This window comes from Gossypium hirsutum, chromosome D04 (genome assembly GCF_007990345.1).
Source record: "Gossypium hirsutum isolate 1008001.06 chromosome D04, Gossypium_hirsutum_v2.1, whole genome shotgun sequence".
Classification (NCBI taxonomy): domain Eukaryota; kingdom Viridiplantae; phylum Streptophyta; class Magnoliopsida; order Malvales; family Malvaceae; genus Gossypium; species Gossypium hirsutum.
In genome coordinates this window covers 55,319,487-55,600,051 of record NC_053440.1, presented here as the reverse complement: position 1 = coordinate 55,600,051, position 280,565 = coordinate 55,319,487, and the positions used below count along the sequence as shown (strand labels likewise).

Genomic DNA, 280,565 nt, shown 5'->3' with positions numbered 1-280,565 from the left:
TGTCAGCATAAGGTGCACGTGGCACATCATGTATAGTTATTGGGAGAACCCAAGTACTCTCTCTCGGATCCAAAAAATAGTTCTCAAAGATCTTTTTTCCTTTTGGAATATACAGGAGCGAAACTATCAACTTATTGATATTGGAAGACCCAAAAGATTCTTTTATTATTTCTGAGTCCAACGGAATTCATAGGTATAGGAAGAAGTCTTGTCAAATAGAGATTTTTTTCTTCCGACCATATTTCAATTGTTAATACTATATATAAGGACCATTGCTACAAATAGTACTACACCTTTGATCATAAAATATTGATTGCTTGTTGAACCCTGTGAATTGTGTGAAAGTAAGATACTCCAAGTTCGGGGGTCGAAGAGTTTTATAAAACATTCTTGGTTCAACCACACTAGGTAGAAATGGATGGAATTTTTAACCGAAAAGACCGGTTTGTTCTTCGATCTAACATACAAGAACTAATTTATCTATTTTTAAGTAAAAAGAACAAAATGCAACTAACTTCTAATATAAGGGCCTCAACGGTATTTTTACCAAGATTTAGATCAAAATCTTATAAATTTATAATGATAACAAATATACAATTTTGTCAATTTTTAGAATAAAATCAATAGTATATGGAAAGTTGATAAACCAAAAACCTGAATCCATGGCAATGGAAATTGATGACATGCATATCCGAAGATACAAGAGGTGATTTTATACATTATCATAATAAAAAAACAATAGATAATGTTTGAAACTATTACAAAAGGCAGCCATTGATAAAAAAAAAAAAAAAAAAGAAGAACCAACTTTGATATACTTAAAACCCTTTCAAGATCCAATCTTTTTACCCTTAAGTTGCAATGCAATGTATTCATTTCCATGTTTCAAACACTTGTTTACCAGTCTCATCTTTTCCAGTTCCATGTCCTGTTTCCAGCTTCGACGCCTCCACTTCAACCGCTGTTTCTCTAAATCGAACACCTTGGACTTCAGCCGTAGCTTTCGCTTCTCTAGTTGATATGCCTGGCGTGTCATCCATTGTGATCCATCTGCTTCATTGTCTTCAGTGTCCGGAATTTGGTTGAAACATGACGGTTTCAAAGAACTCGTGGGACCTACGACTTCGTTATCATTCATTGGCTTGAACCACAGTGTTGAGATCTCCGCAGAAAACCCGGAATTCGCCCCATTGTACTCGGTTGCATCACCTTGAGCATTTAAAGTTTGGTTAGAACACGATGGGGCAATACCGTTTTCGCTAATCAGCTCTAACCACTTTGCTGAGAACTCCGCAAAATCCTCATTATCCTTAGCTGTAACACCAGCTTTTTTATCAGGCGTGGGTTGGTTCGAGTCAAGTAGCTCGTAATCATCTTCGTTCTTTAGAATAAACAACAAAGACTGCAACAAATCAGGATCATGAGGTAGATACATTCGATTGCCATTATGATACGAGCACATCTCTTCGAAAAACAAATGTTTTGACATCAAAAGTTTTCGTACATCTTCTTTCCCTTTCTCCGATACGTTTATTATATCCAAAAGCTTCGGGTTCTCAACAACCTTGCAAGAAGTGCCTCTCCCTAGTAAATCATTTAATCTCCTATATGTTTTGTTCAAATTATTAAACTTGTCCTCACATTGTTGTGGAGAGACGATGTAACCTCGTTCGAGCATCACCTTCGAAACACACTTCCATTTCCCGAGTTTCCTCAAAAGAGAAGAAACTTTTATCTGATTACCGGCACAATCGGTGGAAGGATCCTCTCCGATGTAAGAAAGAATAGTAATCAAAAGCTTCACCATTTTTCCGGTCCATTTCATGCGTTGCCATGGTGGCCCGTCCTCATTCTTACCAGCTTCATTGTGCTCGAGCATGCATTGTTTGGCATAATTTGTCACATCATCCTCGATAACAGTGATTTCCCGTCTCTCATTTTCAACTGAACCGAAAGCAGAAGGAAGTTTGGACATGCATGGCTGTTGTTCGTTTTGAGGCTGTATCGATCCTTGTAGGCCTAGACAACCGTATTCCCATTCCTGCAGCATGTTACCACCTGCTGATGGTTTACCTTCCATTGTTTCCAAGCAAAAATAAGCTTGTCGGGATACAATCAGGGTGCTTAGTTAGTATCTAGATGCCATTGGAGCACAATAACAGATATAAGCAGTTAAATGTCATTCTCGGTTTAGCACCGAGCTAAAGAAGTCCCACGGAATGATTTTCTTTCCATGGATAGCAGTAACTACCAGGAGATTTATCAGTAAAAGCTTAAGCAAAGCAATACTTTACAGCCAAAGTCCGTCTAATTTCTAAGACTGATTGGAAGAAACAACACTTGATTTCACGAAAGTAGATCCAAACGAGAGCCAAATCATAAATTTATGAACAAGAAAGAAAATGTATATAACAAACTCAAATAGCCAAATGGGACTTATCTGTTGCATGGAGCAAAAACGGCCATTTCCTCCATCTGACCTTTCGCTCTGTCTTTACAAAACTGCGATGTGGAAACAGCAACAACAGATAATAATTCAGATTTAAAGTGCAGTTGGTGCAATGTGAATGCTTGGAAATTAGTGAAAACGGACGATAAAACTGAAACGGCCGAAAGGCAACTTCGGCACATGTAGCTTCGGTTTTAACATAAACACAATATCTAAGTGCCACTTGTCGGTTCATTAATGCTTACAAAACATACAGGTAACACAGAAAACACAGCTCACAACAGGTTTATGTTCGAAATTTGTAACAATAGCCTGAAAACAGATGAAACAAAATACCATAACGTATTGTTTAAGAAAACATGAGGTGACGATATTGACAACCATAAACAAACCTAGTAAGTCTTTCGTTACACTAAACTTAAAATACAATTCCAAGAAGTACCCGAATCACAACACGTACTCAGTTTCAGAAACTACTCATTTCCTTGTTCCTAACTCGAATGCCAATCGCTCATTTGCAAGCTTCATGCATTCATTTTCCAGCCTCATCTTATCTAAATCCTTGTCCTGGTTCCAATTTGTCCTTCGCCACTTAAACCGTTTCTTTTCGAGCTCAAGCTTTTGGACCTGAATTTGTAACTTCTGCTTTTGCAGCTCGAGTAAACGGAATGCCATCCATTGCTCTTGCAATCTATAGGCACTGCTTTTGCCATACTCCATACCGTTCAAACTCACGTCGTTTCCCTTACAAAACACATCATCCGGTTCAGCATCGTGCAGTTCTTTCTTGAACTCATCATCCCCATTGTATTGCCTCGACTGCAAGGAGCATTGCAACTTGGGATCTTGAGGAAGATACAATCTATTCCCGGTATGGTAAAAACACATCTCCTCGTAAAACAAATTCCTCGAACTCAAAATCTTCTTCACTTCCTCTTTTACCTTATCGGATACGTCCATTACATCCAAAAGCTCCGGCTTCTCCACAACCTTGCAAGAAGTACCTTTGCCAAGCACACCATTGAGTCTCTTGTATCTTTTATTCAAATCATTGAACTTGTCCTCGCATTGTTGAGGCGATACACGATAACCTCCTTTGACCATAAGTTTCGAAACACATCTCCATTTCCCTATCTTATGCGACATAGACAGTTTTCTCTTAACACCACCTTGACAATCAGAAGACGCATCTTCGTCGATATAACAAACAGCATTGATCAACAGCTTAACCATTTACACCGTCCATTTCACTCGCCGCCACAAGAACTCGCCTTTCCCCTTGCAACCACCATCATAACATCCATCACAACCACCACCACCACCTTCTTCATCAAAATTATTCCAATTATCATCACAAGATTTTCCAATTTCTTTCATAACATCTTGAAATTGGTAAAATTGTGGGTTTAACCCTTCATGAACCTGAAATGAGTCATCATCTTGAATCAAACTATCATCTGATACTGGATTTCCCTCCATAGTTTACCAAACAAAAAGAAAATTTCAAGCTTTTTAAACCTTTTAAAACCAGAAAAGGAAATTCTGCTAATATAGATGGTAAATTAAAAGCAGAACCTTTTGAGTGGATACAGCAATTAAAGTGACATCAAGCACAAAGATTCAGAAAATCTGAAAACAATTAAACACCTAAATTGCATTCAACATTGTAGAAATCAAATATAACCCTCGATTTCATTCATTTTTTTTGGGATTATTTTCAAATGCAAAAAAGCAAGTTCTAAAGCAATAATGTTAGCTAAAAAAGAGACTTATCTGGCACAAAAGTAAAAACCCATTTCGTCATATTCATAAAGGTTTGGTTTTTTTTTTTTTTTCTTAACAAAGAAAGTTTTATAGTTTGGCTCCAAAGTCCAAAACTCCATTTTTCTAATTTGTTTTTTGCGAATTTGCAGTTGTGCTACTACATGCGTCCAATTTGGCATCGTTGGGTCAGGTCCGACCCGGTTAAATCATGCCACACCTGTATATGGTTTGGGCTACAAATACGAGGGTTAAAATACATGGAAGGTCCTTGTATAATAGGGAATGAATTAGTTTAGTCCATTTATTATTAAATGAATCAATTTAGTTAAAGTCTAAATTGTAAAAGTTAATATTTGTTGTATAAAAATATCTTGAAAATTATATTTTTTCGGGGTCATAAGGAATGGAAATGGAGAGTGGATTCTGGGGTACAACAGAAACTTGGGCAAATGTTCAATCTTTGATGCTAAATTATGGAGTATACTTGATGGTCTGACCCTCATCCAAAATAGGAGCTATGATGGCGTGGAAATTCAATCTGATAATGTGAAGGCAGTCAAAGCTATTCAGGATTCTTCTCCGACAAGTCTGCCCTCATTAAACGTATTCATCACCTGTTGGGAAACGTAAGATCTTGGATCATTAAACATCTTCCTAGAGAATATAACAAAACTACTGACTGCTTGGCTAAAATGGTTTTGGTAACAAACTAAAGATTGAAGACTTTTGAGGAGATACCAAGAGAGGTGCTAATACTTTCTTCTATTGCCCACTCGAGTTATGGTCTCATACAGAGAAATATTATGTAGTTAGTTTATTTGTTTGCTATTTATTAACATTTTTAAATATAAAACGATATTTTTTAAATAATAAATATTTATTTTATTTCAATTTGGTCTTATTTGATTTTTCAATATTACAGGGATTAAATTATTAGTACTCTTAAGGGACCACATGTTAAAAAGCTTAAAAAGACTGATATAAAGTCTACAAGTTTATGCAGCATTTTCTTCTTCCTATTTTGCAGCACCAGCAGCAGCATAGAGTGCTTTAATTTCTTCAACGTCATCATAGCTACCAAGGAAAACCGGAGATCGTTCATGTATCTTCCCCGGAACTAAATCGAGGGCCTGCAACTCCATCAAAGATCAACAACATATGTAAATATATGTATGTAGACATGAGAACAAAGAATAGTGAGTTGATATCACATTACCCTTTGCTTTCCAGTAAAAGCTTGACCTCCAGCTTGTTCCATTAGGTATGACATAGGGAAAACTTCATAAAGAACACTATATTCGAAACACGAAAGCTCGATTTATTCGTATAAAGTTGTAATTAAAAAATGAAGCTTTTGAAACAATACTTTACCGTAGCTTCCCATTAGGACTTTTCTTATCTGCAGGATATAAAAAGATACCACCATAAAGCAATGTTCGGTGAACATCTGCAACCATGCTGCAAAAGTGTAATGTCATTAGTTGAAAGCAACTTGTTAGTATTTTTTCCAGGTCTAGCACTCGTATTTGACCAGTATCCGGATATAATATAAGAATATGATCATATCTGATGCTCGTATTTGAGTTCAAATAGCGTAGCTAATAGTAAATACCTTCCAATGTATCTAAGGGACTTTGGGGGTGAACCATCTGTAGGGAACTTGCATTTTTCGACAAACTTTCGAGTTGGTTCATCCCAATTTTTGGCATTTCCTTCATTTACTGAATAAATCTTTCCTTTCTTAGGTATCTGCTCCAAAGCAAACAGGTAATGTAACTATAACATCATGACAACTTGATCAATGGAGTAAGTATTAATACCTTGATATCGGGATGAGTTAATATGAACTCCCCTAGAGATGGATCGAGAGTGAAACCGTTAACGCCGCTCCCAGTACTTAGCACTAACTGCAAAATCAAAAGAAAACAACACTTCCTTTAGGCTTCAATCATCAAAAAGCAAAACCGATTTAAGTTTCTACAAATGCTGATAAATGGTGATGAGAGACTGTTTTCTAACCGTGCAGGAGCTTCCGTACATACAATAACCGGCTGCTATGAGATTATTTCCGGGTTGTAATACATCATCAATGGTGGGATTGTCTTTATGTTTCACCATATAAATCCCAAATATCTAAATTACAAGAGGGAAAACATGCATGTTACCATTCATAAACCAGTTTCATTAAGCAAAAGAAGGTAAAAGTATTATGGAGACCCTGTACTAAGGGTTAGATTGCATTTTATCCCTTTTACTGAAAAACATGAGCCGGTTTGCTCTTTGATTTTGTATAAGGACTAATTTGCCCTTTTTTTTAGTAGAGGGGCAAAATGTAGTCAAACTTAGTACAAAGACTTTTAGGATACAAGCTTGAGAGGGGTGTATAAGGAGGCCATACAGTTCCTATGGAAACACCACAATCAATGTTTGAGGATCCATCCAATGGATCAAAAACAACAATGTATCTGAATAAAACACCACAAAATTTTGGCATGATAAGTTAGCCTAGAGTTCATACATGGATAAATATAGTGAATGAATATGATCTTTCAAGTATATAGAAAATTTTCAAAAAAGAATTGAACATATTCATGTCGGATTTTAATATATACTTTCCACGCTTTGATTGATCCACAAATATAGCTTCTTCATCTTCCTCAGAAACCAGGAGGCACTACATAAAAATGTTTAATACATAAAAATCAAGCACTAATTTTTATTCAATCAAGCATTTAAACAAATGGTTTTCAGGCATTATTTACTGTTCTTCCACTGCTAATCAAAGCCTTAACAAAAACTTCATTAGAAAGCACATCCAATTTCTTTTGTTCTTCACCCTGAAACATTGAAAAACAAAAACAAAATAAACCCAAATTTTATAATACAATATAGATCAATAAGGAAGCCATTAAAATGGGATTTTAAAGCTTTTTAAACAATTTAAACCATACCTGGATATTGGTTTCTCCAGCAAGTCCAAATAGTTTGGCAAGACCCGCCTATAAATGCGCGCACACACACACACACAACAAAAAAAGGATTTTGGGGTCAAATACATACATTTGAAGGAATGATCATTGAGAAAAGGTAAGTGTAAGAAGTAAGAACCTTGCTAACAGAAGAGCAAACGAATTTACAGCCAAGAACAATATGATTGAGCAAGATGGTGAAATCACCACGAGATTCAGGGTACTTGGTTTGTTCATTAAGGACATGGCGAGTGATGGTCATCAAATCAGTTCTATGAGCATCAGCTGCATGATCCATGGTGCACCCTTTTTTTTTCCTCTACAATTTGGATTAAGCTTTTCTTTTTTTGGCGATCAAATGAAATGATAAAAGAATAAAACTTAGTGAGCAAAGAACCCTTTTCTTTTTTGCTTCTGTTATTGTTGCGTATGAAGGTGAAGTAGAGGAATATATAATATTCCACGAATTAGGGATAACAAGTTGGGAATGTGGGATGATGATACCAAAGAATATAACCAAAATGAACAGAACCAGGTCGAGTCAATGGAGGATTGGGATGACACGTTTGGGGTACCCTTTGATCACTTGGCTGTGAGTCATCAAGAATCAAGGTCGGATCTTTTTATTATTATTTTTCCATCTATGCTGTTTCTACTATTGCAAGCTGTTACCTTTTGATCAACAATGGCGTTTTCTTTTTCCTTTAAAGTAAAAGGTAGTAGCTTGGCAGATATTAGTTATATTTAAAAATAGATAATTTAATATATAAAAAATAAATTGATATTTTTAAGTATATATACATTCAGAAATATATTAAAAAATAAATTAAATTAACATTTTGGAAGGGAACATTCATAAGTAGGATGTAATCTGGAACAAAAAGGCTAAATCAAATTACCTTTGAAATTTGTACATATTGATAAAATTGAATTAAAAATCCGATTCAAACCGATTTTTTTTTCTAACTTATTTTTCTTTTGAATCATTTGAACCGATTATCAATCCGGGTCAAACCCACCTTATTTACCGTTCTAGTTTATCTTTGAAGAGCTTTAACTTTGTTTATAACTGGACTAAAGTGACTTGTTTTGGTGTATCAGCTCAAAACGGTGTCACCTGTTAGCAATCGAGCATTGAATCATCAAACAAGCAGCTCAAAATGCTATATTGATAGCATAGCGGAGACAAGGATTACAGGGTTGAGGAAGCAGGCGGGATGCAGCAATGCTTGCCCCTCTAAAGGCTTGGATTCATCCTTTGTTTAGCAATCAATAGTTGATCGAAAAACCATTACATGGGAACAACGAAGCTTACCCAAGCACTCCTCAAAAACACCAAAAACCCAAAGCTTGCATGGCAACTCTTCAAGCGCATTCAATCTTCACCATCCAATCCTTGTTTTCTTTCATCAGTACCCACCATTGCTCGTATCCTTATTCGTTCCAAAATGCTGCCAGAAATCGATCATCTTCACCTCCTTCTCTTATCCTCACAGCCTCAAGAAAAGTCCCTTCCTTCCCTCATTTCACTTGTTAATCTCTTGGCCAAATCGGGTTTCTTTGATAAAGCATTTTCCCAGTTTCAATCTATAAGAAAAATGTTCCCACAAAACCCGCCTTCCATCTGTTTGTACAATGTTCTCTTTGGATGTTGTATTAAAGAAAGACGTTCAGATTGTGTGCTTTGGCTGTATAAAGATATGGTCTTAGCTGGTGTTTCTCCGGAGACTTATACTTTTAATCTTTTGATTTGTGGGTTATGTGATTTGGGTCATTTGGAGGATGCCCGAGAGTTGTTTGATAAAATGCCTGAGAAAGGTTGCTTGCCGAATGAGTTTAGTTTTGGGATTTTGGTTCGTGGGTATTGTAGGTTTGGCCTTGCTAATAAAGGGTTGGAGCTTTTGGATGAGATGAGAAGTTCTGGGATTTTGCCTAACAGAGTTGTGTATAATACATTGATTTCAAGTTTTTGTAAGGAAGGTAAAACTGGTGATGCTGAAAAATTGGTGGAAAGAATGAGAGAGGATGGTTTGTTTCCTGATGTTGTGACATTCAATGCTAGAATATCAGCTCTTTGTAGTGCCGGTAAAGTTCTTGAAGCATCAAGGATTTTTAGGGATATGCAAATAGATGAAGCATTGGGGCTACCTCGGCCTAATGTTATAACCTATAATCTAATGCTTGAAGGGTTTTGTAAGCAAGGGATGTTGGTGGAAGCAAAGGCCTTGGTTGAGTCCATGGAGAAAAATGGTGATTTGATGAATTTAGATAGTTATAATATTTGGTTGTTGGGGTTGCTAAGAAATGCAAAGTTAGTAGAGGCTCAGTTGGTACTTGAAGATATGGTAGATAAAGGTGTAGAACCTAATATTTACTCGTATAACATTGTGATGGATGGTTTATGCAAGAATGGGATGCTTTCTGATGCGAGAATCGTGATGGGTTTTATTGTAAGGAGTGGTCTTTCCCCTGATACAGTAACTTATAGCACTTTACTGCACGGCTACTGTCGTAAAGGGAAGTTATCTGAAGCAAATGCTATTCTAAATGAGATGATGAGAAGTGGTTATGTCCCTAATACTTATACCTGTAATATTTTGCTGCATAGCCTATGGAAAGAGGGTAAAATATTGGAGGCAGAAGAGTTATTGCAAAAGATGAATGAAAAAGGCTATGGTGTGGATACTGTGACCTGCAATATTGTAATTGATGGTTTGTGTAAAAGTGGGAAATTGGACAAAGCTATGGAAATTGCACATGAGATGTGGACACATGGAAGTGCTGCTCTAGGTAACCTTGGGAACTCATTTATTGGCCTAGTTGATGATGTTAGCCGTAGCATGAGATGTATTCCTGACTTAGTTACATATTCTATCATAATTAGTGCTCTATGCAAAGCAGGAAAGATAGATGAAGCTAAAAAGAAATTCAGAGAGATGATGGGTAAAAACTTGCAACCCGATGCGGTTATTTTTGATACTTTCATCCATATTTTCTGTAAAGAAGGAAAGATTTCATCTGCATTTCGAGTTCTCAAGGACATGGAGAAAAAAGGATGTAATAAGAGTGTACAGACTTATAATTCACTGATACTTGGCTTAGGAAGTAAAAATCAAATATTTGAAATTTATGGACTTGTCGATGAGATGAGAGAAAGAGGGATTACTCCTAATGTTTGCATATACAATAACATTATTCAGTCTCTTTGCAAAAATGGGAAAATCCAGGACACTACTTCTATCTTGGATGACATGCTGCAAATGGGTATAAATCCTAATATTTCTACCTTCAGGATGTTAATAGAAGCTTTCTGCAAGGCAAGTGATTTTGGAGTAGCGAAGGAGTTATTCGAGATTGGTCTTAGTATATGTGGTCACAAGGAAGCCTTTTATAGTTTAATGTTCAATGAGTTGCTTTCTGGTGGGCAACTTTCAGAAGCTAAAGTGATCTTTGAAGTTGCATTAGATAGATCTTTTCATCTGGGAAACTTCCTTTATAAGGATCTCATTGAAAAACTTTGTAAAGATGGGAAGTTAGAGGAAGCTAGTGGTATTTTGCACAAGTTGATTATCAAAGGATACAAATTTGACCCTGCATCATTCATGCCTGTGGTTGATGACTTGGGTAAAAGAGGAAACAAGCATGAGGCTGATGAACTTGCAGAGAAGATGTTGGAGATGGCTTCAGATGGTAGAGTGGAAAATAAGATATCTCGAAAACCAAAGGCATTGATCCATAGAAAGGAAACGAAGTATGGTGTAGATGACTGGCAAACGATAGTACACAGGTATGGCTAAAGTAGTAATTCTGTTTGGTGCTAAATGATAATTGCCAAATATAGACAGTAGTGAACTATAGTCTTCCCTCAAAAAAGTATTAAAGAACCATTATCTAATAAAATCACATATGTTATGTCATGACACTGCCAGTAAAGCCTTTGGTATCCTGGACTCCTATATGTGATATATTTTTAATAATGTCTTTGCCTGGTAACCCATCACGTTCTTTTCTATTGGTGTAGTAGTATATTGTTCTCTGTATACTATCTGGTATACTTGACATAGCTTCTATTTTATATTCTTTTACAGAGATGATGGGAGTGGAATTGCTTTGAAAACCCTTAAGCGGGTACAGAAAGGCTGGGGTCAAGGAAGCACACCAAGTTTGCAGACCGAGAAAACTGAGTTTCTTGATTACTGGTGAAGTCGGTCGTTAAATTCCCATTTGTCTGGAGATGAGTTTAGAGGTTACTAATGATTAAACAAGGATTAATTTGTCATTCATGAAGGATTTGCTCGGCAGTGCACTCATGCAAAATATTCATTTTAATTTCACCACCTTCAGAAGTCAGGAATGCGGGCAAACGATGCGCAGTAGGTCATGATGTGCTGATTAATATCCGTAAATTGTCTGTGCTTGTGAAGTGAATACCAAATTGCACCTTATTGTTTTCATATTTCTGCAGATGGATAGCAATTTACCAAGCTGAATGCTCGAGTTTATTGGTAAAGCTCTATATCAGTGATGCAGGGTTCTTACATGCTGATGTCCTGATGTTCTCTCATTGATGCTCGAGTTTATCGGTAAAGCTCTTGAATATTTCATATTCATTATACCATCTTACCATTGCAGCAACGACAGATTAAACAGAAAAAGAGAAAATATGAAAACACTTTCTTTTTTCTTTTGCAGCCTGCGTACAAGGAATTGTGTTAATTTCAGGGTCTGGTAACCTCCTCACCCTTGTTCTTAATACTAAACTGCTAATTTATTAGGAATGTATTACTACAATGGATAGAGATTCAAACTCCGTGTTAGTCTCTGATGTAGGGATTTGTACACTGTACTACTATTCAAAAAATGGGTAAATTAGCTTATAAACGTTAGATCAAAGAGTAAACCGGTCCTTCTGTAAAAATTTTGTCTATCTATCATTAAAAACTTGTCCTTGTACGACAACATGAGGTACACGCAGCATGTCACTTTTTATTGTCTAGTTATTCTGTTAGCCACGTTAGTTTTTTACAATACAAATGGATGAAAATTTTAAAGCAAAAGATCAATTTACTTTTTATCTAATGTATATGAACTAATTTATCTATTTGTTGAATAAAGGGAGTAAAATGCATTCTAATTCTTAGTACAGAGACCTCCATAATACTTTTATCAAGATGAACTGATAATAAAGAATGTATGTACATACCATTTTGCTTCTATTTTTCTATTGGTAAATAGATATACCAAATAGTCATTTTAAGCAGAGGCATGCATTCAACAAAAATGAAAACAATTACCAGTGTTATAAAAGTGATGAATTAATTATTTTATTACTAAAAATTATGATTATTAGCAAAAACTCCACTATCTTTTTTATAGATTTTTATTTTCATGGAAATTGTGAATTTAAAGTTGAAAATATTTTTTTTTAAAATAGGCATTATGATTTATTTGGCTCTTCAATTAAAAAAATCATTTTAGTCTTTCATTTAATATTTTATCTCTTTTAGTCCTTATAATTGTCTTATATGTCAAATTATCTCAAAATGAATAAAAAATTAATATATGTTAAAGTTGTTGATGTAGCATACATGTGGATGCCATGTCACTCCAAAATTTAAATTTAGTAAATATTAAAATTTTCATTTATTTTGAGATGATTTGATAAATAATATAAATTTAAGGACTAAAAAACAAAATTTACATAAAAAAAACTAAAATGAATTTTTTGTGAAGTTGAAAGGTTTTGAAAAAATATTTCAAGGAAAGTGTCTTGGAAAGCAAAATGTTATCTTGGAAACCGAAATATGTATGCCAAAGCTTTTAAATTATTTTTAAAAGTTGTCTTAAGAATCTAAATATTAGAATACACTATCCAAAAAGTTGAACTTACAAGATTCGAGTCCGAAGAAATTCAAGTTCAAAGTAAGCTCGACGTGAGTTTGTTTGAGCCCATCTATTTGCTAGTTTTAAGTTGAATTAGTGCATTATGGTTCGCATGTTAACCAATTATTTATTTTTATTGAACTGATATTCGAGTTGATTCTTGATTTAATTGATTTGGTCTAGTTTAGATAACATTAAATTTTAAAAATTTTCATATTTTTTAAATATTTTTTTTAATTTTAAAAAGTTATAATTTTATATTTTATAAAAGTTTATATTCTTTTTAAAATTTTCAGGTTTTTTAAATAAAAAATAATTGATATAAGTGTAATTATTGAGAGTATATTTTTTATAATTATGACTAGATTGAGACAATGTATAAATATTAGGATTTATATTTGTTATTATACAATTTCAAATTGCTACCTCATTATTCAATCAAACAATTAACGGAACTAAACGGAAAAGAACTAAAATAGACAAATCTAATTAGTTGGGTGACCAATTTTAAATTTTTCATAGTTGAGTGATAAAACAGAAAGTTCACCATAACTGAGTGACTTCTTGTGTAATTTACCCAAAAATTAATTTGATATCTTACCCAGGCAACTAGACCTAATCATGGGTCAGGTCACTCGCCTGCACGAAAAGTGAGAGGGTTTGAGTAAAAATATAGGCTCGAAAAATGGGTTTAAACAAAAATAAAGTTAATTTGTTAAATGGAATGGGCCTCAAGTAGGATTTTTGGCTTCGGCCAGCTTGACCCGACCCGAATTAATTGTTTTGTTGTCATTTCATTGTTGTTCTTATTATTTAAATATTGTATAACTTTTATTTTATTATTAATTTTATTATTAATTTAAAAGTATTTATCTGCTAAGTTGTAATTCTCTTAGAGTTATTTAAGTATAAATAATTTTTAATGTATTTTCAATTTATTGAAAAATATTTTATTTTAATGTTTCAAGTGTATTTGGTACATTGTATTTTTAAAATTTTCTTTATAAAACAAAATAATCTAAAAAAATTAATATAGACGGTTAGAGCTCGAACTTAACGTTTTTAATCAAAGTTGAATTTAGACAAAATTTTAGATTTAATTTCAAACCAAATTAAGCCGGACACGAACTTATAAAACGAATCTAAAAATTTACATCAATCGGACCCACAGCCCATTATCAGGTCAACCGGCAACTATATTCACAATTCAAACACCCAATCTCATCTCCTTCGCGCAGCCCGAGGTGACTTCAACGCCCATCTCTATCTTTTTATTATTATTATTGTATATTCTCAGTTCTAAATTTCTGTTTATGCTTTCGCAGTTTCAAAAAAAATTCAAATCAGTTTCGAATTTCTCTGTTTATGCTTTACAGCTTTGAGCTTCAAAAATCTAAGCAATAGAAGGAGCTTAAGTGAGATTTCAAGCAAGTTGAAAGGAGAGATCAAGGTACTGTTCCAAACTTCTTTAATTAACTAATTGAGGTTTATGTGAAAGAAAATTCTTGTGGTTGGATGCTTTGATTTGTTCACACATATATATACGCTTGAATTGCTTTTATGTTCATTCTCTAAAAGCAAAGATTTGCACAACTAATTTAACCAGTTCTAAGAAATATTCTGAAAGATCAAATGGAAAGAGAGCAAGGAAATGTATTTAAAATGCTTTTGACTTCCTTGTTTTCATGATTGTAAAAAGTATTCCGAAAGTTCTTATAAAGAGTAAATTAGTCTTTCTGTTAAAAATTTATCCATTTTTATTTTTTAAAATTGGTTTCTATATGTTAATATGAGCTACACGTGGCATACTAGATTTAATTGTTTGTTTATTCCATCAGTTACACTGGTTTTTAACAATATAAATAGATAAAATTTTTAATAAAAAAGAACCAATTTACTCTTTTTTAATTTGATATTTTCATACATTTTAATTTTATTATGCAAACTTTATTACTTTCATTAGTTATATTTATTAACAATGGTGTTGATTGATTTCATATCACAAATTAGCTCGGCATATTAATTTAATATTTTTTATCCGATGTATTTATGTGTTTAAATTTCGATTAACTTACAATTTAATCTATTTTTTATTTTAATATCATACGTATTTCATGTATTGAGGATTGATGTATTATATTATTTGTATATATTATATAATTTATAACACAAAAATTAAATCTATTGTAATATATAATAATACTATAATGCAAACATTAAAAAATTAAGAGGATTATATATAAAATTTTAATATATAAAAAATATTATTATTAAATATTAAATTGAAATAATATAAATAAATATTTTAAAAAATTTTAATATGTGCAAGCCTAAAATAGGTTTGGATTAACCATTTACAATAAGCTTAAATAAAATTTTAGGTCTATATTTCTAGTTAAACCGAATTTAAATAAATATAAAATATATTAATATTATGCTTAAGCCCAACCCAAACTCGACCCGACCTTTAAAGACCTATATGTGAATTAAAAATCCTTATCTAAACCTGATAATGAGTTGGGCCAATACAAAATTCTGGACCAGTTTTCTAGGGTCGGTCTGGCTTAACTTGAAAAATAGGCCTATAATTCTACTCGAGCTCGACCCATATAAAAAATGCTAAACTTGAGCCCGACCCATCCCATATTAACATTTTTAATATTATATTTTATATAAAAATAATTTTAAAAAATATTTTATATAAAATATAATATATCAAATATACTAAAATCATTAAAATAAATATTTTGCAACAAATTAAAAATACATTAAAAAATTATACTTAAATAACTCTAAAATAATTACAACTTAACAAGTAAATACTTATAAAATAATAGCAAAATTAACAATAAAATAAAAGCTATACAATATTCAAATAATAATAACAAACTATTAGTAGTATAATAAAAAATAACAACAAAATAATAGTGTAAAAAATTTAGGTAAATTAAGACTAGACCGACTAAAAAAATTTTACCCTACACTCGACCCATTTAAAAAACAATGTTTTTTTTTTGTCTAAATTTATTTTTAAATTTATATTTCAAACCTAAAACTTCTTATTTTTTGAATAGGCTTTCAAATTTAAACAAATAGTCCGACTTAGGATGAGGTCTATTTGCTGCCTTCTATAGATAGGGAAACGTGCTAGGATTCCCCCCAACATTCCAGTGCTTTAGCTTGTCTTAATATCTAATAAGCTAAAAGATTCCAAAAGTACTTCTTTTTCTATATTTTTTCTTTTGTTCAAAGATTCTAATTTCCTAATAGATTGATTACATGAAGATAAAGATAATGGTTGTTTTATGCAGTAATTCATTTTTTCTTTTTACCCAAAAAAAAAAATTCCAATTTCCAAAGGACGCTTGACATTATGATTTTATAAGGCTAACAAATAAATAAATAATACCCAGCGTTTTCATCACCAATTATAATATTTCTTTGCCCTATAATTTGGGATTTTGAATCTGTAGTCTTTGTCTGGTTCAATTGCAATACAATCATGGGATCTGTCGATGAAGAGAGATCGCTGTTGGAAGCTGAGCTTGATCGGGTAATTTTCCCCCTTTGATCTTTTATTTTCGGTGGTCATAAGATTTTGATCATTTGTTCAAAGACACCTTTTAACACTGAAAAAAATTCTGGGTTTGTTGCTTTTTCTTGTTAAAATTCTTTATCTTGGAGGTTATGTTATTTGATGTTTCAATATTTTGTATTTCTAGGCTGAAAACAGTGGGCTTTACACTGGGGATGGCTCTGTTGACTTTAATGGGAATCCTGTTTTGAAGCAAAATACTGGAAATTGGAAAGCATGCCCTTTCATTTTGGGTGAATTATTATAAATTTATCTATTTTCTCTTCATTTAAATGAGTTTTACTTTTATTCGAGTAAAGCTTATCTTATTTCTGCAATTTTCTTATATGGAATTATAGGTAATGAATGTTGTGAGAGATTGGCTTATTATGGGATAGCAACTAATCTTGTAAGTTACTTGACCAAGAAACTACATGAAGGAAATGCATCAGCTGCAAGGAATGTGACTACTTGGCAAGGAACTTGTTACGTTACACCTCTCATTGGAGCTGTTTTAGCAGATGCATATTGGGGAAGATATTGGACAATTGCTGCTTTCTCCACTATTTACTTCATTGTAATATAATTTACTCTTAACTACTATTTTTATTTTTTGCTTTAGATGTTATTGTTTTATGCTTTAATTAGTTTTTTTAAGTACTTATCATGAAGTTGATCTTGCATTCAACTGCAGTAGAGTCTTTGGCTGTTGTTTGTTTTCATTATGCCATTAACCCTGATTTTGATAAAAATAATATTGAGGCCCCTATACTAGGTGTCAAATTGCATTTTTCCCCCTCTACTAAAAAATGGATAATTTAGTCCTTGTACATTAGATAAAAAATCAAAGTGGTTATTTCTGTTCAAAATTTCATTCATTTCTATGTTAAAAACTAGCATGGCTGACAGAATAACTAAATAGTGAGACATGCCATGCCACGTGTACCTCATGTTAGCAAATAGGGTTTAGGAATTATTTGTCCCTTTTTTAAGTAGAGGGGGCAAAATGCAATCCAGCTCCTAGCACAAGGGCTTTCATGGTACTTTTAACCCCTGATTTTCTTTACATGGTCCTTCACATGCGATTTAAATTCATGCATGGTTCTCCTCTTTTGTTGTTAGTAGTTTTAGTGAGTATCTTTTGTGTTTAAATCATAGAGGAAACACTTTGACTCCTTTTCGAAGATTTAAAGAAGGTTTCATAGAGTAATAACATATTTGGCTATGTGAGGTGTGAGGACATCAATTTGTCGTCATTTTAATCATATTATTGACTAATGAATTCTAGTACTTATATTAAGGTAAAGCGAGCAAGTTAATTATACAGTTTGATTTGGCTTTTTGATGCATTGAGTAACACATTTAGTATTTGATATAGGGAATGTGTACATTAACACTCTCGGCATCAATTCCTGCACTGAAACCTGCTGAATGTGTGGGTTCTATTTGTCCCTCAGCTACTCCAGCTCAGTATGTTGTATTTTTCTTTGGGCTTTATCTGATTGCATTAGGGACGGGTGGAATCAAACCGTGTGTTTCATCTTTTGGGGCCGATCAGTTTGATGATACTGATCCCAAAGAAAGGGTGAAGAAAGGGTCCTTTTTCAATTGGTTCTATTTTTCCGTCAACATTGGCGCTTTGATCTCAAGCAGTCTTTTAGTGTGGATTCAAGACAATGCTGGATGGGGTCTCGGATTTGGCATTCCAGCATTATTTATGGGCCTTGCAATCGGAAGTTTTTTCACAGGTACATCTCTTTATAGATTTCAACGACCTGGAGGAAGCCCTATTACAAGAATGTGCCAGGTTTTGGTTGCAGCATTTCATAAACGGAACCTCAAGGTTCCTGAAGATAGTAGTCTCCTATATGAAACTGGTGACAACCACTCTGCCATAGAAGGAAGTCGGAAACTGGAGCACAGTGAAGAGTTGAAGTAAGTTTTCTTAATTAATTCTCTAAGTTTTGAATGATCGATCTCTCTGTCTCATTTGTGTGAAAGCCTATGAAATTGAGAATTCTTTATCACTATAGGCAAAATTAATGTAGTACAAGGAATTGGGTATAAGTACCATAGAGGTCCTTGTACTAGGAGCCAGGTCCTTCTTTTCCATCCGTTTTACTAAAATTGATCCTTGTACGTCAACATGATGTACACGTGGCACATCACGTGTAATTATCTAGTTATTTTATTAGACACACTAGTGTTTACCCATGCATATTTATGTATAGAAAGATGGTTAAATTGAGAGCATCTTGTTGTAGGTGCCTAGATAACGCTGCCATAGTCACTGATGCCGAAACCAAAAGTGGGGACTTCTCAAACCCTTGGAGGCTTTGCACTGTAACACAAGTGGAGGAATTGAAAATCTTGATCCGCATGTTTCCCATATGGGCAACTGGAATTGTGTTCTCTGCCGTATATGCCCAAATGTCAACTATGTTTGTGGAACAAGGGATGATGATGGACACAAAAATCGGTTCTTTCACTATTCCTCCTGCTTCTCTCTCGTCTTTTGATGTTATCAGTGTTATTTTTTGGGTTCCCATCTATGATAAGATCATTGTTCCAATTGCAAGAAAGTTCACACGTAAAGAGCGTGGCTTCTCAGAGTTGCAACGTATGGGAATTGGTCTCTTTATTTCAGTCCTATGCATGTCAGCCGCAGCTTTGGTGGAGATCAAGAGATTGCAGCTCGCAAAAGAGCTAGATTTGGTTGATAAACAAGTTGCCGTACCCATTAATATTCTTTGGCAAATACCTCAATATTTCTTGCTGGGTGCTGCAGAGGTTTGCACATTTATCGGACAGCTTGAGTTCTTCTATGATCAATCCCCTGATGCCATGCGGAGTTTATGTAGTGCGCTTTCACTTCTAACTACATCTTTGGGCAACTACTTGAGTTCTTTTATTTTGACCCTTGTAATTTACTTCACAACAAAGGGTGGCGAGATTGGTTGGATACCGGACAACCTTAACGAGGGTCATCTCGACTATTTCTTCTGGCTCTTGGCCGGTCTCAGCTTCTTAAACATGTTGATATATACCCTATGTGCTGCCAAGTACAAGCAAAAGAAGGCTTCTTGAAGTTCCTTCTTAAGCTAAGATGTTATTAAAGATAAAAAAATACATGCATTTCAATACTAGGACATCCTTCCACTTTGAAAAACAATTGTCTTGTATCTTATTGGATTATATTCAGTTTCTAGTGGTAAAAGTATTATGGAGACCATTGTATTAGGAGTTAGATTACATTTTGCTCCCGGAAAATGGAAAAATTAGTCTCTGTATGTTAGATCAAAGAGCAAATAGGTCTTTTTTGTTAAAAATTTCATCCATTTCTACTATTAAAAATTGGTATGCCTTGTAGAATAACACAACAGCTACACATGGCTGCCATGTGCTGATATATAGAGATTAGTTTTTAACTGTAGAAATTAATGAAATTTTTAACAGAATCATCAATTTACTTTTTAATTTAACGTACGAGGGTTAATTTGTCTATTTTTTTTAGTGAAGGGAGTGAAATGTAATCTAACTCTTAATACAAGAGCATCTATGGTACTTTTACTGTTTTTAGCTGATGCTCACATATTGTACATAAATACAACATGGTTTTCAATTATATGCCATCCTTCCATGTTGGACTAAGCTGTTTGCATCTTGTTGGATGAAAAGACTTCCTTTAAACTAATAATCTTTGCTTTCTGTATTGATTCTCAATATTTGATAATATTTTCGATTTAGTACAACTATTTTGGTTTGATTTGAAGGTGTTTTCAGCAATAAAAGCTCCAAAATCCATATCAGGTAAGTTTGTCCTTGGTTTATTTTGTTTCTTGTCCTAATTCTTTACTACTTGCAGATGAAACTCTGAACTAATAGCAGAAGTATATCCGCCGTCAATAACGAGATTATGCGCTGTTATGAAATCCGTTGTCATCTGAGGCGAGGAACACTGCAGTTTTGGCCACATCTTCAACAGTTGCAGCTTTCCCACGTAATAAAATCCCTTCTTCACCGACTAGTGTCTTCACTTGTTCGGGTGTTGTTTCATTCCCCTGAAAATTCTATAACCACTAACGGGCATATCTGTAGGGACAGCATGAGGAGAAATGCAGTTCACATGAATCCCATGCACGCCTAACTTGCATGCCGCTGTTCACATTAGTCTGATGATACCAGCTTTCGACAAAGAGTAAGGGTGAGACGCTAACACTCCAATGATACCTGTGGAACTCGACGTACATATGATGGAACCTTTTGTACTGCATCTCAGCATGGCTCGTGCAGCGTGCTTGATTGCATGTACTTTATCGAGTAGATTGATTGAGATCAGATGTTTCACTTGCTCCATGTCAAGGCTGGTTATGCTGCTTGCAATGCCTCCAATGCCAGCATTGCTAAACAGTATGTCTAGTTTGCACTTTTTACGTTCTTAACAGCTACCTCCAAACTAGAAGCTTAGTAATGTTTTGTTGATAGATTTCTTCTTTAAAATCATGTGAAAATATACATTTTATTTTGTGGTTGTTAACTACATTTTAGCAACCAATATACCTTCTCATTTCTTCATAATGTAAAATTTTGATAGAAATTCTGTGCTTTTGAAAATGGCTTGCTTTGTTTTCTGGTGTATGCTTTGTTTAAAGAAGTTTTTGAGCTCAAATTTTTTCGGACTATTTTATATCAACTCAAATCGAATCGAATCAACTCAAAGTTCTTAAAAAAAACAAGAGAACAGTAACTCAAAATGTATGTACGTAAGGAAGTGCCAAATATGGAAAAATCCGATGTAGGTATGCATAAAAAGCCTAAATATCAACAAGTTCTCGGGTATATATATTTATCGTGTTTACTTGCTTATTAAACACGGCAAAAACAAGGAATCAACAATGTATATGCAACATAAATCTGTGGTTTGCTAAGGCACCAACCCAAATCAACTAATCTTACATGAGACAGTTTTTCTTGGTCAAATTTAAAAAAGAAAAAAAAAAGAACATGAAATTTCAAGGAGTTACTACTGCCCGGAATTTCCCAGAAGTCTCTCGACTGCAGCATGGACGTTTCCGGCAGTAGCTCGTAATGCTCTGATATTCTCTTGTGTATCGTAGAAACCCATTTCTTGGAGTTGTGATAATTGTGGAGCGTAAAGTTCTTCAGGGGGAACTGGGAAATCGATGAAGATGACATTACTAGTGACCCAAATGTGTAACAAATCTAGTGAAAGTATCGAGAAAGATATAAGAATACTAACCATCGGGTTGGTTGGGGACACCAAGGCCACCAGCGCCCAGACCGCCAAACATATTCATCAACAAGTCTAGATTGGCAGTTCCCGGTGCCGCTGAAAATGAAATTGAACACAATGAAGGGTAAAAACATAAAGATATATGAAAGAATAGCCGGTAAAGGAAGGGTAGCAAAGCAAAGTAGGGAGAGCCCTTGACGATTTCAGGAAGTAATCTTCATGCCCTTTATAAAGAAAATCCAGAAATTTTTTTCGATACCTGTAGTACCGCCAGTCTGTGCTGAGTCCCTGTAAGAAAGCCAAATGTGGTTAAAAAATGCAACGATAATCATCCAAGCATGAGTCCTAAAGGCAGGTTTGATTTTGTTTTGTAATCATGTTCCAGTCAAATTACCATAGATGATCAGAGAATTTAATTCTTTTTTTTTTCTTTTAAAATCCCTCGAATAGTCCCAATCTGAACCAATAATTATCTAATAAAGTTAAGAAGGTACAACTATCAAGTCACTTTAGAAACAATTCTGATTTTTGTTACCAATTTAATAGACAGAGGTTACATCACTTACGGGGTTGATTGCTGCCGATTGAGAGACAGAAGCGATTGCTGTAAAGCTAGCATTTGCTGCAAGTAATAAAAGGATAAAAGGGAAAAGTGAACATAGGTGACTTTACTGTCAAAATAGTACTTGAAAAGCAGCAAATAATCTTTGATATTATCCAGTGAGGTAGCCCTAACATGCCTATAAGACCACACCAGCTGCAGTTTAATCCTTGTCAATTTCTAAAGTGAGCAACTAAGGACAATTAATCACAGTGTTATTGTTTTCCATCAATTATACATAATTTGATTGGTATAATAACAAATTTAACTCTCGATATTTATATATTCTGTGTAAAAGTTGACAGAATATGTAAATGTTGAGAGCTAAATTTGTTAAATCAATACCAAATCGACAAAATGTGTAAACTTTGAGGACTAAATTTGTTATTATAATAACAAAAAATAGATACAGTTGAGGAAAAACATTAACTTGGTGATTGCTTGTTATTAGTTGCTAACTTTCGAAATAGACAAGGACTAAATTTCTCCAATTTTTTTGAGAGGGACCAGAGCGGTCCTTTTACCTATAAAGAAAGATACATTGATGCAAAATCATAAGTCATGTAAGCATTTATCAGGAGAGAATTCTGAGACACATATGGCGTAGAATATACCTGCATTGTCTCGGGGGAAAACATCTGACGTAGTACTTCAGGGTTTTGCATCATATCTCTCAATTGAGGATTCATATCAAACATGCCACGTAGTTGGGGGTTGAGATTCATGATCTAAAAAAGTGAAAACATATTCTTAGCGAAACGGAAATAGCAAATGAATATCACTTGACTGAAGTGATTCCTCAAAATACCTGATTCATATATTGGGGATTAGATATTATGCTCTGCATCATCTGAGAAATTGCCGGGTTTTGCAATAACTGGGTCAACTGAGAAGCATCTGGCATTCCATTCAACATGGGTGGCAGATCCGGAAGTCCAAGGCCTCCCATACCACCAACACCTGGTGTCCTGGCATCCCCAGCAGGATTTGGCCTTGTAGTAGCATTGGTCTGGGTAACCCCTGACAATTTGCAGCACACGGTAATTCATCACGAAAGCATCAACAAAACACAGATACAAGAGCAGTAAATTCCATTTAAAGTGAACAAAACACTTGGATGCTCTAGTTTACTTTATATTCCCTCGTATAAGTACCATGGAAGCCCTTGTACTAGAAGTCGGATTGTATTTTGCCCCTTCTACTAAAAAACTGGGCAAATTAACCCCTATACGTTAGATCAATGAGCAAATTGGGCCTTCTATTAAAAATTCCATCCATTTTTACTATTAAAAACTGGAACCTGTATGTCTAGTTATTTGGTCATTTGCGCCAGTTTTTAACAATAAAAATGGATGAAATTTTTAATAGAAATGACTAGTTTGCTCTTTAATCTAACATACAAGGAGTAATTTGCCCATTTTTTGAGTAAATGGGGTAAAATACAATTTGACTCCTAGTACAGGAGCCTCCATGGTACTTTTACCCATATCCCCTTTTACGCTGAACTGTGGCAAAACAGTGTAGGACGCGTCAATTTAATTTACCATTGAATCTTTCTTTTCCTAATGTGAAAGAATCACTCATTTATATAGGAAAACAGAACAAAAGGCTAAAATTAATTCATAATCATGCAGCATTCAACATGAACAAATCATTCATCCCACAACTGAATAAACTCAGTATAATATCCAATTTTAAACATTTACGATATCCTAGTCAAGGCAATATTAGTTTCATACAGTGGCAAAATATTGTAGACCACATCAATTTAGCTTAATGTTTTTTCCTAAACAAGAAAGAACCCCAAGCATGCAACATTAAACATGGGCAGCAAACTATAATTACATGAATCTCAATCAAATCACCCCCCCACCCCCAAACAACTGAATGAACTTGGGAAAATGTTTTATTTTGAACAATTATTAAGTCTACATAATCAAAATTACTTGTGGCCAATTTATCATTAAGGTTGGAAAGTGCTGTGAAAAGAACTTTTGAAAATTTGATAGTGTTAACCATTGCTGTCAAAAAGTGCTTTTAAGAAGATAAAATGTCCATTTTAGACATGATGTTGTAAAGTAGAAGATCTAATAGGAGATAAAAAAAGTAATTTCATTGAAAAACACTTTCCAAAAGGCAAAAGCTAAAAATTTTAGTTGTTCGGCTTGGATTAAAACCAAGTTTAAAATCAAGGTTTGGTTTAAAAAACTGCTCGTGTACCATTTTTTGGCTTGAAATCATGGTTTAGGTTAAAAAATATACATATTGGATCAAAGAGAATGGCTAGACAAAAAAAGATGCTTTAATGAAGTACATAATACTTACCACCACCAGCAGTGTTGCTCCAAGGATTAGGCAGAGGATTCGTATTCGGGGAAGTTTGGCCTTGGGCGGTTTCAGAACCAGTCGTAGAAGTGTTAATAGGTGAACTTCTAGCTTGAGAACCACCTTGATTGCCCAATAAAGCAGCAAATGGGTTTGTAGCCGGACTATTTCCATTATTTCCACCCATAGTCGTAGCATTCAAAAACGGCTCTTGAACATTTTCATACATGCGCCTAAGCATGTTAAATCCCTCAGGAGAAGCTTCAATATTACTCATAGCTCTATCGGTGTTTCGCATCATTTCACGCATGAGTTCAGGGTTTCTTGCAGCTTCTAATGTCTGTCGAAGAATGCTAGGATCATTAAGTATATGTCCAAGCTCCGGATTCCTATCAATAATCTCACGCATTTGAGGATTGCTCATAATCAAACTACGCATCAACTCCGGGTTATTCATCAAACTTTGAATAGCTGGCGTATTCATTATTTCCCTCATCATGTTGGGATTTTGAGTTAGTTGTTGCTGTACTTGTTCAAATTCAGGAAGTCCGGATCCAAACAAACCAAAACCACCGCTGCCGCCGCCACCACCAAGTGGATTAAGTCCAGGGAATAAAGATGCCCCAAGACCAGCACCATCATTCGAACCAATACCCCGAGTAACCCCTGGCGTAGTGTTATCAGTTGCAACATTTGTGGTAGCTGAAGGAGGAGGCGTAGATGAAGATGGGGCGAAACCACGAACCATGTGAATGGTATGATCAGCTTGCAAACCTTCAAAAAAGGGTTAAAACACAGTGAAAATTTCAGAAATCATGTCACAATCATACCCAACTATCTAAAACATGTCATTTAAATCAGCTCAACAAAATCAATACCCAACCATCTAAATCAGGCATTTTCCTCTTACTTTCTGAACTTTATTATCAGAACCATTTTTGTCTTTTAGAAAATTTCACCGTTCTCAAACATTTTTCTTATAATTCCATCAAAATACGAAATACCCAAAAATTATACAAACAAAAAGAGGGATTTTTTTATTTTTTTATTTTCGCAATTAAACCTTACCATAACTTTGAAGGGTTTGGTCGTCTTTCAGGATTCGCCCTTTATAAATCAACCGTTGCTGATCAGCTGGGATATCGCAATTTTGAGCCAAAAGAGCTTTGAAAGATCCAACGGTGGATTCGAGATTGGTCCTCACCGTAAATTTCGTACCGTTCGAGCAGCGTATATTAACCGTCACTCCTTCTTCACCTCCTCCATTTCCACCGAGTCGTGACTCACTTGAATCGCCTCCCGCACCCATATTCCTTCCTCTCTCAGATCGATCAAAAAAACCCTAGAAAATTAAACAAATAACAAAAAAAAACACTTTTCTTCCCTTTTTATTTTCCTTAAATTTTGTAATTTTTATTTGGATTCGAAACTATTTTTTAAAAAAATCGAAAAATTAAAAAATCGGAGAAATTTGTAAAAAAGAATTATAAAAAAATTAGAAGGGGATTTCTTCAGAGGAGAAAATTGGGGATTCTAACAGACCAGAGCTTTGTTCGGGTTTGTGTGCGAGGCGATATTGTTTATTTCCTTTACCCCTTTTTTTTTCAACATGTCAAAATATGTTTTTAGTCCCTATACTTTTATAATTATAAATTTAGTCCCTGTTTTTAAAATATTAAAAATTAAGTCCTCTTATTTTTGTCTCTGAAAACTTCAACATTATTATTAATATTATTAGTATTTTCTATCAAAATCTATCAACTTAGTACGTTGATTAAATTATCTAAAAATAAACATATTAAGTTGACAAATTTTGATGAAAAATACTAATACTAATGATTGAATTAAAATTTTTAAATTAAAAAAAAAAGAAAATTAAATTTTTAACTATTAAAGTATATAAATTAAATCTTAATTTTTGGAGAACTACAGGGACTAACAGCATATTTTAACATTTTCAAAACAACAGGTTTGTCATGTAAACCAATAATATTTTGCCACGTTTCACAGAAATGTAGACTTAAGTCTCGAAAATGGGCTCCGACTTTGTTCTGATTCGGCCCTGTTTGCTCAATTTTGTCTCGAATAAGTGTATATACTAAAATATGATAAGATTTTTGCATCCGGTAATTTTTAAAATCAAAATTAAAATTAAAATTAGGGATGACAAAAAAAAATATGATTGAGTTTTAACCCGACCAAATCCACTATGATTCATGTCATTAGCAAAAGGAAGAGCTTGAAGACCCGCTAGGGACTCAACAGTGCTGGGGTCTGAAATATTCTAGTTAAAATGAGTGCATGCATCCATCACCAATCCATTTTGGTTTCTGACTACAATGCCTGTCGATGATTCATGTCTTGCGTTGCAGAAACTGACATCAATATTTATTTTAACAATGTGTTCCTCTCAATCAGTATGGAGAGGCACTCCACTTCTTAGCACTTCCAGCTCAAGTGAATAGGCTTGGACTAGGGATGGATCGAGGAGGGCGCTGGGGCGATCCCTCCTTTAGAATTTTCACATTTTTAAAATATATATTATTGTGTATTTTAGATTTAGTGTTCACGTTGTATAATATTTGCCTTCTTAGCTAAATTATATTTCATATGATTCGCCCACTTAAGCCATAAGATTATATTTTATATTAACAAAATATTTTTCGATTTTTAATTATATAACTTTAATAATAATAATAATATATTAATGTATAATGGACTTTAAAATACTAAACTTAAAAGGCTCAATATGGACGTTAAAGCCGAATTCCAGAATTAATTGATTTGGTCATACCCATACATATTAGGTTAATGACTTTCTTGTATTTGATTTGTATGTTTGCTAAGGAATTATCTTCCTTTAGTAAGATGCCAACACTGTCAAGAAAAAAAAAAGGATTTTGATGTCGAAACTAAAAGCACAGTGTAAAAAAATACAATTATCTTTCTCTTGGCTCCTTAGCCAAAAGAAAGGTGTTTGATGCCAAGTTTTTTTAATTTAATCTTTGGAATTATAATGATATTTATGAAATTTTTAGTACAGTATTAGTTTTTTTTTTGCATAATGGAAAGAAATATTTAATTTTATATAGTGTGATTTTTTTCTTTTAAATTTTTTAACTGTTAAATCGTTCATGCTTTTTAAAATATCATTAAATTGATTTGTTCGATAAGAAAAAATGTATTCGAAAAAAATTGACACTTTTGTACGTTAAAAAAAATATCGTTCAAAAACTGAACACGCCCCTAAAAGGTGATTAAAACCCGTAATCCGTTCCCCTAAATGATTTCGCATCACTCCCCCTGCAAATTAATTGCTCGATCAATATGTAAATGAACCCATTTATCGAATAAAAGATCCCCCAGAATGGAAGTACATCTTCAATTCAAGCCTTCTCTATGTGTGATCAAAATTGTCGAAACTTTAATAATCTCATCAGATTTCCATGATAAACCTTTGGAAAACAAATAAATTACCATTCTTCCAAATGATTCACATAATAGGACAAAAAAATTTGCCCAGTTAACTTCTACAGATTTGATTTTTATTTTTAAAAAAAATATCAATCCTAAAGTAAATCTAACAAAAAATATTGATTTTATTTTAAATTAATTGATTTTGTGAATAAATATGTGTTGTCATTTAAACAGAATATCTAACTGTTTTTCTTATGAGGCTATTTATACAAGCAAACATCCTACCTCGTTACCATCTTTGATTATAGTCTTTTCTTTCAAAATCGAGTCTACTAAATTGAGATCAAGTGATACCTCAAGTTTTTTTAATGGTAAGGTCCATTGCACTCTCAAAAAAGGACATGGTCGGATCTTAAAGACATATTATTGAGAAGGACAACTACGAACCCCGAACATGAACCGTAAAACGGACATGAAAAAATATAAAAAAAAAATCTTAAATATACATTTAGGGACACATGTAATCGAAAATAAATGAACAAATTAAAATAAGAAACTAAATTGTAGATATATCAGAGGCAGGTAAGAATATTATATTCCCCTCAAAATCATAACAAAAACAAAAAATGTAAAATGGTTCACAACTCAACAGTTGTTTGTTGTTTGTTATAAGTTTGATTTTCGAGTATTTCGAAAAAAAAATATTATTCTGAAAATGTAAGAATGAGATATACCAACTTAAGAAAATCTTACTGTGGAAAACCCATAGTGAAGAAGAAGACGAGTAATCAATCTAGTTTAGCAATAACGGCATCAACAACTTCCTGTGTACTGCTTTGCCCACCGAGATCTTTAGTTCGATACTGGCCCTCTGAGATTACACGTTTCACTGCACTTTCGAGTCGATCGGCAAATGAAGGAAACTGGAGATGTCTCAACATCATGGCAGAGGAGAGAAGCAATGCCACGGGATTTGCCGTCTTTTGCTCTACTATCTTTTCTTTTCCAACATTTCCGGCTGAAGCACCTTGCTCGAACACGGCATATTCAGCTCCCACATTGCCTACGAGAAAGAGAAAGAAAATTGTCTAATTAAAGCTAGCATAATCGCAACAGTTTCCGGATTTTATTCATTCTGCAAAAAAGTAATTAAGAACTGAATATTAATAAAAATGCATAGATTACTGATTGGTACCTCCTGGCATGACACCGGTGCCTCCAGCAATACCGGCTGCTGTATTTGCAACCAGATTTCCATAAAGATTAGGGGTAACCTAAAGACACACCAGACTCCAGTGGTAAAAAACATAGATCAAAATGCAACATAAAAAAATTAGAAGAAATTTCTGAATTAACAATCTCTCCTAGCATTTGGTTAACCATATTATTTCATTTTCTGAATCATACAAACTATGGTTGACATTGATAACTAACCATATTATCTCATTTTCTGAAACATATAAACTATGGTTGACATTGATAACAATTCGAAATATATGACTATTTATATCTTCATATTGAACTAGTTCAAGATATTATATATATATCACCACAACAAGAATACATAGCCAACCCATTTTTAGAAGTTAGTAGCATTATAAAACCTAAGTTGGTCAACTGCTAACTCGAAATTTACCCATCTTTAAAGTTAATAGCATGATAAACCCTAAGTTGATCAACTGCTAAAAGCTAAAAGTTATTGAGAGCTTCAACAATCAATCTAATTATATCCCACCCTGATGTCCTGACTCTGCTGCAAGTTCAATTATAAAGCAAGTTTAGTACGCAGGAGAGTAAGCTAGCTAGTCTAGAAAGATTATTCAAGCAAAGCAACAACCTTAATATACAAAGCTAGCTAGTCCAGTTCGGATATAAAATTTCAATACCATGACATCAAATTGCTCGGGCTTCGAAACGAGTTGCATACAACAATTGTCCACAATGATTTCGTTATACTTGATACTTGGATACTTAGTTGCAACTTCACGGCAAGACTCTAAGAACAATCCATCTGCAAGTTTCATAATATTGGCCTTATGAACAGCAGTAACCTTCTTTCGATTGTTCAAATAAGCATACTCGAAAGCATATTTCGCAATCCGCTCGGAACAAAACTTCGTTATAACCTAACAAAAATCAACCCAAAAAGAATCTAAATTACCCAATACCAAAGTCATAAACTTTTCATAACAAAAACAGTTGAATTACATTGGGTTTTTACTTACCTTAAGGCTTTCAACAACACCAGGCACCACCTCATGTTCAAGACCCGAGTATTCCCCTTCAGTGTTCTCTCTAATTACGACGATATCCACGTTTTCATGGCGGGTCGGCAATCCGGGTAAGTTACAACAGTTGACCAATGAAGCGTATAGATCCAGTTCTTTCCTCAATTGCATATTCAATGAACTGACTCCACCTCCCATGGGTGTTCTTAACCCTCCTTTCAAACAAACCTTGTTCTTCTTTATCGAATCCAACACTTCTTGTGGTACCCGTTTCATGTCGCCGTGAACGTCGTACTTCTCGAAGTAAACCGGTGCGTGCATCACTTCCATCACTTGTTCCACCGCGTTCGTCACCAAAGGTCCGATCCCGTCTCCGGGGACTAACGTTACGGGTCTTGGGGCTCCATCTCCTGGTCGGGGCATGTACGTCACGGTTCGGGTTTGGGTTTTTCCGGCTATGAGGGTTCTCAGAAGAGGAAGGGATCTGCGTGTCGTGGCCATTTTGGGGTGACGGAGCTTGGAGATCTCGAAGGTATTTGAAGGTCAAATTAGGGTTTTAGAGAGGAAAAAGGAAAGAAAAAGTTGCAGAGAATGCCATTGACACAAGCAGGGGAAAAGGTAAAGGGCGCAAAAGTTATAATTTTGCAAAGTAGCCCTTCTATTTTAAAGATTTTATCTTTTTTAAAACCCTTATTTTGTGGGCTGTCTAATTATGACCAAAACAAAATACTAACATACAATTGCTTCTCAAATGGCTGGAGTTGGTTTTGGACTAGGTTAATTTAGATAAAATTAATTATGTATTAAATTTTTTAAAAATTATTCCGAGTTCGAGCCATTTTAGGGTCAACTCATTCAGTTTTTTCTTTTAAGTTTTTAGATTGAGCACTTTTGGTTTCAAATTACTTCGATATATCTATTTTGGTCATTTTAAATCTGGGTCATTTGAGGTTCAATTTATTTTAAGTTCGGTTTATAGTTCAAGTCGAACTGATTTGATTTGTTGACTTTTTATTATCAAAATTTTAAATATGTACGGACTTAAACAAAATTTTAATTTCATATTTCGGATTAAATCATATATGAATAAATATAAAATATACTCACATCAACCATAAATTTAAATCCGACCCGACCCATCTTAATATAGATTTATATTTAAATATTTAGTTATTGATAGTCAAATAGGATTTTAATGTTAGAGAAGAGAGAGAAAAAAAGGTCGCAGCCAGAAAATGCCATTGACGACAAGATGAGAAAGTAACGGAAGAGAAAATGGTAATTTTGCAAAACTACCCCTTCTATTTTAAAGATTCTATGTTTTTTACACCAAGTTTTTACAAACCCGTAATTTAGTGGACTGCTTCGTACTAACAAAATCTACTACAAAAAATGTCGGCGCTTAATTTGTTTTTCTTTTATGCTAAGAACACGAAAATATAAGGGTTTATCGTTGCCTTTATATTCTACAATTTTTTTAATTAATTTAAATTATAATTTTTACGATAATAAAAATATAATTTTATTATTTAAATAGCATATATTTTTGTAATTTTTAAATAAATATATCAAATTTTTATCATTTTAAAAAGATAAAATGTAATTTTATCTTTACTAATTTAAAATTTTAAAGATACTAAATTAAAAAAAATTTATTTTAGGCGCGGCCCGTGCCAGCTACTAACTACGCCACTGCCTAGACATACATTGTGCATATAATGTGCAATTGTTCTTTTTCCCAATGAAGTATACTACTGATTTGATCACCTATCATTTATTTTTTTATGAAATGTGTGTGTTTTTTATAATTCATAATATTTTAACCGGATTAGATTAATTGGATATTGGTTTAGAGAATGATTTTGAATCAGTTAGATTAAGAATCGGTACAAATCGATTGAATTAGGGGTTAAATTGGGTTATTTTATTTTCTTTTATTGAGATTTTTAATGATTTTTAATTGAACCGATCAGATCGACAAGTCGATGACCAAACTGGTTCGACCATCGATTTGGTTTAAAAATCATTACACATCATCACTAGCAAGAGCAAATCACTACCACGCACATCATTAACAAGAACTTGCTAGACCTATTTATCATATGATTATCTACCTGAAGGCCTGCCCAAAATATGAGATAATTTGGACAAAAGTACGATGCTTGAAAAATGAGTTTGTGCAAAAAATAAGACCCGTTTAAAATATGAATTAGGCTTAGACTTCAATATTTAAACTTGAGCCTGACCTGGCCCAAATTAGACCTAGCTCGTTTTATACTCTTGTAATATATTTTTATTTTATTTTTTATATATTATGTAATTTATATCAAACTAAATTAAATATATAGTAATACAATACCACGTAAACATTGAAGAATATATTAAGTTGACTAAATTTAAAATTTTAAAAAATCAATTAAAAATATTAAATTAAAAATTATATATATTTTAAAAAATAATATAAATGAGTGTAAACCAGATCTGGACAAACATAAAATTCACTAAATTTAATTTAATCAAGTTGGATTAAACATCTAAACGAAAGACAAAACTTTTTTAATATTGTTTTTTCGTCTGTAATACTTGAGCTCAAAATTTTACTCAAAAGACATCAAATTTATTACCACTCGACTCGATATAGTAATAAATAGGTACCTATCCAAATATTACAAAATAATTGGATCTACCATCAAAGGCAAAGTGCAAAAGGAGAGGAATAGGATGCCTACAGTTGCAAGTGGAAAGGGTCCAAAAAGGAAGCAAATTTATAGACGGAATCAAGAAATGTAGGCAACGTATGAAAAAAAGATCCATTCAAAAGGCCACAAGGTCGTGAAAGTGTTATTCTAATGATATGTTACTCAAACTAGGATGGAATTGTCACATATGAGTTTTTGTGTAGGGTAAATAAAAAAGGTAAACAATATTCACATAATCATAGATATTATGTCGATGTCGAGTCTAATATGAGGTTAATATCGTTTCTTTCTCGAAGCAAATTAGGAGTGAAGGGAGAGGAGCGGATAGTGACCCTGACCCTCCTAAAATGAAAATTTTTTGTTTTGGATCTCTCAGAATCCATAAAATTATAAGTTAATATATGGTAAAATTTTAGTTTACCTCTTATAAAAGTGCTAGAAATTTGATTTAGTTCTTTTTTAAAATCGTAAAGATATAAGCCAATGTAATGGTAAAATTACGTTTTAACTCTCATAAAAATATATAATTTAATATCGTTCACTCTAAAAAAAATTTCTGGCTTCGCTCCTGTTCGATCTTGGTTTTCAGCCATGGTGATCCCTTGCAAATCCTGCAAAACCATACTCGATGCAGTCGGAAAACAAATTGGAATCAAATTGCAGAGACATAGCATTGAGACTTGAGAGTTGAAGCTCTTAGAATCCATTCTATTTTGTCTCAACATCAAAAGTTCAGAGAGTTTAGGACAGTAGAGGTGTTTGTGAGCCGGATTGAGTTTAAGCATGATCTTAATATATTTTAAGCTTATCTTAACCCAGTTAGGCCTGAAATATGTGTTTAAAATTTTATCCAAACCAGCGCATATTTATAAATGGCTAACCCGAGTCCATATTAAGCCCGCACATTTAAAATTTTTTAAAAATATTTATATTATTTTTAATTCAATATTTACATACATTTTTCATTTATTAAAATTTTTTATATAAACATTTTAAACATTTTGTAATGTTTATAATATTATATATTACTATAGATTTAGTTTTTTTTCTTATAAATTACATAATATATAAAAATAACATCATATAATATATTAAAAAAATTACCTTTCAATAAATAAAAAAAAGAAAAGAAAACGGGCCGAGCCAAGCTAGAGCCTTGAGTTTATAAACTCGAGTCTAGCCCGTATTTTAAATAAACCTAATATTTTATTCAAATCTATTTTTTGAATCTAATATTTATTCTCAAAACCTCTCAAAATTTGAATCAACCTTTACATTTAGACGATAATCCGACCCATTAAGAGTTCCATGATCGGTGGGAATAAAATATTGTCTTGGGCCTAAAGGTGCTCATAGCCCGGCCCGAAATATGGGAGGGTTTGGGTAAAAATATAGGCCCGAAATATGGGCTTGGGAAAAAAACGAGGCCCGATTAAAAAATAGGTCGGGCCTCGGGCACCACTTTTTTGGCCCGGGCCAGACCCGGCCCGGCCCGAATATAATAAATTATTTTATTTTTTTATTTTTTAAAATTTTAAAATACTTTTTAAATTTTTTTTAATTTTAAAATATTTTTAAAATACTTTTTAATTTTTTTAATTTTAAAATATTTTAAAATAAATTTTTTTAATTTTTAAAATAATTTTTTGGTATTTATTTAAAAAACGGGTCGGGCCGGGCCTGGGCAAAATTCTAAGCCCATATTTCTGGCCGGACCCGGGCCTAGGACTCGGGCCCATGAGCACCTCTACTTGGGCCCCGTGGCCTGCATTTACATATCAATCTTTCATTACATTGGAGATTGACTTTCTTTTTAGATTAAGGAAGAGAGATTAATTGTCGTGAAATTACTGCGTTATTGATAGGGAAATGATATATTACCACTACTTTAATATTTAGGGTTTAAGATTTAGGGTAAGATTTACAGGTTGAGAGATAGCTCGTCATAGTTTAATTCAATTTATTTAACTATTTAGAATTAATAAGAATATGTAAAAATAATTTTATATTAATATTTATATATTTATACGATACATAACGTTTTCAATTGAGCTAATATCACTTATTAATTGAGGTATCAATTTAGTTGTGAATTTATCAAAAGTCTATTTATTTTACAAAATAATAAATATTATTTTAAACATGCTTATGTTTTGGTAAATTTAGAAAATTAAAAACACTAGAAATCCTATCACATGTGCATGCGTATGGAGACCATAAATTTGAAACACAAATGTATGTTTAAAAATATCATATAATAAATAATGAAACGTATGGCTTGGAACTGATTAATAATAATATACGAAATATGTGTGATGCTAAAATGAAAGAAAAACTAGATTAAAATTGTTTATTATAGTGTTGTCATCAATCTTGAGTCAGTGTCGAGCTAACTTGTGACACCGACTCAATCAAATATATTAATATATATAATTGATGGAGGTAATACAGTGTGCATATAAAAACTGAAATGTATAAAAAAATTAAAATAAAGCTTTAATTAAGTGGTAGATTAAAAATTTTACTAATCCAATTCATTTGGGTTCAAATCCCACCATATGCATTTATTGATTAGTTTTTGTTAAAAGACTAAATTACCTTCAAATAATATAACTCATTTTAATTACGGAATGACATTTTCGTAATTTTCCTAACTGAGTTGATGATCCGATTGTGGGTGACACCAACTCAATAAAACACTTGATAAATAGTATAGTTATGGTAAGATTTGAACCCAAGTCAACTTAATGTTCGCTCTCTCAACTTTACTATTTTAACCAAAGCTACATTTAATTTTTATGCCAATTTTTAATAAATTTATTACATAAACGCTTTTACCTACATCATGATTATGCCATAATCTAACTTTTATAATTAAATTTAAATAAAAAATATTTTATTGTTTTTGAATGATAAAACAAGTTTGGGCGGGTTTAACTCGAGCTCGAGGGAGGCAATTTTATTTTGAACTGAACTTCAGTTTGATCCAACTCAACTTATAACACTTCTAATTTGGTATCATTCATGTTCAATTTTTAAGAAGCTTAGTAAAATATCAATATTTTTCTTAAATAACTAAATGTGTCATCAGTCATGTCTAAGTGGCATTTAGGTAAAAATCTTCCAAGAATAATAACTTTTTGTTCAAAATCATTGTTTGAGCCGAGTGATATTTAAGTAAAACCCTTCTAACAATGAATACTTCAAGATTTGAATTCATTCTAAATGTCCGGCAAAGAAATCTACTACCGCTTCTTTCAACCACTTGCTATTAGTGTCAGTGCATGTATTTTAATGGAAAATATATGATATTTTAATAAATGCATTATTAGTTATAGATAATTATTGTAATTGATGTTATCAATAATTTATTAACTAAGGTGCTATTTCATATAAATTTGTAGCTTGGAAGAGCCCAATATAGAATACGATTAATTTTATCTTAATATTTTTTTTTAACTTTCTAGTCTACATGGAAAAGTAATTTTTCCACCTTTTATCATGAGAATCACATTGTCATATTTACGGAAAAATAACTCTTAAGGAAAAGTTAGGTTCCAAGAAAAGTAAATAAAATTCGACAAACCAAACGTTCTACTTTCCATCATACCAAACGTTCTACTTATTATTTTCAGCACCATTTTATTGGTTAATTGAATCTTTCAATAGCTAATTAAACAAACAAAAATTTTTAAAAAATTTATATTATTTAAAAAACTACATACATAAAAGTTTTACCCACAAGTAGTTTTAAACTTAATATGCATTAATTTAAAAATAAACAGATAAATGTTTGATTGAGTCTTATCTCGACTTGTATAGACATTATTTTCAATACAAAAGGATGTAAATTCGAGTGTGATAAAATGCATTATCTTGTTATTTATGGGTTGGAGAAGGGCTATAAGTAGTTCTAGACTTTATATTAAAAAGAGCAAATATGATCAGAGCATATAATAAAATTGTTAAAAAAATAAATAGATAAATAAGGTAATAACCTGTAGGGGTGTTCATTCGGTTAACCGACCCGAAATAACATTAACCGAATTAACCGACCTTTTAAAATTTTTAACCGTTAACCGAACCGAAATATTTTCAAAAAAATTAACCGAACCGAAATTTTTTCGGTTAATTCGGTCGGTTAACCGAATTAACCGAAAATTATATATTTTTTATTTTTGGTTAAAAATTAACCGAATTACCGGATTACCCGAATTAACCGAATTACCCGAATTAACCGAATTAACCGAATTGAATCACTACATAATTAAATTATTTTTAGACTTTAAGACTTTAGTTTTAGTTTTATTTTTAGAATTTTATTTTTATTTATTAAATTATTTGTAATTTTTATGATTGGGTTGGGTTGAATACTTGGGTTTGGATTGGATTTAGGTGAATAGTGGGCCTATTTATATATTATAATTTTATTTATTAATTTTTTTGGTTAAACCAAAAAAATTCGGTTAACCGACCGGTTTCGAACCGAATTAACCGTTAATCGAAAAATTAAAAAATAATTAACCGACCCCCGACCGAAAAAATTCGGTTAATCGACCGATTAACCGAATTCGATCGGTTAACCGAACTTTTTCGGTTTTACCCGAATTTTGCACACCCCTAATAACCTGCATTAAATTCTGCAAGATTTTCAAGATAGCGCAAAATTTGCACTTAAAAATTAAAACCGATGGTAATAAATTTATTTTTAAATATTAAAACTAAAAAATCATAGTAAAATTATGTTTGAGAAACTAAAAAATTAAATGTTGAAAAAATAAGTACAAAAAAATTAACTATTGAATTTAAGCTATAAAATTTATTTGGCAAATTATTTAAAATTAAATATGAAATACAATTAGATTATTTGATAAAATATAATATAATACTAAATGACATAGAATAAAATAAAAATAATTAAATTTATTCTCTCTTAACTGATAAGTAGATTCCTATCTATTTATCATTTTCTATATTTTTTTTGTAGAAAAATATTTATTTCTAATCATTTTTATTGTGTGTTATCAGAGGTGTATAAAAATTTAAGTTGCTAAAATATTAATTTCTATACAACAATTTTCTATAATAAAAAATTTTGAACATTAATCTAATTATCTGTTTTTTTATACAATGCTTAGAACTATTCATAACAGGGGTAGAGCTAGAAAATTTTTTTAGGGAGCTAGAATAAAGTTGTATATTTTTATGATAGCAAAAGCGAAATTTCACCATTTTAATAATATGTATTTTTATAATTTTTAAATAAATCAATCAATTTTTTCTCATTCTTGGGAGACAGTGTAATTTTACTATATACTAATTTAAATTTTTTAAAATTATAAAATGACTAAAAGTGAAAATTTTCATCTTAGGGGGACCGGGGCCCTGCCAGCCCCCTTGGCTCCCATTCTTGATCAATAACCCCTCTTCACCTCTTAAATAGAAGAATAATACTTTTTAGTGCACTTAAACTCATGTACTTCTACATTGACAACAATATTAATATCAATCGAGCCAAAACTCTATAAAAAAATTCCAAAATTTAATACATAATAACTCCATTAAGATTCATTTGTCATTTAAGGAATAAAAAAACAAGTACAATGTTCCTCCGATTAGAATCCATATTTGGTAACTTAACATCAGAAACAATCAATGAAAAAGCATAAAATCTCACACAAAAATGTTTATTTTAGGAATATAAAATCCACACCTTTCTAAGTTGATATCAACCATAATTAATACTATGAAATCCATCCCCCAAAACACACACACATGTATATATATATCTCTATATATTTATCCAACAAATTATTCATTAACATCGATAAGTGTATTAGTTATAGATTAAGAAGAGAGATTGGGAAATATGGAACGCTTGGTTCAATGCTCAGCCAACCATACACCGCTCACTCCCATAAGCTTTTTGGAAAGAGCTTCCATGGTGTATGGTGATAAGAGTCTCCATCATTTATGGTTCAAAGATGCTACAAACTTGCCTCTACCCTTAATCAAATGAATGTCTCCAATGGCGAAATTGTAAGCTCTAGTTTCAAGTTTTTCTTTTACTTTTTCCAACATTTTTTTGTCAATTTATATAGAAAATTCTTGTATTAGTCTTTTCATGAGGGACTAAATCCAAAAAAATACATAGTACAAGGATCTATCACAAAATTTTACTTTTTTTAAACAGGTTGCAGCATTGGGTCCGAACATCCCAGAGATATACGAGCTTCACTTTGCTGTTCCAATGGCGGGCGCTGTCTTTTCGCCATTGAACATACACCAGGATTCAACTGCATTAGCTGCACAATTCAAACTACTTGAAGCTAAAGTCATATTCATCGATTATCAGTTCCTCAATCTCGTCATTGAAGCCTTCGAGATCCTTGTCAAAACATGCACCGATTTCGAGTTTCCTCTCGTCGTTTTAATGTTAGAGACCGATCCCGATGCGAAAACAGCCGCCGACGATCATCAGTTTTTGGGTTACAAAACTTATGATTCGCTTCTCAACGTGGAAAACAATTCTGGGTTTGAGATTTTAAGGCCAAAGGGTGAATTTGATCCGATTTCCATTGTGTTTACTTCAGGCACGACGGGGGAACCAAAAGGGGTGGTTCATAGTCATAGAGGAGCTTACTTAACAACCCTAGCTGAAATCATTATTAATGAAATGAAAGCCATGCCGATTTATTTATGAACAGTCCCGATGTACCACTGTAATGGGTGGTGTTTCACTTGGTCAACCGCCGCACTCGGTGGCACTAACATTTGCCTTAGAACATACGACTCCAAGTTCATATTCGACGCCATTGTTGAATACAACGTCACCAACCTAGGTGGTGCAACACCCGTTCTTAGCTTAATCGCTAATGCGAACCAGAACCCACTTCCGTTCAAAGTTAATATAATGACCGGCGGTGCTCCACCGCCGCCACAGGTGGTTTTAAAGATCGAAGAGCTTGGGTTATTCTTACTCACTTCACTCGTATGGGATGTCGGAAATGTTAGGACCTGGGACTGTGTATCCATGGTGGCCTGAATACGGCTCTTTTTCCCTTCAACAACAAGCCAAAACCAAAGCTCTTCATGGTTTGAACCATATGTTAATGGCAGCTGTTGATGTTAAAGATCCGGTGACAATGGAAAGTGTTCCCTTTGATGGGTTCACTTTAGGTGAAGGGATGTTTAGAGGCAACACCGTGACGAAAGGGTATTATAAGGAACCAGAGAAGACCGAAGTGGCGTTCATGGGTGGTTGGTTTCATACCGGCGATATTGCTGTGAGACATCCCGATGGGAGCATTGAAGTTAAGGATCGGAAACTTGATTTGATTGTTTCTGGGGGGAAGAAGATAAGTACGGTGGATGTCGAGGCGGTGCTGTTTAGCCATCCGGCAGTTTTCGAGGCCAGAGTTGTGGGGAAGCCGGATAAGGTGGTGGGAGAGACGGTTTGTGCTTTTGTGTGGCTTAAGGACGGGTGCGATGACACCCGCTCCGATGACATTATCGAGTATTGCCGTGAAAAGCTGCCGGATATATGGTGCCGGAAACTGTGGTGTTTGATGACCTGCCATTCACTTCGACGGGGAAGCTGAAGAAGGCTGTTCTGAGGGAAAGAGCTAAGGCCCTTGTTTGAAGGACGAAATGCATGCATGCATGGACAAAATTAGTCAATGTCTTTTATCTATATCAAGCTTAATTATCAGCAAATTAGGAAGAATAAAATAAATAAATAAAAACTTTATTATGGACCATTTTACCAATAAAGGCCAATTTCCAACTTTATTTACGGAAATGAGTCAATTTTTTCATTATTTACGGGAAAGGGCCGAAAAATGTAAAACGTGTCCACGTAAGAGCATTTCTGGGTGAAATTTCAACAAAATGCGTTTTTGGGGAGCAATTTTGTCATATCAGCACAAAACATGTCCTCGTGGATGTGATTTGCTAATGTGGCAAAATCGCTCCCCCCAGGACGCAATTTAGCCCGTGTTTTTCTAAGGTTAGAGCTTTTTGCATGTTTAGTCCCTAAGGTTTTTTGGTTTAGGGTTTTTAGGGTTTAGGGTTAAGGTTTTGTTAAAATAATTTATGGTTTAGGATTTAAGGAATAAATTAAGGTTTAAGGTTTTTTAAAAAATTAATTAAATTAGGTTTTTGGGTTTTGGGTTTAAATTAATTAAATTAAGGTTTAGGGTTTTTAAGAAAATTAATTAAATTATGGTTTAGTTTTTTCTTAAATAATTTTGTGTTTAGGTTTAGGGTTTAGGGAAAATTATATTGATAATAAGGATTTTTTTTTCTACAGTAGTTCTTGAAAAAATAATTTTAAGAAGATGATTCTGAAAAGATAATGCCAAAAACACTTCAAACAGGATGCACTGTCAGCAAAATTATTAAAAAAAGCTACCACGTGGATGCTCTTTTTCTACAGTAGTTCCTGAAAAAATAATTCTGAAAAGACAGTTCTGAGCAAATGGTGTCAAAAACTCTTCAAGCAGGATGCACTATCAGCAAAAATACTGAAAAAAGCTCCTACGTGGACACTCTTTTTCTATAGTAGTTCCTAAAAAAATAATTTTGAGAAGACGGTTCTGAACAAATGGTGTCAAAAATGCTTTAAGCAGGATGCACTGTCAGTAAAATTGATGAAAAAAGCTCCCACGTAGACGCTCTTTTTCTACAGTAGTTCCTGTTTGGCCTTAGGCTATAAATGAGCCAAATTTCATTCTCAGGTTGCATAAGTTACAATAAGAAAAATTAAAGAGGCTAAGCAGAATAGAAATTGAAGATGAGTGAACGTATTAGTGTTGTTATTTATTATGATGGTGAGGTCTATGACACCGAAAGCGACATTGTTTTTTTATCGGAGAATACAGCGCGACTGGTTTTTAACCAGAATAGAACATAGATTTGACAGAACTTCGCAAAAGAATTAGGAGTAAAATCTTTGGAACGACGCCAATAAGTGTTTCGTCTATCAAGTATCAATTTTGTGCTTCGGTTGATCCCGTGACATATGACTCATTTGATATCAAAGCTGGTCGTAGCTTGGAGGCGATGGTGCAGACTCATCCGCTAGTGGATCACCCTATCTTGAGTTATATGTATAATTTTCATCGCCAAATGAAGCATTTGCGACTTCAACATCTACTGCTACTCGAGAGGAATACATGACCCCTACTTGACACTCCGTTAGTGGGAGGCAGAACACAGAAGCGTCCGTGTTTGGTGGAAGTATGGAATACACAACTTCTGCACGACACTCGGTTAGTAGATGGGACATGCACATTGGTTGGTCGATGTTCGGTGCTGGAAATACATGTTGGGGAATGACATCTTCTAGTAGTTGGCAATCCATATCTGATTGAGGATGTTATGAAGGGACATCATACGTTGCAGATGATGGGGGGTTGGATGATGAGTCCGATGTGGAGGTTAGGAAAAAGACAGGCTTCTGGGAGATAAAAAAGTACAAGAGTCAACATACATGTGTTACCGATACAGTATCATTAGATGTTTAGGGTTTTTGAATAATATTGTTATTACTTAATGTTGTATTATTTAACGTACTTATTTGACAGGTGTTTCACAATATCATCCCAAGATAGATTCAGATATGATAGCTAGCTTAATACTACTAACGGTGAAGGCGGATTCCAAGACTTCTGTGTCGATCTTAATTGCCAATATTTGTAGCTAATTGAGGTAAACGCCCTCTTATCGTAAGGCTTGGATAACTAAGTAGAAGGCGTTGGAAAATATGCATAGTTGGTGGAACGCTTCATATAATGAGGTGTGACAGTGGTGTCAGGTGCTAGAGAGGTACGTCCCAGGGTGCATAACAGATCTTGAAACGGCACCTGCGTACTACAACGACTGATTGCTCTGTGGATGCCAAGTGTTCAAGCATCTGTTCTAGAGCTTTAAGCAATGTCGGGACTCATTTGTGTACTACAAGCCATTAGTACAAATTGACGGTACATTTATGTATGGTAGATATACCCATCGGCTATTGCTAACTGTGGCATAGGATGGAGGTGAGAGAATCCTTTCAATTGCATTTGCAATAACACCGGGATAGTCAGGTGATGACTGAGATTTCTTTCTTTCTAGGTTAAGAAGGCATGTCTGCCTCAAACTTGATATCTGCGTTATATCGAATCGAGGTACTAGAATACAATGGGATCGCACACACTATCGGTATTGTCTAATACACGTTGCGTCCAGCTCCTACAGGTAATATCAATCTACCACTGAACGACGGGCAAGTGACCAACATGAGTATTTAATCTCTATTAATATAATTTCGTTTGTAATATTCAATTTATTCTGAATGGAAAAATGGTATGTAATTTTCGTTATCAACTTATATTGGCAGGGTACGAGATCAATAAGGACCATTTTCATGAGATGTTGGCGATTTTGTATTCAGTTAACGAATAAGGCGCAGACTACCTCTATAACATACCTTTCAATAGCGGTCACAAGTATATGACAGCGGCCTACGATATGGTCACATGACCTTCAACTTGGCTGAATGCATAAATTTTGTTTTAAAAGGAACGCGTAATTTGCCGATAACCTTGGTTGTGTGAGAGACATATTTTCATTTAGTGACACTATTTCCAAAGCGAGCAGCAAGTTATAAAGGCCAAATGCAAGGAGGATGCCATGTATGGTGTCGGAATGTATTGAAAGAAATTAACAAGGCGAAGGTGCGGGCCAACACCATGCACACAATGTGTCACGATCGCGACAACTTATGGTTTTATGTGACTGAGTTTGACAGACCGAACCAAGGTATTACCGGTGGGCAATATCGCGTACACCTGAGAAATAGAACTTGCGACTGTGAGACGTTTGACGCACTTCATTATCCATGCACTCATGCAATTGCAGCTTGTCAGAATATCTATTTTGATCTATGAGATATGTCGACAAAATGTACAAAATAGAATACATGTACAATGTATGTAGACACGTATTCCCATCGGTCCCAGATAAACGTAAGTGGCCGTCTGTATCGCCTGCTCCATTTAAGTTATTACCGGATAGAGAATTACGTCGCAAACCAAAAGGTCGACCTTGCTCGAGTAGAATATGTAATAATATAGATATTCGGGAAAGAACGAACCAACAGAAGTTGTGTGGATGGTGTAGAAACCCAAGTCATACAATTCGATCATGTCCAAATCGAAACAATTGATAACTGCTGTAATGAAACTATGTTGCATTATTTCTATTGCCTTATTCAAAAGAACTTCTATTTTATTAAAAATATAAAAATAATTTACTATTAAAATATTAAAAACAATTTTTATTTTATTAAATGAAACAATAAAAAATAGTTTGTACAAATATATTAAAAAATTAATGTATGTGCTGGTCGAAATCAGTGCCACATGGGGGTTGTCGACGATTACGCACTAGATTCTTTCTTGATTCAGTTTTCGGTGGGGATTCTGGTTGCTCCGGCGATGGTTGTGGTTGCTCCGATAGGGGTTGTGGTTGTGGGTGTTAGAAGGATGACCCACCTTGATAAAATAAATGATACGGAGGTGTTTGCATCACCCTCGACAAAAGTGTTTGAATCCCATAAGGCGATGGGGATTGGTAATGAGATGAGCTCCCCAACGATGCCTCGTGCGATACCTTCTGCAACGGCGGCCTATATAGCATCGATTGAGTCGGAGTCATTGAGAAAGGAGATGCACCGGGCCATGCATTCCAACCTGGCATAGGGCTGAGAAAAGGAAACATATAAGGGTTAGAATACATATAAGGGCTAGGATACGCACCTGGCATAATCTGAAGAGGCTGTGGTATGGGTGTCGTCGATTAAGGTGTTGGGGCTGGTGATTGTGTGGGCACTGTTGATGGGCCGGTGCTGTCATCCCTTCTTCTTAGATTTAAAGTTCCCTGTTGTTCATTTTCGACATGAATTTACCGACGTCTCTGCTCTTCCGATAGCAAATATAGCTTACCATGGATCCTAAACCATGAAATGTAATCCAGCACGCGTGCTAACTCAGGAACGATGATCTATTCGCGAGTAGGTATATGATCATACCTATTTTCCCAAATTTTAATATATTCCAACTAGAATACCGACTAATTAGTATTCGATTACCGTAAGTCAATTTTGTGCTCATCATCGAGCACCTCAAGTGCCATGAAAATTAATTGTCAGAACCCTAATTGTCGTAACACTCTATACGTCTGGTGCATCTCAATGATAGCATAGTTGACCAATAGGACCTTAACATGCTAAATATTCGGATTTTGAAAGAATTCATTCAAAATACTGCCCGAATTTTCAGATCCTCATATGGTGTCCATTGAAACTATATGAATGTGATAAAAATATTAGTTATATACATAATACTAAATACTAAATATGAAACGACTATTTTATGTATATATATTTTGTTTAATACTTACTTGCGTTTCTGACTGTTGGTCTAATAGAAGTCGTATATCTTCAAGAACGGTAGGAATTTCAACATAACTCGCCGAATGGTTCCACCTAATTAAAAAAATAGCATACAATTATATTTTAAATCTATGTAATAATTATAAAATCTAATATAAAATTTACCTCGTTATGAGTGGAAATGTATACGGATGGTTCACTCAAGGACGTAAAAATGAAAAGTGAAACCGAGCCCATGACTGTAGTAGTGATAGCCAACTTCTGATTTTGGCTTTATTTGGTGGCGTCACCTGCACATCTCTCGGTATAATGTTGCCAACACGGCAGATCCCCAACTAAATTCGTCAGCTACTCTAAAATCAACCAGTTTCAATAGTCACCTCAGATGTACGAGGTTTTGTGACAAGTCATCTCAAGGATGTATGCGCGAGCATATCGTATTCTTTCTACTTCAGTCGAATCATTTCTCGGCTTCGGGAATGTGTCTCGTAACCAGCCCATCTCGATCCGACCTCCGTAAATATTATCTAGAATCACACCCAAAAAATCATAGCATACAACTTCCCAATCAGCAGATTAAATGACTCGGTGAGTGCGGACCCATCCACCGACAATCTCAATTGTAACTGCACGTCCTCCAAAGCGATGATACACTCTCCGCATGGAAGATGAAATGTATATGTCTCGGGTCTCCACCTCTCTATTAACGCGCTGATGTATTTTGGGTCAAACTTGCATCGTCGGTCTATAGTGGCCACATGCCAAAAACCCGCTTCCCTCAAATAATTTTCTATCAACGGTGATGGAGGACCAGACATATTACGAATATAACATTGTAACACCCGATCTACAGACTGTTATAAAAAATTATAAAATAAAAATTAGTTAAAATTACATAAATGAAAAAAATATTAAATAATATTCAAAAATTAAAATTCACCCTTACCATTTTCATTTTTCGACGGAGATATGTTTATGATTGAGACGAATTAATTCCCTGGCCATTGCTAACACGATCAAATATTTTTGAAATTATAAAAAAAAATACTAATTTAGAAAAAAAATTAAAGGAGATAATTAACTAAAGAGAGCTTTGAGAAATTTAAGAAGAAATTTAAGAGGTTTTTTGGAGAATTTTGAAGAAATATTGTGTGAAAAAAATAAGAGGGGTTTTATAGTTTTTTCTTTGACCGTTGGATCCCCTAATGGTAAAAAAATAGCCGTTGGGAAAAAAACACGGGCTAAATCGCGTCTTTGGGGGAGCGATTTTGCCGACACCATCCACGAGGTCGCGTTTTGTGCTGACATGGCAAAATCGCTCCCCTAGGGACGCATTTTGCTGAAATTTCACCAAAAAACGCTCCTACGTGGACGCGTTTTGCATTTTTTGGCCCTTTCCTGTAAATAATGAAAAATTTTGCCCATTTCCGTAAATAAAGTTGGAAATGGGCCTTTATTGGTAAAATGATCTTTATTATGTTTTAATAACAATAAGTCTTGGTATTAGTCATAGTATTTTATAAATCCATAATTAGATTAAAAAACAACATTTAAAATAATTTTATATTAATATATATATTCTCTAATTAAATTTAAATATTAAGTTGAATTGGATTTATATATATATTAATTTATCCAAGGTTGAAGTCCTTTTAATAGGAGTCGGGTTGTATTTTGCCTCCTTTACTTAGAAAATAGACAAATTAATCCTCGTACGTTAGATCAAAAAGTAAATTGATCATTCTGTTAAAATTTTCATCTATTTCTATTATTTGAAATTAGTACTTGTACATTAGCATAAGATACATATGACGTCATTATTTAGTTATTCCGTCAATTACGATAGTTTTAATAGTACAAATAAATGAAATTTTTAACAAAAAAAGACCTATTTGATCTTTAATTTAACTCACAGTGACTAATTTGTCCATTTTTAAATAAATGGGCAAAATATAATTTAACTCCTAGTACAAGGACTTCCTTTATATTTTACCTATCATCACCATATGCAATAAGCATCATTATAAGGGATCCATGTTAAGTTCTATCTCCATTATGGGACTAAAGGACTTCAAGACATATACTAAAACTTTACCCAATCTTTCATAGAGCTCTCCAAACTCGTAAAAATCTCACTAGTGGTTCTCAATACCACTATAGTGTGAATCATTTGTAATCTCCACCAAATCCTATATCAGTAAAAGGTGTTTATGAGTTAGATTGAGTTGAGTTTGGATTAGATTTATATAGACATTAAAATCATACAAATTTAGTTTAGTTTGACGTGACTTAAAATATGAATCTTAAGTTTTACTTAAATCCAATAATATGTGTAAATATTTAACTTAAGCTTCCCTATATTATTTTTTCCTAATAGTTGTGTTTAATTTTATATAATTTTCATTTATTGAATTTTCAAATTTATATAACTTAATATATTTGTTAATATTACAACCACGTAAGACATCCAAGTTGACATTTAAAATCCATTTGAACTGCTACATAGGAATACCGTTAGGGAGATAATGAAGCTTAATGGTAAAGTGACCACTTCGTAACAAAATGATAATGTAAGTGACTAAAACGTAACATTTCAAACATAAGTGATTAAAATATAATCTGAGAAAAATAAAAGTAACTATTTTTTTAGTTTACCTTATAAAGTATTATAAACTTAAAAATATGTCGGGCCGGGCTGAGTTTGGGCCTTGAATGTTCAAGCTTGAGCCCGACCTATATTTTTAAGGAGAGACGCAGGTTAAAACTTTAAAGACAATATTGTTAGAAAAGACAACCACGAATCCTAAACATGAATCGTAAAAATGTAATATCAGCACATATATTTCTAGATAATATTTTATTTCATAACTCATTACCTTTATATTTTATTCTATAAATATTTTGATCGTGCAATTCAAAGTTTGATTCGAAATTTTCTTTTACCAATTTTTTCTTTTCAATTTAATATCTTATTTCAGATCTTTTCAACTTTTCCCTAATAATTAAAAAAGAAGAAGAAAATGCTGGAAGTTCCAGCTTTGTTACAGCATGATAATTGAGATCCCATTATCTAGGAGATTTTATTTTTTAAAAAAATAAAAAAGATAATATATTTGATTATGGCCAGCCATGAGTCAAATTATTTTTGAAATATTTTTTCATTATAAAATTTTAAAATGGACAATTATTGAAGATTAAAATAATGTTTCATATCAATTTTATAGTATTTTATATAAAAAAATTTAACCATTATTTATTAAATCTATTTAGATGATTACAAATCCTTGACAGCTAGTACATTTATTTCATTATAAATTTAAACCAAGTCAAAGCAACTGTTTATACCATGAATTAGACTGAGTCATGTCACAGCTGGGGAGTTAGGTATAGTCTTAAGTGTTATATACATATAAAAAATATATAATTAAAGATTGAGAAAAAAAATTATGAGCTCAGTTAGATTATTATTTGACTTTTTACAGCTTCGTTAAAAAAAAAAAAGTTAAACTATTAAAATAATCACTTCTGTTTATTTCAGGTTACGTTTTAGTCACTTACGTTATCACGTTGTAACATTTTAGTCACTGAGCCGTTAATTTTCGTTAATGGTGTAACGGTAACCTGACATGGCACGTTAAGTCATCGTTTCAAACGAAAATTTTAGATTCAATGCTACAATCGGTCCCTATACTTTTTTCGTTCTGAACAATTTATTTATTTTTCTTTTATATTCTTTTAACTTTACTTTTTTTTGTTTGTCTTTATTTTCTATTCTACTTTTTCCTCTCTTTTTTTTTATTTCTTTTAACATTGTTTTTCTCTGTTTTCTATTTGTTAATACTAGTCCCACTTGAAATGTGGGCTTAAAATTTTATTAAAGCCCGTCTATATTTGCAAAAGACACACCCAAGCTCATTTTAGGCTCGTCCATATTTTTTTTAATTTTTTTAAGAATATTTATATTATTTTAATTTAATTTTTAATACTTTTATATGTTTTTTACTTATTGAAATTTTTTATTTAATTATCTTAACATTATTTTAATGTTTACATTGGAGTAGTATTATATTTAGTATACATTTATGTGTTATAAATTACACCATATATAAAAATAACATAATATAAAGTATTATAAACTTAAAACGGGTCGGGTCGGGTCGGGTCGGGCTCGAGCTTTGAATGTTCAAACCCGAGTCCAACCTATATTTTAAACGGGCTTAATTTTTTTACCCAACCCCCCCCCCAAATTTTGAGCGGACTTTTGGACCAAGAGGAATAACCTGACCTATGAACAAGTCTAGTTGAAATAATAAATTTGAGATGGTGAAAACTATGATGTTGTGGGTTTAAGTCAAATCGCGCCTATGTATTTTTTTACATTTTATATAAAAATATAAAAATACACAAATATCTTTAACAATATTTGTTGTTTTATAAAAATAATAGGTTTTTAATAATTTTACAATTGAGTTAGGACCAGATTGATAGGTGATATTAACTCAATTAAGCTCTTAAATAAATAAACTAGATTATGTCACATCCACAATGCAGATGAAAGAGGACACTTTATGTGAAGAAATTTTTTTAAGATTTATTCAATGACACGTATAGATGGACTGGTGAATAATTTGTATATAAATCTTATTAAATACAAGTTTAAAGTTAGAATACATGATTTTTAATTGTTTTATTTAAAGATTGTATAAAAGTATAAAATGACAAAAGTACCATCATACTAATATTAATTATTGATTAGAAAATATATATATATTTCAACTAAATTAGTACTTGATTATAGTGGCGGCGAAGCCAGGTGGCTGGCAATGGTCCGACCCCGCTAAAATGAAAAAAATTTCTTTTAGGCCATTTATAATTTATAAAATTTTAAATTAGTAATGGTAATATTGCACTTTAACCTTCCAAAAAATGATACAAATCTGATTTAATCCTTTAAAAATTATAAAGATATAAACTATTAAAATGGTGAAATTATATTTTTACTATCGTCAAAATATACAATTTAATTCCACCCAAAAAGATTTTCTGACTCTACTGCTACTCGATTAAGTTGTGACACCAACTCAATCAGAAATTTTATAATAAGAATGACTTATAAACTACTCTTATATAATAGATCTCTATATATAGAGGCAAAACACACGAGAACATATATCAACTAAAGATAGCAATGGACAGAAAGGTGGCCATTATTGGTGCTGGCATAAGTGGCCTTCTTGCTTGCAAATACACATTGTCAAAGGGTTTTCATCCAATAGTTTTTGAGTCCCAAAGCACTGTGGGAGGTGTTTGGACCAAAACCGTGGAGACCACAAAGCTCCAAACACCTAAACCAGTTTATCAATTCTCCGATTTCCCATGGCCGGAGTCGGTCTCGGAAGATTTTCCGGACGGACAGAAGGTATTTGATTATGTTAATGGGTATGCAAAGCATTTTGATTTGGTTAAGCACATCAAATTCAATACCAAAGTTGTTGGTATTGAATTTGAAGGTCCTAATGATGAAGAGATCCAAGCTTGGAGTTTATGGGGTTGTAATGGTGAGCCTTTTGGGTCTAAAGGGAAATGGAAGGTTGTTGTTGAAGATTTGGTAACTCTTTCCACTGAGGTATGTGTGAAATTTTGCTTATGGTAGTTTAATTTGAAGTAATTTGATTTTTATTTTTTATTTTTACAATAATCTTTATATCAGTCACATTGGGTCAGATTAAATTTAGAGTTGAGTCGGGTTGAATGTCTAAATAGAAAATAAGCTCTCCAAGTATTGTTTTCCCCTTTTATAAGATTTGAACTTAAGACTCAATGACGGAACGTCATAAAAGCCAAAGAGAGTCTTGTCACTCTAAAATTTTGAAAAGTTTTTGTTAATTTATTTAAAATTTTAATTAGCTCCTAATTTTTTTAAAAATTTTAATTAGACCTCCAAATTTTTTGAAAATTCTCACTAAGCTTTCCAAAATTTTAGAAGATTTTAATTAGATCCTCCATAATTTTTAAAAATTTTAATTAGGTCTTCCAAAACCTTTAATAGCATGTTTGGCCATGGCTAAGACTTTGTTTAAAGGGTAATAAACTCTTTACCACTCAATCCAATATATAGTCTCTACATGTTTATAATAGCAATAATTAATCCATTAACTATTTCTAATTAAATGCCAACGTAGATTTAATCTTTAAAACAATCTTTCTCATACCGAAACAATTTTCATGCCAGTCGAAAAACTTTCATATTAGCATCATTTTAGTACGAGTAATTAAGATTATTAACTATTTAAACTAACTAATGATTCTATAAGATTAAACAAATCAAACTGTATCAAAAACACAGATTAAACTCAAAATTTGAGAGACCAAAACCATAATTTTACCTTTATTCTTATGATCAACTGTAACTCACGGCCTTAAAAAATGGTATCCCATCTGTTTGAATAAAAAGCAGAACGAAATTTTATTGCAGATTTACAATGTGGACTTTGTAATCGTTTGTGTGGGGAGATTCAGTGGTTTGCCAAACATCCCAGAATTTCCCCCGAAAAAAGGCCCGGAAGCATTTGATGGTAAGGTAATACATTCAATGGAATATGCTGCCATGGATCATAAACAGGCTGCTGAATTCGTCAAAGGCAAACGAGTCATTGTTGTTGGGTTTCAAAAATCTGCACTCGACATTGCAGTGGAGTGTTCTGCTGCTAATGGTAAACATAATTTTAATTAACTGTTGGAAATTCATGCTTCTTTCTGACATGAAACCATGGAAATGTTTTGCTAGTTATGTTAACCGGAATAGACCTGAGTGTAGGCATTTATCTAACCAATTGAGTATATCAGTTGTTTTTAAATCGGATGAATCTAAAATGAGTTAAAATTGAGTATTAAAATTTTTGAATATTTTAGGTTTGATTTATTTTGAGGTTCGATCATTTGGGTTTTTGAAGTAGGCTATATTTGGTTTTTTATTCATATTTAGGTTATTGAGTTTGAATCTTTTAACACTCTCATGACACTATATCTGTGTCATATATAAGACTCATATTGCATTTACTTATCCGTATCCGTGGATTTGGGGGCAATGATAAAACATATTGCAATCTCAAAAGGATTCAAGTTTAAACTTTAGAGATGACATTGAAAATGACAACCACGAGCCCCGAACGTAGACCATAAAACGGGCATCAAGAATATAAAGAAAAAAATCATATGCAAATAAAATTTCTAACCATATTCAATGCCAATAAATTTCTTTTCAATATCAATGGATTTGCAGGAAAGGAAGATCCATGCACAGTTTTATACAGGACAGCTCACTGGAATGTCCCTGACTATCTTCCATGGGGATTTTCACTTGCACACATGTACCTTAGCCGTTTCTCCGAGCTTATGGTTCATAAGCCTGGTGAAGGGCTTCTCCTTTCCCTCTTAGCCACAATTCTCACACCGCTGGTACCTACATGTCCATATCCGTCACTCACAGTTTTTAACCAAATAACAATACCACTTCATTTTAGTTTCATATTTCTTTTTTCTGATTTCTTTTAATTCTTATTTGACAGAGATATGCATATTCAAAATTTGTTGAAAGTGATATTAAAAAGAAGCTTCGTTTGGAAAAACATGGGATGGTCCCAACACATAGCTTCCTCAAAGAAATCAGCTCATGTTTGATCTCAACTGTCCCTGAAAAATTCTATGACAAGGTTGAAAATGGAGAAATCAAATTGAAAAAGGCCCCAAGCTTTAGTTTCTGCAACAATGGCGTTTTGGTCGAAGGCGAGACCTCACCGATAGAAGCGGACCTTGTCATCTTGGCCACTGGATTCAAGGGTGAAAAAAAGCTCAAACACATTTTTATGTCTCGAACCTTCCAAGACTACATTACTGGATCCCCTGATGCAGCCCTTCCACTCTACAGGTCAGTTTATCTACAATAAACACGATATGACTTGACAATTTGGCGAGTCAGGTTGGTTTTCAGTCTAAAAAGATTGAATCAATTCAGGTTTCAAAAATTTCGAGTCATTTCAGTTCTGGGTTTGGGTCAATTTAGGGTTCAGATCATATGGGTTTTGAGGCTGAGGTTTTTTGACTTAGATCATTATAGGTTCAAATCACTTCTAGTTCGGGACATTTTGGTTTCATGTTGTTTCAGTTTGAGTCAGTTTGGGTTTGGGTCAACCAAACTGGATAATTTCAGGTTGTTGATTTTTTTTAGTCAAATCAGGTTTGGTTGGGTTCGAGTTGATCAGGTTAGAATTTCAGGTTTGGGTCAGAACTGATGGGCCTACACAATATAAAATGCGGAACCCTTTAAACACGGTCAAATAACACAAACACAACACGAGATGCACAGATTTTCTAGATATAAATGGAGTGGGATTTTTTGAGCAGGGAATGCATTCAACCAAGGATACCACAACTAGCAGTAATCGGATTCTCAGAGAGTATTTCAAATATATTTACCTCAGAGATGAGATGTAGATGGGTAGCAGAGCTTCTTGACGGCACGTTCAAGCTGCCAAGCATTAAAGACATGGAAATAAATATAAAAGAATGGGATGAATACTTGAAACAATACTCGGGTGGATACTATCGTAGAAAGTGCATTGGTGCTTTGCATATATGGTACAATGATCAACTGTGCAAAGATATGGCATGGAAACCAAGGAGAAAGAAAGGGTTTTTTGCAGAACTTTTTGAACCTTATGGCCCCATGGATTATGTCTCTAATTAAGCTGGTTCTTACCTTTGCATTGTACACAATCCAAATTCATCATCTTTATTGTGTGGTTTGTCCCTTATTTTCAATAAATGGGTTTCGGGTTAGCTACAAGATACTCAAACCATGTATGAAGGAAGCACAATGTAAGAATGTTGGGGTCTCTTATTGTGTGCAATAATAAGAAAAAGAAATATCAATACAATTTATTTTGCATTATATCTTATACGTTTTAGCTTGAAAATACTTAGTTGGAAAGACTAAAGTCGGCAAAATGTTCAGATTTTGTATTTTCATATCGTATCCAAAATTATCCAGTTTAAAAGACTAGCTTTTTTCCATTTATGCATCAGCAAAAGCAGAACAAAAGCAGTTCAAACAATGACAACCTTAGAACATTGGTTTCTATGAACATACACTAAACCCACCTCTCTCCAAGTCACTGTGAAGGAACCACCAAGGCCCGGTTTTTGATAGTGTTCTGTGAAAACAAACAAATAAACAAAGATGCATAAATATTAAAGAATACACTGGTACAAAAATTTGAAATTGGCAATGCTCCTTAAGTCTTTGGATTGAGCTTGGAGAAATGAACATAACTCATGACATACAAATTTGTGTTTGAAAATTTTACCTGACAAATCCTGCTGTCATTCGCAGAGCCATAAAGAGAGTTAGGCCCAACCAAACCCCTTGAAGACCGAGAACTTTTGGAGCAAAGAGCAAAAATGCAGAAGAGATGGCACTCAATAACATCTGGAGATTACATAAAGTATATGTTAGAAGAGGCAACATGTTCATTTTTATATCTAAAATTAAGGACACAAAAATTTCCAATAGGCATCTTACCATAGAACAAGCTGCATAAGGGAAGTCCGAGACACCGTAATGAAGACCATCAAATATAAATGCTAAAGCATTTATAGGTTGACTAGCACTAACGAACTATAATAATTTTTAGAAGAAACCGTTATAATTATCCAAGGACACCATAAATGTAGAAGCAAAAGAAAGGAGGAGCTTACTGGATGTTGGTTTTGAATACTTACCAGCACTCCAGTTTTAAGAATTCCCAGAACCTCAGCATCTTGGGTAAACAAGGGGACTAAATAACCAAAGGATACACCTAGGATTGCAGCCAACAAAACACCTGTGACAAACCCTATCTGTAAAGCCATGCGCATCAAGTTAGTGACTGGTATATCAAAAGCCAGATATCAATATAATGATAGGTGATGACAATTTTAGGAACATCCAGTAATGCTTGCCTTCAATACAAAGTTTGCAATTTCCTTCACAGTCTCTAGTTCGCCTTCAGATAGGTAACTTGCAATCAATGCCTAAAAACAAAGAATGTTAGAAAGAAGGGCAGCCTTATTCCTCATGATTCTAGGCCAGCTTAGAATGTCTTCACATGCAAAATAACAGTTTACAGTCTGTATGAGCACGTGTTTGTAACTATTACCAAGGAGCTGAATTTTAGGGGATCTAGTTTGTCATCTATTTATGCTCTCTCTCTCTGATCTCAATGATTGTTTTGGTTAAATTATAATAACTTAAAGAGAGACTCCAAGGAGAATTATGTACCTGAGCAGATGTTGCAAGTGCATCTGTTAGAAGCGATACAGCCAGCCATACTTGCATGCATATCTGATGCGCAGCCATAGGCAGTGAACCCTGACGAGCAGCCATAGAAGTCCCCAGTGTCATTGTTATTAGCACTGAAAGAGTTCGTCCGATAAGAAAGCCACCTGTAAAAACCATTTTCTGTAAGAAAAAATGTCATAAAAATCTATATCCATCCAAGAACATAAATGTCTAGACATCAGACCATAAATGGAAGGCTAAATCCATAATAACAAAATTGTTCTCCACATAACACAACCTTTTTTCTCGAAGCTAGTAAAAAAAATTACCAGATTTTATGTAGCTACCAAATTGCAATGCCCCCATCTTTGGGGGCAGTAATACAACTTTCTTGTTTAAATACCTAATCATCAGAAAGGCAACAATGTACCTGGTACAAGAAAATGTTGTAGTGTAATTTCCATGGAAACAAATCATTTAAGGGAAGAAGGAAATTAATTCCTGAAGCAGACATGCTTACTGAGATAAAACAGTGGAGAGAGCTGCCCCCGTCACACCCATTCGAAGGCCATACATAAATAAGGGGAAAAACAATATGGATGATAAATTACCAACACCTGCATTTGAAACAACCACATTAATTAGTCAAGTAAAGAAGAGAGATATTGAAAAAGTGAACCTAACACATTAACCATTAATTACTGGAAAACAGAAGTAATAAAGAACTTCTATGTGCTCTATAGATATCAAACTCCGCCCTTCTTTTATACCACTAATAGCGCTTCAATCTCCACAGTAAGCTGATACATTTTTTTGCCCCCTGGGGGGGGGGGGGAAGCCATTCCATGATGCATATTCAAGATTGGGCCAACCAGAATAGTTAAATACACAAGAGACATAGACCGTAACCAGTTTAAAATAATATAGACCAGAAGTGGTTTTATTCCAAGGGATAAAAGAGTAGTTGCAAATGAATGCATGTTAGGTTCTGATCTACTCCTTCCAACAACACCTAGAGAATGAAAAAAGAACCAAAAAAAGGAAGAAAAGGGCTAATTTCAAAAACTATTACACCTATAGTTTTGCATCCTCGCGTCAGGTTTGTAGATCATCACTTAAAATGTAAATGAATTTTACACACTTAAATGTTACTGATTATTGAAGGTCTATGCAGAAGCTTGCTATCAAAATTTCATTCTGCAGCTAAATGGTAAACAAAGCTTGTACACATAAATTACAATCCATGCATTCTATGGTATCCATTCAACAAAATGTGGACACAAACATAGATCATTCCGTGCACCACCCTTCAATGTCAAACAAAATACTTACCTAAACAAAAAACAGGAGTCTGTGTATCTTTGATCCCACGGAAAATTCCTTGAAGAGCCAAAGAGACTACCACAGCAGGAGCCCCAAGAGCTCTAAGTGAAAGAAATTGTTTTGCCGGAACATGCATATCTGATGTCTGTTAAGAGGAGGAAAACCAGAAAAGAAGCTTCCACATCAACAACTAGCAGTATTTCAACAAAGCAGAAGCAGGAGAAGGATGACTAAAAGATAAAGCAAAATAAATTTAAAATAAACCTAAACTTACTGAGGGTACTCCCATCAACTTAAGAAATAATCCAGAGCCAAGAGATAATGCCAATGCCTCAAAGATTCCAATCAAAATTGCTAGAAGTAAAGCAGTAGACACTGAGGATAATTGCTTTCTTTCAGCTACCCCATCAAGAGCCTTACCATTAGTACTCCCTAGAAAATGAGAATTCAAATAGTCAAAGATCAAGTCAAAATTTTCAATCATCTACATAAGTCTGGTGCCATAAGCTAGAGACAAGATTAACCAAAACCAGCATGCGACATCTATCACCAAAAATTCACCTGCTGACAAATTTTCAATTGCATTCCTTGAGATGTCCTCAGCAACAAAGGAAGTTGCAACGCTAAAGAGAGGAATATTGAACAACTTCGATACTACATTAAATATTGAAACAGAAACACCTGCAGAAGCCAATGCCACAGAACCTGCCCAAACAACAGAACAAATATCATAATAAATATATAAACCATTGATTTCAAAATTTTGAAGCCTGAAATTTTGTACTTTAGAAGCAGGTTCTATCAATTTTCAAAATTCCAATTACTTGAAACCACATTAAATCAGCATAAGCATACAAATTTATTTATTTGGAAATTGGGATTTGGTAACAAAATTAATTTTTGACGGAGCAGTGTGTTGCAATTTACAGCACAGATAAGAGTAATACACCCGTGGTTATAGAGAAGCATATCCTTCAGAGAACTGTAACTGTATTAAAAGATTAACAAAGAAATCACAACAAAAGAAACTCCAACTAAATTTTTAGTCTATTACCAAAGAATGAACATTGTTAGCATCAAATAATCAAACAAAGGAAAATAGAATTATTTTTAGCAAGTAAAGCAATGGAAGAAATTAAAATTAAAACTAGCTCATACTCAATCTTCCAATGTATGCTGTCTCCATCAGTTGTGCAAAGGGATCAATAGCTTGTCCAGCAATCGCAGGCAGAGAAAGCATAATAAGTTCCCTCTTGACATCCACAGACTTCACTTTCACCTCACTGCATATGGAAATTTTAAAGTTCATATTAGCACATAACAATTGGTAAAATGGAAGCCCAATTGTAAAGAACGAGGCAGAGGATGAAGCAATTACAGAGCATCGTGGTATTCAAACTATTTTTTAATTTAATAATATGACATAATGAATGATACATTATTTTACAAAGTCAACTACGTCTTTTCCACTATTGCTTAAAGTTCTATTTTACCATTCTGCTATAGATGGAAGAAAACATTGTATTACAGAAATCAATCACTCCAATTTTCATAGTCATTACACAAACCAACCCACATCAAAACTACATAGCATCTAAAGAAAGAACAGGTATACATATAAGTCTGTATGTATATAGATAGATACCATACAACTTTAATAACAAATAACTATGAAATAACTAAACAATAGGTCATAAAAATCTTACCGGACATTAACACTTCCAGTTGAACTTGATCTTAACAGGGCAGCATCATCTTTTTCATTCAACGTGAGTGTCTCCTTGACATCTTCCACACCGAAATCAGAGCTTAACTGATTTCGAAACACCGGAAAACGGGGATTCCTGTGTGCCACTAATGGTGACAACAATGAATTCCTATGTGCTGCAGATAGGTGGCAGCTTCGCACACCATCTATGTAGCCTAATTCCTTCCTAAATTTCCATATTTCGGATTGGTTTAATAAAGAATTAGAACCCGTAGACCTATTTATCTTGTTCCATTCCCTCTTTCTATTTGTCAATCCACTAGAAATTGTAGGAACTTTCAAACTTGTCAGTGTCATTGCCCAGAATTATCAGTTTTAGAGCCTATCCAATCTGAAAATTACATTGAAAAAATTAGATAATTATTTCAAAACAAAATTTCAGCTAAGCAACATACGAGTAAGTTACAAAAACAATCAAATTTGATGAAATAACACAAACATATAAAATTTAAAGAATTAAACAAATTTTTTAACTAAAAAAAATGAAGCAAAACAGAGGAAACCGCGAAAAATAACAGAATTTTACAATATATTTTCGTCATGCAATTACGAAAAATCAAGCTTCTTTACTAAGACAACAGACATCTGCCTAGAGATATTTTCTGTTTGGTTGTCGAGAAAAAGGAGGCAAACGAGTAATTACGTAAGAAAAAAAAATTACCTTTCTTGAAGAGCTGAATGAGTACCGAGTAGCGAATTGAGAAAGTGAAAGTTTTTTTTTTTCTAAGTTGTTAAAACCAAAGGGGAAAAAATAAAATAATAAAAATAATAATAATTAAGCGGTTTACCGTATCATCGCCATTGATAAACTACGGAAAGGTAGTTTCAAAGTTTCAACAAAAAACAAAGAGTAATTAATTAACACTTGGGAACTTGAAACTGAGAAGCCGAATCCGATACCCGTACTATGGGCGTGGATTTTAATCTATGGATTATTAGGCTTTCTTGGCCCATAATATTTGCACCCTCTAGCTTACAAGTAGGGTGGTTAAACTTTAGTTAAAACCAATATTTTTAGAATCGGACCGCTGATCGAACCGGTAAGACTATTGATTTATCAGTTTGATCGGTTCGATTAGTTTAATTGTTTTGATTAAAAATTTAAAACAATAAAAATAGTTCAACCGATTTTTTAGCCGATTCAATCGGTCTGTATTGATTCCTTATCCAACTGATTCAATATCATTTTTTAAACCGTTGCGGACCAATTCAAATATCATTAATTAAAACCAATGTCTTAAAAACTAGATTGGTGATTCAAACCAACCAAACTATTCATTTTTTATTCAATTAATTCAATCATCAGTCTAATAATAATTGAAAAATAAAAATTTATATATCGATCCAACTTATTGAACTATAGATTTTTTTTTCTTAGTTCACAGTTTCAAGCAACCTACTCAAAGCTCAGTTCTATCTCCTTGTCCGAACCAATATGCCAATGGATTCCCAATCAAACTAATTTAATCAGCCAGACCAATTCAATTCCAACAATATTGATTAAGATCGAATTTCTCAATTGAACAACCCTACTTAGAAATGTCCAAGGATAACTCCACCTTAGGTTCTCAAACTATGGTTTGAATACTAAATTGATCCAAAAACTTTAAATTGAGTCCTCAAAGTCAAAACATCAATTCCGAAATTGATTCATGAACAATTCCACTCTCGCCCTTATAAAAAAAATGAAAGTATCAATATTACCCTTTTAAATTTTATTGATATTGTATTTTTCATAACTCCTAAGACTAGAACTTCTTAAAATTTGAGTTTTATACTATAGCTTTGAAAATGTGCAATGCAATTAATTTCATTGTATTTCTTATCTGTTAATTCCTTTTTTTTTTAAGAAACAATTACATTTTATTTTGAAATTTTTTTAGATATCATTTAGTGTTAGAATTTGATCACTTATTGCATGAAAGTTCTCCCTCTATTAAAAATCAACTGTTGAATTCTTAGCTCGATTGGCGACTGGCATGGACATAATTGCTAATGTAGGAGGGTGTAAGTTTGAGTAGCTTAAAACACATTATCCTCCTATTTATTGTTTGGGAATCAAAACTTATAATAAAATTGTTTAAAAAATTATCATGTTATTTATTTGAGCAATTTTTTTTGTTTTATAATCAATATTATATATACAAATTTAAATCTATCCATAATTTATATTATACAAATTTTAACATTAATGAAATTGTAATAAAAGAGGTATAAGGTCAACTTTTTAGTGTTGAGTTATGCAAAGCTATCATTACCTAAAACATTACTCAAATTTTTTTAATAAAATCACACAAATTATTACAATATTAGTAATGTTTAATGCAGTTATACAAAACATTACCTAATTGAAATTATTTTCCATAAAAAATTCCAATAAAAAAAGATAATAAAGAGATTTTAATTATCCCAAAAAAGAAATCATCAAAATCTAATAATGACACTATTCAAATATAAGTATCAGTTTGTGTCATATTATTAGTTATAGTGTTCATACAATAACATCAAAACAGCAAAATTTTTAGTAACTTTGATTAATCAATCATCGATTTAACTGTGCCATTGAAAATTTTAAAAAACAAAAAATAGCCACAACAACAATACCAAGGACCAACCAGATGTTTAAAAACAAAAGATTAGAAGCTATCCTTACATGAACTGAACAAAATGTACATTGGTGCCATCATTTTTCTTCCAGTTCCAGTCCCCGAAGAACAGATTCGGCAAAACTTTGTTGTCTGCAAAGTGCAAAAATGAACTCATTTAGACTACTATTCGTGGTTCGGCAAACCCGAAACAATTCGGTTTGACCAAAAAAGGTCAACAACCTGAACTCAAACTAATAGGAACCTGAAATAACACAAACAAGTAGCTTGTAATGATCCAAACTTGAAGTGTCTAGAATTCGCGATACCTTTACTCAATAAAACTGAATGAATGCAAAAAGACCTGAACCCGAAATGGCTTGAAACCAAAGCAACCCAAACTTGAAATGACAAGAAACTGAAAATGACCCTAGCCCAAAACTGACCTGAACCGAAATTACTTCAAAATCTTAAAACACAAATTGACCCAATTGATCAGACCAAAAACTAACCCTATAGTCAACTAATGACTAATTTCCCCACGTTTATCAATTAAGGGCAACCACAGATCAACAATATTTCAATTTGATCTTACAATACACGAAATTTACGCAAAAATGATGTCCTAGCTTGAATAAGTCAGGACTAGAAGATCCTGTCATAAGGGAGGTTACCAGGGACAAGGAACCGAGCTGCAAGAATTCGGATAAATTATATAGGTGGTGATTTGTTAAAGCGTTGGACAAATAAGCTACTGAGAATGAGCTCACGGTTGCAGTTATCATTTAAGGAGTCAAAAGATACCGGATGCTATGACAACCGGAAAAACGGGATGAATTAGAAGAGGTTTGTTCTTACTTTCGCTCTCTATGCTTAGGGCTCGGGCGAGAATACTTCAAATATCCGTCCCATGGAACCTTTTTAAGACCTGCTCGAACAGAGATTATGTCTCTGATCCTGTATAGAAAATATCAACTGAATCAAAGCTATTGCTTCTCTAAGGAAGGCTTAAAAGGCATTAACTGAAGACCTTAATTACCGGTTTCAAAAATAAAGAACAGTACTTACCTCTCTGCAAACTCGATGGGTGTTTCTCCAGGCCTTAGATTTTGGGGCTCTAGGTACCAAACATCGCAAACAACAGCCCAGGATGTCATAAGCTGCAATAAATGCATTGTAAAGGACTGCCTGTCGGAAATGGAACTTTGGTAAGACATCACGGGTATCACAAACCACAAAATAAAGCATTAATAATGATAAAATATACAAGACACTGGAAGACTCAGGGATCGATAACTTACTTCCGGCTATTCCAAAAGGCATCAACAAAAATTTTATTGTACTTTATTGCAATCGGGCAAACAGTGCAACCAAGTTCGAATGCACCCTAACCAAGAAGTTAAAAAAAGTGAGAAGTATAAGAAAGAAACAACTTAAGCAGTTCTTCCGAAACTCTTAACAGCTATACCTTCTTGAACATAACGCTGTATTGATTGTTTACACATGTCCCTTCGGGAAATATGAGAAGAGGGTTATTGTCAGCTCCCTGACTATGCTCCCTTAACCTGAAATTAGGAAATTTATACAATCATGAGATGGAAAACATATTGATAAAGCATTTTCCCCACTCTGATTGTACTTACTTCCTTGTTACAATTTCACGATCTTTGGCCTCTGAACGGTTAAACCAAATACACCCTACACTCTCTAAAATAGTGCTCTGTAGCAGTCCTAAATGTAGAAAGAAGTCAAATAGTTATTTCATTCATTCAATATACACAAGGTATATAGGAACCTAATTATCACTCCTGCAATATCAAAATATACTTTTAAAGAAAGCAACAACAGTGGAGCCCCGGAATTGTGTTCTTTCAACTTGAAAAGATGATAAGTGACAACTTTTAAAGCATAACTATAAATTGTTCCACTTAAGTTATTCAACAAAACTACTGTTCATAATAGGTGTCATGAAAACTAAGAATCAAGGATATGCATTTCTCTGCCACTAACATTTGGAAAAAGTGCCTACTGTGAACAAGACCACAATTATCACGATAAAGTAAAGGTGTACTACGATATCTCTAAGAAATCTTGAAACTCGTATCAAACATAACATCAGAAAAGAGAGATATTTTCCAAAACAAAAAGCTATAGCTATATATTTCACAATATGGATTTCTATATGTAAACATAAAAAGGAATTCTATAATGTCAATAGTATAATATAAATAAGTTGGTTAACAGGCTGACACTGGCGAGTTTCAAAACCTTGCATGCAACCAAATGAAACAAAAATAGTCCAAGCATTCTAAGAAAAGCATGCAATATAAGTAATCAGATAATTGAAAACCCCCTACAATATTAAAATACATAAACATCATTCTTAAGTACGTCATTTTAACTACTACTTACCAACCCATCCAGGGTGCTTCTGCATAATGACAGCAAATGCAGTCATCTGTTCTAATATGATGAAATCAATCATAGAAGTATGATTGGCCACAAACACCTGTTCAATCCATGGAAGAACGCTCAGATATATTTCAGTTTGTAGAGACAGGTGGCATCGAAGGAGTACTAAAGAACCAGAAAGAATCTTAATGAAATTAAAATAAAAACGAAAATCTTTGTGATACAAATTGCAGAAAGAAGAGTCAGCTAAACCTGCTTGGGCCGCATGCTAGGCCGCGGTCCATGGTACTTAACAACTCCAGTCCAGGATGCAACAAAGAAGCTGCAGATTAGCTCCACCAACGCCCTCTGAGAAGAAAATATGATGAACTAAGTTTAAGCATAATCATTTAGATGGAAAATGCACTAGAATATAGGTAAGGAACAAGCTTGCTAGAAAAGTATAGGAAATCCCCTAAGAGAGCATGATACAATTTGCCAGTTTAGAACTTTAAACCTTTTCTTCCCTCGCAAGTAAGGTATATAAACCCACTACCACACAAAGATACACATATACCTAGACAAAAGAGAGAAAAATGAGCTGCACAAACTAGAAATAAGTAAAAGTTCGCACCTCCATCTTTTTCCGCAAGTTATCGTTCCCTTTGAGAAGAAAGTGCACAGGAATGAAGCATGACAGAAATATTATCCATCCTATTGTCAAAATTAAAGCCCTGCAGATTGAACAGCATAACAGAAACTCAGAACCAATGCAAGCATTTCAACATACCATACAGTATCTAACCTACCTCTAAAACAGACATAAGCAAAGTTCATTCAAACAAACACCGTCATGCATTAAACAATTCAATGTTACTTTTGGAAAGTAGAATGGCTAACCTCATAGGGAACAAAATCAAGTACCGAAATACCACACCACAACACCAGAGAGGAAAAAGATACACATTCCAGTTCCACGGTTCCGGGGGATTCGACTTAAAACACCGTGTGAAAGAATCCTGCTCGTCAAGTGCACAGCTACAATCAGTTAAATATTGAAAAACTTCCACTAGATACTTCAACTCAAGCTCAAAACTTTAGGGTAAAAAAGAATGCACCAATCATGTTTCTTTTATAAAAAAATCAATAGATAATTCAAATTAGTATATACAAAAAATAGAACAATAAAAACATATAAATCCTCATAATCCACAGACCAGCAATATACTAACACTTCCTAGGGCTCTCACTCCAGCATCATGCCCATAAACCAGTATTATCCTCGTTAGATGCCCATTGGCTCCTCAAGGCTTTGTCAGCCCCAAGGTATACCTCCTCATGTTCAAACCCAGGACCTCCCATATATGAGTTCTTTTCGCAACACTCATACCATTTGGTCTAGCTAAAAACATCATTTTATTTCACAACCCACCAAGCAGCAAGGTAGTACCACTTCCTAGGCCAAGTCCTATCCGTAGGCCAGTATTATCCTCTTTGTATACCTCATGAACTCTTTGCAACACTGGGTACATTTGGTCTTACAATGGAAGGTCATAACTCATGAGTTCAAACATGGGAGGCACATCTTCACCAACACATTTACCATTTGGTCTTATAACAAAAGGTCCTGAACTCCAAGACGGGAGCCTTGACAAGCTGTTAAGCATCCAAAGAGGGCAACAGCCGCTTATGGGCATGACATGACTCAGGATAGTGTTAGTATCTAGCCGGAGGATAAACACAATAAATTATTGTGTTTTTGGGTTTTTTTGCTAACATTAAGCTATTGGCATTTGCTTTCATCAAATATTTTCCAAAGAAAACATGCAGGAATCTTACAACGAATTAGTGATTCAGAGAAAGAGAGCTTACATCAACAATAGCACCAGCAGCTTCAGTTAAAGCGGGAGAAATATCAAGCAAATCCCGCCTAAAAAACCCATTTTCAAAATTAATCATAATCAATAAACTAATCAAATTAACTAATTTTTAAGCCAAATTGAAAAAAAAAAGGAAATAAATAAGAGGGGAAATGAAAAATTACAGGCGAAGCTTGCCATGTGGTTCTTGAATGGAAGATCCAGAAGGGAGATAATCTTCGATGTTGGGTCGATCCAAATCCAATTCGGAACTCGATGATTTCAACTTCCCTTCACTACTGTTCATCCTTCTTCAATGTTGGGTCCGATTTCCTTTGGCTATTAGTTGATTTTCAGCTTCCCTTCACCGTGCTTTCGGTTTTTTCCCTTTCTTTATACCGATAAATCAAAAATAGCTTTTTTGTTAAATTCTGATTTCAGACCTTGAACTTTGATAAATTTTGAGATTTAGTCTATAAACTTGAAAATTTAAAATTTAAACCCTCTTACCTTTCCGATTTTATAATTGTAGTTCAATCACTAAAATTATTAATATTTTCATTCAAAATTGATTGATATGATATATTGATTAGGTTGTTTTATGTTATGTGATTTATGATCGATAAAAAATTGTTAAATTTTTTTTATAAAAAGTATTAAAAATGTTAATGATTGAGTTATTATTTTTAAATTGAAAAATAAAACAATTGAATTTTTAAAATATTTTAGTATATAAACTTTTTTTAAATATAGGAATTGATAGCAAATTTTAGGATGTGTTTTATGTTTTTCTCTCCAAAATTGTTTTATTTTGTGTTGGGTGTTGCAAATTTGAAGAGAAAATTTATTTGTGTTTGTGTTTGAGGTAGACATTGCGATAGTTTTAAGGTATATTTGAGTTCACGATGATGCGATAACTCTCGAAGACTTACATATTTCATCTATTGTGTCGAGACGGAACCATCACTTTAGAACCCAATTGTATTGCAACTCAGACTCCAATCACAGTGTTTATATGGTTACAGGTTAAAGTATAACTAGGACTCCTAGTTGACGGTGGTTATGCCGTCACGAGTTCAAGTTTTATGATACTAGAAGATGATGTTTTATAAACCTTATACATAAGTTTCAAACTATAAACATAAGGAAAAACAAAGGGTCTTTCCAATAGAATCAACTTATTCTTTTTCTTCATCTCTACCAAAACAATATCATTAACCTCATTGTTCAAAACCTGTGACAACATTAGAGTTAAGAGTACTTTCAAGGAGGAGTGACTATGACGCTGGAGAAAAAGCTAAAATTTAAGTCAGGACAGCTGAGATTGTAGTTATTAATAAGTTTTTTAATCACAACAATTGTTGCCTCCCTGAGTCATGTTTCAGCTTTTCTCCAGCATCACAATCACTCATTCCCTTAAAAGTCCTATTGCCCCTAACTCTGTCACAAGTTTCGGACAATGAGATTAAGGATAATACTTTGGTGGAGATGGGCAAAAAGAATTAGTTGATTATATAGGAAAGCTTCTTTATTTTTCCCTATGATTATGGCCTCAAACTTATGTATGAGGTTTATAAAGCATCCTCATCCGGTGGCATTAAACTTGAACTCGTGACTGCATAACCACCGCCAATTAGGGGCTCGAGTTATACTTAAACCCATGATCACATAACCACCATCAATTGAGAGCTCTAGTTATACTTCAACTCGTGATCGTATAACCACTCTGAACTTAGAGCCTAAGTTGCAATGCAACGAGCTTCTATGGTGATGGTTTGCTCCCCACACAACAGATGAAATATGTGGCTCTCCGAGCGCCACTGCATTACCGTGAACTCAAAAATACCCTAAAACTATGGGAATGTCTCCCTCAAACACAAACACAAATAAATCTCTCTCTAAAAATTTCAGCACTAAAAAAACAATTTAGAATATAATTTTTTATTTTATAAGAGAGGTGGGTGAGAAAGTTGATGGAGTAGGGGGAGCAAAACCCCCTTTATATAGGTAACTAGAAGGAAAATTAAAGAAAAAAACAAATGATGTGGGAGCCCATGACCGTCTGGGATTCCTTCAATGTTTGAAAATTATCTCGGGATTTTCGGCCTGTGAAATTTTTTCACAGGTTAGGGTTGGGGTTGAAAATGTAAGGGAAGAAAATGCCTCCTTGTTTGGCACATTGACGTGCCAAATATTGTGATTGGCCAAAAATCTGACCAGGATGTATTCTTGAATTCTTAGATCAGAATATGGCATCCATTCAAACTACAACACAAAATTATAAATTTTATTACGTACTTAATATTAAATTTCAAATTCTTATGTAAAAATCATATAATTCAAAAATTCAAAAACTAACATCAGCTTCCAATCGTTAATTTATCAATAGTCGAATATCTTCGAGTTCGTTCGTTATACTCACATGACTCGCTCCATTGTTTCACCTATTCAAATAATATGTTATTTCAGAAATACATAAGGGGCATTAACTTGAGGACGTAAAAATGGTAGTCGGTACCATGCCCATGACAAAATGAGTATGCAACCATCGATTTTAATTTTTTGTAGTTCCGTCACTCGACACATCTCTCGATACAATGTCGCCAACACAACTAATACCCAACTAAGTCGCCCCGCTTCTTTCAAGTCAACGAGTTGTAGTAGCCACATTAAATGTACCGAATTTCAATATTTATCGGGCATTAGAAGACCCCCGATTAACCTCAAGATGAATGCTCAGCATATTGTTCTCTTTCGACGACACTCGCAGAGTTGTCGATATAATTGAAATTATCTTCCAACCATTTCATCTCTATCTGAATATCACTAAACTTGTCTGACACATAGCCTAATAGTTGCTCGCAAATTGCGCTCCAATTGCCAACGCCCACTGCCTCTGTAACGAATGGTTCATCCACCAGTAAATTGAGTTATAAAACTACGTCATCGAGTGCAATTATACACTCACCACACGGAAGATGAAATGTGTGTGTCTTGAGTCTCCATCTTTTCACCAAAACGCTGATAAGTTGGGGATCCAATTTAGTCCCCTGAGCAATACAAGACACATGCAAGAATCTCACCTCTTGCAAGTATTGTTCAATAACACGTGGTGCCCTCGCAGTTAATTTGTATATGTACGTCTCTAAAATCTGATTTTTGATCTGATTATATAAACATAAAAAAATTATAAAATTAATAATGTTAACAACTTAATAATGAACTTAATTAAAATTAAAAATTTTAATAATATTTCTTACCATTTGCAATTGGACACTGAAAATGTGTTTGTCATTCAAACGAATAAGCAAAATTGCTATTATAAAAATCAAATAAATTACGAAAATATAAAATTAAAACAACAAGAATATGAGAGAAATTGAAAACTAAATAGTTGACAGAACTGAGAGAATAGGATTTGAATACAAAAGAGAGAATAGGATTTGAATACAAATTCAATTTATTTCTCTAAATATAAAAAAAAATCCAAAATCCAAAATATTTTTAAAATCGACCTTTTTCTTCTAATTTTACCCACAAGTTTTGACCTTTTTAAATTATTATTCAAGGTCTTGCCGCAATGTAACGCTGTTTCATTGTTTAGAAAACAAACGAGGGTAATTACCACTAGAAGTTCAAATATTAATATATATAGGAGTTGTTATTTCGTACTCTACCAGTATACAATTTTAATTGGATAAATTTAGTTACTCGTTTATTAAAAAAAATTCATTTTAGGCATTTAAAATAAAAAAATTATAATTTAAGCACCCACGTTATATTGTTTGATCATTTTGGTCACTCTTGTTAAAACCACAAACAACAAACTGATATGACAGTTAAAAAAATAATATAATAATAAATTTAGCTTTAAATTTTATATATTATATTAATTTAATAATAATTTTAAAAAATTAACCCTCAAAATTTATAAATATTCTCAATTTAATCCTAAATCTAAAAACTTTAAAGGAATATATAAAAATACATAAATATTTTCCAAATAATATTTTAAATTTTATATTAATATTATATTATATAAAAATTTGAAAAAAGAAAAAAACACTCCTCGTCCCTCTCCCCCACACCCCATATACTCCACTTCTCTGTCTAGTGTAGCAACAATTCTTCAAAACTTGTTTATTTTGAAGCTTGTTTGGTTTAACCAAATAGAAGATTTTTATTGAGGGGGCGGTAGGTATCCCGAGAGAATAATATTGGTTTATGCTAATGATGCAGGCACCAAGTGGTCCAAAGAAACAGTAGTACCAGGCAAGGGTGTGCAAAATTAAGGTAAAATTGAAAAAATTCGATTAACCGATCGAATTCGGTTAATCGGTCAGTTAATCGAATTTTTTCGGTCGGAGGTCGGTTAATTATTTTTTAATTTTTCGGTTAATGGTTAATTTGGTTCGAAATTGGTTGGTTAACTGAATTTTTTCGGTTTAACCAAAAAAATTAATAAATAAAATTATAATATATAAATAGGCCCACTATTCACCTAAACCCAATCCAAACCCAAGTATTCAACCCAACCCAATTACCCAACCCAATCCAATCATAAAAATTACAAATAATTTAATAAATAAAAATAAAATCCTAAAACTAAAACTAAAACTAAAACTAAAACTAAAACTAAAACTAAAACTAAAACTAAAGTCTAAAAGTTTAAAAATAATTTAATTATGTTGTGATTCAATTCGGGTAATTCGGTTAATTCGGGTAATTCGGTTAATTTTTAACCAAAAATAAAAAATATAATTTTCGGTTAATTTGGTTAACCGACCGAATTAACCAAAAAAATTTTGGTTCGGTTAATTGTTTTGAAAAAAATTTCGTTCGGTTAACGGTTAAAAATTTTGAAAGGTCGGTTAATTCGGTTAATGTTATTTCGGGTTGGTTAACCGAATGAATACCCCTAGTAACAGGGACAAGGGTGAGGATTTTTGTTTTATTTAATATTAATATAGTTAGAATCTCGTGTGTTGGTCTGATAGTCAGGATGTTCACCGTCTTAAGTGTGACCTAGGTTTGAGCTGCACTAATCGTGTTGTTATTAGGGCTTTGCTCTCATCTTATAATTTATCAAAAAAAGTAATATAATTATATTTTATTTAATATTAATATTAATATTAATATTAATATTAATATTAATAAAAAATAAATTTATTATGTTTTTATATTTATTTATTTTTATATTTTTAAAATTTAAATATTATTATTTATTGTTAGTAATATTTTTTAAAATTTATTATTATATTTTTTTGAAAATATTTATGTATTTTTATATATTTCTTTAAATTTTTTAGAATTAAGATCAAATTGAGATCATTTATAAATTTTGAGAGTTATTTTTAAAAAAATTATGATGAAATTAATATAATATGTAAATATTGAGGACTAAATTTGTTATTATATTGATTTTTTAATTGCTATGTCAGCTTGTCTTTTGTGATTTTAATGGGAGTAACCAAAATGATCGAACTATGTAACGTAAGTGTTTAAATTACAAAACTTTTGTTTTGGGTTCTTAAAATGATTTTTTTTTATAATTGGATGGATGATTATCTATGTAATTTACTTTTTTTTAATTCCGCAAGCATACTTAAAAAATTATCACGTTTTCCATTTTTTTAATATTTTACTATATCCTATAGGACACTTGTCATCACGTCGACCCTGCTTCTAGAGTTTAAAAACTCCATTAATAGTTCACCAAATGTTTTTCCTATAATTATTATATTTTGCAGTAAATATGATAAAATTTGTTGACGAGAAGTTAATACTTTCCAAAAAATCTTCAAATATCGTTTGCTTAAAGCTAAAGGACCCATGATCAATAGGTTGATTGTCATTGGTTGAGGTTTTACCTTTTGGCTCTGTGAAAAGTTCAAGTGTCTAAGACTACCTAAAGAAATGGCTAGTTCATAAAGCGGAAGCGCCTCGTCGGAACAGATCATACATGGCACACAACTACCTACCAAGGAAATGTAGACATTTGTTTATGGTAAGATTTGATTCCTTAGTCTATAGCTACCTAGTAATAACTTATAAGTGAGAGCACATCATCTAAATGGACCGTGGGTGGTGCATGACCACATATCAAGGAAATATGGACATATGATAAGGTTTGATTTGCTTGACTATAGCTACCCAACAATGACCTATAAATTATAAGTTAGGGGGTTCAAATGTCCTCATTTCCCTACCATAGGCAAGTGGTCATCTTTCCTTGGTTTGTGGTCGTGTACCACCAAATGTTAGTTTCAATGATGTACTCCCACTTTTTGAACTCACCACCTCGTTAGACAGTCTTAGACATTTGAACATAGATAAAGTGGTACCATGCTTCCCCAACAATGACCTACTTACTATGAGTAGGGATTAAAACCCTAACATAAGAATATGCTCACATATCTTTTAGTAATTGACACATGATTTTTATCTATTAGACAAATAATAGAATCCTAGTTAATTTTCTTCATATTTATCTTTCTTCTCCAGGACAAACTAGTGATTAATTATTATTTAAGGATTTTATGTCTCCTTCTTTATACATCATAGCAGTTATTTGTTGTTCCCACTCTTATCTTTGATTAGGTTAGGCAAATTCAACCACTTTTGACCAAAATTGTTCATAAATTAATTAATTAAGAGAATTAATTTTCAGAAAAAAAATTAAATTAAAATAATTCCAGAATCATCTATGAAATTAAAGTCGGAATAAATTTAGAGATAACTCGTGCATGATTTATTCAATATGAAAATCATTAATACAACATAATTTAACTAATATGAAAATTGATAAGACAACTCATACATGATTTACTGGATAAAATAATTTACCCAATATGAAAATCGTTAAAACAACCCAAACATAATTTACCCGATGTAAAAATCGAATCTAAGCCATCAATATCCTGTTTCTTAAGATCTCAGTGTTTATCAACAATGTCAAAACATCGTTGTCATCTAATTTCTATCCCTATTAATTGATGTTCTAAAACTTCTAATTCGACTTGTTATTTTTATTAAAGTAATATAAAATAACTTTACGACATTAAATGGCAAAAGCATCTAGAGGCTCTTATACTAGGAGTTAAATTAAATTTTGTCTTTTTTATTTAAAAAAATAGATAAATTAGTCTCTGTATGTTAGATTAAAGAGTAAATTAATTTTTCTGTTAAACGTTTTATCTTTTTTATATTGTTAAAAACTGGTCCTTCTACATTGTCAACCATGACAGTTTTCAATCGTAAAAATGGATGAAGTTTTTAATAGAAAGGACTGGTTTCTTCTTTGATCTAATGTACATGAATTAATTTATCTATTTTTTTAGTAGGGTGGGCAAAATGCAATCTGACATTTAGTACAAGAACCTTTATAATACTTTTACCGACGTTAAATGCATTGTCTACTTTTTTTTTTAAATTTTGTGAGAAATTATAAATTAAATTTAATCCCAACCAACTCAATCTCCACCTCCAATTATAAAAAAATAAAAAAAATTCCTATCATATATATCACCTAAATATCAACTTATATATGAAATATTCAAAAATAAAATTTACGTCTACATAAAAAAATTAAAATTTGAAAAATGAAAATGGAAATTTCTATAAATTTTAAAAACCATAAGTTATAAAATTTCAAATCCTATAATTTTTATTCGGTTGGCTAAGTTTGGCTTATATTAGCTAAAAATTAACTCAATTATTTCTTATAATATTTAAAATATTTTTATAATTAGTTTTTTTTAAATTAGTACATTTTAAAATGACTATTTTTGTGAAAAAACCAAATTATTGTAAAAGAAAATATCATAATGATATCCACATATAAGGAAATATTAGAATGATATCCATATAATTATCTAAAGAAGTTAAGGCAATAGAATGAAAATGAACATGTAGTGAAATTAGTTATAATATTAATTTAATTATATTTAATATTGCAATTTTTTTCTGTGATAATAATATTACAAATTTTAGAAAATAGATTTTGCATGAGCTACTAAATTTGATTATATATAAAAAAAAAATCAATAACATGTTAACTTGAATAGTTTATTATTAATAAGAAAGATAAATATTAAAATTTATTTATAATGTAGCTTTTTTTTTTTACTTTTTAGACAAAATAAATTAACCAAAAATGTTATTAAAATTTAATTATTTGAATATTAAGATATAAAAATTTATCATTAACTCAAATATTCAAATACATAAAATTTAATTTTTTTACCAATTTTTAATATTAAAATATATGAGTTTATCATTAATTCAAATTTGAATACAAATAATTAAATTTGGTTGGAATTCAAATTATTAATCCATCATTAACTCAAATATTGTGAGTACCAATAATTAAAATTTATTAACAATATTACAAGTTTGAATTTTTAAATTCAAGATAATTACTTAAAAAATAAATTATAATTATTGTTTTAAACTAGTTCCCGCTGAACTTAAGGTTAACCGCCATTACTATTTGTTGCTGCCAATGGGAAAAAGATAAGGTTAAATTTTATCATAGGTCCCTATACTTTTTATAAAATTAAAATTTAATCTTTATAATTTTATTTTTATGTATTTAATCTCTTTATTTTTTAGATTTTAAATTCAAGTTCAATGATGAACTTGAATTTAGTAAAATAATGTTAACAATTGAAATTAAAATTCGAAATCTAAAAAGCAAGGTGAGTAAATTCCTAGAAATAAATGTATAGGGATTAAATTCTAAATTTGTGAAGGATACAGGACTTATGGAAGATTTAACCGAAAAATAAATAAATGAATTTCAAATTTGTTTTTTCTTAAAAAATTCTGCTGAAACCTCTGAATTTTGGACTTCTTTTGTTGTTCTAATATATATATATATATATAAACAAGAAAATTTGGAGCTTAAAATTTTAATGGAAAATATAATGACGACGTTGAAGGAGTTGAAAAAGCTTTTTTTTTCTCTGAAAATCAGAAGAAAGAAGAGTGAACGTAATAATAATACTACTACCATCCATCTTCATGGCTCAAACGGCTTTTACATTGGCCTTAAGCTTATTCTCTGGCGGAAGCGCCGCCGTGTCTTCTCATTCATCTCCGCCATCTCCGGTTGTCTCCTCCTCTTACTTCTCTCCTCCGTTTACTTTCCTCCGCCTACCGCAAACAATCTCTTCCTTCCTCGTCACTCTTCCGTTCGTCACGTAACACTTTCCCTCTCTTTTTTTTTTCTCATTCATGTGGCTTTCGTGATTTTGTTGGCCGAACTTCGACAGGTAAGATAATCTTCTCTGATTTTTATTCGTTTTGTTTTTGCTTTTTTGTTTGATTAATTGTTTAGGTGGTGAAAGGAAGAGAAGCTTTGGAGTACAATTTTGAGGCGATGTTTCAAGTTCCGGTGCAATTACGAGCTAAACGTTCTAAGTATTCAGTTTTGATGGCTTGTTTCGATCTTAATATCAGCTTTTGATTAATTGATTTTGTGTTTATTAGGCAAGTGGAGGAAATTTAGGTCGTGATTTATGGAGTTGGAGCCAATCGACGTTCTACTATGGATGCAGTAACGCTTCGAAAACGTTTCAAAGTAAAGTATTCTAAATTTGAATACTTATTTTTACTATTTATATTTTTTTACTTATAATTTGATAAAATTTAAAATTTAAAACTTAAAACTTAAATCTATTATTTTTTTCGATTTAAAAATTTATTGCAATCACTGATATCAATAGTATTTTTCATCAGAATTTACTCACTATTAGACTTGATGATTTCATATGGATTCGCTTGAGAAGGTGATATGATTGCATGCTTAAATTGATGGTAAAATTTTGACAGAAATTAACTGATTTTTAATTTGAAAAAAATTATGAGAATGTAACTTTTAAAGTTTTGAGTACAGGTGGCGGCCTATTTTGATTTTGGTTTTTGACGTAGAAATCTAAATTATTTCCCTAGTTAGATTTGGCTTTAAAATTAAGCTGTTTATTCATTTACCATTTGTACTTGATTTATTTTTGCAATATTAAAAATACGAGGATCCTTCATTTGCTCATTACAAAGTTTTTCTAATATTCCTTTTTTTGTTATGTTTTAGCTGCTGATATAAAAACACTTCCCGACCGATACTTGTTGATTGCTACCAGTGGAGGGTTAAATCAACAGCGAACAGGGGTAAGTTTTCTGAATTTACTTATTGGATTTGAGAGCTAATGTTGGTATTTTTGAGGGACTTGCAAAATTAGTAAGCTTATAATATTTTGTGAGTTATGGCTACAGATAATAGACGCTGTTGTTGCAGCATATATATTAAACGCAACTCTGGTTATTCCCAGGCTAGACCAGCAATCATATTGGAAAGATACCAGGTCTTCCATTGTCTTCATGTTTAACCTTCAATGCAGGGGAATGGTTTATTATATTCTACGCATATATATGTGATGGGGTATTTTGATGCAGTTGTTTTGCTGAAATATTCGATGTCAACTGGTTCATTTCGTATCTCTCTCGGGATGTTGAAATCATCAAAGAGCTACCACCAAAGGGATGTAAAGCTTGGATTCCACGAACCATTCGTGTTCCAAGGAAGTGTGATCCAACATGCTACGAGACTCGTGTTCTACCTGTTCTAAATAGAACACAGGTAACTAGTAGCTCGAAATTAGCTGTTCTACTCATTTTTATGTCTTGCAGCATCAATGACATGTACTTTTTGAGTGTACCAGCAAATGATGTTGATGTCGAGTCTCTTCTCGTTTACCAAGAAGGATACTTAATCCTTCTTTTGATATGTTAAACATACTGTCTTGGTGTCTGTCGGATTATTCATGGGATTGAAATTAGAGTACGATTGAAGAACTGACAGAATTTTTCTATAACATTTTCCTGTTGCAGGCTGTTGAGCTTACAAAGTTTGATTATAGGCTTTCAAACAGGTTAGACACAGAATTACAAAAACTAAGATGTAGGGTAAACTATCATGCTTTAAGGTTCACAGATCCCATTCTCAAAATGGGTAAACTCTTGGTTGAAAGGATGAAGACGAAAGCCAAACATTTCATTGCCTTGCACTTGAGGTAAAGAGCAGTCCACTTAGAAGTGCATTTATTGGAATTTGGATGTTCTATTCAGTTTGTCTTCATCTTTACTATAAAAGTGAAAAAGACTTAATGCAGGTTGATATATCATTTGCCATAGGTTTGAACCTGATATGCTTGCATTTTCCGGATGTTATTATGGTGGAGGAGATAAAGAAAGGGCTGAACTCGGAGCAATCCGGAAAAGGTGGAAAACTTTACATGTAAGGCCTCATGCGTTGTCAAGGACACTTCTGTAAATCCTCTAAATATCTGCAGATGCATTAAAACATGTTTGTTTTGGTGGGAACTGCAGGCAAGCAACCCTGAAAAAGTAAGAAGGAACGGAAAATGCCCGCTGACACCGGAGGAAGTTGGTCTAATGCTAAGAGCATTGGGGTTTGGAAGTGATGTTCACGTTTACGTGGCGTCAGGTGATGTATATGGAGGTGAAGAGTCATTGGCTCCACTCAAAGGACTCTTCCCTAATTTTCATTCAAAACAAACTATAGCTACCAAGGAGGAGTTGGCACAATTTTCTTCATTTTCGGGTCGTATGGCCGCACTGGATTATATTGTTTGCGATCAAACCGATGTTTTCGTCGCAAACAACAACGGAAACATGGCTAGAATGTTAGCTGGTCGGAGGTATGCAACTATTTTTTTGTTATATGCGAATCACATTGGCGAAACAACACACTCTATTTTCCTATTGCAGGAGATACTTTGGACACAAACCAGCAATCCGACCTAATGCCAAGAAGCTTTACAAATTGTTCTTGGGCCGAAATAACATGACATGGGAAGAGTTTTCCTCTAGGGTTCGAACTTATCAGATCGGCTTCATGGGAGAGCCGAACGAAATGAAACCCGGCAAGGGTGAGTTTCATGAAAACCCAGATAGCTGTTTATGTCAAGCTAAAGGAATTGAAACATTTGAAGAGAAAAACAGGAAAGATGCTGTTAAAATGAGTGATGAATATCAGTCTATAGAGGATCCAGATTGGATTGATGTTGATTACTTATATAAAATTGAAGAGTTCATGTCAGATTAAATATTCTTCGGTTATTTTGTGGTTGGTGTTAGTTTGGATTAGAATCATTTGAAGTCCGGATCGAATTCTAGTTCAGATAAGATTACTTGTCAAGCAAGGAACTGTTTTCTCCTGTGTACATAAAAAGACATGGCAATAGCAAATTGTCAATTGAGGTTAGGACATCCAGCTTATATATCACATAACTAGGCATAGAGTAGAAGAAGCTTATTATTATTATGTTGGACATTTTTACCGTAAGGTAATGATGGGTTTATGATTAAAGGAAAATTACCTTGTATTGTCTCGTATATTTTATTCAAGTGAAGCAAATATTAAATGGAATAGAAAGCTTTTCTGGTATGGTATCTACTTTAGATTTTCATTTTATAAAGTAGCAAATAGACACACAGAGCATACCAGCAGCGGCATTGAGACTTGCCACTTAGCTGTAATGGTGGCAGACACTACCCTTCTCCGACCACCTGAACGGTAAGCCCCTATTTCTTTAATTCTTTTTACTTGCTTCAAACAGTATTACTAGTTCTTGGTTCTTCTTTTTCCTCCAATAGGGGAATTAGGCTCCATGCTGTGGAAAATCCCAGGAACTCGAAGCAATGTCTTGGAAACAATTGTACCCAACTTGACAAGTTATTGATTCCTTCTGGATTTTGGTCTAAAATTTGTGGTTTTATGATTGTTCTTTTTCCATTTTCAGCATTTCAGTTCTTCTGTCCTCTCTCTCTTATCTGCTTGCAAATATACAAGGTAACCTTTTCCATTGTCTTGTCTGAAACCTGTATTTTCTTGTAGTAGCTATTTCCTTTTTTAATTTTATAAATACATAAACTATTCAAAATATTTTAATTTTAATTTCAGAATATTTTGATTATTTTGTTTTTTAATAGAAATTATTCAAAATTCAACACGAATGGCACTGGAATCTTGTCCTTAATACGCAATATCTCAAGCCTGATATGTAGGACCCTTTTTTGCATGAAAAGGAGACAGTGGCCACAATGCCATTCGTGCACAATAATTAAGCATCATTTCTTTTTCTTTTAAAAAATTGTTAGCTCATCTTGTTTGTTGAGATTATTGTCTACTAATTGGGTGGGGAAACACATTGAGCTAACATTTGTTTTTTTTTTTAGTTTTCAATATAAATTATTCAAAAAATTCAGCACGAGTGGCACTGGAATCTTGAGCCTAATACGCCATATCTCAAGCCTGATATGTAGGATCATTTTTGCTTCGGAAGAAGACAAGATCCACAGTGCCACTCGTGCACAATAATTAAGCATTGTTTCTTTTTTAAAAAATGCATTATGCTCATCATGTTTGTTGAGGTTATTAAGTTGAGTTGGGGGGAGACAAGGAGCAAACACCGGCTGCAAAAAATGTCGAAACCCCAAATCAGTATCACGTTTTGATTCATAGAGATTTGCAGTTGATTTGTCTCCCCCATTGCCTTTATTATATATATAATCACAGCTTTGATGGCAAAGCTGTATTCACCATTCACCCTTCAAGCCTTTTCATCTCTTCAACCAAAAAACAAAGATGGGTTCTTCAGCTTTGAATAAAAAATCCAATTTCAATGCTCGTTCAAACAGCTTGCCTTCTAGACCTCATCCACTTATTCCTCAAATAGATGAGCATTTACGTAGGCTAAAATCTGATGAATCCGCCACTTCTTCATCGGTTATTACCGGAAAACTAAGTGGTCTAAGAGATCTGTATGAGTTGGTTCATAGTTTGTTTCAATTACCTATCACACAAAAATCCTTAGCCCAAAACTACAATGACAACAATGAGTTGTTGAATGGATCCCTTAAGCTGTTGGATATTTGTGGTTTAGCCAAGGATGCTTTGCTGAAGGCCAAGGAAGATACCCAACAACTTCAATCGAGTTTCCGAAGACGAAGAAGCGACGATCCCATTTTCGCAAACGATGCGAAGGCCTACTTAGCATCAAGGAAGAAAGCAAACAAGTTAATAAACAAGTCTTTGAGAGATTTAAAGATCAATAAATGTGGGTTTGCTGATGTTGATGAAGCTACATGTAGCATGTTAAGAGATGTTGAAGGGGTTACTTTCACGGTGCTCAAATCGGTTTTTTCTTATATAACTGCGACGATGCCGGAACCAAAATCGACCAACTGGTCTTTAGTGTCAAAGTTGGTGCACTCGAGATGCGTAACGTGCAAGGGACGAGGTTCGGAGACGAATGAATTCGAGAGAGTGAATGCATTGCTGTGCGGTCTAATTGGTTATAAAAGTAAGAAATGTGGTGATATGAGCAATGAGAATGCAGTGATTGAGTTGCAGAGACTTGAGACAAGCATTGAAGATGTTGAAGATGGAATTGAATGTGTGCTTAGGCTTTTGATTAAAACTAGAGTTTCTATTCTCAATATCCTCAGCCATTAATTGCTGAATATCATAGCAGATGGCATTTACAAAAAGGGAAAAAGAATTCCCAGGGAAAAAGAAATTCCCACAATTTCTTTTTTGGCCAAAAAATTCCCAAAAATTTGATGTACATTCCTTGTATATATGCCTCAAAAATACATGTATAATACTAATCCTAAATATAAATACTACAATTTTTTTGAACAAATCTACATTATTTTGTTATGATATGAATATATGAATATGTCAAATTTTAAACAATTTTAATCAAAATCATGAAACCATGAATCATAATTATAAAGGTAAAAGTATTATGGAGTTCCTTATACTAGGAGTCAGATTATATTTCATCCATTTACTAAAAAATAGATAATTGAGTCCTTGTACGTTAGATAAAAAAACAAGTAATCTTTTTTATTAATTTTTTTTATATATTTTTACTATTAAAAACTGGTGTGACTAACAAAATAATCAGATAATTACACATGGTATGCCACATATACCTCATTCTTACGTACAAGGACCAATTTGTCTATTTTTTGAATAGAGGGGATAAAATGAAATCTGAATCTTAGTACAAGGGCTTCCATGGTATTTTTACCCAATTATGAAAAGTATTGCAAATACGAAATCATATCCACTATTTTGGTAAAAGTGCCATGGAATCCCCTATACTAGGCATTCGATTGCATTTTACTCCTTTTACAAAAAAAGGACAGTTTAGTCCTTTTACGTTAGATTAAAGAGCAAGTTAATTCTTGTTGATAAAATTCTCTTCCATATTTATTGTTAGAAATTGACATTGCTAACATAATAACCAAATAGTTACATGTGGCATACCATATGTATCTCATTTTGACGTATAAGGACCAATTTACTCCTTGATCAAATATGCAGAGACTAATTTATCCATTTTTAAAATGAACAAAATAAAATACAATTTAACTCTTTGTAGAAGCCCAAATTTGCCTGGCCCACCAGAGAAAATAAAACCAATAAACCCAAATCAGACGGCCCAACCAGCAGAGCCCAAATTAACCCACCTAGACTAAACCCAAACCCGAATGGCCCAATTACAACACCTAAAGCACCAAACAGAACCAGCCCAAATTGACCCAACAACCCAAATACAAACCTAAACCTCTACCCATTACAACCAAACAAAGCCCCAAAAAATAAAAACCCTAACAGCCCAATCAGCCCAAAACCTAAACACCTAGCAGAAACCCTAGCCCCCTGTTGTGCCGCACCTGCTCCTGGCCTCCTCACCTGCCCTCTGTTCGCAGCCATCATCAGCCACCAACTCTGCCATCGGCCACCAACCACCTGCAAAATAGAAGAGCAAGCAGAACATGCAAGCAAGAAGGACAAATCAGTAGTAGAAATAGTAATAAAATAAAATAATGTATCAATGGCTATAAAAGCCATGAAAACCGATTGTAAGAGGGGGGCTTCTTCTTTTTCTTTTTTGTAACAATTTTCACAGAAATAAAAGCAAAAAAATCAAAGGTGTTTTTTTTTTATTTTCGCATCTTTTGTCTTTTCATACTTGTTCATCTTATTTTTATACATATATACATACATATATATTAAAAAAAAAGTTTATATTTGCGTAAAATAAAAACAGCGAATTTTTACCTTTTCTGAATTTTCCGGCCACCTCGGCACGATGGTGGTACGGTGGACCAATGGTCGGCGCGACAGGGGCCTTAGAACCCCAAAAGCCGAAGGTTTGAGAGAAAAAATAAGAGGGTTTTGGATTTTTTAGGGTGGCTGAAATGTTTTTTTTTGAGAAAATATGGTTTAAATACCATCAGCTAAACGGCGCCGTTTTGAAACTAGGGTTCAGGTGCCAAAACGACGCCGTTTTGCCCTAACCCGCGCGGTGACCCGGCCCAGAGGGGAGGATCCGCGTGTTTTCTTAAAAGGGATTATTTACGCACGCAGTCCCTCCAATTTTTCAGCGCATTACAATTTGGTCCTATTTTGTTGTTTTCTTTTATTTTGATTTAGCCCTGAGATTTTACTTTTGTTTCATTTTAGTCCATTGAGGCGCTGTGTTTTAGAACTTTGGGTTTATTTTCTGTTTCGGTCCTTCCCTTTTTACGCGCATCGCAGTTTGATCCCGTACCTTAATTATTTCTTATTTCAGCCCGAAAATTTTGTTTCAGTTTTAATCTAGTCTTATTATTATTATTATTATTATTACTATTATCTTTACTATTATTAGTATTGGTATTATTGTTGTTAATTTTATATCTCTATTCATATCTACTTATGTATTTTTAAATATATATATGTATTATTATTATTATCATATAAGTGCTTGTATATATACATATACATATTTTACATATAATTTATTTAATATATATATGTATACTCATATTTCCTTTTTTGTATATCTATATACATATACATATTTTTATTTTTATAAGTATATATATATATATAAATTAACGTATTTATTTGTATACATATGTATATTTTCATTATTTTTAAACTTTAATTTGTACATACATATTTTCTTTACAATGTATATGCACCTACTTTTTATATGTATTTCATTATCTTCATATTTCATAATTTTATACACCTATATATATATGTACACATTTTTATATATATACATATTTCTTTCTTTCTTTATATTTTAAAATATACTTTATATATAATTTGTAATTTATGTATACACACATATTTTAATTTATAGTTATATACATATATATCTCTTTCATTTCTAATTATATTCACCATTTATCTATTTCATTTTCATTATTTATTTTGAATGAATGTTTTAATTTATTTGTTTATATATTGTTATTTTATATGATTGTAAGTATGACTTCTATTTATTTTATATTGTTGTTATCGCTCATATCATTTTTATACTTCTGCGTGCATCATGATTTTATCAGCTTTCGCATTTTTTTACTACTACGATTTTCATATTTTATTTTACTTGATATATTAAAACTTGCTTCAAAAATGATTTTTCGTATTTAGATTCGAGAGGATCGTATCCTAACTTACTGGGTTTCGATTTTCACGATAAATCTACATGTACGAATCTTTTTAAACTCAAATTTTAAATGATCTCGGGATTAAAAAATCGCGTCCTAACTTACTGGTCGTGATCTCATTTTTAAATACGAGATGGCTAAAATATCTTTTAAATAAGTATTTTTCATTTGCGTATCGGGAATTTGAGACATTGTATTCTAACTTATTGGATATGATTCTCTTTCTCAATTAACATGAAATATACTTCTTTTCCCAAAACTTTTCATTTTAATACAAGGATCGTATTTTTAATTCTTTCAGGTTCTCAATTTTCGACACTAAAACATTAAGTAATCAACTAGGTACCAATTTTGGGAGTTACGAGGGTGCTAATCCTTCCTCGTACGTAACCGACTTCCGAACCCGTTTTTTAAATTTCGTGGACCAAAATCGTTGTTTTAATAAAATCAAATTATTTATTAAAAACAACCTTTTTCAAGGTGACCCAATCACATCTCATTAAAAGATTGGTGGCGACTCCCGTTTTCGTTTTCATTTTTCAAAACCCAATTCGACCCCGTTTTTCATCAAAAAAATGGTGTCAACACTCTTAATTTAAAAATATCCTCCATAATTTTACATAATATTTTGTATTGTACTTTGGTACCCTAAACTAACGCGTTGTCTATGATGAATAATATCGTATTGACAGCACGATCCACATTTATAAGGCTTTATTTTATTGCTTATTGAAAACAAACATGATCCGCCATTATAGTTTCTTGGAGATTAATTAATTAATTAATTAATGTTTATGCTAATGAAATGACGAAACAATTATGACTTAAAAAATTAGCTTTTGACAAAGTCTATGGATTTTTCAGAATCATAAGGATCTAGAGTATGGGTTTTAATCCTTATTTAGAGATGTATTCGATTTTTTATGCTGAGTTGTGGAGTAATTTAGATGGTTTGGCTCTTTTACAAGATCGAGATTTGAGTAGGATCTTAATTAAAACTGATAGTCTTGAAGTAATTCATGCTTCGCAAAGGGATGATTCAACTAGTTCGAGATCAGCTTTAGTTAGGCGGATTCAACAAAGCTACGAAGTTTTGAGCATTAGGTGGTCAGACATGTCCCAAGGGAAGTCAATCTAGTCGCAGATCGAATTGCTAAGATAGTATTTGTTGATTTGAAGGGAATCAATGTTTTGACAACTACTCCTACAGATCTACTAGAAGCCCTTGAAAGTAATAAAACTATTGGTGCTTTTGATTTTATAATTTAATCTTTTAAGTTTTGTTTTTATCACAAAAGAAAATTAAAATTTTTATTTAATTTTTAATAGAGATAAATTCATCAAATTGGACAAATAATCTGAGTTTTAAACAAATTTAATATACAATTTTAATCTCGAATATAATTGAATTTTTATTTTACTAATCAAGATGTCAATGACTTGTAGAACTAATTAGAAAATATACACTTTAATCTCAATGATCAGATTCTTCATTTCTTCCTCATCACATGACACGTACATATATTTATGTATACATGTGTGTACATATATTTTTCCATTCCATTTTAACTATTAAATTATAAACAATATTTCTTTATTTCACCGAGCCTATAATGATGTGACCACGCCTCAAGCCCCATCAAGTCCTCGTCTTGATTCCCTCGAGCTTCCAAAGGGACCAATGACCCGAGCTAGGTCCAAGCGATTTCATGAAGTTGTTTCAGCTTTGTTGTTCAAGTTTTGGAAGGAGAATCAGCTTGTTGAAGATGAGGAAGCTCGATCCAACTCCTTGAAGAAACCATGCACCTTAGTGCAAGCTAATTTCAGCTCCATTTTTAGCTTTTCTAGCTCGTTTCAACTCCGACCAGCTCAATTGAGCTCATTTCAGCTCAATCGAGCTCAATTTAGCTACAATTCAGCTCATTTATTTTATTGGTTGAATAATTAAAGTATTTTATTAACTTAGTTTAAGTTATTACAGCTCATAATTATGTTTAGATTTATTTCATGTTTTTAAAGTTGTCTTAGCCGAATTTAATATGTTTAGCTTAAGACTTTATTTTTGTCTATTTTAAATTTATGTGTTAATTAATATATCTATTTTAATTAATTTGTTCATGTTTCATGTAGGTACAGCCGAATGTGGAGATTCATTCAAGCTAGGTGCATGAACGTCTACTTACAATGCATGATGTGGGAACACAATTAAAGATGATTCATGAATGGGTTGGTTCAATGAACGTAAGGATGATGCATGAATGATTTAATACAATGGATGGAAGAATGCATGAATGTTCACTTACATGCATCGGTTGCTGTCCATTGATCTCCTAAGTACCTATTCGGCCAAAAGGCATCTCTTGGAGTGTCCATTCACACCTTGGCCGAACCTAGACATGTCCATTGCTCTCCCATACATTCACCAAGCCTTCAAGTTCATTTCCTTAGCCATGAAGCTGCCCATTGAAGTACCATTCAGCTGAATTTGGACATAGCCTTTAAAGATACATTTCTAGATTAGTTTAATTCAATTAAAGCCGAATTTACTTAGTCTATTTGGCTATCTAATGTAATCTATAAATAGTTCTTTTCTCTTTGTAAAAAGGTTACAGAATTTGATCAATTAAACTTAATAGAACTTTTGTTCTTGTGAGGTTACCTCCTCTTTTCTTTCGTTTGAGTCTCGAAGCGACTTAACTAGCTTGCTAGTGGTGTCAATCCGAACTCTATTGAACTTATCACCGAATCGGTGTGGCGTTCAACCATCTTCCTATACCTTTGGTTCTTACCTCCATATAGGTAACGGGTCAAGGTCCGCTTCTATCATTCATCAAAATTCACCTTAAGCAATATAAGACTCGGGGCAATACTTTTTAGTATTGAATCATTCTTAAAGTTTGAGTTCTTTATCCATTTCCATTTATCTATCATCTTTGTAACTTAATTCTTTGTTAAACCGAACCTATCTTTCATCAAACCAAAACCTATCCTTTGAACCCATTTTGCCTACCTTCCGCTTATAAAAATCATCTAACTCCATCTATCTACAAAATCGAACAAACTTCTCGTCGACGATCAGGCAATCAAGTGAATCGACTCAATCAACCGAGCCGGATCACATCATTTGGTATCAGAGCTACTAAAACGAGGAGCGCCGACGTTCATAATAAGGCCGCAAGTAGGTTCGAAACGTGAAAAAAAAATCAAAAAAAAATTTGAGTTGTAATTTAATTTTTTTTCCCTTGTATTTAGCTTACTATTGTATTGGAGTAACAAAAAAAAAATTCGAAAAAAAAATTGATTGAAAAAAAAATTCAAAAAAAAAGTGAAAAAAAAAATCGAGCAAAAAAAAAGGTGAGCAAAAAAAATCAAGTTAAAAAAAAAGTGAAAAGTCTTGCGAGTTTTTATTTTTATTTTCTCTCTTATTTGCTCCGATCATCAAGTTTCCCTTCCTACCATTATTTACCCATCCCAACGCCACACTTAGCCTTGATTTTATTTTGTTTAGCCTACCCTACACCCTCATCATTCCTTTGTAACCTATTTTGAAACCGACCCTCAAGCAGCAAATTAAGTCTATCGAGACGAATTACGAAATTGTGAGATGAGGTCGAGAGGTAAAAGGCACGTGTGTTTTACATCAAAGAAAAAGCCTAGAAGAGTGTAAACACGAGTGCGAGTGAAAATCATTATTTCTTTGTGAGAGATTGGTGAGGATTTTGAATTGGTGAGGTTCATTTACTATTTATTCTATCTTTCGATTTTCGAACATTTTCTTGAATCATGTCTCAAGAAGAATTCTCTACCGATGAATTTCAATACTTGGTGAACGAGATGGGCCGAATATTGGAGGAAAAACTAAGCCCATTAAAAAGACGTTTGGACCGAGTGGAGGAAAAAGCCCGACGGAAGCAAACTCCACCGAGTCGAGAAATAGAGTTAAGTTCATCACGACGACATTATTCGAGAAGAGACACATATCAAGACTCCTATTCAACAAGGCTTTCGAGACCGCGAGAAGAAAACTTCGAGTCAAAAATCACTCGAGATGAGCTAGAAAGGACGAGCTATTCCTCGTATGCTTCAAAGAAGTCCTTCCCAAAGGATTGTTCTCGAAGAAATGGACGAGAAGCTTATGAAAATATTTTCTCTTTCTTTGAGCCAAATGATTATCTCTTTGATTCTTTCGTGTCATCCGCACATTGTAGTGAAAAAGAAAAAGAAATCAAAATAGTGAGTGAAAAAGAAAATGAAGAAAAGAAAATTGAAAAAGAAATTGAGATTGAGAAAAAAATTGAAAAAGAAAAAGATGTTGAAGAAGAAACGAGAGAAAATGAAGATAGTGAGCGAGAACAAGAAAAGGAGAACGAAATTTTAACTAACCCCCGTGATGTTTGTTTTTGTTCTGTTCCTTCTTTTCAGGTTCCGACAAATCTCTGTGACGAATATCAACTTCAATATCTTCCTAACGAGCGACGTTTTTGCATGACCAAAAAAGGTAAGGATGAAGTTGAAATCAAACCACACGAGCTTGAAGGTAAGCGAGGTAAGGAAGTTTTAAAAACCGAGTCATGGCCATCAAGTTTGAAAGTTGTTGAAAATGACTTTGTTTTAAAAAAATTCTCTTATTTTCATTCGATTAATTTCTATTCTTTGAATGTGGTTGATGTTGTTCGGTACGAACGACAAACTAAAGATTTGGTTTTGCATGATGTCGGGTTTTCACGAAAAGCAATTCAATTTTTCAAATATGATAATTTTGTGCATCCATTATTGTCATGTGACAAATCCATGAATTTGTGCAAGTTTGATTTGATGAATATAAAGAGATTTGAATGTTTGTTTCTATGGACACGAAAACCCTTTTGGTTTGACATGTTTGATTTACTAAAACACTTTGGCGTAAGTAATCAAACTCGTGTGTTCAAACCTGGAATTTATTATTTTAGGTTGATATGTGCGGAACTCAAGCATCCTAAATTTTATGTGACAAATTTATGTCTGTTTGATGTTTGGCCTCTGAAATTTAAAGACTCTGTTTATAATTTAAAATTGTTCTTTGATCATTTTATGTGGCTGTCCATGAAATTCATTTTTCATTTCGAAAAGGTAAGATCAACTCATGTTTTGAAACCTGGTATCGTTACATATGTTCAATATGTGAATAGTGTTTTAGCCTGTTCCTTTGAGTTCAACGTCTATGGAGACATTACCCTCTTTCAGCATTATGAACCCAACACTTCGAAAAGTGCAAGTTGCCTTTGTGTTTACCCTTCGTTTCAGGTTTTTCAAGGATTGTGTAATGAGCTTCGACTTCAATACCCTCTCAAGGAGAAAAAGTTCACTTTGATTGAAAAAGGTAAAATTGATTCTCAATTTTCCACTCCTAAAGGTGAATCAGGTATGAATTCTGATGTTATGCGACCATCTTCTCTTAAGTCGAATGTAACTAAAATTTTTGAAGACACCTTGATTGCTGAAAATCGTTTGAATCCTGTTGTGGTTAATTATTTGATTTTGCTTGATGATGATAAATCCATTTTGAGTAATGATAAGACGATTTTTCTCTTTGGAAAATGTGATGAATTCATTGTTGAGAACATAACCAAACGACAATTGCGAGTGCCAAACATGCGAAATCATGAATCATATGAAACTTTTCATTTGTGTGTTTGTGATGAAGATTTAAATTTCTTGTTCCATTACTCGCATTCCATTTACTTGAACAATGACTTGTGGAAGCAAATTGAAAGGTTTGAATGCTTAAAAACATATTTGTCTTTGTCTCGACCATTTGATGAGTTATGGATATGGAAGGAGTTTTGTCCATATGATTGTAAGAATGATGTTTTAAGTTTGCCTTTTTACATAACTCATACTTGTCTTGTTATGACCATGCATGATCCACATAGTTGTTCTGATCATTTCTTGATGATTAATGGTTGTCTATTTTCATTGATTCATTTGCCATCTCTAATGCCGAATATTGTGAGTTCTTTTGCAAAGGCTTATGAACGACTAATTGTTCCATTCATTCAAGGAGAGTTGCAAAAGACGGATTATTTTCTAGAGAATAAACAGCTTGACTTGAGGACAAGTCTGATATGATCTCGGTTTAGTAGTTGAGTCCGAGTCGTTTGATTCCCAATCGTAAACGAAGAAGTAGATTAGACGAGAAGGAGTTAGAATATATTTGTGTACAAAGAAGTAAGATAAGTTCGTGCAAAGTTGGATGTGGATTTGGTTTAAGTCGAAATGGTATGAATAGAATGGAAGAGTTCGGTTTAGGATAATTAAGAAATGGTATTTGGTTTTGGTACGTTTTGGTATTTGGGAATTGGTACGAAATGGTATGGAATTGGTATGAAATGGTATGGTATTTGGTACGAATTGGTAACGGTTCAAAGAGGTCAAGAATGAACCAACACTAAAGAAAAGTGTCGACCCGAAACTTATAGGACCTAAATGAATTGGAAATGGTTAAAAAGAACCTTGACCCGATACTTAGGAAAGTATGAACCAAAGGTATCAAAGGTGAACGCCACACTCGGGTTAAGGAGTGATAAGTTCGGAAAAGACTCGGAAAGACGCCACTAAAAGCTTAGATAAGTCTTACGAGCCTCGAACGAAATTTGAGAGAAAATGCCTCACAAATTTGGCAGCAATTCGCTAATTAAAATGTCAAAAGTCCCTTTACAAATTGAATTTAACAACTATTTATAGACAAAGACTAGGCTAGCCGAATAGTCATATGAATGCTTAAGAATTAAGCAAATGAATTCCTTTAATGTGCTTAACTAAATTCGGCTGAATGGAGCTCCAATGGTCATCTTCTAGAAAGAGCAATGAACTTAGAAGCTTGGAAAGATGCATGGCAGCAGCTAGGTTCGGTTAATGGACTTAAACAAACTCAATTAATTGGCAACTTTTGTTGAAAAGTGATCAGCAATTAAAGGAGGTAATGAGCAGCCACCAAGGTGTGAAAACTCAGCTTTGAAGAGTCATGGCATGTGAACATATAGAACCGAACAGCCAAGATGAATCCAGCAATGTGAAAAGAATTAAAAGTCGGCTGAATGGTCAACTTGGGAGTAGGAAACAATAGCTTCTTTGGCCGAATGGTCACCTAGGATACTTCAAACAGCAGCCAAATTTAATTCCCCAAACATGCATGTGCCGTCCCCTTACATGTATCTTCTTTTAATCCATTCATGCACCAAGGACGTCCAAATGGGATGTACCTACAGCAAAATTTATTCAATAAATCAAATACATTTTTAAACACATTAATTTGGCAGCAAATGACACAAAAATTATGCACATTAAATTCGGCCACCTTAGGACATAATTAAAACATGTAATAAAATTGACACATTAAAACATGCATAAAAAACATATTAATGAGCTGTAGAAATTAAGACAAATTAATAACATATAATTATAACTCAATTATCATGCATAATTAAATTTGTCCAGATTTTAAACCAAATAAATAATGAATATTAATTGAGCTGTAATAAACTAATTAAATGGCTCAAATAATTATTTCAGCTACTATAATAAGGTCTTAATGAAATTGAGCTAGTTCGAGCTCATTGAGCTTGAAAGGAGCTGGAAACGAGCTAAATGAAGCTCCACAAAATAAGATTGAGCTACGTCCAGCTTGCAAACACGACGAGCCTCGCTTGTAGGCTGAAACAATAGCCGTTCCCAGGGGCGGGTCGTATCATCCCCTCCCTCTTTAAAGCGATTCGTCCCCAAATCGGGCCACTTGCTCGCGAAGAAACTTCTATTAACAAAGACCCCTTGGTTGTTGAATTTGACAAACTTGTGCCCAGCAACCTGAAATTCATGAATAGATTGAAAATAACACCGATTAGTTACTTGCCCTCCCTCTTTAAGGCAAAGCCACTTCAAAGTGTCACCTACACAATAAAGAAAATTATGAATGACACAATGAACTAAAAACTTGCGAACTCTTTCCAAATTTTCAATCATAATTAGAGCAAAAGAACTATTGCCGAATTCAAAAATATAGATAAGCCTTACCTTTCCACATTGACTTTCCAAATTCATCAAGGAACTAGACATGAGAAATAATTCTACGAATATGAACAGTTCATGCAAAGAAACATATATCCCACAACACACTCTATCAAATGGATTCGAAGACTCATGAATCAAACAATTAAATCGATTGGTCAAATCTTCACTATGAAAAATCCCATCCAATGGACGAATAGATGTTAACGAATAACCACAAATCCACAAAAAGTCTTTTAAACAAATATGTGAAAAAAATATTAATCGGCCAAAAGAAAAAAGATCACTTAGTCGAATCAAGTTTTGCAAATTTAAACTTAGTACTGGCCAATAATCTTCCACTTCTTCACCAAACTTGTCATATTCACGAATGTCATCACCTTTTGAACAAAATAGAGATGTTTTTAGTTCTTCAGAAACCAAACCTTGTCTATCCTTGAGATTATGGATTTGAGGATCGGTTTTACCATTCTCTCGCAATATGAACCTTCTCTTCTCAGGAATATAATGTAATCGTAATTCCTTGCTTGGTTTAACCTGAAAAAATGAAGAGACAGGAAGACAACGATTAATCAAAACATTTTTCTTTCTCTCACTCAAATTTCTTTCACTTTCTTTTTCTTTGATCTTGTTTTTCTCACAATCTCGATTCTTTTCTTTTGAATCATTTTTCTTTTCTTTTTCACTCTCTCTCAATTTCTTTTTTTGTTCATTCAAATCTTCCAAGGATTGCTTTAATCGTTGTTGATCTTCCATCACTTGTTGTGGAGACAATGGGGCCAAAGTGATACTTAACAAACCAACAAGATTCACATGGCTCATTTTCAAACTTAAAGACAAAGTATCATACAAACAAAGATTGTTTACACATTCATTCAAACAAATTTTACGATGCTTGCTTTCTTTCATGGATGATTCATAATAGCAAACTCCAGGATTAAAGACATGATTTTGACTACTCGATCCAAATGGCAAAAAGAGTCCTTTTATCTCCAACAATTTACACAAATTAAACAACGAGGGTGTTAACATACTCAAATTCAAACAAGCAAACCCTTTAAATTTCATTCGAAAAGATTTACAAAAACATGGAAATTTCACACCAAAAATTAGATAATCCACATGATCAACACAACCTAGCAGATGATATGTCAACTTTTGATCACACAATTCCAGATTTTGTTGGTGTTGATTTATTCGCTCTTCATCAAAAATCTTGCCAATGGCGTATTCATCAATACATTTCCATTCCTTTTCAACATGATCAGTGAGAATGAACATTTTATATGGACTTTCATCTTGCGGATCCAAAACATGTATTCCATTGCAAGTTAAAGACAAACAACTAATATCATCAAGAAAATAATATTTTTCAAAAGCAAGAATCTTTTTATCATCAGACAAAACAAATGGGTCATCATCAATCAAAGAATGACAAGTAGCCACGTCAAAGTTTAGATTCTTTCTAAAGACCAAATCATCAACAAAGGACCCATCAACAATCGAAAAAGGCAGAGGTGCTTTAAAAATTTTAAGACTCATACCTTGCTTACCTTTTGGCATAGGCGAACTAGGATCGTTGAGAACACTACCTTTTTCAGCCAAAGTGAACCTTCTATCCATGGAAAGGTATTGAAGTTGAAACTTGTCAATCGGTTCCTTGGAAACCTGGAAAGAAGAAAATTTACACGGCAAACTTGCAAATGGGTTAGTTAGAACATTCCTCACTTTTGCTCGATTGCTTTCTCGCTTTTCACTCTTCTCTTTTTCAAACTCTTTTCTAATCTCAACTTCTTTTTTTCTCTTTTCATTTCCTCTCTCATTTTCAATTTTATTTTTGACCTCACTCTCTTTTTGGATTTCTTTTTCTTTTTCAATCTTTTCTTCTTTTCTTTCGATTTCTCTTTCTCGCTTGCACTCTTGTTCAATCTCAATTTCTTTTTCGAATTCTTTCTCTTCATTTTCTTTTTCTCTCACTTTTTTGATTTCTTGTTCCTTTTCTTTCATTTCTTTTTTTCGTCTCTCGATTTCATTCCATATATGCTCATTTTCTCTCATCAACATTTCTTGTCTTTCTTTTCTTCTTATTTCTTTTTCTTTTTGCCTCGCTCCTTCATTATAGGATGGAGATGTTACAAATGAATCAGCACTAAATGACTCTTGTTGGGTATAATTGGATCGACTTTCATACAAAAAATGATCACCTCTTCGAGATTGATTCTTGGCAGATGAATACCTTGGTGCATACGAATGACTACTTGTGATTTCTCGTTCGTCACCTTGAAAAGCTTCAAACTCAAAACTTGCTTTACTTCGTCTTGAGTTCCTCATTGAATAGGAATCATGGTATGAATCTCTTCTCGAATAATCATTGGATGTGTGCTTTCGTGATGATCTTGTCTTCGTCTCTTGACCCGGTGAGTTTGGCTTCCATCGGGCTCTTTCCTCCACTCGATCCAATCGATCATGCAACTTATCAAATTTTGATTTCACCATTCTACGCATCTCTTGCATCAAATATTGGAATTCTGATTCAGAAAATGTTTCTCGAGACATGATTAAGTAATGGAAAAGAAAATGTTAAAAAAAATAAAGAAAATAAATACCTTACCACAAACCTCACAAATTCGCTCAAAAAGAAAAATTCACTCACTCTCGAGTTTGAACTCTCTTTTAGGCTTTTGCTCACTCTAATGTACTCACGCTCTCTTGCCTTTTACCACTCAACCTCGTCTCACAAATTCGTAATTCGTCTCGATAGACTTAATTTGCTGCTTGAGGGTCGGTTTCAAAATGGGTTACAAGGGATAACGTCGGGTGTAGGGTAGGCTAAATAAAGAAAAAAATTGGTTTAAAGTGTGGCGTTGGGATGGGTAAATAATGGTAGGAAGGGAAACTTGATGATCGGAGTAATAAGAGATGAAAATAAAACTCACAAGACTTTTCACTTTTTTTTGTTCTTTTTTTTTACTTTTTTTTCTTTTTTTGCTCACTTCTTTTTTTTTTGAATTTCGATTTTTTTGTGATACTCCAATACAATAGTAAGGTAAATACAATAAAGAAAAGAGAAAATAAAATAAAATTACAACTCGAGATTTTTTTGATTTTTTTTTGAAACTTTTTTTTACAAACCTATCTTTCGAGATAGCTACGAACATCGGTACTCCTTGTTTTAGTAGCTCTGATACCAAATGATGTGATCCGGCCCAGATTAATTGAGTCGTTTCACGTAATTGCCCGATCGTCGACGAGGAATAGTTGAGTTATCGGAAATAGGATGAAATAAGGCTAAAGATGCGGAAGCTTTCAAATGGTTTTAAAGGTTGGCTAAGGTGATGGTAAATTTATAAGGGTAGTAGGCTCGATTTAAGGATAAAAATAAGAAAAATGGAAGTTGATAAATGAAGGCTCGGTTTTGTAAAAAGATATTATAGTTGGGTAAAATCTAGGATAGTCGGTGGAATGGATAAATGAGCTTAAACGCCAGAAACGATTCAACACTAAAAAGTGTCACCCCTATTTCTATTCGGTTCAAGGTGGGATTGCGGAATTGTAGAAGGGTTGAACGCCACACCAAAGCAAGGTGATAAGTTCAAAAGAGAACGATAGACGCCACTAGCACGCTAGATAAGTCAGATCGAAACTCGTACGAATTTAGAGAGGAGAAAACTCACTCTTTGAACAAAGTTCATTCAAATGATCAAAAGTCAAAAGTCCCTTACAAATGAAATCAACAAACTATTTATACTAGTTTCTTATGCTAACCGAATAGTCCATTCATGAACTTAATGATTAAGTAATGAACCTAAATTAAGACATGAACCTTCTAGAAAAATGACCAATGGTGTCCTTGTCCATGTTCGGCCGAATGGGAGATGAATGGGCAGCTTCATGTATGAGCAAACTTTGGAAGCCAATGGAATTGTCTAGGTTCGGCCATGGGATGCATGAAACTCCCAAAGGGTGTCTCTTGGCCGAATAGGTGCTTAGGAAACTCCAAGGGTCCTCCCATATGCATCGATTGTACATGGAACTTGGAAGGGGCCTTGAACCTAGCCATACATGCACTTGCATTGATTACCCCCCATTCATGGCATTTTCCCAAATACCAAAATGATATGATCTCGGTTTAGTAGTTGAGTCCGAGTCGTTTGATTCCCGATCGTAAACGAAGAAGTAGATTAGACGAGAAGGAGTTAGAATATATTTGTGTACAAAGAAGTAAGATAAGTTCGTGCAAAGTTGGATGTGGATTTGGTTTAAGTCGAAATGGTATGAATAGAATGGAAGAGTTCGGTTTAGGATAATTAAGAAATGGTATTTGGTTTTGGTACGTTTTGGTATTTGGGAATTAGTACAAAATGGTATGGAATTGGTATGAAATGGTATGGTATTTGGTACGAATTGGTAACGGTTCAAAGAGGTCAAGAATGAACCAACACTAAAGAAAAGTGTCGACCCGAAACTTATAGGACCTAAATGAATTGGAAATGGTTAAAAAGAACCTTGACCCGATACTTAGGAAAGTATGAACCAAAGGTATCAAAGGTGAACGCCACACTCGGGTTAAGGAGTGATAAGTTTGAAAAAGACTCGAAAAGACGCCACTAAAAGCTTAGATAAGTCTTACGGGCCTCGAACGAAATTTGAGAGAAAATGCCTCACAAATTTGGCAGCAATTCGCTAATTAAAATGTCAAAAGTCCCTTTACAAATTGAATTTAACAACTATTTATAGACAAAGACTAGGCTAGTCGAATAGTCATATGAATGCTTAAGAATTAAGCAAATGAATTCCTTTAATGTGCTTAACTAAATTCGGCTGAATGGAGCTCCAATGGTCATCTTCTAGAAAGAGCAATGAACTTAGAAGCTTGGAAAGATGCATGGCAGCAGCTAGGTTCGGTTAATGGACTTAAACAAACTCAATTAATTGGCAACTTTTGTTGAAAAGTGATCAGCAATTAAAGGAGGTAATGAGCAGCCACCAAGGTGTGAAAACTCAGCTTTGAAGAGTCATGGCATGTGAACATATAGAACCGAACAGCTAAGATGAATCCAGCAATGTGAAAAGAATTAAAAGTCAGCTGAATGGTCAACTTGGGAGTAGGAAACAATAGCTTCTTTGGCCGAATGGTCACCTAGGATACTTCAAACAGCAGCCAAATTTAATTCCCCAAACATGCATGTGCCGTCCCCTTACATGTATCTTCTTTTAATTCATTCATGCACCAAGGACGTCCAAATGGGATGTACCTACAGCAAAATTTATTCAATAAATCAAATACATTTTAAACACATTAATTTGGCAGCAAATGACACAAAAATTATGCACATTAAATTCGGCCACCTTAGGACATAATTAAAACATGTAATAAAATTGACACATTAAAACATGCATAAAAACATATTAATGAGCTATAGAAATTAAGACAAATTAATAACATATAATTATAACTCAATTATCATGCATAATTAAATTTGTCCAGATTTTAAACCAAATAAATAATGAATATTAATTGAGCTGTAATAAACTAATTAAATGACTCAAATAATTATTTCAGCTACTATAATAAGGTCTTAATGAAATTGAGCTAGTTCGAGCTCATTGAGCTTGAAAGGAGCTGGAAACGAGCTAAATGAAGCTCCACAAAATAAGATTGAGCTACGTCCAGCTTGCAAACACGACGAGCCTCGCTTGTAGGCTGAAACAATAGCCGTTCCCGGGGGCGGGTCGTATCAGTACATATGTTGGGTAGGGATGAAGGGATCCTCTCTAGAAGAAACAATGGCTACCACTGTTTCTAACACAACTTGTCACCATGCTTTGTTCTACTCATAGAGGTTGATGATCATTTGAATAGATTGTTATAATCAATATTTGCATCTACATCATCATTCATGAACCGTATCTACCTCATTAAAGATGAAGTAAAAACTTTTATAATGAATAAAATTTAGGGTTCGAGGTTCAGGGTTTTGGGTTTGAAGTTTGAGGTAAAAAAATTATCAAAATTTTGTATCAATGACAGAGAAAAAATTGCTGAAATATTATCAAATAATTAAAAAGAGACTATAAATAATATGATGGAAAAAAATCCATAAAATTATTTCTCCGAGAATCCTTCTTCATAAAATTACTTGAAATTGAACTATCACCTATATTATATGCTAACAATTCTCAACATACTAAGGCTCCGTTCTCCGGTCCATCTGAGATGGACTTTTGCAAGAAAAAGTCATTTTTCTTTAAAAGCAATGAAGAACAAACACCATTTCAGAATAATTTTCAGCTTAAAAAAAGTGCTTTTTGGCAAATGGAGAAGTTGAAAATTTTAACTTTTCTTCAGCCAAAAGTGTTTTTGGCTGATAATTTCCATTTTTAACCTGTATTCTCCCTAGAAAACATTCTTTCCTATGGTCCTTTGGCTATACCCATTTTTTTTCACATTTTCTCTTTCAAAGTTCTTTCCTCTAGCTCTTTGTTCCTCTTTCGCCCGTGAGTTTATTTTGTTCTTCTTCTATTTAATTATTCATTATGCTTTAGTTTTTAGTTGTTTTCTGATTGTTTGATTTTTACAGAAATTTTACAGAAATTAATTGACTGATTTTACAGAAATTCTTTCTCCTTAAAATTAATTGTTTGGTTTCGTTTCAGGAGGAAATATTTGTTACTGTGGCCTGCTATCATATTTTCCCTACTTGTTTTTCTTTCACAAGTTGCATAGCTTGTTATATGGGCTGTTGGAGGCTATAAACAGAGTGTAGGAGATGCTTGGTGGCTCAAGCTAATTGGTTTTATGATGTGAGGATATATTTTGTTTTCTTTAATTCTTCTGTTCCTTTAGTCTCTGCATATTTTGACAGTTTGTCCCTTTGGCTATGCTTTTGCAGAATCCAGTCTTAGAGATCTCCCACTATGATCTATTTTTTGGTTACACAACTTCTAGTGCTAGTAGTTGCATTGCTTGATATACATGGGAACATATTCGGTCTTGTTCCGTGGCGGTATACTTGTTGGGGTCATTTCTAAACAGTTGTTGAACAATTAGGTTTGTAAGTATTACCTTATTTTTCTAATTGTTTTTTATGTAGTGATATTGTTGCACTATGTACTCTCCCCACCCAAAACAGGATCCATTTAGCAATCCTATATGCATGTTTTAGGATTAACTCATTGCATGCAGAGGATATGAACTAGAGCATTATTTTTCTCTTCTCATTTTGTGTCAATGATAGCACATGTTTTACCAGTGGAATATTTCTCTTGTGATCTTTGGGGCCTTGTGGATTGGAGGTGAAATTATTGATCTCTATAGCCTACTTAAAGCTTATAAGTTAGCTACTAGAACTTCTAAAGCATTATTTTGCCTCATATTCAATTTAGAGTTCTTGTCAATCTAGTCAAGGGTTTTCATGTGGTAACAGAACAAACGAGTTTTCTCTGCGAACAAATGCTTTGTGTTTCATGCAATATTGAGTTGTATCCTTGCCAACTTAGTATGTATGCACAGACTGCATTAATAACATATAATGTGTATGCTTGGTAGTTTGCTATTTCGCTGGTTAGCCAACTGAAATGATCACGTTGCTTATCTGCATTGCAGTCAGCTTTATAACTTTTATATATAAATTTCAATTCCCATTAAGTCTATGCCGTTGGCAATAAGTTGGAACTTTTGTTGGCCTCGGACACTATAGAAAAAGAAAGAAAAGTTAAAACTATCTTAAACATTTCCTTCTTAATCTTTATTCTGCTTCAACTTCTGAACTTAATATTTTAATTGAGTTTTTTAATTTACTTGTTACCTCAGGTAGTCACGTTTAAATTGAAACTGATATATAATTTTTTCCATTGTTTATTTCATGAAAGGTTCCCATCTTAAAGTTGCTTCCTGTTTGCTTCTACCTGCTATTCAGCTGGTTATGGGAATTAGCCATCCCTCGTGGATTTCTCTGCCATTTTTCATTGGAAGCTGTATTGGGCTAGTGGATTGGTTTTTGACTAGCAATTTTCTAAGACTATTCAGGTGATTGCTTCTTGACTCTTTGTACATTGTTCTATTTCATTTTCTTTGTCAATGAATTTGATTTTATCATCGGTTAATGTTTTTAGTAGCTTATGTTCTGTTTCTTTTTTGTCAAGGTTGTGGAAGGCTCTCCAGTTTTATGCATGCTTCAGCATTTTCATGCTTTATATGTATCAACTCCCTATAGAGTTCTCAAGTATGTTACAGTGGATAGCTAATTTTGTTGGTCTATTCAGAATATGTTCAACATCTGAGTGGACTGAAATTTGCTCTTCTATTTCTCTTGTACTTTTTTACATCATGGTATGTACTAGTTTTATTACTATAGGTCTGATTTTGTTTAAAGATTTTAGCTGAACCTTTAAATGAAATGCAATTCACTCTTCCCCCTTTCTAGAATCTTATATTATGAAATTGACTTCATTTGAGTCTTTCCTGTGTTTGACATTTGTCCATCTAATAGTCTTTTCCCCATATTACTAATTTAAGATGGTTTGAAGTATTTTCTTTCTATAAGAAAAATTTTTCGGACAGATATGAAGTATTTAGTTGCAAACTAGACTTTGGAGATTGACGACATTTTTGCCATTCTAGATGCAATTTTATTCAATTTGCTCAATGAATTTGCAGTTGAAGATTTGAGAGCTTCCTAGTTGGAAACCACATATTTATATAATATATGTTCTTAATAGTTTTGAACAAGTTAAATTAATTATAAAGAAATAATATAATTGAGAACAAGATTAGAGCAGCTCATGTATATGCTTAGTAAATGTCCATTGTGAATTTATATTTGGTATATAAATATTATCCCTTTTTAAAACTTTAATCGAAATATATATAAAATTTTAATTTGTTAGGTTTATGTTTTCTATGTTATGTTCATATCTAATATGAGTTATATATTCAAATACATTTTAAAATAAAATAATACAAATGTGTTAAAAGCATTAATTAAAAATAAAAAATAATTTTTATAATAATACAATTGTGTCAATATCTAATTACAAATATTTAATTATTATATTTAAATATTTAAATATAGTTTATATATTCTAATTAAATTTAATAAATAATTAATATTAATTACTTAGAAATATTTAAAATTAATATTATTATTAAAATATTAAAAACAAGTTATAATAAATTATTTTTTATATTTTTGCTAAAATATCATAATATTAACTAATTTGAACATTATTTAAATACATATTTGTTACTTTATAATATCATGTCTAAAATAAACATTTAATTCTTCAAAAGCACTTTTTGATAGCAATACCAAACACTCAAAATTTTCAAAATACTTCTCAAAAGCACTTTTTCACAGCACTTTTCAAAAGCAATTAAGAACTAACCTAGATCATTAAGTAGCCTCAAATTTAATGTAAATTGATCATGCGCATTAATTGCAAACACATATATGGCAGAAAATTGCCTATATTGCAATCTTCATTCTTTCACTCTCCAATTTTTTGGGTACCTTCTCTTCTTATCTAGTGTCATTAATTCTTTTCTTGTAATTATATCGTGTTTATATTATTTTTTATTAGAAATTTTATCACACACATACACTTGTGGAATTCACATATTTAAAACACATGTGTGTTTAAAAATAATATATAATAAATAATGAAATGTAAAAAATTATTATTGGTAAGGGGAAACATTTTATGTTAAGAAGTTAATTATCTATATACACAAATCTGGTGAGAGAAAATATTTTATAGTAAAAAGTAATTTTTTTAAAGTTCACTTATGAATTATTTTTGTAATGATAATTTTTTTTATAAATCCATTAAACATGGGTTGAATCCCTAAACATATTAACTTTAATTCTTTTATTTAAAAACTATATAAAAGTATGAAAAGAGAAATATGTCATCAAAATAATAATAGTATAAATATACAAATTGATGCGAATTTAGTGCCTGGTTAATCTGTGACATCAACTTAGTAAGGAAGTTTTATTAATAGTATAGATATGCAAATTGATGATTTAATTATTAGGGTAAACTATCAAAATAGTCACTTTTGTTTGCCTCAGGTTACATTTTAATCACTTATGTTTGAAATGTTACTTTTAACCACTTACGTTATCGTGTTGTAACATTTTAGTCACTGAGCCATTAATGGTGTAATGGTAAGTTGACGTGGCACGTTAAATCATCATTTCAAACGAAAAATTTAGGTTAAATTATATAATTGGTCTCTATATTTTTTCATTTTGAGTAATTTAATTTTTTTTCTTTTACGTTCTTTTAACTTTCTTTCTTTTTTATTATTTTCCACTCTCTCCCGTTTCTCCCTTTGTTTTTCTTCCTTCTTCATTTCTTTTAACGTAAATTTTCTATGTTTTTCACTTGTTAAAACTAGTCCATAAGCTCGCCTCACTCGAAAAATTAAATTGTTCAAAAAAATAAAAAAATATAGAGATTAGTTTTAACAAATAAAAAAAAAAGAAAAACTACATTAAAAAAATGGAGAATGGAGGAAAACAAAGGGAGAAGTAGAAGAGAATGAAAAATAAAGAAAAAAAAGAAGTTAAAAGAACATAAAAGGAAAAAATTAAATTACTCAAAACGTTAAAATATGGGAACTGATTGTATAAATTAACCTAAAATTTTTGTTTGAAATGATTATTTAACGTGTCATGTCAGGTTACCGTTACACCATTAACAACAATTAATGGTTCAGTAACCAAAATGTTACAATGCGATAATGTAAGTGACTAAAATGTAACATGAGGTAAACAAAAGTGACTATTTTGATAGTTTACCCTAATTATTATTATTTGTTCAAAATCAAATGTAACTTTCTTAAGAAAAACAAATCCCCAAAAAAAAATGATGTAAATTTGTTCAAGAAAATTGTAGCATTCATATTTAGGATCAATCAAGTATTATACATGTATTTTTTTAGCTTTATACAAGGAGTGTACATCAAAATCGTGGGAATTTCTTTTCCCTTTTGAAAATGCCATCTGCTATGATTTTCTTCAATCAATGGCTAAGGATATTGAGAATAGAAACTCTAGTTTTAATCAAAAGCCTAAGCACAAATTCAATTCCATCTTCAACATCTTCAATGCTTGTCTCAAGTTTCTGCAACTCAACCACTGCATTCTCATTGCTCATATCACCACATTTCTTACTCTTATACCCAATTAGACCACACAACATTGCATTCACTCTCTCGAATTCGTTCGTCCCCGAAACTCGTCCCTCGCAGGTTACACGTTTCGAGTGCATCAACTTCGACACCAAGGACCAGTTGTTCAATTTCGGTTCCGGTGTTGTCGCTGTTATATAGGAAAAAACCGATTCGAACACTGCGAAAGTAACCCCTTCAACATCTCTCAACATGCTACATGTAGGTTCATCAACATTAGCAAAGCCACATTTACTTATCTTTAAGTCTCTCAAAGACTTGTTTATTAACTTGTTTGCTTTCTTCCTTGATGCTAAGTAAGCCTTAACTTCATTTGCGAAAATGGCATCGTCTCCGCTTCTTCGTCTTCGGAAACTCGATTGAAGTTGTTGGGTATCTTCCTTGGCCTGCAACAAAACATCCTTGGCTAAACCACAAACATCCAACAGCTTAAGAGATCCATTCAACAACAACTCATTATTGCCATTGTAGTTTTGGGCTAAGGATTTTTGTGTGATAAGCAAACTATGAACCAACTCATACAGATCTCTTAGACCACTTAGTTTTCCGGTAATCGACGATGAAGAAGCGGCGGATTCATCGGATTTTAGCCTACGTAAATGCTCGTCTATTTGAGGAATGAGTGGATGAGGTCTAGAAGGCAAACTGTTTGAACGAGCATTGAAATTGGATTTTTGGTTCAAAGCTGAAGAACCCATCTTTGTTCTTTGGTTTAAAAGATGAAAAGGCTTAAAAGGGTGAATGGTGAATACAGCTTTGCCATTAAGCTATGATTATATATATAATAGAGACAAAGGGGGAGACACAAGGAATCTCAAATGCAAATCTCTATGAATCCAAACGTGATACTGATTTGGGGTTTCGACATTTTTTGCTGTCGCTGTCTGCTCAATGTCTCCCCTCAACTCAACTTAATAGCCTCAACAAACATGAGCTTAACGCATTTTTTTAAAAGAAACGAAGCTTTGTGCACAAGTGGCACTGTGGATCTTGTCTTCTTCTAATGCAAAAATGATCCTACAGATCAGGCTTGAGATATGGCTTATTAGGTACAAGATTCCACAGCCACTCGTGCTGAATTTTCTATTGAAAATGAAAAGAAAAATTTGTTAGCTCACCCCACCCAATTTAGCTGACAATAATCTCAACAAACAAGATGAGCTGACAATTTTTTTGTGAAAAAAGAAATGAAGCTTAATTATTATGCACGAGTGACAGTGCGGCCACCTTCTCCTTCTCATTAAAGGAAATGTCTCAATTTAATACACGCGTTTTTTTTTTAAAAAATCAATGAGCTAACATTTAGCCACGAAATTAACTGCCAAGTTAAGTGAAAGAACTTGTCATTAGTGGCTAGCAAAAAAAAATTTTTTGGTAGAGAAAAATAACATTCCTATTAGCTAGGAATGAATAAAAACAGTGTTTCCTTCATATAAGGAATCATGAGTATCCTCTTCTAGTAGCTGTATGACATATTGTGGTGGAACTGGGAACAGAACTACTTGGTTTAGTTTTTTTATTGCTGTCTTTGCCAAACAATCAACTACCTTGTTACTTCCTCGCAAGACATGCCTAAACTTCACTTTCCAATCCTTATTACACCATTCATGAATTAACCGGACTTCTGCAATGTTACTAATTGATGCGAACCTATTACAGATAGTATTTGTAAGCATCACATTGTCACAATTAATCTCAACCTGTTTATACCCCTTCAACCAAGCCAATTTCATCCCTTCAATAATCACTTGTGCTTCAATCCTGAATATCTCATCCATCCCTGTTACCATGTTAAAACCCGTCAACCACTCCCCATCTGAATTTTGCATAGCTCCTCCGATTGCTGCTTTGGTGTTGTTTTTTGAAACAGAACCATCAACGTTAATCTTGACCCAACCTGAATCGAGATGTTGCCACCTTTGTCCAGTTTTAGAAGAGCAAGCCAAATGAACCATCTTGGCACTATACCCACAAGACTTTGTCCAAGCAAGAGTCGATGTAATGAGTTCATGAGTGCTGCTACTAGCATTTTTAAAAAATAAAAGCATTGCGAATTTTCCGAATGAACCAAGTCACTATTGAAAAGAGGGTCGACCATTCACCACCATCAACATTAAGCATCTCTTTATTCATGATATTCCAGTGTATCCATTCCCCAATATGAAAGTTGAAAAAAACATTCCAAGCATTCCTAGGTAATAAGGACTTCCACACCAATTGGGTGAAATCACAATCTCTCACAGTATGGATCGCTGATTCAATCGACTTGTCACACTGTTCACAAAAAAGAAAAGAAGACATACCTTTTCGTGCACGTTCCTCATTTGTCAAAATCTTATTCCGAACAAGCATCCATAAGAAAGTCCTAACTTTTTGAGGAATTTTCATTTTCCAAATGACTTCATCATCCCCAAGTTGATTAGATGAGATGGGGCAAAAAAGATGTTTGTATGACTCATGCATAGAAAATTTCCCAGTAGCCATCCACTTCCAAGATAGATGATCCGCTTCTGACTCCCTTAGAGGGGGGTTGCAAGTTTGTATTCAGTTAACCACCTATCTAGGGAGAACTGTTAAGAGCCAAGTGGAATTCCATTCCCCTTCCACGTTTATTACATCACAAACGCGAATGGTTTCATCAAGAGTGCCACTACCATTGAAATGGAATTTTAGAGTGACTAGCAAATTTTGACAAAACTGTTGGACTTAAATCACATCTTGTACAAGTTGATTTATAGTGGATTACTCTTTAAGAAAGGTTTCATGGACGTAGGAAGTTTTCGAACTGCGTAACCAAACTTCTGTATCCTTCTCTATTTTATAATTGTTAGTGAGCTCATTTAGTTACAATTGAACGAAAATTTGAAAAGTAAATTCAAAAAATTCTCAATTGGTATTAAAACTAGACACTTGATGCATTAAATAGTGATCTTTCTGTTAATTTACTATTAAGATGGAAGTCCATTCATATATCGAAGAATTCAGTGCTTCATTGAAGGACCAAACATATTATAAAACAACTTTTCATCAAAGAGTTAGTGGGGAATGGAACCATTAAATTGAAGTATGTTTCAACTAAGAATCAACTGACAAATCTATTTACCAAGAGCATTGGAGTTGCTAGATTCGAGATATTGAGATATTCAGTTGGCATGTGTTGAATATAGACTTGGCATAAGGCAAGGCACTAAAACTCTTCCCATAAGTGTATTTTGCCTTATTTTGATTATGGGTAATTTTTTGTTCCAAATTATTAGAAATTGGCCAATCATACAACAACTCTTTCACATGTTGAAGTGGCAAAATGCGAGAAGTCTCTACGAGTGACAAAGTGCGAGCTGACACTGTGAACTGTGAACTATGAGCTGCATGCAAGCTGCGAATTGTGAACTGCAAGCTACATGCAAGCAAGCAATGCATGCAAGTTGCGAGCTGCGAGATGATGCCTTTGATGCATGCTGTTTTTGGTTTCGTTTATTTAGTTGCTTTGTTATGTTATGTAGTTGAAAATGAATTTAATTGTTAAGTTATTTGATGTGTTTAGGTGCTGATTAACATAATCAACTTGTGTGCAAGTTAAGTTTTGTTTGTTTCCAAGTCATTAGTGGGAGTAGTTGTGTATTAGATATACTTTTTTTTTTTTAACTTAAGTGTATTGTTTTCAAGTTGAATAGACAAGCAAATTGTTTCATGCTTCCTTGTTGTGCTGCAGGTGTTAGAGTTGTGACCCAAATTCTTATTAAAATAAAATACAAGTGGCAAGATAGGAAAATCCACGAGTACTATCTTCCAGATTTGATCTTAGTTCTAGTAAGTTTTTCTTTTCCTTTTTTTAAAAAAGAAAATTTTAGTTTTTCCCATTAATTCTTAAATTTCTAGAACTGGGTTGTGTCCTATTTGTTTGTCTATGTTTGGTTTATTAACAAATCTGGTTTTGTTGGGTGTTCAACTTTTCTGGTTAAAAACAATAATTCTTCTAAACTATATTTCTTTTTCTGATATAAATATTTCTTGTCATTTTCTTTTTCATAGTAATTATATTATTGTTATCGGTTATTGAATGTTAATAATGAAAGGATGATTTTGAGGGTACTCGAGAGAAGATTTTAAGGTTTTTTAAAGGGACTTATGAGTTTTTTCTTTTATTTTCTCCTTTGCATGTTTTCTTTTAAAATGGTTAAGTGAAAAAAAACAGAGAGTGATAAGGTTATTGAGTAAGAAACTAGAACATGGGGTGTTTTGGACAAGTCAAAACCATCCTCATTTTCCTCTGTTACTTTTCCCTGGAAACAAACAACAAGAAGGAAAAAGAAAAAAACTTACGAGCTTTAGTTTTATGTTACAAATAAATAAAAAAGTGTCTTGGACTAATTACAAAGAGGTCCCTAACTTTAATCAAAAGTATAAAAAGGTCACGTTAGCAATTTGTTAGTGGATTAACGGGAATTTTAACGGCAGTGACTAATTCAAGCAATTATCTTAATTAGAGTGATTAAATTGACAAAAAAAATTTAAATGACCAAAATAGAAATGACGCTCTTTTAGAGTGATCTGTGGTGTATTTTACCCTTATTTTTATTTTCTTTTTTTTAGCTTTTTCTTAATCTAGTTGTTAAATTTTATAAAATCTTTAATGATTGAATCAACAATTAAATTGATTTGGATCAAGAATCGATGATTTGACCAATTCAATTATTAATCCGATTATTAAAACATTACTAATATAACAATTCTCAATGTACTAAATCCTTAGCTAGCCTTAATTGTTAGGCAAATTCATCATTCACATTGATTGCAAACACATATAGTGCAGAAAATTTTGCTTATATTGCAATACCCCTCTTTTTTAATCTTCTTGTTTTGGGGTTCATATTGTTCCTTAGAAACTCAAATACTAACCATCTATTTCAAAATCCATAAAGATTAACTTGTGACTCAAGCAAACTAAGGGTTACTCTGGATAGGCGTTTATCTCTAGTGCGGTGCGTTTAGTTTTCTTTTTGTCTCATGCTACAATATCGCAATAATATCTAATCTCACTGTCATCGCTGTTTTTACATTAACAGCAGATAAACGCACCGTCCATTCAAAGGAACCCTAAGATTACAAAAACTAGTCGACTGAAATTAGGAATGAATTCATAAACTTTTAAGTCTTTACATTATTAAATGCGAAATCCCTTTACTTTAGGGACTTAATCATATTAGTCCATTTATTATTAAATCAATTTAGTTCGACTACATCAAATAAGTTCAAATTAGAACAAAATTAACATTTACTGTTTAAAAGATGATATATTTTTTTTTCATTTGTGGTTCAACTCCAAACAAAATATTTCATTAATATAACTTTATTAAATAATGATGACGATTTTTTTTGCTACAAAAAGGAAGATGAACTGCTGTGTTCAACAGAAAAAACTAAAATTAGACTTGTTTAACACTCATCTTGTAAGGTCGCATCAATGCACTGCCGGAACCGGTTGAGCAAATACAAGCAGCCCCATTGTGTGTCTTCTAACGTCCTTAGCTATAGTATCAGCTGTCATATTTGTTGTTCTTGGCACAAACCAAAGCTTAGCATACCAATCCTTCGCCATCCAACTACGGATCTCCAACCCCAACTAAGAGCTTCCCCCTCTCTCATTCCCTAGTATAAAACCCATAGCCGTTTTACTATTACTCTCAATAACCAATCGGTGCACCCCTTGTTCCCAAGCCAAACGATTTTTTATATAGTAAATATTAACTCTATTGAAATTTGACCTTATTTGATTTTTTTTTTTAATAATATAATAACTAAATTGATCCATTTAATAATATAAAGACCAATTTAATCTCTGTCTCTACATTAGAATTGGACATTTTACATTAATCTTTCTTTCACCAAAACAAAAGCTCTGAAAAACTCATAATTTTTTTATAATCTTCTAAATTATTCAAATTCCACTTGACCATATTAAACCATGTGTATTCACACAAAGACTTAAACAAAAAAAAATTAACATCTTTGTCATCATCACCAATGGCTGTAATCGCAGTGAAAGCAACCTTCTTTTGCGATGTCATTGATTTGAACCCCGGAATCATAAACAACTCCACTTTTCCAATCAGCTGGAAGCACAGTTTTAGCCCAAATCCACTTCCCATCATATCCAGATGTTACCACAAATCTAAACTGCAATGCACCATTTGGAGCCCTACTTGTATCCCACACTGCCCCATGGTTTCTTTTCATGAAATTCCAATTTGAAGAACCAACCTGGAATTAATATATACCAAGCAAAAACAATTATGGGGTTACTTTGAAAGTTACACTAGAAATCCCCGAACTATCGCTCAGAGTTTAAATTAGTCCGTAAGGTTTAAAACCTTCAAATTGAGTTTCAAAGTATCAATATTGTGTTATTTAAGTCACTCTGTCGGTTAAGCTTTAAATACTAGTTTCAATTCGATATAGAGTATATTTAAAATACATGGATCAAATTGTAAACATTATGTACTTACTCTATAGATTTAATATTTAAAAAAAACGATGTGGGGTTGTTTTTATAATGCATTAGATCCAAGTCATCTATACAATAAATATACACGTACGTGTTCATAATTTAATCGAGTATGTTTTGAACTGCAACATGCCATATTTGAGCACAATTCAACATCCAACCCCTATCGCAAATTTTGGGAAATTTTCTTTATGCCCTTCAAAATATTTGAAAATTTTAATTAAGCCCTTTAAAATTTTTTGAAATTTTAATTAGACCCTCCCAAGTATTATTGGCTCGTTCCACCACTGCTGATGGACTAACTTGATTGATTTTATACTAATACTTCAAAAAATCGATTAAAACTTTTTAGAATTTCGAAACCAATTTAAAATTCGGGTCATAGATTATGTCCGGTAAAATTAACCTTGAAAATTATAAACAATCTTTGAAATTTGACTTTAACCTGAGCTACATCAATGGCTACAATCTCTGTTTGGCCTCCCTGGTACAGCAATTTAATTGCCAAATAATTTGGTTTTTGGCTTGATTCTTCAACTCTAACAGCTAAGTTTTGGTTTTTGTATTCACAAGGTATCCTGTTTTTCCAAGACAAATAAGAAATTAACCAACTTTCAATTGAAGCATTTTTCATATATAATCTAAACTAAAAAAGGTTTAAATAGGCTCACCTTTTATATTCAACTTCTACAGTTCCAAGTTTCAATATGTGTTGGCCCATACCATGGTTAGCCATGGCCATGAAAGCTCTTGTGCTAAGCACAAAACCTGTTTGATTATTGTGATTGATATCAGTTATTGTCACGTTTGTCCCTTTACTACTACATAGTGTTGAATTATTGCACCTTATCTGCCAAAATATGTTTAAAAAACAAAATATCAACAAACTTGTTGAGAGGAGGCCAGACCCTTATGGGAAAAGTTTGTAAAGTATTCTCCGTTGAAAGTTGATAGAGGTCAGTATTGAGCCCTGGATATTTATGTTGGATTTTATCTTCAGTTTTGTCTCTCACCTTTGCAGAGAGCTAAGAGGGGTTCATGGAGGAAGCACCTTCACCCACCAAAGATATGCCATTCAAATTTGAATCTCACAAAGAGCAAATGTTAAGTTTTCATGGCTCTCGATGAAGGTGATAAACAAAACCCGGAGATAAAATCAAATATAAGCATCCTAAACCGAATGCTGACCTATTGAAAGATCTGTCAACTCCCCACAAACGACACTTTTTTGGAGAAAACAAAACTCAAAATTTCAAACATAAGAAGCCATCAAAAACTTTTAAAATGACATATACGAACCTGAAAGCAGGCACCACAACCAGCTCCATCTTTGTAAAGAGAGGAAACACCAGCCGCAAGGTGGCCACCACTTAAGCCTAATGCCAAGGAACCATATCCACAAGCTCCAGCTGCAATAAGAGAGCCACACAAAAATGCAAATTAGATTGTTACCCACAAAATTTCTCACTGAAATATAATCTGGGTTTTTGCCAAATTTCATTTTTAAAGTAAAAAACAACTCTGGGTATTCATCATATTAACCAGAAAAAAAAGAGAGAGAGAAAAAACTATAGGCAGTTTACATGAAAGTGCATTGGCTTTGGAGAAATAAGCAGCCTTGGATTGGTACAGGCAACGATCACAAGCGGTAGCAGAAGAAAAGAGAAGAAGGGATAAGAAGCAAATAAAGAGAGCCATTTGTGTCAATAAAGATCCAAGTGTTCGGTGTTTATTTATAGTGTGGCAAAAAAGATGAAAAAAAAATGGATAAAGGATAAATTTAGTTTTCACTTTGGCTTTATTTAGTTTTAAAATTTAATTGAATTACTTTTTTTAGATGAAAAAATTAATTAAATTGTTAAAATTTTAATTACATTCATATAGTAAATTACGTGGCAATTGAAAATTTTAAAAAAAATATATAAAAAATTATCGTGAAATTGTCACATGGCTGCAATATCGAGTTGAAGACCAAAGTGATAAAAATAGGATTAAAATGATAAAATGTCAAAATTAGGGGGAATAAATTTGTCTTCATGCCCCTCCCCCCTAAAAAAGAGAGAGCCATGGATTGATTTGATTTGAATGATGGTTTGAATGGAGAAGCCTAACGCAGCAAGGAAAACAGAGATAAAAAGTAAAAAAGCAAGAAAAAGAAAAGCAATGGATTTTGCCGCCCAAACACTTTTTGTGCATGTAAAATGTGAGAACATACAAGTGGTTTTAGATTCCGGTTTTCTCTGTGTGTTTAATACGGATATATTAGATGTTATCTATTATGAATTGGGTTAAAATCGTAAAATAATGATGGTAACATCGTGTTGAAATGAAATTTACAGTACAAAGTTCTTATATTTTGTGAAAGTTGTGAAATAAGTAATTAAATTCGTTTGGTTAAATTCAATTCTAGTCTCGTATTACGTGTATTGTTGTAGATTTAGCCCATATTCCTTAATTGAATCATTCTAAGTCTTTATGTTTTTCAAATTTTTGAAATTTAAGTATTAGCAATGAAAGTCATTAATCAAACTGGTGTTTTCTTTGTGAGTAATACGTAGAAATAGTAAGCTAACATGACATTATACTTATGATAATATGTTTACCTCGTTAGATTATGGAAATAACAGAACTTAATTATTTTAACAGTTATCGTTTAGTAAGGATTGAAATCTTATAATTCGAAAGTACAAAGACTAAAAATTAATAAATTAAAATATAAAGATTAAATCTACAATTATAACAAAGTACAGGGACTAATAAAAAATTTAACCGTTATGCTCTTATTTGTCATATTAGCTTTTTCTCCAAATCAAGAAATCACATATTCTTAAAGTAAACTTGAAATTTGATAAGATTTGTTTGATTAAAGTGGCTAATTATGGACCCTCAAGTATATAATTCATTGAATTGGGTGTATTTTTTAATTTGTTTAAGATATAATTTAATTTAATTTTTGACACATTACCTACTTAATCATTTATTTGATAAGAATGACAAAACTAATAATAAAGATGATTGCTTGTTAATGAGTGAAAAGAGATAAGAACAAATTCCATGGCATAAGCATTGAGTCCCACTTACCAAAGCAAAGCATATTTGCTTATGTGAAATCTATGCCCTAGATTAAAAAAAAAAAAAGTTGCCTTTTAAATTTTAGCTCGATTGGCATGGGTATTATTGTTAATGCAAGAGGACGTGAGTTTGAATGTGTTGAAGCGCATTATTCTCTTATTTATGGTTTAGAAAGGGGTTATGGGTAGTTCTAGAGCAGATCAAAACCTATAATGAGATTGTTAAAAATATTATTTTTAAATTTTTGTTAAAATATGTCACAAGTCCTTATACTTTTCAAAAATTTAGAATTTAGTTCATGTACTTTTATTTCCAGAAATTTAGTTATTTTACTTTTCAGATTTCAAAATAAGGTTCAACTATTAACAATGTTTTTTTTTGTTAAATTTGTTGGCGTGATATTTTGAAATAAAACAAATACTCAATTGGTAGCCATGTAATTAAAAAATGACGTTATAATTAACCTGAATTCAACAACAAAAAATTTAATGGATCTAAATTTTGAAATCTGAAAAATAAAAAGATTAAATTCCTAAAAATAAAAGTATAGGGACTTATTACCTATTTTAACCTTAATTTTTTAATTTGATTATAAACTTTTGGGATAAATATCACAATTATACATCAATTTTGGTTTAATGTGCAATTATATACATGAACTTTGATTTTGTGTAATTTTATACATGGATTTTTTTATTTAATCCAATTCTCACAAATTATTAACATAATTGTTGGTATTGCATCATTTTAGTCTGTATATTGCACAAAAAATATTTATATATGTGCTTAATTGAATCAACATTAAAGTTTCATTTATATATTTGAACAAAAATCAAAATTTCATGTGTATAAATGCACGAAATTAAAGTTTATGTATTAAATTGTACATTAAATCAAAATTCATGTATAATTTTAATATTTATCCTTAAATCTTTCCCTATGAAGTTTGTTGATTAATGATGATTAATATTTTATTTATTTAATTATTTATTTATACATTGAGTAGGATTCTCCCCTATTTTCAAAGCCATAAAATTTCAAGAACCAATGGACCATCCTAGAGTTTATAGAAATACTTATTTGGACCCATTGCCTACCTTTAACCGTCCGATTATTATATCAATAAAACGTTTGGATTTTGCTTAATTCCCGGTCTTAAAAAGTTATATAAATATAAAATAATTTAATCTCGAGTGTAACACAAAATATACGTGATCATCTCGTTCAAATCAATCATCTTGACTAGAAAAGAAAATGAGGAAGAGCTCGTCTTATCTATTGTTAAGGGGTTATCTCGTTTAAAAGGATTGTCTCGCCAAACATTGCATGATCACCGTATTCAAAGTTAACTCTTTCCACAACATTTGCCATTGCATAAGACCCACATAATGACTTATTTATAATAAGATAACAATGTCTCCGATCACATCTAAATACATGTGCAAAAAACTTATCATAACTCAATTACCTATATTTATTTAGAAAGATAGTTATTCGAGAAAATTTTAAATCAAAGTCGTATAAACTCTTTCCACTATTTTATACTTTGTCAAATAACTTAAAAAAAAACTTTATATCCTTCTCTCAACCTTCAAACCCACTTTAAACGATTTTCAACCCTCCTTATACCACCGTAACCAAATACGAATACTCAAATTTTCAGTAGCTTTCAAAGCAGATATCATCGATTTCATAAACTATTGAATCCAGCTGCTTGAAATTTTATATGCTTCATTATTGTGCCTTTGTGTGGGTGAAATGTAGAATTCATTATAGTCGAGCTATTCGTTTAAGTTTGAAGGTTCATTTGAAAAGTGAGAGGATTTAAATAAAATTATAAGTCCAAAAAATAGACTTAGACAAAAAATAAGACCTATTTTCTAAATGGGTAGGACCTCAAATAATTTTTTTTTGCCCGAGCTCGGCCCGAATCTACTGTTTTGCTACCATTTCACTATTATATTGCTACTGTTTTGTTGTTATTATTAGATATTGTATAACTCTTGTTTTATTATTAATTTTGCTATAATTTTAGAAACATTTGCTTACTAAGTTACAATTATCTTAGTGTTATTTAAGTATAAAGATTTTTTAATTTATTTTCAATTTGTTGGGAAACATTTATTTTCATGTTTTATTGTATTTGATGTATTATATTTTTAAAATTTATTTTTATATAAAAAATAGTCTAAAAAAATAATACGGATGGGCTGAATCATACTCGAATTTTGCATTTTTAATTTGAGCCGATTTGAGCAGAATTTTAGACCCATTTTTTTTAAAAAATAATATTAACCAATTTATTTGTATTTATTTAAAAAAACCAAGTTATTTGTATTAATCAAAATTTGATATTTAAATATTATTTTTATGCGTTCTTATATTTGATAATTATTAAGATTTTTCTTTTTATTTTTAGACTTTGACTTGATTTGATATTTGGCCCTTAATTTAACTTTTTATCGTTTTACTCTTAATCTTACATTATTTATCAAATCATCTTAAAACGAATAGAAAAATTAACGTTGCAAAACAGACATCCACATAGCAGTTCACATATATACCACATTAGTAATTAATTAATTTTAAAATTTAAAAATATTTTCTTTATGATTTTATACTTTTTAATTTTTAAAAATAAATTTTATAATTTTTAAAAATTTTTAAAAATTTAAAAAATTATTTAATTACTGACGTGGTATCCACATGTATGTCACATCAGCTAAGTTAACAAACATTAACTTTTTCATCTATTTTGGGTGATTTGACAAACAACACAAGTTCAAGAACTTAAAGGGACAAAAAAATTAAATGAAGTGTTAAAATGACTTTTTTTTTATAAAATTGGAAGACCAAATAAATCAATATGCTTTGATATTTTTACTAGACATATTAAATTATCTATTAAACAACGTTGAAAGATTAATTTTGCTTGGCTAAAAAAAAACTGATTATTTATCCGTAAGAAATGTTGGTTTGATTGCCATTGGGGTTTTGTATTGTTGAAAAAGGTTAAGGAGGCCCTGCGTCATTGTGTAACAAAGTTTAAGTACCATCATGTGCAATTATTATGTGTTATGTTGTTGCTATGTGTAGGTTTTAGTCTAATGTGTCATTTTTAATTTCTTGACTAATTGGATAGATTAAGAAAACAGCGGTAGCAGTTGCAACAGGAGCTGGATATGTAACAGCGATCCAAGGGAGTATACCCAAACGGAAACTAAGTTCCCACTCACGACCCATGTAACAAGCTACACCAATAGTAAGAAGTGTAAAACAATTAACTCATAAGGATTGCCATTGTATAACCATTCATCAATAGATGTTGCTTCCCAGATCGAGTATGTACAAGCCAATTTTGGGCCACCCCCAAAACCCAATAACTAACCTACCCTAATCCAAAAACCCCTAACCCAATAAGCCCATTAAACAAAACAAGCCCAAACCTTAGCCCAACTACCCAAAACCCAACACTTGACCCAGGCCCAGAAGCCCAAACTCCAGACTTAGGGTTTCAGAAACCTTAGCCTACTCAGCCGCAACCTTCCCCACTTGTACTTAGCCCCATACACTGCTCCACTATAGCAGCCCCATACCCCCACGCGTCTGACACCATCTGCCGCCGCATGCTCCTCCTCCACCACCAGCTCCTCCATACCCTGCGAAGACAGAAGCAGACCAAACAGAATGGGACAAAAGATAAACAATATTTTCCTAGTTTTGTAGTCGGCTATAAAGCTGAGAAATAAACATTTGTAAAAAGGGATTTTTGCTATGAAACAAAGATTTTCTTTCAATATTAACAGATTAAATACAAGAACCATTCGAAAATACATATACAATCAGGGGCTCTAACACCAAATCGGAGAATCAAATCTAAAACCTAAGGTGACTTTTTTTTTCTTTTTTTTCTTTACTGTTTTGAGTTTGTTTTTTACATAAAAATACTAAAAAATATCAAAACATAAAAACTATTAAGCATAAAAAAATAGAAAAAAATAAAAAAATATATTTTTTACCTTTTCCGCGGTGGCCGGCGCCGGCACCGGCGAGCCTCCGGTGGCCGTCCGGTGACTGGCCCCTGGCCGGATTCCCCTCTCTTCTCTCTCCCTTCTCTCTTCCCTCTCTCTTCTTTTTTTTCTTTCCCTCTCCCCAAATGATTTTTTGGGTTATTTTAGGCCTTATATAGCCCTCCAAAACAACGTCGTTTTGGGGGCTACACTTAAGCCCCAAAACGACGTCGTTTTGGCCATGCCCGACCCATCCGACCCGACCCGCTAGAGGATCCGCGTGTTTTCGTTTGAATGGGATATTTATGCGCGCAGTCCTTCCGCTTTTCTGATGCTTCACAATTAAGTTTTTTATGGTTTTCAATTTGGCCCTATAATTTCTCGCACTTTTCGATTTAGTCCCCGCCAATGTGCTGCGTTTTAATGGAAAGAAATAATTGTTGTTTCGGTCCCCCAACGTTTCACGCGCGTACAATTAAGTCCCTTTTCTTTGTTTTCATTTCAAATTGGCCCCACAACTTTGTTTTTAATTCAATTTTAGTCCTTTTTTTGTTGATTTTTATATCTTTATTAAATATCCTTGTTATTTTTATATTATTAGTATTATTAGTATTACCATTATTATTATTATGTATTAGTATATATTTTTATTATGTACGTGTATACCTATATATATTTTCATATTTAATATTTTTATTTCACTTTATTTTAATATTTTATTAATGTTATGTTTGTTTCTTTTATATTCCAATGTTATCATTATTATTATTCTTATTATTTTTATTAGTTTATGCTTTGTTATATATTTATATATTTATAATACGTATATATACTTGATATATTTGTATATACCTCGGTAATATTATTACTAGTTTTCAATATACGCATATATTACCTAAATATTTTAGTATTATGTATATTCTTCATGTATTATATATATGTGTTCTTAATACTATACTTTATTTGTGTCATGTTTTTTATGTTGTATTATTATATTTTAATATTATAATATATAATTATATATACATATATCTTTTATATATATTATCATTGTATATATTTTAATATTATTAGTTATATTTTTCTTTTACACTATTGTACACATATTTCTAATATTATATTGTATATACTATTGTTTATATATATATATGTGTGTGTATGTATTTGTGTAGTGTACAAAATAGTTTTATTATTATTCTTATCATTTCTAAGGTATGCATATACTGTACATGTTCTATGCGTGTTGCATGGATTTTTAATATTGCTATATATACATATGTCATCGTACGCACGCATTCTTAATATTATTATTACGTGTATACATTCATTATTTTCATTTCGTGTTCAATACCATTATTACATTATACCTTCATCTTTTCTAATATTATTGTCACCTCGATTATTTGTTTCAATATATTCCTAGCTCTTTCATTTATTGATTTTTATTTCATATTATTTTACTTTGCATTATTTCGAAAATATTCTTATTCATGATTTAAATCAATTTCAATAATCAAGGCAATATACCGATTTAACATTAAGTCATCGAGTTCATCGCTATGTTGGGTGAACGTCAATTGACTCGTGTTAAAACGACATACCCTTCTCAAAAACCGGGATAAACTAAAATTTCTCGTTTTTTCGGATCATAACTAAACTTTACATTGAATTCGCATTTTTGAAAATCAAGACAACACATGTTTATGAGATACCAATTTTTGGGCGTCGCGAGGGTGCTAATACCTTCCTCGCGCGTAACCGACTCCCGAACCCTAATTTTCCTCTGGCTTTTAACGTAGACTTAAACTCAGCCTTTTGTTTGTTTTAATAAAAGATCTAATAGGTGTCCGATCACACCTAGAAAAAAGGATCGGTGGCGACTCCCTATTTATTTCAAAAATCAAACATCAAATTTTCAATAAATCGCCACAATTAGCGACCGAAACCAAAATTTTTACGTCGCTACAGAGTAAAAGTGCAAACCTATAGCAGAAGTAGGAATAATGGAACCAGAAATAATATTGTTTTCGTAAAGTAGAGATCCAGAAACAGGTTCACGAATACCATCAATATCTACTGGAGGAGCAACAATGAAGGCGATAATAAATACAGAAGTTGCGGTCAATAAGGTAGGGATCATCAAAACACCAAACCATCCGATGTAAAGACGAGTTTCAGTGCTAGTTATCCAATTACAGAAGCGACCCCATAGGCTTTCGCTTTCGCGTCTCTCTAAAATTGCAGTCATAGTAAAATCTTGATTTATTTAATCATCAGGGACTCCCAAGCACACAAATTCTCTAGAACTAGATAATTGAAGGGCTTGTTTGTGCTTTGTATTAGTTTGATTTTATTTATAATTGCTTAAACATACATTTATGATTGTACTATGATTACACTATTTTTATATTTATAAACTCTAAAAAATTAAACTCTTAACAAAACCGTCGGTTCAATTAACAATTAATTCTTTTACAACTTAGTTTAAATCAATTAATAAAATTTTGATTCTATTATTAATCAAACACCTTATAATTTTATATCTTTTTTATACAATTCACACACTTTTGACAAGAATAAATGGTTGTCACACACACTAATGACACTACAACTCAAATTCATGACGTAAGTTGCGGGATGAACACTCATGATCAATAAATCATACTAGAGTTCAAATATTATGGTTTTAATAGTTATTTTACCATATGAACCAAAATAGTTTTTTTTTATAATTTTATATTTAAAGATAATCCATTAATGATTAAAGATGGAAATCATTAATCAAATGATTGTAAGTCAATTTGGATTGGCTATTGGATGACGCATTGATTATAAATGCTGAGACAATATATTCTCGTGCCCTTTCATGGGCACTATTGTGAGGTTTTAGCATGCCAAATTGCTAATGTCTCAAATTTTTTGGTTTGAAATTAAATTATAAATTTTTGAGGGATTAAATTATTATTTCATAATTATATTATTATTTTATAATTTTTCTGGGTTGAGTTAAAATTTTATTATTTTTGGAGAGTAAAATTTAAATCATATTTGTTAAAAAGTTAAAATGTAATTTTTTTATTTTATTAATTTGTTGATGTGGTTGTATCAATAAGGGAGTAGATACAGAGGAAAATGCGGTGGTGTTAAGGAAAGTTAGTTTACCTTAGTAGGGTGGAGAATTGAAGGAGTAAAGTGAGTAAGGAAATTGAGGACAATAAGGTGGCTCGAATGCTTGAGGATCAATTTTCTCTTCATTGTGCTTACAGGTATTTATAGGGGAGGTTCTGTATTTGGTAGTGGTAAAGTGGTGAACTTGCTTTCAAACCATCGTTGTGGGATACATGGGAAGAATGTCTATGATGGGATACATTTAGTCATTTCTTCCGAGCCGCAGTGCAGAGTTGTGGGCCTAAAAAATCATATATTCAATAGAAAAACAAGGTCTTGAAGAATGGGTGGACGAGAACCTTCCGGCAAGAACGAATGGCTAGCTAGTGGATGAGAACCTTCCAACAAGAGCAAGTGGCTAGCTAGTGATGAGAATGGTTGATCCTTCTAGGGAAAATGAGAGATTTGTTGTTCCAATAGGGTCGGAAGCGTGTAAATTATTGTACTAAAAAATCACACAAAGTTCAATTCCCAGGGAAGAGAGGTGGATCACATGGATCTCTTAAATACCAAGTCTTTCCTTAGACAGAATATCCCTTCTATAGTAATTTAATAGCACAATTAAATACTACTATTATACCCTCAAATATTGAAAGAAAAATAGGACAATAAAGAACACAAGAGTTTTAACGAGGTTCGGTAAATTATACCTACGTCCTCGGGCACTAACACCAGATGATAACTTTACTATCTTCAAAGTATTACAAACAAATAGAATTCCTTAAGAATTCTCAAATGGGAGAAAAAAACTAAGAGAGAAAGATTGGTTGGGATGAATTGAAATGAGAAATGAGAAGGCCTATTTATAGTTGAGGTTCAAGGACCAAACAATAAATAGCCCATTATCTCAAGGACCAAAAAAAAATTATCCCTTGCCACTTTTCCAAAGTTGGTGGTTGTCATTATTGATTGTCTCCCATTAATGTTAATGGCAACCATTATTAATTGTCTTCCATTAATGTTAACAATCTCCACCTTGAAGATTTGATTAGGATAATCACATCTTCACACACTTCCTTCAACTCCCCAAATTCGATAAAGCTATCTTTTGTAGTGCCTACAAATGCGCTCTTGAGCGCCATACACCTGAAGGTGCTCAAATTCTCAGGATGTTAATCAAGTTCAAACAATGATTAAACTTGATTGTTGTTACCACCTTGGTCATCATATCTGCGGGATTATCTGCTGTCGGAATCTTCTAAAGTAGAATTTTTCCTTTTTCAAAGACTTCCCGCACAAAGTGATATCTTACGTCGATATGCTTGGTTCTTGAATGATAGACTTGATTTTTCACTAAATGAATAGCGCTCTGACTGTCACAATATAAACTTATGTGACTTTGAACAACTCCTAAGTCTTTCAACAATCCATTAAGCCAAATAGCCTCCTTAACAGCTTCTGTAACTGCCATATATTCTGCCTCTGTAGTAGACACAGCTACTGTAGACTGTAAGGTAGACTTCCAACTCACTGGGGCTTTTGCAAGAGTAAACAGATACCCCGTAGTTGAACGACGTTTATCTAAATCACCAGCAAAGTCGGAATCAACATATCCAACTACAAACTGACCAAGTGCTTCATCCTGTTCAAAAATTAAACCAACATCTACGGTTTTTCGAAGATACCGTAGAATCCATTTCACAGCTTGCCAATGTCCTTTTCTAGGATCATGCATATACCTGCTCACAACTCCAACAGCTTGTGAAATGTCAGGCCTCGTACACACCATCGCATACATCAAACTCCCAACTGCATTAGCATATGGGACTTTCGCCATATATTCTCTTTCATCTTTAATCTTCGGAGATAATTGAGCACTAAGTTTCAAATGAGAAGCAAGTGGGGTACTTACATGTTTTGTGTTTTCATTTACACCAAAACATTGTAATACCTTTTTCAGATATTGCTTCTGATTTAAACAGAGCTTGTCTCTCGGTCTATCTCTACTTATCTCCATGTCGAGAATCTTCTTGGCCTCACCTAGATCTTTCATCTCGAACTCTTGATTCAACTGAGCCTTCAGCTTATCTATCTCATTTTGGCTCTTCGAAGCGATTAACATATCATCAACATACAAGAGTAGATAAATGAAAGATCCATCATGCAGCTTCTGCAAATATACACAATTGTCATATTTGCTTCTTGTGTACTTCTGCCTTCTCATAAAGCTATCAAATCGCTTGTACCACTGCCTCGGGGATTGCTTCAATCCATATAGCAATTTGTTCAGCTTACAAACCCAATTTCTACCACCAGCATCTGTGTATCCTTCGGGCTGAGTCATATAGATCTCCTCTTCTAACTCACCATGCAAGAAAGCCGTCTTAACATCAAGTTGAGCTAGTTCCAAATTCAACTGTGCTACCAAGGCCAACAAAATTCTAATGGAGGAATGCTTCACAACAGGGGAAAATACATCATTGTAGTCAATTCCCTCCTTCTGAGCGTAGCCTTTAGCTACCAATCTTGCCTTGTAGCGAATATCCTTCTTGCTAGGAGATCCATCTTTCTTTGCGAATACCCACTTGCATCCGATTGCCCTTTTACCTTTCGGTAATTGCGCCAACTCCCAAGTATTGTTCTTCAGCTTTGGACAATTTTTCTTCCAGTGGCCTTTCTCATGACAAAAAGCACATTCATCTTTCCCGAGTCTGGACTTTGACTTTGATCTCCCCTTTTGAGTTTTCTTCCGATTGTATGAACGACCTCGGACTACTAAAGCTTCTGTATCTCTGATTGAGCTTTTCTGTTTGTCCTTCTTTCTCTGTTCATAACTGTATAAGGCCGCATAGACTTCGCTCAGAGATATATCACTCCTGCCATGAAGTAGAGTAGTTTCTAGGAACTCAAACTCCTCAGGAAGTGACCCCAACAGCATCAAAGCCAAATCTTCATCTTTGAATGTCTCATCCATATTCAGCAAATCAGTGACTAACTGATTAAATTTGGTGATGTGATCATTCATTGTGGTACTTGGGACGTATGTGAAGCGAAACAGTCTTTTCTTCAAGTGGAGCTTATTTTGACTGTTTTTCTTCAAAAAAATTTCTTCAAGTGCCACCCACAACTTATTTGCAGAAGTCTCCTTTGAAAAAGTATACCTCTGCTCTCGAGAAAGGCATGATCGAATTGTGCCACATGCCAACCGATTGATCGCCTTCCAATCTTTCTCCTGTACATCATCTGGTTTCTCTTCATCAATGGCAATGTCTAGACCCTGCTGAAAAAGGGCATCTAGAACCTCACTTTGCCACATACCAAAATGGCCCGTGCCATCAAAGATCTCCACGGCCAATCTTGCATTTGCAATTGTCGGTCTTGTCCACATGGACGATGTTGAAGCTCCTACACCAACCGTTTTCTCCATAATCTTTCAATATACCTAAGGAAATCTTTTCTGATGTGGAAGATCAGTTTAAACTGCAACCACAGAGCATACTACGATTAACCTTCGGCTCTGATACCACTTGTTGTTCCAATAGGGTCGGAAGCGTGTAAATTATTGTACTAAAAAATCACACAAAGTTCAATTCCCAAGGAAGAGAGGTGGATCACATGGATCTCTTAAATACCAAGTCTTTCCTTAGACAGAATATCCCTTCTATAGTAATTTAATAGCACAATTAAATACTACTATTATACCCTCAAATATTGAAAGAAAAATAGGACAATAAAGAACACAAGAGTTTTAACGAGGTTCGGTAAATTATACCTACGTCCTCGGGCACTAACACCAAATGATAACTTTACTATCTTCAAAGTATTACAAACAAATAGAATTCCTTAAGAATTCTCAAATGGGAGAAAAAAAAACTAAGAGAGAAAGATTGGTTGGGATGAATTGAAATGAGAAATGAGAAGGCCTATTTATAGTTGAGGTTCAAGGACCAAACAATAAATAGCCCATTATCTCAAGGACCAAAAAAAATTATCCCTTGCCACTTTTCCAAAGTTGGTGGTTGTCATTATTGATTGTCTCCCATTAATGTTAATGGCAACCATTATTAATTGTCTTCCATTAATGTTAACAAGATTGACTGGAATCAAACATTTCAGATTATTAATCATTGGACAACTAACCAATCGATAAAAATTGAAAAGACGTCTTTAAAACAACTTGTTGTGCTACCATGTGTCCTAGAATAGAGGGGTATACAATAATTTAAAATTTAATCCTTTCTAAAAAAAATTAAACATAAAATTATCATTTTTAGGGTCAAAATTTGGCCAATCACCAGCTTCCCAGCCACTCAGCTTAGCCGTAGGCCTAAATAGCCTCTATGAACTTCCCCACATGTAGACCCAGATCAACCACCGCTGGAACTGAAAGCAGCAGCTAAACTACTATTGTTTTTGGTTTTCAATAGCCTATATTGTATGGACTGACCAAGTAATGGACCTATATATTGTAGCCATGTGTTTAACCGTTCATGGAGTATAGTGTAATTGGACATAACGTTTGGCAAATTTGGAATGGCTATAGATAAAATCATTTTGAGTTTACCAATTTGATTTTCATGTGGGGTTATCTCGAGTGTCATTACAACTTACAATTTACTTTCAAGTCATTTTAGGTGACATCATTTCGGTTTTAATAGTTTATTATTCCAGTCATTTTTGAACTTGACAGGTTTAGATACAGTCACTCAATTTAGGGTGAGTTTGAATAGACAGTGGGGTGTAATATGATGCGTTTAGTTTACTTTTTGTCTCACGTTATAGTGTCGTTATAATATCTAATCTTTACACTAACCACAGGTAAACACACCTCCAATCTAAATCCACCATTAATCTCTCCTAAAATGAAAAAATTATAATTTTTGAGCTAAAAATGTATAATTATTTTTTTTTGAATTACAATAACAGGGTAAAGCTCAAACAACCAACGCGACTAGCACGACTCAAACTCAGATCACACTTGGGACGGTGAACACCCTTGATTAATAAAATTTTTCGAATTCAATGTAAAAAATTGACTAATTTGCAAAAACATATATGGTCTTGAATCTTGTAAAGTATTGTAATTAAGAGCAAATTTTCACTGATAAATACATGAATCTGTAAGATTAAGGGATTCCCCAAGTTTATTTCCTTTGAATGTGAAACAGCATATGAATCCACCATAGAACTTGGTTTTCACCATTGTGCCCAAAATGTAAGTTCTTGATTTCACCATGAAAGTGAGGTTCAAAGGCACTGAAATCCGGTTCAGATGCGGTCTAGTGTCCACAAGAACCGGTATCCCACCATATAATGGAACTTGATGCCCTGCCACAATTGTCTTCACTGTCCGATCACTCTTTCTTGGTTGAGTGAACTCCTCCATCTATTTTAATTCATCAATGGTAAGCTTGTAAGATATTAAACAATACTTAACCCTAAACCCTAAAATTTTAGGTTTTAATCGTTGTTAGGTATCTCTAATTTTATAACGTCATTAGTAATACTGATAACGTTTTAGATAAAAAGGTATAAATCTCAAAACTATACATTAGATTTGATTTAATGTGCGATTTTGTATATAAAATTTTGATTTGATCCAGTTCTCATAAATTATTAACATAATTATTGATATATTCATCATTTAGTGTTTATATATTACATACACAAATAATTATATTTATCCAATATAAAAATGTGTATGAACAATCAAAATTAAAGTTTCATGTATATATCCGAGCCACAACTAAAGTTTCATGTGTATAATTGCACAAACTCAAAGTTTCGTATATCAAATTGCATATTAAATAAAAATTCATATATAATTTTGAAATTTATCATTAGTTAAAATCATCGGGCCTTAACCTCCCAAAATGGTCAAATTGCACTTTCCAAATTATAATCCCTGCTTAGTATTATAAATTATAAAACTTTAAGTTAGTTTAATCATTAAATTATATTTTTACCTATTTAAAAATTTATAATTCAATTCTACTCATAACACTATTATCTGTTAACAGCTATTATTATTAACATATTTACCACAATAGTTAAAATTGTTATCAATTTGAACCTATCAATAAATATTATAAAAGAAAAAGAGACCAACTGTGGCAAGTTAGAGGGAAAATACCAAATTTCAATATAATTGAGGGGCTAAAACCACAATTAAGCCCAAGTCTTACCCTTTCACCGGTTTAACCTGAATTAAGCTTTTTAACCCTCCATTTTTTACTGCTATTTGATATTTTATACCATAAACAAGGGATTATAGAAACAGTTTTTACCTTTCCAGAAGCAAGTTTGAGCTGGAAATGGTGAAGCGCTAAAGGAGTAGAGGTGACGTGGAAGGCATAGAAAGCAGCTAGATTTCTGTATGAAATCGTGACTGTCGAATTAAGTGAAAGCATATCTGTTGGCACCCCTGATTCATCATTTCCTGCCTGATAATACAAGTTCTCAAACACTATGCGCTGCCAAATAACCATTAAATATAGTTTAGAGAATAGATCCGAAAATGAACTTGGACAAAAAATTAAATGTTTAGAGGTACTATTTATGGTTGTCTAAGCATTTAAGCAACTTTCATAATTCAATTACTTATTTTTATTTATACTTGCCTAAGGATCAAATTATAATTATTTGTATAAATTTAAAAGGGTTTGTTTGTGGATTGAGTCTTAGTTCAATTGGTATGAGTATTGTTGTCAATAAAGGAAGACGTGAGTTTAAGTGCGCTGAGAGTATTATCTCCTATTTATGGGTTGGGGTAGGGTTATGGATAGTTCTAAACATTATGTCAAAGGCAGATATCATCATACTAGTTATTTACAAATATGATCAAATTTTAAATAAAATTTGAGTTTCACATATCAAGTTGAACCACACAATTATATATGATGCTAATGTCATACATGAACCCAACACAATCTAACTCGGTAAAAAGAGCCTAAAAAAATTCGATAATTAAATTTCAAGTTGACTCACATAGAAGAAAGGTTTATTGTTTTCAATACAAAATTTTCAATCAAACTAATTAGACCAAATTTAAAAACATTTAAAAAAATAGATAAAATTAATCCGATTGGTCTAATCCAGTTTCGACCAAAACCTTAATAAAAGAAATTAAAAAAGAACATACCTTAACGAAGATTTCAGGCTCATATCTCTTCCTAGCATCCCACCTAATCAAAACCACCACAGCAAACACCACAAGCAACACTAAAACGAGGCAAAAAACATAAAGAAGCCTCACATTATTACTATTGCTGCGGCCATCATCGTCCTCCTCGTCATTATCATCATCACCATGACCAATCTGTTCGTGCTTCCAACCCGAAAGAGTCCTCGGGATGTTACCGGAAACCGAGAACCTCGAAGTGGATGACTCCCTAGAATGGTTAAAGGAAGAGCATTGGTGGTAATGATAATTATTGTAAGTTGGTGATGCCATAGGGCTTGAACCATATGAAATTTTTTCAACGTCAGGGTTGGAAGGGCTTTGAACATAGTAAAATGGTCTTCTCGACGGTGACCTTGTTGCCCATGACACATCAATGCTCGTTCCATCTGAATCACTCTCTGCATGCATCTTCTTTTTGGTTTTATTTTTCTCTATGATCTTAAATATGTAGATTATATATATATATTGAAATCAAAGTTTACAATTATGGGATTATTTAGTTAGTCATGATCTTTTAATTAATGTTATCTTGTTTGATAATTTTTTTCCTGTTTAAAAGTTATCTAAAAACATATTATCCAGAATAATTTAAAAAATATATATTATCTAGAAAAAAATTATTAATTAAAAAAATCATAATTTTTTTAACAATCTTGTTATAGGTTCTGATCATAGCTGCTCTTAAATAGGAGGATAAGTTTGAGCGCACTTGAACCTACGTCCTTCTACATTAACAATAATGCTCATGCCAATCAAACTAAAACCCAATCGATAAAAAAACCCTAATTCTTACTGTGTAAAATTTAACTAATGAGGCCCTATTTTAGTTTATTATTTTCTAGGAATAATATTTAACACACCACTAGTGAATAATAACATTATGGAGGACTTGTAAATAAATACTAAGCATTTTATTTAAATATAATTAAACTTTAATGGTACCTGTTATAAATAAATATTAATAATTTCCCCTTTAAGATCTTGGGTTTAAGGGTTTAGGATGTTGAGATTTGTTTATAATTAATTATTATTTAATTATGTTTAAATAAAGTTATTAATATTTGTTTATAGGTCCTTCACTATTTTTTTTTTGTTTTATTTGATGATAATACGTCATGTTATTATTCACTGATAGTGCATGGAACTTATGCACCTATAATACATCAAATGTTCTCCCTTTTCTCTACTTGGTTGGTTTTGTTTATGTACCCGGTTTATCGTTCAAGTTTTACTAGATGATGATATATGTAGCGATGAAGCTAGAAATTTTTTTGGTGGTCGAAATTATGTTATATGTTTTTATAAGAGTTAAAATACAATTTCACAATTATATTAGATTATAGCTTTATAGCTTTTAGAAAGACAAAATTAAAATTTTATTATTTTAAGAGAGTTAAATTGTAATTTTGCTATATGAATTTTTAATTTTATATATTTTAGAGGGGTCTAAATAGCAATTTTCTATTTTTAAGAGGGCATTTGACCGGAATTCATGATATATGTATGTATATATCTATGAGATGGAATATAGTTTTTTTTTCTTAAACCCTAATTAATTTTATCTTGACTAATTCTGTTTTAAATTTTTTTTTTGAAAAACACAAAACAGTTTAAAATTTTATCTAATATTGGTATTTAAATTTTTATGGATTATAGATATTAGATCATGTGACAATGTGGATGAAAGAAAAAAAATATGAAATAAAATTATTATTACACCTTGGAATAATGATTAAAAGCTTGGGTGAATTATCCAAAAATGTTGATTTTTAATCTTAATTATTTGTCAATTTTTGTAAAATTTACTGGATTAGATTAATTTTGGAAAAACTAGACGCATTTCAGTGGACATTATGGGAAAACTCTTCCAATTAAATGTGCTTTTAGCTTTGGCTAGTTGGTTAAATGTTAATATTTCTATCCTTGTGTCTTGAGTTTGATTCCACTTCTATTCACATTATATTTTTTTATTTCAGGTCGCTTTAAGCTTTTTAAATTTTTAATTAATCTTTTCAGCATATTAGTTTTTTGGATAGATTGTTGCAATTACATCCTCAAGTTTCGAGTTCAATTTCTCTTCAGCTCTATTTGTATTTTTTCATGTTACTTGAAGCTTTTAAAATTTTTAATTAATGTTTTTTAACATATTAGTTTTTTTTGTTAGATGGTTATATAGTTGTAATTACATTCTTGAGTCTCGAGTTTGATTCCTCTATTACTCGTATTTGTATTTTTTATTTCATGTTGCATCAAATTTTTATTATTATTTTCAATTAACATTTTTAACATATTAGCTCATTTTGTTAGATGGTTAGATAATTGCGATTATACGATTATATCCTTGAGTTTGAGATTTCATTACTTTTATAAACATATTAATGTATTTTTTATTTCATATTGTTTTAAAATTTTTTAAATTAATGTTTTTTATGATATTTTTAATAATTATTTAATTTTATAAATAAAAGAGTTAAAAAAATATCATCAAAACATTAATTATAAATAAAAAAACTTTCCAAGATTATCATTAAACTCCAATAAAAAATTTAAGTCTATTCAAAGGATCCTTTGCTTAAGAACAAATGAAAATGCTTTGGATGTCGAACTTTCGACTTGTTTCCATAAAAATATGGACAATTACATGAAGCAACTACATTAAACTCCAAGATTATCATATCATGGCCACAACAATAATTGAAAAAGGGAAGCCTGAATTCAATTTTTCCAAGATTTCCTTGGAAGAGTCCTTATGATCATATCCCCTGTACACATGTCCAAATATACTTCAACATGAGTACTTCAAGATTGAACACACGAGTATTTCCAGAAAAAAAAAAAGAATCCGAGCAAAGTATAAATTTATGATTGAATTCCCAAAAGATCAGTATGATAGCTGCTTCAGTTGGATAGTATATACAAAGAACAACCATAGGTAGATAATCAGCCATATACAACCCGATGATGAAGCAGAAGTACGACACGTACTACACTAGGCTGATTCTCCGATAACCATAGGTAGACAATCAGCCATATACAACCCGATCATATAGGCTAGGCCGATTCTCCGACGTTTATTTGTGCCTATAGCATTCACCAAACCAGCTTTTAAGATGCTGTTACAAATATGACTGAATTGAATGAAAATAGGGTAAAAGTAACATGGAGGCCCCTATACTAAAATGTCCAATTGCATTTTGCCTTCTCTACTCGAAAAATGAACAAATTACTCCCCATACATTAGATCAAAGAACAAACTAGTCTTTCTGCTAAAAATCCCATCCATTTTTTCTGTTAAAAACTGGTCTCCATACATTAGCATGGCCACGTGTTACTGCCTAATTATTTCGTCAATCAAGTCAGTTTTTAACAGTACAAATTGATGAAATTTGTAACAAAAAGGGCCAATTTGCTCTTCGATCTAACGTACAATGATTAATTTGTCCATTTTTTAGTAGAGGGGTAAAATGCAATATAACTCCTAGTTCAGGGGCCTCCATGACTTTTACCAATAAAATTGCAGTAAATAGCACAAATTTATTGCAGAAATACTACTTACAAGAAGTAAATATAAAATGGCAGGCTCATGGACAGAGCGCTTAACGCAATTGTCCAAATCGCAACTACAAATCAACATAAACAATTCTAAACCGTTAGAATGTACTGGGAGACATATGAAAGAGATCCGCATTCAATTTAGACTTCTCATTGGCATTTTCAGTAAGTTAACATTAGATGCATAGCATTTCAAGACATAGTTTGAAGCTAGCATGCCTATACCATTAAGCATATCTTTTCCTCCACTATCAACCATAGAAACGGTATCTCACATAAAAAACACGACTCAAAAAGCTTTCCGGGGAGTTTCACCAGTTTTTTATGTGATTCTACTTAGGGATTCTGATGCTTAAAGATCCTCGTGGCTATTGCAATAGTACACAGAACTATATATAAATAAAAACTCGACCCAAAGTTCAACACTGCAAAACAAAAATACTTACATCCGATGCTGTTGTGGATGAAATCCAAAGAGGTGGTGGCCAGAATAGCTCGGAAAATTGAGGAAACTTTGTTAATGGTCCTATAGAACCGCTTTCCAAATCAAATACACCTACATCACAATGCTCCGACGCCCCATCTTCTTCCCCGAGCGAATAAAAGAAATTATCCACATAGATTATGCAATTCCCTCTACACACGGATAAATCTTCTATTGAAGCAGAAAAGGTGCAACCATCACCTAAAAACAACACACGATCGTCCAAATCCTTAGCTTCAACCCACTGCTTACCAGCATCATCCAACTTAAAAACCTTAAACTTAACCATCCTCTCGTTCATATACAAAGCAAGGTTTTCAAAATACTCCTCGACGAACCCGAAACCGGCCGAAGAAGAAGACGAACCTGGCTCAGATTCAATGCTCAAATACATATCAACCAACAATAACTCACCCTTTGAATCAACCAAAAACTTCTTATCGCCACCAAAAACAGGCATAGCAATCAAATTTGTCTCGAAATCCAATCCCACTACCACAGTCCTACCAGTATTATCAACAGCATAAAAATTCCCTTTATATAATATCACATCGTCAAAAGGAGATGGCATGTCTTGAATTATAGCCCATTTCTTAACACTAGATTTAAACATTGCTAATTTCCCAGAAACATGAATTGTAAGTATAATGAAATCGTTAACATTATCATCTAAACAAGATAGGACAACTTTTTCCATGTACAAGTTGCCCACACTGTGATGAGTTAAATAATGAAGCACATACTCTTCACCCAATTCAAGAACCCTAAAATCCAACAAATTTAAAGGTTTGGGGAAATTATCAGGGAGAGAATCGAAACGAGACCTTGAGAGAGGGTTCAAAAGCTGGACTCTGCCGTTCATCGGATCTTCTTCGATTTTGATTACCCACGAGGAGGGGCTCGAAGCGTTTGTTTGGGTACTAGTTGTGGGTGATCCGAGGAGGAATACGGAGCGCTTTGAGAGGGAGAATTGGGAGGAAATAGGGAGAAGCGGGAAACGGGGAGCGAAGCGGTTGCGGCAGCGGTTGGGGGCAGTAACGGCGGAGCGCCAGGTGGAGCAAACGGAACGGAAACGGATGACGTCATAGTGGGTTCCTAGGCGTTTGGAAATAAGTTCTAGTAGTTCCTTGGGGAGTTGGGTCCAATCTGCCATCGTTGATTTCCCGAGAAAGTGATGGAATATTAGCAGGAACACTGTGGAAATAGCCTTATGTACAATGGTAGAAGTAGAAAGGGTCGTAATCAGATGGGCTTTTGGGTTGGGCCAAATTTACTTTTTAATTGGTTAAAATATGATATTAGTCCTTGTACTTTGCAGAATATGATATTTAGTCCCTCTACTTTAAAAGTTAAAATTTCAATCCTACTACTTTTTTTTCCAATTTAAAAATATAAGTCCAATCATTATCATTGTTGGTAATTTATGTTAGAAATTTTCAATTTAATATATTTATTTTTTGTCAATCATATACCACGTCATATTAGGGTAGTCTAATATGTCAAGTTGACAAATTTTGACAAAAAATACTAACAATGTTAATGATTAGATTGTGAATTTCAAATTATAAAAGTAGGAGGACTTAATTTGTTAAATTTTCAATTACAAGACTAAATCTCAAATTTTATCAAAATACAGAACTAACTTCACATTGTAACCTTTTAAATTCAGAAAGTTGTCCTTTCTGTTAAAAACATGATTTTGGTCAAAATCCACTATTAGTCCCTATATTATATGTAACTTGTAAAATTAGCTTTTGTACTCTAATTTGATCATTTTAAGTCTTTGTACTTTTTAAATTGTAAAATTTCAGTTGTTAAATTTTGACATTTCCAAAATTCTATACGACAAACATATTATCACGTGTGTATTGTTATGTCAACTACCATATGAACCATGATTAGAATTTCAAAATAAGAAAGGTATAATGATTAAAATGATCAAATTAGAGAATTAAGACTAAATCCGAAACTTACGCATAGTACAAAACCAATAGCAAAATTTGACATAATGAATTTAACTACTATAGTTTGCAATTCAATCTCAAGTTCAAACTTCAAAAAAAAATGTACTAAAATTGACCAAATTAAAGTAGGGTAAGCTACACTATTAGTCACTAAACTATAGGTAGCTTTTCATTTTGGTCACTTAACTAAAAAAAGTTACAATCCGGTCACTGAACTATTTGAAAGTTTTCATTTAAGTCACTGAACTATTTAAAAGTTTTTATTTAAGTCAATAGGCTGTTAAATTTTTTTTTAAGTTCTGCCAGCAAGCTCCAAGTAACGATTCAACGATCGATATGGTGGATCAATACCCATTGACGAGTAGCAGAACATATCTTAAATCTAAGTCGATCTAACAACCAATGTCGGAGATCAGAGAAAAAAATCGTTCGAATTTTGGTTTTCAGATTAAAAGAGAAATTTTGTATTACAACTTCCTTAGTAAAACCCATTCAATATTGGTTATATCAAATGGTTCATGATCTAATCTATATTTTAAAGTAGGAAAATTTTTATCTAAATAATTATTAAAAACATATACTTGTAGAAAATATTCTGAAAAAGCTTTTTGAAATTGAATTTGCTTTCCGCAAATTACTTCATCTATTTTTGTGAATATTTCTACTGGTAATATTTCCTATCTTTGTTATAAATACATATTCTAAACATTTTATTCATGACAGGATTATTTTTTCCTTTATCTTTGATTTACATTTTTGTTTGTTTCACAGTTATTTGACCCAAAACCCATATATATGTTATTCTGTCTTCTTATTGCCTTTGAGTCCAGGGAGGACGTTAGGCGTTGTGTGAAGACGATTAAGATAATAGACGGTTTTAGGTACCAGGGACAAATATTATGGAACAAATTGAGTGTCAATTTCAAGATAAAACTTGTAATCATACTATGCATATAGACTCTAGAAAAAAAATAACATTTCATCTCTGAGTAAGGGTATAAATAGTCTGGTGGATATAACTTCTTTTTACTTTTCTAGGTTGTATACTAAGGTCAATAAGGTAGAAGAGAAAGTAAATAATTTAGGAGAAATTAAAAATTTAGACTTAAATCATGAGTCTAAAGAAATATTAACTAATGTTAATAATAAATTAGATTAAGTTATTAATAATAATATGGAGTCTGATGTGGATTTAGGTCTACTATATTACAGTAATAATAATATGATTTTAGCTTTATCTGATGAGGAAGAAAACACTTATTCAGAAGAATCTAGTAGTTCTAAAACAGATAAGAATTATAAAAGTCATAAAAAAAGGGAAAAAAAAACTATGAAAAACAACAAAAATATGACTTCCAGTGTTATAAAGAATTAATAGAGCATTGGAAAGTAAAATTTAGTAATAGTAATGATAAATTAGAAAGATTAGAATATTTAAAGCTAATAGAAGAGCTTCATGAAAAACATAAAGATCTATTTAGTTTGTTTAATTATCATTATATGCTAAAATATGATACTGCAGATAGTAGTAGTTCGAGTAATTCTGAAAACACAGAATTATTTAAAAATCGATCTGATGAAGAAAAACTTCAACAGATCAGGATGAAGACATAAAAGTCTCTACTTATAATTCTGATGAAGAAAAAACTTTATCTGAAGAAAAAAATATAGAAATTCCAGAACCTATGGATACTGAACCAACAGATCCTTATGGAAAAAGGAAAATAGAGTCAGATAGTCAAACAAATGATTATCTTAGGACTTTTAATAAAGATTTTGAAATTGATAACGACACAATTAGGATTTTTGGTAACAAAACCTAAAATATAGCTACAAATGATGTAAAACCTGAATGCTCAGGAGAAACATCTAGTCAACCTGTTCAACCAAGAATAGATGACTTAAATAAAAGAATTGTGGCCCAGGGAGGAATATACTTAGATTTAACTAATACTCCTATTTCAAACTATGAAAAAAACCATAGATGATTGGGCACAGTCAATGACTATTGTTGTAAACAACAATACATAGTTAAAAGAAAAATTCTTAAAAAACTTTGTTGGAACATTTCAAGGAGATTTTCTACAATTTCTTAGACGATGGGAAGAGCCTGAGAAAGATAAAGAACAAAAAGGGCAATTAATCAATTAGATAGGAACCCTTAAGGATCTTTTAAAAGGATTAACTTTAATTCTAAAAACAAAATTTTGTGGATATTTTTATAAAAAAGATCAAGATAGTACATCCAGTTATATCCTTTCAAAGATTAAGTTATGTGATATTAGATATTGAGAAGAATTTTCTAAAAAATTTCTTCATGAATATCAAAAGTTAAAAAATGAAAATATAGAATTTTGAAAAAACCAATATTTTCATAAACTACCTCCACCTTGGGATGAGATATGTATAAATAAATGTGCATCTTATTTAGATAAGCATAGTAAAACATCTGGTTTTTTGATAGAAAATTTAGATTCTATAGGAAATAGGATAAACTTTACAAGAGAAAGAATAACTTTACATTGTTTGCAAAGTAAAGCTGCTAAACAAGTTAAGCATAAATTAAGTAATAGTTATTGTACTAAAATTTTAGAAAATGAATGGGAATTTAGATGTAAACAAATACGTCCTAATACTAATAAGAAATGTAAAAAATATAAATTAAGAAAATGGAAACCAGGTAATAAAAATTTTTTTGGTAAAAGTCAAAAGGTTGTTAGGAGAAAAACTTCTAAACCAAAGAAACAAATTTGTAAATGTTTCATATGTGATGAAGAAGGTCACGTAGCTACTAATTGTCCTAACAAGGGAAAAAATACTAGGAAAATTATAAAAAGTCTTGAAGAACAAGATTTAGAAATATATTTTGAAAAGGAAATAAATCCTGAAGAAATATTATATGAGTTAATATCAGAAACAGACTCTAATAATAACGAAGAATATATATTTATGTTTAATACAGGAAATAGTTCTAATAATCAATTAGAAGAAATTCCTAATTCTGAAAAACAGGATATTAAATTAGGTAGTTTCATCGGAGAAGAAAAAGACTTTTCTGATGAAATGATAGAAAAGATTAATAAAAATCATATTTCTAAAGAAGAAATATATAAAATCTCTAAGTTTAAAATATGGACTCAGAGACATATAGAAAAAATTTGCGGTAACACAGTCGCTAAGGATACTAGAGGAGGATTAACAGAAATCCCTCTATTTACTAAAGATAAAATCAAGAGGATTAAAAAGAAATATCCTCAATTCAGATATATACATTTAGGTATAATCATGATCACTATTAGAGCCTTATTTAGGAAAGGTCACGATATTCCTATAATAGCGGTTCTTTTAGATAAAAGATTTGAAAATCCAATAAAATCACTTATTGGAGGAATTCAGTCTAATTTATATACAGGAGTAATAGGATTTAAGGTTAAACCAAATTACTTTATATCCATTACCGATCCTCTAATAGAAGAGTGTTTTTGCCTTAGGATTCAGACAAAAAAGTCTGAGATTAATGATTTAGCAGAAGATCTAACAATCAGTTGGACTTCTATTAATATACAAATACGGCAGAAGTAGAAATAAAAGAGATTAATAATAAAATTATAGAACTCTTTGAACCAAATATGTTTACTACTGAGATACAGTCGAAATTATTACATTTAAAGGATCTATCAATTCCAAAAGACTGGATGATAGAAAAAATTAGTAGTATAAGTACTTCTAAACCAATAAGTACTATAGAATATATGTCGTCCGGTAATAGATTATATTTTAAAAATAATTGTATAACAAATACAAATGAAAATTTAGTTTTACCCTCTAGTTCTCAACCTGGAGAAGAAGAGGATAATATTAGTACACTAATAGGAATGAAAACTGTTCATATTCCTATATTCCCTACTGAACCCAGTAGTAATTCTAGAAACACTAGAATGGAAGAAATTCAAACTTCAACAATTGATAAAAAATCAAAAGTTGGAATAAATATTAAAATTACATTCCAGTTTAGAAAATATAAAAAATATTCTCTAAATGCTTTGATAGACACTGGAGCTACAATTAGTAGTTGCAGAAAGAATGCAATTCCTGTAGAAAAATGAGAATTAATGAAAAAACCCATAAAAATAATGGGAATAGATGGTAATAAAACCATTATAAAATATAAAGTTAAAAATATACCAATCTACAAAAACAATGTTAGATTTGTGATTCCTAAAATAGTATGTTTTCCTAACATGCAGGGAGATATATTATTAGGAAATAATTTTATATGTAGATATTTACATTTTACTATTGATAAAAAAAATTCTATTTGGTTATCAATAGAAAAAGATTTTGTGGAAATACCACTTGAAGAAAATAATAAGATTGTGTGTAATAAAAATTTTACACCAATTAAATTAGATTGTTTGATAATAAATATTTATAATTTATTACTAATATTTGTTGATTATTTGAGCAGGCCTCATGGATAGAGGTAAAAAGCCTCTAAAAGAAATAGTTGGTGAATGGACTACTGTTCATAAAAAACCCAACAAAGGAAAAGCAACAACAAACTCCAAAAAAGGATTTGTACCTGCAAATGTATCTAACCAAGGATATTATGAATCATATCCAATGGTAAACCAGCCGATTGGAACAAATGTTTTAAATTATCCAATGGTAAACCAACCAATTAGAACTTCTTTTTCATAGACCCCCAAATCTGGTGTGTCAATCACCAATGTCCCAAGATCCTTATTTGGCATCACAAACCAATTATGCTGAAGTAATCAAGGGAACAGAAAATTTGTTGAAAAAACAAGAAGTTGAAGAAGAAAAAGAAATTTCTAAAATCAAAGATTTTTATAATCCTGATTTATCACCAGGATTTTATGATTTTATAAACGAGGTATGGAAAACCCATATTTCAAATCAAAGAGCCAATTTCAGAAGAGAGCTTTCCAGATTTTCACAATTTTTAGTTGAAAAAATACTAAGGAAAGTGAATCTGAGAATTTACTATTAAAATCTATTTTATATAAAGATTGGGATGAATTCCAACTCTTTATAATGGATATTAAGGAGATAAATAATCTTCTTGATACCTTTCAATATTTTATTCTTAAAGGAAAAAATAATCCTGTTATGAATAAAATATTTAGAATATGTATTTATAATAAAGCTAGGAAAATATTACCAGTAAAAGTATTCAAAAAAATAGATAAAATAATTTGCAGACAGCAAATTCAATTTCAAAAAACTTTTTCAGAATATTTTCTACAAGCATATGTTTTTAATAATTATTTAGATGAAAATTTTCTTACTTTAAAATATAGATTAGATTATGAACTATTTGATATAACCAATATTGAATGGGGTTTTACTAAGGAAGTTGTAGTACAAAATTTCTCTTTTAATCTTTTAAAAGACTTTCTTGCTATAGTAAAATCAATTTTACAAAACATCATAAACAATGATGATTTCTTTTACTATTTTCATATTGAAATTAGTAGTTTAATTGGTATAGCTGAAAAAGAAAGATTTTATAAGCCATATCAAATTTAGGTCATTCAAAAGATTATTGTAACTACCCAATTATTTGTTGTCAGTGAAAACAAAGAACATTTGGCAAAAACCGTTGACAAATGTTACAATAATTTTGATCTTTATCAAATCCAACCAGGAATTGATTTACTTTCACAAGCCCTTTATCTTCTCCATGAAGAAGTATATAAATTATGGACAGATGGAAGAAGGATACTGGCATATCCCAATTGAAATATCCAGGAGGATAGAGATGAGGAATCTTTGAAGCTCTTAAAAAAGATAGCTGACATGGAGATAGAAGAATTTCCATCTCATATTATAGAAAATATCAAAAATGCATAGGAGACTTGGAATTCACCACCAAGACTTTCATTGGATTCCTTACATCTAGACAAGATTTAAGAAATGAATCTCAACAATATGCAAGAAGGTTGAAGTCAAAAAAGATGGCAACCTAAAAGAAAGAAAATCCACATACTAACAACAAAGTTTGGCAACGTGGAAGACATCATGATGCAAGCAGTAATGGAACTAACCATGAAGTAAGCAGTGATATGACAAGACATCTAGATGCAACCAACAAAGATTGCAATGTGGATTGATAATGACGCAAGCAATGATGGAAGCAACCATTAATGTTAGTCAAAAGCATCCAGAAGCAGACAAAAAAAGTCTTGCAACGTGGATCAACCACCAAATAAATGATGAAACAAAGACTTTGAAACGTGGAAGCAAGCATAACCACAGAAGCAAAAAGACAAATGAGACGTGGAAGCAACCACATCCATTGAAGCAGGAATCCTTATCAGAATAACTGTTCGGGATTCAAAATACAATTGTATAGAATATATAGAATTCAACTATAAATAGAGATAGCTAATCAATTGTAAAAGCATCGAGTAAATACATAATTTTCTCTTTTATAGTTTAAAGCTTTCTTTTTATTAGAGTCTTGTAAATCCCTTCCGCATATATCATTAATCTCTAAATGATATATATTCATTAACAGAAGTCCAATCTATTTTCTGATAAGGATTCCTACTTCAATGGATGTGGTTGCTTCCACGTCTCATTTGTCTTTTTGCTTCTGTGATTATGCTTGCTTCCACGTTTCATAGTCTTTGTTCCATCATTGATTTGATGGTTGATCCATGTTGAAGACCTTTTTTGTCTGCTTCTGGATGCCTTTGACTAGCATTAATGGTTGCTTCCATCACTGTTTGTGTCATCATCAATCTACGTTGCAATCTTTGTTGGTTGCATCTGGATGTCTTGTCACATCACTGCTTACTTCATGGTTAGTTCCATTACTGCTTGCATCATGATGTCTTCTATGTTGCCAAACTTTGTTGTTGGTATGTGGATTTCCTTTCTTTTAGGTTGCCATCTTTTTTGACTTCAACCATAGTCATGAATGGTAGATATATCTTGATGACAATTTTCCCAAGTACTTCTGATTTGTTGCATAATATTGGATGGGAAATCCTCAATGTCCATATCTACTATCTTTTTTAGCAATCGAATACCTTCATCATCCTTTTCTTTAATAAGATAGGAATGGTATGCCAATATCCTTCTACCATCGGTTTTGAATTGATAATCTTTTTGTTGGAGAAGATATTTGGCTTTAGCCATTAAATCAATCCCAGCTTGGATTTGATAATAGCTTGAATTATTTTGATACTTGTCAATTATTTTTGTCAAGCATTCTTCATCTTCACTTAGGGCAGATAATCGGGGATTTCCGAGCATCGTGTGAATACCCCATATTTGATATGGCTGAAAAAATCTTTCTTTTTCAGAAATACCAATAAGAGTACTAATTTGGATATAAAAATAATAGAAAAAGTCATCATTGTTTATGATGGTTTGTAATAAAGATTTTACTACTGCTGGAAAATCTTTTAAAAGAGAAAAGAGAAATTTTTTACTACTATTTATCTTACAAATCCCCATTCAATACTTGTTATATTGAACGGTTCGTGATCCAATCTAAAATTTATTGTTGGAATACTATTTCCAATAAAATTAGTAAAAACATAAGATTGGAGAAAATATTCAGAAAAAATTTTTCTAAATTGATTCTGCTGGTTGCAGATCATTCCAATAATTTTATTAAATATTTCTATAGGTAAAATCTGTCTAGATTTATTATATAAACAAATTCTAAATACCTTATTTATAATATTGTGTTTTTCCCTTTATAAATAAAATATTGAAAGGTATCAAGAAGATTATTTATCTCCTTAATATCCATCATAAAAAGTTGGAATTCATCCCAATCTCTATATAAAATAGATTTTAATAGTAAATCCTCAGATTCACTTTTCTTAGTTGTTTTTTCAAAAGAGCTCTTCTAAAATTGGCTCTTTGATTTGAAATATGGGTTTTCCACATCTCGTTTATAAAATCATAAAATTTTGGTGATAAACCAGGATTATAAAAATCTTTGATTTTAGAAATTTCTTTATATTCTTCAACTTGTTGTTTTTTCAACAAATTTTCTTTTCCCTTGATTACTTCAGCATAACTGGTTTGTGATACCAAATAACGATCTTGGGACATTGGTGATTGACACACCTGATTTGGGGTCAATGAAAAATAAGTTCCAATTGGTTGGTTTACCATTAGATAATTTAAAACATTTGTTCCAATTGGCTGGTTTACCATTGGATATGGTTCATAATATCCTTGGTTAGGATAAGATGATACGTTTGCAAGTACAAATTTTTTTTTGGAGTTTGTTGCTACTTTTCCTTTGTTGGTTTTTTTTATAAACAGTAGTCCATTCACCAACTATTTCTTTTAGATGCTTTTTACCTCTATCCATGAGGCCTGCTCAAATAATCATTATGAACAGTAGTCCATTCATCAACTATTTCTTTTAGAGGCTTTTTACCTCTATCCATAAGGCCTGCTCAAATAATCAACAATTATTAGTAATAAATTATAAATATTTATTATCTAACAATCTAATTTAATTGGTGTAAAATTTTTATTATACACAATCTTATTATTTTCTTCAAGTGGTATTTCCACAAAATCTTTTTCTACTAATAACCAAATAGAATTTTTATCAATAGTAAAAGGTAAATATCTGCATATAAAATTATTTCCTAATAATGTATCTCCATGCATGTTAGGAAAATATACTATTTTAAGAATCACAAATCAAACATTGTTTATGTAGATTGGTATATTTTTCTCTTAACCATTAAGTTAATAATTTATTTTTATCATAATTTTATAAAATTTTAATTAAAAGTCATGGTGTGTCAATTCTTGTTCCACTAATCTAATTTTTTCTAACTCATTTTTTAAAATGTGATAGAAATTAATCAATAAAAAAATATAAAGATTAAATTCATAAATTGCTATTCAAGTACATTACCGTAAAAGTTAACCAAAATCTAAATTACATATACTATTTGGTACACTTCAAATAATTGGACCGTAATTTTTTTTACCAAATTAATCTAATAATTGTTTTGTGGCTAGGAGCATATTTGACAAGATATTTTCAAATTCAAGAACTGTGACCTAGTTCAAACCAATACCTTTGCTTCTATAAATCGTAGCTTCATAGTCAAGATTTGGGCATAGAGTTACCAAAAAGCTCCCAAATAAAAAAGTTAAAAAAAAAAAGTTGAGATGGGAGATATGGAAGTGACAATAAAAGAAGAAGCTAGAGCTGAAATAAAGATTTGGAATTATGTGTTAGGATATGTTAAAATAACTGTCGTTAAATGTGCCATTGAGCTTGGGATTGCCGACGTTATTGAAAACTATGGAAGCCCTATGCCACTATCCGAGCTAGCCACTGCCCTCCGATGCGAACCGTCGCGTCTTCATCGCATTATGAGGTTCATGGTCCACGACCGAATATTCAAACAGGAACCCATCAACCAACACACTATAGGCTTCTCATCGACGCCATTGTCTCGTCTTTTGATAAAAGGTGGAGAAAAATCCATGGCTGCTTTCATATTGCTCATGTCCGGCCCTGCTTGCTTAGCAACCTGGCATAGTCTTAGTGCTCGAGTCCTTGAAACCGGCAATAATATCTCACCATTTGAAGTAGCAAATGGGAAAGATCTATGGAGCTACGCCGAGGCGAACCCCGACTTTAGAGAACTCTTTAACAACGCCATGGGTTGCCATGCTAGACTGACGGTACATGCGACAATCGAAGGATGTCCCGAAGTGTTTAACGGAGTCGAAAGCTTGGTCGATGTCGGTGGTGGTAACGGGACTGCTTTGAGCCTTTTAGTCAAGGCATTCCCATGGATTCGAGGCATCAACTTTGATCTCCCTCATGTCGTCGCCGTTGCAGCAACATCCGATAGCATTGAAAACGTAGGAGGAGACATGTTCATGTCTATCCCAAACGCCGACGCAGCGTTTCTCATGGTTAGTACTTTCTTTCCCTTCATTATATGGTCTTATACGATTAATCCATACATTGCAAATTGCAGTGTGTATTGCATGATTGGGACGACGAGGAATGCATTAAAATCCTAAAAAAATGTCGAGAAGCCATTCCAGAAGATAAAGGGAAGGTTGTAATCGTTGAAGCAGTTCTTGAAGAAGATAAAGAAGACGACGAGATAGGTGGCGTAGGGTTGATGCTAGACACGGCGCTGATGGCTATTACAAATAAAGGGAAAGAGAGGACCTTAAAGGAATGGAGTTATGTTCTTCGACAATCTGGTTTTACACGATTCAACGTTAAACCTATATGTGCAGTTCGATCCGTCATCGAAGCTTATCCTTAGAAAAAAAAAATTCTGTGGCTCTTCACAGTTGTTCATCCACTACTACAATAAAAACTCTGTTGCATGAGAAATGTTTTAGTTTTGGCTAAAAACATCAGTCTTTTGTTGGAATCAATAAATCTTGGTTTTGAGTGGCTTTCTTTAAAATCACTGTTGGAATCCATATATCAATTAATCCTTTTAATTCTGCCTCTGGAATAGTTTTAGATTGATTGTGAAAAATAATTAAAATACATGTCAGATAAGAGGTTTGGCATTGTTGGTAAAAAGTCGAGATTTTGAGTCCTGTATACTAAAGCTGTGTGAATTTTAATTTAGTCCTACTTGGTTTACTATATTCTACTTGTAAACTTTTTCAAAAAAATTCAAAGGATTTCAGTTTGTAACGCGCTCTATTAAAACATGATTTGTGCGGTTATAATTTATCATAATTTATTTTCGAAAGAATTTACGAGTACAAATATAGTATCAGTTACTTTTAAAAAAAAACTTAGTATAAGTTACAAATAATAAAATTAAAATTAAAATTAGAATAACTCAATATAAAATATAATAGATTGAAATTTGAAATATATTTGAATTTAAACCATAATAAAACTGAACAAAACACCGATATAATATATTAGTATATTAATATATATTTCATTTTAGATTGTAACTAACTAAGGTGGGTTTGAATGGATAATTAGGTGCGGTGTTTTTAATTTATTTTGTCTCACACTACAGTGCCGCTATAGTATTTAATGTCACCGCCACCGTTGTTTTTACACTGACTACAGTTAAACATACCACCAATCCAAACTAAGCCTAAATTTCAGATGATTAGGACAAATAATTTGATAGATATTAATAAACATTATGGATGAAATCACAAATTGTACTTTGGGTTTTCAAAAATTATTATTTTCTATTTTCTTAAAAGAAATTTAGTGAAAATACAAAACCTAAAAATTACGATAAAATAAAACTAACTCTCTAATGGGGACACTTCAAACACTTGAAAGACCTTCTCTCCTTTCTTGAACTAGTTTAGCAATTTCATCGGCTTCTCCATTATTTTCCTTCGAAATGTGACAAATGTCCCAATGTCTAATACTAGGCAAAAATTGATGATTTCTTCTTATTAAAGTTGAGCTCAAGTCCTTACAAGCCTCGTCTTTAATAACTTGAACTGTTTCCATACTATCAATTTGGATTATTACAAAATCATAACTCTTTTTCAAAAGAAGCGTTAATCCATCTAAGATGCCCTATAAATATCTATAACACAATTTTAGATAAATATGAAATGATGAGCTGTTTAGTGGAGGCACTAATTATATAGAACATTTATGTGACAATTTTTCGCTATTTTGGGTAACCATTGTCCAAAAAAAGAAAGAACCCGTCTCTGATTTTGTGGAGAGAGATTAAATTCCATCCACCATTTGTTTGTTTATAGAACTGAAAAATAAATAAATTAATTAATATCCACTTAAATATTAATAAATTTTATTTTGATTACCCAATTATATAAAGTTATAAAATAATTATTTAATTATTAAATTTTATCATTTTTTTTAGCTTTTAAAATTGGAATAATAACAACTTTAACATTTAACATTGTTTCAAATTAGTCTTGATTCTAAAAAATCTAACCCTCAATATTTAGATTTTTTTTTTTGCAATTTTCTTGTTCTTTGTAATCTTTTTACCTAAAAAGCTAAAAGTCTAACCCAAAAACTCTAAATAATAACTTTTATCATTTTTCTTTCTTTTAAAATTAACTCTCAATATTATAAAAAAACACAAAATTTAAAAAAAAAAAGAAGAGAAGAAGAAGAAGAAGTTCGAATTACACCATGTGTAAATGTTAAGCGTTAAGTTTTTTTTTTGGAATCAAAACTAAATTGACATAATAGATAAATATTAACGGTTAAAGTTACCATTGAGCTAATTTTAAAAGTTGTCAAGTTAGCCAGCCGGCGACAAAAAAGATAAAATTAAATAGTTGGATACCATTTCGTAACTTATCATAGTTGGGTGACCGAAAAAGAAATTTACTAATTATTGTGTGATCATTTCATAACTTTTCATAATTAAATAACCAAAAAAATATATTAATAGTTGGATGACTGCTGGTGTAATTTACCAAGAAAATAAGGGATATTGCCATTTTCACATCAAATTTGGCAATGGGATTTTCCCAATTGTTTTGAAAGCATTTGTAACGCCCCTTAACCCGGCATATGAAAGAGATCCGCATTCGATTTAGACTTCTCTTTGGCATTTTCAGTAAGTTAACATTAGATGCATGGCATTTCAAGACATAGTTTGAAGCTAGCATGCCTATACCATTAAGCATAAACACGACTCAAAAAGCTTTCCGGGGAGTTTCACCAGTTTTTTACGTGATTCTACTTAGGGATTCTGATGCTTAAAGATCTTCATGGCTATTGCAATAGTATACAGAACTATATATAAATAAAAACTCGACCCAAAGTTCAACACTGCAAAACAAAAATACTTACATCCGATGCTGCTGTGGATGAAATCCAATGAGGTGGTGGCCAGAATAGCTCGGAAGATTGAGGAACCTTTGTTAATGGTCCTATAGAACCGCTTTCCAAATCGAATACGCCTACATCACAATGCTCCGACGCCCCATCTTCTTCCCCGAGCGAATGAAAGAAATTATCCACATAGATTATGCAATTCCCTCTACACACGGATAAATCTTCTATTGAAGCAGAAAAGGTGCAACCATCACCTAAAAACAACACGCGATCGTCCAAATCCTTAGCTTCAACCCACTGCTTATCAACGTCATCCAACTTAAAAACCTTAAACTTAACCGTCCTCTCGTTCATATACAAAGCAAGGTTTTCAAAATACTCCTCGACGAACAAGAAACCGGCAGAAGAAGAAGACAAACCTGGCTCAGATTCAATGCTCAAATACATATCAACCAACAATAACTCACCCTTTGAATCAACCAAAAACTTCTTATCACCACCAAAAACAGGCATAGAAATCAAATTTGTCTCGAAATCCAATCCCACAACCACAGTCCTACCAGTATTATCAACAGCATAAAAATTCCCTTTATATAATATCACATCGTCAAAAGGAGATGGCATGTCTTGAATTATAGCCCATTTCTTAACACTAGATTTAAACATTGCTAATTTCCCAGAAACATGAATTGTAAGTATAATGAAATCGTTAACATTATCATCTAAACAAGATAGGACAACTTTTTCCATGTACAAGTTGCCCACACTGTGATGAGTTAAATAATGAAGCACATACTCTTCACCCAATTCAAGAACCCTAAAATCCAACAAATTTAAAGGTTTGGGGAAATTATCAGGGAGAGAATCGAAACGAGACCTTGAGAGAGGGTTCAAAAGCTGGACTCTGCCGTTCATCGGATCTTCTTCGATTTTGATTACCCACGAGGAGGGGCTAGAAGCGTTTGTTTGGGTACTAGTTGTGGGTGATCCGAGGAGGAATACGGAGCGCTTTGAGAGGGAGAATTGGGAGGAAATAGGGAGAAGCGGGAAACGGGGAGCGAAGCGGTTGCGGCAGCGGTTGGGGGCAGTAACGGCGGAGCGCCAGGTGGAGCAAACGGAACGGAAACGGATGACGTCATAGTGGGTTCCTAGGCGTTTGGAAATAAGTTCTAGTAGTTCCTTGGGGAGTTGGGTCCAATCTGCCATCGTTGATTTTCCCGAGAAAGTGATGGAATATTAGCAGAAACACTGTGGAAATAGCCTTATGTACAATGGTAGAAGTAGAAAGGGTCGTAATCAGATGGGCTTTTGGGTTGGGCCAAATTTACTTAATAATTCGTTAAAATATGATATTAGTCCTTGTACTTTGCAGAATATGATATTTAGTCCCTCTACTTTAAAAGTTAAAAATTCAATCCAACTATTTTTTTTCCAATTTAGAAATATAAGTCCAATCATTATCATTTTTGGTAACCTATGTTAGAATTTTTCAATTTAATATATATTTTTTGTCAATCATATACCACGTCATATTAGGGTAGTCTAATATGTCAAGTTGACAAATTTTGACAAAAAATACTAACAATGTTAATAATTACATTGTGAATTTCAAATTATAAAATTAGGAGGACTTAATTTGTTAAATTTTCAATTACAAGACTAATTCTCAAATTTTATCAAAATACAGAACTAACTTCACATTGTAACCTTTTAAATTCAGAAAGTTGTCCTTTTTGTTAAAAACATGATTTTGATCAAAATCCACTATTAGTCCCTATAATATATGTAACTTGTAAAATTAGCTTTTGTACTCTAATTTGATCATTTTAAGTCCTTGTACTTTTTAAATTTTAAAATTTCAGTTGTTAAATTTTGACATTTCCAAATTTCTATACGACAAACATATTATCATGTGTGTAGTGTTATGTCAACTACAATATGAACCATGATTAGAATTTCAAAATAAGAAAGGTATAATGATTAAAATGATCAAATTGGAGAATTGAGACCAAATCCGAAACTTACGTATAGTACAAAACTAATAGCAGAATTTGACATAATGAATTTAACTTCTATAGTTTGCAATTCAATTTGAAGTTCAAAATTCAAAAAAAAAGTACTAAAATTGACCAAATTAAAGTAGGGTAAGCTATACTATTAGTCACTAAACTATGGGTAGCTTTTCATTTTGGTCACTTAACTAAAAAAGGGTTACAATCCGGTCACTGAACTATTTGAAAGTTTTCATTTAAGTCACTGAACTATTTAAAAGTTTTTATTTAAGTCAATAGGCTGTTAAATTTTTTTTTAAGTTCTGCCAGCAAGCTCCAAGTAACGATTCAACGATCGATATGGTGGATCAATACCCATTGACGAGTAGCAGAACATATCTTAAATCTAAGTCGATCTAACAACCAATGTCGGAGATCAGAGAAAAAAATTGTTCGAATTTTGGTTTTCAGATTCGTGACGTCCAAAGTTGTTTCATGGTGGTAATGGGACTGCTTTGAGCCTTTTAGTTTAGGCATTCCCATGGATTCGAGGCATCAGCTTTGATCTCCCTCATGTCGTTGCCGTTGCACCAAAGTCCGGTAGCATTCAAAACATAGGAGGCGACATGTTCATGTCTATCCCAAACGTCAACGCAGCCTTTTTAATGGTTAGTACTTTTTTTCCCTTCATTATATGGTCTTATACGACTAATCTATACATTGCAAATTGCAGTGGATATTGCATGATTGGGACGACGAGGAATGCATTAAAATCCTAAAAATATGTCGAGAAGCCGCTCCAGAAGATAAAGGGAAGGTTATAATCGTTGAAGCAGTTCGCGAAGAAGATAAAGAAGACGACAAGCTAGGTTTTGTGGGGTTGATGCTAGACATGGCGATGATGGCTCATACTAATAAAGGGAAAGAGAGGACCTTAAAGGAATGGAGCTATGTTCTTCGACAATCTGGTTTTACATGATTCACTGTTAATCCCATACATGCATTTCAATCAGTCATCGAAGCTTATCCTTAGAAAACAAAATCTATGGCTCTTCACAGTTGTTCATCCACTACTACAAAACAATTAAAACATTGTTGCATGAGAAATGTTTCAGTCTTGCTCTTCGTTTAGTAATTCCCTTTGTTCAATAATTATTTCAATCTTCAATTCTATCTCTGGAATAATTTTGGATTGAATGCGAAAAATAATTAAAATATGATTATTATTTTAATCCGGATAAAGTAAGTTTCAAAATTGTTGATAAAGATCAAGGTTTTATCTTGTGTACTAAAGTTTGAATCTCTTCATGCTCAATTGTTCTATGTGAGTTTTAGTTCAAATTATTCCGATTCTTAATTTATTTGTAGTTTATATTAGTTTAATTCAACTTTATAATTCCTTATACATCATCATACATACGTGATTGTACTTGATTACACTATATTCTATTTTTAAAATTTTTCAAAAAAAATCCAAGGGGTACAAATATAATGTATCGTACTAAAAAAAGTTTATTATAAATTACAAATAATACATATTTTATCAATTAGAATTAGAATAAATCAATTAAAAAATATAATAAATTGAAAATTGAAATATATTCAAATTTAAACAATAATAAATCACTCTAATATAATAATATTTCATTTTAGGTTTTAACCAAGTTCGAATGAAATAAGTCTTATACTCGAAGAGTGACAATAAATATTTAAGGTAAATAATTTGATAAGCATCGATAAACATTATGGACGAAGACTAACACGAAAAAAAAAGATAAAATAATAATAATTTGTAAAATTGTATTTTTCTTTTTCAAAAATTATTATTTTCTTAAAATATTTTTTTAATTTTAGATAATATGAGATGATGAGCTGTGTCATGTCCAAAAAATGAAAGATCCTGTGTCTGATTTTGTGGAGATAGATTAGATTCTACGTCACCATAGAAACGGATAGGGTAGGGACATGTGTAAAGTTCGTTGGGTGGTGGGGAAATGTATCCCTGCTTTTCATCGCACACGTGCACCCACTACCACATAAACAAAGTAGTGGGCAGCAAAAGTGAATGGCATGAAAAATGTGAGAATATCCCACGAACAATAACCAATGCCTTTGCTTCTATAAATCTTAGCTTCATAGTCAAGATTTGGGCATAGAGTTATCAAAACTTCTCAAATAAAAAAAGATTGGAGATATGGAAGTGACAATAAAGGAAGAAGTTAGAGCTGAAATAAAGATTTGGAATTATGTGTTAGGATATGTTAAAATAGCTGTCGTTAAATGTGCCATTGAGCTTGGGATTGCCGACGTTATTGAAAATTATGGAAGCCCTATGCCACTATCCGAGCTAGCTACTGCCCTCCGATGCGAACCGTCGCGTCTTCATCGCATTATGAGGTTCATGGTTCACGACCGAATATTCAAACAGGAACCCATCAACCAACACACTGTAGGCTTCTCATCAACGCCATTGTCTCGTCTTTTGATGAAAGGTGGACAAAAATCCATGGCTGCTTTGATATTGCTCATGTCCAGCCCTACTTGCTTAGCACCCTGGCATAGTCTTAGTGCTCGAGTCCTCGAAACCGGCAATAATATCTCACCATTTGAAGTAGCAAATGGGAAAGATCTATGGAGCTACGCCGAGGCGAACCCCGACTTTAGAGAACTCTTTAACAACGCCATGGGTTGCGATGCTAGACTGACGGTGCAGGCGACAATCGAAGGATGTCCCGAAGTGTTCGACGGAGTCGAAAGCCTGGTCGATGTCGGTGGTGGTAACGGGACTGCTTTGAGCCTTTTAGTCAAGGCATTCCCATGGATTCGAGGCATCAACTTTGATCTCCCTCATGTCGTCGCCGTTGCAGCAAAATCCGATAGCATTGAAAACGTTGGAGGAGACATGTTCATGTCTATCCCAAATGCCGACGCAGCGTTTCTCGTGGTTAGTACTTTCTTTCCCTTCATTATATGGTCTTATACGATTAATCCGTACATTGCAAACTGCAGTGGGTATTGCATGATTGGGACGACGAGGAGTGCATTAAAATCCTAAAAAAATGTCGAGAAGCCATTCCAGAAGATAAAGGGAAGGTTATAATCGTTGAAGCAGTTCTTGAAGAAGATAAAGAAGGCGACGAGCTAGGTGGCGTAGGGTGTTGAAAAGTCAACAAAGGTAGGAAGCAACTTGTTAAAAAGGTTGAGCAAGTTGCACCGAATGTTGAAAAGTTGAATGGGATAATTGCAATTTTGGTCCCTAATTTTTTAGGCCATTTGCAAGTTAGTCCCTGAACCTCAACTATAAATAGGCCTTTTCATTTTTCATTTCAACCATCCCAACCAATCTTTCTCTCTTAGTTTTCTCTCTTCTCCCATTTGAGAATTCTTAAGGAATTCTATTTGTTTGTAATACTTTGAAGATAGTGAAGTTATCATCTGGTGTTAGTGCCCGAGGACGTAGGTATAATTTACCGAACCTCGTTAAAACTCTTGTGTTCTTTTTTGTTCTATTTTTCTTTCAATATTTGAGGGTATAATAGTAGTATTTAATTGTGCTATTAAATTACTATAGAAGGGATATTCTGTCTAAGGAAAGACTTGGTATTTAAGAGATCCATGTGATCCACCTCTCTTTCCTGGGAATTGAACTTTGTGTGATTTTTTAGTACAATAATTTACACGCTTCCGACCCTATTGGAACAACAAGTGGTATCAGAGCCGAAGGTTAATCGTAGTATGCTCTGTGGTTGCAGTTTAAACTGATCTTCCACATCAGAAAAGATTTCCTTAGGCATATTGAAAGATTATGGAGAAAACGGTCGGTGTAGGAGCTTCAACATCGTCCATGTGGACAAGACCGACAATTGCAAATGCAAGATTGGCCGTGGAGATCTTTGATGGCACGGGCCATTTTGGTATGTGGCAAAGTGAGGTTCTAGATGCCCTTTTTCAGCAGGGTCTAGACATTGCCATTGATGAAGAGAAACCGGATGATGTACAGGAGAAAGATTGGAAGGCGATCAATCGGTTGGCATGTGGCACAATTCGATCATGCCTTTCTCGAGAGCAGAGGTATGCTTTTTCAAAGGAGACTTCTGCAAATAAGTTGTGGGTGGCACTTGAAGAAAAATTTTTGAAGAAAAACAGTCAAAATAAGCTCCACTTGAAGAAAAGACTGTTTCGCTTCACATACGTCCCAAGTACCACAATGAATGATCACATCACCAAATTTAATCAGTTAGTCACTGATTTGCTGAATATGGATGAGACATTCAAAGATGAAGATTTGGCTTTGATGCTGTTGGGGTCACTTCCTGAGGAGTTTGAGTTCCTAGAAACTACTCTACTTCATGGCAGGAGTGATATATCTCTGAGCGAAGTCTGTGCGGCCTTATACAGTTATGAACAGAGAAAGAAGGACAAACAGAAAAACTCAATCAGAGATACAGAAGCTTTAGTAGTCCGAGGTCGTTCATACACTCGGAAGAAAACTCAAAAGGGGAGATCAAAGTCAAAGTCCAGACTCGGGAAAGATGAATGTGCTTTTTGTCATGAGAAAGGCCACTGGAAGAAAAATTGTCCAAAGCTGAAGAATAAGGGAAAAGCTGCTGTAGATGCTTGTGTTGCTAAGCATGATACTAGTGACTCTGAACTATCACTAGTTGCATCATCATCGTCGTTCCATTCAGATGAGTGGATATTGGATTCGGGTTGTACCTATCATATGTCCCCTAACCGGGAGTGGTTCTCTGATTTAGTAGAACTAAATGGAGGAGTTGTTTATATGGGCAATGACAATGCCTGTAAAACTGTTGGGATAGGTTCAATCCAATTAAAGAATCAAGATGGATCAACCAGAGTTCTGACTGATGTTCGGTACGTGCCCAGTTTGAAGAAAAATCTCATCTCATTGGGAGCCTTGGAATCCAATGGTTCAGTTGTTACTATGAGAGATGGGATTTTGAAAGTGACATCTGGCGCACTTGTGATATTGAAGGGCATCAGGAAAAATAACTTGTATTACTACCAAGGTAGTACAGTTATTGGAGCAGTCGCTGCAGCTTCCGGTAACAAAGACTTGGACTCAATGCAGTTGTGGCATATGAAGTTGGGACATGCCAGCGAAAAATCCTTGCAAATTCTGGCAAAGCAAGGATTGTTGAAAGGTGCAAAGGCTTGCAAATTAAAATTTTGTGAGCACTGTGTTCTGGGAAAGCAAAAGAGAGTGAAATTCGGCACTGCTATCCATAATACAAAAGGTATTTTGGAATATATTCACTCAGATGTGTGGGGGCCTTCCAAAACACCTTCGTTGGGAGGAAAACACTACTTTGTTACTTTTGTTGATGACTTTTCCAGAAGAGTTTGGGTGTATACCATGAAAACTAAAGATGAAGTGCTTGGAGTTTTTCTTAAATGGAAAACTATGATCGAAAACCAGACTGGCAAGAAAATCAAGCGGCTTAGGACGGACAATGGAGGGGAATATAAAAGTGATCCGTTCTTCGATGTGTGCCAAGAGTATGGTATTGTTCGACACTTCACAGTTAGGGATACACCACAGCAGAATGGATTGGCAGAGCATATGAATCGAACATTGCTGGAGAAAGTTCGATGTATGTTGTCCAATGCTGGATTGGGCAAGCAATTTTGGGCTGAGGCTGTGACATACGCTGGCCATCTTGTTAATCGTTTGCCATCATCTGCATTAGAAAGAAAAACTCCTATGGAGGTATGGTCTGGAAAATCGGCTACAGATTATGATTCCTTACATGTGTTTGGAACCACTGCATATTACCATGTGAAGGAGTCAAAGTTAGATCCGAGGGCAAAGAAAGCTCTCTTTATGGGAATCACTTCTGGAGTGAAGGGATTTCGTCTTTGGTGCTTAAGCACAAAGAAAATGATCTGTAGCAGAGATGTTACCTTTGATGAATCTGCCACATTGAAAAATGTAGCAGATAAAGATATTCAGACGAGCAATACTCCACAGCAGGTGGAGTGTACTCCAAAACAGGTGGAGTTTGAGCAGATGGGGATTTGCCCAGTTAATAAGTCTAATTCTCCAGCCACAATGGAGGAATTAGAGGTTGAAGAGGTTCTGACCCAAGAACCACTAAGTACACCAGAACCAGTTGCAGTTGCAAGGCCACGGAGAGAAATTCGTAAACCTGCTCGATTTACTGATATGGTGGCCTACGCCCTTCCCGTTGTTGATGATATTCCTATCACTTATCAAGAAGCAATGCAAAGCTTAGAAAGTGATAAATGGAAAAGCGCCATGGATGAAGAAATGCAGTCTCTCCTGAAGAATAATACTTGGGAATTGGCGCAATTACCGAAAGGTAAAAGGGCAATCGGATGCAAGTGGGTATTCGCAAAGAAAGATGGATCTTTTAGCAAGAAGGATATTCGCTACAAGGCAAGATTGGTAGCTAAAGGCTACGCTCAGAAGGAGGGAATTGACTACAATGATGTATTTTCCCCTGTTGTGAAGCATTCCTCCATTAGAATTTTGTTGGCCTTGGTAGCACAGTTGAATTTGGAGCTAGCTCAACTTGATGTTAAGACGGCTTTCTTGCATGGTGAGTTAGAAGAGGAGATCTATATGACTCAGCCCGAAGGATACACAGATGCTGGTGGTAGAAATTGGGTTTGTAAGCTGAACAAATCGCTATATGGATTGAAGCAATCCCCGAGGCAGTGGTACAAGCGATTTGATAGCTTTATGAGAAGGCAGAAGTACACAAGAAGCAAATATGACAATTGTATGTATTTGCAGAAGCTGCATGACGGATCTTTCATTTATCTACTCTTGTATGTTGATGATATGTTAATCGCTTCGAAGAGCCAAAATGAGATAGATAAGCTGAAGGCTCAGTTGAATCAAGAGTTCGAGATGAAAGATCTAGGTGAGGCCAAGAAGATTCTCGGCATGGAGATAAGTAGAGATAGACAGAGAGGCAAGCTTTGTTTGAATCAGAAGCAATATCTGAAAAAGGTATTACAATGTTTTGGTGTAAATGAAAACACAAAACATGTAAGTACCCCACTTGCTTCTCATTTGAAACTTAGTGCTCAATTATCTCCGAAAACTGAAGAAGAAAGAGAATATATGGCAAAAGTCCCATATGCTAATGCAGTTGGGAGTTTGATGTATGCGATGGTGTGTACGAGGCCTGACATTTCACAAGCTGTTGGAGTTGTGAGCAGGTATATGCATGATCCTGGAAAAGGACATTGGCAAGCTGTGAAATGGATTCTACGGTATCTTCGAAAAACCGTAGATGTTGGTTTAATTTTTGAACAGGATGAAGCACTTGGTCAGTTTGTAGTTGGATATGTTGATTCCGACTTTGCTGGTGATTTAGATAAACGTCGTTCAACTACGGGGTATCTGTTTACTCTTGCGAAAGCCCCAGTGAGTTGGAAGTCTACCTTACAGTCTACAGTAGCTGTGTCTACTACAGAGGCAGAATATATGGCAGTTACAGAAGCTGTTAAGGAGGCTATTTGGCTTAATGGATTATTGAAAGACTTGGGAGTTGTTCAAAGTCACATTAGTCTATATTGTGACAGTCAGAGTGCTATTCATTTAGCGAAAAATCAAGTCTATCATTCAAGAACCAAGCATATCGACGTAAGATATCACTTTGTGCGGGAAGTCTTTGAAAAAGGAAAAATTCTACTTCAGAAGATTCCGACAGCAGATAATCCCGCAGATATGATGACCAAGGTGGTAACAACAATCAAGTTTAATCATTGTTTGAACTTGATTAACATCCAGAGAATTTGAGCACCTTTAGGTGTATGGCGCTCGAGAGCGCATTTGGAGGCACTACAAAAGATAGCTTTATCGAATTTGGGGAGTTGAAGGAAGTATGTGAAGATGTGATTATCCTAATCAAATCTTCAAGGTGGAGATTGTTGAAAAGTCAACAAAGGTAGGAAGCAACTTGTTAAAAAGGTTGAGCAAGTTGCACCGAATGTTGAAAAGTTGAATGGGATAATTGCAATTTTGGTCCCTAATTTTTTAGGCCATTTGCAAGTTAGTCCCTGAACCTCAACTATAAATAGGCCTTTTCATTTTTCATTTCAACCATCCCAACCAATCTTTCTCTCTTAGTTTTCTCTCTTCTCCCATTTGAGAATTCTTAAGGAATTCTATTTGTTTGTAATACTTTGAAGATAGTGAAGTTATCATCTGGTGTTAGTGCCCGAGGACGTAGGTATAATTTACCGAACCTCGTTAAAACTCTTGTGTTCTTTTTTGTTCTATTTTTCTTTCAATATTTGAGGGTATAATAGTAGTATTTAATTGTGCTATTAAATTACTATAGAAAGGATATTCTGTCTAAGGAAAGACTTGGTATTTAAGAGATCCATGTGATCCACCTCTCTTTCCTGGGAATTGAACTTTGTGTGATTTTTTAGTACAATAATTTACACGCTTCCGACCCTATTGGAACAACATAGGGTTGATGCTAGACACGGCGCTGATGGCTATTACAAATAAAGGGAAAGAGAGGACCTTAAAGGAATGGAGCTCTGTTCTTCGACAATCTGGTTTTACACGATTCAACATTAAACCTACACATGCAGTTCAATCCGTCATCGAAGCTTATCCTTAGAAAAAAAAATTCTATGGCTCTTCACAGTCGTTCATCCACTACTACAATAAAAACTTAGTTGCATGAGAAATGTTTTAGTTTTGGCTCAAAACATCAGTCTTTTGTTGGAATCAATAAATCTTGGTTTTGAGTGGTTTTCTTTAAAGTCATACTGTTGGAATCAGTATATCAATAATTAATCCGGTTTAATTTAAAACCAATACCAATTTTAATTCCACCTCTAGAATAGTTTTAGATTGATTGTGAAAAATAATTAAAATACAACTGTTATTTTGACATCGGATAAGAGGTTTGAATTGTCTGCCAAATAAGTTTTGGCATTGTTGGTAAAAGTCAGATTTTGAGTCTCATAATACGCAATTGTCACGTGTGAATTTTAGTTTAAAATATTCTCGTTCTTAATCTGTTTGTAGTTTATATATATTGTTGAGACATACGTAGTTGTACTTGATTTACTATATTCTAGTTGTAGAATTTTTCCAAAAAATTCAAAGGATTTGAGTTCGAGCGTGTTGTTATAACGTATCATAATTTATTTTTTCGAAAGAATTTATGAGTACAAATATAGTATTAGTTACTTTAAAAAAGAGCTTAGTATAAGTTACAAATAATACATATTTGATCAATTAAAATTAGAATAACTCAATATGAAATATAATAGATTGAAAATTGAAATATATTTGAATTTAAACCATAATAAAACTGAACAAAACACCAATATAATATATTAGTATATTAATATATATTTATTTATTTTAGATTGTAACTAAGGTTGGTTTGGATAGGTGATTGGGTGCGGTGCGTTTAATTTATTTTTGTCTCACGTTACAGTGTCGCTACAGTATCTAATATCACCGCCACCGTTGTTTTTACATTAACTACAGTTAAACGCACCACCAATCCAAGTTAAGCCTAAATTTTGGATGATTAGGACAAATAATTTGATAGATATTAATAAACATTATGGATGAAATCACAAATTTAATATAATTGTACTTTGAGTTTTCAAAAATTATTATTATTTTCTATTTTCCTAAAAAAATTTGGTGAAAATACAAAACCTAATAAATTAACTCTTTTAAAATTAACTCTCAATGTTATAAAAAAATGTAAAATTAAAAGAAAGAAAAAGGAAAAGAACAAAAGAAGAAGATCAAATTCTAAGTAATAGGTTTGCTTATATGAATAGTTATAGTTTTACTTAAAATTTTAAGCAAGGTGTTGTTTTAAAGAACCGATTTAACAAAGGATGTACTTCATAATTATAGCTATTATTGTTATAAGTGAAAAATTATTATAGAAGGTTAAAATAAAACATAAAAAATCAATTCTGATAAAAATTTGATTGTTATAGCGAAATGTTGTGTTATAATGGGTAGTTATTATAAAGAAAGTTGAATATATATATAGCATGTATCACAACGATATTAGTCCATGTCACCAAAATTTCTAAAAACTAAATGGTGTTAGGGTGGGTTTGGATGGATGACTGGGTGCGGTGCGTTTATCTTACTTTTTGTCTCACACTACAATATCGCTACAGTATCTAATCTCACTGCCACTGCTGTTTTTACACTAATCGTAAGTAAACGCACCGCCTATCCAAACCCACCCTTAACCTTAGAAATTGGTGTATGTAATGGTTGCCAAATTTAGAGACTAATATAATCCAAAGAAATATCTAAGAACTAATGTGAGAAAAACTGTTAAATTCAAGGATCAATTAATATATTAAGCTTTTATTATTTTTATTCAATGTCATTCAACCACTCCTTCATGGTTAAACTTTTAGGTTCAATAATACAATTTATAAAAAATATCCCTTATTAGTTGAGCAGAATCAAGCAATTTTAATCACGATAATAACTAAAATTTTCCAAAGGAAATCAGTGGTGGAAACAACTATATTAAAAAAAATTCCATTAAAAAACACATAAATATATATATTAAAAAATGTTCCACCAAGTTATATCATGATAATTATATTATTTTAGGATGTTCATCATGATTGTATGAATTTGAAATCACACGCCATTTGTATCATTTTTTAATAATTTAATGTCATAATGTCACATCAGTTTTTCTCCTAAATTTTGATATTTTCAATTAGATTTAATTTATTTTAGGAAAAAAACTGAAATTTAAGAGAGAAAATCTAACCCTTTGCTCGTATAAATCGAGGTCTTCAACAAAACTTTTCATCCTCAAGAGTTGCGAATAGAATTATAAAGTTTTCCAAGAGAAAAATAATAATAATGGAAGTGAGTGGAATCGAAGAAGAAGAAGCTAGAGCTGAAGTAGATATTTGGAATTATGTGTTCGGGTATGCTAAAATAGCTGTCGTTAAATGTGCCATTGAGCTTGGGATTGCCAATGTTATTGAAAACTATGGAAGCCCTATGTCACTATCCGAGCTAGCCACTGCCCTCCGATGCGAACCGTCGCGTCTTTATCGCATTATGAGGTTCATGGTCCACGACCGAATATTCAAACAGGAACCCATCAACCAACACACTGTAGGCTTCTCATCGACACCATTGTCTCGTTGTTTGCTAAAAGGTGGAGAAAAATCCATGGCTGCTTTCATATTGCTCATGTCCAGCCCTACTTGCTTAGCACCCTGGCATAGTCTTAGTGCTCGAGTCCTTGAAACGGGCAATAATATCTCACCATTTGAAGTAGCAAATGGGAAAGATCTATGGAGCTACACCGAGGCGAACCCCGACTTTAGAGAACTCTTTAACAACGCCATGGGTTGCGATGCTAGACTGACAGTGCAGGCGACAATCGAAGGATGTCCCGAAGTGTTCAACGGAGTCGAAAGCCTGGTCGATGTCGGTGGTGGTAACGGGACTGCTTTGAGCCTTTTAGTCAAGGCATTCCCATGGATTCGAGGCATCAACTTTGATCTCCCTCATGTCGTCGCCGTTGCAGCAAAATCCGATAGCATTGAAAACGTAGGAGGAGACATGTTCATGTCTATCCCAAACGCCGACGCAGTGTTTCTCATGGTTAGTACTTTCTTTCCCTTCATTATATGGTCTTATACGATTAATCCATACATTGCACATTGCAGTGGGTATTGCATGATTGGGACGACGAGGAATGCATTGAAATCCTAAAAAAATGTCGAGAAGCCATTCCAGAAGATAAAGGGAAGGTTATAATCGTTGAAGCAGTTCTTGAAGAAGATAAAGAAGGCGACGAGCTAGGTGGCGTAGGGTTGATGCTAGACACGGCGCTGATGGCTATTACAAATAAAGGGAAAGAGAGGACCTTAAAGGAATGGAGCTATGTTCTTCGACAATCTGGTTTTACACGATTCAACGTTAAACCGACACGTGCAGTTCAATTCGTCATCGAAGCTTATCCTTAGAAAAAAAAATTCTATGGCTCTTCACAGTCGTTCATCCACTACTACAATAAAAACTTTGTTGCATGAGAAATGTTTTAGTTTTGGCTAAAAACATCAGTCTTTTGTTGGAATCAATAAATCTTGGTTTTGAGTGGTTTTCTTTGAAGTCATTCTGTTGGAATCAGTATATCAATTAATCCGGTTTAATTTAAGACCGATACGAATTTTAATTCTACCTCTGGAATAGTTTTAGATTGATTGTGACCAATAATTAAATAAACTAATTCGCATTTTATGTATTACTTTGGTAATTTGGTGAGAATAGTTTATTAAATAAAAAAAATTATTAAATTTGATGAGAATAGTTTATAATTATAATTTATTTTTTCTATTTGGGTTATATTTATGGGTGATCAGTTTTATTATTACTTCTGGTTTTTCAATAAGGCATGTCTGGTATTTCTATTAATTTTTTTAATTAAATCTAATATTAGTTAAGTGATAATTGAGATACTTAGAATTCTAATTAAGTAATAACTCTATTTTACTTTAATAAACTATTCTCATCAAATTACCAAAATTTATAATATTAGTTAAGTGATAATTAAGATATTTAGAATTCTAATTAAGCAATAACTCTATTTTACTTTAACAAGTTTATTAAAAAGTAATAACTCTATTTTACTTTAATAAACTATTGCTTTTAGGCTTAGTTTAGTAATGTTTCAAAAAATGTTTTTAGGAAAAAAATGTTTTTAAGGAGAAGTAAAAATTTATGAGTAAAAATCATAGATTAAGAGCTTTTATGAGTAAAAATTTAGGAGAAGTAAAATATATTTACTTTAATAATAAAATAAAGGGCTTTTATGAGTAAAAATCATAGATTAAGAGCTTATTTAACTACAAAAATAGGTTGAGGGCTTGTTTATTAAATAAAAAAGTGAGTTGAAAGGGAATAAAAAGAAAATAATAAATAAGGAGGGCTTAGAAGATAATTAGCCACATTTCAATTTTAGTGCGCCCACACGCACAGTAGCAATTCACTTTCAAAATTCAAAATGGTAAATTTGCACGTCAGGTCCTTAAAACTGCAGAGAGTTACATTTTAGTCCGGTCAGGCCAATCTCTTTGGCACCTTTGGTGCCACCAATCTCTTTGCATGTCAGGCTGTTGTCAAGTTTTTTTTTTTCAGGTTTTTTTTTGGTATATTTTGATAAATAAAAATATTTATAATATTTTAATAAATAAAAAAAAGATAACATTTTGATTATTTTTTATTTTTTTATAATAATTTTGTAAAAAACCCATCACACACATATACCCACTACCACATAAACAAAGCAGTGGGCAGGAAAAGTCAAAGGCATGAAAAAAATATCCCACGAACCATAACTCAAGTCTCTAACCTAATTAGACTCTCTTCTTATTTTCTCTTTTAACTATTAAGCTAATAATTCATTTTTATCATAATTTTACAAAATTTTAATTAGAAGTCATGGTGTGTGAATTCTTGGTTCACTAATCCATTTTTTTCTAACTCGATTTTTGAAATGTGACAGAAATTAATCAATAAAAAATATATAAAGATTAAATTCATAAATTGCTATTGAAGTACATTATGGTAAAAGTTAACGTATACTATTTGGTACACCTCAAATAATTGGACTGTAATTTTTTTACCAAATTAATCTAATAATTGTTTTGTGGCTAGGAGCATATTTGACAAGATATTTTCAAATTCAAGAACTGTGACGTAGTAAACCAATACCTTTGCTTCTATAAATCGTAGCTTCGTGGTCAAGATTTGGGCATAGAGTTGCCAAAAGTTCTAAAATAAAATAAAATAAAAAGTTGAGATGGGAGATATGGAAGTGACAGTAAAGGAAGAAGCTAGAGCTGAAATAAAGATTTGGAATTATGTGTTAGGATATGCTAAAATAGCTGTCGTTAAATGTGCCATTGAGCTTGGGATTGCCGACACTATTGAAAACTATGGAAGCCCTATGCCACTATCCGAGCTAGCCACTGCCCTCCGATGCGAACCGTCGCGTCTTCATCGCATTATGAGTTTCATGGTCCACGACCGAATATTCAAACAGGAACCCATCAACCAACACACTGTAGGCTTCTCATCGACACCATTGTCTCGACTTTTGATAAAACGTGGAGAAAAATCCATGGCTGCTTTCATATTGCTCATGTCCAGCCCTACTTGCTTAGCACCCTGGCATAGTCTTAGTGCTCGAGTCCTTGAAACGGGCAATAATATCTCACCATTTGAAGTAGCAAATGGGAAAGATATATGGAGCTACGCCGAGGCGAACCCCGACTTTAGAGAACTCTTTAGCAACGCCATGGGTTGCGATGCTAGACTGACGGTGCAGGCGACAATCGAAGGATGTCCCGAAGTGTTCGACGGAGTCGAAAGCCTGGTCGATGTCGGTGGTGGTAACGGGACTGCTTTGAGCCTTTTAGTCAAGGCATTCCCATGGATTCGAGGCATCAACTTTGATCTCCCTCATGTCGTCGCCGTTGCAGCAAAATCCGATAGCATTGAAAACGTAGGAGGAGACATGTTCATGTCTATCCCAAACGCCGACGCAGTGTTTCTCATGGTTAGTACTTTCTTTCCCTTCATTATATGGTCTTATACGATTAATCCATACATTGCACATTGCAGTGGGTATTGCATGATTGGGACGACGAGGAATGCATTAAAATCCTAAAAAAATGTCGAGAAGCCATTCCAGAAGATAAAGGGAAGGTTATAATCGTTGAAGCAGTTCTTGAAGAAGATAAAGAAGGCGACGAGCTAGGTGGCGTAGGGTTGATGCTAGACACGGCGCTGATGGCTATTACAAATAAAGGGAAAGAGAGGACCTTAAAGGAATGGAGCTATGTTCTTCGACAATCTGGTTTTACACGATTCAACGTTAAACCGACACGTGCAGTTCAATTCGTCATCGAAGCTTATCCTTAGAAAAAAAAATTCTATGGCTCTTCACAGTCGTTCATCCACTACTACAATAAAAACTTTGTTGCATGAGAAATGTTTTAGTTTTGGCTAAAAACATCAGTCTTTTGTTGGAATCAATAAATCTTGGTTTTGAGTGGTTTTCTTTGAAGTCATTCTGTTGGAATCAGTATATCAATTAATCTGGTTTAATTTAAGACCGATACGAATTTTAATTCTACCTCTGGAATAGTTTTAGATTGATTGTGACAAATAATTAAATAAACTAATTCGCATTTTATGTATTATTTTGGTAATTTGGTGAGAATAGTTTATTAAATAAAAAAATTTATTAAATTTGATGAGAATAGTTTATAATTATAATTTATTTTTTCTATTTGGGTTATATTTATGGGTGATCAGTTTTATTATTACTTCTGGTTTTTCAATAAGGCATGTCTGGTATTTCTATTAATTTTTTTTAATTAAATCTAATATTAGTTAAGTGATAATTGAGATACCTAGAATTCTAATTAAGTAATAACTCTATTTTACTTTAATAAACTATTCTCATCAAATTACCAAAATTTATAATATTAGTTAAGTGATAATTAAGATATTTAGAATTCTAATTAAGCAATAACTCTATTTTACTTTAAAAAGTAATAACTCTATTTTACTTTAATAAACTATTGCTTTTAGGCTTAGTTTAGTAATGTTTCAAAAAATGTTTTTAGGAAAAAAATGTTTTTAAGGAGAAGTAAAAATTTATGAGTAAAAATCATAGATTAAGAGCTTTTATGAGTAAAAATTTAGGAAAAGTAAAATATATTTACTTTAATAATAAAATAAAGGGCTTTTATGAGTAAAAATCATAGATTAAGAGCTTATTTAACTACAAAAATAGGTTGAGGGCTTGTTTATTAAATAAAAAAGTGAGTTGAAAGGGAATAAAAAGAAAATAATAAATAAGGAAGGCTTAGAAGATAATTAGCCACATTTCAATTTTAGTGCGCCCGCACAGCAGCAATTCACTTTTAAAATTCAAAATGGTAAATTTGCACGTCAGGTCCTTAAAACTGCAAAGAGTTACATTTTAGTCCGGTCAGGCCAATCTCTTTGGCACCAAAGGTGCCACCAATCTCTTTGCGCTGTTGTCAAGTTTTTTTTTTTCAGGTTTTTTTTGGGTATATTTTGATAAATAAAAATATTTATAATATTTTAATAAATAAAAAAAAGATAACATTTTGATTATTTTTTATTTTTTTATAATAATTTTGTAAAAAACCCATCACACACATATACCCACTATCACATAAACAAAGTAGTCGCAGGAAAAGTCAAAGGCATGAAAAAAATATCCCACGAACCATAACTCAAGTCTCTAACCTAATTAGACTCTCTTCTTATTTTCTCTTTTAACTATTAAGCTAATAATTCATTTTTATCATAATTTTACAAAATTTTAATTAAAAGTCATGGTGTGTGAATTCTTGGTTCACTAATCCATTTTTTTCTAACTCGATTTTTGAAATGGGATAGAAATTAATCAATAAAAAATATATAAAGATTAAATTCATAAATTGCTATTGAAGTACATTATGGTAAAAGTTAACATATACTATTTGGTACACCTCAAATAATTGGACTGTAATTTTTTTACCAAATTAATCTAATAATTGTTTTGTGGCTAGGAGCATATTTGACAAGATATTTTCAAATTCAAGAACTGTGACGTAGTAAACCAATACCTTTGCTTCTATAAATCGTAGCTTCGTGGTCAAGATTTGGGCATAGAGTTGCCAAAAGTTCTAAAATAAAATAAAATAAAAAGTTGAGATGGGAGATATGGAAGTGACAGTAAAGGAAGAAGCTAGAGCTGAAATAAAGATTTGGAATTATGTGTTAGGATATGCTAAAATAGCTGTCGTTAAATGTGCCATTGAGCTTGGGATTGCCGACACTATTGAAAACTATGGAAGCCCTATGCCACTATCCGAGCTAGCCACTGCCCTCCGATGCGAACCGTCGCGTCTTCATCGCATTATGAGGTTCATGGTCCACGACCGAATATTCAAACAAGAGCACATCAACCACCACACTGTAGGCTTCTCATCGACGCCATTGTCTCGTCTTTTGATAAAACGTGGAGAAAAATCCATGGCTGCTTTAATATTGTTCGTGTCCAGCCCTACTTGGTTAGCACCATGGCATAGTCTTAGTGCTCGAGTCCTTGAAACGGGCAATAATATCTCACCATTTGAAGTAGCAAATGGGAAAGATCTATGGAGCTACGCCGAGGCGAACCCCGACTTTAGAGAACTCTTTAACAACGCCATGGGTTGCGATGCTAGACTGACGGTGCAGGCGACAATCGAAGGATGTCCCGAAGTGTTCGACGGAGTCGAAAGCCTGGTCGATGTCGGTGGTGGTAACGGGACTGCTTTGAGCCTTTTAGTCAAGGCATTCCCATGGATTCGAGGCATCAACTTTGATCTCCCTCATGTCGTCGCCGTTTCAGCAAAATCCGATAGCATTGAAAACGTAGGAGGAGACATGTTCATGTCTATCCCAAACGCCGACGCAGCGTTTTTTATGGTTAGTACTTTCTTTCCCTTCATTATATGGTCTTATACGATTAATCCATACGTTGCACATTGCAGTGGGTATTGCATGATTGGGACGACGAGGAATGCATTAAAATCCTAAAAAAATGTCGAGAAGCCATTCCAGAAGATAAAGGGAAGGTTATAATCGTTGAAGCAGTTCTTGAAGAAGATAAAGAAGGCGACGAGCTAGGTGCCGTAGGGTTGATGCTAGACATGACGATGATGGCTATTACTAATAAAGGGAAAGAGAGGACCTTAAAGGAATGGAGCTATGTTCTTCGACAATCTGGTTTTACACGATTCAACGTTAAACCTATACGTGCAGTTCAATCCGTCATCGAAGCTTATCCTTAGAAAAAAAATTCTATGGCTCTTCACAGTTGTTCATCCACTACTACAATAAAAACTTTTTACAATAAATAAGATTAATAATTGGATGACGTAATTTACCAAGAAAATATGGGATATTGTCATTTTCACATCAGCTTTTGCAATGGGATTTTCCCAAATGTTTTGAAAGTATACGCAATGAACTCAACCCAACTCAATTCACTGGGTCCAAATTTTGAGTGTTACTACACATAATATTTAAGAAAAATTTTCAAATAGTTGACTAACACTTATTAAATATTTTTTTTTGTTATCATTTCTTTTATAAACTTAATATAAAAAAAATCTTAGGAAATTATTTTAGAAATAAAATATTACATCAGACCAATTACAACTCATTACAATACGAACATTTACTAAAGTCTAATTATTAGAGTATGATACTATAATATGCCACTTTTCCACTATATGCATAATAGCCCACTTCGCTGCTACTTTGGCATACTCCTAGAGTAGTCCCTCTTAGCGCATTCTCTTACTACATCACTTGAAACAATAATAAACACTGTAAGTTCAGGAGAACTTAATGAGAGTTAATATAGAATACCTTGGCGAATTCTTTTATAATATTTGAAGAACTTTTGTGCGCTAGCTACCCTTCTTAACCACTCACTGCTGTTTGGGCGAATATTATCACAGTTTAGGCTTACAATTACACGCAAATTACTATACTCTTAATCGTACCAATTCTCTCTTAACTACCTCACTAACTTAAGATCCTTCTAGACATTACCTTAATCTCTTCTTTTTCTTAGAACCACAAGGGTACTTTTCAAAGAATCTCTTCAAAAGCCTATTACATACAAACCATCTCTTCAAACATACACTGATTTCAGAATGGTTGATCATAGATATTGCTCACTGGCGGATACTTACGCAGATTTAAATATTATCAATTTACTAGTCAAATCATATTCTCGTTTGATACCTTACAAGATCACATTGATAATGAATTATATAGATAATCTAAATGAATTCCACACCATTTTATTTAATTCAGAACCCCAGATACTCATGATTACAATGACCCAGATTCCATAAGATTTCAGAAGAATACATGATACTGTTCAGATATGGCGGATACTAGATAACTCAATTTTGAACCTACATGGTACAAACAAACTTAGACTAAGGGATACTTATCTTATTCATAACTACAAACAGCCCAAATTCCAAACCAACAGGTTATCATGGCGGATACCCTTTTTGAACATACATATACACACTTCTTTTCAAGAAATTCACTTAAGACTTATTCAATTACATCACAAATCTTACTCAACATCCTTAACTCTAGACGTATCATAACCTTATCATAGCAATATAAAGTAATCAGAATTTATCCGGAAGTTAAAATAAGGGCGGGCAATCATATTCTACCAGACAGACTTAACAGAGTACGTCACAAGGGCTAAACAAAATACGCCACCAAGACATCATACAGAATCACGTGTTTACTGTCTCAGTGGACTTTCACAAAAAGTGTCATGGGTTTATTCCTCATGGACCTACACATAAGTTCATGTATCGTGATCTGCCCGTTCGATTTACACATTATCAAAAGCTACACCATGAACATTCATATAATCATATCTTGTCATGGGCCTCCACCACATGGACTTACACGCTTTTATGTATCGTGATTTGCCAGTCCAATCTTCATTTTATTAGAGACTGCACCATGAATGTTTTCATAACATACGATGCCATGGGTCGCAACATCATGGTCTTATCCTTGTTTTCATATCTTAGATTTATAGCCATTTTCATGTTTTCTACCTTGGGTAACCAAAGGTCCAAAAAAGTCATGGACTCATTTATGATTTTGTCGACATATATTGGATTCCACGGTTCAAGATTTGTTTATAAAAAAATGGATTAGTTGCCATTTTCAGGCTAAACTTAATGAGCTTTTGCAATGGGATTTCCAAAATGTTTTAAAAGAAAATTTGACGTTTTGGATTCCTATAAAATGGGCTTTGATAAGTAAATAGATTTGGGAAATCTATTTTAGTGAGGCATGACATTTAAATCTTTAATTGGGCTAAAGTTAGAGTAGTGTGGATCATGTATCATGACCTAAGGCGACTGTCAAGGCTAGTGTCGCCTGGGCAAAGGGACGATCATCTTTGTTACAAATATCCATCATCGACTTTAAAATTTTCTTTTTCTTCTTGGACCCTTCATCTTTTTAACTTTTTTTTTAACGACTCTGGACACTTCACCACTTCGTGGACAGCCATGCACTTCACCATCTCTTCGGTCATAACAAAAACAATATCAAATGCAACTTTCTCCTATTTATAAAAAAAAATGGCCAGATGTTTTAATAATGTAGTAAAAAAAATTAAGTATATTATCTACAATTCTGCTGCCCCAAAGTCCAAACGAAAATATAATAAATAATAATTATAATAAAACCTGCCCCATTGAGGATAACATTTATTAGTACGATTTTGACAAAAAAAAAACAATTAAACATGTTTTTCATTATTTTATTGTTGAGCCACGTCGTACTATCATGAAACCGGCTACAATCATGCGGCGACCACTCGCCGCTCCGCTGGCACTGTCCCCCCCGCCCTTACCTCGTTAACCTCATCCCCCGCCCCCCCGCCCCCACCCTTCACCGACTTGACCTTTCGTGAACCTCAAAGGCCATTCTTGCCACGTCATCCATTTCACTCCAACTCACCAAATCCAATCCTAAAACCCGGTTTATTCCTTTCCCTAGATGCGGATGCTTTTTAAGTCAACTCGCTTTTTCTGTCACGTGTACTTAGGAAGCCACGTGATAATTTATCCTATCATTAAGTCTTAGTTAATTAATATTAAGTTACATATTTAAGTTTTATAAGTGGTAAGAGTATTTGTATTATAATAGGGGATTCGAGCCCCTAAAATGGAAAAATAAGTTTTTTTATGGTTTATAAAATTTTAAATTAATAATAATAAAATTGTAATTTGTCCTCTCAAAAATGATAACAATTTAATTTAATTTTTTAAATTTTTTAAAAATATAAACTATTAAAATAATAAAATTACATTTTTATTATCGTACAAATATATCATTTAATTTTGACCCTAAAATAATTTTCTAATTTCACCCCCATTTTTTAAACGTCTTAGTTGTATAATTTAGGGAATATCTTAAATTATAAAACGTGTAGTATAAAGGTTGTTAGGCGCAGGTCACGAGCTGATTAATTATATTAATCTAGTTTAGATTAAACTAATATTTCTGTTATGATTCACAAGTTGCATGTTTGTATAACGAGTTGTCCAAGTGCATGCAATAAGTAAACTCCACGATTAAAACCTCTTCCACCGATTGCATTCCCTCAAAAAAAAGAAAAAAAAATGAGGATAGATTTTTTAAAAAATAAACAAAAATAATAATTTAACAAAAATCAGAAAATTAATTAAATTATTAAGAAAGTGCAATCAATCGTGTCATGATAGAAAAATAATAATTAAGCCCTTATTTTAATAAAAATTTTATTCTTTTATTTGATTGTTGATAGACATTAATAGTAATATAGATAAATACGTTTACGCGACAGAAAAAAATCGTAAAAATGCATCTTCTTTCCATTATCTCTTATGTGGCTTAAAAATCATAATCTTAGAGTGAGTTTGGATGGGCGATTGGGTGGGGTGCGGTGCGTTTAGTTTACTTTTTGTCTCACGCTACAGTGTCGCTACAATATCTAATTTCACCGCCACCACTATTTTTACACTAACCGTAGGTAAACGCACCGCCCATCCAAACTCACTCTCACCAAAACATCGGAAAGATGCCATCTTCAAGTTTATTTCAAGCTTTGTATGTTCAATGTTGTTGACTTTGCTTTACTATTTTGACCATATCTTTAATTACAAAACATTGGTTTTGGTTTATGATATCATTGAAAAGGAAAGACGTCATCAGATTATTACAACACTCAAAGCCTTAAAACATCATAAATACGTCCAAAATGACCACATTATGACGAATACTCCTTTAGGGTACCAGTAGATAAACTTGAAAATTTGTTTTTATATTCATTAAGGACAATTTATTATTTTAGCCCTTGTGCAAATTTTGATTTATAAATACAGATTCTTGTGACAAATGGTATGATTGAATATAAGCTAGATATGCAATGTATAGATTAGAAGTAATACCGAGTAAACTTCTTTTAAAAAGTGATTTGTAATTTCGAACTATACTTTGATACTTGTTGCATACAACCATCAACTCGTCAAGTTAATCAGTTTGCCCAAATTAGTAATCCAAGTTTCCTATATGCTCACCACGTAAGTCATTTTTTTAATCACCGAGTTACATTAAGATCTATTTAGAGGCCTTTCTTATCACATCTTAACACATGTGCAGTAAAATTCCAATAATTTTGCTCTAACTCTTTATAATATGTCGAGTCATATCTTAATAAAACTTTCGATAACCCTACGACTAACTTAATGTAGTAGGACTTGTGTTCAAAGAGAACCACATCAAGCTCTTCATTTATATGAATTCTCTCCGTTACCTAAAAGACTCCAAGAGTACTCTACTTTTCATGCCAACACTCCGTCAAAATCCTCTCGAAACATTCCATTATCTTCCAAACTATCGAGACCCACCATCGCTAGTGTTTCACAACACATTGTGTGAAGCATCTCCAGGCCATCATCATTATATATTTTAAAGCTATTTTGATAATAAAGAGAGAGCTAGCATATATATCAAAGGTGACCCTACCATATGACTGTTGCTCCAAGCACTGAGGAGCCATGAGCCAACACACTTCGGTTGATTGTTGAAAAAAAAAAGGGGTACATTTTTATAAAAAAATTACCAATAAATAAATTATATTTTTAATTAATTTTTGTATAAATTTTAAATTTGATTTGACCTGTGAATTATTATTCTCAATAAGTCATTGTCACCGTTCAAATTAAAAGGAGCCAATCACAAAATAAACAGGACGGTAGGGGTAAAATTGTCTCTCCACATCTAGACCTTATCCAATCAGTGGGTCAGTGTGGTACCAAGAATATGCCGCCAGGGAGCTTCTTTTGATAATAAATAAAATAGTGAAAAAAATTAAGGAAAAATAAAAAGAGGGAAAATCTTATTGGGAAGAGAGGATGGGGAGGGCCTTTCTTTAGGCATCACGGATTCATATTTCATAGGGATTAACTATTTAATTAATTATTAAATGTGTAGTCTAATTTTGTTACCGATCTCTATACTTTTTAAACTTTTGAAATTTAGTCCCTTCTTTTATCAATGTAAAGGGAATAAAGCTGTTGCGGTTTGAACTCATTATGTTAGCAATAATTTAAGCAACGCAAATCATTTGTCACTACATTAGTGTCTAGTCAACCATCTTTTTACTTGTTTAATTTAAAAATTAAAATTGCGGTGTCTAGTCAACATCGTCAAAAAAATTCTATTAAATTAGATTATGTGACATTTTTAAAATATTTTTTTTTGCTCACATGGTCAATTTAAAGTTGCATGAAAGTCGTGTAAGCAAAAAATTATCGACTTTCATTTTTCTTCATTTAAAAAATGCTACTTTGCATTAAAATCCTAAATTTAGAATCGAAAATCTTACAATATTAATTTAACATGTTTATTTGCTTATTTAACACTCTATTACTGTAATATAGACCACATTAGTAAATTTTATTTTAAAACTACCACATGACCCACTTTAACTTAATTTATTTGACATCGTGGTCAATTGGATTTCAATTATTAAATGAAAACAAAGTATAAAGATTAGTTTATTGGTATTAAAAAGATAGGGACTAAATTTAAATATGAAAAGAGGAAAAGGATTGGAAGTATAATTATACCTTGTATTCATCGAGCTTTGCTTAGCTATAAATAATCCCCCTCATCGGCTCTGATTGAGTGGTGCGCACACTACACTACCCACACCATTAAAATATTCGTACGAACCCAAAAATGATAATATTTCCAGAAATAAAACGATTTATCTTTTTTTAAATTTTATTATTAAATATTGAATCTGCGTATCCTATAAACTCAACGTAAACGAAAAGCAAAATCTTCATCACAATCACGCCTTTCTCCTTTGTTTTAAATTTTTTTTTCAATGGTGATGGAAGTGGATAACGAGAGTAGCGGAAGCAAAGCGAACGACACGTCGTCGTTGCAGAGCCGCCAGCAACGGCAGAAACTCGACGTGTATAATGAAGTTCTACGGCGACTCCGAGAATCCGACAATGATGAGGCTAATCGACCTGGTTTCGAAGATGAGCTTTGGACTCACTTCAAACGTCTCCCTACTCGGTATAATATCCGTTTACATTTTCCTTCTAAATTTACTACATGCACAGGTTATGATTATTATTTTGAAAATTACTACTAACATTTTATTTAGGTACTGAGTCTAAGATACGAATTTTTATTTTAATGTTTTGATTTTGATGCTTCGATGAATATATAGCGTTTGGAGTTCAGGAATTGTTTGACTTAAAGTTACGGTTAAATCTGTAGAGCTTAATATGCAGTTTTCTTGCTAATTTTTTATTAGTGGATTAGTATCGTGTTATTACTTTCCTTTTCTTGCTGTTGATTAGATCCGAAACAAGTAGAGTGAAGCAGATTTGAAATTTTTTTGTTTCATTTTCCTTTTTATTTCTCGGAGAATTAAATATTTTGATTATTTTAAAAAAATAATAAATAGGTCAATTAAGTGTGCGATAATACATTGCAGCTATGCGTTAGATGTGAATGTGGAAAGAGCAGAAGATGTTCTGATTCACAAGAGATTGCTGTATTTGGCTCATGATCCTGCCAACAGACCAGCAATGGAAGTTCGTCTCGTGCAGGTGACTAGCTTTATTCTTTTGAGTTAAATTTCATGACTGGGCATAATGATTTGCTCTACGTTTCTAGTAAAAGCGAATTTTTTTTATTGCTAATCATTAATTCCTTTTTCATTCTTAGAATGATGTGGTTGAAAAATAAAAACTTGTCAGATTCTATTTCTCTACGTAACTCTTTTAGATTATTAGAAACATTCATTGTATACGACTTTATATACAAGGGTTATTATCATATATGCAAGAAAATTTGGAATTTGAGATATTGTTTTGGTATTTTCTGGCTCCAGTCTTACGGTACTGTGCTGCAAAATAAAAGTTCTACTTGGCATTTTGTAATCAAACAACTTTCTTCAGTTGAATTCTTTATCTTTGAGTGCTGGAGTGCATGCATCAATTTTCATTAATAAATGTTAAGCTTATGATTTTGGACTTTGAAGGATTTGCCCCAAATCTGGGTAGGCTAGCAATAGAGATTTTTGTTGCCTATAGTTGTCGTATACAAAAACACCTCCTCTATTTGGTCTTGACTTTGTCTCAAATTTAGTTGGCTGAAGTTGACTTATTCTTTTGGTCTGCGTCTGCATACTTCATCTTCACATCATGGAGGTCAATTTTCATGTTTTCTCTTCTATTCATGATAATGATGGAAAGATAGGGATAGATAATGGTGAAACTTAGAATGTTTTTCACCTACATAACGGTGTTTGATTGCTTATTGGAATTGGTAGCTGCATTTTGACTATATATTTCATTTGTTGATTGGTCCTATTAAATCTTTCCAAGAATGAGCTCTTAGTATTGAAATATAGCTGTCAATGAACACATTGAATATCTAGTTGACTATTGCAGTTGCTAGTACTGAATGGGGCTAGAAGTATGAACGAAGTTTTGAAGCTAACGGATTGTAAAATGTTCTATTTGGTATAATGTGCATAGTCAACACAGTTAGCAGTCATTTTCCCTTCCTTTTTTCTTACTATGTAAACCCTAACCATGCAATCTCTGGATATATTCATGCGAGCATCTTGCTGGTTTCTTCTAAACATTCAAGTTCTGAATTTGAAATAACGTGTCATCTAAATGTCATAATCTATTGGTTCCAGCTCTTGATTGTTCTTAAATGTACTGTACTTTGTTTATGGTCAAATGTCTCATGATGGTTACCTACTTGTGTAGGTCCAATCTGCATCTGATGGAGCTGATTCCACTCTTTCAAACCCGCTGTGCGAGGAGTCTGCTCAAAATTCTCCAAAATACTCTAACAGACAGAGGTTTGCTTTTATTTTCACTTTGGACATTAACTGTATTGTTAATGATGCTGACAATTCTAGCTGGCTTTTCAACTGTCAGCATACATCCACCACCTGCCTTTGGCTCATCGCCTAATCTTGAAGCCCTTGCACTTGAAGCAAATAAGTCTAAGGATCAAGATGGAGATAGTTCTTTACTTGACAGTTCACATCTTTCCCGGTATTTAACTATTTATTTATGCCTTAAAATGTCCTTAGGTGAGGGCTGATTGTTTATACAAAAATTTTGGTTAAGTTAGTGGTAGTTTGGTTTTTTTGGACTTGATCATCATATACTTTTTGAATATTATGTATTAGATCTTTAAAATATTTAGGAGTGCATTAACTGATAAGGTCCTGTCAAAGTTCAACTTTCTTACCTCAGAGCAATGCTTCACCACGATCTTTAGTTGACTTCAGTTTTAGGTGTGTTTTTGCAAGTTTATGTCATCATATTTAGTTTTCATCTTCCTGCTTTTCCATTCACATACCGGTGCTTCTGTCATTTTTGGTGAAGCTTTATATATACTTTCTATCCATTTGGATGGTGAAATTTACATTCTTTGGTGCTTATGCAGACCCATGCATGAAGTTACATTTTCAACAGAAGACAAACCAAAACTTCTTAGTCAGGTATATGATAGGTTTGTTTGTCAAATAGAAGTGTATTATCTTTTCTATCTTGAAAATTTTGCTTTAAGAAGTCGGATGGTTAGGTTACACTTTAAAATCTTTTGAAATAAAATAGCCATAAACAATGAACCTTACGTTACGAATGAGTTCTTGGTTCAATCAACAGCCAATGCGTATTGTTCTCTGACTAAACATTTTGCATGTAAAAACAATGTTTTTTTTTTTGTTATCTACACTTGAATTACTTCATTAGATGGGAAATGTACATCTTTTAAACATTTACCCATGCAATATTGCTTCTCATTCCATTGCTCATGCCAATGCAATACTTGCAGTTGACCGCATTGCTTGCTGAGGTTGGGCTGAACATCCAGGAAGCACATGTGTTTTCCACAGTCGATGGCTACTCCTTGGATTGTTTTGTAGTTGATGGTTGGCCTTATGAGGTGCTTTTCATTTTAATATCTTCTCTAGCTAATTGTTTTCTACAAAGACTATTTAACTAAAACTAAAAAAATAAGAGCTCTCATTGTTTGGTTTTCAATATTTTATGTTAATCTGTCAATGTTAATAAACCATCTGTTTCCTCAACTTATGAATTCTTTCATTTGTTAATGTAGAGGGTAATTTTTGTTTCTGGGATTTGTGATAAAATTCCATTTAGGGAACTAGATGATTGCATATTGGTGTACAAAATGGTTGAAGGTTTGGTATTAGAGAATTGTAATTGTTGTAGAACTCGTTTGACGGACTTGTGTTATGAAATTGTCAGGAAACCGAGCGGCTTAAGTTTGCTTTGGAAAAGGAAATCTTGAAAATTGAGGTAAATCCCCGCTGAATTTTAAGTGTACGTGTTAAATTTTTTTGAGACTTTTGAATGTTATCTTGGATGTTAAATATGAAAGATCTTTTCTGCAAATTAGACCATGCATTATTAGCCCATGTATTGATCTTCACTGGAGGTTTATATGTGTTAATGGCAAGTAAATTAGTAATGGCAAGCTTTATGAAAAATGGGTTTTGAATCCTAATTGGTTAATGTGTGTATTGTGATCTGCATAAACTCTTTGGATATGTACTATGATCTCTTCTTTCCGATGTTCCCTTGATAAGTGACTGGTTCTAAAGTGTAAACACTAAAAATGCCTAATGTCAATGGACAATTTTTTTTATGTAGGAATTTATTCACTAAAAAGTTTGTGCTAAAATGAAGAGCAACTCAAACCAGGCTTTTATTTACGTGTTTCTTTTGTAGAAGCAATCTTGGCTTAAGCAACATTCGTTTTCTCCTACGAGGGACTATGGCGAAGTGGGCAGCAGTGACGATCAGAATTATGTGGCAATTCCTAATGATGGGATTGATGTTTGGGAAATTGACCCTAGACAGTTGAAGTTCGAAACCAAAGTTGCATCTGGATCATATGGTGATCTGTAAGTAAAATATACATACATATATATTAAGCTTTTATATAATTGAACAAAGTAGTATCAGAGTCCTTTAGTGATCTTAGGTGAATTAATAACTTCCTGATTGAGTTCCTTTTCCTATTTTGAGCTTTGATATATTATCTTTTTTAACCTGCTTTAGGTATAAAGGTACTTACTGTAGTCAAGAAGTGGCTATTAAGGTCCTCAAGCCAGAGCGTATAAATACTGATTTGCAGAAAGAGTTTGCCCATGAGGTTTTCATCATGAGGTTTTGTGGAGAAAGATTGAAATTTTAAAATTTTATGAAAATAGAATCCTTCTTTTTGGATGACTACATTAGTTTTAGGAATATCTATTCCTTTAATTAACTATTTCCTTCAAAATTTGCAGGAAAGTTCGGCACAAGAATGTTGTACAATTTATTGGGGCATGTACCAAGCCTCCAAACTTGTATATTGTAACAGGTAGCCTGCCGATTCTTTAGTTGTTTTCACTGATGTGTTGAAAGTGAGATAATGGTTATTGGAACTGGATTACACCGACCAGTTAAACCGAAAACCGGTGGTCCAGTTGATATAAAAAAACTGGTGTGAGATTAAACCGGTACAAAAATTGTTGAATCGGCTTTAAATTAATTTAAATATTTAATTTTTTAATATTTATTAATTTTTAGAATTAAAATAATTGAACTGATTAAACTGATAATCTGACCTATTCAACCATTAATCCGGTTCTTAAAATATTGAGTGAGATTTATGATTATTATTCTTTCAGTCTCTTGGTTATTATTTTCCTAAACGAGTGAAAATATTAATGTTAGCTTTCTTTCTCTTCTTTCTTTTTTGTCTAAACCCTTCCTTTGTCTCTTTTGCAGAATTTATGTCGGGTGGAAGTGTATATGATTACCTTCATAAACAAAAGGGTGTTTTCAAGCTCCCATCCTTGCTTAAAGTTGCAATAGATGTTTCCAAAGGGATGAACTACTTGCACCAAAATAATATAATCCACAGGGATTTGAAAGCTCCCAATCTTCTAATGGATGAAAATGAAGTAAGATGCCTAAAGTTGCTTAGTACTTTTGAAATTATAAAATATTTATTCTAGATGTGATGTTGTAGAGTAAAAATAAAAGTTTTTAAAATTCAAAAGCTAAATAAATAGAGCAAATAAATAATTTAGCTCAAATCTGATCTTTCAAAAGCCAGAATTATGGCTTGAAACGCTGGTTTATGTTGAAAAGTAAAATACACCCTTAGACAGGTCCTTAAATTGTCCGAAGAAATTAATTTTCTTCCCTAATAACATGATTATTCTATAATCAAAATCACATTTACCGCTTTCGGTTCTATATAAAATTATATTACATGCTTTCATACAGGTGGTTAAGGTTGCTGATTTTGGTGTTGCTAGAGTGAAAGCTCAATCTGGAGTAATGACGGCCGAAACAGGAACATATAGATGGATGGCTCCCGAGGTGAGCTCTCTTGACTGAAAAGCTGTTATAAACTGTTCCATAAATAATCCTAACTTACATTTGGGTGTTTCATAAATTATTAGAAGGAAAAGAAAACTAGGGATGATGATATGATATGGTTTCATATGCAATTTGTCATCTTTTAGATGTATGGTTGGAATGATAATACTTCGTAGTATAATATATAATAAAAACAAATATAATATTAGATTATATTATATTATAAAAATGTATTAATTATAGAATTTTATGAGTGATGTTTGAGAGCTAGTAAAAACTATTAATTTTTAAATTTAATGTCAAAACATTACATTCATTCATATTTAAAGAATTATCGATGAATAAACCATAATTAAAATTAAAAGTTTAAAAAAATGTAATAAATTAAATAACAATAAAAAATATTTCATAAAAAATTAAAATAAAATTATATGTAGAAAATTTAAAACATATAATTTCCTCAAACCAATACAAATAAAATTTAAATAAACACTAATAATATATTTTTTCATCGAACATACTCAAAATTTATTTATTTATTTTACTCTTCCACTCTATCCTTCCATCCTATTACTTTTTCCACTTAAATGGAGCACATATTTATTGTTGCTTTTATTTTCTTTACATAAATTGCTAACGTATTAATCCATGCAGTTGAGATTCTTATACCTACTCTAATCGGTTGTTCATCTCATCATTTTCTTACAACAGTTCTTTTGCATTGAAGGTTATTGAACACAAGCCATATGATCACAAGGCCGATGTTTTCAGTTTTGGAATTGTATTATGGGAGTTGTTAACTGGAAAGGTATTTGCTCAATCATTATCTTTTATTTTAATATGTTGGGATTATTTATAGGTTGATGTGTGCTGGTAGCTCATGGTTGGTTCCCCATGGTTACTTGTTTTTGTTTGATTGGCAGCTACCATATGCATGTTTAACCCCTTTACAAGCTGCTGTAGGAGTCGTTCAAAAGGTATGTCAATCAGTTAAATCTTAATTTAATCTTATCATAGATGATAAGCTCTTAAATTAAAATATTAAGTACAAAAATTAAGTATTGAATTTAAGTAATAAAATTTGTTTGGTATATTACTTAAAATTAAAGGTAAGCTACAAAAATATTCACTTTTGTTTGCCTCAGATTATATTTTAGTTACCTATGTTTGAAATGTTACGTTTTAGTCACTTACGTTATTATTTTGTTACGAAGTGGTCACTCTACTGTTAACTCCATTATCTCCCTAACAGCAGTCCTACGTGGCAGTCTAAATGGGTTTTAAATGTCAACTTGAATGTTCAGTTGCTGGGATAAAAATATGTTTTTAATTAAATAAATTTAATTTGGACTGCCATGTAAGACATCCAGGTTGGCATTTAAAACTCATTTGAATTGTCACGTAGGATCGTCGTTAGGGAGGTAACGGAGCTTAACAATAAAGTGATCACTTCGTAACAAAATGATAACGTCAGTGACTAAAATATAACATTTTAAACATAAGTGACTAAAATGTAATCTGAGGCAAATAAAAGTGACTATTTTTGTAATTTACCTTAAAATTAAATACCAAATATAATTAAATTGTTTGATAAAGGATAATATAATCTTAAATGAAATAGAATAAAATAAAGAAAATTGAATTTATTCTCTATTAAGTAATAAGTAAGCTTCTATCTACTTATAATTTCACATTTTTTTTAGAAAAAATTCTATCTAGTACTTTTTATCATGAGTTATCAAAAGTGTATAAAAAATTAAGTTACAGAAAATTAATTGAATTTTTTTGATTGAATTTTTTTATCTTTATCAAACAAAACCTTAAATTAAATATAAATATTTATTAAATTTATAAAATGTCAAAATTAAACTATATTCCATTAAAAATTCATTGCAAGTTGGTTGACATATTTGAGACGATTAATATTAGGCTCACATCTAATCACTATTTCATTGACATTGATTTTAGGGTCTACGTCCAACAATTCCGAAGAACACTAACCCAAAGCTTGCTGAACTACTTGAGAGATGCTGGCAATTAGATCCGACCCTAAGACCTGATTTTTCTGAAATTATAGACATTTTGCGACAAATTGCAATGGAGGTTTGTTTTTTATTCTCTTTCTCTTAACCTTGTTTTTTCGGAGAATGTTCCTCTAAAAGAGTTATGCGTATATATAATTTATTTTCATGGTTAAATTATATTTTGTTATTCGATTTGGAAACTTAATGTCTACTGTTATAAATAAATAGATAATCCGTATAGCTAACACCGCTAACTATTTAGTTTAAATACTGACATGATTCTTAAGAGTAAGTATTTTAATTGAAATAGTAGTTTATAGTGTTATTATTTAGATTAATTCATAATGCAATGAAAGTATCCAATTAAATTTTGGTTAAATTTTTGGAAATTTTAAAATATTAAATTCGAGTTTTACCATGTGTAAATATTTAGGGTATTTATTTTAATCACTTAATTAACTAGTTGGTTAGAATTAAATTCATTGTAAAATCAATTATTTAATTCACTACTTATAAGGATTTATTATTTTGAAATTATTGTACTTTAAAAAAAATGTTATAAAAAAAATATATCAAATCAAAACATTTAAATTAAATATTAAATTTGAGCACGGTTTTTTTTTTTTCACATATAGGTTGGAGACGAAGGCGAGAACCACCATAAAGTCGACGACCACCAACGTAAAGAGAAATCTGCCGGCGGATTCTTTTCTGTCCTTAGAAGAGGCAGCCACTGAGGTAATATATATATATTATACAGTTGATGTTTATAACCTGATCAGCCATAGCCTTTTTCAACTATGTTGGCCATTCCCAGCATTAGCACTGCATAGTATCTAATCAAGTTATATGATTGGGTTTGTGTTCATTTTGGTATCGATAATTTCCTCATTTTTCTCTCATGACAATTAATGTTCATTGTTTTACTTCCCATTCCCTTTTTTTAGCTTTAATTTATTAAATTTGTAAGAAGGGATGATAAATGAGCTTTGTAACATGATATTTCTGCCATGGCCTTATAGTTCAATAGTGATTTGATAACCTTTTTTAGTTTTTTATTTAATTTTTACGGTCCTATTTATTTTAGAGTTGGTCATATTTTAGAGCCGTAAATTGAGCATGAAATCATTGTTTGTTGGTTAAAATTTTGTTATTAGTTTTGTGTAAGTTGTGAATTTAGTTCTTATACTTTAATTTTATCAATTTTATTCATTGCTCTTTTTGAATTGGTTAATTTTAGTTTTTAAACTTTTTAGTTTTTAAATTTTAAATTATAATTCAAATAGTAGTAGATAAATCCATTTGATTAATTTTTAGTATTAGTCTTGTACTATACTTGTAGGTTTAGTCCATCTTTTTTAATTTGATCATTATTTGTTGTTATATTTTTTAAAATTCATAATTTGTCTTGACAAAAACAACAATCTCAAATCTACTAATTAATTTTTTATATGAATAATATGTAAAAATAGCAAATTGACATAACATTTATACATATATAATATGTTTGTTAGCTTAAAATTTTAAAAGTAATATTAACCGTTACCATTTAATTAGGATTGATATTTCAAAAAAAAATTGCAATAACTAAATATGATTAAATTAAATTGTAGAGAGTAAATTCATAACTTACATGTAGTGCAGATAACAAAGACTAATGATAGGATTTAATATTATTTATAATAGATCATTCTTCTATTTTCACCAATTTTGAGATTTGTTTCCATAATTGAAAAGAAATAAAGGTTAAATACGTTTTATTTAGAAATTTTAGTGTGATAATTAGTAATTTTATCAAAATTTGTTTAAATTTTGTTAAATGTTTTTTTGTCGGAAAAAATTGCTTAATATATATCATATGTTTATTAAATTTATAATAATTTGCTTCTAAAATAGAGATGGTTACCAATTGAAGGTATGGATCCGATCTAAAAAGAAAAGGGAGATACTCTCTTTTTTTTTGTAGCCTTTTGGTGATATGGCCGAGCGGTAAGGCGGGGGACTGCAATCCCTTATTCCCCATTTCAAATTCGGGTGTCGCCTAATCAATAAAAAAACTCAAAATTCTAATGTCTCCTAACATCTAGGATTCAAGAAAAAACTGAAGTAGTGGAAAGGAATTGGTGAATCTTGATATGGGAGCCCCCTTTACTAATGGAGTGGCTACTGGATGAGTCTTGAATTAGATTGGATAATGAGAGTGTCTAATTAACTAAAATGGTTGTAGAAGGGTCGGAAGATACTTTGTATACAGACGGATGAAAGTCTCTGAGTGTTTAGGCATCCAATTAATATTAGATTGGAGAGATAATTGGCTTTTACTTAATGAGGGATACCAAAAGAAATAATAAGTCTTATTATTAATACATGTGAATAACATTCTTTTGATACTTCCAAAAGTGTTACTGCGCATTTTGTTTGTGCTTAATGGTTCTCGATTTTACTTGGAATCATATAAGAGCTTGTTATAAGCGGATTTATCAAAGTGATTCATCAACGGTGGCTAGTCACAATTCTCTTTTCTTTTTGACCCTGCACCAATAATTCCACTATTATTAGTGAACTATAATAGAAAAATTAAATTCCTTCATAATTGTTTCATATTCATAGAGATAGGGAACATAATACACATGAATATAGTAGAATTTTAATGAGTATTAATGATGTAACAAAGTGTTAATATAATAAATATGACCATTTATATTTTTTAAGTATAAAAGTATGAACCATTTTTTTTTATTTAGGTAAAGATATATTTGATTTTATTTAAGAATGAATAAAAAAAATGAAGGAATACAAATTAACTATTACATAATCACATTACAGTGGCATTGCATTCAAAGTGTTGTTCAAAATAATTATCTCAACTTTTAATATAATAACAAATTTAGTTCTTAAAATTTATATTCTTTTATCAATTTGGCCTTTATTTTTTAAAAAACTAAACTTAGCCATTAATTTTTTTTAAAAGAATTAAATTATTTTTTAATAAAAATGCTAATCAAAACATTAATTTTTAATGATATAGGTGTGACAACTCACATGACAGTTTAAGTATACTTCATATTAATATAACAATATGTGTCTTATATATCACGTCAATAAATAAAAATTATAAAAATATTTAAAAAAAAACATGAAATATACATAGATTACCACATGGACTGTCATGTTTAAAAATTTAAAGTCTTAGACTATATTTTTATTAAAAATTTAAAAAAAATCAATAATTATATTATTTTTAAAAGAGTGATGGTTAAATTCAACCTTTTTTTAAAAAATAAAGGTGAAATTTAATTAAAAATTAAAATAAAGAGTAAAATTTTTAAAAATATAAATTTAATTCCAACAAGAAGTTGATGTAAGAAAATTCTTACTTAAAATTGTTGAAATAAAGTTATCACAATTTGCTTTATTAAAAGAAAAATATGAAAAAAAAAAGGGGAAAAAAAGGACGGTTCATGATAATCAGGGTTTATGCTATGTAAACCTTGAATGCTTCTTTGTAGCAAAAACTTTGACCTTCTTTGATAATGGCAACGCGTCGGAATTATAATCGAACAACTCTTCACAACGTGAAACGCTGCCGTTTTGCTTACCATTTGGCGTACGTGCAATACAATCCTGTACACTGTACATTAACGAAATCTCATATAAAAACGGCAGAGAAGACGCCTTTTACAAGTATTTCACTATTTCAACATTTTCATCACCAATAAGTTTTTTAGAAATTAAAAACTTGTCTGGGTTTCCAAATTGCAAATCAAATTTCGATTGAATCAGACACAATTTCTTTTTTCAATTTTATAATGAAGAACAAAAGGGCGAGAACGAGTGTGGACAAGGCGGTGGTTGATGTTTGGCAACGGGAAGTTGGGGAACTCTCCACTAGGAATTTCGCCCACCGGCTTGCCGCTTCTGAGGTCTAAAATTTATTTATTTCTTATCTTATGGATAACCTTATCCCTATCCTTCTCTCTTGTTCTTCCCAATGTGTGTGAGTTTGTTAGAGTGATCATTTTTATTACTGAAATCGGTACTGGCTTTAGTACATTTTTTTTGTGAGTTTATTGATTGATGGTATGTAGATTTTAGTTTATTTTTTTTATTTGTAAGTTCCTTTGATCTGGGATTTTTAAGATAAATGATGGGTAATGATAAAATTGTATTATTTTATAGAGATTATATCAGAAAATTTGTTGTTAATTAACATTAGCTTTGAATGAATGAATGAATGAATGAGTGGATGTGATTATTACATTGTTTTGTTATTGCTATTGTGGTTATAATATAAGTTCTGTGGAGAGAAGGTCGGATTCGATCGGGGAGAAGTTTGGGAAGTGTTGTTCTCCGGAGCTGTTGAGTGTTTGTCGGTCTTTAGCGGACGACACTTAATAGATTTCTCCTCGAGTGAGTTTGAGAGACCCCAGAGGGCAAATGTCTTGAAGGTGGAGATATGAACTAGCAATATTTCTATATTGGATTAAGTTTTTGATTGGTTAGTTTTGTTTTTATGTTGCTAGGATCTTGTGCTCCGACTCGAGATTTACAAGAAACTCAAAAAGCACCGAGGTTGTGTGAACACTGTGAGCTTTAATGCTGATGGTAACATTTTAGTATCTGGTTCTGACGATAAGAGGGTTATACTATGGGATTGGGAAACTGGGAATGCTAAGCTTACTTTCCAGTCAGGCCATGTCAACAATGTTTTCCAAGCAAAAATCATGCCTTACTCTGATGATCGCAGCTTGGTTACCTGTGCTGCTGATGGCCAGGTGAATTTCTTATTCAGGCATGCCAATTTTCTTAATTTTTGAGGGCCAAATTAGAAAATTTCAATGCTAGTGATAAATTTTCTACATGAATTTAGGCTTCCTTAGGATTGGATTTTCCCTATGGTGAGATGGAATATTGGGTGAATATTCCTTTTCACTGTACTGGTTTCTTGTTTGGAAGATTTGAGGTGTGATGCAATTGAGCACTCTCACCACATTGTTGCTCTCAATTTTCACTGGAGTCAAAGGTGCCAGTGGAGAAAAAACTGAGATCAGTTTCTTTATTACTATTTTATAGAAAGTAAAATATTATTAGATATTATTATATAATTTTTATATAAAAATTTAATAAATATATAAATTTATTGTCATAAATATATAAGTTTAATTATTATTTAATATAAAATAATTTAAATATATTTTATTATTTATTATTAATATAAGTTAAAAATATTTAAATTTTATTGCATATGATTTTAATATTTTAATTATCATTTTATAAACAATAAAATAAAATTTTATGTTATATTATTTAATATTAATATAAATTTAATTATTTATTTTATTATAAATACATTGTAAACTAATGTCTATAATGGTCATTTTTTATTCTCCTCTCATCGCTACAGCTGCATTTGAATCCAAATACACATTCACCGCTATTTCTAATCTCACTGCTACAGTATCCAATCTCACCACTATAGTAACTAATCTCACCACCACCACTGTTTTTAACCTCACCGGAGGCAAACACACCGCCCATCCAAACTAAGCTGGGTGGGTTTAGATGGGCGGTGCGTTTACCTGCGGTTAGTATAAAAATAGTGGTGGCGGTGAGATTAAACACTATAACGATACTGTAGCATGAGACAAAAAGTAAGCTAAACGCCCTGCCCGCAACCAATCGCCCATCCAAACTCACCTTTAGTCCACTTAGTACAAATGTTGACGGTTTTAATTTATTATAAGAATACGCATTTCTGATAATTGATTCGAACAAAATTTTCTGGGGTCTGTATGTTAAAGTGGTTCCATTCAAGTCCTTATTACACAATATGAAGGACTTAGGTTCGATATGCTCAAATTTTGTAATCCTATTTGAGAACTGTTTCTTAATTGTAGGTTCGACATGCTCAAATTTTGGAACGTGGTGTTGAAACTAAACTGCTAGCCAAACATCAGGGACGAGCTCATAAAGTGGTCATTGAACCAGGGAGCCCTTATATATTTTACACTTGTGGTGAAGATGGATTAGTGCAGCATGTATGTTGTGTTTAGCTGCAAAGTCATCGTTATTTCTTTTAAATTCTTTTAGTTGAATAATTTATGAAAATATTTCGGGATTGAAGAAGCAGAAACAGTTGGGTAGAGAAAACTTAATATATTAAGTCACAAGTGACTGAGTCGGACAACCTTTTGAGGAGTTCGATTTTGATACCAGGTTGTCTGCAATAGATTATTTCCTTGTCATCTTATGTTATATCTCAACACGGTATTCTCATATTATTGTTCTCTTTCATGTTGTATGATAACTTTTCCTATAATAATCTGGTCTTTGACATATACAACACTTTCACTTGCATTTCAGATTGATCTTAGAACTGCAGCATCTACCGAACTTTTCACTTGCCGCCCAGTCGATGATAGCAGGGCTTACATGCCATTTATCCATCTCAATGCTATCGCTATTGATCCAAGGAACCCAAATCTCTTTGCAGTTGCAGGATCGGATGAATATACTCGCCTTTATGATATTCGCAAGTATAAATGGGATGGCTCAAATGATATTGGTCAACCTACAGATTATTTTTGCCCCCCTCATTTGATTGGTAATGATCAAGTTGGAATAACAGGCTTGACCTTTTCCGATCAGAGTGAGCTTCTTGTTTCCTACAGTGATGAGTTCATTTATCTCTTCACACGGGATATGGGATTGGGGCCTAATCCAATCCCGTCATCTCCATTATCTGCATGTAATGAGGCAAGTGATATCGGTCTCGATCACTCAGCTACGGATGCTAATGAAAAAGCTATTCCTCAAGTTTATGAGGGACATAGAAATTGCGAGACGGTGAAAGGTGTGAATTTCTTTGGACCTAAAGCTGATTATGTGGTTAGTGGATCCGACTGCGGCCATATTTTTATTTGGAGGAAGAAAGGTGGAGAGCTCATTCGTGTTATGGAAGCAGATAAGGATGTGGTAAACTGTATCGAGTCTCATCCTCATACCACAGTTCTTGCTAGCAGTGGAATAGAGTCTGATATCAAGATATGGACTCCAAAAGCTATCGATAAACCTACTCTTCCGGCAAAGATTGAACAGGTTTGTCTTTGTCCTTCTAATCTCTTACATTAGCAAAATTTGAAGAAAATAACTTTGTATGATTTTTTTGGATCATAAATAAGGTAGCTTAAGACATCAAATGCATTCTGCTTCATAAGCATGCTGCTTGACAGTAAAAGTACTATGGAGCCCTTGTACTAGGTGTGAAATTGCATTTTGCCTCCTCTACTCAAAAAATAGGCAAACCAGTCCTTTCTATTAAAATTTTTATCAATTTCTATTGTTAGAAACTGGCATGGCTAACAAAAATAACTACACAGTGACACGTGGCATACCACATGTATCTCATGTTGACCTACAGGGATTAATTTTTAACAATAGAAATTGATGAAATTTTTAACGGAAGAACCAATTTATTTTTTGATCTAACGTACAAGGACTAATTTGCCCATTTTTTAAGTAGATGGGGCAAAATGTAATCTGGTTCCTAGTACAAGAGCCTCTATGGTACTTTTACCGCTGCTTGACTCTAGGGTAAAATGGTGGAAACATCCCACTTCCTTGTTCTTATTACTTCTCTCACCTCTTATACAGACCTCTTATACAGACAAGTATTTATGATTTGGTTTTAGATATAGAAAGTACCTTTTACAACATGGTTTTGGTATTTCGGTTCGTAAAATATCTATTTTGAGGAGGGGAGAGGATTCGGGAATCGGAGTCGTGACATGGTAAATTAAGGTCCAATGGTTTTCAGTAGGGTTTTCTTGTTTAGTTTCTCTTTGAGATAAACTATTGTACGGAATTTGACAGGGATAAGGCAACATTTAGTCCTTGAATTTCTCAGCTTTTTTCGACCTGGTCTCTGAATTTTTTTCCTGTTCCACATTAGTCCTTAAATTGTGCAGCTTTTTGCAATTTTGGTACATGTGGTGGTGTGGCACGATATCAGTGTGTCATGTCATCACATTGACCAAAATCGGTAAAATTTGTCAAGCTCCAACATTAATGTGGATTAAAAAAATACAGAGATTAAGTTGGAAAAAGTTGACAAGTTCAGGGATTCAACTTTTGCTTTATCCCAATCTGACATGCATTTGTAGTTGGCAAGGTAGCTTGCCTTCCATCACTATAAATGTTTGAATTCAATGCCAATGGTGCTTACTGTTCTTAATCATGTAACGTACATGGATTGGCTAGCAATATCCACTCAAGAGATCTATGACAAGCAAAGGAGCTGATCTCTCAGCCATTACTATGCAAATGGCTTTGAAACAAGCTCTCTTCTCGTTTCTTGTCTCTTGCTGCATTCAACAAAGGTGATGATCATTATAAAACCTTTTGATATTGATGATGATGACCATGAGAACGAGGATAATGAGGAAGATGACACCGATAATGTTAATGATTGCTATGATTATAACTTTGCATTTCTTGTTTCCAGTTCAAACCGAAACCTAGGGGCTGGCTGTACCGATTAACCACGCCTCGAGACCTGATGTTTCACTTATTTTCGCTGCAAAGGCGAGAGGCTAGCCCGGAACGGAACGCATTAAGCTTGTCAGCAGCAAGCCGAGAACTTCTAGGACATATATTGGCATTCAATGCCAATAGTGATGCTTCTTCTGATGGAGGTAATGCCTCTGGTCCGGAAGACTTGTTTAGTTAAATGATCGTATGCATTCATGCTATGGCAAGTAACCATGCTTCGTAATTGTACATGAACATAGGGGCTTTAAACAAGTGGGGTTTCACAAACTTTTATTCCCACTCTTTATTTTTAAGTTTCTCTCTTTTGTTCTTTTTAAGATGTTTTTTCATGGAACAAAATCTTATGGCTTATGTAAATGCCTTCCATGGATTTGGGAGAACACTCACTTTGTCCTTGAAAATGGTAGAAAATGGTGGCCGAATTTAATAAAAATGCTGATTTAAAAAGAAATTAGGGTTTTGGGCCGGTTTATGGGATATTAAGGGAAATAGATCGATTTTAGAGAGAGAAGTGAAAACGCATCCCACAGGGCGTGCTTTTTGACTTTTTGGTGCATCATTTCCTTTGGTCAAATGGTTAAATGTTAATGGTTTTATCTTTGAGTCTTAGGTTCGATTTGTTTCAAGCTTTGCTTTTATTTTTAATTACTATTTTTAACACATTAGCTTTTCTGGTTAGATGATCAATTAATAGTGATTTTATTTCAGTTTCAATTCCTCTTCTAGGTAAATTTGTATTTTTTATTTCAAGCGCTTTTTTTTAATTCGTGTTTTTAATTGATAACTCCTTTTTTTTTATAAAATCAAACTATTATTGCCAATTATATAATAAAAAATATATTTTTGATAAAAATGTTATTTATCATTATGTTAAATATATTTTATTTTTTAAAAACACTAACTAATTTTTTTGATATATTTTTCTTTATATATAATATTTATATGTCAAATATACTAAAATTGAAGAATCAAACTTAGGACTCAAAGACAAAATCACTAACATTTAACCATCTAACCAAAAGAGTTGATGTGCTAAAAAGTTAGAAAGCACGCCTTGTAGGACATGTTTCCAACAGCTTCTTGCAAGACATGTTTTTTGTTTTTCTTTTTAAAATCGGCTCATATCCTTTAAATATCTTAGAAATCAGTCTAAAATTCTAAATATTTTTTTAAATCAACATTTTTATCAAATTCGGCCGGAAAATGGCATGGTATGAAATATCATATATGAGTGTATATATATGATAGGGAGATTATTCAATGTATGGATATAAATATATCTACATTTTTTAGCACAAAAGTAAGATTAATCAATATTTTAAGTCAAACCACTTAAATTGTTGGTTTAATCAGATCCATTGATTGGTCCAATAATAAAAAATATTCTTTTATAAATAACATTAAGGACATGAACTTTAATTATACATTTCAACTTCAATTAAAAATTTTAAAACATTAACAAAGTTAATTATAGCCTAGTTTTAGTTGTTTTAATTTTGAGTACCCAGATTTAGGTTAATTTTTTCTCATTTTTATTATTATTATTTAGTGTTTGAGTTGAATTAAACTGGTGATTTAAGTAATTTGAGTTAAAAACATAAATAAATCCGATCCCAGCTCAGATCAACTTCAATTTTAAACAGTAAAATTTAAAATTAATTTAAACCCGCTATTTAAATTAATATATCAATTTTTAATCTGATCGATCTCGTCATTTATTTTTTGATACAATATTTAAAGCTATTATAGCATCTCCCTAATCTTAAAATAAGAGAAAAATGTACTTCAATATACTTAAACTCATATCCACGTTTCACCTCCTATTTTAGTTTTATCAACATTGAAATTAACTAAAAGTTGCATTTTCCACCGACCTAAAAGAAAACAGACAAAAGGAGTATTGAGGACACAAATGTTGTTTGACAGCTCCTCGAAGTTTCCAAAATAGAAAAAAAGCGCCAGAAAATTTATGGAAATAAAACATCCAATCAAAGGCTAAATATCTCCAATTATTGTGATACTGACATTTTTTTAGATATGTGATCCAAACTATTTACATATTTATATTCGAAATTATTAATTTTTTAATCTATTTAATATTTTTATTATATTAAATTAAAAGATTTTATTTCATAACAAATTACGGTGCAAAACCACTCTAGTTTTACACGAATTCAAATTAGTTTCTTATATTTAAACAATATGAATACCACAAAATGCATCCAACATTCACAACACTTTCCCGTAATTCCTACACAATTTAAGTAACGAATGTGTTTACCAATATTAAACGAACAAACATGAATATATATAATTTTAAATAAATGATGTTGAAATTTTTATTTTTGGAAATAGACTTTTTTTAAGAAGGAAAATAGAGTCGCCACCAATTTTTTTTTTGTGAAGTGCGACCGGATTACCTCGTAATTTGGTCATTTTAATTAAATGTTTGATTTACTAAAACAATGATTTCCAAATCTACAAAATCTAGGAAATGAGTTCGGGAGTCAGTTACGTATACAAGGAAGGATTAGCATCCTCGTAACGCTCAAAATTTGTACCTAGTTGAATAATTGATGTCTTAATGTCGAGAATTGAAAATTTGAAGAAAACTTAAAACACGATCCCTCTTTGCATAATGTTCGATTAAGATATCACTCAACTAAAATAATTTTTATGAAAAGGGCCTTATTTCGAGTTAATCGAGAAGGAAAGATCATACCCCATAAGTTAGAACACAATCCCTCAAATCCTCGAAAACCAGAATAATCGCCGTTTGATTGTTACCTAAATCTTTTTTGTCATTTTAAGGAGGATATTCAATTACTTCGGTTTTAGGAAGATGTCATACTCTGTAAGTTAGGAGCACAACTCCTCGAATTCTAAAAATAATGAATATTGTCTCGGTTTTAAGTATTCTATACGTTATATAAAACGAAGATAACCCCTTTTTTTTAAACGATATATATTTAATTTACTTAAGCATAGTGTAAAAAAAATTGAATGACAACATGATAATTAATAAAGCAAAAAAAAGTAATGGGTGAAATGGCATGATATTAGAATGATAAATGAATAAATAGATGTATAAAGAGAAAAACAAATAATAGGTAAAGTAAAAATACCAAATTAGCCAATAGTAATAAACATGCATCAATTTATAATAATGATAGCGGTAATTGCATCATAATTACCATTATCATAATACTAATATGAATAATGATGATGATGATGATAAAATAAAAAAGTACATAAAAAAGGGTTTTGGGGCTTTCAACGTCGGAGAAGACCCCCGACAGAGGAAGGTGAAGCGACTCAGGTAAACAGATTTTATTTTTTATTTATTTTTTGAAAATAAAAAAAATAAAACAAGAGGATCACCTTTGCTTTAAATGTTTTTTTCTATGTATTTTCTGTGTTTTTTTTATTGCTTCGTGTTTGTGTAAATACATTTCAAATCTGGCTTTTATAGCTGATTATACATATTTTTATTGTTTCTGCCATCTATTGTTCTTGCTACTATTTTTGTCTTTTTTTCTTTCTGTTTTTGCAAGTGGCGGTGGAGGGTCAACGACGAGGAGAGAAACCCTGCCTTTGTCGTTTTGGTACAAGGGCGACAGAGGCGCGTCAGGCTTCGAGTGGCGTGATCGACGAGAGGAGCGGCGCAGAGGCTAGGGTTTTTTTTTTCAATTTCCAGAAAATAGTTTAGGCTATTGAGTCACTGAGCCATTAGGGTTTTTTTTGGGGGGGTCATTTGGGCTTATAAATTTGTGCATAATGTTTTTGTAAATGGACTGTTGTTTATTTGATTTTATTTATTTTATTATTTTTTTGGTTTATAATGGGCCGGGTAAAATTAGCCTGTTACAAACGAATACAAATAAAAATTTTAAAATTCTTAATGAATACAAATAAAAATGAACAAGCGAACATGAACATAAATTTAGGTTAAAATTACATAAATAAAGCATTTCAACCAATTCCGGATTGCATTCCAACTCCGATCCCAAACTGTTCGTACCAAAATCAATCTAACCCTTTTATCCGAATTAATATACAACTAATTAGGGATGAATCCAATTTAAACCAATATTTACATTAACATAAAAAAAATACAAACTAAAAGCAAATTTCCACATTTTACCAACCAAAAAGGATTGTTGACAAACAAATATGTAAAGCTCCAGAAAAAAAAATTTATCCAAATATCACTCATTATTGTGATGTTGATATATATCAAATATGTGATCAAAATACATTTGTCTCCAACAAATACCCAAATTTTTATAATCAAACTTTCCAACCACAAAAATATTACTAATTGACCAAACAATAAAGTATGACCAAACTACCAGATTTTCTCGAGAAAATGACAAAATGCAATGTTTAAAAAAAACACACACACACAAAATGTATCAACTTTACAACAAAATAACAACATAATTCTCCTGAAATCAAGTTGTAACTGTTGAAAAGTTGTAACAAAAAAAAAATCTGTATTTACAAATTAAACCACTGTCCATAGCTGAAAATCTAAACTTACTATTTCAGTCAACTTTCTCTTTATCCTCGTAATAGTTATCACCAACGTAATCGGCACCAGTGGCGGAGACTTCCCTTATTGGCCAAAACACCTTCTTTGCGTTTTTCAAGACAACATCGAACATCCACGAAACGCACCCACATTCATTGCTACAGTTTTCCTTAACCCTCTCGAAAAAACCCTTTTCTCCGGCTGGCGGCAAACTCTCCATAGGCTGCAAATAAGCCAACGCGGCTTGCTTAACGAGTGGATTCTTGATGGGAATTTCATTCCAACTCGAATTATGTACCGTCGACGTCGTCGGAGAAATGTTCGTCGGAGACGATGCGGGCAACAACTCTTTCAAGCTCGTGTAAGAAGTCATCATCTCTACGTCAGAAAATTGAGATGAACTTAAACCGTTGTGTAACAAAAAAGCTGATGACCTCGAGTTCATCGAAGGATGGTGATCATGATCACGATTTTGATTGGCTCCTCTGACTACATGATTTGTTGTGGTGTTTTCAATAATGGGATTTTCAGTATCCATTAATGGAAGAAGAAAAAAAAATTCTTTTTCTGAATTTTCTGGGAATGGAAAATGGCGAAACAAAATGAGAACTGAAATTTTAAGGAAAATAGGAGGAAGAATGGAGGGTAATTCCCACGCTCCAGATTGAAGCGTTTATCAAACGTACCAATAGATTAGGAACATTTGTTAGACAATTGACTAACACAGGATTTATAATTGTAACTGCGAGTGGGGAAAAATCAAAGAGATGTTTGGGTTTTTAAGAACACAGTCGCTGAAAATGGCAGTAACTAAATAAGATTCTATTTTTTTTTTAATTTTTATTTTTAAATAAATTAAAAGGATAAACTCATCCCATAGATATGTAGATCTCAACTGTTTATCAACTGAAGGATATTTAAATGGAAAAAATATATATATGGATAATTCATGTTTTGGTTGACTGAGTTTAGCTTCAACTGTTTTGATTTTTTTTAAAAATTATATATTTACTGGATAATAAGAAATTCGATTTTTTTTAATTTTTAAATTTAAATTCTTGAATGAAAAAAAAACCAGCCTTGGAAAGCAAGCAAAGAGGAATTAAAATCGTATATATATTTTTTTCATTTAACAAAGAAATTAGAAGAGATTAAGTTGAATTACTAATATTTAGCATGGATTAGATTTGGGAATGTAGCATTTAATCAAAGGGCCAAGACCCAATCAATAATTTTCTTCTATTTAGGTGGGTTTGGATGGACGGTGTGTTTACTTGTTGTTAGTGTAAAAACAGCAGTAATGGTGAGAGACAAAAAGTAATCTAAATGCACCATACTACACCCCATTGCTCATCCAAACCACCCTTAGACAAAATCTTATTTAGCTATCAAACACTAGGTAGATCATGGCTAGACTTGATCATGGGTCGGATCATCCGTCCAGGTCTGAAGATTCGTTCAAAAAGTGGGAGGGTTTGACAAAAAATATAGGTACAAAAAATGGGTTTAGACAAAAAAATTAAGGTTTGTTTTCTAAATAGGCTAGGCCTCGAGAAGGATTTTTTTTGCCCGAGCTTGGCCTGGCCCGACCCGAATAAGACTAAACTTTTATTTCCTGTTGTTTTGCTGCTATTTTATTGTTATTGTTTGGATTCTATAACTTTTGTAATATTGTTAATTTTGTTACTATTTTAGAAACATTTGCTTCTTAAGTTGCACTTATCTTAGTGTTATTTAAGTATAAAGATTTCTTTTAATATTTTTACTGTATTTGATTTATTATATTTTTTAATCTAAAAAATTAATACGGGCAGGTCGGGTCAGGTTTAACATTTTTAATCTGGGCCGAAGTTGGGCAAAATTTTATGCTCATTTTTCAGACCCTATCAGAGCCTAAAATTTTGATTCAATTCGGCCTGACTATGATCAAGTCTAATAATGACATATTAATGATATAGGTTAAAAAAAATATGTAGAAGTATATTTATTGAAATTTTATGTAAAATCAAAATAAAACTTTGATTAAAATGTTAATATTTAAAAACAATAGTTTCTTATGTTTAAATCTTGTGTGGGCTCTTTTTCTTGGTTTTATATAAAAATATAAAAGACAAAAAATCACCTTTAAAAAATATAATTTATTTTGTAAAAATTATGATTTTTTAGCCATTTCCTCAAAATTAAAAAGACACTTACAGTGTAATTGAAATAAAAATTATATAATAAATATATTTATTAAAATATTTTTTTTTACTTTAATTGAGTTTTTGCTGATTTTATATAAAAATACAACAACACTTTAAACTATTCCCAAGCAAAATTTTTAAGGGTGATACTATCTCACTTGAAGTATAATAAAAAATTATAAAATAAATATTATAAGTTTTTGTACTCTTCACAAATTTAAAATCTAGTCCCTATGCTTTTTATTTTTAGGAATTTGGTCTTTTTATTTTTCTTATTTTAAAATTCAAGTCCAATAGTTAATACTCACTTTGTAACAATGTAACTAAAAAAAAGACATTATAATGAACCTGAATTTAATAAAATAACTTTAAAAAAAACAATTGGGCTTAATTTTTAAAATATAAAAAGTAGAGAGACTAAATTCTTATAAAAAAATAGAAAAAAAATCTAAATTTATGAATAGTACGGAAACTTATGATATATTCTAACCAAAATTAAAATACATACAAACAATGTACCAATGTTTTGTCCTACCAAAATTTTCACCAATGACAAATACTGGATTCTTTTTATCAAACCCTATATGATAGATAATTTTAAAAAATCTCTAAAAAGATTATTTTTAAAACATGTTTCAATTTCGAAACTAGTGAAGGGTTTTAAAAGTTTTTAGATTCTAACCGATTGAGTCTTATCTCGATTAGTATGAGTATTGTTGCCAATGCAGGAGGATGTGGATTCAAGTGCACTGAAGCGCATTATCCTCCTATTTATGGGTTGGGGAGAGACTATGGGTAATTCTAGGCATTATACCAAAAAGAGCAGATATGATCAGAACCTAAAATGACCCCAAATATAATGATAAAATATAATTACAACCAATATAATCAAATAGTTACAATCATAATCAAAATTACAATACGCGATCAGATTGATAAACAATATATATCCAAATCTAAATAAATACTCTTACATGATAAGACTCGAGCCGAACCTTATATGTAATTCAATCTATGTCTAATTGACTTTTTTTTTTTTTTTGGAATTCTACTCAACAAAGCTTTAACATTCCAAGGAAGGGAGTAGACTATTAGGGTCCACATTTATGTTTTATCAACTAATGGAAAAGGGGTTATCTTCAAAATTTGCTAGAAACATACTCTACTGTCTACTCCTTAGAAATGGATTTTCAAGGTGGGCATTGTTTAATGCCAATATCAAAATTATATTTTAAAATGTTTTATTCTTCCTTATTCAAAGGAAGCAACCCATAAATATTGAAGTAAATTTGTCTCATATGTATAATTTCGGGTGGATAGAGGTATTCATGGATTACGAGTTCCATTTGATCTCATCCATTGGTTTATTTGGGTCGGGTTTGAATTTATGTTTTTAATTTTAAGTTGGTTTGGTTTGACTCGTTTTATTGTTTAAAAATAGAATAAATTATTAAAATAGTTACTTTTATTTGTCTCAGGTTACGTTTTAATCACTTAGGTTTGAAATGTTACGTTTTAGTTACTTACGTTATCGTGTTAATTCCTGTCAACGGTGTAACGATAAGATGACTCATTTCAAACAAAAATTTTAGGTTAAATTCTACAGTTGGTCTCTATATTTTTTTATTTTGAACAATTTAATTTTTTTCCTTTATGTTCTTTTAATTTCCCCCTTTTTTTAAAATTTTTCCATTCTCTAAGAAAATTTGAAGGTTTTAAAAATGGAGGAAAAGGACTCAAATGAAAGAAAATAGAAGTTTCCTTAATACATGTGTCATCTCATGGTAGTACTATTCCCGACTCAGGGGGTTTTTGAGGATGCTAAAATGTCACCCTCAATCGAGTAACCGGCTTGGTTAGAAAAATTATCGAAATACTCTTCAATAATTAAAATAAGTTATATTATTTGAGGGTGTTTTAGTCTTATCATTTTAATAAAAATATGCATATAATGGGACTTAAACCCGCATTAATTGGATTATTAAACTGTGAAATTTACCACTCAACCAAAGATTCATTCTAATGTGCCTTATATATTTTTATTTTAATATGCACAATTTATTATCTCCATCATTTGTATATCTATACTATTATTTGAACTCCTAACTAAGTTGGTGTCATAAATCAATCGGGCACCAACTCGGTTAAGAAATTACGACAATGCCCTTTTGTAATTAAAATAAGTAATATTATTCGAGAGTATTTTAGTCTTTTCACTTTAAAAAAACAATAAAAATATGCATATGTTTCATTGTTTATTGTATGTTACTTTAAAACACAAATCTGAGTTCTAAATATGTGGTTTCCACGTGCATACGTATGTGATAAGATTTCTAGTCTAATTTTTTTTAATTTTAAAATAATTCAATTTGGATTGATCCCATCTAAAACCAATATTTTTTAAATTGGACTGGTGGTCGAACCAATGAGCTCACCGATTTGTCGGCCTGATTAAAAATTTTATTAAAATTTCAAAAATAATAATTCAGTTCAACATGTTCAACCGATTTGTTCAATTGGTTTTTTGTCTAGTACAACCTATTCGTACCAATTCCCTAATCAACAGATTCAAAGCCCCTCTCTAGACCAATACCTCAGTTGATTCTCAACCTACCAGGTTTGACTGGCCAATTTAATTCGATTCAAGCAACATTACATAAAATCAACTAGATCTTTCTATAGATCCGGTAACCCATTAGGCCCAATAGGCTTGACCCTTCTTGGGTCGGACTTGGATAAGTATTTTTACATCTTGAGCCAGGTTGAACCAGAATTCAATATAAATAATAAAAAAATATTTATAAAATTAAATTTAATTATGAAACTATATAAGATATTAACTAAAATTATATTTTTAATATATTATTATTTTTTTAACAATAAAACTTACGTTTTAAGAATCAGCTTGAGCTTGAAATCCAACTGACCCGACCCATAGACATTTCTGAAATAACCCAATTTCTTTAAAAAAAAATTATAAACCGTTATTCAAAACTTAAAATCCCAATTCTAAATCCATGAATGTAAACCCAAAGAAAATTGGTTTATTTCGTTTCTTAATCTTCATTAGCAAATCCCATCTTCTCGGAAATGGCAAATTAAACAGTGATTTGCTCATTTTAAAGGGAAATCAATAATCAAAACCACCATGCCAAAAATTCTATCACAGAAGAATGTTCTTTAAACAAATATTATATAGTCTTTTTATTTAAACATCAGCAGAAAACTGTCGGATCAGATCAGATCAGATCCTTCAAAACCCAGACTCCCTTTTATCGAGATCTGATTAACCCAGTTTTAATTTCTCGTACGGATCGAAAAAGACACGTTCAAAGAGACAAAGACACGTTACAAGCTATTCTTGTCACGTTTTCTCTTGTGCCGACACGTCCCTTGTTGCTTTGCCTTAATCTCTTATCAATTATCATTTCCCCAGAAAGTAAAAAATATTACAATCTTCTTCCTCGTACATGGTTAGTTTCATTGTTTTTACGCTTTGGGTTCTTTTTTAATTTCATAAAGGTACCCTTTTTTTTTGTTTTAGATTTGAATGTTTTGACTTTGCAGAAACAGAGAAGCTTGTTGTCATCAAAACGAACCCTGGCTGAAATGGTGGATCCAAGCAGCGGCGAGGCCGCCGCTGCCGACTATGTCGAATTGGGTGAACAACCATCTTCGCCGAAGTCAGAAAAATATCAAAAGGTTTCCGTCATACCCCTTGTTTTCTTAATCTTTTATGAAGTCTCCGGTGGACCTTTTGGTGTTGAAGACAGTGTTAAAGCAGCTGGTCCTCTCTTAGCCCTTCTTGGATTCTTATTAGTTCCATTCGTATGGAGTGTCCCAGAAGCGTTGATCACGGCGGAGTTAGGCACAATGTTCCCGGAGAACGGCGGCTACGTCGTGTGGGTCTCATCAGCTTTGGGACCTTATTGGGGTTTCCAACAAGGATGGATGAAATGGTTAAGTGGTGTCATTGATAATGCTTTATATCCAGTTTTATTCCTTGATTACCTCAAATCGGCGATCCCCGCCTTGGAAAATGGTCTGCCGAGGACGGTGGCGGTGTTGGTTTTAACGGTGGTGCTCACTTATATGAGCTATAGAGGGTTAACTATTGTAGGATGGGTAGCTATATTTCTTGGGGTATTTTCACTTTTACCCTTCATTTTCATGGGGTTTATAGCTATTCCTCGATTGAACCCTGCAACTTGGTTCATTATGGACCTTGATAAGATAGATTGGACTTTATATTTAAATACCCTGTTTTGGAACTTGAATTATTGGGACTCCATAAGTACACTTACAGGTGAAGTTGAAAACCCAAGTAAAACCCTTCCTAAAGGTCTTTTTTATGCTCTAGTGTTAGTTGTTTTAGGGTACTTTTTTCCGCTTTTGATCGGTACCGGCGCGGTTCCACTCAACCGCGAGTTTTGGACCGACGGGTATTTCTCCAACATTGCTAAAATGCTTGGAGGTGTTTGGTTGTTAACATGGGTTCAAGCGGCGGCTGCTTTATCCAACATGGGAATGTTCCTCGCCGAGATGAGTAGTGACTCGTTCCAGCTCGAGGGAATGGCATCTAGGGGGATGCTTCCTGAACTATTTGCTAAAAGGTCCCGTTACGGAACCCCTTTGGTCGGGATTTTATTCTCGGCATCCGGTGTCATACTCTTGTCTTGGTTGAGCTTCCAAGAGATTATAGCAGCGGAGAACTTCTTGTATTGTTTCGGGATGATCATGGAGTTCATAGCGTTCGTGAAGCTAAGAGTAGATCGTCCTGCAGAATCGAGACCGTACAAGATCCCGGTCGGGACAGCTGGGGCGATTTTAATGTGTATCCCACCAACATTGTTGATCCTCGTGGTTTTAGCCATTGCATCTTTTAAAGTCATGGTGGTTAGCACGGTGGCAGTGATGATAGGACTTGCTCTTGAGCCATGTTTAAGGTATTCGGAGAGAAAAAGATGGCTCAAATTCACCATGAACCCTGATCTTTATGATCTTCGTTCTCCTTACCAGTAATGTAATAAAAAACACATGTTATTATGTTTTTTTTATGTTTCATCAAGCTGTTTTAGTTAAATATAATAGAGATTATTACATATAAATATGTATCCGATACAAATATATTCGTAAAAAAAGAAAAAAAAAAGCCATTAAAAGCTCAAGCACCAGATAGTTGTACTTACAATTTCGATACCTAATTGCAGAAGTGTTAAAAAAGAACAAGTTTCACTACAAGATATACATAGTTTGCAGTTAAATTGCAGGCTCTCGGTTTTGTTATCCAGTAGTCTCGGTCGGTGTAGTACAAGGAGCTAATGTATTAGAAGGGAAGTTTATTCCGCCCCCTCTAACCGATATGTTCGGACCCTTCACGGAGCTAGCCTTGCTGATGAGGTTCGAGTCAAGGAACAGCACGATTACCGTGATGTCATCGTGGAAATGCCGACGTACGCCACGGTCTATCTTCTTCAAGTCGGAATATCGCATTTCTCTCTTTTTTGCTGCTTCTTGTAGAGCTGTTTTTACGAGCCTCCTTGCACTTCCCTGCATGAAAAAAGTCCGAAAACGGAACTTAAATTGCATATGCAACGCTTTTTATATGTGAATGCACGTGATTTAAGGCTTAAACTTACGGTTCGTGAATGCTTTTGAACTATGTCAACGGCTTCTTGATTGGTTAAGTGCTCCCAGAGCCCATCGGATGCAAAGATCGCAAATTTATCGTGTGGTAGCAGCTTGTGCACTGATATAGACGGGTCTGCACTCAATATTGGCTTTTTAAAAGGTTCGCGGAGTCGAAACTTGGGATATAAAGGCTCCCTGTTGAACTCGGCCTTCTTCAAATATACATCGCCAATGGATCGGGAAATCTGTAATGATCGACAATTCTTCCAATTAAACATAGCAAGGAAATTCTACACAGGACCATATGGCAGCAGCAACAGTTTACGATATTTATAAAGAACCCATATTTAGCTTCTCGAATGATTTGACTGAGCATCGGAAACCTCGTCATCACTTAATTGAGTTCAAAGGTGTCCTGTTGGATTTCGTAATAGCCAAGATATAGATTCCTAATCTGAAGTTCGGAAACATAGGAAGTACAAATATCAATCATCGAAAGTTGAAACAAAGGGTGGCTCCGACCATCTTTCAAAGCCACTATGACCATGCGAATCAAAAGACAGCAATAAAACCGAGCGCATTAGGATATTCATGCACGAAGCTTATTAGCGCCTTCGGAAGTTAGTCATATAATCATATTTCCGGTCCAAAATTCTAAAGACCCGGTTTATTTTCATTAACAGCATGCTTTTATATAGTGCTCAACTAGGACAAGAACTGGTTCGAGAGCTCAAAGTTATTTGCATAGTGACAAATTTACCTGTATGAGACCTTTTACACGCCATACATTGTACTTCAAAACAACAATTTGCGAGTCATCGGGGTGCAACAACTGCAGCTCCTGCCTTACAGACTCTATGCAAGCGTTATGCTCGGCTGACAACTGAATGGCTAGATACTCTTCGGTTTCCTTTATGGCTCTCCCCAAAACAGCACGTGAATCACCAAGGTTGGCGACATAAAGGTTTGTGCCACAGACAACACCGACCAGGCAACATGATCCAACAGCCGCGAGTTGTGGTGTCATAGGCCATTGTCTAGCAACGAGAGACAAAAAACCCTCTTCCGTTGCTTGATATGCTTTTCGTATTACATCAACCGACATTGACTGTTGCTCATAAGTGAACCCTGAAACATAACAAATATATCAGAATAACGAACATCTAACAAGCTAACCGAACTAATTCCTTTCGCCTACTTTCCTAATTAGTAAGAACAAGGCGTCTTACGCTTGAGATGTTGAAAGAGATGATCGTTGACGTAGCGTGAAGTCTCCGGTCCCCCATGACCGTCATATACGCCAACGAAAGTGCCATAGGGACCTGACTCGTGTGTACTCAAACAACCGGACTCAAGCTGGCTTTGATCTTCAAGTAAATTGTTGGCTTGAACCACCGCCATCGAGAACTCACCGTTAACATGCTGTCCCGTGTCTTTGTACCACAATAGCCCATCTTGATGACCTCCGGTATCCGCATTTTTGTGAATGAATCGATCTGATCTCGGCCGAAAACAGGCCTTCAATAAGTTCATCAACCTTGATAACATCCCTCATCTCATCCAAAAAACCCTCCAAACCATCTCATTTAAACAATCACTGAAAACAACCAAGCCGAGACAAACCCCAACCCAATCCTCCTATTTGCTTTCTCAACACAATAATGGATCACTACAAGAACATCAAAGAGGTCAAAACAACACTGAAATGTAAAATACAGTTACCAGCATCAATTCAAAAAGGAAAATATACAGTTGAATATAGCTATATATTTATATAAGCAATAACTAGCAGATCAATCAATGATGTATAAGAAGGCAACATTGAGCTTAAAAATGAAAGAAGTCATAACTTTAACAGCTCCATAAGCTGAAAAAATCAACAAAAGACAAAGGGGTTTTTTTTTTAAAGGAATTGGTCAAAGCTCATTTTTTTTTTGGTCAGCCATTAGAATATCCAGAAGGTCTCATGTTTGAGAGACTTTTAACAAAACCCAGTTCTATATAACCCCTTTTTACACACATTAATGAACATAAAATACAAAAAAGCTTACCTTTTTGTTAGACTATTTTGCAAAGAAGGATCTGGAACCATCATCTCAAATTAGAATTTGTAGATCTATAGATCAATCAAAACAAAGGGTATAAAAGAAGAAGGAAAAAAAAGTTTGGTACTTTGGTTTTTGATTTGGTAAATGAAATGGATGAGTTTTTGTTTATGTGAAAGATTATGGTTTGGGGACTTAACAACCTATAAAAACCCTTCCTTTTGTCACTTTGTTTTGCTCTCTTTTTTTTTGCTATCTGCTTTTCTCTTTGTTTTTCTCCCTCTAATTCTTCAGCAGACAATGACCCATGGAAGACCAACAATGGAGAGCTTGAAGCCAGCTAAGCAAAGGTCCAGTTTTGGGCTCCACATTTAATAAGGGGAGGGAGAAAGGACAAAATAAATAGACAAAAGAAAAGAGAGAGAGAAGCTTCTTAAGGGTAAAATTACTATGGAGGCTCTGCACATTAAGTTAAATTTCATTTTGGTCCCTTATTCAAAAAATAAGTAAATTAATTTTTTTTGCATTAGATCAAAGAGAAAATTGGTTCTTTGGTTAAAATTTTTATTCATTTCTATTGTTAAAAATTAACGTGGCTGACAAAATAACCAGACAATTACATGTGACATGTCACATGTACCTTATGCTGCCGTACAAGGGTCTATTTTTAAAAGTGAAAATGGATAAATTTTTTAATAAAAAGATCAGTTTGCTCTTTGATTTATCATATAGGGACTAATTTCTTAATTTTTTTAGTAGAGATGGCAAAATATAATCTAAACTCCTAATACAATGGCCTCCATATTACTTTTACCATTAGAGGGAAAAAAATCACTTTATGGTGTAATTGACAATGTTATTATTTAGGCATAAGGACTTATTTGGTAATTTAACTTTATAAAAAAAACTCATTTTAGCTCTTCGTTTAGTTTTTTTTATCTTTTTTAGCTCTTAAATTTGTTTTATTTATCAAATTACTCAAAATAGATAAAAAAAATTAATGTTTATTAACTTTGCTTATGCCAATAGGTTGTTATGAGGATATCACATCGGCAACTAATTATTTTTTAAAATTAAAAAATTAAAAATATTAAAAATATTTAAAGTATTAAAAAACTATAAAAATATCTTAAAAATTTTTTTGTACTTTAGTTTTTTTAATTAATTAATTGCTAATGTGGCATACACGTGGACTGCGACGTGAATGATATATCAATAAAGTTAACAAGCAGTAACTTTTTCATCAATTTGGGGGTGATTTGACAAATAATGCAAGTTCAAGGGCTAAAAGAGACGAAAAATTAAATGGAGGGCTAAAATATTTTTTTTGTAAAGTTTGAGGCCAAATAAATCATTATGCCAATATTTTAATAGGGTGAATTACACATAAGGTTACTAAACTATTAGTAAGTTTACGTTTTGATCACTCAAATTCAAAAAGTTATAAAATGGTCATTGAATTGTTTGAAAATTTTCATTCAAGTCGTTGAACTATTCTAAAGTTTTCATTTAAGTCAATGAGTGGTTAAGTTTTTTTTAACTCTGGCCAACAAGCTCTAAGCGACGATTTAACAATTGATACGGTAGACCAGTACCCATCGACAAGTATAACATACTTTAGATCCAAGTTGATGTGACGACTAGTTTCAAAGATTGGAGAAGATAAATATTTCGATTTTGGTTCACAAATCGTCACATTCAAAGTTGTTTTATGAAAATAATATTAAATGGTAAAATATTAGAGTTTGATTTAAAAAAAATATTAAATTTTGCTTACATTTACTTTGTCTTAAAGTTCTACTCCAAGGCAAGTAATTTGAGAATGTTGATGTCTACTATTTTAGGAGAAACTAGGTGATTAGTAATTTTATATTTTAGTTATTAAACTTTAAAAAGTTACAAAATAGTTATTGAATTATTCGAAAGTTTTTATTTAAATTACTGGATTTGTTAAAATCGTTATTATATGGGCTTTTTCGTTCGCTCCACTTATACCAGTTGAAAGCTCTTCTTCCCTTTTCTCTTTTACAAGTCAATTTTTTTTCATTAAATAGTTTTGAATGTCACAAGTCAATGAATCAAAATCCAAACAGTTTTTTTCTCTGATCTTTGACATTGACTGTCAGATCAACTTAGATCTAAGGTATGTTCTTCTACTCGGCAATGGGTACTGATCGGTTTAAGATCTACTCTGTTACTTTTTCATCCATTAATATCCAATACAGTAATAATCACCATTCAAATGTATAGGACTCATCTATTAAAAAAATATGCATTGGATATTAATAGATGTAAAAGTAAAGGAGTGGAGCCAAACTCATACTGATCTACCGTATTGATCATCAAATTATGGCTTGAAACTCGCCAGTCAAACTTAAAAAAAAAAACCTTAACAGTTCAATGACTTAAATACAAACTTTTGAGTAGTTTAATAACTTAAATGAAAACTTTCGAATATTCAGTAACTATTTTATAATTTTTTAAAGTTAAGTAAGCAAAAGACAATCTTATTAACAATTGGGTTAAATTCAGGTGTAGTTTACCCAGAAATAAGAGTGGTTATACGTGGCAGCAAATTGGTTTGCCACGACCCTTATATTATTAGAGATTATTTTTGGTTTTGGTCCACCATTTTGTTACACGTGTTAGTTTATGGTTAGTGTTACAAAATCATTGTGCCTTTGGCGGTGGTGGTTATTACTGTTTAGAGGTAGTACTTTTACCAAAATTATAAAATAGTCCTTCAATTATTTAATTTTATTTTTTTATCATTCAATTGGTCACCTATTGTCTCGGATTTTTAGGTGTTTTCATTTTTAGTTATTCAGTTGATGATAAAAAAAAGATAAAATTGAACAGTTGAATGACCATTTTATAATTTTTCATAGTTAAGTGATCAAAAAAGAAAAAACTGTAGTTAAGTAACTTCTATTATAATTTACCCTTTTCTTCGGATAATATTATTTGTTAAGGAGTTTTAAATTACGCATACAAAAAAATGCATTTTGATAAATTAAAATTAGAATCAATTAAAAATTAAGTCTATACATCAAGTGCAAAGCTAAAAATTTGTATCACGAGGTCGATGTCCTAAAACATTAAAACTGTAGTCTAAATTTATAAAAGGGACCGAAAGAGAAATTATCCCATTTTAACTAACCTCAAAATAATTTAAAAAATACACCCATAATATTCACTCATAATAATACTCAAATTTAAACGATAATTATTATCTTATTGGTTGATACTATTGGTTTGTGTTAAAATGTTAAAATTGAACTAACAAGCGGTTGGGTGTAACAGTAAGACGAATTGCACTTCCAAAAGAAGAATTCAGGTTCAAACCTTGGAGACAATATTGTTGAGGAGAAGAGATTGTATGGAACTGTGATTTTACGTCATATTTATCTCTTTCTAATAGAAGAATCACAGATTGATATAATCTTTTTCTATTGTTAAAAGGAAGTAACCACGGATAAAGAATATAAAAAAAAAATTGAAAATATATGACGTATATAAAATCATATATATTTTGATGTCAAATCAAAATTATTAAGCAACGTGGAACAAAGCAAAAAAATTATGATAATGATGTTCAAAGCTAGAATTTTGAGGGCATCATTCTATCATTTAAATGTCATTGATGATGAACATATTGATTGCCGACATCAAATGAATAACCCAAATTAGAATATTTTAATTGGATAATAGTTTCTTTAAAAAAATTGGGATAATATTTTAAATATAATTAAACAAAATGGTTATATTACAATTTTTGACCCTCTTAAAAATTAGTAATTTAATTTAACTTTTTTAGTATAAAATGTTTAGTTTGGCACCCCCAACAATTTATAATTTTTCTTGCCCCTAATAAAAATTTCCGGTTATTAGTTCAATCATTTTGGTTATAGTTATTCGGATGTGTATTATTACGTATAATTTCAAAATTAATTTTGTATTAATATAATTTATGTTTGAAATAAATTTTAAAAATTAATGCAAATTTTAATTATTTACTTTTATTATAAATCGAAAATTGAATAAATCAACAAATATTCAGATGTAAATGCATAAAGATTAAGATGAACTTTTGAAGGGTGGATTTTAATGCCAAGTGGCAATTCCAAGTACAATTGGCATAAAAGTAATGGTTTAGACAGGTTCTTTAATAGGAAAGTTAGGGTGAATCTATCCCAATTCACCAATATCTGCACAGAATATATTCTTACTTTATTATTATTATTATTATTATTATTATTATTATTATTATCACAACGTAACTCTTTAATCACTAAAACAATCCTATTCTTTTTAGAATTAAATCCTAATATTCTATGGATTAATATTTGATTCATTAGAACTAAATTTGTTAATTGGTGGGGCTAGCTATCCAGGCTTGCTTGAAATTTGAGAGAGTTCGGGGAAAAGAATTAGGCTCGTTTAAAATATGGGTCGAATTCGGGCTTGAATATTCAAGGCCTGGTTCGTTTTAAAGTTTATATTATGTTATTTTTATATATTATGTAATTTAGAACATATTAAAAAATAAATCTATATTAAATATATAATGCTACTCTAATATAAACATTAAAATAATGTTAAGATGACTATATAAAAAATTTCAATAAATAAAAAAAATATAAAATTATTAAGTATTAAAAATATATATTTAAAAATTTAAAAATAATATGGGCAGAACTAAAATGGGCTTGGGTTAGTCTTTTGCAAATATGAGCGGGTTTTGGGCAAAAATTTAAACCCATATTTTGGGTCGGGTCAGGCTTGGGCAAGTATAAAATATGTTAATATCATGCTTATACCCGGCCTGACCCGGCCCATGAACACCTCTAATTAGAACTAATTTTTTTAAAAATTTTACAAGTTGAGTCAAAATAATTGTCATTTTTTTAAATATTTAACTTTTCCTCTTTTACTACGTGTCATTCTTATAACTTTATTTGTGAAATCTAAAAACCCTACTATTATTTTTCTTCTAAAGGGTAGGGTTGTCTTGGGATCAAACTTGAGATTGATGTTAACTAGATTTGTTCAAGACTTAGGCTACCCGTTCAAGCCCGAAGGCCGGCACAAAATTTGAACTCAAATATACGAGCTAGGCTTGAACTCAAACATTCAAGACTCGAGCCTGGCTCGCCCCATTTCCTAAGTATGTAATATATTTTATTATGTTATATAATTTATAACACATAAAAATTGAATCTATAGTAATACATAGCACTAGAAGGTAACAATTGGAAAATGTTAAATTACCTATAATATAAAATTTCAATAAATGAAAATTATAAATTATAAATAACATAAGTATTTTTAAAAAACTAAAAAAATAAGTTTAACTAAAATGGTTTGGGTTAGTCATTTATTTATAAATATGAGTGAGTTTTAACAAAATTTTGGACTTATATTTCAAGGCGAGCTAGACTTGAACAAACATAAAATGATTTAATATTATGCTTAAACTCAACCCATGAACACCTTTCGTGTTAACCGACGACTTGAACGCTTATTGCTTACTACTCGACTTGTGATTCAATCCACCATTAATTCCTTATCTTATATAAAAAAATAAACCCATAACTCACTATCCAAAAATGATAATAAAGTTACATTTGAAAGCAAAAACATTGTGGGCAAGCCAAAGAAGAAGAGTGTGTCAAAGTGGTTCACAAGGCACTATCAAATTTGAAAATAAAAAAATGGGGTTTTGATTATGAAGTTTTGGGTAAAATATGATGGCAAGCAACAATGCATTGTTTGGTCTCTAAATGCTTGAAATATTGGGTCCATTTTATAAGGTCACTTTATTTTCTTACCCTTTATATGCAATGTATTAATTAGTGCAACGCATGAATGCATGTACATTGACCCATATTAACATAGCATAGTGTGAACTTCACATCAAAATGTTCAAAATCTTGTTTCACCTATAAAGGATTTAGGGTTTTTAACTGTGGAAAAAGTATAGACCACATGCATTATGCATTATTATATTCATTGCATTTGATCTTGGATTCCTTTTTTCATTGACGATAATATGTTTTTTCGCTTTCGAATATTTATTCGAATCCAATAAAAACGGACCGTCTCATTGATTTTTTTTCCATCAATATTTAAAAGAATGGCTACATTTGTGGATCACGTTATTGTATTTCAAGAACCTAACATTGAACTTGGTCATGGAGGTTGGAGTTGAAAGTTATGATTCAAAGCATTTTTCAATATAATTCGTATGGTTGTTGAAAATTTTACCTTATCGATAAATTAAAGTATGACATGTTATTATTTGATTTGCTGATAATAATATTTTATATTATAAATAAAATAATTAAATTTTCAAATCACTTTCATTGACCATTGATTTGGAATATTTTTCTTTATGTAATCCAGATAAGATGAAAGCAAAAATTTTGTACATAGCAACGTGAATGTTGTTTTTTATTATGAATTTATTTTGTGAATAATGAAAATTGTTTAACTGTTGCTGATGTGTCTATGATTGGTTGATATATATACACGTAATTTTTTTTATATAAAGGTCAAATTCTTATATGATGCTTGCGGATTTAGTTTTTTGTATTTTTAAATTTTGAAAATTTTATTCTTGTAATACTTTTAATTCATATTCGTCGTTGAAATAGGGTTTAGGAGCATTACCAGGGTTTACCGATCAGACTTAAATATTTCATATTACTTCACATTCGTATTAGAATTTAGTAGGGGTGAGCATTCGATCGAATCAAATCGAAAATTTTCGAGTTAATCGAGTTTTCGAATCTCATTTTATCATCCTAACTTTATTTGAAGTTTTCTCGAATCGAGTCTAGTGAGATGGAATTCGAATCGAATCGAATCGAATATATTTGTTCGAGTTAAATTTTAAAAAATAATTTTGGGTCCTTGTAACCATTGTCACCCATCGTAACAAAATTTGTCCACCTTAATCAAATTTTTTATTAACTTTCATCACCTCATAATTTATTTATTAATTTTTTATATACTGGTTAGCTTCTTTGCTTGCTTAGTTGTTTCAATTATCTTCAAATTTTTGTCACTATGTAATTTGGAATTAAAAAATATATTAAATGTAAAATATAATTTTTTAATAAAAGTTATTTTAAAAATAAAATGTGAAATTGATACCAATATAAAATTTTAACACGAATATTTTATGGCATAATTAATAATTCAATTTTAATATAAATATTCAATATGATTAAACAATTCAATAATATAAATAATATAAAATGTGAAATTTAATTTAATAATATAAATAGTAGATATAAATAAAATTATTACTATTTATGTTTAGTGATTTTTTTGGGATAATTTTGATTTTTTTTATTTGAGAGTAAAGGGTGAGAAGTAAAAGTTTAGAGGAAAAATAAAAAGTTTTGGGAATAAAAGTTTGAGGGAAAGTAAATAGGGGGGAGTAAAATTTTGGAGAGAAAATATTAAAAAAATGGAGGGGGGAGGGTTTGGGATAGATGGGAGGTGGAATGGGAAGGGAATAAAAGTTTTAGGGGAAAAGTGAGAGGGAGTAAAAATTTTGGGGGAAAATAAAAGGTTTTGAGGGTTTTTGGGGGTAAAATTTTGAGAAAAAGTAAATGGGAGAGTAAAATTTTGGTGAGAAATGGATTTTGGATAGATTGGGGGGTTGGGAGGGGAGGGGAGTAAAAGTTTTGGGGGGAAAGTGGGAAGGAGTAAAAGTTTTGAAGGAAAAGTAAAAATGTTTGGGAGTTTGGGGTAAAAATATAAAATATTATAGTTTGATATTCGAATTATTCGAATTATTTGAATTATTCGAATTCGAAAACTCAACTCGATTCGAACTCGAAATTCGAAAAAAAAATCAAGTTGATTCGAATAACTCGATTAACTCGAATAACTCGAATAACTCGATTCGTTTAACTCGAAATTTAATTTTTTTTTATTTTTTCGAGTCGAATCGAGTTTTGCTCACCCCTAGAATTTAGTCATAAATTTATCATATCGTCCCTTATATGAGCCCTCGAGGCCCAAAATATACATTAGAAACAAGTCAGGACTAAATCAGAAACTCAGAGAATTTTTCGCAAAATATCAAAATTTTCCAAGGTGCAAGGGACACACGCCCGTGTGGTCAAGCCATGTGGCTCACACGGCCAAGTGACACACCCGTGTTTTAGGCCGTGTGGTATTTGAAGTAGGGGACACGACCCGTGGAACTCTCTGACTTGCAATACATTTAAGAGCAGGGGCCACACGGCCAAGCCACATGCCCGTGTGCCAAGCCGTGTGATCAATTTTGAGCATTATGTTTTAAAATTTTAAGATGCAGGGGACACACGGCCAAAACACACACCCATGTGCTAGGCCGTATGTCACACACGGCTGAGACACATGCCTGTGTCTCTGCCCGTGTGGACAAAATAATGCCATTTCCAAGCCTTATTCTTCACCCAATTTCACCTTCCACCTATATAAACATTTAAACACATTCAAGAGTCAATTCAAGACATTTAAACCTAGCCAAATTCAAGTCTTATGCATGACATATTAATACTTATGATCAAATTTCCAACTTACCAAGATAGCCTAATACTTATAAACATGTTTTACCAAATACACTATCATAAACTAATATCCAATATACTTATATGATTTTCCTCATTCAACCATTTAAACATACTCATCAAGTACATTAAGACTATTTACATATCAAAACATATCATTTAATAGCCATTCCAATGACTAATTTCAACCAACATTAAATTGCTATCAATGATAACATTTAATCTATACATGTCATTATTACCAAAATTAGTTTACTATTTATATATATACCGAAAAATCCGGGGGATAGTGTGATGTAGCTCTGACCAGTTTCTAACCTTTACGAGCTTCCGAGTACTATAAAACAGAAGAAATAAGACAGAGTAAGCACTTAATGCTTAGTAAGTTCGTATAACGGGAAATTAACTTACCATTCATTTACTTATATAATAAACATGCATAATATATCCAAAGCAATTTGGCCATTAGCCTAACACATATAACCTCAACAAACATGTTAGTCATATATTTCATGTGAATAACAAAAACAAGGATAAGCTCATCAAGTATCGAGTTTCCAAGTATTTCATGCATATACAGATAATAGTTTCATTTTGATTTTACATGTTCTCATGTCAGAATTTCACCCGTTGAATTGTTTGAAATCTCGATGGATACTTGGGTAGTACACTTAAAGTGTACAATACTATAAATCCGTCAATTCATATCCGTGAGTGCTTTTATGAGCACTTAAACAGAAAGCTCTCTTTCAAGCACTATAACGAGAAGTTCATTGAGCCTTGTAACAGGAAACTTATCTAGGCAATATAATGGGAAGCTCACAAAGAGCCTATAAAGGGAAGCTCCAAAGAGCAATTAATGGGTAGCTTCGAAGAGCAATTAACAGGAAGCACCGGATAGCCATATAACGGGAAGTTCAAGCGAGCACTAATGGGAAGCTCACAAAGAGCCTTTAATCGGGAAGCTCATGAAGAGCCATATAATTGGACGCTCATAAGAGCTGCGGTGTGCCCACAACACATGTAGGGTCACAATCAATTGGGATGCTCTGAAGAGCATTTAATGGGAAGCTCGCAAGAACACTATAATGGGAAGCTTGAGAGGGCTTGTAACGGGACGCTCTTTCGAGCTATGGTACGTCTGTGATAGCCCGAAATAGGGCCTAATTGGAATAGTGGTTTCGTAACCACAAATTCGAAGTGAAATAGTTTTGTTTTATAAATTTTTATTAGTTACTGATTGATTGAAATATTGTGTGAAAATATGGATAGAAAATTTTAATGATTTAGTGCCTAATTGAATTTTTAGGACTAAATCGAGAAAAATGCAAAGTGTGTCTAATTAGTGATTAAATGACTTAATTGAATTATTGCATGAAATTGGAAGTGTTTATGTGGCAATTAGACCATAAATTAGTGTTATGGACACAAAAGGGTAATTCTAGAAAAATATCTAAGTAATGGGTCAAGGGCATTTTTGTCCAAATTGAGAAAAAAGACAAAATAAAGTTAAAATAAGTGTCCATCTTCTTCAAAATTGAAGAGCTTGCTGCCGAAACTTTCATGCTTCAATAGTTAGGGTTTTTGATTTTTCTAAGCTCAATTGTAAGTGATTTCTTGCCCCGTTTTTAATTATTTTCGTATTTTTATGCTTATTGAAGCTTGAATTTCATGTTTCTACTATTTAATTTAAATGAAATTAAAGTTTAAAAATTGACCCATTCATGATATAATTGTAAATTGATTAGTGATGTTAGATAATGAATGTTTGAAGTGTTAATTATAAGTTTTACTAGATGAATTTTGATGAAAATGTTGAAAAAGGGCTAAATTGTGAAAGATGGTAAAGTGTGCATAAAGTTGTGATTTTGTGAAATTGAGGGCTGTTATGAGCATGAAATATGATTTAGTGAAGTTTGAAATTTAAAAATTTAGTGAATTTTATTTTTACGAGCTTTGGGACAAAAGTGGAATTTTTGAAAAGTTATGGGGAAAAATGTAAATTTTCCAAAATATTGTGTATGAATTGTATTTGAATGGAATATTAATAAAATGTATTAAATTGTGTTAATATAGATCAAGAAAGAAGAAATAGTGGAAGTGATCGGGGAAAAGAGAAAGTTATCGACTAAATTACAAAAATAGTCGTTTTGCATCGAGGTAAGTTATGTGTAAATAATAGTAATATATTTTATAAATTGTGAATTTTATTTGATATGTGAATCAATATTGAATGTGGAAGGAAAATTGTTCATGAATTATTCAAGTGATAAAGTGTTTAAAATAAAGTGTTAAGTGTAAATTCCCGGTTGAACTTAGGAATAGAAGTGGATACAAGTGACATGTCACTAGAGATCAGTGTTACAGTGTTACAGTGAGTCTCGGGTGCTGGGTGATCTAGCATGTGTTGCAGACACCTGACAGCTTGTGTGAGCAGACCCGTGAACATTTCCAGTGTTATTGATCAGTGGTAGCTTCGGCTACGTTTCAGTGGTAACATAACAGTGGTAGCTTCGGCTACATTTCAGTGGTAACATAACAGTGGTAGCTTCGGCTACATTTCAGTGGTAGCTTCGGCTACATATCAGTGTTGCACTTATGTGCTAAATCTCTACGTATCTATGTATATTCCGAGTGTTCAACGGGATTAATAATGAGTTAAAGTGAATATGAAATGAAGTGTGTATGCAGGTACAATTGGAAGAATGAGCATATGTGATAAATGTTAAGTGTGAAAATGTATATGAAAGTGAATTGATAAGATTGTGCATGTGTAAGTGATTGAAATTGCTAAGGAATGTTTTGATTGTTATATGCTAAAAGTGTTATTTATTAAATGAGTACCTATTATTTACATGTAACTTACTAAGCTATTTGTAGCTTACACATTTTCTCATTTCCTTTGTTTTATAGTGATTTGAACTTGATCGCCCATCGTCAGAGCTCGTATCACACTACCATAATCATCTCGGTATTATGTGCTTTTCAAAATGTTTAAACTATGGCATGTATAGAGTCTTAATCATTTTGAGCATGTTCATATGATATGGCTAAGATTAGCTATTGAAATGGATAGTAAAGATTATGTTTTGGTATTATGTATGTGTAAATGGTAGTTAATACAAAGAAGCAGTTTCTTTGACAGCAGCAGTGATGTGAATGTGAAAAATTACCATAAATAGTAGAAATGAAATTAGAGAGTGAATTATATATGGAATTAAAACTTATCAAGTCTATTTTTATATGAAATAAACGGTGTAGGCAAAGGAATTCTGTATTTTGAGATATTTGAATTTTAGTGAGACAGGGTTAGAATGGTTTTTGAAGTCCCCTATTCTGACTTTGGAAAATCATTATAAATTGTACAGAAAGAATTATGGGTCATAATTTATATGTATAGATTTATTAGTGAATCTATTTTCAAAAGAAATAAACAATAACCTTATATGAATTCTGTGCAATGAGATAATTTATTTTTAGTGCCAAGAGGTCAGACCTGTCGAGCTGTGAAACAGGGGATACTTTAATGAATAAACTGTACTAATTGGATAAGTCAAAAATTCTGAAAATTTTATGGTAAGTAGGGATATGAGTCTAGTTTCAGGGAAATTTACGGATTTAAATTTCGAGTCTCATAACTTGAATTATAATTAAATTAGTGACAGTCACGCAGGTGGACAGTTTTGTTGTGAACAGTGAATTTAATTTTAAAAGCAAATTTTTATGCTCCGAATTGGTAAGTTAAATTGGATGACATCTCGTACTCGATTCTGGTGACGGTCTCGGGTAAGGGGTGTTACAACGTCCGCAACATATGTAGGAATACTACCATTTCAGGAAATAGAACCCTGTACCCATCAAATCTCATTATCCAAACGAGATTTATTTATTTATTAGGGATTTTCAGTTACAAGATCAATTACATATGCATATATGACATTTACACAATTTACATATTCAACACTCAATATAAGCATATAAATATACACAATTAAGTTACACGAACTTACCTCGACAATTGTTCGTGACTTGTAAACTACTAAATCGATATTTTTTCTTTCCACGATCTAACTCTGCTTTTGATCTATCTGGATCTATAAGAGTAAATTTAACATAAATTTAATACAATTTACTTTCAATTCAATCCAAGTCACATCTTAGGCAAAATTATTGTTTTTCCCCTATACTTTTAATTAATGATGATTTCGTCCTTAGACCCGGAAAATAAAATTCATGCAATTTAATCATTATCCCAAGCCTAGATATTTTCATATATATCAATAGCAGCCCATGAATTCCATGATATTTCATAATTTTTCCATGAATTCAATAACTTTTCAATTTAATCCCTAAATCATGATTTCATCCAAAATCCTTTAATAAAATACCTTTAAATATCCATCATCTAATAACTAAAATAATATAAAATTATCAATGGTATCTTCCAAAACTTTCAACAAAATAAAAAACAAAACTAATGAAATGGTTAGTTGGACCTAATTGTAAAAGTCCCAAAACATAAAAATTTCAAGGAAAGAGCAAGAATTAAACTTACATGAAGCAAATATTAAAAAACCAAATTAAACCCTCTTCAATGGCTATTTTAGAACTGAAAAATGATGATTATAATGTCTAGAATTTCAATTTCCCTTTTATTTCACTTAAATTTGGCAAAAATTACAACTTTGCCCTTATTTCACATCAATTTCTTGATTTTTCTATGCTTCTGCCGCCTCAGCCATCCCATGTGGGTCCAATTGACCTTTTAGTTCTCCTTTATTTACTATTTAGGCTATTTAATCACTATTTCTTTAATTAGCAAGTTTTGCACCTTTTCAATTTTGCCCTTCTTAATTAATTAATTAATTACCAAAACGTTAAAAATTTTCTAATGGAACTTTAATACTACCTTAATGACACTCCGTAAATATTTATAAAAATTTTTACGGCTCGGTTTATAGGACTGAGATCTCAATACCTCTTTTCTAAATCACTTGACCTAATAAAGCCTTATAAACCACAAATTACTAATTCAAAAATCTTTTAAAAACCACATTTGGCTCATAAATATTAAATAATAAAAATTTACGAGCTTATTTTCTGAATTTGGTGGTCTCGAACCACTGTTTCTAACATCACTGAAAATCGGGCTGTTAAAATTCTGACTTGAACGATAGTTGTTAAATTAGTAATCAGTTTACATTTTGATCTTTGAATTATTTAAAAGTTTTTATTTAAGTCACAAAACTATTCGAATTTTTTAAAAGAAAAGTCTAGCTAGTGAGCTCCAAGCAACGATTTGACAATTGATACGATAAATTAATGCCCATCAATGAGTAGAAAAACTTACCTTAGATTCAAGTCGATCTGATAATCAATATTGGAGATTGGAGAAAGAGACTATTTGGATTGTGATTTGTAGATTCCTGACGTTCAAAATAGTTTCATGAGAAAAACTAAATTATAGAAAAGAAGGAAAAAAAGAAAAAACACAAAAGGCCATATATCAGCGATTTTAACAGCCCGTGACTTAAATGAAAACTTTTGAATAGTTTGTTGACCATGTTGTAACTTACCAATAGTTTAGTGATCTTAGTGTAGTTTACCCTTAAATTTATTAAGTTAAAAAATTCTATTAATCCTATACTATGTGGAAGCTGTGCATTTAATTTCAATTTTCAATTTTGATGATTTTTAGTTTTTATGCTTTTAGAATTTTGAAATTTCAGCATTGTCTCGAACAATAATTGTTAAATTCATTAGCTAAAACAACGTGGATTTTTTTGTGAATGTTTTATGAAAATAGTATGCTAATATGGTATTACACATGTGATTATATGATTGTTGTATAAGATTTTGTAAATAATAGAATTTAACTACTACCGTTTGAATCCGGATTAAAATTTCGAATTTCAAAAAGTATAAGAATTAAAAGTGATCAAATTAGAATAAAAAAAAACTAAATCTACAACTTACCCATAAAAAAAATTAATAGCAAAAATTGACCCATATATATGTATATATATTAGACCTGTTAATGACACGAATCCAAAATTTTGATTAAATTAATCTGAACCCAAATATGATCTAATTCGATTCGATCATAAAAAGTTATTAATCAGAACTCATCTAACTTAAACCTGAAACAACCTAAACAAGAAACTTGGAATCACTCAAATTTGAGTAACTAGAACGCTAATAATTCGACTAAAAATATCTAAATTCAAATTCAAACTATCCAAATTCAAAATAATCTAAATCCGAAATAATCCAAACCTAAAATCTAACCAAGAAAATTTTAGAGCTGACTTCACCCTATCTAAAATCAATCATCCCAAGTCTAAATATGAATCTGTTCATGTCTCCAATTTGTATAGTATCATTTTTCATTCAAGAGTATTTCACCTAAAATTTGTGAACTAATTAAGCATGACTTTAACAAAAATGAAAAAATTTATATTAGAATTCCATTTTAATTTTGTATTCATTATATTATCCTTGAATTATACTCGTTTTTCATTTTAATATCTGAACTTTTGTTTGTTTCACTTTAGTACATAAATTATCACTTTTTTCGTAATTAACTTTAAAAAAATCGATAAGAAGCACTAACACGTGTTTATTGAACACCTATAATTTTTAGGAGTAAAAATGAGATGAAAATGATAATCCAAATATTTAAAAAAACTCAAAATTTTAAACACCAAACTAAAAAGAAAAGAAGCATAGTTCAATAACAGGATTGCTATTATAAGTGTTCATGAGTCAAATTAGATCGAGACCCGATTTAAAAAAAAAATTAGACTCGAGCCCACTCAAAAAGCCCATATTACTATTTAAAAAGAATAAAATAAAAATATTTTTAAAAACATTTTATTTACATTCGAATTCATCTGTTAACAAAAACTTTTTGCTTAAAAATCGTCCAATTGATTTGACCGAATCAAGAGGGCTACCAAACCATTGGACAGCTCTAATCCAACAAATATTACTCTAATTACTCGTTTCTAAGCTTGGGATCGTCCGACCGCCATGATCAGCTGGTTCTTGCTAATGGAATGATCCTCACAAACCAAGTGTAAATTACTATGATATGGATACTGTCGATCAATATGAATACAAAATCGATGGCTTCGTTAATGGAGATCCATTGCCATGTTGGTTTTTGCATATAGGTGGTGTTAATCTCCATGTTCGTTCTGCCATAGGCTTTATGTTCGGCTAATATTCGTTTTACATACATAATTTTAGCATATGCCTTACCGAATCCTTAATAAAACTGGATATCTATAAACTATATTTATTAATACACATTTTGTCTTTGGGGGTTAAAATCACTTTTTTGGGGCTATATTTTTTCCAAGTTAAGCCCTAAATTTGACAATTGTTTCAATATGAGGGTCTATTTTTTTTTGTCTAAGTCAAACTCTGAATTTGACAGTTGTTCCCACATTTTTGGCCAAGTTAGTCCCTGATATTTCCTTGAAAACCCTAAAGTTCAAGCCCCCTATGTGGGAACAATTACCAAGTTCAGGGACTAATTTGGACAAAGAAAAACTTCAAGCCTTAATGTGAGAACAATTATCAAGTTCAATGATTAACTTGGACAAAAAAAGTGAAAGCCCCAATGTAGGAGTTGTTGGCCAGTTCAACCCCAAATAGTGATTTAATTCTTTTTTTATATATATTTTTTTAAATGATTAAATTTTAGTTTTGACCCCTCTAATATGCCTAAATTTGATATTTAATCTCTTTCCTTTGGTTTCTATAATGTTATTTAGTTCAAATAGTTAACGTTGGTAACTTTTCTATAAACATTATATGGTTTATATATAATTTGAATACTCTAGAGGTCATAAAAACTTACATGTGGCTTTGTATTTCTTTTAGGTTAGCGTCGCTTTTTTTTTCTTTTACATTACAAAACAATGGTTAAATTTTAATTTTAGCCTCAAGACTATGTTGAAACTTAAGATTTAATTTATATACTTTAATTTTTGGCATAATTAGGTCCCTCTATTTTTATAATATTATTAGCTAGTGTAAACAGTTAATTTTGTTAACTGTTTCAATCAAAATGTTGATATCAATTTTTCTTAAGAAAAACTATTCCAATAGGAAAAATATTATTTTGCCATGTTGATTTCAAATGAGTGCTTTTAAGGAAAAAAGATCCTAATCAATATTTTCAACGTCGTTGTTGACACCATTTTTTTGGTTGAAAACGGGGTCGACTTGGGTTTTGAAAATGAAAACTAAAAACGGGAGTCGCCACCAATCGTTTTTGGTGAGGTGTGATCGGGTCACCTCGAAAAGTAGTTGTTTTTAATAAAACGATTTAATTTTTATCAAAACAACGATTTTGGTCTACGAAATTCAGAAAACGGGTTTGGGAGTCGGTTACGCACGAGGAAGGATTAGCACCCTCGATGCGCCCAAAATTGGTACCTAGCTGATTAATTAGTGTCTTAGTGTCGAAAATCGAGAACTTTGAAGAATTTTAAAAGTAAGATCCTCGTATTAAAATGTTTGAAATTTTTAGGAACATGAGCATATTTCACGTTATTCGAGAAAGAAAACATCATATCCAGTAAGTTAGGACATGATGTATCGAATTCCCGATACGTAAAAACTCCAAAATTTTGTTCGTTGAAAAGATATTTTAATCATCTCAGGCTTGAAAATGTGATCACGACCAGTAAGTTAGGACGTGTTTCTTTTTAAAATCCTGAGATTATTTAAAACTTGGGTTTAAAAAAATTCGTGCATTTAGATTTATCGTGAAAATCGAAACCCAGTAAGTTAGGGTATAATTTTCTCAAACCTAAACACGAAACACCATTTTTTAAACAAATGTTTTTATCGAGCAAAATGAAATACGAAAATCGTAGTAAAAATACGAGAGTTGATAAAATCATAATGCAGGCAGAAGTATGAAAATGATGCGAGCAATAGCAGCAATACAAAATAAATAGAAGTCATACTTATAATCATAAAAAAACATACATATACACATAAATTAAAATATTTATTCAAAATAATAAAGAAAATGAAATAAATACAAAATAAAACAATTGTACGGAATAGAAATATAATACATATATATATACGTATGTTGGAATTATAAAGTATAAAACAATATATAAGCAGGTATTAATGTGTTTATGAAAATATGGATATATACATATATATATAAACAATTTAAAAATGTGTGAAAATATATAAATACATATAAATTATAAAAATAGGCACGTATATATATAGATTATAAAAGGGTGGGTATATATATATAGGTATGTATATGAAAATAAAATAAATATATGGACATGTATATGGATATGTATAAAATCATACAATATATATAAAACGTAAATATGTATATATACACATGCAAAATAAATTATGAAAATAGGTATCACAACAAAGTAGGTATGTAAGTATATTAAAATATATGTATTTATAAAATATACGTATATATATAATAAAAATAAAGCTGAAAATAAAATAAAACTAATTAATATATTAATATAATAATAGCAAATACGTAAAAGGAAAATACAACTGATAATAATTAATAATAGTAAAAATAATAACATTGAAATAATTAACTAAAATAATAAAAGTGTTAAAATGCAGACTAAATCAAACTAATAATGAAAATATGGGGTGAATTTAAAATAAAAAGGATTAGATTGCAACACGCGCTAAAAGGGGAGGGACCAAAAAAGTAAATAAACCAAGACCCCTTAAACGCAGCACTGCAATGGACTAAATTGAAACAAAAATAAAATTTGTGGCTAAATTAAAAATAAAAGAAAATAATGGAAAGGGACCAATTTGTAATGCACTGGAAAATTATGAGGACTGCGCACAAAAATATCCCCTCAAGACCAAACGCGCGGATCCCCAGCGGTCGGGTCGGGTCGACGCGCGGATCCCCCTTTACCAAAACGGCGCCGTTTTACAAACTATATAAATACTAAAATTTCGTTTTTCTCTTCTGCTATTTCATTTTGTGCACAGAACATAAGAAGAAAAAATAAATAAATAAATAAAAGGGAGACTCCCTTTTCTCTGCTAGGGTTCCAAACTTGGAACCCCGCCGCCGTCTGCCGCATCTCCATCGCAGCGCCACCAAGGTCGGTGGCCGGAGTCATGCGAGAAAAAGGGGTTTTTAACCCTCATCGTGTGGCATCCTTGAGATCTCAGATCTCTCAACCAGCGGGGAAGAGGGAAACCCACAACCCCTCTCGGACCCGAATCGGCGACGGAGGAGAAGCCCTCCGACGGCGCAACCACGGTGGTTCCCGGTGAGTCCCCTTTCCCTTTTTTTCTATTTAATATACGAAATAAAGAAAATAAAATAAAATAAATAAAAGAGAAATACGGATCTGATATCAAACCCTTGAATCTGTTTTTTGATTGTTTTATTTCTTTCTGCTAATGTTTTTTTACAAAAATCGGGACTCCCGATTACAGTGATGAAGCCCCCCCTTTTACATTGCGTTCCATTCGGCTCTTATAGCCAATTACACTACTGTTTTTTGTTCTCTGTTGCTGTTTCTTTTGCTTTTGTTGTTGTTTGCTGGTCTTCTTTTGCAGGCGTTGGAGTGGCTTGCCGTTTTGGTGCAAGGCTTGGCTGGCGGTGGCAGACCTCGGGCGTGGTGCGTACTAAAAGTGCACATGGGGTAGCAGCGGCGCGAGGGGCGCCAGGAACCCTAGGGTTTCTGGCCATTCCAAAAATTTTTAAGGTTTTGGGCCACCGGGCTTTGTTTCTGTAATTGGGCTTCTTGTAATTGTTATTTTGTTTTGTCTGGGTTTGGGTTTCTGTTTTGGGCCCGGGCTAAATTGGGCCTCTACAGTCGTTTTTTTTGTTAAATGACTATCAAGTGACTTAAAAAAATTCAAAATATCGCACCAAAGAATTTAGTAAAAGAATTTTAACGGTGGTAACAACCAGATTACAATTTTAAATCTGAAAGTAAAAGACTATATTTCTTAAAATAAAAGTATGGGGGGCTAAATCTCAAATGTACGAAATGTATAGAGACTTATAATATATTTTAGCTTTCAAATTTTTACTTTATAATTTAATACAAATAAAAAATCAACCCATCGCGAAGTATGGGTTAGGAGAAAAAAGAAAAGTGAAGAAAAAGAATCCAAAAAGAAGATACTAAGAGAGACAGAAATGAGATTGAAGAAAGTTAAGTCTAGTAGCAAGGAGATTAATGTCTTTTAATAGGGGGAAGAAACTAAAAAAACCAAAAATTTTATGTAAGGACCAAAATAGAATTAAAATATTTTTGGACGGATTAAAGTTAAAAAAAATTGTGTTGAAATGGTTTAAATTGAATAATTAATATTTCAGAGGGACCCAAATATGTAATTTTCATTTGATCAAAACTAAAAGGGATTAAATTGAATTTTAATTTTTAAGATGAACTAATAATGTAATTAGACCATTTAATTAAAGGAGAGTTTGAATGTTATGAACATAAAATAATGCAAAACCCTAAATTTCTGGATTGAAAAAAAGAATAATGAAAATAATCAGAGAGAGAAGTTTATAAAAAGAAAGTAAAAACAATTAAAGAAAATTGAACTTGTGGAATTTTTTTAGGCCACGTGGCTTTAAATAGGCTAGTACATGTCATTTGAAATACAAATATAAAGTGGTCTTTGAGTCTAGCTCGATTGGTATGAGTATTATTGTCAATATAGGAGGATATGAGTTTAAGTGCGTTGAAGCATATTATCTTCTTATTTATGGGTTGAGAAAGGACTATGAGTAGTTTTAAATATTGTCTCAAAAAGAGTAGATATGATCAATGTAACACCCCCAACCCGTATCCGTCGCCGGAACCGGGTTACGGAGCATTACTGGACATATTGGATAACTTATCACTAATTCACAAATAAATAACATACATAGCATAATTTAATCAATACATCACCTAGATACATGCCACATTATCAAAAGAAAGGTACATCACTAAAATTTCTCTGAGGTCGGGATTGCTCTGGATGCTGGACCGAACACTGGTTTTCTACTAACCTGCGCACGGAAACAACCGTACGCTGAGTATGGGTATACTCAGTGGTATTACCATAATTTAAATTTATAACATTAATCGATAAATTATATACATTTAATTTATGCCTACAATTATTCATTAATTTTCTCATACTTTAAATCAACTTGATAATTAATACCAATAAGCAATATTTCAAATTAGAAGTGTTCATGGGCCGGGCCGGGCCCATAAAAAATTTCGGCCCGAGTCCTAGGCCCAGGCTCGGCCCGAAATATGGGCCTGGAATTTTGTACAGGCCCAGCCCGGGGAAAAATTCCTAAGCCCGGGCCCGACCCGGCCCATTTTTTAAATAAACATCAAAAAAAATTTAGAAAATTAAAAAAAGCATGTTAAAAATATTTTAAAAATAAAAAAAGTATTTTAAAATATTTTTAAAAATAAAAAATACATATTTATTATATTCGGGCCGAGCCGGGCCCGGGCCAAAAAAGTGGTGCCCGAGGCCCGGCCCGTTTTCTAAACGGGCCTCATTTTTTTGCCCAAGCCCATATTTCGAGCCTATATTTTTACCTAAACCCTCCCATATTTCGGGCGGGCCGTCGGGCCGGGCCATGAACACCTCTATTTCAAATCTTGTATTTAATTGTATTCATACATTATTTCTCTATCTCAATTCCATTGGATTTTTCGCATCTCATTCCAATAGTTCATTTCAATTCATATACAATTCATTCAATTTATCACTATATTCAATATCAACTCTATTGCAATTTGTACTCATTAATATCATATAACAAAAAATTACTCTTAATCAAATCATGAACTTTGGGTTCATATATTCAAATCTCATATCTCGATTTCAAATTCACATATCAATTCATAATTTCACTTTCTCATTTATTTCCATAGCCCAATCAATCACACTTATTCAAATTTTCTCATTTCAATTATTTACCCCTATTAACAAGACTCGGACCTTGGCGGATACACGGATCCAACCAAACACACCAGAATGGCACCCAGTGCCACATCGGGTAGTTCGAAGCAATGATTGACACCCAGTGTCTCATCGGCCAAGCCGAGTAAGTTGGTACCCAGTACCTCATCGAATCTATCCGAAGTAACAGTATGACACCCAGTGTCTCATCGACTCAAGGTCGAAGTATCCCTGAACACTTCCAATCCTATGGCATACCAACTATATCCGACTCAGCCCGACTAGTTAATAGGGTATTCAAATCATTTTTCTATTTCAAATTCACTTTCTACTTTCTAATCAATATACAATTCAATACCAATACATATTTCATATATTCACATATAATCATACTTCGATTCAATTAAAACCACTTTTCAATCAATACACAATTCACATATTCACACATAATCATAATTTAATCCACTTTTATTCAATTCATATTTTTAATTTATTTTCCAATCAAATTCAAATCACTAATTATTTTTCAATCAATACACATTTCAAATACTCACGTATTTTCTTCATTCAATTCAATTTGATTCAATCCAAATCACTATTATCATTTCAATTGCTTACCTAATTTTACTTACCATGCATTTTAATTAAAATATAACAATTAATAATAAATAGATTTGAATTATAGTAATACAAACCGTGATTCTCGTGTCTACGCCTCGTCCAGTTTTTCTTTTCCTTTCTTCGTGGATGCCTCGGGTGTGATATTAGCTACGAAAAATTAAGATAATTTTCATAATCATTAATACAATATTAATTTTTCATCTAATACTTGAATTTCTATTTTATTTTCATCTCAATTTTAATTTAATCCCTAACTAAATTCATTTATTTTTCCATCTCAATTCATACCTCATTTCTACTCAAATTTCAACTGAACTTAAACTTAACTATCTAATTTTTATCATAAATCCCTAATTTTGAGATTCTTTCAATTTACTCCCTACTATTCAAAACTTACACTTTATTTTACAATTACATCCTTTACTAACTTTTAACTTGAAATTAAATTAATTTAACCCCAAATTCTTTCATTTATTCAACATAATCAATGTCTAGAAATCTAATAACTTCCAAAATGTCAACATAAATCCAATAATACTTTGTTCTAGGATATAATATAATATAATATAATATAATATAATATAATATAATATAATATAATATAATATAATATAATATAATATAATATAATATAATATAATATAATATAATATAATATAATAACTTATTTATTAAGTTAATATAATATAATATATATATTTTTAATTAAAATATCTGAGATACTTCTTTTGTTATGCTGCCTCAATTTAGGCTGATGGCATAATTTCCTATTTGGTCCTTTTAACTTTCTTTAACCTATAATTAAACTTTTATTCTATTACAATTTAGTCCTTTTTAATTAATTAACTATCGAAACGTTAAAATTTCTTAATGAAAATTTAATACTACCCTAATGACACTCCGTAAATATTTATAAAAATATTTACGGCTCAGTTTATAATATCGAGGTCTCGATACGTCGTTTTTGACCCAATTTACCTAATAATTTCTTTTAAATCACAAAATTTACTAATTCAAAAATATTTCTAAAATCACGCTTAACTTATAATTATTAATTAATAAATTTTTCTAACTTTTTCATCGGATTTAGTTATCTCAAATCATTGTTCTGATACTACTGAAAATTGAGTTGTTACAATCAGAACCTATAATAAAATTGTTAAAAAATTGATTATTATAACCATAAATAATATTTGTCTAATTGTTACAAATGATCAAAGAGACTTTGTTCATCATAATTTTTACAAAATTCTTTTTTAAGTGGTTGGAAATAGAACTAATCATAGGTTAGGTCGGGTTAGGCCGATGTAAATTTTTTTAGGTCTATTTTTTAGATTTGAGTTCGATCCAGCCCAAAAAATGGCCTTAAAATTTTGCCCAATCTCGATCCAGATAAAAAAAGTTAAACCCAAGCTCGACTTGTCTGTATTAATTTTTTTATATAAAAATAAATTTAAAAAATATAATACATCAAACACACTAAAAATTTTAAAATAAATGTTTCCCAACAAATTAAAAATATATTGAAAAAGTCTTTATACTTAAATAATATTAAGATAGTTACAAATTAGCAAGCAAATGTCTGTAACATAGTAGTAAAATCAATAATAAAACAAGAAATATACAATATAGAAATAATAATAACAAAATAGTAGCAATATAATAGAAAAACAACAGCAAAAAAAAAATAACAGTAGTAAACAACAGTAGGGAAAAAAATTAGACAAACTAAAAATTCTTACCAGAGACTCGACACGTTTTCTAAAAGACATTATTTTTTGTCTAAACTTATTTTTCGAACCTATATTTTTTCTACTCTTATTCACTTTTCGAGCAAACTTTCACACCTGAGTTAGTGAACTGAGCTATGAATAAATCTAGTCGGAGAAAGTGTGACGTAAAAATAATGTAAATCAAATTGGATTTAGTATGAGCTCGATGGATTTGACTTTTGACTGTCGCTACTTTGTATTTTTCTTGAATATTATTGCGTCTCTCTCTTTTTTGACTAAGAAAAAATAATTTAATGGTCAAAACTCCAAAGAGAAACCAATTTGGCTTTGAATCACTTATAAATGGGTTAAATTACTTGGAAAATCCCTGTATTATATTGACAGAATCAAATTAATTCCTCTATTCGTAAATACGTCAATTTAGTCCTTGTACTGTTAAAAGAATTAAGTCCAAATTGTAACAGAACTAACATTTGTTGTATTAAAACTGTCTTGAAATTTTTTTTTGATTGAATTTTAACTCCAAACAAAAAAAATTCATTTAGAGAACCATAAAACTTTAAAATATTAACTCTATTAAATAATAAATGATATTTTTTTAAAACAATAAATGTTAATTCTATTTCAATTTGGACTTATTTGATTCTTTTTAATAGTAGAAAAACTAAATTAATTTGTTTAATAGTAGAGTGATTTGATTATTTGTATTCGATTTTTTTTCCTTTTTTTCTCTAATTCGATTAAAATATTGTTAGCATTTTATCCTTCACAAAATTTGAGATTTAATCCATGTTCTTAAAATAATTAATAAGTGAGTTTGCTTACTTTTTCAATTTAAAAATATCAGTTCAATTATTATTATTATTATTATTATTATTATTATTATTATCATTTGTCAAAATTTGTCAATTTGACATGTTGATTAAGTTATCCTCATATACATGGCACATTATTGATAGAAAATAAATATACTAAGTTGATAGCTTTTGACAGAAGCTACCGTTGTCAACCATATATGGACAATGATATAAAATAAAAATAAAAATAAAAATAAAAAGATTGAGTTTTTAACTTTTAAAATACAAGGATTGACCGATTAAGTATTAGCTCATTTGGCATGGACATTATTGTCAATGCAGGATGACGTGACGTGGGTTCGAGTGCACCAACAACATATTTTAACCTCTAATTGATATTGAAATAGACTCGATTCGCTCTATCCTTATAGGAGCAATGCAAAGAAGTTTTTTTCTATTGAATTTTTTATTTGAATATTAATCTCATTATATGTTCTTATTATATCTGGTTTTTTTGTACAATGCTTACAACTACCCATAGCCTCTTCACAACCTGTATTGGCAACAATGTCAATGCCAATCGAACTAAGGTTCACTTGACTTTTGATTGAAATTTGGGGTCTCATATTTAGGTAAAATTTGACTCATGTCAATATATTTACTAAAATGCAACTATTTTAATTTTATAACTATTTTTATATTTTTAAATTATAATTTTTAAATTTTATAATATTTTATAATATATATTTTAATATTAAAAATATTATATATATTTTATTACAATTTCTTAATTTTATAGAGTTTTATAAATATATTTGATTGAATATTATATATTTTTATTAAAATTGACTTTTATAAAATCAACCCTAAAATCCAAAAAAAGATATATTTAACAAATTAAGCATAAAGTTAACAAATTCACAATTAACACTAAATTCATTCTATTAACAAAACCATGAAAATTTAAACATGATAATATTAACAATTAACTTTCATCAAATCAACCTTGAAACATTAATCGAACAAAAAAGGCATAATGACAAGTTTAGCCACTAGCATTTACCCATTTTGTCACTTTAGCACTAAAATTCATTTTTTTATCACTTTGGTCCTCAACATTCAAATGTAGCTGAACTGCTTTTTTTTTTTACGGAAAATTAGATTGAACTATTAAAATTTTAATGGTACTAATGTAGCAACTTGTATGGGAGTCTACATGTATGTTATTGCTAATGTGGATAATTTAAAAAAAATTATAAACTTTTATGATTTTTTAAAATAATTTTCATTTTTTTAAAAATTTTATGAAGTACACGTAAATTGCTACCTGAGTTGCTATGACAATACCATTAAAACTTTAACAGTCAAGTCAACTTTTCCATCTAAAAGAAAAGCCATTTGACTAGAAGAAGAAGAAGAAGAAGAAGAATTAGGGTCAAAGTGACAAAAGAGGTATGCCAAAAATTAATACCATTAACTTTGAGTATAAAAATGTATAATTTTTGTCAAATATAAGTACCATATTGGACCAAAATTTAAAAAATATCAAACTTAGGTAAAAAATGGGTAAAAGTACCATGGAGGCCCTTGTACTAGGAGTTGGATTGCATTTTACCCCCTCTACTAAAAATATAGGCAAATTAGTCCCTATATGTTGGATCAAAGAGCAAATTGATCATTTTGTTAAAAATTCTATCCATGTCTACTATTAAAAACCAATCTCTATATGTCAGTATATGGTACACGTGGCATGCCAGGTGTAACTATTTGGTTATTCTGGTAGCCATGTTAGCTTTTAAAAGTAGAAATAGATAAAAATTTTAACAGAAATGACTAGTTTGCTCTTTGATCTAACTACAGGGACTAATTTGCACATTTTTTTTGTAAAGAGACCAAAATGCAATTTAACTAATAATACAGGGGCCTCCATGGTATTTTTGTCGTACAAAGTGATAAAATGATATATTTTAGATAAAGGAAAATTAAAGTGGGAAAAGGGGTAAACTACACCATTATCATTAAACTATGGGTAAGTTTTCGTTTTAATCACTTAACTAAAAAGAGTTACAATTTGGTCATTGAACTATTTAAAAGTTTTCATTTAAGTCACTGAACTATTAAATTTTTTTTATGTCACTAGTTTCTTAAGTTTTTTTTTAAAGTTTCGCTAACGATCTCCAAGTAACGATTCAATGATTGATACGGTGGATCAATAGCCATTGATGTGGAGAAGAATATACCTTAAATCCAAGTCGATTTGACGACCAGTGTTGGAGATAGAATAAAAAGTTGTTTGAATTTTGGTTAGCAAATTCGTGACGTCTAAAGTTGTTTCGTGAAAAAAAAAGAAGCTGAACTGTAGAAGAGAATGGAAAAGACAGCTTTCGATTGGTACAGGTAGTGCAAATAGAGAAAGCAATATATCATCGATTTTAGTAGCCCAGTGACTTAAATGAGAACTTTTGAATAGTTTAGTAACCAAATTTTAACTTTTTTTAGTTAAGTGACTAAAATGAAAATTTACCCACAATTTAATGACTAACAGTGCAGTTTACCCAAAAACAAGATACTTGCAGATAACGTTTTATCCATATATATTGTGTCTTCCCACTGTCCGATGATTGACTGAGCCTGGGTTCAATATTACATATGTGCTGACACCATCATTTTATATCCTTTCCTTCACTATATATATAGATAGATATAGATATATACCCAAGTTCCTATTATATATGAGCAGCCACAGTGTTGGAATGGAGATTGTTGAAGACGTAGTGATAGTAGGGGCTGGAATTGCTGGTCTCACCACATCCTTGGGACTCCATAGGTAATGAATTTATTATTATTATTATTATTATTATTATGAAGTGATTGAATATTTGAAATAATTTGATTTGCAGGCTGGGAATTCGTAGTTTAGTATTGGAATCATCGGAGGGATTAAGGATCACCGGATTTGCTTTCACGACGTGGGAAAATGCATGGAAAGCTTTGGATGCTATTGGCATCGGTGATTCTCTACGCCGTCAACATTACCTGTTGTCTAGGTAAATGAACCACCACTGGGCACCAATCTTCTCTTAAAATCTACTTTATTTAGAAACTCATTTAGTAATTAGATTTGGAGCCTAATATTTATAATTACTTATGCATGGTTGTTATGGTTAAATTTTAGCTTGAATGGCATCGACATTGTTATCAGTTTAGGAGGTTGTGGGTACGTTGAAGCGCATTATCCTCCTATATAAGAGTTGGAGAGGGGCTATGGGTAGTTCTAAAGTTATATTATCAAACATTACATATGCAAAATTCAGATTTCACTTGACTAATCAAACACATCTAGGAAATTAGAATTCAACTAATAATAAGTTTACATAAGTTTACATGTTTGTCAAATGCTTAATATTGTTCTTAAAAAAGCTTTCAACTGATAATATTATCGATTTAGACCTATTAATGACATTATAAAAATATCGATTTTAGTTTACCATAAACAGAGCTGATGACACTTAGAATTATTCAATTGCAGCATAGTAGTTGCTTCTACAGTCTTAGAGAAGCCGGCGATATCGGAGATGTCATTCAAGGGTCATGCTATTCGTTGTGTTCAACGGCGATCATTGTTGGAAACACTAGCAAAGGAACTCCCCAATGGAACCATAAGGTTCTCTTCTAAAGTGGTTTCCATTGATGAATCTGAAAACCACTTTAAACGACTGCATCTTGCCGATGGAGCCATCCTCAAAACCAAGGTCAAAATCCACTTTATATTGTTTTATAACTTCATAAATTACAGGGTAGATTCATCTAAACTCCCGAATTACGACTTCAACTTTAAATTGTTTCAAGTTCTTAAAGTGTTAATATTTTATCAATCAGATAAAAATTTAAACATACAAGTATTTGTTCCATAAACAACTTGGATTTAACATGTTAAAAAGAATAATCCTATTTTTTAAAACATGTTAATTACAAGTTGTCAATGTTGTAGGTACAAACATGTTTAAAATTTAATCTATGTTTTTTAAATATGTTTTACGTCAGATCCAAGCTAACAACTTGGAAAAGACTAAATTACAAAGTTTAGGATCAATTTTGAATTTAGATTATGATTTTGGGGCCACTGATGCAAATAACTTAAAATTTTATGTGTATGTATGTATTGTTGAAAGAGGCTGTAAAAATGCTATTGAGACCCTTATATTAGAAGTTGGATTATATTCTATCTTTTCTACTAAAAAAATAAGTAAATTATTCATTGTATTTTGGATTAAAGAGCAAGTTGGTCATTCTATTGAAAATTTCATCAATAGAAATATATGCAGTTTTTAATAGAAATGATTAATTTATTCTTTGATCTAACGACTAATTTATTTATTTATTGAGTAGAAAAAATCGTATCGTACGGACTCATGGTACCTTTACCAGAAAGAGGCTAATGGGTATGGTGAAATTAAAACAGGTCTTGATAGGATGCGATGGAGTGAACTCAGTGGTGGCAAAATGGCTTGGTTTACAAAACCCTGTTTTCTCAGGTCGATCAGCAATTAGAGGCAATGCGCATTTCAAAGGCGGTCATGGATTTGAACCTAAATACAGACAGTTCGTTGGCAAAGGTGTTCGATCAGGATTCCTTCCTTGTGATGATGAGAATGTTTATTGGTTTTTTACTTGGACTCCAGCCACTAAAGGTAAACTTCTGATAATACATCTCAGAACACTCAAACTCATAAATGAAAAGAATGTAGCTTACCAAATTTAAACCCAAAATAATGATTCAACCTCAAATTTTAACTTTCACCCCAAACTTTTAAAATTTTATTGTCGTCCCAATAATGAACTGTTATGATTGCTAAAATTCCATTATTATTGATTTTTAACATCTGTAGAAGAAGAAATGGAAGACAACCCACTTAAGCTAAAGCAATTGGTAACAAGCAAGCTCAAAGATACATCCGATGAAATGAAATCTGTCATTGAAAAAACACTGCTAGACGACATCATATCATCGCCATTAAGATACAGAAAACCGTGGGAGCTGCTTTGGGGAAACATTAGCAAAGGCAACGTTTGTGTAGCCGGTGATGCTCTTCATCCCATGACCCCAGATATCGGCCAAGGTGGGTGTTCAGCCTTGGAAGACGGCGTCGTTCTCGCTAGATGCCTTGGTGAAGCCTTGTTGAAACCAGGGGTTGAGGATGAAGAATATGAGAGGATTGAAATGGGGTTGAAGAAATATGGTCAAGAAAGAAAATGGAGAAGCTTTGATTTGATTACTACTGCTTTCATGGTGGGTTTTATACAACAACACGATGGGAAGGTGATGAGTTATTTGAGGGATAAGTTTATGTTGAGGTTCTTGTCTGGGTTGTTGTTAAGGAAGGCTGGTTTTGATTGTGGTAAGCTTTGATTAATGAATGTGTGTTTAGTTTTAAAAATGATTAAATTTTAGTTTTGACCCCTCTAATATGCCTAAATTTGATATTTAATCTCTTTACTTTGGTTTCTACCACAATTTGGTCCCTATATTTGTTTATAATGTTATTTAGTTCAAATAGTTAACGTTGTTAACTTTTTTATATACATTATATGATTTATATATAATTTGAATGCTCTAGAGGTCATAAAAACTTACATGTGGCTTTGTATTTCTTCTAGGTTAGCGTCGCTTTTTTTTTTCTTTTACATTATAAAACGATGGTTAAATTTCAATTTTAGCCCCAAGACTATGTTGAAACTTAAGATTTAATTTATATACTTTAATTTTTGGCATAATTAGGTCCCTCAATAATAAAACAAGAACTATACAATATCTAAAGAATAATGACAAAATAGTAGCAATATAATAGAAAAGCAACAGCAAAAGAAAAAAAAGTAGTAAACAACAATAGGGAATAAAATTTAGACAAATTAAAAAATCTTACGAGAGACCCGACAAGTTTTCTAAAAGACCTTATTTTTTGTCTAAACTTATTTTTCAAACTTATATTTTTTCTAATCTTATTCACTTTTCGAGCGAACATTCACACATCTAAGTGGGTGACCCGACCTATAAATAAATCTAGTCGGAGAACCGAATCGGTGTGACATAGAAATAATGTTAATCAAATTGGATTTAGTATGAGCTCGAAGGACCAACCGGACCATGGCAAGTTCCACTTAAAGGTCGGATTTGACGTTTGAGTGTGGCTAGCTTTGTATTTTTCTTGAATATTATTGCATATCTCTTTTTTTGACTAAGAAAAAATAATTTAATGGTGGCTTTGAATCACTTATAAATGGGTTAAATTACTTGGAAAATCCCTGTATTATATTGACAGAATCAAATTAATTCCTCTATTAGTAGATAGATCAATTTCGTCCTTGTACTGTTAAAAGAATTAAGTTCAAATTGTAACAGAACTAACATTTGCTGTATTAAAACTGTCTTGGAATTTTTTTTTTCAATTGAATTTTAATTCCAAACAAAAAAAAAATTCATTTAGAGAACCATAAAAATGTAAAATATTAGCTTTATTAAACAATAAATGTTATTTTTTAAAACAATAAATGTTAATTCTATTTCAATTTGGACTTATTTGATTCTTTTTAATAGTAGGAAAACTAAATTAATTTGTTTAATAGTAGAGTGATTTGATTATTTGTATTCGATTTTTTTTTCCTTTTTTCTCTAATTCGATTAAAATATTGTTAGCATTTTATCCTTCACAAAATTTGATATTTAATCCGTGTTCTTAAAGTAATTAATAAGTAAGTTTGCTTGCTTGCTTTTTCAATTTAAAAATATCAGTTCAATTATTAACATTATTATTATTATCATTTGTCAAAATCTGTCAATTTGACATGTTGATTAAGTTATCCTCATATACATAGCACATTATTGACAGAAAATAAATATACTAAGTTGATAGCTTTTGACAAAAGCTACCGTCGTCAACCATATATGGACAAGGATATAAAATAAAAATAAAAATAAAAGTAAAAAGATTGAGTTTTTAACTTTTAAAATGCAAGGATTGACCGATTAAGTATTAGCTCATTTGGCATGGACATATTGTCAATGCAGAATGACGTGACGTGGGTTCGAGTGCGCCAACAACATATTTTAACCTCTAATTGATATTGAAATAGACTCGATTCGTTCTATCCTTATAGGGGCAACGCAAAGAATTTTTTTTAATTGAATTTTTATTTGAATATTAATCTCATTATATGTTTATATTATATCTGGGTTTTTTTATACAATGCTTACAACTACCCATAACCTCTCCACAACCTTTAAATAAGAGGATAATGCATTTCAATGCACTTGAACCCACGTCCTCCTGTATTGGCAACAATTTTAATGTCAATCGAACTAAGACTCACTCGACTTTTGATTGAAATTTGGGGTCTCATATTTAGGTAAAATTTGACCCAAGTCAATATATTTACTAAAATGCAACTATTTTAATTTTATAACTATTTTTATATTTTTAAATTATAATTTTTAAATTTTATAATATTTTATAACATATATTTTAATATTAAAAATATTATATATTTTTTATTAAAATTTCTTAATTTTATAGGGTTTTATAAATATATTTGATTGAATCTTATATTTTTTTATTAAAATTAACTTTTATAAAATCAACCCTAAAATCCAAAAAAAAGCTATATTTAACAAATTAAGCATAAAGTTAACAAATTCACAATTAACACTAAATTCATTCTATTAACAAAACCATGAAAATTCAAACATGATAATATTAACAATTAACTTTCATCAAATCAACCTTGAAACATTAATCGAACAAAAAAAGGCATAATGACAAGTTTAGCCACTAGCATTTACCCATTTTGTCACTTTAGCACTAAAATTCATTTTTTTATCACTTTGGTCCTCAACATTCAAATGTAGTTGAATTGCTTCTTCTTTTTTTACGGAAAATTAGATTGAACTATTAAATTCTAATGGTACTAATGTAGCAACTTGTATGGGAGCCTACATGTACGTTATTGCTAATGTGGATAATTTAAAAAAAATTTATAAACTTTTATGATTTTTTAAAATAATTTTCATTTTTTTTTAAAAATTTTATGAAGTACACGTAAATTGCTACCTGAGTTGCTATGACAATACCATTAAAACTTTAACAGTCAAGTCAACTTTTCCATCTAAAAGAGGTATGCCAAAAATTAATACCATTAACTTTGAGTATAAAAATGTATAATTTTTGTCAAATATAAGTATCATATTGGACCAAATTTAAAAAAAAATATCAAACTTAGGTACAAAATGGGTAAAAGTACCATGGAGGCCATTGTACTAGGAGTTGGATTGCATTTTACCCCCTCTACTAAAAATATAGGAAAATTAGTCCCTATATGTTGGATCAAAGAGCTAATTGATCATTTTGTTAAAAATTCTATCCATGTCTACTATTAAAAACCAATCTCTATATGTCAGTATATGGTACACGTGGCATGCCAGGTGTAACTATTTGGTTATTCTGATAGCCATGTTAGCTTTTAAAAGTAGAAATGGATAAAAATTTTAACAGAAATGACTAGTTTGCTCTTTGATCTAACTACATGGACTAATTTGCACATTTTTTAGTAAAGAGACCAAAATGCAATTTAACTAATAATACAGGGGCCTCCATGGTATTTCTGTCGTACAAAGTGATAAAATGATATATTTTAGATAAAGGAAAATTAAAGTGGGAAAAGGGGTAAACTACACCATTATCATTAAACTATGGGTAAGTTTTCGTTTTAATCACTTAACTAAAAAGAGCTACAATTTGGTCATTGAACTATTCAAAAGTTTTCATTTAAGTCACTGAACTATTAATTTTTTTTTATGTCACTGGGTTCTTAAGTTTTCTTTTTTTAAGTTTCGCTAACTGTAACACCCCTTACCCGAGACCGTTTCAGGAGTCGAGTATGAGGCGTTATCTGACTTAACTTACTAATTCGGAGCATAAAAAAAATTTGTTTTTAAAAAAAATAATTTGTTCACGTTCAAACATCATGTCCCTGGAAAGGACCCTCGAGACCCTAAAAAATGCAACAAAAACGGTTTGTGTCCAAACTGGGAATATTAAAAATTTTCCAAATACTTAAACAAATTAAACTAATTTATTTCACGGTTCACAATAAAATTGTCTAACTACGCAGTAGTCGCTAAATTAATTATAACTCGAGCTACGAAACTCAAAATTTAAATCCATAAATTTTTCCTAAAACTAGACTCATATATATTATTATCATAAATTTTCAAAATTTTTGGGTTGGCCAATTAGTACAGTTTATTAGTTAAAGTCTCCCCTGTTTCACTGTTCGACAGTTCTGACCTCTCGTCACTAAAAATTAATTTTCTCATTGTACAGATTTTATATGATGCTTCCGCTTGTTTTTACTGAAAATAGAGTCACCAATGAATCAATACATATAAATTATAACTCATAATTCTTTCTGTACAATTTTTAATGATTTTCTAAATTCAGAAACGGGGACTTAAGAAACCATTCTAGCCCTGTCACACTAAAATTCAAATATCTCATAATATAAAATTTCTTTGCCTACACTGTTTTTTTCATATGAAATTAGACTCAATAAGCTTTAATTCTATATTTCATTCACTCTCTAATTCCATTTCTACTAATTTTGGTGATTTTTCAAAATCACATCATTGTTGTTGTCTAAAAACAGGACCATTGCAAATTTTTACTCTTTTACTATTTCTTTGTATTAACTATCATTTAGGCATACATAACATCAAACATACTCCTAATTAGCCATCTCAATAGCTAATTGTTATTGAATATTTTTATGTCATTCTTTAGCCATAACATAAAGACATACACACAAAATGACTAAGTCCCTATGTAGCGACCTAAAAATTTGGGTAGGGGCGCTAGTCAAAGTAATTATTGCAAATTTGAAAACAAAGTCTCGATTTAAAAAAAAAAAGAGGAGTCGCCACCGATCTTTTTTCTAGGTGTGATCGGACACCTAATAAATTCTCTTTTTTTGAAGAAAAATTTATTTTTAAATTTTTCTAAAAAAGAGGTAATTTTAGGTTTACGTGAAAATCCAGAGAAAAATAGAGTTTGGGAGTCGGTTACGCGCGAGGTAGGTATTAGCACCATCGCGACGCACAAAATTGGTATCTCGTTAAACGCGCGTTGTCTTAATTTTAAAAAATACAAGTTCAATTCAATAGTTAATCGCGATCCGATCAAAATACAAATTTTTTTAAAATACAAAGATTTTTGAAACAATTATTTTTTTGAAAACACGAAAAATTTTTAAAACACGAGAATTTTAGAAACACGAAAATTCTTAAAAATACGAAAATTTTTGAAAACACGACATTTTTTAAAACACGGGAATTTTTTGAAACATTGGAATTTTTGAAAACACGAAGATTTTTGAAACACACAAAATTTTGAAAACACGAAAATTTTTGAAATAAGAAAATTTTAGAAACATGAAAATTTTTAAAACACGACAATTTTTGAAACACAAGAATTTTTTTTTAAACATAAAAAATTTTAAAACACGAAAATTTGTGAAACACGAGAATTGTTGAAAATAATTTTTTTTTGAAAATATGAAAATTTTTGAAACACGAAAATTTTTGAAACATGAAAATTTTTAGAAAACACGAAAAAAATTTGAAAAATGGAATTTTTTGAAAACACGAGAATTTTTGAAAATATGAAAATTTTTGAAACACCGGAAATTTTTTTGAAATACTGAAATTTTTGAAAACACAAAGATATTTGAAACTAGAATTTTTTTTAATTTTTTTGACTTTTTTTAAGGACGTATCGTATTTAGCACAAACCGGTGATATTCACTCAACATAGCGATGAAATCATTGAATTAGTGTCGAATTGATTCGTTGCCTTAATTTTGAAAACACGAATTTTTTGAATATTTTTGATTTTTTAAAAGGGCGTATCGATTTTAACGCAAACCGGTGATATTCACCCAACATAGCGATGAAATCAACGATTTTATGTTAAATCGATTCGTTGCCTTATTTATTAAAATTATTTTAAAAAATAAAAATAAAATTGAATTAAATTAAAAATATAAATACAAAAATATAAAAATGCATAAAATACTAATAATATTAAAACGAAATAACATAAAAATACGAGCATTAAATTAAAAGAGAAATAAATGAAACTACCGAAAAGATCTCAAAACAGGAGCTTCGTCGAACGGGTTACACAAATTGAACTTTTATTTTTTTCCTTTTTTCTTTCTTTTTTTTTCTCTTTTTTTTCTCCTCTTTTTTTGGCCTGCTGCCTTTGGGCCTGGGCTATTGGCCTGCTGCTGGCGTTGGGCTAGCTGGCCTGCTAGGCCTGCTGTTGAGCCTGGCGTTGGGTTGGGCCTGCGCTTGGGCTGTTTTTGGCATGTTTCCTTTTTCTTTTTTTTGCTTTTGCCTCTTTTTTTTTTGTTTTTTCTTTGGGCTGCTGGGCTTGGCCTGGGTCTGCAGGTGGCGGGTCGGGTCGGACGACCCGACTATGTAGAAAAAAATTATTTTATTTTTAATTTTTTTCTCTTTTTTTCTTTTTCTTTCTTCTTTCTTTCTCTTTTTTTTTCTCTTCTTCTCCGTTCGGCCTCCTTCACGCCGCCGCTGCACCGCCGTCGCTCCTCCCCTCTCTTCCTTCCTTTCCTCTTCCTCTTTCTCCTCTTTCTTTTTGCTGCTGAAAAATTCTTTTGAAACATTCTTTTTCTTTTTTTTTGATTCGTGGGTGTTGCGATTTTGGGGTTTTAAGCCCCTTTTATAGATGTTTTCTTTACTTCTTTTTGCAGGGAGCAGGTGGCTAGGGAGGAGGGAGGCCATGCCCTAGGCCGGTGGCCGAAAAATCGGGGAGTAGGTGCGCAAATCGCGTTTGGCTGTTAGAAGGACCAAAATGCGAATGTAGCAAAACTTCTGGGGCCAAAACAAAATTTTGAGAAAACTTAGGGGTCAAAATGTAATTTCAAAAAGTTTATGGGTCAAAATGTAATTTTTTATTTTTTGTATTTTTTTATTTAAAAAAAACACGAAATCGAGCCGAAAAAAATTCAGTGATTACACCCTATACATGCCATAACTTAAAACGTTTGTCAATGAAAATACTCAATTGGTAACTTGATAGTTGATAGTGTGAAGCGATCTTCCACGACCTCCAACGAGAGCTTGTTTGATAAGACTCTGGAACAAAAGAAAGGAAAGAGGTAAGCTTATAAAGCTTAGTAAGTTCACATGTAAAATAACAATCATTAGTAATGAATTTAGCTTATTACTAAGCTTTCATAATTTGCATAAATAATGCTAAGTTCATACTTTCCCATCTTACTCATCGGTAACCTTACCAAAAGCTCAGGATAAAAAAAATAAAGCACCTTACTTAATAGCTTGCTTACGCACCTGCAAAATCTCATTTAACACATTAATACTCTTTCATAATATAGACATATTGCCAATCATGTCACAAAGCGTCATAAGTATAATTGAAAACTTATCACTTACTTAATACTTGAATATACTCATTAAAATACTTTTAATATCATCAACTTATAACCTCAATATTATTAAGCCTTATGTACATACCTGTACTCTTTCCTTATGATATTACCTTGTCATCTCTCTGAATTATTCTTTGGATTACTCAAGTACCTTTCTTTTTGAAACTTACCATTGCCATGTCTTTACATGGTCTTACGTGGTATCCTTGCCTTATGAACTCACCAATGCCATGCCTTGGAATGGTCTTACATAGGATGTTTCTTGTACTACCAATGCCATATCCCAGAAATGGCCTTACATGGGATCACATATCGGTGCCGATGCCATGTCTTAGACATGGTCTTACACTAGCACTCATCTCGAGCCGATGTCATGTCCCAGACAAGGTCTTACACTGACTCTTCTCTGTCCATGCCGATGCCATGTCCCAGACATGGTCTTACACTAGCACTCATCTCGAGCTGATGCCATGTCCCAGACATGGTCTACACTGACTCTTCTCTGTCCGTGTCGATGCCATGTCCCAGACATGATCTTACACTAGCACTCGTCGGACTGTGTCGATGCCATGTCCCAGACATGGTCTTACACTAGCACACTCACTGCCATGGTCCAACCATGGTCTTTTCCGTCAATTCTTTCTTAATTGCCATGATATAAACATGGACCTTGAGATATCAATGCCTTGACAAATCATAGCTGAAACATACTTGCTCAAATTTTCAAGGTCAGTCACATAACTCAATAATAATAATAGCAACAATTGCATAATAATAAAATGCTACTCAACTTACATACTTACATTCTCAATCTCATCATATCCTCAATTTATCTTACTCTCCTCAAATTATGCTATTCAATATTTTCTTGATCTTATACAAAGCCACATTACAACTATGGTCTTATATGTAAACTTATTCGAATTCTCATTTTTAATGTCGAATCATTATCGAACATTTCTCAACTATTATCATTATATTCAAAAATCAATACTAAAGCATTTATAACTAATATATCAATTTAGCATTCAAACATGCTTAATTAAATGCATATTAAACACATGAACTTGCCTCAATACCAAAACGTTCATTTGATCAACTTTCTCGATTTTCAATTTTTCTCTCGTTCTAGGTCCAAATCTCGTTTTCCGGGATCTAAAACATCATATTTCACTTATTTAATCAATTTGCTAATCATTTCGGACCTAAAACATATTTTGACAAAATTTACATTTTTGCCCCTAAACTTTTGCATAATTACGATTTTTCTCCTGGGCTCGGAAATTAAACTTTATTCATTTTTCTTATGTTTTATGACATGCTGAACATTTTTCTCTTCTATGGCAACATCAAATTCTTGCTCTAACATGCACTTATGAACAATAATAATTTTTACCGATTATGTCATTTCACTCGTTTTCACTGAAAATCGCTTAGCAAAAATCGTTTAACATGATTCTAAGCTTCATATTCTATCATGAAACATCAAAATAAACACATTTCACCTATGGGTATTTTTCCAAATATAAACATTAAATTATTGCTAGAATAAGCTAAATTAAGTTATATCGGGACTCTAAAAACGTAAAAAAACAATAAAAACGGGACAAATATTGTACCTAGATGGGCCATAGAAACTTGGCCGAATGTTTTCTCATCCATGGCTGCCCATTTTCTTCATAGACGGTTGAAGAAGAAAGAAAAAAAAGATGATAGCATTTAAATTTTGTCTTATTATACCTTTATTAACTCAATTACCAATTTACCCTTTTCTTTTCAAACTAATTTCAAAAATACTAAACAAATATCTTCCACTAATTTATTAATGGGCTAATTGTCACATAAGGACTTCCACTAAAAATTCCATAGCTATTTAATACCTCTAGCTTCTAGAACTCAAGTTTTGCACTTATTACGATTTAGTCCTTTTGACTAAATTAAGTGCCCAAACGTCAAAATTTTCATACGAAATTTTCACAGAATAATCCCGTAAAATTGTAGACCATAAAAATATATAAAAAAAATTTTCTTGTCAGATTTGTAGTCTCGAAATCACTGTTCTGACTAGACCCAAAATCGGGTTGTTACACTAACGATCTCCAAGTAACGATTCAATGATCGATACGGTGGATTAGTAGCCATTGATGTGGAGAAGAATATACCTTAGATCCAAGTCGATTTGACGTCCAGTGTTGGAGATAGAATAAAAAGTTGTTTGAATTTTGGTTAGCAAGTTCGTGACGTCCAAAGTTGTTTCGTGAAAAAAAAAAGCTGAACTGTAGAAGAGAAGGGAAAAGAGAGTTTTCGATTGGTACAGGTAGTGCAAATAGAGAAAGCAACATATCATCAATTTTAGTAGCCCAGTGACTTAAATGAGAACTTTTGAATAGTTTAGTAACCAAATTTTAATTTTTTTTAGTTAAGTGACTAAAATGAAAATTTACTCATAATTTAATGACTAATAGTGTAGTTTACCCAAAAACTTGCAGAAAACGTTTTATCCATATTTATTGTGTCTTCCCACTGTCCGATGATTGACGGAACCTGGGTTCAATATTACAAATGTGCTGACACCATCATTTTATCTCCTTTCCTTCACTATATGTATAGATAGATAGATATAGATATATACCCAAGTTCCTATTATGAGCAGCCACAGTGTTGGAATGGAGATTGTTGAAGACGTAGTGATAGTAGGGGCTGGAATTGCTGGTCTCACCACATCCTTGGGACTCCATAGGTAATGAATTTATTATTATTATTATTATTATTATTATTATTATTATTATTATTATTATGAAGTGATTGAATATTTGAAATAATTTGATTTGCAGGCTGGGAATTCGTAGTTTAGTATTGGAATCATCGGAGAGATTAAGGATCACCGGATTTGCTTTCACGACGTTGGAAAATGCATGGAAAGCTTTGGATGCTATTGGCATCGGTGATTCTCTACGCCGTCAACATTACCTGTTGTCTAGGTAAATGAACCACCACTGGGCACCAATCTTCTGTTAAAATCTACCGTATTTAGAAACTCATTTAGTAACTAGATTTGGAGCCTAATAATTTATAATTACTTATGCATGGTTGTTATGGTTAAATTTTAGCTTAAATAGCATCGACATTGTTATCAGTTCAGGAGGTCGTGGGTACGCTGAAGCACATTATCCTCCTATATAAGAGTTAGAGAGGGGCTATGGGTAGTTCTAGAGTTGTATTATCAAACATCACATACAAAATTCAGATTTCACTTTACTAATCAAACACATCTAGGAAATTAGAATTCAACTAATAATAAGTTTACATGTTTGTCAAATGCTTAATATTGTTCTTAAAAAAGCTTTCAACTGATAATATTATCGATTTAGACCTATTAATGGCATTATAAAAATATCGATTTTAGTTTACCATAAACAGAGCTGATGACACTTAGAATTATTCAATTGCAGCATAGTAGTTGCTTCTACAGTCTTAGAGAAGCCGGCGGTATCGGAGATGTCATTCAAGGGTCATGATATTCGTTGTGTTCAACGGCGATTATTGTTGGAAACACTAGCAAAGGAACTCCCCAATGGAACCATAAGGTTCTCTTCTAAAGTGGTTTCCATTGATGAATCTGAAGACCACTTTAAACGACTGCATCTTGCCGATGGAGCCATCCTCAAAACCAAGGTCAAAATCCACTTTATATTGTTTTATAACTTCATAAATTACAGGGCAGATTCATCTAAACTCCCGAATTACGACTTCAACTTTAAATTGTTTCGAGTTCTTAAAGTGTTAATATTTTATTAATCGGATAAAAATTTAAACATACGAGTATTTGTTCCATAAACAACTTGGATTTAACGTGTTAAAAAGAATAATCCTATTTTTTAAAACATGTTAATTACAAGTTGTCAATGTTGTAGGTACAAACATGTTTAAAATTTAATCTATGTTTTTTAAATATGTTTTACGTCAGATCCAAGCTAACAACTAGGAAAAGACTAAATTGATATGGTATTGATATTTTGTGGACTCAATTACAAAGTTTAGGATCAATTTTGAATTTAAATTATGATTTTGGGGCCACTGATGCAAATAACTTAAAATTTTATGTGTATGTATGCATTGTTGAAAGAGGCTATAAAAATGCTATTGAAACCCTTATATTAAAGTTGGATTATATTTTGTCTTTTCTACTAAAAGAATAAGTAAATTATTCATTGTATTTTGGATTAAAGAGCAAGTTGGTTTTTCTGTTGAAAATTTCATCCATTATTATTGTTAAAATTTAATGCTTATACATCAAAATGAGGTATACATAACAAACCACACGTAGTCGCATTAGTTTTTAACAATAGAAATATATGCAGTTTTTAATAGAAATGATTAATTTATTCTTTCATCTAACGACTAATTTATTTATTGAGTAGAAAAAATCGTATTGTACGGACTCATGGTACTTTTACCAGAAAGAGGCTAATGGGTATGGTGAAATTAAAACAGGTCTTGATAGGATGCGATGGAGTGAACTCAGTGGTGGCAAAATGGCTTGGTTTACAAAACCCTGTTTTCTCAGGTCGATCATCAATTAGAGGCAATGCGCATTTCAAAGGCGGTCATGGATTTGAACCCAAACTCAGACAGTTCGCTGGCAAAGGTTTTCGATCAGGATTCCTTCCTTGTGATGATGAGAATGTTTATTGGTTTTTAACTTGGACTCCAGCCACTAAAGGTAAGCTTCTGACTAATAAATAAAAAAGAATGTAGCTTACCAAATTTAAACCCAAAATAATGATTTAACCTCAAATTTTAACTTTCACCCCAAACTTTTAAAATTTTATTGTCGTCCCAATAATGAACTGTTATGATTGCTAAAATTCCATTATTATTGATTTTTAACATCTGTAGAAGAAGAAATGGAAGACAACCCACTTAAGCTAAAGCAATTGGTAACAAGCAAGCTCAAAGATACATCCGATGAAATGAAATCTGTCATTGAAAAAACACTGCTAGACGACATCACATCATCGCCATTAAGATACAGAAAACCGTGGGAGCTGCTTTGGGGAAACATTAGCGAAGGCAACGTTTGTGTAGCCGGTGATGCTCTTCATCCCATGACCCCAGATATCGGCCAAGGTGGGTGTTCAGCCTTGGAAGACGGCGTCGTTCTCGCTAGATGCCTTGGTGAAGCCTTGTTGAAACCAGGGGTTGAGGATGAAGAATATGAGAGGATTGAAATGGGGTTGAAGAAATATGGTCAAGAAAGAAAATGGAGAAGCTTTGATTTGATTACTACTGCTTTCATGGTGGGTTTTATACAACAGCACGAAGGGAAGGTGATGAGTTATTTGAGGGATAAGTTTATGTTGAGGTTCTTGTCTGGGTTGTTGTCAAGGAAGGCTGGTTTTGATTGTGGTAAGCTTTGATTAATGAATGTGTGTTTAGTTTTAAAAGTAGAAGTTTAAATTCTCAATGGATTAAATTATAAATGTAAGAAAAGTATAGGGATTTAGAATATATTTTAATGTTTATTTATATTAGTCTTTGAGCTTAAGTCTGTGTTTTTTTTTTCTTAATGCATAAATCAATACGAGTTTGATGTATATTTTTAATGTGATATTTGTATTAATTTTTGGTCTAGTATCATACATGTATATGCTAAAAGTTATAGATTGAGTTTCGGTGAATACCCATTTACTGATCCCATCTTTTACGGAATCGATCCCCTACAAGAATATGTGGAGCTCGGAATGTCTGGAAGCACGGGAGAACGTTCTTTTGCCGATATTATTACCAGTATTCGATACTGGGTCATTCATAGTATTACTATACCTTCCCTATTCATCGCGGGTTGGTTATTCGTCAGCACAAGTTTAGCTTATGATGTGTTTGGAAGCCCTCGTCCAAACGAGTATTTTACAGAGAGTCGACAAGGAATTCCATTAATAACTGGCCGCTTTGATTCTTTGGAACAACTCGATGAATTTAGTAGATCTTTTTAGGAGGACCCAATGACCATAGATCAAACCTATCCAATTTTTACAGATATATATTTTGCTATCGGGAAATAGCAATGTTTAATTCGAGTTTTAAAATTGATTTCAAGAAAATTCACAATTATTTAATAATATTAGTAATCAATCCTAAAACCCGAATTATATCACATCTATCGGACTATATTTGACAAATTAAATGCAATATTAAACAAACTCATAATTAACACTAAATTTATTATACTGACAAAATCATAAAAAAAATTCAAACCTAATCATATTAGCAATGAACTTTCATCAAAATCAACTCTAAAATCCGAATTAAGCACTAAAAAGTTAACACTACCACATTTGGGTATCAAAATATAAAATTTCTATCAAATTCAGGTACTAATTGAACAAAAAAATAACATAAATTTCACGTTAGAAAAAAGTGTCAAACTTACCTAAATAATATATATATGGTGAGCATTTGGTATACTGACAGTATAATATTTTTTTGTCCAATTTACTCTTTGAATTTAGCTTCATATTGGAGCTTGAATTTGTTTTTTTCCCTGTTAGTCCTTAATATTTCCTTAAAAAAAGTTTAAGTACTAGTGGGAAAATAATTGTCAAGTTTAGAGATTAATTTAGACAAAAAAATTCAACCCCAATTTAGAAATAATTACCTAGTTGAAGCTCAAATGTGAGGAGAATTGTCAAATTCAGAGATTAATTTGGACTAAAAAAATTCAAACAAAAAAAATGGTTGCACCCATTAAATTATATTAGAGAGACTAAATATGCATAAAATGAAAAATACAACGATTATTTATACAATTTGACCTAAATCATTTACAAAATTGAATTGATGTCATCTATTAATTGGATCTCAACTCAAGTGAGTAATTATCGAAAAATTAATTTATTTATAAAGTAATAAACGTTACTATGAAAATATTTTCATCATTTTATATTTTTACGTAAAATCTAGAAAAATAACCATAATGATATTTGAACCTAAAGCATCGTAGTATTCAATATCATACCTTCACCGTTTCAATCAAAATCTCATTTAAAAAAATATATTTTTAAATATATTTGTACCATAATTTCATAGGCGAATCCGGGGGCTGGCAGGGGCCCCGACCTCCCTAAAATAAAAAATTGTTGTTTTGACCTTTTAAAAAATTTTAAATTAATAAAGGTAAAATTACACTTTAGCCCCCTAAAATTATAAAAATTTAATTTAATCATTTAAAAATTATAAAGATATAGACTATTAAAAATTAAAATTTTTTATTTCGGGTCCCCTTAAAAAGAATTTTTTGCTTCGCTCCTGCATAATTTTCTTTAAATCACATCATCGAGTGTGACATAATCTAGTATTTCATGTTCTATTTCAAATTCATACATAATTTTTAAATATATTAAATAATTTTAAAAGTATCTAATAAAATACTATATTTTTAGATATGCAGATTTTTTTTTCACTATAGTACTTGAAATTGACAATTATGTTTATTGTGATTAGGTACCGGCGGCTCCTGCCAAGAGGAAAAGAGCGTAAAAGCTTTTTATCCAGTGCGACAAACGACCCTCTACCTGTTCGGTAAAATGTCAGTAAGAAACACACACAAGAAAAAAAAAGTTTGAAAACAACAAGCACTAGGATTAACTATTGCAACGAGAACGTTTAATCCAACGAGCCGTCCACGCACTCTCCGATCAGACAAAGTATCTGATTATTCTATTAAGTATTAACTGAACCTGGATTCAGTATTACATATGTGCTGACACCATTTTCAATATATATATACACATACACAAGCATCTTCTGACCCAAATTACAGTTCAAGAATTAAGAGCAACCCAAAGTGTCAAAAGATGGAAATTGTTGAAGATGTTGTAATTGTGGGGGCCGGAGTTGCTGGTCTCACCACATCTTTGGGTCTCCATAGGTAAATGAAATTATTATCATGATGATGATTTTTATATATAATTTGAAGTGATTGAATGTTTGAAATAATTTGATTTGCAGGCTGGGAATTCGTAGTTTAGTGTTGGAATCATCGGACAAATTGAGGATCACTGGGTTTGCATTCACGACGTGGAGCAATGCCTGGAAAGCGTTGGATGCTATTGGTATCGGTGAATCTCTACGCTGTCAACATCACCTCATTACAAGGCAATTTAACTACCCCCAACCTTCTCTAAAAAATCTCTCTTTTTTTTTTCTTTTTTTTTTGAGTTACTACAAATAATATATCTAAATAATTATAATATTATCAAGTAAGATTAGATTAATAATCTGAATATATAAAAATTTATATAAAAATAAATTTAGACAGAATGCATATATGTTCAGACTTAAATTGTAAGATGAAAATAAGGAAATTTAAAATTTAGATTTAGGGTTCAAGTTTAGGGTTTAAGTTTGAGATTCAATGTTCAAAGTTCGAGGATCTGAATTTAGGATAAAAAAATTATCAAAATTATGTGTCAGTGACATAGAAAAAATTGTTAAAAAATTATTAAATAGTTTAAAACTATAGATGATATTGTGGAAAAGGTTCATAAAATAATTTCTCTTTTTCTATTAACTAATTTAAATGTTTGTTACAAAATAGATTAAAAAAGTAACAAATAAATCAAATTGAGCCAAAAAAAAAATAAAGTACCAAAATCGGAAAATGGGTGTACTCGAGGAGCCAAATCGTAATAAACCTTTTAGTTTTTGCTATAAACTAAGCTTGGTATTACCCGAATCATCAACTTGCAGCATGGTTATTGCTTCAACATTCTCAGACAAACCGCCATCAGAGGCACCATTTAAGGGTCTCGAAGTTCGCTGTCTTCAACGGAGATTATTGTTGGAAACATTAGCAAAAGAAGTTCCCAATGGAACCATAAGGTTCTCTTCTAAAGTGGTTTCCATTGACGAATCTGAAGGCCACTTTAAACGACTCCATCTTGCTGATGGAACCATCCTCAAAACCAAGATTAAAAATCCACTTAATTCATACGATTGTTTGTTTGAAAGAGGCTAATAACGTTTATTGTGAAAGTATCGGTGTTGATAGGGTGCGATGGAGTGAACTCAGTGGTGGCAAAATGGCTTGGTTTGCAAAAGCCTGCTTTCGCAGGTCGATCGGCGGTTAGAGGCAATGCGCATTTTAAAAGCGGCCATGGATTTGAACCCAAATTCAAGCAGTTGGTTGGCAAAGTTGGCCGATTAGGGTTCTTACCTTGTGATGATGAGAATGTTTTTTGGTTTTTTACTTGGATTCCAGCCACTAAAGGTAACCTTCAAACTTTGAAAACCCTGCTTGAAATTGCAGATATAATAAAATTGTAATTCCTATGCTAAATTTCAGTTAAAGTATCTTCGATCTACCTATAATGCTGGATCAAATTAATCTCTTTAATATTAAGTGTATTAAGTGGATCAATTCAGTCCCTGTACTACAAAAATAAATTAGATAAGTTTATTTTGTAACAAAGATAACATTTACTATATAAGTCTTGAAATTTTTTTTAAATTGTAGTTCGATTCCAAACAAAAAATTTCATTTACATAATCATAAAAATTTTAAAAATATTTTTTGTTAAACAATAAATATTAGCTCTATTCAAATTTGGTATTATTTGATTCTTTTTAATAATGTAGGACTAAATTGATCTATTTAATAGTAAAAGGTCTAATTTAATCAAGTTCCTATAATAGAGGGAACTTTTTAGGTACATTTGCTGCTAAATTTCTATTGTTATTGATTTTAGGGTTAATATAACTTTTTGTCCCTTAATTTGACAATTAGATCCATTTTAGTACATTTTTTGTTCTCCGACCTTAGAAGTTGACAAATGTAAATTTTTGTTGGTGTGTAAAGCTAGTGAATCAAACCTAAGCTCAGAAGGCTACTCGTGTCAATTCAAGCTTGTAATGATTTGATTCCGAGAAAACCTAAACCATAATGATTTGAGCTTGAGAAAATCCAAGTATAAAAAAATTTGAGCTTGTGAAAAATTTGAGCTTGAGCCTGAGACTAAAAAAATCCAAATCCAAAAGGGTGTGAGTCTAAGAAAATCTAAATTCGAAAGTTTTGAGTCAATGAAAATTTTAAGCTTAATAAAACTCGAGCTCAAGTTAATCCCAACCTGAAACAATTATATTAACCTTTTGGTTTTAACTAATGCAGAAGAAGGAATGGAAGAAGACCCAATTAAGCTGAAACAATTCGTAGCAAACGAGCTTAAAGATGCATCAGATGAGATGAAATCAATCATCGCAAACACTTCGCTAGAATGCATTATATCATCTCCATTAAGGTATAGGAACCCATTGGAGCTGCTTCTTTGGGGAAATATCAGCAAAGGCAACGTTTGTGTAGCCGGTGATGCTCTTCATCCCATGACCCCAGACCTCGGCCAAGGTGCGTGTTCAGCCATGGAAGATGGTGTTATTCTCGCTAGATGCCTAGGTGAAGCCTTGTTGAAACCAGGGGTTGAGGATGATGATGAAGAATATAAGAGGATTGAAATGGGGTTGAAGAAATATGGTCGAGAAAGAAGATGGAGAAGCTTTGATTTGGTTACTACTGCTTTCATGGTGGGTTTTGTATTGCGAAATGATGGGAAGATGATTAGGTATTTGAGGGATAAGTTTTTGTTGGGATTTATAGGTGGGTTGTTGTTAAGGAAGGCTGGTTTTGATGGTGGTAAGCTTTGATGGTAATGTATATATGTTTTGATGTAAGTCTTGTGTTGTTGCTTGTTTGAGTTTGCTTTGTAGTTGGGTTTTTGTGTCCAACTGGTTTGGTTATATTTTCTCTTTGAATGAAAGCTTCTTCCAATTGATTTTGGATTGTTTTACCTTCAAGAAAAACACATGGTTTCCGGAATTGAATCGGACCGGTTGGTCGGTCGGACCGACTAGACTACGAATTAATTAGTGTATCAGTTAAAAGCAAGAGGTTGTGTTGATTAGACTGTGAACCAGAACGGACTGACTGAATCGAGTTAAAAAGCGGTTGAATATGCTGTTAAACTTTTTTTTCTATTTATTATGATTTTTTAATAATTTTTTAATCGAATCAATCAGACCGGCAAATCAATGGTTTGATTGATTCGATCACCAGTTTAGTTATGAAAACGTTGAAAAAATAATTTTTTATAGGAATCATGGGTAGAGATTGTTCAATGATCGAACTCGAGACTAGACATGTTCATATGTCGAACTACTTGCCTAAAGCTTAAGGCCCATCCAAAATTTGAGAGGGTTTGGATTAAAATTATATTATGTACACACAGGAATTAAATCTATAATAATATATCATACTATAATATAAATATTAAAAAAAGTTGAGATGCCTATTTATAAAATTTTAATAAATGGAACTATATAATTATTAAATATTAAATTAAAAACAATAAAATATTTTTAAAATTTGTAAAATATATTAACTATTTACAAATATAGGTAGGATTAAATAAAATTTTAGGTTCATATTGCTAGCGGGACTTGGGTAAACATAAAGTAAGTTAATAGCAGTCTTATGGTTGTTCAAACAACGGCCCTGAAGGTGCTGGCGCGAGATTCGCTGCCATAGGAGAGAAGACGAAATATGATATATGGTGATCGAGGAGGTTCATAGCAATGCACCGATTGCGGTGATTAAAGTCGTTAGGGCTCTAATAAGTTTGGCTTTGGAGGTTTTTGAAGGTTGACCGAAGAAGTTCATAGAAGGAGCTTTGAAAGAGGAAGCGGATGATGCCAAGAAACAGCTTGAAGAAGCTACTGCTAAAGTTTCATTGCTTAGAACAACATTTTGAAGGTTTGCTTTTTATGTCATTAATGAACCAGATAAATTTAAAATAAATAATTGTTTAACGGTGTTATGTAAGTAGATTTGTTCATGGGTCGGGTTACTCGTCTAAACTCGAAGATTCGTCCGAAATTTGAGAGGGTTTGAGTAAAAAGATTAGACCCAAAAAATGGGCTTAGGTAAAAGAAAAATAGGTCCATTTAAAATATGAGTTGAGCTCAGCCTTGAATAGTTAAGGCTCAAACCCAGCCCGACATGACTCATTTTTAAGTTTATAATACTTTATATTATGTTATTTATATATATTATGTAATTTAGAACATATTAAAAAATAAACTTATATTAAATATATAATACAAACATTAAAATACTGTTAAAATTTTTAATAAATAAAAAAATGCATAAAATTATTAAATATTAAAATAATATGGGCGGGTCTAAAATGGGATTGGGTTTGTCTTTTGTAAATTTGAACAAAATTTTAAGCCTATATTTCGGCCGAGCCAAACTTCGACAAATATAAAGTATGTTAATATCATGCTTAGATCCAACCCAATTCAGCCCATGAACACCTTCATATATATAAGTGACTTACTTTGTTAATAATAAAAGTAGAAGGATGTAATTTGATTAAATTAAAGTTTCGTGGTATACGTGAAAATTGAAATTAAATTTAGTGATTTAAATTGTAAATTACTCTTAATCAAGTATTATATAATTTATATGAACACCAATTAAATGATGCAAATTTTATTATCTTAAAATAAAAATATAAAATAAAATTTATTCTTGCCTTTAAAACCTAAAATTGATTAGGTTCTTCAAAGTTTTTCCTTGCAAACAAAGGCTACCTTTCCTTCCTAATAAAACAAAATCTCCCCATAAAGCTATCCCTTTCTTTAATAAAAACCTTCAAATTAGGATATTGCACAAATTTTAATATTATATTCCTTTTGAAGAGTATTTATTCCTCCAAATATTTTCCACTTGATATTTTCTTTAAACTTGAACTTAATTTGAATTTTAGCACTATGCCTATCAACTAAATCAAATTCATATGATATAAAAATTTAAAATTCTAACTAAAATATAGTTACAAATAGTTACAATTAGGAAAAAAAACTATCATAAACTCAATTTTTTAAAAACCCTGTAAAATTAAGTTAAACTCATTATTATTAGAGGTGTTCATGGGTCAGGCCGTGTCGGATTCGAGCCGGGTTCGACTAAAATCTTAGGCCTGTTTGCTGAGCTTGGACTGGCCCGAAAAATGGGCTTATAAGTTTGTCTGAGCTCAGCTCGGGCAGCCCGTATTAACTTTTTTATATGAAACTTTTTAAAATATATATAATACATCAAAAATACTAAAAATATTAAAATAAATGTTTCCCAACAAATTGAACATATGTATACTTAAATAACACTAAGATACGTGCAACTTAAGAAGCAAGTGCCTCTAAAATAGTAACAAAATTAACAATAAAACAAGAGTTATACGATATCCAAACAATAACAACAAAATAGTAGCAACATAGCAGTGAAACTATAGTAAAATAGTGAGAAAAATAACAAGAAAACAGCAACAAAACAATTAAAAAAAACGAAACAACAATTTTTTTTATTTTTGCAAATTCCGGTTGGGTCAAGCCGAGCTTGTGCCAAAAAATCCTTACTCGAGGCTCGACCCTTTTTCTAAACAAGCCTTATCTTTTTGCCCAAGCCTATTTTTCGGACCTATATTTTTATATAAACCCTCCCACTTTTCGAACAGACTTTTGAGCGGCCCGACCCATTGACAAGTCTAATTATTATACTAAATTTGAGATTTAGTTTCATATACTTTAATTTACATAATTATTATTTTTAATGTTATTAGTTATGTCAAATAATTAATCTTATTAACTATTATGATTAAAATGTTAATGTGGATTTTTTAAAAGAATATTTTTTCCAACACATAAAAAAAAAACTTATGTCAACATTCTGAGTTAGAATAAGTGTTTTTTTTTAAATCGCATTATCATTTTAATCGAAATTGCTAAAACCATTATTTATGATATTATAGAAGTAAATGATCAATTATGTTAAATTATAAGTATAGGAACTAAATCTCACATTTAAGCATATAATAAAGGGGCCAACATCATAATTTGATGATTATTTTATCAATCTTATTTACAATAATATTCCCATGTACTTGAAAAAATAATTTATTAACGAGGTATGGTGTGGTGGTTGCTTACCTCATTCCTTGATCATGTGGTCTAAGGTTTAATCCCCATTCATGGGAATGGAGTACATTTCATAGTCAATCATTTACCTCTTCGGAGAGCACCTATAGCAAGGGGATTAGTTATTGTTGACAACGGTGAATCCTTGATTTTGACTAGAAAAAGAAAACCTTTTTCACATTTCCCATCTCTTCTTCTGCCCCCTCTTTTTTCAAAGTTTCCAAACTCTTTGTTCAAGTTGAACGTAGTTAGCCACTAGATTAGCTATCACATAAACTCTTCTCTGCCTATTTCTCAAGCCATCTCTTTTCCCACCATCCTCCTCTTTCTTTTTTCTCCATTTTTCTTTGACAGTGGTTTTTCTTTTCGTTTTCCTTTTGAGTTTTTTAATAAGGTTTTCTCCTTTGCCCTTTTCTTGGACTATCATGGTTTTTAATGGTGGGGTTTTTTTCCATCTTCAATGGAGCTTTTCTCCCTTCTTATAGGTGGATTTGCTTGAGCTGTTGTGGCTCTCCTTCCTTCTTTGTAATAAAAGTCTTTGCCTCCTCCATTTGGTAGCCTTTCTCTACCTAACGTGCCATCTAAGGCTTGTTAGATCATTACTTTTAATGTTACTTGAGCTTCACTACTTCTACTTCAAGTCTCATCGAAGTATCTATTCCCATGAAGAGTGAGATCCTAGGCCGAGACTCTTTTGTATTAAGGTGATCTTTCACCTCGATGTTCGTCCACCAAAGTTATCAACGTGAGTTTTCCTTTGCTTTCAAGTTGAGCAACAATAAAAGCCTAATTTTTTTTGAAGATGCAATTGTTTCAATAGAATCAACTATTAAAAGGATTGAATTAAATAACTAACAACCATCTTAATCCAAACTAACTAAAATAAATCTAAGAGAACCCACACATTTACATAAGGTGAGACTCGAACTTAAAACCTTAAGGCCATTTAACTATTCGAAAGTTTTTATTTAAGTCATTGGGTTGTAAAAGTTACTATTGTATGGTCTTCTCTATTCGCACTATTAGATCTGGTGCCATAAGTGTAGTATTTTCGTCTATGTACACTTGTATTTTTTCAAACAAATTGGTTTAATAAAAATATTCATAAATTACATTAATACCCTTGTATATTATCCTCAATGGTCTTTGCACGCAAAGCAAAATGAAAGCAAATATTGACACATTGGTTATATAACGTTTAACCAATATTAAGTGGTATTATGTGGTTGAATCGTAATACGAAAAGGTAACTTATATTAGTAAATGAACATAAACATGTCCTTAGTCTAATCAGAAATGAACAAACCGATCGAAAGACTAATATGTCATCTATCAAGTCCAATTGGGGAGATGTTTTGCCTTAAACATCAGAGCAAATGACTCCCAGAAGATAGAGACATAGATGTGACTGAGTAGATTAACAGTATATTAGATACGACCCAAGTAGAATAGATCTTGAATCCGTTTTTGGATTTATCCACTTGTGACGTTCATAGTGTGACATACCTTAATCCTGATTGGATGATAGACTATATATGCGTGACTTGTATACTTTGATGTAAGTAAAAGTTTGAGTTCAAATAGATAAGGAATCAGAAACTGGTGTATTGGGTATATGACTTCTGCAATATATAGCATCATTCACAATATTGGAATTTATAGCCCAGGAAATTAATAAATGATATCCTCTCATTAGCAGCATTACATAGTAAATGTGGCCACAGGTCGTTTGTCTTTGTGATAAATGACTTAATTACTATTTGATAGTAATTGAATTTTCAGAAAGGAAGATATAATAGTCACCATGAGACAAAATAGGATCATATTGGGAGAACGAAATTATCTTAAAGAGATTAAAGATATCTTATAATGATAACACACTTATGACAAGGTCATTGGATGAGCACTAATTGAGTAGCTTTTGTAATCATATGTAATTGGGGAGAGCTTAGTCACAATACCATAGTGGAATGACTTCGTGACTAAATGAGTTTGTAATTAATAGGCAAAAAACTGGAACTTAATTATAAATAATTTGAGCTATAAATAAAACATGTTCAATCCATCCCTCAGCTAACTCTTTGATACCTGAAATGAATTGTATATAGAATCAAATGAACAAAATTTGATAGAAATAATAAAGTTAGAAAAATTAGTTATGTTAAAAAATGAATGTGGTTTCTCACTAAGTGTGGAAATGACCTGAAAATTAATTTAAGATTTTCGAATTATTATTTAAGTAAATAATTGAAGTTCGAAAATTAAATTAAATTAAATTGGCCATTGTGAATTCGTTGAATGTAGAAATTAAATATATTTTCTCATAAATTCATTTACGATAAAGTTGTTATGATTTTAACAAAATTAGAATTGGGTTGAGAAAATTATTTAATTAGAAATTTAATCAATCTAAATTAATTTAATAAATAATATTTATTTTGGGAAATAGAAAAACATGTACTAGGTTGAATTAAATTATAAAGTGCTGGGTTAAAAGTCTAGGAAGCATATATGATTGGACCTAATACTACCCCCTCTCTCCTAATAGAAATAGGAGACTCGTTTTTCTATCTAATAAGTATTATTTGTATTCTACTAATTTAATTAGGATTCTTCTATCTCTCCTTATAAATAGACTACATTGGTAGAACTATTTACACATAAGTTTTCAATTGTTATTCTACCCGAAAATAGTTAGAATTTATTTTTAAGTATAAATTTTATTTTATAGGAATAACAATTCTATCGGTTTCTATTAAGAGGTAATTACTTTCCTACTGAAAACAATGAGTTTTTTTTGTTCTATATTTGATTCGAAATTGTTCGAGCTCACACTCGAAGTGATTCGTGGTACGAGAATATAGGAGAGTGTCGTTTGATTGAAAGTTGTGAACATGTAGGATTTGTCTCACACAAAACACAAGTACTTTTCAGTAAAAGTTTATTGTTATAAATATCACAAATTGGTTTGATTTTTAATTTTTAAATTTTTTGCTGTGATAAAAAATCGTTTTTAAACAAGATTTTTTTCAACACGTATCACTTACACTAATTGAAAGCTTTCCTTCCTATATTCTTCTACAATTTAGTTTTTTATTTCATGAAATAACTTTGAATGTCACGAATCTACAAATCAAAATCCAAGTAAGTTTCTTCTCTGATCTCTAGCATTGACTGCTAGATTGACTTAGATCTAAAGTATGTTCTTCTACTTGTTGATAGGTACTAATTATTGCTCAGAGCTCGCTAGTCAAATTAAAAAAGAAAAAACTTAATTGCTCAGCGACTTAAATAAAAACTTTTGACTAGTTCAGTGCTTAAATAAAAAATTTTGAATAGTTTAGTGACCATTTTGTAACTTTTTGAAGTTGAGTGAGACCAAAACATAAACTTACAAACAATCTAATGACCTTGGATGCAGTTTACCCTAAATTTAATATATTTATAAAAATTAGCAAATCCAACGGCCGGGATGAAATTTCAAGATTATTGGATCCATAATGGCCAAAAAAACATCCAAACACACGAGACAAACAACAAAACTTAATTTACAAATCTACCCCTACACACCTCTTCAAAGAGTTTTAACGCTTTTTCAAATTAGCGTTTATTAATTTTCTCCAATTTTTCTTTTTTTCTTTTTCTTTTTTCCTTTTCAATACAAAATCAACTTTAACATTTTACAACAACAGACCCACCCCCCTTTGGTTTTAAAATAAGAACAGCTCCTCTGGTTCTATTTCTCTCTCGCTCGCTCGCTCGCTATTCATAATAATCGCCGATTTTCATCAGGTAAAGAAAAAAAATTCATTTTAGATCATCTTTTTCTTTTTGAAATCTGCCGATTAATTACCGATGAAAGCTGAACCAGTATTTTTCATTTCCTTATTTTGTATGATTTTTAATGGAATGAGATGGTTTAGTGTGGATTTGATCTACCTGCTATTATTTTAAAAAAAAATTCGATTGTTTGTTTTCTAGATTAAATTTTGAGCTGTTTTTGGAGATTTTTTTTATCTTTATTAGAATCTGAGAATATTTGTATTTTGTTTCGGCATTTAATTTAATAATCTTTTTTCTTATTGCGATTGAATAGATAATGTTTGTTTCTGGAATGATTTGGAGCACTGTTTTATTTGTGTTTGGAATAGGATATTGAAAGGTTAGAAGCGATTTTAGGTGAAATTATATGATTTGATTTTAATCGGAAGAGAAAGAGCTGAGTGTTAGTTTAAAATGTATAGATATTTTACAAGGAACTGGTCAAGAGTGTTGTGGAATTTTATTTGCCGGTATGCAATAATCAATCATGGAAACCTTGTTTTAAATCTGTTTATGTTGAGCTAGGTATGTCGTTTTGTTGGTAAGGTTAAGAAGAAAAAAGTACTGCAAAACCTTAGATGATTTCTTGAGCAAAAGGCTTGGAAATAAGAATGAAATGCTTGATAGGTTGAAACTTGCTTTGGAATTGTGCTAATTGATGGTTTAACAATGTTTGCATGTATTCTCAGATGGAGATGAAGCAGCAAGACTTATCTGCTTTTGAGACTAATGACTCTACCACTACAAGTTTGCATGAAAGTAACACTTTGTGTAAGGGTGATTCTACAACATATGGGTCTGTCAATGATCAAAATGTAAATAACCCAACTAATGTTGGAGTTGGTAAACAAAATGAGGCTTCCGGTAACTCACAAAGTGTTCCTTACATTTATCGACAAGATGTTGTCAGGAGTAATATAAACGGTTCGATTGGGATTGTGAGTGAAGTTGCTGGCGACTCCGATTCAGATGGAAGCATAACTGATGATGAAGACGATGAAGATGAAGATAAATATAATGAGGACGGTGAAGATGAAAGCGGTGATGTTGATGCCAATAGCAATGCTAATGGGAGTGGTGAGGGGAACAAAGGTGACCGTGATTATAAGTGTGGTGATCTTCAAGCTGATCAAATTCGGGTACTGTGGATGGATGATACTGAACCTGTTCAGAGTATTAAGAATGTAACTGTTGTTGATCGGGGTTTCCTGCATGGTGATTATGTAGCTGCTGCTTCAAATTCAACTGGGCAGGTGGGTGTTGTGGTGGATGTCAATATCTCTATCGATCTGTTAGCTCCTGATGGATCTACTATAAAAGATATCTCCACTAGAGATTTGCAACGTGTGAGGGATTTTGCTGTGGGTGATTATGTGGTCCTTGGTCCTTGGCTAGGTAGAATAGATGATGTTTTAGATAATGTCAATGTGTTGTTTGATGATGGCTCTGAGTGCAAAGTTATGAGGGCTGAACCATTGCGTCTCAAACCAACTACTAGGAATACCCTTGAAGATGATAGTAATTTTCCATATTATCCTGGCCAGCGTGTAAAGGCCAGCTCTTCGTCTGTTTTCAAGAATTCTAGGTGGTTATCTGGTTTATGGAAGCCAAACCGGTTGGAAGGTACAGTAACAAAAGTTACAGCTGGATCTGTGTTTATTTACTGGATAGCCTCTGCTGGCTATGGGCCTGATTCTTCCACTGCACCAGCTGAAGAACAGAATCCAAAGAATCTAAGACTGTTGTCTTGTTTTACACATGCAAATTGGCAAGTGGGTGATTGGTGTCTTCTTCCAACTTCATTGCAATCCATTCCTTTGGACAAGGGTTTTTCTAACCTGCAACTTAATGGCTCCATGAGAAATGGGAGAAATCATGAATGTGATTCAGAAGAGGTTACTCCTGATGAACCAAATGATAATACTGAATCCATGGATCTTGATGAAATGCCTACACCTGATGAAAACAATGCAATTGTTGAAACTAAAGACAATGGAAATGTTGAAAATAAAGTCTCACTTGAATCTAGCTCTTGTAGCAGTTCATTATCAGCTTCAAAGGAGACTGTCCATGAGCATTGGCCTCTTCACCGCAAGAAAGTCCGTAAAGTTGTGATTAGGAAAGACAAGAAAGCAAAAAAGAAAGGGGATAATTTTGAAAGGGCTTTTTTAATTGTCAATAGTAGAACAAGGGTTGATGTCGCATGGCAGGATGGAACAGTGGAACGTGGAGTGGATGCAACAAAGTTGGTCCCAATTGAAACTCCTGGTGATCATGAATTTGTTGCAGAGCAGTATGTGGTGGAGAAAACCTCTGATGATGGTGATGATGTATATGAACCCAGGCGTGTTGGGGTGGTCAAAAGTGTTAATGCAAAGGAACGGACAGCTTGTGTAAAGTGGTTGAAGCCTGTTGCCAGAGCAGAGGACCCTCGTGAGTTTGACAAGGAGGAAATTGTAAGTGTGTACGAGCTGGAAGGACATCCAGATTATGATTACTGTTATGGTGATGTAGTAGTTCGATTACCTCCAGCTTCTTTTCCCATTCAATCTGCTTCTGAAGAAGGCTCCCTTAAAGAACCAAAGCAGGAAGATGGATCAAAGGAGGTGAAACTGGACTTCCAAAAGCACTCAGGAAGTAACAGAGTAGAAGGTGCCCCGCTTAATGAAGCTTTCATGGACTTCACAGATCTCTCTTGGGTTGGGAACATAACTGGCCTGAAAAATGGTGATATTGAGGTTACATGGGCTGATGGGATGGTTTCAACGGTAAACTTGATGCCTTATTCTGTGAACTAATATTTTATTTTCTTTCTCCTTTGAGTTGTCTTTGGCTTCTGAAGTCTAAACTTTGTATCTTTTTTCAGTTGATTTTCTTATATTTATTACAGTGGTAACCTCTCTTCCTATCAATTGGCTGACTTAAAACGTTAGAGGCTCTTTTATCTCAATGGATATTATCATTTTGGTAGGGATGAAAGAACCTGCACATTGTTTTGTTCTTGACTAGTTTATTCTTTATGTAAGTATTAATCCTCTCACATACATCCCAAGGAGGCTAAATATAAGCATTATAACCTTAGAGAAGGTTTCTGGTGATATTTTTAGATTATCATAATCAGTAAATTTATCTTCCTTTGCTTATAAACTATTTTTACCTGCTTATTTTAGGAATATCTTAATTATCTGTTCTATTGTGTGATGATTATTGATAATTATTTTTTACTGTTTATTTGATCCCTTGTGGAGGAGCATAGTTATTGTTTTGACAAATTGATCTTTAATTTTTTTTTAGGTTGGACCTCAAGCAATTTATGTTGTTGGCCGAGATGATGATGAATCAATTGCTGCTGGGAGTGAAGTAAGTGATGATGCTGCTAGTTGGGAAACTGTTAATGATGATGAGATGGATGCTCTTGAGAATGCTCAAGAGGTTTGTTTCTGTTTGAAACAATAGCATGGTAGTCCATAAATTTAAATCTGTCAACATATCAATTATATGCAAGCAGGTTTTCGAAAAAGGGGTTTTTAAAGTTGTTGATCTCAGCTGTTCATTCTGCAACACAGTTTTATGAGCCAGAATATGGTCTGGGTTTGGTCTTGATGGGTTGGGATAGAACTTCGAGATTAAAAAATGTTAACTTATTAATCACATATGTTTGAAGAGAAAACTATATATTTTTGCCTTGTAGTGCTGGTAGGACCATACGATGGTTAAAAAAATATCTAGATGCCTTCTGCACATACATGACCACCAAACCTTTTATGCACCATGCTAGTACAATTATCAGTATATGATTATGCAATCTTAAATTCTAATAATTCATTTATTTTGGTCCTCCATTGAGTGAATGCTATGAGTATTTGTTGTTCAGGATCTGGAGCCACTAAAAGCCAGTGTTTCAGAAGCAGAAGAGGGTATGGAAAATAATTCTGGAAGGAATAAAGCATTATCTCTCCCCTTAGCTGCATTTGATTTTGTCACCAGACTAGCAAGTGGATTGTTTTCAGGAAGACGAAAAAATGATCAAATTGGTTTGGATTCTGAAGGAGAAAATGAATATGAACTTCAGGGCAGAGATTCCAGCTATGAGTCTAGCTCGCAGAAGTCCAATGTTGATAATTCCGGTGGGAAAAATGTTAGTGGAAAAGGTCTGGAACATGTTGAAGTAGAGGCGCAGAAACAGTCACTTCCTTTGGAAGATTCGAGCAACTTGAGAATTGAAAACTTGGATCCTAAAACAGGTGATGAGGACAATGCTTGCAGTTTCAAGCGGTTTGATACGGCTAAAGATCCTCTAGATCATTATTTCCTTGGTGCAAGTGGTCAGGTATATGACCTTTATATACTAGCACTGAGCCACTGACATATAATCTTTGGATGTGGACTTATCTTGTTGTCTTAGTATGATTAGGACCATCTATTAATTTGGCTGTGCAATTTAAAATCCACTTCGATATATATAGTGCAAGTTTGGAAATTTGTATCGATATGTTGCTTGAGGAGACTCTAATATGTTAATATGTTAAAATTTTGAGGTTTTGTGTTCACTACCTCTACTGCAGTGTTATTGGAACTGGACCAGACCAGGAACGGTCCGGTATATTGGTCCAGAAAAAGGGGTTGAATTGGTCTCTGAGAGAACTGCTCAGAACCGGTAAAAACCAGGGCAAAACCCACGAACCAGTTTTATTCTTTTTAATTTTTATTTAATTATTGTTGGACCCGCTGTTGAACTGGAAACCGAAAACTGGTGGTCTGACCGGTTTGACCACTGGTTCAGTTTTATAAAACATTGCTCTAGTGTAGTGTTATTACTTAATGGTAATTGCAATGTATAACATGTATAGTTATGTCTCTTAGATTTTGAGTCTTTCTATGTTAATCATGCTTGCAGAATAATGCTGGAAGGAAGTGGCTAAAGAAGGTTCAACAAGATTGGAACATCCTTCAGAACAACCTGCCAGGTAAGGATTGTGTAGTCTCGGTGTATTTAAAAGGTTTCTTGTCCTTGGCCGTATCAACCTTTGTTTTAAGCACTTATAACTATTTAACAGATGGAATCTATGTACGAGTATATGAGGATCGGATGGACCTCTTGAGGGCCGTAATAGTTGGGGCATATGGTACACCTTATCAAGATGGTCTTTTCTTCTTCGATTTTCACCTTCCTCCTGAGTATCCTGATGTGCCACCGGTAAGATCCCTAAGATTCTCTTAACTTTTTGGATTGTCTTTAATATGTCATGGAAAAGTGATTCATGTTACTGGGTTTTCCGACTCGGGCTTTAATTTCTGCAGTCAGCGTACTATCATTCGGGTGGTTGGAGGCTAAATCCTAATTTATACGAGGAAGGCAAGGTGTGCCTTAGCCTTCTAAACACATGGACAGGCAAGGGAAACGAAGTTTGGGATCCATCGTCTTCAAGCATCCTTCAAGTCCTAGTTTCACTGCAAGGGTTAGTGCTAAATGCTAAGCCATATTTCAACGAAGCTGGGTATGATAAGCAGGTTGGGACAGCCGAAGGAGAGAAAAATTCGTTGGCGTACAATGAGAATACTTTCTTACTCAACTGCAAGTCAATGATGTATCTAATGCGGAAGCCCCCGAAGGTAATTATTCCATTTCACTAGTATGTTCTCGTTATTGAGTTGCTGTTGCACATGATTAACTTTATAATTATGTCTAGGACTTTGAACAACTCATCAAAGAGCATTTCAGACAACGCGGTTATTACATACTTAAAGCCTGTGATGCATACATGAAAGGCTACTTAATCGGTTCTCTAACTAAAGACGCCTCTATTAGTGACACGAACAATGCAGACTCCAATTCAGTTGGTTTCAAGTTGATGTTAGGCAAGATTGTGCCGAAGCTGTTATCAGCACTTAATGAAATCGGAGCTGATTGTCAAGAATTCAAGCATCTCCAGCAGTCGTAATGTCGGGTTTCTAAAGACATTAAAAAAACTCAATATCCCCCATCAAAGCAAAACAAAGGTCAGTGCTGGAATTTTCAAATGTAAATATACAACTTCGGTGAAACATTCTTCTTTCCTGTTTTTTTTAAAAAAAAGGGGCTTATAAACATATTAGGAGCTGGATGCACTTCCTTGGAGCAAAAATCACAGGGTTCCTTTTCTCAGTCATTTTGAAATTCTTTTTTTTTTTAACTAACTTAGAATATTCAAAACTTGTGCTGATCTTTCTTATTTTACTTCTTTTCTTTGAGTGAATTTTGGTTTTTTTCACTGATTTTGTTTTAGAACCCTAGGAAATAGGATTGAGAAGAGAGTCAGGGTTTTGGATTGATTGTTGACTTCAAATGATAAATTGATTTAAATTGAAGAAAAAAGTATCCTATTGTCTCAAAGTCTCATTTTATGTTCATGGACTACTCTGTTATGAATATTACCTTAGTTAATGGTTTATTTTCGATTAGATTTCTTTTTACTCTTAGATCTTTTTTCTAGGATGGATTGGATATGAGAATGTGTTGGATACGAGTATGAACAGAGATATGAATATGACACTCAAAATTGTGAATAAAATAATAATTAAAATTTTATGTTTGGTATTTGATTCAGTGAAAAGTAGGTAGGTTTCAAACACTTACAGTTACTTGGATACATTTTTTTTATGTTTGATGTTTTATTTTTATTTTTTCACTATTTTTTTAAAATGGTATTTTAACCGAATTAACCAGACTTTTTAATCCTTTAATCGTTAATCGAAACGAAATACTTTGGTTAATTTGGCTGGTTAACCAAAATTTATATGTTTTTGCTTCTTCTTTTTGTTAAAACAAATATAAAACATATCAAAAGAAAATAAATTGATAATGTTCATTCGACCGAATTATCGAATTAAATTACATATAGTTTGTATTATTAATCGTTAAGTTTGGTTAATTCGGTTAATTACTCAATTTCGAATCAAATTAATTGATAATCGAACTTTCACAAAATTATTATTCGACTTTTATCGAATTAGATCGGGCAATTGATCGATTAACCGAATTAGATTGGTTCGGTTGATTAATTCGGTTTGAATCGAAATTTGAACACTCCTATTAGGTGCTAGATTACAAAGAGTAAATTAATTTTTTTAAATTTAAAAATTAATTTATTGTTATTATTATTATTATAAACTTACATAGTTAATAAAATAATCAAATAGTGACACGTAGCATGTCAAGTGTACCTTGTATTAATGCTTAATATTATTTTTTAATAGTATCAATGAATAAAATTTTTTCTAAGAAAGTTAACTCATTCTTTCATGTAATATATAATGTATAGGGATCAATCTGTTTTTTTTTTTTAGAAGAGATAAAATATAATTCAACTTGGGATACATGAGTTTTTACGATATTTGACCCTTTTTTTATATAAAATTTAATCTTAAATAAAGAGATCTGATTTTTTTTTGTCTAAGTTAGGCTTTAAACTTGACAAATGTTTCTACATTGGGACTTGAACAAGTGTTTCCATATTGGGCCTTAAACTTTTTTTTGTTCAAGTTATTCCTTAAACTTGGCAATTGTTCCCACATTTAGATTTAAACTGTAAGGTCTTCAAGGATTAACTTGAACAAAAAAAATTTAAATCCAAATTTGGCCTAATTCAGGGCCTAACTTAAACAAACAAAAAAAAAGTTCAGGTCCTAATGTAAAAAAATTTTGCCAAGTTCAGACCGAAAAAGTGATTTAACCCCTTATTAATATATCGATATTTTCCATTGATCCAATAAACCTCAAAATCTGGCCCTTAGTTTACTTTGGGTAAACTATATTAATAGTCATTTAACTATTAATAATTTTTTTTATGTCACCTAACTATGGAAAGTTATAAAATGACCATCCAACTATTCAATTTTTTTTATCACAGGCGAGCTAACAGTGGTAGCTTCTAAAATTTGCATTAATAGCAACTTTAACTCTCAATATTTATACATTATGTCAATTTAGTCTTGATTCTAAAAAATTCAATCCTTTGTGTAATTATATATTTTTTGTAGTTTTACTTTTATTTGTAACTCTTTCACCTGAAAAAGTTCAAAAAATTATCAAATAAACAAAAAAAATTAGAAATACCCAAAAATCCAATATAATAATTTTTATATTTTCTCATTCTTTTAAAATTAACCTTCAATGTCACAAAGAAAATAAAAATTGCAAAAAAAATTCAAATTACAGAACGTGTAAATGTTGATGATTAATTTTTTTCTAGAATCAAGAATAATTTGACATAATTTATAATTGTTGAGGGTTAAAATTGTTATTTTGTCAATTTTAAAAGCTGCCATTACTAGCTGACTGGTGATCATAAAAGACAAAATTCAATAGTTAAGTTTAAAAAAAATAAATTTACTAATAATTAGAAGACTACTAATGTAGTTTACCCTTGAACTTTTCAGTTAACTAAATCTAACACCTCAACATTTTTAATTTTTAATTTAAAAATATTAAAAAAATTCAAATGGTACTGATTTATGTTAAAATTAAAATATATAATACAGTTTTAATTAATTTATTGAAATTTAAAATTCATTAAAGTATGTAATTTTATTAATTTATTTAAATTTAATTAAACTAAATATATAAAGTAATTAATATAAAAGTAATTAAAATCTTTAGAAAGTTTACTAACAAGTGTTTGGTGTTAAAGTATATCACACTCCTAAAGAAATAATATAAGTTAGAACTTTGGCATGATATTGTTGAGAGAATCGACCACAAACTTTGAACATAAACCGTACAACGAGTGTTAAGAATACAATTTCCATCAGTCTAGATCTTAAACACATCTTAAAGAAAAATTACTACCGATAAACCTAGCTTTAGCATGGGTTTGACGGTTTTTCGTTACTTGGTGCCTATTAAAAACATTGTCTTTTCCATTCTTCTAAAGGTAAAGACTAATGCAACAAACCTCACAATTTCACTATTGAGAACTTAACAAGCTTCTCTCTTAAGCACAGTACACTAAGATTCATAAGTTAAAATATGATGTGAACACGGCCACATCATGTTATGATACAATTCAACAATACTAGAATTGGCCCAAACACGAGGGGTCTAAGTGCAAAATGAAATGTCTCACGGGAAAGTGGGTCATAGTTTTAATATAGTTAAGGTTCCTTAAAGAACTCAAGTGCTTTGGATTAATGTTTCTACCTTTTGAACCATTTCAAGATGATTCTTCACATTGAGCTATTTTTCGATCATCCAAGCTCTTGGGAAATCGTATCAAAATCATATCATCCTCTGTATAAATTATATTCAAAAGGATTATTATCTCAATTCTCTACAAATCTAATCAAATTTTTAAATTTTAATTCGCATTGGATTATCTAGAATTAAGGTTAATTTAATAGAATGTATAATTATTAAGGACTAAATATGTTATTATACTAGAATAGAATCAAATAATAATATTAGGGACGAAATTGGAAGTTTTTGTAATGAGTTTACCCATAAAATTATATATCAAAAGTTCTTTTTTTCTCTAAAATTTCTTTTGAAAATTCCCGACCCACCATTATCTCATCTCTCTTCACAGATCTGCCGCCGGTGCCGCCAAGCAAGCCTCTGACCACCGCTCTGTCCCGGCCTCGTCCTTTTGTTCCTCCAGTCAGCACAATTCTCCTCCTTCTACAGTGCATGACCCAAACCCTCTCTTACCTTAAAGTCTCCAATAGACCAAGAAGTTTAGTAAGGTAATTTTTTGAAGCCCTAAACTTGACTTGAAGATTGATTTCTACTTGAACCCCGAGTTACACTGTTGTGTGCGTCCACAATCCGCTGCTGTTAGTGTGAAATTTGTTCACACTGAGGTGTTTAGCGGTGGTGGACGGTGCCACCGCCACCATGAAGTATCAGCCGCGCACCTTTACGTCGCCGCTATTTGGAATCCCAGGGTTAATTTTCTTTTAATTACAAATAAAATTACTTGAAGCATACGTTTAAGCTTTAATTGTTTTAAGTTTACTTTTCAGGTAAAGGCTAACCAAAAAAAATGGAAGAAGACCGCCGAGTTCACCCGGATTGTATCAACGCATCGAATCCGTACCATGAATGTGTTGAATATTGCTTTAGAAAGATTGTTGAAGCCAAGGCAAAAAAGGATCAAGAAAAACCAGGTGTTTTAATGCTGTTCTTGTACTTCTACCATTAATGGTTTTGTTTGTGGTAAAAGTATTATGGAGGTTTTGTATTAGGAGTGAGATCGGGTAAATTAGTTCTTGTACATCATATCAAAGAGCAAACTGTTTTTTTATGTTAAAGATTTCATCCGTTCCTACGTTTAGACATGCTGATAAAATAACTAGAGTGCCACTTGCAGTTTATGTTGATGTATAGAGATCAGTTTTTAACAATGAAACTTTTGACATATAAAGGATCAGTTTACTCTTTGATATAACGTTGGACTAGTTTGCCTAGGGGCCTTCATGATACTTTTACCTTTTGTTTATGTACGCTGTCTTCAATGTTTTAGTAACTTGGCCGCCCTTTTTCTTTTTCATGGCAGAAACCGTGCAACGCGAGCATGATCAACCTGTTAGATGTGTTGCTTACCAAGAACAAGATGTACAAAGTGGAGCACCAGAACCAGAACAAAATTCCGATGATGACAATAATAACCAGCTAGCTGAGGAGAACATTGAAGGAGACATTACAAAACTTACTGGTAGACAGAAAAAATTATTCGAGTTGAGACTAAAGATGGTTAGTTTGCTTATCATTTCCGTTTTATCTTTTATGTTTAATTTCATTAGAAGTAAGAACAAATTATCGATGATGATTATGTGATTCTCAGAACGAGGCAAGAAAAGCTAATCAAACGGCTATGGTGGCTGAAAAGAAACGAATGGAAGCTCCACCAGAATCTAGAGGAATTTCTAAGCAAAAATGGCTCGAGGAAAGGAAGAAAAAGATTGGGAAACTTTTGGATGCAAATGGGTTGGATTTGCAAAAAGCGTATATGCTCGATACTCAAGAGGCAGCCGAGGCAAAATATAAGAAATGGGAAAAGGATCCTGCTCCGTTCGGTTGGGATGGTATGTTTTGATCTGTTACTTGTTTTGCTTTTTTGGACTTCCATTTCTTACCATCTATTTACGCATGCATATATCAAACTCCTAATGTAATAGCCCCCATAAGATGTCTAATATAGAAACACTCGTAGGCGAGGTTTGCATGATGCTTTTGCATTTTCGCTCTTTCGGTAGAACAAGGACAAATAGCGAAAATCAAGAACACTTTAATACGTCAACGAGGCTAATTTTGTGTTTTTTTTTTTATGGTGGGACTTGTAACAGTATTCAATCAGAAGACATTGTACAATGCATACAAAAAACGGACAAAGAACATCGACATCGACTTAGAAGAATATAACAAAATGAAAGAATCTGACCCGGAGTTCTTCCGTGAAGCTTCGAGCCTCCAATATGGGAAGGTATGGTTTTGCTTGATTTCTTTCTCACCATTATCTCACCATTATCTCACCAATGTGATTGTGAAGTATTCAATACAAGTTTCTTACATTTTCGTGTAGGCACCTAAGGTTTCGGAAGATAAGATTGATAAGATGGTAAAGGAACTTAAGGACCGGGAAGAAAAACGCAAGTCATTTAGTAGGAGGAGGAAATTTCACGATGAGAAGGATATCGATTCGATCAATGACCGTAACGAGCATTTCAATAAGAAGATCGAACGGGCCTTCGGGAAATACACATTGGAAATCAAAAATAATCTCGAACGAGGAACCGCATTGCCTGATTAAGGTATACTTTTACTCATTGCAAATGTTCTTTTGTTGTTGTTGAACGAGCACTGCATCGAGTGCTTATTTAAAGTTATGGCTATGCATTTTATTTTCTGAGATTCTCAACTTGGCTTTCTGGTTTTAATTTGATGATACTCAATTCGATGCTTGATCTTGTTTTGTATGTAAAATATTTACTTCTGTTCTTTTATGTAAAATTCAGAGTTGGTCAAATACCCTATTATTTTGATCTAGAATATTGCTGTCATATTGAAATATATATATTTATATAGATAGGGTTGGTCACACCAGATTAGGGATGACAGCGGAGTGGGACAGAAAAAGATGTTAAATTCACCATTGTTACCTGATCTTCCGTTTCTAGGTCCAAGCCAATACCTCCAGGAATTTGAGGAATTTTTTATTGCATGATACTTGGTTATACATCGACAAAGCAAGAAGAATAAAGAAATTATCTAGCACTTCATGTCGATATACTGTTTGAAATTGCGTTTATGTGTCAGAAGAAAGATAGCTATACTGATTCGGTATACTCTAAAATAATCTTTGGTACAATATTGACGATCTATATCATCACCTTCTCGTTTTACCATGGATATATAATATTAAAAACTATTATCTTTATGAATGTTGGATGTATCCATCTTGTCTCAACTCAATCCACTGCAATTTAATTTTTATCTTTTATTTTTAATATTTTCAATTTTTTAAATGTAAATAAAATTTAAACATAAAATACAAAATCTTTTTCCTATAATATATTATTATATATGCAAAAACTATTAAAATGGTAATATCTTATAGTATTATATATATTTTTAATAATTATATATACAAAGATAAAAGTGGTAATTTTATATAGTGAAGCGGAATGAAGTGGAATAAACAATTATTATAATCGTTCCATACTTATTATCTAGAAAATAATCAATCTTGTTTTGTCTAATATTCAACATTCACATTCAAAGGAAAAAATCCACCCATTTGTAGCGGATTAGTTTGCGGTCTATTGGACAATTTGAGTTTTGACATCCTTATTGTGCTATAGGTCAAATTTTAAATTTGTCTCGTCATTATATGTGGGCCCATTGGACTTAGAACATGTATATTTTATTTGCATCACATAAAATTTTATATTTATGCCACTTGCTAGATTAATTTCAATGGAATAAGCTATAATAGTTCGAGTTGTTCCCGTAACGGAATGTGACATTTTGCATTCGAATTTATTGTTTAAGTTGAGAGAGGAATGCCGCGTTTTGGTGCTTTAATACATTTACCCAAGTAGGTAAATTTTTTTTTTAGAATTTTAAAAATATTTTATACAAAAGAAATTCCTCACACACTATGGGATGGATTTTTTTTTTAAAATTTGGAGGTTTTTATGAATAAAGAATAATTATATTAAAAATAAATAATATAAAAAAAATCGGGGTTTTAAAACAATTTTGAAATTCTTCAAAAAGTTTTACCCAAACAAACAAATCCACTTTTAAAATATTCAAAACATAAATACAAATGAAATTTCACCTATCCAAACACATCCTCAGAATTGAGGTTGTATTGAGACTATTGATTATTGATCCAAAGAGTGATGAATTTGTTGAATTTAATTAAATAAATCATAAAAATATTTAAAAAATTAAAAAAAAATTCGGTTCAACCTACCTGTTCCAATTTTCAAATCATCCATCGAATGAATACCTTCTCCGACTCAGTCCTTTCAAATTGTTAAATATCGACCGCAAAAACAATCTATTGAATATAAAATTTTACAAAAAAATATATACACCCAATTAAACTCCATTTTGGATTCAATTATAGTCCTATTTTCATATTTTTTTAATCAATTAATATTCATGAAGATTAAATAGGCACATCAGAAAGGGGAAACTGGAAATACTCTATTATCATCAAACACCAACAAATCCTGCTTTTCCTATGCAAATAAAAGTTCAGACACCGAATGATATCGTCCTAATCTCGTACATTCAAATCGAAAAACGAAAATGTTTCTACCGAGCCCACAATTCAGCACAGTTTTGACACATTTCTCAAGTCTCTGGAGAAAAAAGGACTTAACTCGGCTAGAAATCGGCTCACACATCGATTGTTAGAAGGAATGTAGATCTTCACTTGTCATCTTTGGGTTGTTCATCTTCGTCTTTCTTTTCTTGCGGCTGGTAGCAAGTGAAAATTATGATAACCGATCAGTTAACTGCTAGACTACCGATCTAGATCGTTGTATGCAAACAGGACATTTGAGTGTTTAGGTTATGGTAAGTTCAATGAAACAAACCTCAGATTGGCTGGGCAAAGATGCTAGCAGATCTTTCACTTTCGGATCGTTTGGGTCAACTCCCGGAAGCTGTAAAAGCCATAACAGATCAGAATGTGGGCAACTGAAGGAGAAACCGATTATGGGTTTAGAAAAGCAAATTCGATTGGACTTACCGATGAAAGAATGGATGACATAAAAGACTGATCCCCCAACACCTTGCTGACATCTGATTGAGCTGACGAATCTTTTGAACCGTCCTGCATAGACATCTGAAGTGCTGCATGGACGAAAGTTCGGGATTTAGCTTAGATGTGGATGATATAGATGCATTGGAGTCTAGCATCTTAAGCCAGTAAAAAAAATACAATGCGACACTCAATTGCATATAGATTAAGATATCTACATATCAAAAAGGCATAAATAACTATTACCCTTACATTATAGATAAACAATTGTGCTATGTGTACGAACTAAACCTAGTATTGTTCAGTCTTAAGTGAGGTTCAATTGGTAGGATTTGGTTGCTGCACTCACATGGACCATTTTTCACATTTAGTAAACCTAGTATCATTTTTCAGCTTGATGTGCAGTATATACCCTACTACGTTAAAACAACCGATGAAATAGGACATACCCAAGGCGAATTCCTGGTCGTCATTAGTTGCCTCTGACATTTGAGCATCACCTGCAGAAGAATCAGATCCGGGGATATTCATCGACAATGCAAGGGCCTGCTTTAGCAAAGCGTCATCCTCATCCTGTAATAACATCAGTTAGCCAAAACCCGATTTGAGACTTCAGTTGTATTATCCAATGTTAACAGATAGTAATGCCAACCATTGGGTCAGAAGCTTTTTCAGTAGCATTCATTGTTGCATTCTGAGAATCGGACTGTGGTTGTGCTTCCTCTCCTTTTTCTTGTCTAGTGGCTTCCTCAGCAGCTCTCTTGGCAGCAGCTTCTTGCCTTGACCTCTCCTCTTCCATGGAAACCCTTAGAGCAAGAGCCAGCTCAGGATCTATGTTAGGATCCACACCAAAATCAAAGTCAGAAACCCCACCCGCTGCAGCTGCAGCAGCAGCAGCAGCAAAGCCACTTCCTCCTTCCCCATCCCCAGTGAACACAGGCGTGCTGACATAAAAATAAAAAAATATCATTCACACAATCACTATTTAGTAAGCAATATAAGCCAAGAGACATGAGGTGATAGCTTCTTATTCACGTGAGAATTTATATATCTGTACGTGTGTATATAAGGAACACAAAGAATCAGAAGGAACTAAGCAAAAACCTGATAAGGACATCTGAAAGTGCATTTTGACCAGCAGGAACATGAACTATGTGACTAGTATCATTATTATTAACAGATGTGAGAAGAGCCTCCAATTTTTCTGGCTTTCCATCTTCGTCCTCACCAAAATCGACAATATCAAGAGCTACGCTATTCTTTTTCAGCTTCTTCCCAATCATCTCCAATGCCTTTTTTTCATGCTTAATAGGACTGAGCACAAAGCATACGGAAAAAGAAAAGAAAAACGTTATTTTCGAATTGAAGTAAACGAGCAAATCAACGGCCAATATAACATACCTTCCAGCAAAAACTATAATCCTTTGCTGCTGATTTTTGTTTTGGCGATGCTTTAGAGCCAACTGAGCAATCTGAATTCCAGCTGCTAGGTTCATCTCACCCCCCATTTCAAGACCTGTATGCATTGAAACGTACATAGAGAATAAGAAGGTAACGATGATGAGATAGCTAATAGAGTGGAAGGAAGATGACCTTTAATTCAGAAATATGTAAACAAAATATCATAGATTACTCATTAATTACATGCTACTTTTTGCATAAAAATGACAAGGTACACTAAATATAACTCCTGAAACCCAACAGCAATGATCCCCATTTCTAAACTCTAACAAAAAAGCTGCTCGTCTTTCACAGAGGTTATCAAACATGGATTTCTCACAGAACTGCATGCTTTACATAGGTCATGGTACAGATTTGCTAAAGTTAAGTAAGGTAAAGTACTCGTATGATCCAAATAACAAGCCGTAAGACTATTAATGCTGTTTTTCCTTCAACATATACGTCATTTTTTCTTATTAGAAGGAAACAAAGTATCCTCCATGTCCGTTATAAGTTCATAAAGACTAATCCTTTTGGGTTTGTCTCTAAGGTTCTAAATTCGAACCCAAGTTCTCTCTTAAGGAGTGCAATGGTAAAGCAATATGTACTCCTAGCTTAGATAAACTTAATCTCCAAACATGACTGAAAAAAATAAGTACCGTGCATGCAAGACAAGATTTTTCCAAGATCGCTAGTAGGAGTAGCCAATACACGTACTCCTTTGCCCGCCATAGTCAAAATCCCCACCGTATTCTCCGGATTAGACTGCCATTAATTCATTAAACGAAATCAAATTCCCAATCCTCATTAGAAAAACAAGGAAAACCTAGCGTAATTTACATTCCATTAAAAGGCAATCATTTTACCTGGGTTTTAGCTCCACAGATAAGACTAACAGCATCAGCTTGGGCTTGAAATCGAGACGGAGAATAATCGCCGTTTCGCATCCACTCTGAGTTATCAATGCATATCATAGTAGCCTAATTGACCGATTTGAAAATTGAAAACCAAAAAAGAAAAATCAACAAAACCCTAATTTGAGTAACGAAAAAAGAAGAAGAAAATACTAAAAAAATTGATGATTTAGAAGAAGGAGATCAAAAGAGGAATCCAATTGAATAGCTTACCTCGAGAACCATGGCTGCAAAAGCGACGAAAGACACAGAAGAGAAAGTAGGCTTGGAAGAGAAGAAAAGCAGTAGAAAATATAATACACCGATGTCTTTGTTGATTTGCTTAACTGCCCCCCTTTTAATTGCATATATATAAAATATATTTACATTCCAATCCCTAAAGCTTTTCGCTTTAATCAAATATTACGTAAATAGGTTAACTTTAGCAAATAGTGCCTGTAATATATGTTAGTTTTGAATTTAGTCCCAAGATTGTAATTTTGTATTTTTTTTTGTATTCTTCTTATCTGTTTTACGGTCCCTGTTTGGAGTTCGTGACTCTCTCCCAATAGTGTCGTCTCTAAGGTTTAAACATGTGTCTCTCCTTGGGAATACAATGTGATTTACCATTACATCTAACATTTGTTGGTTCTAATTTCGTATTTCTAATTCTTATACTTTTTAAATTTTAAAATTTCAGTCTTAATTAAATAATAACTGTTATCTTTGTTAGATTATGGTATCTCTAAGATCTTTTGCAATGTGTAATGCTATGTCATGTTGTTATTTTCACGTAATACTCGCAAAAATGTCATGTCATATTAATTAATAGATTTAACGACTACCATTTGAGCCAAGATTGGAATCTCAAATTTTATATATGGATTAAATCCACAATTTATATATAGTACAACACTAATAATAGAATTTCATCTAATGAATTGAGTTGCTATTGTTTTAGTCGGAATAAAATTTCAAAAATCGAAAAGTACCTCTAATAAAATTGACCAGATTAGGATATAAAAACTACAATTGCACCTTTATTTGCTTATAATTAAGTTTGATTTTTTTTAAAATTTTAAAATATCTATTTTATTTTCTTTCGAAATCAATTTTAGGGCAATAAATGAATAGAGCATTCGACGAACAATTTGATTTTTTTTTCAGTTATATTTGTTTATCAAGCTAAACAAAGGAACAAGAACAAAATTACAAATCCCGTTTACTAAATGAACTGGATATAAACAAGGCATGTTTGATTCATTTATGTTCGTTTAAAGTGTGTTTGATAAATCATTTAAAACGTTGTTTGTTATTAAATTATTATATAATAATAATTATTTACGACGTGTTTACTTGTTATTAAATGGTCATGTTCGTTTAATATTCCACGAATAATTTAATTTAATTTAAGCTAACGAACATGAGCATACGTAATTTTGATAAACATTATAAAAATTTTGCGCGTATACAATTAGTGGTGTTTATAGATCGTAAAATATTGAATAACAACATGTTTGTGACTCAACTCTTATGTCCTATACATAAACTCTCCAATGCCAATCTTAGTAATGAATCACAGTTACATTATATTCAACAACCAAACTGGTATTACTTATAAAGATAGTCTTAAGCAATGCATACCCTTCAGCTAACTTGAACTTCCCTCTCCCTCCGATCACCGCAAGCTCACGTTCCGTCTCCGTCGCCGGGTTCCTCGAAAACACGCTAATAGAGCTGCCGTTCAATTCTCCTTCAGTAAACCCGAAGCCCAAGTACACCACGACGGTGGTTGTATCTCGACCCGCGAATACCTCGAGTCCTTGAGCATTCCCGATGGTCTTCGATGTTGGTTCGGGACCAACGGTGAGTGGAGCATGGTCGACAACTATGCTGTTAGATGGCCCTAGCAAAGAAGAGTTAGCACTGGCCACGGTGACCGCCGTAGTGTTCTCGCCACCGAGGATGCCGTGAAAAAAGAATCGGAGATCGGTAACTTTTCTCAAGTGGGAAACGAGTGATTCGGTTTTCGAGTAGTATCCGCCATAAGCCACGGGGATGCAAAGGAGAAGGAACCAACACAATATCATAGTTCTCTCCATTGTTTCTGTTTGTTATGCATCTCATTTCATTGACTTTGTATTCATATATACAATTATGAATTAAACAGCTAATTAAGATTATATATATGTATATATATAAAATCTTTCCTCTACCACCAACCACCGAGTGTGAATAATAAAAAATAAATATAAAAATAAATAATAAAATTTTGTAATTATTTATCAATAAATTATTTTTTAACATAAAAACAATTTAAATATTATTTAGTATAAATTATTTTTAACATGAATATAGCTTTAATAATTTTAATTATTATTTAACATATTTATTTAGAATAAATACAAATTTTAATTTTTATATGTATTTAATTTAATAATCTCATTGTTTTTTTCTTAAAAAATAGTATGAACCATAATTTTGAAACGAAAAAATTAATTGATTTTCATTATTAAAATAAAGTCAACCATGGTTAATTTTAATTTCGTGCTATGTACAAATATACGAATATTCAATTATAATATCACTCATAGCAATAAAAAAAGATACTAATGAAATTTATATGAAAAAAAAGAGTAAATTGCATCGGTAATCATTAAATTATGGATAAATTTTTGTTATGGCCACTTGATTAAACAAGTTACAATTTGGTCATTGAACTGTTCACAAATTTTCATTTAAGTCACTAGGCTATTATAATCGAAGATATTTGGCTTCTCTTTATCACATTGCTTGCACTAATCAAAAGTTCTTTTTTTCCTTTTCTTCTACATTTCAGTTTGTTTCATGAAATAACTTTGGATGTCACAAATCTACGAATTAAAATTCAAATAACTTTTGCCTTAGATATCTGACATTGACTACCAAATCGACTTAAATCTAAAGTAGGTTCTGATCATTGTACCAATCATCAGATGATCGCTTGGAACTTGTTGGTGAAGGAAAAAAAACTTAACATTCCAATAACTTTAATAAAAAATTTTAAATAATTCAGTGACTTAAATGATAATTTTTTATATTTCAGATTTTGAAATTATTCTCGACTTATTCCACCCTTCATCATTTACCTCTTCTATTTGTTGGTGACATGTTACAAACATAGTGTGGCTCCATTTGCAGGCAGGGTTCTTTGCGCATCTGGTTGGACCCAACATTGCTGCTGCTTCAGCCCAGAGTTCACTTAAATCATGATCTGGTACTTGTCTGAACATTCAACTGGCTGCAAGGAACTGCTTTATTTTAGAAGATCCACCAGATGAGAAGAAGGAAACAACATGTTCTGAGAGGTACACGTTAACCTATGCCAAGCTTATATTTACTTAGCAATTTGTGAACGTTATCTGATGTCAGTCAGAGACACACAGTGTCGCCAATGATACGGGTAATCGGGGTGCTCAGAATGTGAAAAACTCGGAAGACGAAAGCCTCAAGGGGGATCAGAAAAGTTCATTGAGCAACCATGGTGACCAAAACACTGAAGTTTCTATTCGTGAAGAGAAGGCGACATCACCTTCACCCAATGACCCAACCACGGATAAAAAAGAGTCAAGTAATTTTGCCACTAAGGAGGAAGATAAAAAAAGCTAATTTGAATGAATCCAGTATTATTAACCAATCAAAGGATCATCAACCAAGTATAACAAGGGTGTCAAATAACTTAACATCCCAGGTTGTACCAAGTTCACTAGAGGAGACAGGTGGGAAGGAAACAGCTAAAGAACCTTCTCAGCCTCCAAAAGCAGTGAAGGAAATAGATGTCTGATTCTGTTCAACTGAAAAAGAATGAACCTTGTGATGCAGCTGCATCAAAGCCAGCGGGAGAGCTATCTGAACCAGCAAATGCATCAGAAAATCTAGAGACAGCTTTCAGCTCTCCATCCAGATCAAAGAATAAGCGAAAAACTTCTAAACCAAGCCTTGGTGGGGAATCTACGAAGCCTGCAGAGGCATTAAATGATGTTCAAATGGTGCTGTTTCTCAACCATCTGAAAGGAGTAAACCTCCACAGCCAGACACATCGAATTAAGTAAATGAAAGTGGAAATTGCATTAACAGAATCTAACTCTACTGCAAAATGCTTAGCAATATCTTATGGGAATGTGTAGGGATAGATAACGTCTGATTTAAAATATACAAAGAAGGCTAGAAGGAACAGTTGGTTCTATAAGGTTGAGTGTATGCTATCTTTAATGGTTTTACATAGAGAAGCTAGGAAAATTGAAGCTTGATACGTAATGGTGTTTTTACAAGGTTCTGTAGAAGTATGTATTCTAAGAACCACCTGCTGGCAAAATGTATAGATCAATTTTGGGTTGTATGGGTTATCTTCTTGTTCTTTGCAGCCAAGATCGAAGAAGGTAAAAGCATGAACCATGACTCTACAGAGAGAGAAGATAACAGTAGCATTGATAAATTAAAGCGCGCTGCAGTTTCAGCGCTCTCAGCAGCAGCAGTGAAGGCAAAACTTCTAGCAGATCAGGAAGAGGACCAAATCGAATAACTTACCACATCATTAATAGAAAAGCAGGTAGGTTAGTTGCTAAATATATATGCAGTCTCTTTTTCCTATGCACATCCAACTGGAGCAATATCTAACCTTTTGGAAGCTTTAACTCAATCCAGTTACATAAGAAGGAAGCCAAATTATCTTTCTTCGATGAGATGGAGGGAGTTGTAACGAGGGTGAAGGAGCAATTGGACAGGTCAAGGCAAAGGCTTTACCATGAGCGATCACAGATAATTGCTGCTCGACTGGGCTTACCAGCTTCCTCCTCTAGAGCAATGCCTCCACCAAATGCTGCAAATAGATGTTGACACCATTTTTTTGGATGAAAATGGGGTCGACTTGAGTTTTGAAAAATGAAAACGAAAACAGGAGTCGCCACCAATCCTTTTTGATAAGGTGTGATCGGGTCACCTTGAAAAGTGGTTGTTTTTAATAAACGGTTTGATTTTATTAAAACAATAAGTTTGGTCAACGAAATTCAGAAAAACGGGTTCGGGAGTCGGTTACGCACGAGGAAGGATTAGCACCCTCGGTACGCCTAAAATTGGTACCTAGTTGATTACTTAATGTCTTAATGTCGAAAATTGAGAAATTTGGAGAATTTTAAAAATACGATCCTTGTATTAAAAAGTTGAAAATGTTTGAATAAAGGGGCATATTTCACGCTAATCGAGGAATAGAATCATATCCAGTAAGTTAGGACACAATGTCTCAAATTCTCGATACGCAAATGAATGCCAAAATTTTACTTATTTAAAAGATATTTTATTATCTCGGGTTTAGAAAATGAATCATGCCCAGTAAATTAGGACACGGTCTTTTCTTAATTCCCGAGATCATTTCAAAAAATTTGAGTTTGAAAAGATTCGTGTATTTAGATTTATTATGAAAATCGAAACCCAGTAAGTTAGGGTACGATCCTTTCGAATCTAAACACGAAATATTATTTTTTAAAACAAATTTTGTTATATCGAGTACTATAAAACACGAAAATTGTAGTAAAGATGTGAAAGCAAATTACATTGTTGTTATGCATGGCAAAATCATAATGAATACAAAAGTATAAAATGATATGAGCAATAGCAACAATAATAAATAAAAGTCAAACCTACAATCATATAAAATAACAATGTATATAAACATAAATTAAAATGTGTGTGTATATGTATATGTATTTACAAAGGTTAGAGTATATATATATTATAAGAAATGTATACATAAATATTGCGAAACATGAAAATATATGTATATGGATGAAAAAATATACGTGGACTATAAAGATAAAATAAGATAACATATAATATACATGCTCTAATACGTAAAAAAAGGCATACAGATAGATATAAAAGAAACCATATAAAAGTATATGAATGTGTATACAAATATTCGTAAAAAAGGGGTTAGATAGATACACATATAAAAAGGATATTTATATATATTAAATAAGTCTAAAAAAGAATTAATAATAACAATATTATACATGTATGTATATCAAAACTATCATATAATAATAGTATGATGAATAATATAAATAACAATATTATAAAACAATGATAATAATAAATGATAATATATTAAAATAATAAAGAAAATGATGAAAATGCTAAGAAGGGGCTAAATCGAAGTAAAGTCTAACATATAGGGTGGAATCGAAATAAAAAAAATAAAAGGGACCAAATTATGTAACGCGCTGAAAGAAGGGGGACCAAAATGGTAAATACCCCGAAGCCCTAAAACACTGCGCTTAGATGAGGACTAAAATGAACCAAAAATAAAATTTTGTGGCCAAATCGCAAATATGTGGAAAACTTCCATGAAAGCGCTATAAAATCAGAAGGACTGATTTCGCAAATATTCCATTTGAAGAAAACACGCAGATCCTCCCCTGGGTCGGGTCACCGCGTAAGTCAAGGGCCTCAAAACGGCGCCGTTTAATGAAATTTTAACCCCTCCCTAAAAACCTAGTTTCATTCAGCCGCGAAAATAAGAAAAAGAAAAGGATCCCCTCTCCTCCCTCATTTCGGTTACTTAAACCTAGGCCATCATCGCCGCCTCCATGGCCAGTGGCCGGAGTTACGTGAGAACGGCCTTTCGGCCTCCCTTCCGCGGCGTCCCTGAAGGCTAAGCCTTCTCGACCGCGGGACCAAAAAAAGAAAAAGGATGAACCACCTCCTTTATGCCCGACTCCGGTGACGGCCAAGGTGGGATCCGGTACCAGCTCGTCGAAGCAGTCAGGTATTTTCCTCTTTCTTTTTTAATTTCCTTTTTGTTAAAAAGAGTACTAAAACAAGTAAAAAAAATAAAAAGGAAAATAAAAAATAAAAAACGAATAGAAAAAGAATTGGAATCAGCCCTTTTCTTAGATTTTTAGATCTGCTTTTGTCCGATTATTCCCTTTTCTTTTCGTTTATGCTTTTGCATGTAAATAATGAACACAAAAAAAAATAAAAATAGATTAAAA

The 280,565-nt window shown here is 32.3% G+C and overlaps 34 protein-coding genes, 2 long non-coding RNA genes and 2 pseudogenes across 63 annotated transcripts; 21 read left to right on the top strand and 17 right to left on the bottom strand.

Moving 5' to 3' along the window:
- Positions 1-698: 698 nt before the first annotated feature.
- Positions 699-3,047, bottom strand: LOC107898530 (uncharacterized). Its single transcript, XM_016824014.2, has 2 exons — positions 2,910-3,047; positions 699-2,502 (listed from the first exon to the last, which is right to left on the bottom strand). Exon 2 carries the CDS (start codon positions 2,078-2,080, stop codon positions 830-832), a length of 1,251 nt encoding a protein of 416 aa, XP_016679503.2. The 5' UTR covers positions 2,081-2,502; positions 2,910-3,047; the 3' UTR covers positions 699-829.
- Positions 2,663-3,682, bottom strand: LOC107898533 (uncharacterized). Its single transcript, XM_016824017.2, has one exon. The coding sequence runs from the start codon at positions 3,680-3,682 to the stop codon at positions 2,927-2,929; it is 756 nt and encodes a 251-aa protein (XP_016679506.2). The 3' UTR covers positions 2,663-2,926.
- Positions 3,683-5,080: 1,398 nt separating this feature from the next.
- LOC107898531 (fructose-1,6-bisphosphatase, cytosolic) lies at positions 5,081-7,817 on the bottom strand. Its single transcript, XM_016824015.2, has 11 exons — positions 7,322-7,817; positions 7,165-7,212; positions 6,976-7,050; positions 6,826-6,887; positions 6,612-6,678; positions 6,233-6,346; positions 6,034-6,120; positions 5,826-5,962; positions 5,585-5,671; positions 5,430-5,505; positions 5,081-5,343 (listed from the first exon to the last, which is right to left on the bottom strand). The coding sequence occupies exons 1-11, from the start codon at positions 7,478-7,480 to the stop codon at positions 5,230-5,232; spliced, it is 1,026 nt and encodes a 341-aa protein (XP_016679504.1). The 5' UTR covers positions 7,481-7,817; the 3' UTR covers positions 5,081-5,229.
- Positions 7,818-7,927: 110 nt separating this feature from the next.
- On the top strand, positions 7,928-12,141 carry LOC107898529 (pentatricopeptide repeat-containing protein At2g17140). Of its 3 annotated transcripts, none has more exons than XM_041091002.1 (5): positions 7,928-10,969; positions 11,271-11,381; positions 11,471-11,555; positions 11,648-11,765; positions 11,875-12,141. In XM_041091002.1, exons 1-4 carry the CDS (start codon positions 8,478-8,480, stop codon positions 11,669-11,671), a joined length of 2,712 nt encoding a protein of 903 aa, XP_040946936.1. In that variant the 5' UTR covers positions 7,928-8,477; the 3' UTR covers positions 11,672-11,765; positions 11,875-12,141. The 3 variants fall into 3 exon arrangements, with proteins under 3 accessions (XP_040946936.1, XP_040946937.1, XP_040946935.1); XM_041091003.1 differs by having other exon boundaries at positions 11,471-11,559; XM_041091001.1 differs by having other exon boundaries at positions 11,471-11,765.
- Positions 12,142-14,226: 2,085 nt separating this feature from the next.
- Positions 14,227-20,264, top strand: LOC107898534 (protein NRT1/ PTR FAMILY 8.3). 2 transcript variants are annotated; one of them, XM_016824018.2, is made up of 7 exons: positions 14,227-14,309; positions 14,391-14,515; positions 16,539-16,618; positions 16,788-16,893; positions 16,999-17,216; positions 18,018-18,574; positions 18,904-20,264. In XM_016824018.2, exons 3-7 carry the CDS (start codon positions 16,568-16,570, stop codon positions 19,724-19,726), a joined length of 1,755 nt encoding a protein of 584 aa, XP_016679507.2. In that variant the 5' UTR covers positions 14,227-14,309; positions 14,391-14,515; positions 16,539-16,567; the 3' UTR covers positions 19,727-20,264. The 2 variants fall into 2 exon arrangements, with proteins under 2 accessions (XP_016679507.2, XP_016679508.2); XM_016824019.2 differs by having other exon boundaries at positions 14,232-14,309; positions 14,442-14,515.
- A 1,196-nt stretch (positions 20,265-21,460) lies between these two features.
- LOC107898536 (ubiquitin domain-containing protein DSK2a) lies at positions 21,461-26,433 on the bottom strand. 2 transcript variants are annotated; one of them, XM_016824021.2, is made up of 8 exons: positions 25,888-26,433; positions 24,820-25,593; positions 23,303-23,514; positions 23,109-23,222; positions 22,460-22,515; positions 22,153-22,181; positions 21,900-21,989; positions 21,461-21,811 (listed from the first exon to the last, which is right to left on the bottom strand). In XM_016824021.2, exons 1-8 carry the CDS (start codon positions 26,126-26,128, stop codon positions 21,663-21,665), a joined length of 1,665 nt encoding a protein of 554 aa, XP_016679510.2. In that variant the 5' UTR covers positions 26,129-26,433; the 3' UTR covers positions 21,461-21,662. The 2 variants fall into 2 exon arrangements, with proteins under 2 accessions (XP_016679510.2, XP_040946934.1); XM_041091000.1 differs by lacking the exons at positions 21,461-21,811; positions 21,900-21,989; positions 22,153-22,181; positions 22,460-22,515 and adding an exon at positions 22,536-23,018 and having other exon boundaries at positions 25,888-26,404.
- A 2,380-nt stretch (positions 26,434-28,813) lies between these two features.
- Positions 28,814-31,187, bottom strand: LOC107898537 (isocitrate dehydrogenase [NAD] regulatory subunit 1, mitochondrial). The gene is made up of 4 exons (XM_016824022.2): positions 30,462-31,187; positions 30,123-30,362; positions 29,432-29,510; positions 28,814-29,299 (listed from the first exon to the last, which is right to left on the bottom strand). The coding sequence occupies exons 1-4, from the start codon at positions 30,963-30,965 to the stop codon at positions 29,025-29,027; spliced, it is 1,098 nt and encodes a 365-aa protein (XP_016679511.1). The 5' UTR covers positions 30,966-31,187; the 3' UTR covers positions 28,814-29,024.
- Positions 31,188-39,178: 7,991 nt separating this feature from the next.
- LOC107898004 (probable acyl-activating enzyme 1, peroxisomal) lies at positions 39,179-40,805 on the top strand (annotated as a pseudogene).
- Positions 40,806-50,775: 9,970 nt separating this feature from the next.
- On the top strand, positions 50,776-54,553 carry LOC107898539 (probable flavin-containing monooxygenase 1). Its single transcript, XM_016824031.2, has 5 exons — positions 50,776-51,228; positions 52,078-52,315; positions 52,885-53,060; positions 53,171-53,529; positions 54,006-54,553. The coding sequence occupies exons 1-5, from the start codon at positions 50,791-50,793 to the stop codon at positions 54,346-54,348; spliced, it is 1,554 nt and encodes a 517-aa protein (XP_016679520.1). The 5' UTR covers positions 50,776-50,790; the 3' UTR covers positions 54,349-54,553.
- LOC107898538 (protein DETOXIFICATION 45, chloroplastic) lies at positions 52,720-59,908 on the bottom strand. 8 transcript variants are annotated; one of them, XM_041090997.1, is made up of 16 exons: positions 59,800-59,908; positions 58,950-59,342; positions 58,402-58,526; positions 57,805-57,948; positions 57,518-57,675; positions 57,253-57,388; positions 56,441-56,537; positions 56,250-56,350; positions 55,921-56,084; positions 55,602-55,673; positions 55,383-55,499; positions 55,183-55,278; positions 54,968-55,089; positions 54,762-54,814; positions 54,078-54,129; positions 52,720-53,064 (listed from the first exon to the last, which is right to left on the bottom strand). In XM_041090997.1, exons 2-15 carry the CDS (start codon positions 59,306-59,308, stop codon positions 54,125-54,127), a joined length of 1,749 nt encoding a protein of 582 aa, XP_040946931.1. In that variant the 5' UTR covers positions 59,309-59,342; positions 59,800-59,908; the 3' UTR covers positions 52,720-53,064; positions 54,078-54,124. The 8 variants fall into 8 exon arrangements, with proteins under 8 accessions (XP_040946931.1, XP_016679518.1, XP_016679513.1 ...); XM_016824029.2 differs by having other exon boundaries at positions 52,720-53,898; positions 59,673-59,901; XM_016824024.2 differs by having other exon boundaries at positions 52,720-53,539; positions 59,673-59,901.
- Positions 59,909-61,463: 1,555 nt separating this feature from the next.
- On the bottom strand, positions 61,464-66,262 carry LOC107898540 (glycerol-3-phosphate acyltransferase 9). Its single transcript, XM_016824032.2, has 12 exons — positions 66,032-66,262; positions 65,860-65,917; positions 64,888-65,006; positions 64,622-64,721; positions 64,261-64,356; positions 64,009-64,105; positions 63,240-63,327; positions 63,065-63,161; positions 62,898-62,983; positions 62,665-62,784; positions 62,455-62,553; positions 61,464-61,749 (listed from the first exon to the last, which is right to left on the bottom strand). The coding sequence occupies exons 1-12, from the start codon at positions 66,151-66,153 to the stop codon at positions 61,695-61,697; spliced, it is 1,137 nt and encodes a 378-aa protein (XP_016679521.1). The 5' UTR covers positions 66,154-66,262; the 3' UTR covers positions 61,464-61,694.
- Positions 66,263-74,773: 8,511 nt separating this feature from the next.
- On the top strand, positions 74,774-79,525 carry LOC107898005 (protein ROOT HAIR SPECIFIC 17). Its single transcript, XM_041091453.1, has 10 exons — positions 74,774-75,040; positions 75,187-75,243; positions 75,339-75,429; positions 75,940-76,016; positions 76,122-76,210; positions 76,302-76,485; positions 76,737-76,918; positions 77,040-77,142; positions 77,235-77,566; positions 77,637-79,525. The coding sequence occupies exons 1-10, from the start codon at positions 74,774-74,776 to the stop codon at positions 77,971-77,973; spliced, it is 1,719 nt and encodes a 572-aa protein (XP_040947387.1). The 3' UTR covers positions 77,974-79,525.
- On the top strand, positions 79,516-80,385 carry LOC107898006 (uncharacterized). Its single transcript, XM_016823566.1, has one exon. The coding sequence runs from the start codon at positions 79,516-79,518 to the stop codon at positions 80,383-80,385; it is 870 nt and encodes a 289-aa protein (XP_016679055.1).
- Positions 80,386-97,609: 17,224 nt separating this feature from the next.
- Positions 97,610-99,847, top strand: LOC107898541 (uncharacterized). 2 transcript variants are annotated; one of them, XR_001684443.2, is made up of 5 exons: positions 97,610-97,931; positions 98,091-98,237; positions 98,327-98,488; positions 99,306-99,462; positions 99,579-99,847. It is a non-coding gene; the product is annotated as an uncharacterized lncRNA (long non-coding RNA). The 2 variants fall into 2 exon arrangements; XR_001684442.2 differs by having other exon boundaries at positions 97,611-97,931; positions 98,327-98,484.
- A 2,617-nt stretch (positions 99,848-102,464) lies between these two features.
- LOC107898313 (uncharacterized) lies at positions 102,465-103,331 on the bottom strand. Its single transcript, XM_016823830.2, has one exon. The coding sequence runs from the start codon at positions 103,329-103,331 to the stop codon at positions 102,465-102,467; it is 867 nt and encodes a 288-aa protein (XP_016679319.1).
- Positions 103,332-108,533: 5,202 nt separating this feature from the next.
- LOC107898542 (expansin-like A2) lies at positions 108,534-110,856 on the bottom strand. 2 transcript variants are annotated; one of them, XM_016824034.2, is made up of 5 exons: positions 110,722-110,856; positions 110,438-110,547; positions 109,810-109,988; positions 109,545-109,716; positions 108,534-108,894 (listed from the first exon to the last, which is right to left on the bottom strand). In XM_016824034.2, the coding sequence occupies exons 1-5, from the start codon at positions 110,834-110,836 to the stop codon at positions 108,652-108,654; spliced, it is 819 nt and encodes a 272-aa protein (XP_016679523.1). In that variant the 5' UTR covers positions 110,837-110,856; the 3' UTR covers positions 108,534-108,651. The 2 variants fall into 2 exon arrangements, with proteins under 2 accessions (XP_016679523.1, XP_016679524.1); XM_016824035.2 differs by having other exon boundaries at positions 109,584-109,716; positions 110,722-110,844.
- A 4,453-nt stretch (positions 110,857-115,309) lies between these two features.
- Positions 115,310-118,515, bottom strand: LOC121216142 (photosystem II protein D1-like; annotated as a pseudogene).
- A 5,755-nt stretch (positions 118,516-124,270) lies between these two features.
- LOC107898007 (uncharacterized) lies at positions 124,271-126,926 on the bottom strand. The gene is made up of 3 exons (XM_016823568.2): positions 126,470-126,926; positions 125,616-125,801; positions 124,271-124,714 (listed from the first exon to the last, which is right to left on the bottom strand). Exons 1-3 carry the CDS (start codon positions 126,917-126,919, stop codon positions 124,427-124,429), a joined length of 924 nt encoding a protein of 307 aa, XP_016679057.1. The 5' UTR covers positions 126,920-126,926; the 3' UTR covers positions 124,271-124,426.
- Positions 126,927-129,225: 2,299 nt separating this feature from the next.
- On the bottom strand, positions 129,226-131,742 carry LOC107898544 (F-box protein SKIP23). Of its 2 annotated transcripts, XM_041090996.1 has the most exons (3): positions 130,510-131,741; positions 130,068-130,131; positions 129,226-129,592 (listed from the first exon to the last, which is right to left on the bottom strand). In XM_041090996.1, exons 1-2 carry the CDS (start codon positions 131,698-131,700, stop codon positions 130,108-130,110), a joined length of 1,215 nt encoding a protein of 404 aa, XP_040946930.1. In that variant the 5' UTR covers positions 131,701-131,741; the 3' UTR covers positions 129,226-129,592; positions 130,068-130,107. The 2 variants fall into 2 exon arrangements, with proteins under 2 accessions (XP_040946930.1, XP_040946929.1); XM_041090995.1 differs by lacking the exon at positions 130,068-130,131 and having other exon boundaries at positions 130,510-131,742.
- A 7,182-nt stretch (positions 131,743-138,924) lies between these two features.
- On the top strand, positions 138,925-142,968 carry LOC107898545 (acetylserotonin O-methyltransferase). Of its 2 annotated transcripts, XM_016824038.2 has the most exons (3): positions 138,929-139,343; positions 141,545-142,456; positions 142,522-142,968. In XM_016824038.2, the coding sequence occupies exons 2-3, from the start codon at positions 141,698-141,700 to the stop codon at positions 142,819-142,821; spliced, it is 1,059 nt and encodes a 352-aa protein (XP_016679527.2). In that variant the 5' UTR covers positions 138,929-139,343; positions 141,545-141,697; the 3' UTR covers positions 142,822-142,968. The 2 variants fall into 2 exon arrangements, with proteins under 2 accessions (XP_040946928.1, XP_016679527.2); XM_041090994.1 differs by having other exon boundaries at positions 138,925-142,456.
- Positions 142,969-143,777: 809 nt separating this feature from the next.
- LOC107898543 (F-box protein SKIP23) lies at positions 143,778-146,561 on the bottom strand. Its single transcript, XM_016824036.2, has 2 exons — positions 145,332-146,561; positions 143,778-144,264 (listed from the first exon to the last, which is right to left on the bottom strand). Exons 1-2 carry the CDS (start codon positions 146,520-146,522, stop codon positions 144,169-144,171), a joined length of 1,287 nt encoding a protein of 428 aa, XP_016679525.1. The 5' UTR covers positions 146,523-146,561; the 3' UTR covers positions 143,778-144,168.
- Positions 146,562-146,587: 26 nt separating this feature from the next.
- On the top strand, positions 146,588-148,467 carry LOC121216141 (acetylserotonin O-methyltransferase-like). Its single transcript, XM_041091452.1, has 3 exons — positions 146,588-146,608; positions 147,841-147,975; positions 148,041-148,467. Exons 1-3 carry the CDS (start codon positions 146,588-146,590, stop codon positions 148,284-148,286), a joined length of 402 nt encoding a protein of 133 aa, XP_040947386.1. The 3' UTR covers positions 148,287-148,467.
- Positions 148,468-149,476: 1,009 nt separating this feature from the next.
- On the top strand, positions 149,477-156,086 carry LOC107898546 (acetylserotonin O-methyltransferase). Its single transcript, XM_041090993.1, has 3 exons — positions 149,477-150,251; positions 150,317-150,462; positions 155,784-156,086. The coding sequence occupies exons 1-3, from the start codon at positions 149,502-149,504 to the stop codon at positions 155,935-155,937; spliced, it is 1,050 nt and encodes a 349-aa protein (XP_040946927.1). The 5' UTR covers positions 149,477-149,501; the 3' UTR covers positions 155,938-156,086.
- Positions 156,087-158,013: 1,927 nt separating this feature from the next.
- On the top strand, positions 158,014-159,458 carry LOC107898008 (acetylserotonin O-methyltransferase). The gene is made up of 2 exons (XM_041090992.1): positions 158,014-158,948; positions 159,014-159,458. Exons 1-2 carry the CDS (start codon positions 158,193-158,195, stop codon positions 159,311-159,313), a joined length of 1,056 nt encoding a protein of 351 aa, XP_040946926.1. The 5' UTR covers positions 158,014-158,192; the 3' UTR covers positions 159,314-159,458.
- A 1,560-nt stretch (positions 159,459-161,018) lies between these two features.
- On the top strand, positions 161,019-162,417 carry LOC107898009 (acetylserotonin O-methyltransferase). The gene is made up of 2 exons (XM_016823570.2): positions 161,019-161,907; positions 161,973-162,417. Exons 1-2 carry the CDS (start codon positions 161,149-161,151, stop codon positions 162,270-162,272), a joined length of 1,059 nt encoding a protein of 352 aa, XP_016679059.2. The 5' UTR covers positions 161,019-161,148; the 3' UTR covers positions 162,273-162,417.
- A 1,599-nt stretch (positions 162,418-164,016) lies between these two features.
- On the top strand, positions 164,017-165,312 carry LOC107898010 (acetylserotonin O-methyltransferase). The gene is made up of 2 exons (XM_016823571.2): positions 164,017-164,843; positions 164,909-165,312. Exons 1-2 carry the CDS (start codon positions 164,085-164,087, stop codon positions 165,206-165,208), a joined length of 1,059 nt encoding a protein of 352 aa, XP_016679060.2. The 5' UTR covers positions 164,017-164,084; the 3' UTR covers positions 165,209-165,312.
- Positions 165,313-171,150: 5,838 nt separating this feature from the next.
- Positions 171,151-183,600, top strand: LOC107898548 (serine/threonine-protein kinase STY46). Of its 7 annotated transcripts, none has more exons than XM_016824041.2 (17): positions 171,160-171,554; positions 171,982-172,096; positions 173,270-173,364; positions 173,444-173,563; positions 173,961-174,015; positions 174,351-174,461; positions 174,788-174,838; positions 175,271-175,446; positions 175,604-175,711; positions 175,834-175,907; positions 176,318-176,493; positions 176,822-176,917; positions 177,645-177,725; positions 177,841-177,894; positions 178,886-179,020; positions 179,577-179,679; positions 183,465-183,600. In XM_016824041.2, the coding sequence occupies exons 1-16, from the start codon at positions 171,358-171,360 to the stop codon at positions 179,676-179,678; spliced, it is 1,746 nt and encodes a 581-aa protein (XP_016679530.2). In that variant the 5' UTR covers positions 171,160-171,357; the 3' UTR covers position 179,679; positions 183,465-183,600. The 7 variants fall into 7 exon arrangements, 6 of the variants coding, with proteins under 6 accessions (XP_016679529.2, XP_016679530.2, XP_016679531.2 ...); XM_016824042.2 differs by lacking the exon at positions 183,465-183,600 and adding an exon at positions 180,857-181,451; XM_016824040.2 differs by lacking the exon at positions 183,465-183,600 and having other exon boundaries at positions 171,151-171,554; positions 179,577-179,997.
- LOC107898550 (DDB1- and CUL4-associated factor 8) lies at positions 182,532-187,938 on the top strand. Its single transcript, XM_016824046.2, has 5 exons — positions 182,532-182,864; positions 183,465-183,716; positions 184,839-184,979; positions 185,305-186,039; positions 187,445-187,938. The coding sequence occupies exons 1-5, from the start codon at positions 182,751-182,753 to the stop codon at positions 187,667-187,669; spliced, it is 1,467 nt and encodes a 488-aa protein (XP_016679535.2). The 5' UTR covers positions 182,532-182,750; the 3' UTR covers positions 187,670-187,938.
- Positions 187,939-197,235: 9,297 nt separating this feature from the next.
- Positions 197,236-199,275, top strand: LOC107898552 (probable polyamine transporter At1g31830). Its single transcript, XM_016824048.2, has 2 exons — positions 197,236-197,684; positions 197,779-199,275. The coding sequence occupies exons 1-2, from the start codon at positions 197,682-197,684 to the stop codon at positions 199,231-199,233; spliced, it is 1,458 nt and encodes a 485-aa protein (XP_016679537.2). The 5' UTR covers positions 197,236-197,681; the 3' UTR covers positions 199,234-199,275.
- A 69-nt stretch (positions 199,276-199,344) lies between these two features.
- LOC107898551 (probable protein phosphatase 2C 46) lies at positions 199,345-202,251 on the bottom strand. Its single transcript, XM_016824047.2, has 5 exons — positions 201,894-202,251; positions 201,072-201,511; positions 200,603-200,970; positions 199,851-200,087; positions 199,345-199,761 (listed from the first exon to the last, which is right to left on the bottom strand). The coding sequence occupies exons 2-5, from the start codon at positions 201,388-201,390 to the stop codon at positions 199,495-199,497; spliced, it is 1,191 nt and encodes a 396-aa protein (XP_016679536.1). The 5' UTR covers positions 201,391-201,511; positions 201,894-202,251; the 3' UTR covers positions 199,345-199,494.
- Positions 202,252-229,208: 26,957 nt separating this feature from the next.
- LOC107898553 (monooxygenase 2) lies at positions 229,209-232,109 on the top strand. The gene is made up of 5 exons (XM_016824049.2): positions 229,209-229,410; positions 229,484-229,630; positions 230,113-230,335; positions 231,046-231,274; positions 231,473-232,109. Exons 1-5 carry the CDS (start codon positions 229,316-229,318, stop codon positions 231,991-231,993), a joined length of 1,215 nt encoding a protein of 404 aa, XP_016679538.1. The 5' UTR covers positions 229,209-229,315; the 3' UTR covers positions 231,994-232,109.
- Positions 232,110-238,147: 6,038 nt separating this feature from the next.
- LOC121215982 (uncharacterized) lies at positions 238,148-240,807 on the bottom strand. The gene is made up of 2 exons (XR_005911948.1): positions 240,722-240,807; positions 238,148-240,257 (listed from the first exon to the last, which is right to left on the bottom strand). It is a non-coding gene; the product is annotated as an uncharacterized lncRNA (long non-coding RNA).
- An 820-nt stretch (positions 240,808-241,627) lies between these two features.
- LOC107898554 (monooxygenase 2) lies at positions 241,628-244,708 on the top strand. The gene is made up of 5 exons (XM_041090989.1): positions 241,628-241,842; positions 241,937-242,083; positions 242,555-242,777; positions 243,597-243,825; positions 244,002-244,708. Exons 1-5 carry the CDS (start codon positions 241,748-241,750, stop codon positions 244,520-244,522), a joined length of 1,215 nt encoding a protein of 404 aa, XP_040946923.1. The 5' UTR covers positions 241,628-241,747; the 3' UTR covers positions 244,523-244,708.
- A 1,777-nt stretch (positions 244,709-246,485) lies between these two features.
- Positions 246,486-249,926, top strand: LOC107898555 (monooxygenase 2). Its single transcript, XM_016824051.2, has 5 exons — positions 246,486-247,032; positions 247,113-247,259; positions 247,854-248,072; positions 248,144-248,373; positions 249,277-249,926. The coding sequence occupies exons 1-5, from the start codon at positions 246,959-246,961 to the stop codon at positions 249,798-249,800; spliced, it is 1,194 nt and encodes a 397-aa protein (XP_016679540.1). The 5' UTR covers positions 246,486-246,958; the 3' UTR covers positions 249,801-249,926.
- Positions 249,927-256,762: 6,836 nt separating this feature from the next.
- LOC107898556 (probable ubiquitin-conjugating enzyme E2 23) lies at positions 256,763-263,012 on the top strand. Of its 4 annotated transcripts, none has more exons than XM_016824055.2 (9): positions 256,763-256,919; positions 257,639-259,717; positions 260,244-260,309; positions 260,824-260,866; positions 260,960-261,279; positions 261,847-261,916; positions 262,007-262,146; positions 262,251-262,562; positions 262,640-263,012. In XM_016824055.2, the coding sequence occupies exons 2-9, from the start codon at positions 257,639-257,641 to the stop codon at positions 262,889-262,891; spliced, it is 3,282 nt and encodes a 1,093-aa protein (XP_016679544.1). In that variant the 5' UTR covers positions 256,763-256,919; the 3' UTR covers positions 262,892-263,012. The 4 variants fall into 4 exon arrangements, with proteins under 4 accessions (XP_016679544.1, XP_016679543.1, XP_016679542.1 ...); XM_016824054.2 differs by having other exon boundaries at positions 260,244-260,381; XM_016824053.2 differs by having other exon boundaries at positions 260,824-261,279.
- A 3,393-nt stretch (positions 263,013-266,405) lies between these two features.
- LOC107898558 (pre-mRNA-splicing factor syf2) lies at positions 266,406-269,366 on the top strand. 4 transcript variants are annotated; one of them, XM_016824058.2, is made up of 7 exons: positions 266,406-266,669; positions 266,949-267,092; positions 267,482-267,678; positions 267,770-268,010; positions 268,272-268,408; positions 268,508-268,736; positions 269,011-269,366. In XM_016824058.2, the coding sequence occupies exons 2-6, from the start codon at positions 266,969-266,971 to the stop codon at positions 268,733-268,735; spliced, it is 927 nt and encodes a 308-aa protein (XP_016679547.1). In that variant the 5' UTR covers positions 266,406-266,669; positions 266,949-266,968; the 3' UTR covers position 268,736; positions 269,011-269,366. The 4 variants fall into 4 exon arrangements, with proteins under 4 accessions (XP_016679547.1, XP_016679548.1, XP_016679549.1 ...); XM_016824059.2 differs by having other exon boundaries at positions 266,418-266,669; positions 269,103-269,366; XM_016824060.2 differs by having other exon boundaries at positions 266,418-266,669; positions 269,030-269,366.
- A 1,256-nt stretch (positions 269,367-270,622) lies between these two features.
- Positions 270,623-273,970, bottom strand: LOC107898557 (26S proteasome non-ATPase regulatory subunit 4 homolog). Its single transcript, XM_016824056.2, has 10 exons — positions 273,772-273,970; positions 273,511-273,624; positions 273,304-273,409; positions 272,606-272,720; positions 272,309-272,518; positions 271,857-272,148; positions 271,654-271,777; positions 271,193-271,296; positions 271,038-271,106; positions 270,623-270,918 (listed from the first exon to the last, which is right to left on the bottom strand). Exons 1-10 carry the CDS (start codon positions 273,781-273,783, stop codon positions 270,871-270,873), a joined length of 1,194 nt encoding a protein of 397 aa, XP_016679545.2. The 5' UTR covers positions 273,784-273,970; the 3' UTR covers positions 270,623-270,870.
- A 1,132-nt stretch (positions 273,971-275,102) lies between these two features.
- Positions 275,103-275,639, bottom strand: LOC107898560 (dirigent protein 4). Its single transcript, XM_016824062.2, has one exon. The coding sequence runs from the start codon at positions 275,637-275,639 to the stop codon at positions 275,103-275,105; it is 537 nt and encodes a 178-aa protein (XP_016679551.1).
- Between the last annotated feature and the right edge of the window lie 4,926 nt (positions 275,640-280,565).

What these genes read in the sequence shown, in the direction of transcription:
- LOC107898530 (XM_016824014.2), bottom strand. Translation starts at nt 2,080, where the DNA reads ATGGAAGGTAAACCATCAGCAGGTGGTAACATGCTGCAGGAATGGGAA.
- LOC107898533 (XM_016824017.2), bottom strand. Translation starts at nt 3,682, where the DNA reads ATGGTTAAGCTGTTGATCAATGCTGTTTGTTATATCGACGAAGATGCG.
- LOC107898531 (XM_016824015.2), bottom strand. Translation starts at nt 7,480, where the DNA reads ATGGATCATGCAGCTGATGCTCATAGAACTGATTTGATGACCATCACT. An exon ending in TCCCTTAGATACATTGGAAG is followed by an intron (nt 5,672 to 5,825) that starts GTATTTACTATT and finishes ACACTTTTGCAG; the next exon opens with CATGGTTGCAGATGTTCACC. An exon ending in AGTCCTAATGGGAAGCTACG is followed by an intron (nt 5,506 to 5,584) that starts GTAAAGTATTGT and finishes TTTCGAATATAG; the next exon opens with TGTTCTTTATGAAGTTTTCC.
- LOC107898529 (XM_041091001.1), top strand. Translation starts at nt 8,478, where the DNA reads ATGGGAACAACGAAGCTTACCCAAGCACTCCTCAAAAACACCAAAAAC. An exon ending in TGGCAAACGATAGTACACAG is followed by an intron (nt 10,970 to 11,270) that starts GTATGGCTAAAG and finishes ATTCTTTTACAG; the next exon opens with AGATGATGGGAGTGGAATTG. An exon ending in ACTGAGTTTCTTGATTACTG is followed by an intron (nt 11,382 to 11,470) that starts GTGAAGTCGGTC and finishes TCATTCATGAAG; the next exon opens with GATTTGCTCGGCAGTGCACT.
- LOC107898534 (XM_016824018.2), top strand. Translation starts at nt 16,568, where the DNA reads ATGGGATCTGTCGATGAAGAGAGATCGCTGTTGGAAGCTGAGCTTGAT. An exon ending in TGGAAGCTGAGCTTGATCGG is followed by an intron (nt 16,619 to 16,787) that starts GTAATTTTCCCC and finishes TTGTATTTCTAG; the next exon opens with GCTGAAAACAGTGGGCTTTA. An exon ending in AGCATGCCCTTTCATTTTGG is followed by an intron (nt 16,894 to 16,998) that starts GTGAATTATTAT and finishes ATGGAATTATAG; the next exon opens with GTAATGAATGTTGTGAGAGA.
- LOC107898536 (XM_016824021.2), bottom strand. Translation starts at nt 26,128, where the DNA reads ATGGGTGCGGGAGGCGATTCAAGTGAGTCACGACTCGGTGGAAATGGA. An exon ending in TTTCCCCCGAGACAATGCAG is followed by an intron (nt 22,516 to 23,108) that starts GTATATTCTACG and finishes TATTACTTGCAG; the next exon opens with CAAATGCTAGCTTTACAGCA. An exon ending in TGTCCCCAACCAACCCGATG is followed by an intron (nt 21,812 to 21,899) that starts GTTAGTATTCTT and finishes TCGATTTCCCAG; the next exon opens with TTCCCCCTGAAGAACTTTAC.
- LOC107898537 (XM_016824022.2), bottom strand. Translation starts at nt 30,965, where the DNA reads ATGGCCACGACACGCAGATCCCTTCCTCTTCTGAGAACCCTCATAGCC. An exon ending in GTGTTGTTGAAAGCCTTAAG is followed by an intron (nt 30,363 to 30,461) that starts GTAAGTAAAAAC and finishes GATTTTTGTTAG; the next exon opens with GTTATAACGAAGTTTTGTTC. An exon ending in CCGAGCAATTTGATGTCATG is followed by an intron (nt 29,511 to 30,122) that starts GTATTGAAATTT and finishes GTGTGTCTTTAG; the next exon opens with GTTACCCCTAATCTTTATGG.
- LOC107898539 (XM_016824031.2), top strand. Translation starts at nt 50,791, where the DNA reads ATGGACAGAAAGGTGGCCATTATTGGTGCTGGCATAAGTGGCCTTCTT. An exon ending in TGGTAACTCTTTCCACTGAG is followed by an intron (nt 51,229 to 52,077) that starts GTATGTGTGAAA and finishes ATTTTATTGCAG; the next exon opens with ATTTACAATGTGGACTTTGT. An exon ending in GGAGTGTTCTGCTGCTAATG is followed by an intron (nt 52,316 to 52,884) that starts GTAAACATAATT and finishes ATGGATTTGCAG; the next exon opens with GAAAGGAAGATCCATGCACA.
- LOC107898538 (XM_041090997.1), bottom strand. Translation starts at nt 59,308, where the DNA reads ATGACACTGACAAGTTTGAAAGTTCCTACAATTTCTAGTGGATTGACA. An exon ending in AATTGAAAATTTGTCAGCAG is followed by an intron (nt 57,676 to 57,804) that starts GTGAATTTTTGG and finishes CTCATTTTCTAG; the next exon opens with GGAGTACTAATGGTAAGGCT. An exon ending in TGGTAGCTACATAAAATCTG is followed by an intron (nt 56,085 to 56,249) that starts GTAATTTTTTTT and finishes TGGTTTTTACAG; the next exon opens with GTGGCTTTCTTATCGGACGA.
- LOC107898540 (XM_016824032.2), bottom strand. Translation starts at nt 66,153, where the DNA reads ATGAACAGTAGTGAAGGGAAGTTGAAATCATCGAGTTCCGAATTGGAT. An exon ending in CCACATGGCAAGCTTCGCCT is followed by an intron (nt 65,918 to 66,031) that starts GTAATTTTTCAT and finishes TGGGTTTTTTAG; the next exon opens with GCGGGATTTGCTTGATATTT. An exon ending in CCCATCGAGTTTGCAGAGAG is followed by an intron (nt 62,554 to 62,664) that starts GTAAGTACTGTT and finishes TTTTCTATACAG; the next exon opens with GATCAGAGACATAATCTCTG.
- LOC107898005 (XM_041091453.1), top strand. Translation starts at nt 74,774, where the DNA reads ATGACGACGTTGAAGGAGTTGAAAAAGCTTTTTTTTTCTCTGAAAATC. An exon ending in CTGTTCTAAATAGAACACAG is followed by an intron (nt 76,486 to 76,736) that starts GTAACTAGTAGC and finishes TTCCTGTTGCAG; the next exon opens with GCTGTTGAGCTTACAAAGTT. An exon ending in AAAGGTGGAAAACTTTACAT is followed by an intron (nt 77,143 to 77,234) that starts GTAAGGCCTCAT and finishes TGGGAACTGCAG; the next exon opens with GCAAGCAACCCTGAAAAAGT.
- LOC107898006 (XM_016823566.1), top strand. Translation starts at nt 79,516, where the DNA reads ATGGGTTCTTCAGCTTTGAATAAAAAATCCAATTTCAATGCTCGTTCA.
- LOC107898313 (XM_016823830.2), bottom strand. Translation starts at nt 103,331, where the DNA reads ATGGGTTCTTCAGCTTTGAACCAAAAATCCAATTTCAATGCTCGTTCA.
- LOC107898542 (XM_016824034.2), bottom strand. Translation starts at nt 110,836, where the DNA reads ATGGCTCTCTTTATTTGCTTCTTATCCCTTCTTCTCTTTTCTTCTGCT. An exon ending in CAAAGCCAATGCACTTTCAT is followed by an intron (nt 110,548 to 110,721) that starts GTAAACTGCCTA and finishes CTCTTATTGCAG; the next exon opens with CTGGAGCTTGTGGATATGGT. An exon ending in GTTGTGGTGCCTGCTTTCAG is followed by an intron (nt 109,989 to 110,437) that starts GTTCGTATATGT and finishes ATATTTTGGCAG; the next exon opens with ATAAGGTGCAATAATTCAAC.
- LOC107898007 (XM_016823568.2), bottom strand. Translation starts at nt 126,919, where the DNA reads ATGCATGCAGAGAGTGATTCAGATGGAACGAGCATTGATGTGTCATGG. An exon ending in AGCCTGAAATCTTCGTTAAG is followed by an intron (nt 125,802 to 126,469) that starts GTATGTTCTTTT and finishes GTTATTTGGCAG; the next exon opens with CGCATAGTGTTTGAGAACTT. An exon ending in TCAAACTTGCTTCTGGAAAG is followed by an intron (nt 124,715 to 125,615) that starts GTAAAAACTGTT and finishes GAATTAAAATAG; the next exon opens with ATGGAGGAGTTCACTCAACC.
- LOC107898544 (XM_041090995.1), bottom strand. Translation starts at nt 131,700, where the DNA reads ATGGCAGATTGGACCCAACTCCCCAAGGAACTACTAGAACTTATTTCC. An exon ending in CATCCACAACAGCATCGGAT is followed by an intron (nt 129,593 to 130,509) that starts GTAAGTATTTTT and finishes TGAATGCTATAG; the next exon opens with GCACAAATAAACGTCGGAGA.
- LOC107898545 (XM_041090994.1), top strand. Translation starts at nt 141,698, where the DNA reads ATGGGAGATATGGAAGTGACAATAAAAGAAGAAGCTAGAGCTGAAATA. An exon ending in CCGACGCAGCGTTTCTCATG is followed by an intron (nt 142,457 to 142,521) that starts GTTAGTACTTTC and finishes TGCAAATTGCAG; the next exon opens with TGTGTATTGCATGATTGGGA.
- LOC107898543 (XM_016824036.2), bottom strand. Translation starts at nt 146,522, where the DNA reads ATGGCAGATTGGACCCAACTCCCCAAGGAACTACTAGAACTTATTTCC. An exon ending in CATCCACAGCAGCATCGGAT is followed by an intron (nt 144,265 to 145,331) that starts GTAAGTATTTTT and finishes TTTATTTTTCAG; the next exon opens with TTCTATAAACAAACAAATGG.
- LOC121216141 (XM_041091452.1), top strand. Translation starts at nt 146,588, where the DNA reads ATGGTAGAAGTAGAAAGGGTC. An exon ending in TGGTAGAAGTAGAAAGGGTC is followed by an intron (nt 146,609 to 147,840) that starts GTAATCAGATGG and finishes CTTTTAGTTTAG; the next exon opens with GCATTCCCATGGATTCGAGG. An exon ending in TCAACGCAGCCTTTTTAATG is followed by an intron (nt 147,976 to 148,040) that starts GTTAGTACTTTT and finishes TGCAAATTGCAG; the next exon opens with TGGATATTGCATGATTGGGA.
- LOC107898546 (XM_041090993.1), top strand. Translation starts at nt 149,502, where the DNA reads ATGGAAGTGACAATAAAGGAAGAAGTTAGAGCTGAAATAAAGATTTGG. An exon ending in CCGACGCAGCGTTTCTCGTG is followed by an intron (nt 150,252 to 150,316) that starts GTTAGTACTTTC and finishes TGCAAACTGCAG; the next exon opens with TGGGTATTGCATGATTGGGA. An exon ending in GACGAGCTAGGTGGCGTAGG is followed by an intron (nt 150,463 to 155,783) that starts GTGTTGAAAAGT and finishes GAACAACATAGG; the next exon opens with GTTGATGCTAGACACGGCGC.
- LOC107898008 (XM_041090992.1), top strand. Translation starts at nt 158,193, where the DNA reads ATGGAAGTGAGTGGAATCGAAGAAGAAGAAGCTAGAGCTGAAGTAGAT. An exon ending in CCGACGCAGTGTTTCTCATG is followed by an intron (nt 158,949 to 159,013) that starts GTTAGTACTTTC and finishes TGCACATTGCAG; the next exon opens with TGGGTATTGCATGATTGGGA.
- LOC107898009 (XM_016823570.2), top strand. Translation starts at nt 161,149, where the DNA reads ATGGGAGATATGGAAGTGACAGTAAAGGAAGAAGCTAGAGCTGAAATA. An exon ending in CCGACGCAGTGTTTCTCATG is followed by an intron (nt 161,908 to 161,972) that starts GTTAGTACTTTC and finishes TGCACATTGCAG; the next exon opens with TGGGTATTGCATGATTGGGA.
- LOC107898010 (XM_016823571.2), top strand. Translation starts at nt 164,085, where the DNA reads ATGGGAGATATGGAAGTGACAGTAAAGGAAGAAGCTAGAGCTGAAATA. An exon ending in CCGACGCAGCGTTTTTTATG is followed by an intron (nt 164,844 to 164,908) that starts GTTAGTACTTTC and finishes TGCACATTGCAG; the next exon opens with TGGGTATTGCATGATTGGGA.
- LOC107898548 (XM_016824041.2), top strand. Translation starts at nt 171,358, where the DNA reads ATGGTGATGGAAGTGGATAACGAGAGTAGCGGAAGCAAAGCGAACGAC. An exon ending in TCTGGATCATATGGTGATCT is followed by an intron (nt 175,447 to 175,603) that starts GTAAGTAAAATA and finishes AACCTGCTTTAG; the next exon opens with GTATAAAGGTACTTACTGTA. An exon ending in AAACTTGTATATTGTAACAG is followed by an intron (nt 175,908 to 176,317) that starts GTAGCCTGCCGA and finishes TCTCTTTTGCAG; the next exon opens with AATTTATGTCGGGTGGAAGT.
- LOC107898550 (XM_016824046.2), top strand. Translation starts at nt 182,751, where the DNA reads ATGAAGAACAAAAGGGCGAGAACGAGTGTGGACAAGGCGGTGGTTGAT. An exon ending in AAGATGGATTAGTGCAGCAT is followed by an intron (nt 184,980 to 185,304) that starts GTATGTTGTGTT and finishes CTTGCATTTCAG; the next exon opens with ATTGATCTTAGAACTGCAGC. An exon ending in TTCCGGCAAAGATTGAACAG is followed by an intron (nt 186,040 to 187,444) that starts GTTTGTCTTTGT and finishes TCTTGTTTCCAG; the next exon opens with TTCAAACCGAAACCTAGGGG.
- LOC107898551 (XM_016824047.2), bottom strand. Translation starts at nt 201,390, where the DNA reads ATGTTATCAAGGTTGATGAACTTATTGAAGGCCTGTTTTCGGCCGAGA. An exon ending in GTGTAAAAGGTCTCATACAG is followed by an intron (nt 200,088 to 200,602) that starts GTAAATTTGTCA and finishes CGATCATTACAG; the next exon opens with ATTTCCCGATCCATTGGCGA. An exon ending in TTCAAAAGCATTCACGAACC is followed by an intron (nt 199,762 to 199,850) that starts GTAAGTTTAAGC and finishes TTTTTCATGCAG; the next exon opens with GGAAGTGCAAGGAGGCTCGT.
- LOC107898553 (XM_016824049.2), top strand. Translation starts at nt 229,316, where the DNA reads ATGAGCAGCCACAGTGTTGGAATGGAGATTGTTGAAGACGTAGTGATA. An exon ending in ACATCCTTGGGACTCCATAG is followed by an intron (nt 229,411 to 229,483) that starts GTAATGAATTTA and finishes TTTGATTTGCAG; the next exon opens with GCTGGGAATTCGTAGTTTAG. An exon ending in CAACATTACCTGTTGTCTAG is followed by an intron (nt 229,631 to 230,112) that starts GTAAATGAACCA and finishes ATTCAATTGCAG; the next exon opens with CATAGTAGTTGCTTCTACAG.
- LOC107898554 (XM_041090989.1), top strand. Translation starts at nt 241,748, where the DNA reads ATGAGCAGCCACAGTGTTGGAATGGAGATTGTTGAAGACGTAGTGATA. An exon ending in CAACATTACCTGTTGTCTAG is followed by an intron (nt 242,084 to 242,554) that starts GTAAATGAACCA and finishes ATTCAATTGCAG; the next exon opens with CATAGTAGTTGCTTCTACAG. An exon ending in GAGCCATCCTCAAAACCAAG is followed by an intron (nt 242,778 to 243,596) that starts GTCAAAATCCAC and finishes AAATTAAAACAG; the next exon opens with GTCTTGATAGGATGCGATGG.
- LOC107898555 (XM_016824051.2), top strand. Translation starts at nt 246,959, where the DNA reads ATGGAAATTGTTGAAGATGTTGTAATTGTGGGGGCCGGAGTTGCTGGT. An exon ending in ACATCTTTGGGTCTCCATAG is followed by an intron (nt 247,033 to 247,112) that starts GTAAATGAAATT and finishes TTTGATTTGCAG; the next exon opens with GCTGGGAATTCGTAGTTTAG. An exon ending in TTGGATTCCAGCCACTAAAG is followed by an intron (nt 248,374 to 249,276) that starts GTAACCTTCAAA and finishes ATGCAGAAGAAG; the next exon opens with GAATGGAAGAAGACCCAATT.
- LOC107898556 (XM_016824052.2), top strand. Translation starts at nt 257,639, where the DNA reads ATGGAGATGAAGCAGCAAGACTTATCTGCTTTTGAGACTAATGACTCT. An exon ending in CTGATGGGATGGTTTCAACG is followed by an intron (nt 259,718 to 260,243) that starts GTAAACTTGATG and finishes ATTTTTTTTTAG; the next exon opens with GTTGGACCTCAAGCAATTTA. An exon ending in TAATGCGGAAGCCCCCGAAG is followed by an intron (nt 262,563 to 262,639) that starts GTAATTATTCCA and finishes AATTATGTCTAG; the next exon opens with GACTTTGAACAACTCATCAA.
- LOC107898558 (XM_016824058.2), top strand. Translation starts at nt 266,969, where the DNA reads ATGGAAGAAGACCGCCGAGTTCACCCGGATTGTATCAACGCATCGAAT. An exon ending in AAAGGATCAAGAAAAACCAG is followed by an intron (nt 267,093 to 267,481) that starts GTGTTTTAATGC and finishes TTTTCATGGCAG; the next exon opens with AAACCGTGCAACGCGAGCAT. An exon ending in TGCTCCGTTCGGTTGGGATG is followed by an intron (nt 268,011 to 268,271) that starts GTATGTTTTGAT and finishes GACTTGTAACAG; the next exon opens with TATTCAATCAGAAGACATTG.
- LOC107898557 (XM_016824056.2), bottom strand. An exon ending in TCTGTGGAGCTAAAACCCAG is followed by an intron (nt 273,410 to 273,510) that starts GTAAAATGATTG and finishes AATTAATGGCAG; the next exon opens with TCTAATCCGGAGAATACGGT. An exon ending in CTTTGCCCAGCCAATCTGAG is followed by an intron (nt 270,919 to 271,037) that starts GTTTGTTTCATT and finishes ACTTGCTACCAG; the next exon opens with CCGCAAGAAAAGAAAGACGA.
- LOC107898560 (XM_016824062.2), bottom strand. Translation starts at nt 275,639, where the DNA reads ATGGAGAGAACTATGATATTGTGTTGGTTCCTTCTCCTTTGCATCCCC.